General features: G+C 41.7%; 4 protein-coding genes and 1 long non-coding RNA gene across 8 annotated transcripts; 2 read left to right on the top strand and 3 right to left on the bottom strand.

The window, feature by feature from the left end:
• The first annotated feature begins 39,240 nt into the window (after nucleotides 1–39,240).
• ARHGAP20 (Rho GTPase activating protein 20) lies at nucleotides 39,241–103,411 on the top strand. Of its 2 annotated transcripts, none has more exons than XM_051608238.1 (15): nucleotides 39,241–39,357; nucleotides 49,099–49,184; nucleotides 69,418–69,588; nucleotides 75,627–75,776; nucleotides 77,640–77,681; nucleotides 78,648–78,732; nucleotides 82,607–82,684; nucleotides 86,539–86,605; nucleotides 88,460–88,642; nucleotides 92,993–93,168; nucleotides 96,426–96,587; nucleotides 97,983–98,092; nucleotides 99,025–99,214; nucleotides 99,681–99,792; nucleotides 101,379–103,411. In XM_051608238.1, the coding sequence occupies exons 1-15, from the start codon at nucleotides 39,259–39,261 to the stop codon at nucleotides 102,431–102,433; spliced, it is 2,766 nt and encodes a 921-aa protein (XP_051464198.1). In that variant the 5' UTR covers nucleotides 39,241–39,258; the 3' UTR covers nucleotides 102,434–103,411. The 2 variants fall into 2 exon arrangements, with proteins under 2 accessions (XP_051464198.1, XP_051464197.1); XM_051608237.1 differs by having other exon boundaries at nucleotides 75,624–75,776.
• A 21,048-nt stretch (nucleotides 103,412–124,459) lies between these two features.
• On the bottom strand, nucleotides 124,460–140,180 carry FDX1 (ferredoxin 1). The gene is made up of 4 exons (XM_051630601.1): nucleotides 139,977–140,180; nucleotides 134,132–134,256; nucleotides 131,257–131,386; nucleotides 124,460–126,937 (listed from the first exon to the last, which is right to left on the bottom strand). The coding sequence occupies exons 1-4, from the start codon at nucleotides 140,129–140,131 to the stop codon at nucleotides 126,823–126,825; spliced, it is 525 nt and encodes a 174-aa protein (XP_051486561.1). The 5' UTR covers nucleotides 140,132–140,180; the 3' UTR covers nucleotides 124,460–126,822.
• An 18,244-nt stretch (nucleotides 140,181–158,424) lies between these two features.
• On the bottom strand, nucleotides 158,425–161,342 carry LOC127380130 (uncharacterized). Its single transcript, XR_007888429.1, has 2 exons — nucleotides 160,718–161,342; nucleotides 158,425–159,209 (listed from the first exon to the last, which is right to left on the bottom strand). It is a non-coding gene; the product is annotated as an uncharacterized LOC127380130 (long non-coding RNA).
• Nucleotides 161,343–161,573: 231 nt separating this feature from the next.
• On the top strand, nucleotides 161,574–200,841 carry RDX (radixin). 3 transcript variants are annotated; one of them, XM_051608470.1, is made up of 14 exons: nucleotides 161,574–161,702; nucleotides 169,815–169,886; nucleotides 178,651–178,734; nucleotides 183,717–183,812; nucleotides 185,941–186,215; nucleotides 189,482–189,565; nucleotides 190,037–190,183; nucleotides 191,570–191,666; nucleotides 192,261–192,424; nucleotides 193,071–193,201; nucleotides 195,287–195,447; nucleotides 196,361–196,453; nucleotides 197,267–197,509; nucleotides 198,479–200,841. In XM_051608470.1, exons 2-14 carry the CDS (start codon nucleotides 169,875–169,877, stop codon nucleotides 198,641–198,643), a joined length of 1,752 nt encoding a protein of 583 aa, XP_051464430.1. In that variant the 5' UTR covers nucleotides 161,574–161,702; nucleotides 169,815–169,874; the 3' UTR covers nucleotides 198,644–200,841. The 3 variants fall into 3 exon arrangements, with proteins under 3 accessions (XP_051464430.1, XP_051464512.1, XP_051464346.1); XM_051608552.1 differs by lacking the exon at nucleotides 161,574–161,702 and adding an exon at nucleotides 161,815–161,832; XM_051608386.1 differs by lacking the exon at nucleotides 161,574–161,702 and adding an exon at nucleotides 162,152–162,420.
• Nucleotides 200,842–213,509: 12,668 nt separating this feature from the next.
• ZC3H12C (zinc finger CCCH-type containing 12C) lies at nucleotides 213,510–258,785 on the bottom strand. Its single transcript, XM_051635377.1, has 6 exons — nucleotides 258,400–258,785; nucleotides 238,594–239,360; nucleotides 226,333–226,472; nucleotides 222,369–222,603; nucleotides 221,434–221,540; nucleotides 213,510–220,671 (listed from the first exon to the last, which is right to left on the bottom strand). Exons 2-6 carry the CDS (start codon nucleotides 239,286–239,288, stop codon nucleotides 219,275–219,277), a joined length of 2,574 nt encoding a protein of 857 aa, XP_051491337.1. The 5' UTR covers nucleotides 239,289–239,360; nucleotides 258,400–258,785; the 3' UTR covers nucleotides 213,510–219,274.
• Between the last annotated feature and the right edge of the window lie 29,573 nt (nucleotides 258,786–288,358).

Genomic DNA, 288,358 nt, shown 5'->3' with positions numbered 1-288,358 from the left:
GCAAAAGTGTGGTTGGAGCTAAAATTTAATGCCAGAAAAGAAGTTTTATTTCACTTTGAATGACCGTGGTGGGATTTTACAGACACTTCCACTGTCTCTGTTTGTGGCTAGAGGACAAGGAGTACCTGATTCTGTAGTGGTGGGCAGGAGACACGTGTGTGAAGCCAGGCTCTGCTTGGGTAGGAACTTTAAGTGGTTTTAAGGGACATCCTTACCTGTAGAATTAAAAAAACCGTGTACACAGCTGTATTGTCAGGCTGCAGGGGAAGTCAAGGTGGAGATCATCCTCCTAGCATTGCCCCCAAAACAAGGTCCTCGGGGGCTAATCATCAGAAAGCAGTGTAGCACACAGCAGAATATGCCTCAGCTGGATAAACTGGACACATGAAGAGTGGCTGTGGTGGCCTACAGGGAACCACTGCTGGCTCTAAGCTGGGATGTGTCCCACCTTTGCCGTTTCCTGCACAGCCACAGCCAGGAGAAGGACAGTTTTCATTTCATTCCTTATAAACAGCAAATTTCCAACTGTAACAATTATCTGGAAAATGTGACCCGCGAAGGGTCAAACACCAGAAGGCAGGGAACAAGAACACATTATTCATAGCTTTTATGATATTCAGAGCCAGCCCATGGCTGGGCCACAGACCCGTGTTTGGACAGCTGGGGCTGGGAGCAGGGTGGGGGCAGCTCACACCCCCGGGGTGCCCAGCCACCCCCAAAATCAGCCTCTCCCTCGCCCTGTCTAGAAGTGCACACTCATTCAGAATTAACAAAAATAATGAGATTAAGCTGCACAGCAACAAACGGCAAAAACCAAGCAATGTGCTCACTACTAGAAGTCTTGGTGAGGAAAGTAATTAAGCTCTTTTTGGTTACATTTTTACCTTTCAGTTTACATTTACTTGGCTTACAAGCGCAGGAAGTGTTTTGGTCTTCTTCCCACCTCCTGGTATAATCTTATTCAAGAAAATATTCTTCCCTCTACTGCGAGTGTACAACAAACCTCTGAAGAGGGGGAATGGTTGTAAATACAAAAAGGCAATAGTTGCTGCCAAGATACGGCGAGCTGAGTGAACAACAAACTGGGGCAGGGGGATGAAGCGAAGAATAACAGAGACACTTACTTCTGCCTTGTTTTCATTTATACTGAGCTATGGTTTTATTTGTAACAAGGGACAGTAAGTAATTTCCGGGAAGAGACAAGGTAATTTTTTAATTGATGGTGCCCTTGTGAGTACTCAATTGTATTTCTAATAAATACATTCAGTGCAAATCAAGAGAATGGAGTTACTCTCTTATAAATGTGGCTTTTTGCTGTTCCCACAGACCTCTAGCTTTTATCCTTTTCCCCCCAGAGTGAAGGACAGATTTAGTGTCATATTTTCTTCTCTCAGTTGGTAGAACAGGCAGAAACTGAAGATGAAATTTTATTTAAAGAATACTAGATAGAATGGAATAATACATAGTAAACTGCCATCACCTTTAACAAGCACAGAGGGAATTACAGAGGTTAATAAGGACATATTTTAGAATGTCTGCTTATCCTGAGCTCCACTTGCAGTCAGTTAGCCAGTTCAAATGTTGATTAATTTAAGTGGGAAGAGCATGGCCTGATGAGAAGAAGCAACAGGAGAAATGCAAGAAACAACAAAATAAATGCTGTGCCACAAGGGTTCTGCTTACCCTTCTTTTTTATTGCTCCCTCTTGCCAGCACTTGTCAGCATTTATTTCTTGGACACATCTGTAAACTTTTCTAACCATGGTTTAGACCAAGGCTTTATGCTTTCCCCTGCCTGTGGGCACTTGGGGGCTGCTCAGTCAAGGCAGGCTGTGAGCAGGTGATTTCTGGGGGCTTGCCAAGTTGTCATCTACTTGCTTGGGTCCTGATGCAGAGGAGCTGCAGCTAGCCAGCCCTGGCTGCACCAGTGCTGAATGGCTGTAACCAAGCACTGAGCACATCTCAGCCCATCTCTGCCCAGGGGGAAGGAGGACATTTGGTGAGAGGGGCTGTGCCCCAGAAGTGTCATTCCTACAGGGGCAGCTTTGGGTGACCACCTGCGATGACCCTACCATGGCACAAAGCTCATTGGGGAAGGGAGCATGGGCAACTCCCACCAGCATCACAGTGCTGAGGAGGCTGTTGGTAGCTCAAGCCAGGACCTGACTAATCCTGTCCTTGGCCAGAGCAAAGGTGGGGTGAAGGACAGGGACAATGGCCTGGAAAAAATTCCCACTTGCAGTGAGGGCAGTGAAAGTTGCATGGCACTTGGAAAACATCTCTGCATTACTGATGGTGCTATGTGAGCCAAGTACAACTGAAGGCTGGTGCCTGCACACTGTCACTGGGGAGGCTGGTAATTCATTATCCTGAATACAAATGTCATCATAATGTAGAGGAGCACCATCAGTCTGCCCCTCCATACACACATACACAGGCACATGTTCTCTGTTTATTTCCAGTGATTTTCAAAACAAGGAGTGTCTCCATGAAAATTTGGGTGCAGGGTGAGGCTACAGCTGAGCCAGCACAAACTGATGGTGAGAGGGACAGCCTGGTCCCCTGTCCCTATCCCAGCCTGCTCCTTGCTTCAGGAGAGGGGAACAAGGAGGAGTGGAGTAGGAAGGACTATTGAGCTATTAACAGCTGCTAGGTTTTCTATTTAAGCATATCCACAGCTTGGTAACATGGTACGGTGGGTGCTAGAAGAAATAAAGTCCACCTCCATCTGTGGCAAAACTTAGAATCATAGAATCATAGAACATGCTGAGTTGAAAGGGACCCATCAGGATCATCAATTCCAACTCCTGTTCCTATATAGGGCACCCCAAGAATCACACTGTGTGTCTGAGAGCATCATCCAAATGCTTCCTGAACTCAGGCAGACTTGGTGCTGTGACCACTTCCCTGGGGAGCTTGTTCCAGTGCTCAAACACCCCCTGGGTGAAAAACCTGTTCCTGATATCCAACCCAAACCTCCCCTGATTCAGCCTCCTGCCATTTCCCCGAGTCTTGTCATTGATCACAGGAGTTACGAGATCAGTCCCTGCCCCATCTCTTCCCCTTGTGAGGAAGCCATGGACTGCAGTGAGGTCACCCCTCAGCCTCCTCTTCTCCGAGCTGAACAATCCAAGTGACCTCAGCCACTCCTCATAAATCATCCCTTCCAGACCCTTCCATGTCCTTGTGGCTCTCCTTTGGATACTCTCCAATAGCTTGATGTCCTTTTTACTGCAATACTTGCAATATTTCCATTTGGCAGTGGTGACATCACACATATCTGTTACAGGAAATGCCCTTTTTTTTCCCCAAAAATTATTCCATAGCACATTAGTCCATGGACTGCCTGACCAATTAATACTGGTGGAAAAAGACTGCAAGTTTCACTCAGAACCTCCTTCTTTTTTAAGCTGCTACTAGGTTCTTAACTGAAAAAATACACAAGAAACATATCTGATGCTGAGTTGTCACTGCTTCAAGGGACCACCTACATCTATCGAAGACTGGGATTATTCAGATCTCCTGTAAGATTTTTTTTTAACCACAGAATGGCTTGGGTTAGAACGGATCTTTAAAGATCATCTAGTCCAACCCCCCTGCAGTGAGCAGGGCCATCTGCAACTAGATCAGGTTGCTCAGAGCCTTGTCCAACGTTGAAAGCTTCCAGGGCTGGGGTTTCTACCACCTCTTTGATCTGTTTTTAACACAAGGTTTTCTTGCAGAGGTTGACATCAGCACAGCATGGCCCCTTTTCTGGACACCCCTGCCTAAAGAACAGGGGACTTGCCTTTTTGTTGTCAGATAGAGCAATTCAAATGCATGTTAGTTCCAAGTAAGGGATCTTAATTGGATCATATCTTGGGCATGGATTTAGCCAGCTCCAGAAACTTGCCTCTCCTGTTCATGGAGATTAATATACTAAAATTACAGAATGTTTATTAGCTGGTTTTCCTTGTTTTCTTTTAATAAAATGGGATTTGAAAGTATAAGATGTTGGTCTAGTGGTACATTGCTTCTGACTCTAGTGGAGAAAATTGAGTACCAGGGGTTTGGCAGGTTCAACAGGTGGTTTGCAAGTGTAAAGTCTTCTCAGAAGTGATAATGCCAACTACTTGACTTACTAGGTTTTCACTCTTTCTTCATCAAGGGCTGTGGCTGTTTGTCAATTCCATGTCTCATTGCACCAGACACCATCACATTTTTCATGGTAGAATTGGATGTTTCTCATTGAGATGGGTACAAGACAATCCTTAAAATGAACTCCAGCAATATGTGATTCATCCTGAAGTATCTCATCAATAAAATGAATAATGAGGAACTTCTGGTACAAAAGAGCTCTCTTAGTCGTGGCTCATTGCCTCAAAAGAGCAATTGCTGAAACATTTGTGGACCTTAAAACTCCTGAGTGCTCATATTCCTCAGAGATGCTAAACTAATTACAGATATGACGGTCCTTGCTTATTCTCTTGATTTAGCTTCAACATTGTCCTTCACTTAAGAACAGGAGACTAGATTAACTTTTTTTTTTTTTTTTTGTGAATGTTTTAATTCAGAATGGTCTACTCAGAGAAGAGCTGTGATTTTGAAATCCTGTCATCTGGTTAAAGCTGCAGTAAATTATGAGCTAATGTCCTTTGTTAAAGAACAATTCAACACCAAGAAAAATTAATCAAAATTAATTTAAACTTTTATGCTAATTTTCAAATCTCAGTTGGGTTGTGCTATTCCAAAATCAGCAGGTTGCTTAGCACCAGAGCTGGTTGAAGACACTTGCAGAATGCTATGAGCTTTTTGGAGTTGGCTGCTTTGAGTGTTCTACAACTTTTAAATTCAATTCTGTGTAATTTTGGTAGCCAAGAAGCAGTCATACTTCAAATTGTAATCATTTGTCTGAATGCTAAAGCACAAAAGGCATCCTAGCTATAACCCACTGATCCCCCAAAATCTTCACATTTTTTGTCAGAAAAGCCTTATCAATAAGCATAGCTGCTATGAGCCACAAATCTAAGCTTCAGAAATGTGTTCAAAGCATCGTTATTTAGCTCAGTTTTGATAAGAATTATTCAAATTTTCATAGTGGAACATTGTACCTTGTCGGCCCAGTCATCCAGAGATGAATGGTGGCTGAATGAGTGGCAGTTCACAGGTGGTTTTCCCTCCTTGCAGCTTCCAAACTTGTGTCTAATAGTTGTTTCTGCAAATTGCATCCCCATGCATTTCCATTCATCCCTTGTCTCATCCTCATCTACTTGTGGGTATTAGTTTCTGTGGCTCCTGTTTTCTTCAATAGCTTCTCAACACCCACATCAAGGTTCATGATGTAACTCTTCAGGGTTGCAGAATAGACCTCCAAACATGCTCGGTGATTCCTGGAATATTCTTAATTATCTGTGAAAGACAGGGCTTGGGCCTGAGATCCTATGGGAACAAGTTAGACTGTTGGTTTCCAGGATTATTATAACAAATAATATAACACAATAAGAATACGATAATATATAATTATAACATCTTTATTGATGACCTGGATGTGGGGAGTGAGTCCACCCTCAGTAAGTTTGTAGATGACACCAAGCTGGGGAGGAGTGTCGATCTGCTGGAGGGAAGGAAGAAGCTGCAGGAGGACCTGGACAGGCTGGGTCAATGGGCCAAGGCCAGTGGCATGAAATTCAACAAGACCATGTGCAGTGTCCTGCACTTTGGCCTCAATAACCCCAGGCAGCTCTACAGGCTGGGGGAAGAGTGGCTGGAGAGCTGCCCAGCAGAGAGGGACCTGGAATTACTGGCTGGCAACTGGTTGAACATGAGGCAGCAGTGTGCCCAGGTGGCCTGGAAGGCCAATGGCATCCTGGCTTGTATCAGGAATAGTGTGGCCAGCAGGAGCAGGGATGTGATTCTCCCCCTGTACTCAGCACTGGTGAGGCCTCACCTCGAGTACTGTGTATAGTTCTGGGCCCCTCACTTCAGGAAGGATATTGAGGTGCTGGAGCAGGTCCAGAGGAGAGCAATGAGGCTGGTGAAGGGACTAGAGGGAAAGTCTTATAGGGATAGGCTGAGGCTCCTGGGGTTGTTTAGCCTGGAGAAGAGGAGACTCAGGGAGGACCTTATCACTCTCTACAATTACCTGAAGGGAGGTTGTAGTCAGGTGGGGACTGGGCTCTTCTCCCAGGCAGCTAGTGACAGAACGAGAGGGCATAGCCTGAAGCTGCACCAGGGGAGGTTTAGGTTGGATATTAGGAAGCACTTCCTCATGGAGAGGGTGATTAGACATTGCAATGGACTTCCCAGGGAAGTGGTGGAGGCACCGTCCCTGGATGTGCTCAAGGAAAGGCTGGATGTGGCACTTAGTGCCATGGTCTAGCCCATGTGGTGGTGTTGGACATAGGCTGGACTTCATGATCTTTTCCAGCCTTGGTAATTCTGTGATTCTGTGATTCTGTGAAATCAATCTATAATCATTAAATGAGGACTACCAAAGTGTCCAAGTATGTACTTCATACATGTACTGATATGCAAAACCATCATTTCCCTAGTGAACCAGACCACCTCCAAAACCTTCAATGGGCATGAACCTGTCAAATAGACTTTGGACCTAAAATATTTTGTGGGAGACTAGTATATTTAGTCAATGGGCAGGGATATGGAGGAGCAAAAAGATCCTGAGGCCTAGCCAAAATCAGCCAAGTGCTGACTGTGCTCAGCTGCAATCATGCCAGTGTAGATGTGGTTTTGGTGTTTTGCTCTTATTCCACTGGTTTTGACCACTGGATATTTAGGGCTGCTGCAGCATAGAAATGTTATGATCCATTTTTATCCAAAGTGGCTCACAATCTCTTGGCTTGTCTTGCCAGCTGCAGATCAGCTGAATATTCAGAGCTGAGTGGTGTCTGCTCAGGCCAATGTTTGCCTTATCCATTCACGGGCAGAGGTCAATGAGGTAGGATAATTTTTCTTATGTCCTATGATATTTGTGAAATTTGTTTAATGTTTTTATGTCCTGTGGCATTTTTTACATTTTCTTGTGTCCTGTGGCTTGTGTTCCTTTTGCCTCTGCACAAGGCAGCTGAGCTCTCTTGGTCTGTTCTTCCCTCTGAATTACCAGAGTACATGTAAGTAGCCTGACTATCAGAAGAGACAGATCACTGCAAAGATGATGAATACAAGATGTGAGTCAGACCAGCTGATTTGATTTAACCTGCTTGTCACAGTGACTTCTACTTTGGGGCTTACTTTAGATGTTGTACCTGGTCTTGCAAAAAGCCTGCCTTGAAAATATTTTTATAGGATAGCTCAAATAATTGGCTGATTTAAGTTAATGCCATGTCCTGTGAGCCGACCTGTGCAAACACAGTTCAGAGCAAGCAGAGAGGAAAAAGAAAGTTCTGATTATTCTTGCTAGAGGTGAAATACATGATACCAGCTGACACAACACTAATGTTCTGCCTGACCAGGTCCATGTTGTGCTTCTCCTTGTGAGGACACCTTGTGCTATAGGAACACAGTATTTCTCTAGGTGGGCATTTTAGCAGATAGCAAAAGCTTTATTAACATAATCTACTACATGATTAATTATAAGCCTTAAATTAAATGACTGGGGAATTGATTCAGGTTAGAAGATATGAAGCCAAATGAAGGTTACTGTGGTTACAGGAGCTGATCTGCAGGGGAAACTGCTCAGTGCAGGAGGCTGGAAATGAGCTTGGTGTGTGAGATCTGAACACAGCACTTCTCAAATCAAAACTGTTTCCAGGTGAACATAACTGAAATTTCAAAATGTGATGATGAAGGTGATCTGCAAGTGTACTGGTATCCAGTACACTGAGCTGCTGCACAGACATCCCTGGAGCAATGCTGATTGGTGATGCCTTGACCTTCAGTAATCTTCATCATCCTATCTTGCAATCTCAGCTGGCGTTTTGCAGCTCCTTCAACCTAATGAAGGAACTGTAGGCAGTGACTGGCTGGTTGCAGGCAACACACCCAAGGGGCACCGTGTCCCTTGCTGGAGGGCACCGTGTGGGGCATGGCCACTGGCCAGCCCTTGCCCTCCTGCTGGGCAGGTGTCTGAATTTAATAAAGGAAAGTGGGAGAGTAGAATATCTGATCTGATGGTTGGTAATCTGTTGGCCATCCAGAAAATCATGAGTGAAAAGCAGTTCAGTAATCAGATCTTACCACACAGTATGTCTGCATGGCTGGAAGACTATTTTTGTTTTCCATAACCATTTCTCTCAAGTGTCCTCAGCCTTCCAACATCTCAGTTGTTTAGGAATCATAACATGTGAGTTGCTTGGGTAACCAATATCTTCCTGGCCCTTTATATCCAGATGCCTGGGAGAATCCATGTTCCAGGATGTGTTCTGGAAAGAAACCTTGGCCAGATGTGGCATGGTGTCCCTGTCACAGGCTCTGGCAAGGTGCTCACAGCTAGCTGAGAGCTGTGCAGGCAGACCTCTTGTCCTGCTGCTTGAGGAGGAGACTCACATTCTGGTTTCTGGCCAGGGTGAGTCTATGGGACAGCAGAATTTAACATTTTAACACATGCACACCACAAAAAAGGATGTTTTCAAATCATCATGATCCCATCGCATGAGCTTCTTGCTCTCCTGAGTAGCACTGTCACCTTGTTTTTTATCTAGGTTGATGTCTGGGGAGCACCTTTACTACAGAGAAGAATAAGAAGCACCTGCACAGCTTTCTGAAAAGTGTGTTGGGGAGCAGCTGTTATGTCCATCCTGGTCACAGTTTCTTTCTATTCATGTTTTTGAATCCATTTTGGTTTTTGAATCCATTAAATGTGAATGGATTTTGAACCCATAAAGGTGATTTTTCAGTCTGGGCTCTGGATGCTGTGCTAAGGATGTGTGCTCAATGTTGAACTGAACTATGAGTGCTGTCCGGACCCTCTGCTTGCAGTGCTTTCAATGGATGGGGAATTTTGCCCATCCTCTTTGAGAGCTCTTCTGGAGTCCACCTGAACCTCCAGTTTTTGGCCCTGCCTCCATCCTTGGTCCTGACCTCCATACTGTGCTTCACATACTTTTCTGTTCTTGGTTGAGCTTCATTTGAGAGATGGGAACACAGATCCTGTATTATTTGTACAAGACACTGAAAAATCTCTCATGGGGTAGGGAACTCAGTGCAGGGAAATCCTCAAGTATGAATTAAATTATAGGACCCTTCTTCTCTCAGCTTCAGGTCAATGCTTGGAAATGAGACTTCTGCAAACTCAATGGAAGAAGGCATTAACCATTGGCTTCACTGGAGTCTCTGGGAGCTTTATTAACAAATTCATGGAAACCATGGACTTATCCTTTAAGATCAGTAATAACCAGTATTTCTGCATATATTGAACCCTAAAGCATAGCAAGATGTATACTCTGCAATCATTGCATAATTTTCTTGCTTTACATTGGAATTCTAAAGCACAGCTTGATTTATAAAAAGAAGAAAAATCCCCCACAGTCTCTCCCTAGGATGGTACAGTGCCAGGTGGCACTGCTGACCCTGCACCACATCCGTGTAACCTAGGTAACCTTAAAATGTATATCCTCAGATGCAACACACACCATGTCAGGCCCCTGTCCTATTATTCTGCCTCAAAACCATCACTGTTTCGTTACCAGTAGGCTGAACACTCACATAAATTTGGCAGATAGCAGAGAGGCTTTTTCCTGACAGATGCAAAACTGGTTGCACATATCCTCTCCCCTCAAAGTGTGGGCCATCTTACAAATACAAAAGTGAGCAGATGAATTCAATCCCAGGAACATTTTTTTTAAAATAACTCTGTAATCCTTCCTAAGAAGACCTGCTAAACTAAGACATACAATGAATAGAAAGTTTAATTTTGGGAGGAGAAGGCATGAGCAGCTCCCGTGGTGCTCGACTGGACCCCAATGGTTTTCAGGACCCTTTTGCTGGTTGTTCTTTCCAAGATATGATTTCTGATTTGGTGATTGTACTTTGGAAAGTTCCAGCCTGTTCCCTAAAGGTACTGCACCAAAAATATTCTCCCCTCTCTAATATTCAGAACTGATGTCATCTTGGTCCCTCTTAATTAATCTAATCACTTGTGCTGTGCTACTCTTTCACAGTTACGCCTATAATTGCTATTAGAAGTGTGATGAATCACTTGTCTTTTCCACAAAATGTACTTGAATCTTCAGCTGAATTGCCTCCAGTCCACCTTCTCCCTCACTATCCAAAAAACTGTTCATCTCTGTTGTGCTCCATGGCTATAAAGTGCTCAGGACTGAGCTGCTCTGAGCATAAATTCTCAGAGTGGTTATAACAAGATGTTCTTTTGAAAAAAAAAAAAAAATTCCCCCACTTCAAAAAGACATGCAGTGATAACAGGAAAAATGTGATCTCCTTGCTCTGGGTGTTTGTCCTGCAGGAGCCTTTCAGCCAGGCAGGCTGAGGGCCCATGGCAGCAGGCACTGTGTAAGCACATGGTGCAGATGGTCCTAATCCAAAGCTCTTAGAAGCTAATTGCTGTGTCTCTGTACTCATTAGCGTGTGGGCACTTTTCCCAGTCCGTGGTGCAGGGCTGTGTATTTCTGTCCAGCTGATCCAGCTAACCACACTGGGACTTCTCTGCTCTGCTTTCTCATCCCCACCTCTAGTGATGCTGGCCTCAAGCTGCCAGTCTCCAGAGCTGTGCTCACAGCTCCTCATCTCCACAGGTCGCCTCCTGCCCAGGGACCTGCAAAGCTGCCCCACAGGTCCTCCTCATCCCTGAATTCTGCTGTGACATTTGTCAAATGAGTTCTGCTGGGACCGGGGAGGCAGGCAGTCCTGGGGATGGTCCTTGCTGCGCTTCTTCAACCCTGTTATCAACAGCAAGAGACACTTGAGAACTTACCTACTGGTGTGTGGACTAGGCAGGAAAATGCTTTCTCCTGTTACTGCCCTAAAACATACATGTTACTGTAAGCTGTGGCAGGAGTAGAATATAAATGAGCATGAGCTTACCTAAAAGGCCAGCTCTGTGCCCATTTGAGATGGAGACTAGCTTCCCAAAGTTCACTTTCCCTCCTTTTGTGGCTTCCTCTTGCTATGATGGCTGCCCTATTTATCTCTTGGGTTTTTTTCACACTTTTAATTTACTTTCTCAGAAAAATATCTGCAAGTAGTTAAACGGTGCTAATATATATCCACAAAGGAATGTTGTAAAGTTTTTAAATGGTGATTGGGTGTTTGGCAGGCAGAAGGCAAATTGCTCTCTCTTTCCATGATCTCACACATCGCATAAGGGTGAACAAGGGATTTTCTAAACTGCAAAGTCCCAGTGCTGCTGTCATTCAGCAAATGCTGGAGCCATACATTGAACAGCTCCTATTTTTATTGGAAATATTTCACTACAGTAAAAGGGGGTTGAAAACCAAAATATCATCCAGTTTCTCAGCCCCACAGGTGGTATTCTCCAGGTCAGGGTTGAGCAGCTCTGGAGGATGCTACGGTTGGGGAAGTTTGCATGCTGTGCTGGGTGGATGAAATTCACCCCTAAAACAGGAATTAGTTAGGACACAAGTAGAACCAAGGTCTTCTATTTTTCCTTTTTAATGAGCTGTGTTCTACCCTGCAGGGACAGAAGCTATCATTCTTCAGCGTCTTTAACCTGGTACTTTAAGAACAAAAATCACATTAATAATATATAGAAAGAAATGACCATTCGGTGTTGCATGGACCAGAAAGATATTGGCACATATTGTTGTGTCCTTGCTGTGTCACCTGCGCTAGTGAGTATCACACGCACTCAAGCGTCCCCAGGGCCAATAAACAGGAAAATGTGATACATGGTGACCTTTCATATGCTTTCTTGTTCTAGCTGCTTTCATGCAGAGTGATTTCTCTTCCTTTTTAAACTGCCCTGAAACACAGTAGCAAGGAGGTAGGGCAGAATTTCAGTGGTTGTGGCTGGAACAGCTTTATGTGGATGCTGAGCTTATGTTTACATTTATCATAATGACACATAAGACTCCTTCCTATGAAGAATCACGTCCAAATTAGTCTCATGCATACAAAGCCAAGGGAATTACTCCTCATGCACAGGGTTAAACACACCAATATCTGTGCAGAAGCAGGACCTTGGCTGTCAGGCTGCAGGACAAGTTGCAGTTGTAGGGTGTGTGGTGACACTGACCCAGGGCATCCCACCTCACTGTGGGCCCCACCAGAGCTCCTCTGATGTGGTTTTGCTGCACAGAGAGCAACCTGCTCCAAGGGCCTTGACATAGGTTTCACATCCAGCGTTGTGTGAGTGATGGTCCAGCCCAAATATCACAAGAACCACAGAATCGTCATGGTTGGAAAGGACCTTTGAGATCACTGAGTCCTGCCATCAGAAAAACCGCCAAACAAACACAAAAAACCACACACAATCCACTAAACCCAGCCACAGCCCCTCCCCACCCCTCTCTACAATCTTGGCCACCAGATCATGCTCTGAAGTGCCACATTTACATGTTTCTTGAATTCCTTCAAGGATGGTGACTCCACCACCTCCCTGGGCAGGCTGTTCCAGTGCCTGACCACTCTGTCAGTAAAGAAATTATTCCTAATATCCAATCTAACACCTCCCCCTGCCCCGGATAACTTCAGGCCATTTTGCCTATTCCTGTCTTTATTTACATGGGAGAAGAGGCCAACACTCACATCCCTACAACCTCCTTTCAGGTAGTTGCAGAGAGCAATGAGATCTCCCCTCAGACTCCTCTTCTCCAAACTAAACAACCCCAGTTCCCTCAGTTGCTCCTCACATGATTTCTTCTCTAGACCCTTCACCAGCTTGGTTTCTCTCCTCTGGACATGCTCTAGCACCTCAATTTCCTTCTTACAGTGAAGGGCCCAGAACTGAACACAGTATTCGAGAGAGCACTGCACCAGAGAGGGCTGAATCCCAAGGACCATGGCTCCCCCTCACCAAGGCCCAAGGAGAGCTTTCTACTGCTTCCAAAAAGCCCAGTCTTGGGAGCAGTCCCAGTAGTCAATTTGCTCAGCTTTATTATCTGCATGGAGATACACCTGCTTCAGGAATTTCTAAGCTGAAGCCATACAGAGGAGCAGCCTGAGCTGGGGAAGCTTGCTGAGAAATCTTTCCTTGCTGCGGAGGGGAGAGGATGAAAAGGGGGAATTTCAGATCAGATACCAATTCCTAGATTTGCCTAAAAATGATTTATCAGAAGGAGGGGAGAAAATAGTTTTGTCTCTTCTTTCTTCTTTTCTTTCTGTTGTTTTTGTTTGTTTGTTTGTTTGTTTGTTTGAAAAGCAATCTGGCACATAATGATTCATGTTACCAGCATCTCATGACGTGTGTTGCTTCATCCACTCTAAATATTATCTCTTAATGCAGTCTGGCTTGACATATTCCTCGTAGATCATATAATTTTTCAGTGTACAAATGCATCTGTGGCTTTACCCAAAATTACAAAGGTAACAACATGAAAATGCATTATTCAAGAGCCATCACATGTGAAAGTTTTTTCTTTGGTGGCTAACCACAGATTTGCCCCTAAGTGCCTTTTGTACTAGAAAGTCAGTTTATTCAAGTTAAATATTAAATGTGGGTCACAATTCATCAAAAGACATTCTCAACATTCAGTGCACGGCTGTTCCTACAGATGTCTAGTGAAATACATCAGGATGTGCTGAAGCCCTGTTGAAAACATCCAGAATTTGGGGCCAATTTTGTGCCCCTTCTACCTGAGTCTAAAATTAAGGAAACAGATCACAGCTTTTAGCTTTGCAAATCTGTTGCTGTGCAGGTGCCTTCAGCAGGCAAAGCCTTGAAAGGAGGGCTGCAGGGCTGCAGTGGACAGCAGCTGGAGCATTCCCACACTCTACAACCTGTAGTATCACCAGTACATACTGCCAAGCCCCACGCTGCAGTGTTTCCAAGGAGATGATACACCACGTTCGTGTGTCGTAGGAGTTTGAAACCTGCTCCATCTGACATCTTATTTAATATTTCCATTAATAGAGCCACCAGTTTCTGGTCAAACTTCTCTCAGGCCAGAGACCAATAACTACTCTTGCACATGGATGGGAGTTTTGGTGTTTATATGTTAAAGGACAGCAAAAAAGCTGCAAGAAAGTGGAGAAGTCCAAAATACTTTGAGGTTAGAGAGGCAACTTGTAGTGAGAGGCTTTACCCTGCTCCTTGGTTTGCAAGGAGCAGGAAGGAGGGCAGAGATGGTCAGAAAAATCAGGGAAACAAATTTTTTCTCCAAGAACTTGCCTCCATCAAAAATAGAAGTTTTGAGAAGGCAACTCATAATCCATTTGGGAGGGAAAAAGGGTAAAATATTTGACTTTTGCTGTATGAAACTCATAGTTTTTTCTTTCTCAGCAGTGACACCACAGTGAATAGTGATGAGCACAGAATACACAAGGGACATGCCCAGGGCAGGTTAGAGAAGCAAACTCCTCTCCTGAGCCCATGGGAGAGAGATGAGTGGAGCAGCAGTGCTCACTCTGAGATGCTCTGTCATTCTCCCACCTGTCCTCATCCTCCACAAAACATGACTGTGTCAATAACAGTTTCATTAGTAAGACAGTAAGGAAATCCTTACTTTGGCCTGGATTTTGACCCCAAATCCTTATAAAATACCAATGAGCACTCAGAGCTCCTCTTATCCATTGTCACATTACCTCCCTGGGGACCAGTCTGGCACACAAGAGGTGATCAGCTAATTTGCAGCCAGAGACATTTAACTTTAAAACTTTCTAATTATGAGGATAATTAAAAGATTTTTTGAATACAAGGTCAGATAAACATCCTTCAGGGACAGTCTGGGTGCCTTACAGCCTGCTTTCACACCTCCTGGTTCAGTTGGATGGCTGCAACCAGTTCAGATCTGCATTCAGCACCCTGTCCCACCAGCTGTGCTGTGTGAGGCTTTCTCAGATGAGGAAGATGTGAGGTTTTCCAGGTGTGAGAATGTTAAAAGCAAATATAATCTTGCATTGTAAATGACAGAGCTGAGTCTCTTCTCACCTGTGCCAGAACCACTCACGTGTCACCCCATTGACTTTAGTTTTCCTCTCACTTCACTCTGGAGAGCAGAACTCAGTCATGGATGATGACTGCAGATTTTGGCTGCCTTTAGTAAAGCCTGTGGGCTGCATGCTTGTGTCTTCCAGCCTTGTGAGAAGCTCTCGTGTGAATTACCATTGTTCTCCAGCAAGCAATGTAGGTCACACCTGATGAATTTGCCTACTGGATTTGTGGATGAGGGTGAAACAGTAGGCACTGGTTCATCCAGCTGTCAGGGAGCATTTAATCCCACACTGTATGAGAGATTGATTTGCAAGGTCAGAAAGCATGGCATATGATAGGCAGAAAAATGATGAAAGGGATTAAAAAATGGCTTAAGGGCAGGAAAAAAGGCAAAGTCATTAAATGGGAGAATTTTAAGCAAGTTATCTTTACTATTGGACTCCCTCTTTTTGCTGCCAGTCCCCTTGAGGAAGGTACTGGGAAAACAGTGAAGAGGGAAAATGGTCTAGCCTGGGAGGTTGCAAAGGATGCAAACACAGAGCTGAGGTGCCTTCCAGCACTTCCCTCTTTGTCCTGAAGAACTGGGCACCAGGGTATATCAGAGAGTCACTTGATTCAGAAAGAAGAAGTTGATGAGCAGAGAAGTCAGACTGTTTCTGTGGGACCCTAGGATTCGGCTCCTTAGAGGAAGACAGAAGAACTGAATTTCCCCCTTTGCTCTCACATCATCTCCCTGGGCTTCCCTTGGTTTCAACTTACACAATAAAGAATTCTTCCTTCCAACAATACCTAAAGGCTTGTCTGTGCCACTTGTGTGGCCAGGCCAGGCAGCACTGAAGTGCAGAATGGTTTGAAAAGACCCTGCAGAGTGACCCTGCACAGCTCCAATTCCCTTCCTTGTAAGAGTCTTTGAAAAATTGGTTCTTGCTTCTTGGTCACTTCAAATGTACCTGGGCTGGAGCCCTCTTTGAGGAGTTCTGAAACCTTGGCTTGAAAAAAACACAGACAAAAAGGTGAAAATGTAGGTTCCCTGCAGTGCCATCTTGCCTCATTATTACCTTTCCTGACACCACTTTCAGATCAACTTTTGCATGAAATAATTAGGAGACCTAGTGTGGCTGAGACAACATTCCTTTGGGAAATGTAAGGTTTTTTATTTTTCCTGCTTCTTCCTCATTTTTAGATTTAATACACTTTCTTTTTTTCAGCTATATACTAAGTAATATCAAACTGTAATGAGAGAGGATAATTTAAAAAATAACTTAAACCAGCAAAGAGTTATAAAAATAAAAAATCCTGTGGGTAGCATCCTAAAGACTTTCTATCATGCTGACTGATTAGAAGGATAATGTAATTGTCTGTATGCAAATTATGTGTCACCAATTCCTGGCGTTCAGAAATCTTGAGATTTTAAAATTAACAGGTTCACATAAGTTTTTTTACCTTTTGCCTGATTTTGGGAGCTATACACTGCAGGATGCATTGTTTCAATGTAAGGATTTTTTTTCTGAAAAGTTGAGGAAAAGAAGTTTTTCGTAATTCTTAAAAGCAAGCTGAGATTTGATCATGTTCACAGTTTCAAGAACTGTTGTCTTAAAATATTGCAAATGCTGAGCATGCCACAAAGGCTACAAGGAATTACAGGAGTAATTTGTTTTCAAGATAAAGAAAATACAGGGATTTTAGTTTAAAAAATCTTTTTTTCAGTATTAACACATTTCCCCTTGGAACTGGACTGAGTGGGTGCTCCTGGGCTCTCACTTGGCCAGTGGTGCAAAGCAGACAGAGCCTGGTAAGAAAAACCAGCCCCACAACACAATTTTTAAAGGGCTGTGTCCTGGAGAATTTAAAATCTTGATTTCACAGTCTCCTGAATTCACTGCAGAGGGTCTCAATGCCCTTCCCTGATTCAGGTATGCTGGTCAATGCTTGTCATTCACAGTGGGAAGGTGCCCCATTTCTTTACAATAGACTTTTAGGAATTCAGAGGGTGTTGCCACCTCTGTCCCTGTTCACATCTCCCATGAGCACTCCCTGCAAGCCTGGGATGGTTTCTATCAGCTGGTACCCATATAGGTCCAGGGGACAGACCACAGGGAGAGCTGGGCTCTCTGGGGAAGATGACCTGAGATGCATGGTGCAGGCAGAGCTATAGTGTGGGAGCTGGATCCCCATCACAATTCTGGTTCCTGTGGAATGCTTCCAGGGAATGGGATTTCAGGAACACTGGTGCTGCAGCATACACTTCTGGAGACCAGGTCTGCCCAAGGTGCTGCTAATGGCAGCCAATATCTCAGGTATGAAGCAGAACAGGGAGCGAAGCAGTTTACCTCCCAGTTTTTTCCCCATAGCTGAAGACACGTGCATTTCCCTGCAGTGAAGAGGGGTTTACAGAAGCAGTCCCAGTAGCAGTTAAATTGTCCATAGCCAAACTTCCTTTAAAAGTTTATGATCTCCATTTCAGAGGGTTTACTTAAGGTGGGGTCCCACTTGAACAGGCAGGCACAGTGTCTGAAAGCTCGAGAGCCATGTAAAGGTGACACAAGGGACAGAGGTGTCTCCTCAGCCCTGGTATCAAACAGAACTGTGCCCGTAACTGCATTTTGTGTAGAGCAGCATTGTTTAATAACTGTGCTTGGGCCAGGCTCCCCTTGGGTAAGAGCAGCCAGATGGACACCATAAATCAGTTAGAGAACCCTGGGCCAAACTCCACGCTTGGACTAATTCAAACAGCTCCATTTAATGTCACAAATGGGATATGTGCAAAGGGAGCCCAGAGCAGAATTTGGGCTTTCATGTTTGTTTAGTTTAAGAAATTTGGACAGCAAAAGCCTTCTTATATTCTGGCTAGCAGGCTGGGTATTACAGCACTCAAATAGTGGGAAGCCCAGACAGATGGTTGTATGAATCACAGCAAGGCAGGTCTGATTATCTTGATATTTTCCAGGCAATAAAGTGGAAGGACGTGATGCCATATGGTGGAACATGGCTGAGGGACCCTTGGCAGCTGGGTGGGATGTGAGTGCTTTCTGAGGCAAGTGGCAGAGTGTAACACCAGCTCCAGTGATGACGGGGATGGGTGAGAAGGGGGCGATTTTCTGGGACAGCCAGAGATGCTGAGCTATTAACAGCATCCTGATGAAAGGCCGGGAGAGTAAAACAGGACAGGTTGGTCAGGTCCCCCAGTGCAAAAGCACCTCAGGATGCAAAGAAACAGGAATCAGGAAGGTAAATGTGGCAAAGAAAGAGAGAGGAAAGAGGTTTTGCATGGAGGAAGATGGAAGCCTGCAGCTCCTGTGGGTCTGAGCATCTACAGAAAGTACAAAGAGAAAAGGAGAGTGGCACTGCCAATGGGGAACACATCTGCTCTCTATTTCCAAAGGTTGCTGTTGTTTTGCTGGACCTTGCAGTTATGTCTTGTAGGTTACCCTGGAACAGAAGCAGCCTGTAGTTTGCTGCTCCATCTTGTCCTGAGTGCCACAAAAAAAGGAAGTTGCATAAAAGGAGTGCATTTCCACAGACAGCTAAAAACTGCTTGTAGAAGTGAACTTGTGCACAGAGATCATTTAAAGTCACTTCACTTTCAAAAGCTGTTGGCTGGGATTACTGGCCTGAGACTCTCCATTTTGATTGTAGCAAATATATTTGCAAAATAACACATTTTAAAAGTACGCTATCAAAAAACAAGGAAATTTACACTTTGCAGGTAATCAAAGGGTACAGTGGGTTTATTCTTTTGAACAGAAATGACAAGAGCTCTCCAGCAGACAGTGCCCAGGACCAGTGGTGCAGCAGGGCCATGGGTGCTGATTGTGTGGAGAGCATCAGAACAATACCACAATGCTTCAAGACCCACCAGACATAGCTCTTGCCCTCACATTGACAGTGAATTCAGAGCACAGTGCTAAAAAACACACTGAGCAGTTAGAAAATATTTTAGCAGCAACTCCTTGGTTAACCAAAGCTGCAAAGGGCTAATCTGCAGGGCCTGGGCACCCAAGAGAGGTGTTGGGGGCACATGGTGCAGAGGGATGTGCAGCCTGTTGCAGCCTGACCAGGTTTGCCTGAGAGGTTGTTTTGTTGGTTTGTTTTGTTGGCTTTTTTCTTTTGCAGGGGCTGGCAGGAAAATCTCACATGTTTAAATTGGGGAAGTGTTGTAGATGTTGTTTGGGTCTGGTCAGAGAAATGAGGAATGAGTTTTCTTTTGTTTGGGTTCTGTGGTTTGCTTGCTGAAACCTACGGCTGGCTGTATATTTAGCAGACCTCAAAAATAAGGTTAGATACATCAGTGAGCAAGTGGAAAAGTACTGAGGAGAGAGCATGCAAAGGCTGCCTGGGAGATACCACAGAGTGGGACCACCAAAGCCCTGTGGTGTGGATCTGGCCAGGGACATGAACACCACAGGACACAGTGTGCGATCCCTGGTGACACTGTATTGGTGACCCTCCATCATGGGGACCAAAACATCAGGGAGCCAGTCCAGCCTGGCAGGACAAACTGGAAAGACATCATTGGAAACCACTTTAAGGGGCAAAAGTATCAATAACTTGGGCTGTAAGGAAACAGCAGAGTAGATTAGCTGGAAGCAACTGGGATGAACAGTTTCAAATCAGGTGTCTAATGTTACACACTTGTGTCATTTGGCATGTAGGTAGTTGCTCTGGTTTATTATAATTAACTGATGTCCAGCAGCACAATTCCATAGTGAAGCCATAATTTCCATATTTTTTTATAACTGTAGACCTCTCTGTGAAGGCTGCTGGGAGTACATGTACAGACAACATAGTGACAATCTTGAGTATTTTCAGAGTGGAGTTACACGTTACTGTTTCATTCTAAGAATAGACAACAACCGTACCTTATTGCTGTAAAGTATCATCCCATAAAAGAGCGGACGGTCTTCTGTGTGCTGAGGAAATAGTAAATGTCTCTTTTTTTTTTGCTGTTAGAAGATCAGATGGACAGATTGCACAAGAGAGGAACTGGGCCCTTTGCATGGAGAAGTAGCTGCATGCAGTAAGTGATGGCCTTTTGAATCAGCAGACGGCTTTGTCAAGAAATAAGAGGTACATTTGCAGAGATGTAAAAGTGGCAGCACTCCACCAGCTTCTACCAGAGGTTGTTAATAAGAGAGGCCCAAAGGAATGGAAGTGGTGAGGAGCAAACTCATTATGCTCCCGAGGTGTGCCTCATGTCACGATACCCAGCATGAAGGGTAGGAATGATTAACTGTGGCTGTCAAAAAAGCAGGATTTCAAGTGAGAAAAGGGAATTTATTTTGGATATAGTGTCTGTGTCACTTCACAGAATGACTCTGGTAATTTGTTAGTTAGAACAACATATTTCTTTCTTAGAGAGGAAATGTTCATCTCTTCTTGACACGCCAATGCAGGAATGGATGTTAGTGGAGGAAAGAAAAAGGACTGGTTTGCCTTATCTGGCCTCCTTTTGTAAACGTCTTCATTTTCAGTAATTTATATCTTTCACCTTCTCCACATAACTCAGAAACATCTCCAAATAAACCCAGAATTCAGATGCCAAGCCACAAAATCATGTGCCAGCAGTGGCCCAGCACACAACAGAGCCAAGAACCAGTGGCTGGTCCTCTTCTGTTGCCATTGCCAGTAAAGGCACATTGAGAGGTGGAGATGTCCTCCCAGATCTCCTCAGAGCTCAGAGACAGGTATTTGAGGGATTTTGACATGCTCCCAGCCTGGCAGGGTCTTCATGCAAACCAGCTGCCCAGACAGGCTGTACAAAACTGAACTCTGGGCAGCAGGATTGAAAAGATTACTTGGAAAGCGATGTGGACTTGCTGCTTTGCTACAACTGCAGCACAACACCTCTGCACTGCTGGGAGCAAGCAGCTTTTACCCAATGTCAAAGCAGAGGTCACTGCCAGTACTGCCAGGGATACTTTCTGACCGTGTACGAGGCAGTAAATAATAATGTCCATCCAGCCTGTGAGTCCATCTTGCAGAGAACAGCTTTGCAGTTTGATTTTTAGGACACTTGCCCTTACCCAGGGACCGTAGGGGCTGTTTCCCAGCTGGGCTGCTCTCCTGCTTGCGCCGACTTGTGTGCTGGGCTCATATCAAACCTGCTGAGAGAAGGTTGTGTGAGTTTATGAATATCACACCCTTTGGATTCTATGACTGCAGACATCTCCAGTCTCTGTCGGCTGCAGGAAGGCAGGATGCACACTCTCTTCCCGGCTGGAAGTGCAGACTACCTGTTTGGCTCCTGCTCCAGCTGCCCATGGTGTGGCCAAGCAGGGGGAACATGCGAAGGCCTGCTAGGAGAACAAGTCAAAACTTGCACACTGGGGCCCTGCTGCCCTCATGCTGCCCTGTGTCCAATTCTGGAGTCCCCAACATAAGAAGAACACAAGATACAGGATACATCCTCAAGCATATCCAGAGGAGAGCCATTAAGTTCATCAGAGGGCTGGAGCACCTCCCATATGAAGATAGGCTGAGGAAGTTGGGGTTGTTCAGCCTAGAGAAGAGGAGGCTCCATGGTGACCTTATAGCAACTTTCCAATATTTGAAGGGGGTCTACAGGAAATCTGAGGTAGGACTTTTTACACAGGTGTGTAGTGAGAGGACAAGGGGCAATGGTTTGAAGCTTAAAAAGGGGAGATTCAGGTTGGACATTAGGAAGAATTTATTTCCTGTGAGGGTGGTGAGACACTGGAACAGGTTGCCCAGGGAGGTTGTGGAAGCCCCCTCCCTAGAAGTGTTCAAGGACAGGTTGGAAAGGGCTTTGAGCAACCTGATCTAGTGGGACATGTCCCTGCCCATGCAGGGGGGTTTGAACTAGATTATTTTTAAGGTCCCTTCCAACCCAAACTATTCTATGATTCTATGATTCATAGGCGGCCAGAACCCTCCCCTGAAAACTGCAGGAGGAGACTGGCAGAGGTGATGGGCAGGAGAGTAATGAACCCTTCCAGGCAGATGTCTGTGCACATGAATGCATGTACGTGTAAGGGGCTGAGGAAGCTTGCAAAGCCAGTAATGCATACAAGCAAATCCTCCAGGACATGAAGAAGAGATTACAGCACCTTTGATTTACCATAAAGGAGATTTTCCTGTAATGTCATGGGGAAAATAAACATGTTGTTACTGTTTTATGGTGATGAAGGTAAAAATCTGTTGATCTGCCACTTTAAAGATCCAGAAAGCCTTAACAGGTATAGTGTGGTACTTAATTTTGATAGATGAAGTGAGGCAAGATGAGAAACCCATGAACACACACACACACATGGGCAAGAGGTTCCATCTTTTCTCACAGTGGGAAGCTCACTACAGCAACCACAGGCAGAGATGTCATTTGCAACCAGCTTGCTCATCAATGACAACCATAAACAACTGGAAAATACACATTTCTTTAGTCTGCACACAAGCATTGTCTATTTTCTTTTCTGCATTTGCATATTCATCCCATGTCTTTCATTCACAACTTTAACGCATAGGGAAGAATTGCCCCTGCAAATATTATGCCCCACTGCCAAAATCCCTGGCTGTCACATAAGCTAGACAGTCAACAATAATCACTGCCTCCAAAGCCAGGTTAAGCAGCAGAAATCTTATGGAAGGGGGTTGAATTCACTTTTTTGTTTGAGACACAATCTTGTGGAATAACACCAAGTTTCTAGAGTACCAGCTTTATAGAAATAAGCTTTTGTTTGTTACTTTGGGAGATGATTTCCCCCAACAGCTGATGCTGAGATGGGAAGGGGCTCACCCAGAGTATCCCTTGTTCAGGCCATTCCTGCTGGTCTCTAGGGAGGTGACTGCAGCATTGCTGGGAGGGGGGCAAATGGAAATTGAGGCCCCATCTACTGCAAAGCTTGTGTGATACTTGACCAGAACACTCGATGTTTTGGTTCATTTTGAAGATTAGCCAAGACAAGCCATCAGATGGTGCACAGATTTTTGCAACTTCTACCTAAACAGTTGGATTTTACTAATTAAACTGGATTTAAGCAAGTTTCTTAACTAAATATGTCTTCAGAATGCAAAAAAATTTAAACTTTGACCTGCTTGGGCTAGGTTTTCATGGTTTTAACCATGGGTTTAGGGAGTTAGATTTCTTTCGGACTTGAGCCTGATTCTCCCCAATTACATCCCGTTCCCTGGACATCACCCCTTCATTTTCAGCTGGGTAGGACTGTTTCTCATTCTTCTGCTTCTCACTGTAGCCCTGTGAGCTGAACTCACTTATCTGAGTGTTGTGATTTCAGGATAGAAAACAGCTTTGAGATAATTTAGTGGCTGACTCTGCAGCTTTCCCCAGGATAACTTAATTTAGAGATGAGATCCATATTGCCCATCTCCAAGATATTGAGAAACTGCAGTCCCCTCACAGGTGACTCAGATAATGTTGCAGCCGAGCCCAAATTCTGCCTGTCTGGGCATGTGGGACGGTGACTAGTGTGAAATTTAGCCTCTCTGCAGTTGCAGCAAACTCACTTGAAATATTTCTGGGCCAAACCTACAAAAGTGCTGAATTGCAGACAGCTGCTGTCCTTGCCCACACAATGACTGATGTAAAATATTGGTTTAGCAGGGACTTGTCTGTAGTGAAAATCCCACAATAAGGGAAAGAAACAAACTGTTTCTGTCGTAATGTTTCGTGTGATTATTGCTGAGGTGCTGTATGGCAGTGGCTCTTGCCTCTCCTCGTCAAGTGGATGTCACAAACACTAAATCAAGTAACATTATCTCTTGGCTATTATACTACCAAATCAAAAGATTTATATCTTGCTCAATGTAAAGTAGTTACAGCTTTTATCTGCTGAGGAAAAAGTCACAAGTTGAATTTGATGTCATTAAAAAAAATTATTTCTCCTTAAATCAAACCATGTTCATGATGGTTATTTAATTCAACCTATCGCCTGTCCTTACCACCAGCTGCTCAGAGATGCCTACTCAGCTTTCAGCTAGTAAAATAAATCACTTTAGCAAGTCCCACCAGCGTTTTCATGTTATCAAGGCAAAAATAGGGACTCTATTTGAAGAAAATCAACTTCAGACATATCAGAAATACAAGCCAAATATTAGCTGCCCCCTTCCAAGCAACCAGTTAATTTTTATGTTATATACTGAATCTATATCTTCAATCTCCTCCACCAACCACATCTGTAAGATTTCCAAGGACAAAACATATACATACCTACACACGAAAGATATATGAAAACATAATTTATTTACTTGTCCTTGTCAGTTGTCTATTATATATATATGAGTTTGTTTCCAAGCCTGCTGTCCTTGCAGTCAGTAGTAAACCATGCAGAAGTAGCTGAGTATACCCAAAGCAATTAAAAACTCTGCAGAGGGAAAATTTTTAGAGCAGAGACAATATATTGAAACCTCAGAAACCTCCATGCATATGCATGTTGCACTTTCAGAAATGTACGTATTCCTAAAAAAGTATCAGAGGGGTTAAAGGTTAAGGCTGCAAATACAATTGAAACATTTTGACTAGTCTTTTCCAATTTGTTAACATCCAAATGTCCCCTTTTTTTTTTCTCCTGGCTGGGAATCTGGGATAATAATTTAAATAACGGAAGTAAAGAGAAAATCTGAAAGAAATCAGGGCAGCAAATCACTCCCAAAATTCCCCCTGCTCAAGCACTGTGTTTTCAAATTGGCCAAGACTTGGCTTACTGATTAAAAGCTATGGCTCTCTGCTAAATTGTGGTAAGCCGTGGCATGGTGGTAAACCACAGCTCTGCATACAGAAAGCTCTTGAAACCATTACCTCATTGGCATCGCTCGTGCATTTTACAAGTATTAGATCGATCTGTGATGCAAGCAATGAGTGAAATTGTTTTTGGTTTCCAAAAGCAGTGAACATCTGGGGGAAAGGATGACCTTCTCACTGAGAATGAATGATAAAATAAACAAACAGCCTAAACCACATGGAAAAATAAGGCAGCTCCCTTGCATATGTGCTCTGTGTTACAGCAAATGTGTATATGCATAGAAGATGACTGGGCAGGTATGAATCAAATGTGTCCTTCCCTGCCACATTCATGTAACGTTCAGACTGAAAATTTAATCATGAAAAATCCAGAGGGCAACAGAATTATGTGCAATAAGGCACGTGTGTTTCTAAATAAAAGACCTTGCCGGGTAGTCTTGATTACATTTTGTGATGGAGTTTTACCATTACTGGACAAAGGCAATGACGTAAAGGAAATATTCTGGGATTTTAGTAAAGCAAATGATAGAGTATCTTACACCAAAGAATAATAATCAAAACTGGCCTGGAAATTAATGTTGTCACATGGATTGAAAATTGGCTGTAGAGCTACAAACAAAGTGCTATGAAGGATAGCAAAACACCTAGCAGAGAAGCCTTGTGAGGGACCAGACTGACTGGCCTTTGATTAATTCTTACAGAAAAACTGTGTCTAACAGCCAAGACTGTGGGTAGCAAACCTGCAAATCAGGGCAACATACTGCCCAGAACAAAGTATCTGGCCTACAGCCTGCTTTCTTCTGCCAGCTACCCTCAATATCCCCAGGCACAGGCAGGATGTGAGCACCACTGAGAACAAATTACTAACATTAGCAGCTAATTAGAAAGATGAACAAACAACAAATACATTGGGATGAAACAAGGGAAAATGCATCTTTTTTTATGCCTGGGAAAATATTCTTTGTATGTAACTGCAGAAAACAAAGAGGAAGAAGTGATTATGCTGAAAGAAAACTTTGAAACCAAGTAAAACCAAAGTTCTCAGAGGTATTTGAATATTTGTAAAGGGTGAGTGTCAGGAAGATGGAGTTACGCTTTTTTCAGTAATGTCTAGTGATAGGACAAGGGGTAATGGATGCAAACTGGAGCATAGGAGGTTCAATGTGAATATCAGGAATTTTTTTATTTTATTTTTTTTTTAACTGTGAGAGTGACAGAGCACTGGAACAGGCTGCCCAGAGAGGTTGTGGAGTCTTCTTCACTGGAGACATTCAAAACCTGCCTGGACGCATTCCTGTGTGATGTACTCTAGGTGACCCTGCTCTGGCAGGGGGGTTGGACTAGATGATCTTTTGAGGTCCCTTCCAACCCCTAGGATTCTGTGATTCTGTGATCACCATCCCTGTCATCCCTCATGCACGGCAGCTAAGGCACCAGTGACTTTATACCACACATAATTCTTCTACTGAGCTTCACTTCATTTTTTGTTCTATATTTATCACCATTTTATGAAATTTTCTAGGGTATTGTGAAAATATGACCTTTTGCTCCAGTAACTCTTTCCTTCCATTCAGAAATGAACACTGCATCTTTCCTGGTCAATATGAAAATGCACACTGTGGATGATACAATGCCACAGTCTGGGACCTGTATATTTACAATGCTTTCTGCAAGGAACTGAGCGGCTTTTGAGCCAAAAAGCTCCCGGTTGGGATGATTCCTACTTGACAACCACAACAACTAGTCAACAAAATGATACCCACTCCATGTCAATAAATATATAGGCCAGACAGAAAATCAGTTTTGTAATGGAAATACTTCCACGATACCATTTAGGTATTAATTTAGCAGCAGGATACTATTATTACTTAACATAGCAATTATTTTACAGTCACACTTGATAGTACTCAAGGCCCTGAGTAAAAGCAGGAGCTTTCAGTAATCATCCTGCTCTGACTACTAGCCTTTAGGTGCAGCTGTCTGGAAGGGTAAATCATTGTTATCCCTATTGTTATGCACATTATTCATTATCTCCATTGTTATGCACATTATTCATTAGCTAACATTCATATGGCAATTACACATCAATCCATATAAGCCAATTGAGCAATAAAGCAACTAAAGCCAGGGCTGGCAAGTCAAGCTCACTTTTGTTCTTGCAGTTTCTAAGACATGGAGCTTGAAGAAATACCTTATGTGTTTGAGTTGGGCAACAGATGAAGGCACAGCTGAATCACAGAATCATAGAATTATAGAATCATCAAGGTTGGAAAAGACCTTCAGGATCATCAAGTCCAACCATCTGCCCTACAACCCCTAACCACTAAACCATCTCCTGAAACACCACATCTACCCATTTTTTTAATGCTTTCAGGGACGGTACCTGCACCACCTCCCTGGGCAGCCTGTTCTAATGTCTCACCACTCTTTCTAGTGAAGAAGTTTTTCCTAATATCCAATCTGAACCTCCTCTGGTGCAACTTGACCCCGTTTCCCCTTGTCCTGTCACTGGTCACTAGGGAGAAGAGGCCAACACCCACCTCATCACAACCTCCTTTTAGGTAGTTGTAGAGAGCAATGAGGTCTCCCCTCAGCCTCCTGTTCTCCAGGCTGAACAGCCCCAGCTCCTTCAGCATCTCCTCATAAGACCTGTTCTCCAGACTCCTGATCGGCCTAGTTGCCCTTCTCTGCACCCTCTCCAGCACCTCAATGTTCTTCCTATACTGTGGTGCCCAAAACTGCACTCAGTGCTCGAGGTGCAGCCTCTCCAAGGCTGAGTAGAGGGGCAGGATCACCTCCCTGCTCCTGCTGGTCACTCTATTCCTGATGCAGATGCTGTTGGCCTTCTTGGCCACCTGGGCACACTGCTGGCTCATGTTCAGCTGCTGTCAACCAGCACTCCCAGGTCCCTCTCTGCTGGGCAGCTCTCCAGCCACTCCTCCTCAAGCCTGTAGTGCTGCCAGGGGTTGTTGTGGCCAAAGTGCAGGACCTGACATCTGGCCTCATTGAATCTCATGCCATTGGCCTTGTCCCAGTGGTCAAGCCTGTCTAGATCCCTCTGCAGAGCCTCCCTACCCTCAAGAAGATTGACACTCCCACCCAGCTGAGTGTCATCTGCAAACTTAATGAGGGTGCACTCTGTCCCCTCATCCAAGTCATCAATGAAGATGTTAAACAGGAGCAGCCCCAGCACTGAGCCCTGGGGAACACCACTCATGACTGGCCCCAAACCAGATTTAACTCCATTGAACACAACTCTTTAGACCCAGCTGTCCAACCAGCTTTTTATCCAGCAAGGTGTGCACATCCAAGCCACGAGCAGCCACCTCCTCTAGGAGAATGCTGTGGGAAACCTTGTCAATGGCCTTGATAAAGTCAAGGTAGGCAACATCCACAGGCCTTCTCTTGTCCAATAAGCAGGTCATTCTGTCATAAGAGGGAGATGAGGTTAGTCAAACAGGACCTGCCCTTCATGAAGCCATGCTGACTGGGCTTGATCATGTGGTTGTTCTGCATGTACTGCATAATGGTACTCAGGATGGTCTGCTCCATCAGCTTCCCTGGTACTGAAGTCAGACTAAAAGGCCTGTAATTTCCCGGATCATCCTTCCATCCCTCCGTACATACGGGGGTTACACTGGCTGATTTCCAATCTGCTAGTACCTCTCCAGTCAGCCAGGACTTCTGATAAATGACGGAAAGTTGCTGATAAATGATGTAAAGCTGAAGATACTTGTCTGCCTCACCGAGTGTGGTTTGGTCTACAGTGAGCAGTAACTGCTCTCAAACCCAGGGTGGCCACCCAAAATTAGAAGGATTGGACACAAGGGGAAATGGGAATGGGGCATGGTGGTACCACAGGGTGGCCTGGGGAGTCTGGGAAGTGGGACACCACCAGCAGCTCCCTTTTTTCAGAGGGTTTGGATCTGGGGAGACACAACCAGGGGCTGCAATATTCTGGTAAATCTTGGTTATTAAACAGGTTAATGAGTCTGCAGATGACCTTGATCTGCTGGACGGTATGATGAGCTGGGATTTAAGTGATGGGCTTTTATATTACAACTTAAAGAGCTGACATTAATCCCTTAGGTCAAGACTTAAGAGGCACAGGGGCAGCTCCTGTGACCTGCAAACCACCACCTCACCAAGGGAAGCACCCACCATATTTCCCTGCAAGGCCACAGTGCAGCTCTGCATCTACACTTGGGCCTCCTCCCACTCACCCAGACCTGGAAAGGGGTCTTAAATGAAAGGCATCTTTCATGGGATGTAAGCAGCCTTTCACATTCCAGGTGATGTCTGAAGGGCCCAGCAGCTTATGGGAAGCAGCACAGCTGCTGTGTTTTGGGACCCATGTGGTGGAGCAGCCAGGGCTCTGGAATTTGCAGTGTAAACTATTTATGAGATGCAGTGGGGGATTTTTATTATCCTGCCAATAGAAACTTCTGAACTAAAGAGAACAGAAAAGCTCTTGCACTGAGGTAATTCAGAGGTTTCCACTGATAACACTTGGAGGTATGTGAACATACATCAACTATGTTCCTGGTGCTGGTTCCTTCTCAAACATGGTGCTACCCTAGAGTCTTCATTGACATCAGACTATAAACTTCTCTTAAAGAAATATGATTTGTGAGCATCTTGCATGTAAATACAGGAGTGGAAGCTTCCTGGGCCCAGGTTTGCATTCAGATGTAGGAGAAGGAAAGGTAAAGTTAGGAAAGGCCAGGGCTGCTGATGACTTTCAGTGTGAAATAACCTTCCTCTGGCAGCTTTTTACTTTTCCTCATGGATCCAGTGAGGTAACTGTAAAATTACGGTATCCAAATAACATTGCAAAGCATTAAATAAAGTGCAAGGCCAGAATATATTGTAGGATAAGTGGATAAAGTGACATCAGTGTCAGCTCAACCTTTTGAAACCAGCAGAAGTTTTTTCTGAGAACATAAAAATATGTGTCATTATGTCATAATGCAAAGCATTTAAAATCCTGCAAAACCCAGACTGTACATTTATACACATTTTAATTTCAGTTCATTGAAATGGATTCTTTGCTGCCTTGGTTACTGAAATTGGCCTGGTAAGCACATGACTTGGCCTAAACTCATAATTCACTCATTTTTCTTGACAGGCCTCTCAGGATCAACAGTTTCCAGTGACCTGTAAGTCTTCAAACCAACAGCAAACATCTTTAGTGCAGAATTAAGCTGTGAACCTTGAACACCAGCAGAATTAACATGATAGTCCTGTGATTACTATTTCAGTTTCTTTTTAATAAATGCACAATGCTCTTCCCAACACTAATTTTAGCCTGGTGTGGGATGGGTTTTTTTGTTTGCTTTTTTGCAGGCACGTACACATCCCCACAGCCAGCTATGTTTTGAGAGTGCCAAATACATGTTTTGCATGTCTTCCTGAGAAGGTCCCTGAGCATTTAATTGTGATTATCTCTACTATATCTTTCATTTGTCCTCAGGCCTCTTCTCAGCTTATATCCCAATTACATTAAAATAATTGTATGCAAGCTGTATGTGAGGTATTGTAACATGTGGTAATGTAACACACAACATGTATTGTTGATGCTGTACTTTATGGTGAGCAGCCATACAACCCCCTCTCCTCTCCCTCCTCACCAACTAGATTGTCTAAGAGCAATATTTTATATTATCTGGGGAAAACCCCTTATGTTCCTTTAATAAAAAAGCACAGCTTTCAGGGAAGTCACTTGAATATGTCTCACATTAATTAGGTTTTCTTCCACACTCTAGCCTTGTAACAGTTATAATTAATGCATGCACAATATTTATGTCACTATTTTTAGGCTGAGGGAAGATCCAGTTGTTCCTTTGCCAAGCTGATGCTGCTCCCAGCTCACCAGGGATGCAGGCAAAGCAGACAGGTCCCCTCTTCTTGTCTAGGTGACTGACTGGCTGTGTCTCCTCTACCTTCTCCCTTCCTTCCCACCACTTCACATCCTCTCCTGCTGCTTCTCTGCCCAGATCCCTGAGCATTCAGGACAATTAAAATTTTCACTCTTCCAGCATCCAGTAATGGATACAAATTGGAGCATAGGAGGTTTAAGGTGAGTATCAGAAAATTTTTTTTTACTGTGAGAGTGACGAAGCACTGGAACAGGCTGCCCAGAGAGGTTGTGGAGTCTTCTTCACTGGAGACATTCAAAACCCGCCTGGACGCCTTCCTGTGTGATGTGCTCTAGGTGACCCTGCTCTGGCAGGGGGGTTGGACTGGATGGCCTTTCGAGGTCACTTCCAACCCCTAGGATTCTATGATTCTATGATTCTATGATCCTGAAGGATTTTTTTTTTTCCCAGAATAGGTTAACCAATTTCTTCTCAGATTATTTTTCCCTACTTTGTGATCTAAAAAAGTTTAATTTTTAACAAAGTTAACAAAACAGTTTTTGTTTTGAAGGACTGGGGAGTTATTACAGTAAGAAACCCTTTATATTCTCAAGCTTGAAACCTAAAATAATTCAAGTCCATAATTATTCTGAGCCTTAGGTTTCCATCCACATGTGTACACTTCAGTAGCAATCACCCTTCTGTTAATTTAAAAGCAATAACCATTCTACTTTGCTTGATAACCAGGGCCCCTATCCTGCTGATTCAGGAGAAATGCTGGATCACAGCTTTCATATCGAGAAATAAGTATGATAGGAACTTACTAAACTTACACTATCCAAATAGCTTTACATATATTTTCTGTTTTCAACAATTATAATGACATTTAGAAAACTTGAAACTAATACATTTTTCTTTGCTAAATGGCTTTCTACATCATGGGGAATAATAAATATTTTTGTAAGATATTAAAGATGGGCTGTCAACCTCCCTGTACCCCTCCCCATGGCTACACCTCTTTTCAGTTAATAAAAAAGCCAAGAAACATTTGTTTTGGAGGTGAGGTGTGAAAGGAAGAGAAACACGTGCCTGGTGTCCTTACAAACAAAACATATCTTCCTTTGGAAATGATGATTTAGAAAGGAAATGTACCAGATGGAAAGAATTCAGAGAACAAGATTGATCGGAGGACCAGGAATCATCAACTGCAAGGAAAAACTGAAGGATTTGGTATTGTTTAGTCTAGAAGAGAGGATTGTGGGGACACAGTGTCCAAATATGTAGAAGGTAGCTCTAAGGAGGAAAGAATAAATTCTTTTCATATCCCCTGGGCTTAGGACAAGTTGTCATAGGCTTAACTGAGGAGGAGGTGATTTCAGTCAGGCACCAGGGAAAACAGTTCCCAGTAGGGGGACAACGCAGAGACAGGCTCTCAGGGGAAGGCTGCACATCCCCATCACTGCTCATTGCTAAGAACAAGACATCCAGGAGGCCTTTAGTAAGGGCATGAGTAACACTGTTTAATGATGAGGTTAGGCAATCTCCTGAAGTCCTTCTAATATTTGCTTCTTATGATTACTGTGTTGGAGTCAGGAGCAGCTTGGATACACTGCAAAAATACTGCTGTTTATCTTGGAATGTTGGGATGCTGGAAGTAGCACTTGAGAGGTGGAGGGGTGGTGGTGGTAGGTTGGCAGGGACTGTGGGCACTCCTCTGCCTGACTCTCGCTGGCTGCCCCTTTCCAGCAACTAAACTGTTTTGCAAAAAGCAGCCAAACTGCATTTGGAGGTTCATGGTCCTCATCATCCACAGAAGCCAGAAGATCCAGGAACTTCTTCTCTTGTATAACAGATCATTTAATCTGTAAACTGCTAGCCATGTGGTTAGAGGCTGAGACAGCCAAGAGAGCCAAGTCCTCAGTCAATGGAGCGCAGTCAAGCTTGGGCTCACACCTTGGCTTACAGAAGCTAAAGATATGCACATCAGGTTATACTGAGTAATTCAACACCGTGTTCAAGAAAAATAGAGCCATTTCCTCTTGGAGCCCCAGTCAGCGGGAGGATGTCTAGATAATTTTTTATTTATCTGAGTCAGTTTTCAAAGCATCCCACTCTTGCAGTGAAGAATTTTGCAGTGTGTTGTGAAAGGACAATAAAAAATCTTGCCTGTAATTTCTTTAATGCCTGTCATTCACAGTTTGTCAATCCCACAGGTTGTTAGGAAAAGGGAGTTCTCTGTGGTTAATGGAAAACACTAAATCCAGGGAGGGATAAGAAGTACAATATAATCCATCAGTATGTTAAAAACTCAACCTGACAAAAAAAGATGGCCCTCTGGGTTCTTAAACATACTCACAGTAAAAACTGTCAAGGTTGTGAATTAGAGAGAGAGAGAGAGAGAGAGAGAGAGAGAGAGAGAAAGTGATGCTTGAAATGAATTCAGAGCAAGGATGATAATGTGATAACTTTTATGGATGACTGCATGCTACACTCCAAAATGGTCCCCTGTTCATGGGAGCTTCCTTCATGTCTCCTGAAGAGCCAATGTCAACAGTCCACTTTCTGCTTGCAATAAATTTAAGCCCTATCAGCCATAAAACAAAGATGCCCTGTTCTTAATGTAACACCAATAACATCCCCTTCTAGTTACTATAAACATTCTTGTTATGAATGTATAATTCTCACTGGGCACATACATACCCACCTGACTCGTGTTACCTAATTTATCACTCTGTGCCTGAACCCACTGAAATGAGAATTCAGCTGTCTACGTGGTCAACATTTTGTGGAGCTCCAGGGAGTCTGTCAGCAACACCTGGCTATAACACAAAAAATAGTACAGGTTATTTATGATCTGTATGCTGATAACTGTGCTTCTCAACCATAATTTTGGGACAAGCATCTAAAAACAACCCCTCATAACATTTTAGGTGATAGGATGTCTTTTGTCAATAATATGTTGATGAGCAGAAACCAATCCTGATGCTGAACATCAGTGTGAGTGCCATGGACCATGGGTTTTCCAGGAGTCAGGTAGTGTGATGTGTACAGCGAGATTGAAGAAAGCTCAAGCTTGTACTGAAGATATGTGTGTCCTGCACAGATCTGGACATTTAGTAGCTGTCACCTAAAGTTAGATTCCTTTTTCTTAATGGCACTTACATTTTTTTACTCAGGATTACACTGCAGATGCACCACCCACCTAGCTAACAGCAAAGTTAAGTAGCTCCAGTTGCAAGTGCTCAGAAATGTTGCTCACAAAGGGAAGAGATTAGGCCTTATCTTAAATGAAATGCTATATTTTAATGTCTAATACTTAGCTCCTATGTGAGGTCCCTCATGGATGAATATCCCATTACTGACATTTAGCTTTGTTGCTTTTTTTTTTTTTTTTTTAACTAAATTGCCTTGCCATTTGCAATTGAAAGGTTGAACTCTGGACAATGACCTGCAAGAAGAGTTTCAGTGCAGAGAAACCACAAGTAAACAATTTTGTGAGCATATTAGTATGAACAAAAGAAATACTGCATAAAAGTCAGAAGCAGTAGATATAGGAAAAATAGGGAAAATGTGAATGGCAGGAAAATTTGGGTGACCCTTCCTTATGGGCAGTGTTGGTATCAGGCCATATGCATGTTGAGGTGCTTAAGTCAGCCGTATTTGCTCTCAAGGATTGTACTGGTTTAACTACACTGATTATAAAATCAAGCTTAATTAAATCAGAGCAATGTTTGCATGCAGGGAGCATGCAGGCCTTCAAAGGCAAATTTCCCTTTGATGTGCTGGACTGAATTTCCGACAGCATATGTAATAAGGCTGAAAGGGGTATCAAGAATTGGTAGGATCGTTGGTTGGTTTCTCTGTAAGTCTTGATAATGAAAGTATTTCCTCATAGCTGGGCAGCAGTTGTGGCCATGGGAGGATGGCTGTAGCTGGCCATAAGGGTGTTGCCATGTGGAGCACCCAGTGCTCAGACTCTCCTAGCACTTGTGTGTCTCCATTTCCGCAGCAGGGTTGTCAGCTGAGGTCCCTATTCAATGTGCACACTTGTCCCTACTGATGGAAACATGCCACGTGCTGCAGACTCAGACTCCACATTCACATGGGGGCCACCCTGTCTTCTGGGGCAGAGAAAGCAGGTAGATGTTTAATTAGCAAGCTTGGGCAGAACTGCCTAAGTGAGGTGTTTCTCAGCACTTACTGAGTCTCTGAGGCAGAGCATGGAGCACAAAAAGTCCTGCAAACTTTGGAGCATGGGAAGGGACAGAGTGGGGTGTTTCCTGTCAATGTGGACCTATCTGCACAAAGCACTAGTAACTGCTGTGGCCTGAATCCCAGGATGTTTGTGAATTCCACTTAGCAACTACTCACACAGCCTTTAACCATTTTATTAGCAAGCTGCTATCAAAATGAAGGGCAGGGCTTGGTACCTGGGCTTTCCTCTGCCCAAACCCTCTAAGGACACAGAGCATGGAGGATGTGCTCAGCTCACAACATTTTTTGGCAAGGAGCAGCAGCAAACACTGTGAAGATGAGCAATGAAGGATACACACTACCTGGCACTAGAGCTCCCGTGCTGAGTTCCTTTCATCCTGTTCTCCTTCTCTGACCTTTCTTTCAGCTCATCTTTTCTCCACCTGAGTAGCTCCAACTGGTCCACAATATGGACCTATTTTTAGCTTCTGACAAGGCAAGAGCACCATGAGATTCTAGGACTTGGGATATTAAAACAGAAAGTAATTGCATCAGATCTCATTGAAATACAACCTTCTCTGGACTTTCCGATTTGGATCTACTGCATGCCTGTAATTGCCTAAGGACTTGTGAGGTTCATAAAATTAGTGTTCAGGCAAATGTATCCTTTTGGGGCAGATTTGATAGAATCACATTTATTCGGTGCAAGTGAAGTACAGCTCACTTACTTCTAGACTCACATAGTTCCTTGAATATAATGATTTTCTTGGAAGGGAATGTCTGCTAGTGCTAACGTGTTTGGAAAGCTCATAAAAACTGGAGGTAGCTGCAGCCTGTGTATCTAGCATTTGCTAACAGCTCACTGAGGGTTTCCCTAATGTGGCAGATTTACAGGGGTCATATTTCCATCTGGATGGGTTTGCCAGTGAATAATTCTCCTCTGTCTTGTGCACAAATGTGATTTTCCTACAACACCCATATATTTCTCTGTCCCAATCCCCACTCGGTCTCCCCAGTATTTTTCCTCACACAACACTGTGGCCAAGGCAACAGAAATAAAATCTTTCTATGAAACATGTATGTCATTTTCTGAGCCTTGTACATCTTTTTTTAGGCTAGAGCTTGAGCAGGGTTTTAGCTGGTGGTAATGATAGTTTGTGCAGTTTAAGGACAGTTTGGTGCAAATATGTATCTCGGCTTTTCATTGTTCAGACTGACATGGGTTGGAAATACCCAGGCTGATGTAAAAACCCAGACAGCACCAGTGTTATGAGAAGTGCCCAGCAGGAGCCCAGTGGCCTGATGGATGTCAGAGGGCACCTGCTCTCTGTGCAGAGTGGCTCCACACCAGCCTGTGAGGGAGATTCTGCAGCCAAGTTTCTGCAACCACAAGCAGCGAGGGAGAGCTGGTGGTTTTCCCACTGGGAATCACTGCACAGAGGCAGGTAGCAGTCGGGCAGAGGCAGCGTTGGGGTTGCTGCACGGACTGTGATCACATCCTGTCCCCAGCTTCATCACTCCACCGATTTTCAAGGGCCTCTCAAAATCCAAACTAAAGTAAATAAACAAAGTCCTGATCTGCCAGAAAGAATCTGTCGGTAAAGCTCTGAACAGCACTTCTGAAAAGCTTATTTTTCCCGATTCCCATTTTTGACAGTTCTTAGTGGGTTTGTTTATTTATTTTTATCCTTTGAGATTAATCACTATAAGGTGTGGGACCCACTGGCTGCCAGCACCATACCAGAGGTCTTTTTACAGGCAGGGAGGGTGCTCCAGGCTGCCAGTACTTCTCTGCTGTACCCTGTGTGCTCCCTCCTGCCTCTGTCATTTGTCGCAGCGAGGGGAAGCATGGCTTGTACAGCCCTGCTCCCTCAGAGTCCTTCACTCCTGCCACCACACATCTTCCAGGCTAAACTCCCTGTCCACTTTACTGGCAGACCTGGTTAAGGAAAAGTATAGAAAAGTCAACACCAGGGAAGTACTGCAGCTAACAAAAACTCGATGGTTGTTATATTCATGTGTGCACACATAATTGTGCTGGGCAGAGAAGAAAGCTCTGCTGAGCTTGTTCACCAAAAGGCAAGATTTTAATCTATGTATCTCAGCGAGCAGGAGAAAGTCAGTATTCAGTGAAGATTATAGGAAATGTGCTCATGGTAGTAGATAAAAGAACACCTCTAAGCACGTGCGAGCATTTCGGAAAGCTTATTTAAGGTTTCCTTTGCAAAATAAACATACCCTTGCAGACCCATTTCCAAAACGTCACCAAGAATATCATTACTTGCAAATGTTTCTGGGGAGGAGGTTCCCAAACTGCTAAATATATAGTGGGCTTTGAACAGACATTTTGTATTGTTTCCTTTCTGCCCTGACAGATCTTTCCTTAGTCCTCTCACAAGACCTTGGAGAGCTGCCTGGGGATGGGATCCCACTGGGCTGGATGATGGGCCGGGGTCACCGGAGCGTCGCCTCCCGGTTTTATAGAGGCGGGTGCTGTGCCAGGGGAAGCCTGTGACTACTGCATTTTTCTCCACTTGCTGCTAACCCCCTGCAGGACCAGCACTGCGGTGGAAGGAGGGGAAACAGGGACAGGACTAAGGGGACGTGAGTGGAGGGATGGGAGAGAGTGTGAGAGCATCGGGACAAGGCCTGCACGGCGCACGGGGCCGGGCGGTGAGCACCCAGCTGGATGTGCAGCCTGCACCAAGGCCCCCAGGCACAGAACTTAGCTGATATCATGGGTTTTGGAGACTCATGCTTTAAAAATTCAGAAGGCTTTTTATGCTTTAGTTTGCTTTAACGATGTATGGCCATCTGTCTGTAAATTACTGCAGATACCAAGAATGCATCACTTCAAGGTTTTTACACTTCAGCTGGAAGACAAATTCAGTGAAGAGGAAATGGTGCAACTCATGACACATTGACATACATAATGCATACCAACCTCTGCCCTAACCATGCATTTCTCTTTCCCAATTATATTGGGACAGCCTGGTGGGCTTTCTGAGATTGGACACACAGGCATGGTGTTATCCAAGAGCCATCTCTTGGTGGCCTCGTGGTCAGAGATGAAAAGTTAAAGAGAGGAAAAATTAACATTTGGATCCAGAAAACCCCCGAGGAGGCAGAAGCACTCATACTCCCTCCCAGGCTTTAATATTTCATCTTTACTTACACTTACCTGATTCCACTGACTTGCTGAAATAAGAGTGCAGGGAGAGGGCAGGTGCCCACATCAATCTTAACAAAATGATCAATGAAGCACTATCAGGACATGCTTGGCTTAAAAAACCTGTCCGAGTGACTACATGACAAGGAACCAAATTAATAATTTACTGCTATTTCAGTTGTATATGGCAAGAGCAGCCGCTCCCAAGCTAGGGAAGCAGCACATACCTTTCTGCCTCCAGGAGAACCAGCCTGAGTTCTCCATATGAAAAGTAACCTTATAAAAGCGGGAACAGTTCCCAATCCAGTTAATCACAGGGATGCAGAAACTCTTATCCTGGCACAAGAGAAGAGGTAGACATGTAAAGCTGCACGAGATGGCAGGATCTCTTTGCTTTTTTTGTGATCAACACAGAAGAAAATGCAGAAATGTAGAGCCTGTGACAGCTGGAAAGGCTGGAAATAAAAACATTCCTCATAAAGTGTAGGTCAGAAAGAACCTTCTTGGCAATCGGGCATAGCCCCTTGCTGTTGAAAACACTATTTAATGAGGGTACACATTAATGTACAAACACAACAGCTATATCAAACTGCCACCAGACCTATGCTTTTTGCTCTGGGCTGGAGGAGCTCTTCCTCACCTTGTGATCTGCACATCATCTTCCCACTGCCAGCCAAGATTCATTTGCAGCTTATTCGCGCCCACTTGTTCTTGAGCCAACACCACCCATTAGCTCAACGCGTGGCTCCTCTCACCGTTCAGGGCTTTCTGCAGCACGGTGGCATCCCCTGGGCCTCGCAGCCTGTGCTGCCACGGTCACCTCTCACACCAAGAGCCCTCCCACCTGTACCTGTACCTGTACCTGTACCTGCACCTGCACCTGCACCTGTACCCGCCCCCCGCCCGCTGCTCGCTGCCCCAGGGGACCACCCCTCGGGGCCCTGTGCCGACCTGCGCTCCGCAGGGGGTGCTGGGGGAGGGTCCCCGCTGCTGCCCCCCCAGCCCCGCGCCCACACACGCGTCTCCCCAGCCCTGCCCCCCCGCGCACGCGCAGGGCCAGGCCGCGCGACCCCGGCCCCGCAGGAGGCGCATGCGCATCCCCCCCCCCCCGCACCCCGCACCCCGCTCCCCGCACCCCGCTCACACTGCGCGGCGCGAACCTGCGGGGGCGTGGCCCGGGAGGGGGCGTGGCCCGGGGGGGAGTGGCGGGGGGGCGTGGCCCGGGAGGGGCGTGGCCCGGCGCGGCGCGCCCTGTCCATGGTGCGGGGGCGGCGGGGCGGGTGTCCCCGCGGCGGGAGGGAGAGAGGGCGGCGGTGCGGGGCTGCATGGACGTGATGTCTCCTCAACAGGAGCACCTCGGCCCGGGCCGCTCGTCCTCGGTGAGCGACGAGACCAGGGTCTTCTCCCCCGCCGACAGCAAGAAGGTGAGGCCGCCTCGTACCCTGGTCCCGGTGCCGGTCAGCGCGTCCCCACGGGGTGCTCCGCAGGTCCCCTCGCCCCGGGCCCTGCGCTGCCGCCGCCAGAGCAGCGGTCTGGGCGGGACCACGATCGGAGGGGAGCTGTCGGGAGGGGTGGGGATGGGGTTCCCCGCGGCAGGGGCTTGCGGCAGGGGTGCCCGGGGGGCTGGGGGTGCGGCGGTGCCCGGTGTAGCCCAGGGGAAGCTGCCGGGTGGATAGCCCCGGGTACCTACGGGGGGTCCCTGCACCGATGTCCTGTGAGCAAAGGGAGGCTGCTGCTGCCCGGGTGTCTGGGGCAGGTGAGGAGCGCTGCTCCATGGGTGTCCGGGGCAGCTGGGGAAGGGTCTGCTGGATGGTGTTCTGTGGAGCCAAGGGCTTTGCTGCATGGATTTCTTGGTGAGCTGTGGAGGGAGTTTCTGCGTGGATATGCTGGGGACACCTAAGGGGAGGCTTGGCTGGTTGAATGGCTGGAGGTTTTGCTGGGTGGGTATCGGAGAAATTTGGGGACAAGTTTGCAGAATGGTTATTCAGGGGACCCGAGGGACCTGCTGCATGCGTGTTTGGGGTGAGCGAGGGGAGGTTTTGCTAGGGCTGAGGAGGTTTGCTGGCTGCTCTCACATGTGCTTTGTACAGGAGAAATGTAAGAGCAGCTTCCCAAAGAAGTGCCTTGCATTCTCTAAGTGTGTCACAATTGATAGCAGAAGAGCGTGATCTCTTCTTCAGAGCTGGCTGCAAAATCTATTAGATGTCTTGAATTGCTTTTCAGCATCTGACACAGTCAAGTGCAAAATGCTCACTTCTGTGTACAGCCAAATACTTGTCTCTGCCTTATACTTTGCTGTAACGAGTGAGCTGTAATAACCACATTCTTCCCACTGTGTAAAACAGGAACTCTTTCTTTTTTTTCTCCTTGGTTAGCAACTGCTGTAGTGATTTTCTATCTGTGCACTGCCTTGTCTTTAGAGGTGCACAATACTACTGACTGCCAAACACTCTGGCAGGGTTAGCATGACTGGCCAGGTTACAGTGTCCTTTACTAAATCTGACCACCTGGTGTAATGAATTTAGGATGCCTGGCAGTAAAGCTTGTGTCCAGTCCTGCTGCTGTGCAGTGTTTGGAGCTTTGCTGGCCATGGCATAATGGTGTGGAGAAGGGTCCTGGTCCCTGCTGTATCTCTTCAGGCTGGGAAGCAATGCTGTGCATTTCCATGGGATGTGTCTGTGTGTGCTGTGTCATAGAACTGTAGAATCTATCATAGAATGGTTTGGGTTGGAAGGGACCTTAAAGATCATCTAGTTCCAACCCCCCTGCCATGGGGAGGGACACCAAGGCAAGTAGTGCTCCAGTCTGACTGTAGCCCTGGGGACCTCTTCTCATGGCAGTTGCTGTCAGTGGTGAAATGATTGCATGGAGGTTCTTTGGCCAAGACTTCTACTACACTTTGCTGCAGTTCATACCTGATTGGTTTCTGAAGAGGGAGTGCAATACACCATCACAGACTGGTGGAGTACCTTCTGCTGGACACAGTGATGGAGTAGATACTCACCCTCTCCAAGTACTGCGGTCTAATTTGAGATGGCTAAATGTGCAGCTTTGCTTTTTATTCTATTGTTTCTTGCACTTTTGCTGAAGACAGAGTACCAAGTGTCTTCCAACCTGGCACAGCCCTGATGCCAGGTACCCGCCTGAAATAAGGGATTTGAAGATATTTTTTTTTTCATACTTCATGATTCAGCATTCTGAGGACAAATATTAATGGTAGCACTTGTGTTTCCTATTCCCGCTCCAAAGAGCCCACAGTCAAAGGAATGCAGACCTTGTTTTTGCCAGCACTGACAAGGGAGCAGGGATATTACTTTTTACAGATCTTGGCAGCTCTTTTGGAATTCCTCAGTGTGGAGGCACATGCGACAGGGATACAGATGGAAATCCTCCTGTGGAGAAGCAGCTTGAGACCCTGGCCGGGCCATGCAGCATATGGCAGCTTTGCACACCAAGCACAGCCAACACAGGCAGCCACCAACATCCAGCCAACTGCTCAGCTGCTCGTCCATGGTCCTGGTGCTCCCTTGAGACTGCTAGCATGCCATCTCTTTGTGTCTATCTGGGGAAGAAGATTCCTGCTTTATGCATATGCAGCAGTGGCCTCGTCCTAATTTTGCCTGAAGCTGGATTTCAATGGCAATTCAAATTTATTTATTTTTTTACTACTTGGGTCCTATGGACTCTCTACCTCTGTTTTGTCTTCCACTCAGTGCTAAAGCATCATATTTTTTACAATACAGAAGGTTGCTCCTACTACTGGGGAGATTAGACTGCTTGTATTGGTTACATTCAGTTAAATGGAACAATCTGTTGCAAGAAACTAGCTTTGATACTGGTGATGCAGCATTTCAAGTTGAAACATTTTTGTTGCAAGAATGTATTTGACATCAACCCTTTTACTTTCTGGCACAAATACCCCAGAATATGGTATGCTAAGTGACCACTGAACTTTTCTTCTTTTTTATTACTGTGACTATACCTTTCTGAAATTAAATAATTTAGCTGAGATTTGCTACATTGTTCTGTGGTTATCTGAACTCCTACTTCATCTTCCACTTGGCTGAAGGATCACATGTTTGATCACATCACAGGACCAGGAGACAGAAATTGTCTAGGACTTTTTTTTTTTTTTCTTTTTTAATGTATTTTGTGACTGTTTAAACTATTTTCCTGGAAACAGTTCCTTTCGTTTTCCTGACATGCAAAGTGGTTTGAACTGCTAATCTGCCTCACAGACACTGGGTGGTTCTCTCTATTAAATGCTTACAAAGCATTCAAGACACCCTGCTAGAAAGGTGACATTGAAGTGCAGGGTTTCAGTTAATGCTTTTGGAAAATTCTAGACCTGATTCACTCCTTTGCTGGTCTTACTGGAGTCACTAGACTATGTGTGGTTGACCTACAGAGAAATTTTGTACTGTCTGTTTAAATCAGTAACCAGCACCAGTAAATTGATGCAACTCTGAAGTGGATTGAAGTAATATGAGTGAGAGTGGTTTTACTGATAAAGCTTGTTTCTACAGATTTAACAAAACAAACTATGCAACAGAGTCATCTTTTATGCCAGTGTAACCATGTCAGCAGCAGCAGCTGTAGTAATTTAACTGTATTTATAAGTTCCTGGTGTTTCACATTTCTCTCAGTAGAGGGGCTAGATTCCAACCAACCCTCAATACTTTGCACAAAACAATATTTGGAAACAAAAGCAGTCACTCTTGGGATTTTTTGCTGCCTCCTTTAAGATTTCAAGGAACCACTTATAATGTTTTGGAGGCTTAACATTTTTTAATATTTACTCATACAGTGTGTGCAAAAAATTAACTGTTTTGCACACTAGGCAGAATATTATTCATGGTTTGAAACATGAAATATGGTATCCCATCACCATAAATATGTGTTTCTTTGTAATTATGATCACAAATACAGCAACAATTTACTGGCAGGGAAAGGAGATTATGATCACAAACACAGCAACAGTTTACTTGCAGGGAAAGGAGAGTTGTTGGGTTCCCCAGCAGTGTACTAAATTGATAAAATTCAAGCAAATTAATGGCACTGGAAGAGTAAAGGTAGTCATACAGTATCTTGATCACTTCATCAGTCATACTGTCCCCAGCTGAATTAAGTATGTTTTTACCATCATACCTGATAACATCTTGCTCTCATGCCCTTATGTATTTGTTAACATTAATATCCTTAAGATAGAGGTTGCTCCTTCCTGTGAGTCTCTGTCCTATTTACTGCAATCCTAGCTGAGGATCTGGGGAGCTGCTGTCAAAATCATGCCTGTTAGTGTTGGGAGTCTTGGCTGTCCAGGAACAGTTCTGGCACATTTTAGTGAAATGACGGACAATTTCTGTCATCTCCCAAACATATCCTGTAGCAGTTTTATCTCTGATGAAGACCAAAAAAAGCCCCATTTTAATGAAGTAATCTGCATAGTTTGTCCTTAGGTGGAATCCCCTCAGCAGGCTGTCCTGGTTTATGATAACTTAATGTTGTGATGTGCCTCTTGATACTGCTTTAATCAGGAACTAGAGATAGCAATGCCTCCTCTGCCTGTCCATAAGAGAAACTGAAAATTACACATAAAACAATGTGTTCTAGTTCTTGAGTTTCCTAGTCTTGAGTGGATTTTTTGTCCCTCATGGTAGCAGTAGGAAAGAGAGGAACTTAGCACGTCATGTGGGATCTGATGCCCAAGAACTGCATATATCAAATCATTGCCTGTTTACTTAGTGCTGCTTGAAATATCCATGCAGAGCGGGGAGGAATGTCCTCCCTCTGTCATCTGTAAACTGCTCCCAAGAAAGCTCTGCTGTACAGACACTGGGGCACAATTGTGTCCATGTGTTAACCTTCCTGCTTTGTGCCAGGATTGCAGGGAAACTTTGGACTTCATCAAAACCACCACAACCAGAGTGGCTGGTCTGAGCACCATGGATGCAGTGCAATTGACAGTAGGACCTAAATATTTTACCTTCTCCTCCGAATTTTTAGTTGTCTTCCACTTCTCCATCTTTTCATGCAGATAGGTGAGATCTTTTGTACACATCCATATCAGTGCTTCCAAAGATTTATATACTTTAGGAGGTAGTTGCTAGAACACCTTATGCTCCTGGTTTCTTTCATCCATTTTTCTTTCTACTCTGAGATGGCCTTTAGTGTCCGTCTTTTCTGTGCTCTCTAGCAACTGCTGTTCCATAATGATGTGCTTTTTTGTATGTGTGTTGATAGCTCTTCCTCTTGTGCCCCTGCAATTTTCTCCTCAGTTATCCATCCAAAAAAAATGGCTTTCTTTTTAGAAAGTCCTTGTGAGTAGAAGTGTTCTGCCAGCATAAACAAAAGCACATAGTTTTGTCACCTGCTCTGCCTTCATGGTAAATGTGCTCTCTGTGGGACCAAGACATTTCTGCTGCTTGAGCCAGCAGTCCAAATGCAGTCATCTTCTCACCCTGTTTTATAATGGCTTGGAAATGTTACAGGTCAGTATAGGGCCACTTCTGGCTTGACCCAACTATAAGAGGTTCTCATTATTTCTGGTATTTTTAGGCAACCATACACTGCAACTCTAAAAAATACTGAATTATGGCATGTAGGAAATTATTTGCTGCTCTTGTGAAGTAGCCCAGTGATACAGGGGAAAGAGTGGTGCCCAGGTGTCCTGGAAAATTAACTGCTGGGTGCTGAGGATTGTTTTGATTTTTTGATTGTTGGGCAGTTAGTTGAATTTTGCCTTTAATTTTTGGTAAAGGTTTGTGTTCTGTGCTTTGGTTCATGCTACCTACACAATAAATATGTGCCACAGATAGGTATTGTTCCTCAGACAAGAACAGAGTTTGCATGGATTAAATCCTTAACTTAGATACCTTTAAAGAGTAGGCTTTGTTAAAATCAGACTTCCCTGTATTAGAAAAACAAAGCAGTGAGAGGGAGAGCTTAGCCACTTGAGTGCAATCCTCAGCTCAAGGTATTGGCACATCTGAGTGCTGTCACTGTCACCCAGTTAAATGACCCAGGCACACATCCCAACCTTGACCTGCTTCTGGAGCCAGCCTGTAAATCAGGGGCCTGAAATCCTTTTATCTCTGGGGAGGCTTTTACAAGGGTATCTGCACATTGCTGAGGAGGCACTTCTGTTGTGTTCACCTGTCAGTCAGGAACTGGATGCATTTTTCACCTATTTCATATATGAATCTCTTAAACAGATATCAGGTAATACCATTTTCTCATCCTAAGTTCAAACCAGTCTCTGATAAGACAACTATTCCCTGCGTTAGTGAACTCACAAATTTGTCTGTTCCTTGTCCTTTGCTCAGATAGCAGCGAGAGGATTGAGCTGATTAACTCAGTTTTCTTGGTCACCTCAGTTTTCTTTTACAGTCAGTGGAGGAAAACAGCACTTCTAGGACAAGATGAATTGTGTACTAAGGTGTTGTTTTCTCTCTGTTGACTACAAAAAGAGCACAGAGCAAATAGCTCAGGTGTGCAAGTCTCAGGCTGGGTGAGAGGAGTCCTCCTGCATGTGTGTGACCATCATATCAGTCAGGCACCATAACCTGGCAGTGTGGGCAGTGTGCTCCCAGAGAATCACAGCACACAGCCCCTGTGTCAGCCCCCCTGGTCCCACCTCCCACGCCTCAGCAGTAGCTGCAGTGGGAGATCCACTACTTATTGCACAGATTTTCACTTCTCTAGATACTCGTAAAATATTACAAACACTGCATATCTGTCACTGAAGTTATTTGTCAGCACAAAAGATATAGTAAGTACCATGATTTTTTTCACACGTTCTTTATTTAATTCATGCTCTGCCACTCTCTTTCTGAGTTTGATATAGTTGAATGATACACACAAAGTACAAAAAAGTGCTTTATCTTTAGTTCCAGTTTTTTTGAGGACATCATGCAGATGCTTCTGTACATTACCTTTTTCACCAAATGGGGATTAATATAATAACTAACTATATTCATTTACATAAAATCCAAATCAGTATCCACTTCAACTGTAAGGCTAAATTAGTGGAATTTTGGCTGTCAGGAATAGATTTTTGTCTCCAGCTGACGACTTGTGAGATACTTGTGAAAGTGTTACTGTAGTCCTGTAACCCATAGACGTTCTGATTCCGGAGGAGAGACAATATATTTTCAGTGATGGTTTGCAAGGTTACTGTACTCAGCATGGTGGTCTGATCTACTCATACACCACCTACCATCACAGTTTACAAAACAGTGTTTCAGAGTGTAGGTCTGATTGTTATCTGGTGTAAATTTGTTATTTTGAAATCTGTGACCTTTTGTCTGTTTATACCAGGTGAGAAACTGACCAAATACTACAGCGTGCCACCAGTCCAACAACTGAAAAAGCAAAACTTTTTATTTCTGTAAAAAAAACAGTCAAGGCAACCACCACCAGAAATGCAGAAAGTATGAAGTTAAACCTGAACTGGAGAGAAGAGGGGTGGAAAGTCAAGCTTTTGAATGTGAGGAAGGCAAAAATGAGTCTAGTTTGTCCTGACTGATACAAGATTATCATCTTTGCATCTGGCACACTGTAAACATTCAGTATGGATACTGATTTGATGATACATTTCACATGGGTGTGACTCAGCCTGCAAGTATGAGGATTTCTCTCGGTGTTGACCTTTCTAATATTTACATGAAAAAATGGGAGGTTGTGATGTGTGACACATATTGAGAAATGCTTCTCTGTGTCCCATGCTTAGATAATTGGTTGTGGCATCTCCTTTTGCTCCCAAACATCTGCTCTCACTATAGCTGTCCAGGATGTAGCTCCTCTTCTCTGCATTGCCAGGGTGACATCTTTGCACATGTAAATGTAGCGAAATTGAGGAGAGCAGGCATCTGGGTCCACCTCAGCCAAAAATTAATTTGCCCTCTTCCTTCTCAAAGTAAATCAATTCAAGTTATCATCGGTCCCTTGCAACTTGAGATATTCTATGATGATCACTTATTTTATTTTCTCAAACTTTGTACATAGCAAAATAAACACACACACACCCCCCTTTTTTTTTTGTTTGTAGTCATTGTCTCTCTGTTATGTTCTTATTTGCATACAGCTGACCAGAGTCACTTCACTTTTGCTGTCAAAATTTTCCTTTTCCAAATCTCATCTGTGATCTTTATATGTTTTAAGGTTCTTTTTTGTAAAGCTTTGCTTAAATAGCTGTGTTAAAAGGTTGCCCAGAGAGCTGTGGAATCTTATCCTCAGAGATAACACAGATGTGGACTGGAGGCCGTCTGGAGTAGCCTGCTTGAATGGGTCCTGCTCTCAGCAGGTCCAGAGAGGCTGGACCAGAGACCTCCTGGTTTGCCCCCCAACCTGAGTTATTCTGTGATTCCCTGCCAGTTATTTAAGCCTTAAGTAACTCACTGTACTCCTAATCTTTACCTTGGTCCTCAGATATTTAAGTCAAGACTAGAGTCTAGTGGACACAGGCAGTATTCAGCACTGCTAACCCAAGCATGGAAAAAATTACCATAATTGACAGAGATTTTAAAATGCTGCATTTTTTCAGTGGCTTCCTTTTCAGACCTGAGAAGTCAAAGGAATTAAGATCTCTGAAAACATAACCAAACCTCCTCTGCAATTGCAGGAGCTGAGATGCTCTAGTTTTAACCACCCCCTGAAAGCCACCTACCCAGTAATAAGACTTGCAGTACATTTCCAATTGGGAGTTGATGCTTTATATAAACTCTTAAAAAATCTGCTGGTTGTGTGAAATCTGTGGCTTGTCTTCTGTAGGATGTTAGACTGCATTCTTACACAGGTTTATTTTTTGCCTTTATATTTGTAGATATGCTACTTTTTTAAACTGCTAGCAGCTTTTCAGATTGGTTAGCACTAAGAGAAACTGATTTCACTCACTAGAAAAATTCAGCAAAGTATTTCTTTTTTCTTAAAACTAACAAAATGGGCATCTCTTTTTTAGTAATCTATTAGATTATTATCCAGTTATACTCTGATCAGGTAGAAGACAGCTGAATGTTCCCAGGCTGCACTTATCAGTCTTGAGAAGGTTATTTTTTGATAAAAGAAAAAAGGAAGAGGGGATACTTTGTACAGGTGAATTGAAATTACACAGTTGAATTTTTAACAGTTGCTATGCAAGAGCTGTAACTGAGTATCTGACAAAATAAACAAGTGTGCTCTACATAAATAAAGGAGGAAGCAAAAAAATTACATAATATCAAATTCACTGCAGTGATTAAATGAAACGCACTTGTCAAAAGCATGTAAAGCATGTTGTACTGCATAGTTTCATTTCTCCAAGAGGAGCATGCTATGCACCTGCCCAAACAAAATATGTGCCACATCTAGCACATATATTGGCAGAAGAATCAGTTGTTCCCTGACATATCTGTTCCTGGTAGGCAGTGGTTATTTTTAGTACAAAGGAACAAAGTCTTGCTTTGCCATTAGCTGAGAACAGAGACATAATGACAAAAAACTTTGATTTTAGCAACCTGGTCTAGTGAAAGGTGTCCCTGCCCATGGCAGGGAGGTTGGAATTAGCTCATCTTTAAGGTCCCTTCCAACCTAAACCATGTGAAATGTTCACTTGTTTGTGGGCTCTCAGCAGCTCACCAGGCTGGTGTAAGGGACCAAAAAACAATTGACTACTGAGAGACAAGACATAATACTCCATCTAGATAAGGAGGGAAGGAAAATGTCCTCATCTCTAAAGATTGGGAAATAAAAGGTAGCCCAGTTTAGCACAGAAGGTTACATGGGTAGAATCTAAATCTTAATTTACGATACATGTCAGACATGACACAGAAATGTATCAAGCATTTGAAATTTGAACCACCATCTGGATATTTGATAAAATTTAAGTACAATAGATTATTAAGGGACAAAACATGGCTGGGGACATGCTCTAGGTGTTTATGTCATGTGTGCAGTGTACCTCAGGTATCTGTATAGGCAGTAATTGTCAGCTATTATCAGCTTTTTTTTTTCTTTTTTTTTTTTTTCAAAAGTGGTATTTTAGAACCATTTTCTCCCGCCAGGGTTGCTGGTGGCAGTAACTTAGCCTTTTCTCATGGTCTGAAATTGGAGTCTGGCTGCAAGAACTCTTTATGCATTCAGGTATTGTTCCAAGTCACCGATGATTTCATTTTGTCTCTCTTTCCAATCAGAAAATGAAGAGTTTGGCCCAAAGACGCCAGTCTGCACCATCTTTGATCTTTGTCAAAGCACTTCACAGATCTCGATCAGTCTCAAGGTGAGTCAGAGAGTTTTGCTGGCTGTATGGTTTTGCATTTCTTAGCCCCAGACGTGAAATGTTTTTGAGCTATTGTCCATACCAGGTTGTCAACCAAAATCCAGGTTGTCAACCAAAATTCAGGCTGCTCAGGGGCTGCACAGCTACAAAGCCTGCTGAAAGATGTGATAGACCCAACCCAGATGTTGGCTGATGGCCTAGAGGGGTTTCCCCAGTGCTGCCACACTAATCAGTTTATATCCAATTGGGCAAACTGAGCTGCTCCCCAGTTTGCAACTGGACTTGAAACATTAGGGCTGCTCAGTTGTAATTGATTGTGGCTGGCTATGATTGCCTGCTGGGGAGACAGCATGGGCAAAAGATGGTGAATATTTCCTACTTCCAGCCTTGTACACTTACGCAGTGTCAAGTGTACCTCAGGAATGGTTATTGTGGGATGGTACAATTCAATCTGAGGTGTCTGGCATGGCCTGCTATATGATACAGTCTCTCCAGGGCTCTGGAAGCATGTCTGCAAGGACAGTGCTGAGGACCAGGATCTAGTGGTCACAGCCTTCCCCCGTCCAGCATTAGCAGCTTGTGGGGCTGAGTAAGTGGGTGTGTGCAGGTGTGAAGTGTTCAGTGTTTTTTGTCTTCAGCTTCTGTCAGGATCAGCTGTTCCTTCTCCCTCCCTACCTTAACTACAGCTACCAGAGAAACAGAGCTTTCTGCAGAGCTAGTCTGCTGTTCAGCCGTAGCCCTGACCTGCTGTTTGAACCATTCTGCATACATAACTTTTTTCTTCCTGCACTACAGTTCATTAGACTTTAAACTTACAGAACTTAAGTGTTTATCAAGAAGTGAACCATCTGGTGGGCTGTAAATGCTCCCAGCACTGTAGAGCTCTTTACGAAGAAACATGGAGAAAAAGTAAAATATGGATTTGTAAGGAATATTGTTTCCTACTCTGTGGTGCATTAAGTAATTAGTATGTGAGCTTTGGAAAGTTTTTTGTGTTTGATCTAACTAATACCTGGTTTCATATTTGTCATCATGGAGAATTCCACAGTATTTCAGAAACCTGTGAAAGTGTTCTGTAAAAACATCAGAGTTGCAAAATAAGAAAGGAAAATGAGTTTAAACTACTTACAGGTCTTTTTGTTGGCTATGACATGAAAGAAGAAACTTAGAAATTAATTCCTCAAGGTGTCTGCACCTTTTTGTGTAGTCTAGTGGCCTGAGCCTAGGACTGAGAGCCAGCAGCATGTTCTGGTTCTGTCTGCAAAATTTCTTCTAGTGCCTCTCTTGAGGGTCTTTCCAGGTCCTTACCATAAGATGAATGTGTGTTTTGTAACCCCTTCATGAGAATACTGAAATTGTTTAGATTTTCTGTGCTGCAGTATTTATTGTTCATTTGCTATTATTTCTTAATTATATTTGTAGCTATGTTCCTAATTGTGATACCTAATTGTGATACTTTTGGGGATAGATGACACATTCATAACTGAGGATGTGAAATTAGAGACAGACTATTACTATGTGGAGTAGCAATAACTGGAGAGTACAGAGGACAAGAGGTGGGATCTCTCAGCCCTTGGACTTTAGGATTTCCTGCCGTTTATACATCTATGTCTCTGTGTCTTCCCTTCAAGCTGTATTGAGACTTGCTCTTTGATATTAAGAGAATGAACTATAGTTAATGCTTATATTTATATCTTCTGTTGTTTGCCTGCTGGGGTTCAGATATGAAAGATTTTCTTAAATTCTTTTTTGTTTGATTTGTTTGGTTAGTTGTTTTGGTTTTGTTTTGTTTTATGGCCTGCTCTGTAAGTATCAGAAACTGGACAGAGTTGGAGAGCCACTAAGTGGAATAATATTCAGCATGTACATTTTTGCCTAAAATTTTTACACTTTCTTAAGTGTAAATAAGTCTTGCTTGTATAGCGTGGACTAGACCTGGTGTGTGGAAGGGTTTTTTTGTAAGGCCAGTTGGCAGAAACTTGGTGGTGAAGACCAAAGACAGGAAAAGATTGCCTTGCTCCAAAGTAAGGGCAGTGCTTTACCTACCTGGCAGACCTGCCGCTTTCACAGCTGATGGATCCTGTTCAGTCAGATCTTCCTCTGCCTGTGGCATGCAACACTTTAGCTGCTCCTGTTGTTTTGAACTGAACTCTGTGGCCTTAGTGACAGGTATAGGGTGAAGTCTAAGGACTCCAGAGCCAGAGCAGGTGATTTTGTAGCTTCAGAGTCTATCAGTTAGAGAGTAACACTTTGGATGGTGTTTATTATTGTTCACAAGGAGCAGTAATTCTCACCTATACCTGACTTCCTTTTTTGGCTGTGCAAAACACATTCCTCTTCATCACCACACTGATGGATAAGTTTGAACTTTCCACTGAGTTTCTTGTGTAAATGCTTAACTCTTGTCAAGTGCTTTCTCTTATGGCGAGCTGAGCAGCAACAAAATGACTTCTCATGTTTTCTAATCTCCTCCAAATGTTTTATCTCAGACCTGTCTCAGCTCTTAGTTCCCCTTCTTGTAGACACAGCCAGCCTGCAAAATCTATTATTCTCCTCTGGCAGTGAACCTTCATGCTGGGACTCCATAACACTTGCTTGTTAATGGTTGATTAATGACTTGTAGATAATAGAGCTCCTATCTGAAGTTAGCAAACATCTGTGAAGGATTTATATGAATCCACTCACCTCAGCAGCTGGCTCACCTCAGAGGTTGTTAAAATTAATGAACAAGTGCAAAGTTTAAAAGGGCAGGAAATACTGAGAAGCACAAGTCAGTTTGTATTTTTATATCACTTTATATGTCAGGTGTCCTTGGTTTATATACAGGGCACTTTTGTAAAATGTGGTGGCTTCTATTTTGGACAAGCTTTGGGGCATTTTAAAGTTCATTAATGGTACTTATTTAAATAAACCATTGTGTCATCTGGAGATGGCTATTTAGCATTCTGAGGATTAAGGTTTTTTAATGGTAGTGGTACTGTAGCTGTGATGGCACAGGGATGTAAAGGAGGCGAGATGATTTGGTTGGAAAAAGCAGACACTTGTCTCTAACCATTGTCCCTTTCTTCAGTCCTGAAAGAGAAGCAAATTGGAAGGTCTTGTGTGCTTATGGAAGTTACGCCTTCCCTACAAATCTTGCCATGTCAGTCATATAAAAGGAGTTACAGGGTATTTGGCCTACAGAAGAATTCTGGGATGGCTGTATGGCACTGTGGTACACAGACATGCAAGCACGCTGAGGAACATAGTAAACAGTACAGAAATTATAGTGGAATAGTACAGAAATTAGAATGGAATAGTACAGATATATATAGCACAGATACATGTAGAGGAATTGTAAGTGGACCCTTACTTCCCAGAGGTGAAACTATGCAGACTGTTCATTGCCTCCTTTTTTTTTCCTCTTCTTTCTTTTCTGTACAATTTCTCTTTCACAGAATCACAGAATTGTTCTGTTTGGAAAAGATCTTTAAGATCGAGTCCAACCATAACCTAGCTCTACCAACCATTAACGTAACTCTAACAAGTCCACTGCTTAAGCCATGCAGTGGAGCCAGCAGTGTGCCCAGGTGGCCAAGAAAGCCCATGGTATTAGAAATAGTATGGTGGCCGGTATTAGAAATAGTGTGACCAGCAGAAGTAGAGAGGTGATTGTCTCCCTGTACTCAGCACTGGTGAGGCCACACCTGGAGTATTGCATTCAGTTTTGGGCACCTCAATTCAAGAGAGATATTGAGGTGCTGGAGCGAGTACAGAGGAGGGCAACGAAGCTGGTGAAGGGCCTAGAGAATCCATCTTATGAAGAACGCTTGAAGGAGCTGGGAGTGTTTAGTTTGAGGAAGAGGAGGCTGAGGGGAGACCTCATCAGTCTCTACAACTACCTGAAAGGCCATTGTAGAGAGGTTGGTGCTGGTCTCTTTTCACAAGTAATCAGTGACAGAACAAGAGGGAATGGCTTCAAGCTGCAACAGGGGAGGTTTAGATTGGACATTAGGAAAAATTTTTTCACAGAAAGAGTGGTCAGACACTGGAATAGGCTGCCCAGGGAGGTGGTTGAGTCATCATCCCTGGATGTGTCTAACGGTCATTTGGATGTGGTGTTGGTAGATATGGTTCAGGGTTTAGGGGAGAACTTTGTAGAGTAGGGATGATGGTTGGACTCGGTGATCCCAAGGGTCTTTTCCAACCTGAATAGTTCTATGATTCTGCGATTCTATGATTCTAAGCACCACACCTATATGTATCTTAAAAACCACCTGGGGTGGTGATTCAACCACCTCCCTGGACAGCCTGTTCCAGTGTTTCATTACATTTTCAGGGAGGAAATGTCTTTTAATATCCAATCTAAATGTCCTCTGGTGCAACTTGAGGACATTTACTCTCATCCTATCACTTGTTACTTGGGAGAAGAGGCCAACCCCCACCTCGCTACAACCTCCTTTCAGGGAGTTGTAAAGAGTGAGAAGGTCTCTCAGTCTCCTCACAAAACAGTGATGAATAGGCATGTAAGAACTATTTGATGTCATCAGATATCCTCTTTGTAAGCACTTTGAGCAAAATTACTCTGGAAATACATTGAAAAAGTAAGCTTTTTATGTTTTTCTTGGCTGATACTCAGATGCAGGAAAAATAAGTTTGATTTTTAAATCCATTAGTGTGTATGGAATCAACAAAGGTTTAGAGTTAGCTATATTTGGCCCTGAACCTGTTCCGCTGCTGTAGATATTGGTAAGGAAACTACTCTTTATTACAGCATGAAGCACACTTATGATTTTATTTCGGTGTAAGCCAGAAGCAGGGGCTGTTGGATTTTTTTTTTAAAAAAAGCATAATTTAAAAAAGATTTTATGAACAAATCTTTAAGGAGTCTGAAAAGGAACTACCTAAAAAATCACCCCCACCCAATTTTAATATGTGTTTTTTATGATTGAATAAGTCAAAGGTAAAAATTTAGGATTTCACAAATTTCCAAAGTGTTTTTTCCCCTTCTGTATGTTGGAAGCAGTATTGTGCCACTCACAGAGAGGCTGCACTTCCTTCTCCCAATGCACAGTAAGTGATTCTGGCATGTTGTCTTCCAGGGGTCCTGTGCCAAATGCTAAATACCCCAGATAACGAAGATCATATGTGTAATCTAGTAATACATTCCACTTGGCACTAGTCAAATACAGAGTGTTCCCAAAGTCTTGGACATTGTGTGTTCAGGGTTTTAGTCAGAAGATATGTGGATGATCCAAGCTATGTGACTAGATGAAGACAAAAATAGAGACTTTTAATAAATGTAAATTGCCAGAAGGCCTTAACTGTCTCTTTTTCAAAGGGAGGATGAGTTTCAGGCAAATCCGATTCCAGTGAGGAAGGGAATAAAAGTTCATTGCAAGTAACTAACTTGTTAAGTAGGTATTTCTGTTGTAATGATTTTGCTCATTCTTCACGCATTTCCATGGTAGCGAATAATTCTGCCTAGCAAAATAATCTGTGTGAGGCACGTTTGGTTGGCGAGGCTCAGCACCTTGGTGCAGTACAGGGGCATTGAGAGGGGATCATTTACCACCCCATCACGTCCCACAGCCATTTTATTTACTGGCTACTGCAGAATGAAGCCTTGATGGGCAGAGGTACCCCAAGCAGCTGCCATCATGACCGAGGTGGGTGTTGCTCTCATGCAGCCCCCCAGGCACCATGACAGCATTTGTTGGGGTGAAGAGCAGGGACTGTAGCCACGTGGCTGAGGTTGCCTCACCACTGAGGGGCCTCTCGGCATTGGTCACCACAGCAAAACCTGTCAGGCAGAGGAGCGGGACCCTCAGCCGTGGCCACTGAGTGGTGCATGTGGAGCATGGACTAGGGCCACCCTGCTGCTGGCACAGCCCTGGGATGGTGTGAGATAGATGGCACCTGGTGGATAAACTGGAGGCCACCATATTGCGTGTGTGCCCACTTTCTGTGTGTGCCTGTGCATGTTACACGTACGATCAGTGTGGGGTTTTGTCTCCAAAGCCAAGACACACGACCAGTGATGGTGATGTGGGGAGAGATGGGCTCAACACCAGGACAGGAGGTGGCATGGCCAGACACTATTCCAGCTTCTTTCAAGTAGAGCTGTCAGATTTTGGCAGGGGTTGTTGTCCCTTGAAGGCTGTAAAATGGAGATGAAGGGAGAGGATAACAGGGTGGCACCCTGATTGGCAGCCCTGTATTCTGTACTCCTCATTTCACAGTCCTTTCTCTGAGAGTCTCCAGTACACTTAAAAATAGAGAAGAGTCATTTTATGAAAGAAAGGAAGAAAAACGGTGAAACCCCCACAGAATAGTTTTCCAGTGTGAGGGGAATGTGTTCTTTGGTTGGGGTTTAATTTTTAGATTTAGTTCAACCTCAACAGCTATGATCAGAATTTTTTCTGAAATTTTCCAATTCATTACTATTTTTTATATTTTAACATTTTATGCTTAATGTGAATAGGCATAAATCTCTGTGTCAGAATTTCCCCAGACTTCTCCCCTCAGTATGTCATGTTTCCATATGTAAAATAAGGAAACATGAATTTGCATTAAACCAGTGACTTTTTAAAAAATACACTGTTTCGTGTCAAATTGCTCTTTCTTTTTAATGGAATTGCACGTAATTAAAATAACTTGTGACGATATTGTACAAACTGTCATTTTTATGGCATTTCTAATTCATGCTTGATTTAAGCCAAGTGTGACACTGGAGTAGTTTCCTTAAATCATGCGCTTGAGGGCAAAAGTTATTTTTGCCTAGTAATAGCTTGGGATAAAACTTTATTAACTATTGACAAGGAACAAAGTGAACTTTCTGAGGCCTCAAATGGCCTTTTAACTCAGAGATTGGCATTCCTGTCCCCCCACTGTGTTTTTTCTGTTTTGTTTTGTGTGTGAGCATGTGTGTATGTGTGCATATGTTTGTTTTTGATAAACCCCATCAGCTCTTCATTTATGACATACAAACTGGCTCATAGCAATGTTTGTACAACTGGAGACTGAAATGAGCTTTGGCTCTCAGAGATGTGCTGCCTTTTTTGTTAGAAGAAAGGACTAGACGTAAAGAGAAGGAAGGCTTGGAAGCAGGGTTTTGGAGGGACTGGTGTTTAAATGAGGGATTAATTTTACAATAAATGACTAACGGTTTAACACTAGCGCTTTAAGCTGATTCCCCTCTGGATAGAGTTGTGACAGTTTTAAGATGAAGACAACAAGGAGTTCTACTCATGGGGATGAGCACAGGGCTCTGCTTGTCCAGATGTCTCACTGCTGACATGTGCTTTTGGCTGCAGCCCATTTTGGGGGCTCTTTGGATTAGGCCTTGGAGTCTGGCAAAATGCAGCTGTTGTTCAGCCATTGTGTATTTTAAACAATAAAATCTCTGCCAAATGACAGTCTGGCAAGGCAGTTTGGGCAGCAACATACCTGAGGAAATCACAGACCAACTCGCTTAGACTGCTCTGCGATCGTTTGTCTTGTGTGAACAAGCAGAAAGCTTCTAATGATGTGCAGGCTGAGGTGTGGCCTCTGGTGTTCTCACGTCTGACAAGGGCCAACATTAAATACTCATTGAACTCTCTTCCTGGCTGATATGGCATCACTTCTCCTGGTCCATTTCCTTCCCCACGGTGCACAAAACTGCTGGTGAGGAGTTTTTAGTGACACCACAAAAATAACAAGCTGTCTTTAGATTTCTTTTGTGCCCATGTCTTCAGATTTTGAGCACTGGGGGTGAAATCCAATCTCAAGGGCAAGACATGGGAATAATTTTGTGGCTGCCTGACCTCCCAAGTGCCTCTGCTCTTTAGGCACTGTACTGACCAGATTGCTCCTATACACCTAGAGTTGTGCTTTTGCATGTCCCAGTACAGCATGACTGTTGGTAACATGAACAGGCCTGTGTCGAAGAACAAAACACTGCTCCATGTGAGGCTCCTGAGAAGTTCCAACCAGTAGTCCATAGCCCCTATTTAACTTGCCTGGGCAAGAGCAAGGCCCTCACAAAAGCAGTTGCAAATGTTGCTGTCTTTTAAACCTCTGAGTCCACTTTTCTGGAGTATTTTTTAATAATTGCTTAGGGCAGTGGCTTTTGAACATGCAGTGTCAGGGCCGAGGAGGGAAGGAGTCTGGCTGATTGGGTATTTTGTCAGGGAAAGACTATGTTGTAACTAAGGCTTGTGCCATCTAGCAAGCTTAGTGTAAGCTAAGCTAAGTGTTTCTCACCTGCACACCCCCACAGACCACCGTTGCTCTTTCTGAAACTGCTGGTCTCGAAGTCAGTGTGCTTTTGATGGATCATGCAGGTTCAGCTCTCTGCCTCTGTAGGCAATTAATGTCCTGCTTCCCAGCAGAGTCATCTGACTACTAGAGCAGAGGGTATTTGGAGTGAGTGGAGACTTTGCCTCCCACAGTTGAAGGTGGGCCACATGCAGTGCTCCAGGGAGCAAAAACCTTGTGTACACAGGAGCAAGCCTGGCTCTGTAGATGGATGGCTCTTTCCTCCTGAGAGTGGGAAGGCCTGTTTCTGTTCCCAGGATTATTCTGTGTATCCCCCAGTGGTACGTGCATGTGCAGCCTGTTCTGTCCCCTAACTGAAGGTGGTTGTAAGTACTGACATGAATGTGCTAGTTTGGATTCTTGTATGCTCTGTAAGGAGCCTGTGCACTGAACTGTAAGTATCTGAGTACATCTAGGAGCATTCTAGGTCTTAGTGGCAGCATTATTCAGAAAATGCAGAAAAGAATGACAATGTCCTTCACCTAAATGAATAAGCAGAGCTAAGGCATTTTCATATGCCTTCCTCTTCTTGCTTCTGCATTTTGTTCTGGTAGTAAATATGTATCCAATATTTTGCAAAACATCTCAACTGTTAGCACTCCTCTGGAAACACATTCAGCTGCTGAGCCCCTCCAACTAAGCAATATTCATACTCATTCCCCTCAGTTTTGTTTTCCAAGAACAGGACAGGTTTCCTTGTGGTTGGTGTGTCAAGTGGGACACGCTTGTCTACAAGGAGGTTGCTAATCAGACATAAGCAAGCTCTTCTGGTATATCAAAGGCTCAAATAAACATGGGGGAAAATGTCATGATGGGAAAGGCTCTTGTGTTTCCCCCGTCTCCAGGCTGCTGCTCTTTGCAGGTAACTGGCCTGTACTTAACTTCTCCCTTATGTAAAGTAATTACCATCAGGTGCGGGGAAGCGGGGAATCCTCTAACAGCTTTTTCCCCCACTCAGATCCCTGGTGGAATAGAAATCTCTGACTAACCTGTTGGATTAGCTATGTGAAAAACTTGTTGAATACTTAGGCAGTTAGTTATAGGAGAGCAAATAGGTGCATGTGGCTGCAGCTAATTTGTCTGCTGGCTGTTCATGAGGAATCTGGGTCATTACATTTGCTATAGCTGGCAGTGGCAGGCATATCAAGTAATCCCTTCACTGTAATAGGATAATTCCTGTGGTGTATTCCTAGTATCAAAATATGGTTAAAGCCCTTGAGGTAAACCAGAGCCAGATTTGTTCCTGTTACAACTGGGACAGGTGCACAGGTGCAGGGAAGGGAAAATCCCATCTTCCATGCAGCACCCATATTGGTCATCCCTCATAGGGAAGTGGTCCTTAAAAATTTAAGCCAATATGAGGATTGGGCAGATCCTCCTTTCACATTTGCTGTGGAGCTTTGTGGAGTTCACCCCACAGTGTCCCACAGTTGTGGGGATACATAAGACAAGGCTGGGCAGCAGTGCCTTCAATGCTTGCTGGAGCATAGAGAGTGATGAAGGGGCTTATCTTTCAAAGGCAGTACTTGCAGGTATTTCTAGGTTACTTCATCTGTGATTACTTTGTTTATAATCTGCAAGTTTTCTCCTGAAAAAGGGCGATCAGAGAACAGCAACTGGTGGATTACAGGTTTGCTTTACCTGGCCACATATGTGAAATCTTGCATGGTTTTGAATGCATTTGTTTTTTCTTAAAACCCGTTGTTGCCTAACTGCAGACTCTACCCAGGTGGCAAAAGCCAAGGGGGAAATGAGCTTAGCTGAACTGCTTCTTGAAGAATGGGAAAATCAGAGGCTAAAGGGGGAATGACTGTTGAGCAGTAAGACTTTCAGAGGCTGTGAGCAGCCCCCTGATATTATCTAATGATTGTGTGAGGTGACTGACAGGCAATAAACCTAGGCAGTCATCTAGAAAATGCTGCGTTTCCCTGTAAAAAGGACATGGTCACACCAAGTGCCTTAGTCTTGCCTGTCTACAGGCTGTGTAACATGTAGCTGCAGACAATGGGGTAGGCAGACACATGGGCTCAATGACAGGCATAGGTGATGGTCCAGAAGGGATTTATAAAGATGGCCACACCAGTCTTTAGTCACGTGCCACTTGAAATGACCTGTTTCTGCAGAGGTCTGCAGCATGTCCTGCCTCTTAGGTAGCTCAGAATTCCTGGCTATTACCTGACCTGCACTGAACTCTTGTAATAATAGTTTGAAAGAAAATATTTTAAACACCCTTTTGAAAGAAAGGTTAGCTTCATCCATGAAGTAACTCAAAATCAACAGAGTTGAGCAAGAGTTTTAAAATGTCTCAATTGTGGTTAAATGGAATTAAATATCCCAGTTGTGCCTGCTGCTTCCTCAAAAAATTAAGGTAGGACAGAAACCTTATCCCTTCAGGCTACTAAAAATACTGGATTCTCCTTTTTTCATCTGGACAACAAAATCTTTGCCTGGGTAAGTAGTGCCTGGACTGGCATTTCCCTGGTACAACTGGAATGGGGGAGTAACTCAAGGTGGTGGTGCTGTGTCCATCAGTAGAAATGAGAAGGAACTGCAGTGGGCAACAGAGGATTTATTCTTGCAAAGGCCAAAAAAGGTTTTATTTACTTCTACATGTGAACATGCCCTCTCCCAAACTTCTCCCCTGCTCAGGGGGACTTGAATCAAAACCCCTTGGACTTGTTTGTTAGCATAGCTGCATAGCAGGGCTGAAGGACACCCTCACTGCAAGAGCTTTTCAATAGGATTTAAATAACTTACACTAAATTCTTTTCTGGTGGAAGTAGGTGAAATATGACCAAATCCTGCGGTGCTAATTTATACCAATAGAGAATTTTGCCCTTGTGCTAAATTTTCAGAGTAAACACCTTGCAGCTGTTTGTGGAAATAAAACAAAAAACCTTGGAAGTAAACCAAACCACAAGCGTGTTTCCTGTCTCCAGCCACCACAGTGTAGTACATATTTGCTCTGCAGAGAATATTGTCCTTTTGGCTATGTAGGAATTACTTAAGTGCAGTTTGTTTTCAGTTAAGCTGCCAAGCTTCCATCCTGAAATGTGTGAAGTTGTTGGGGTTTTTTTAATTATGCATTTTACCCTGCAGCAATGTGATATTTTACTGCAAGTCTTAATTGTTTAGTGATTTTTTGAAGACTACAGAAAAATAATAGTTACTTGCCTCAACCCCCTGAACATTTTGTGTAAATCATGTTGATTCATCATTGTAATTTTTATTACTTTAATAAGATTCTGACATCATGCAAAGATTATTTCAGATACTTACAAAACAACTTTTAGAATTCTTGAACAGTTTATGTTGGAACATTTTTTTCAATATATTTTGAATTAAAATGTATACACTGAGTTTTAGAGCCAGAGAAGTGGTACCCAATTTTGTAAACTTGATGTAGCCCTGATTTCTGCCCTAAAATGTAAATTTATCTATTTATCTGAAGAAAACTTGCTCCCAGCCTCTATTAATATTCATCTTTATTCTGTTGTCCGGGCTTGTGCTTGTGCTGCCTGTGCTGGAAGGGGGGGTTGAAGTGCATTGTGATCCAAAGGCTCAGTGACCCTGCTGGGAGACACTCCTTTATCTTGGGTGCAGTGTTTTCTGCTGCAAGTCCCTGAGATCCATCCACTTGCACAGGGAGAGTGAGGTTCACCCTGTGCTAGAGCCTGTGAGCTGGGGCTGATGTGTGCCTGAGGCAGAGGGCTTTCTGTGAGATCCATGGGCACAGTCCATTAGGAAGGAGGCAGGGATGAACCTTTTGAATTGAGGTGATTGTCTTGGATTTGTCTAAATACATCATTCCTAAAAAAGAAGTTGCAGCCAGTAAAGAACACTTATCAAGTAGGTGCAGGGATTTTAATACTTAGAAAGTAACTAATATTCTGAAAAACTGAGCACATCTCCCTTGTTTCATTGTACAAAAGCTACTGTACGTGATGGTGATGGCCTAGGAGACTTTAAATGAGTGCTGCAGAAAATAGACTTGCTATTTCTGGAATGCTGCACTGTTTTCACAAGGTGCTGCTTCAACTGTAGAAGATTTGCCATAGATAACAGCAAGCAAACATGCCCAGCATCCTCAGAAAGAAGCGCCCTTAGCATAGCGCGGATCAAGTTGACAGCAGATTTTCAGAAATGGGTTGGCAGCCCATGTGATTAAGAGAGTTTTATGCTTGTCTATCCAAGTCCCTTCTATAAATAGTCAGTGTAAGATTACAACAGCATGCTAACTTTGTGTTGGCCCATATCTTACCTACCACCTTCCTGGAAAACACTCCTACCCTCCAGGCTGATACTTTTTGTGCTTACTTTCACCCTCCTGGTATAATTATTATTTATTAGTATAAAGTGCTGCATACATTTAGATGAAAAGCATATTCCAAACCATGAGGAGCTGAAGTGGGAAGAAGCACCCAAGATCCTGAGCATGTGGGTGAGTCCCTGAAGGCACCAGTCATGGCTGGAAGGCAGTGGCAGTGGTGAGCAGTTGCCATCCTTAAATATGCAGAAGATTTTTTTTTTATATATATATAACCTGCCTGTCTAAAAAGAGCTCTGAGCCTGCACATTGCTCTGTGAGCCTTGTCTATGTGGAGCCTCATTTATGGCAGGAGGATCTACAAGTGCTCAACCCTGAATCCACCAAGTCTTTGCGTGGCCATGCCAAACAGGTGGGGGGGCTAGAGCAGGCTGGGCAGAGCAGCTCTTTTCAAACCATGCACTTTAATGAGCTGTCAGTATGAAAGAGGCTAAATTAATCAGGAGCATAAGCAGGATCAACTCTTTTGTCTTCTGTTCTGTCCCAAGAAGCATGGGCATTTGGTTTCAGTGTACAAAAAAAGTTCTTCTTTCGCTTCATTTTTCACTCTTCTCTTTTCTCACACGGAACACGATGATCCGTTATCACGATATTGTCAGATTGGCCAGGATACAAGTCACATCCAAACTATCTTGTATGATGAAACTAGATATGTGCTGAAGTCCTGAAATGTTAATACTGGACGTTAGTGCACTATGAACAGATCAGCACTCACTGCTGTATTACAGGTTTGGGGTTTTTTTCCACCTGATCTCAGGAAAGGTGGGGCTTGCACACCAAATTTGAACTCTTTTCTTTTGGTTGGTTAAAAAATTGTTCTCAATACCTCATTAAGTCAATTATATTGAATGTAAAATACATCCTAGCCACATGATATGGGTAATACATCTTGTGTGCTAAAGGTTTTATAGCGGTAAACCATCCTGGCTTCCAAGCTCCAGTTAGCAGGACATGCCTTGTTAGGAAAAATACAAAGCAAGCATCCCTTTTAGCTGCCATTGAAGTTCTGTCTCACAGGAGTTACAGGAGCTTAAGGGTCTGAGTAGGAGGCACAGAAAAAAAAGTGCAAGAATTGTTACCTGTTTTTCAATGTAAGTTCTATTAAGAAAATAAAGAAACTTGACTTCTAAATCTGGCTTGCTTTTGTGGCTACCTCTGCTGATCACAAATCATATGTTGTCTCTGACTGATGTATCCGTTCTGGCAAAAATCCGTCATGTGGGCTGTAGCCATTTCTTACTGTGCAAATAGTTGCTGTTTTCAATAGCCTTGAAATGGTGTGAATATCTCCTGCTTCTCTCACTGGGTTGCTCTAGCCCAGTGCTGTGACTCTGTGATGGGAAAGCAGATTATTTACTGAGAGATACCAGTTTAAAACTGTTTTCCTTTATTTTTCCTAGAAGATCAATCACTTCAGAGTCATCCAAAACTGGCCTTTGAGATACACAAATAAAGTCTGTTGTCTCTGAGCACCATGAGGAGGGTTGACAGGTACTCTGCTGGGTGGCCTCTCTAGCCTGTAGCCAAAACAAGGTTAGGGTTATGCCACAAACTGCAAAATCTATGTGTGTGGGAAAAAAACTGGAAAAAGGTTCTGGTCCTCACCTGGGCTTCAGCACTGGCACAAACATGCAGTATTTTTTGCTTATGGTACCTGTGTGTGAAATGAGTGTAGGATAAGTTGTTAGCTGTGAGTGGAATTTGGGAAGATATTATGTATGTGTGTTTGAAAGACCACGTGCAGCCTCTCACATGGCTGGGCTGACTCAGGTTTCAGCCTTTTGAACAGCTGCCATTTCACTGCTCTGCTAAGGAAGAAGCACGTTTCTCACCTAGCTCTTGTGAAGGATTTCAGAGGTTAAAGGGCAAGGTGATATCTTATTTCCATTGGTATCAGTTGTGCGGGGAGCAGTGATGGTGCATCTTAAGAGGAAATCAGCTTCTGCGGCTGCAGAGATATCATCAGTGGAGAGAAGTTCTGGTAGAGAACAATAACCAAATCAGCAGAGTGAAATTTAGAGTGGAGCATGAGCAGTCTGTGAGAGGGATGTCACGTAGCTGAGATATCTGTAATAGCTCATTCCAGCTTAGGTACCTTGGAACAGATTGTTCCTCTGAAGCATCTTATAGCTTAATCTAAATCATAGATAGGTTGAAGTCATCACTGACTGAAATAAAGGAAAAGTTTCCCATGTCATAAGTGGCATTTGGATCATGAACTTAGTAACCACTTAACATGGGTTGTTAAACTCATTTGGAAACTTTCTTTCATTGTTTTCACTACAAATAGAGAATAAAGTTGACATTTCAGTTACACCAAGAATAAACATTTTGGGGGTCATGCCATTCAGGTATCATTTTTATGGAGAAACCTCAAGGAAGCTCCACAGGGGGAAGAAGTATTGTTTGTGCTTTTGTGGTTTCTGGTAAATATAGGATTGACAAAGTGAGCCCTGATGTGTTTGTTTTCATGCTGAATGCAAGGGGCGTGTATTTTTCAGTGTTTGGCGGACTACTTCAGATTTCAGCTTCATATATTACACTTAAAAAACTGAAGAGTTCTTTTAAATCACTGTATCTTTTAAAAAGGCACGAAATAGATGTTTTGATTAATTTGAAAAATAATAGTTGCAATATCTAGGCTCTGGAAATGCCAGGAGAAAAATCTTCAATTATCTTTCTACTAATTGAAGCTAGTATAGTGATTTTAGTCTTTTCCTGGATAACTCAATAATATCTCTGTAGATATCCTCAAATTACAGAATTTACTCCTTGGTTAAAACTGCACATGGAAATTTCAGATGCTCAAAAGAGTACTTTTAGGAAACTATGTAAACTTGAGACTAGAGAGTTAAAATGGCAGTGCCATCTAAGTAAATGTCAGTATCAGCCTTGCTTCTACACAAGTGGAGCTGGGCTGATGGCTGACCAGGATATTCCCATCTCTCGGAACTCAGTTCACAGTTACTTCTTTGCAAACACAGATGATGGCTTTTTTTCCTGCCAAACTGGAAAGATGTTACTTTGTGGAGTTTTTACAAGTGTTAGTCATAGAATGACTTTTAGGGGAACACAGAGAAGGATGAGACTTCTAAATCATATTAGAAATGACATTGACTTAAGTTCTGAGTTTTGCATAATTCTATTAGAAGGAATTTTCAAAGAATCAGTATTTGAATGCTTAGCACTTTTTTGAAAGTACATCCATTTAATAGCTAGAAAAATCAGTGAACTATTAAAAACTGAAGTCCAAAAATACCTCTTTTACATAAATCCCTACACCTGAGGGTATAGCTGATCTGCATTTGTTTCAATGTAACAAAACATGCACTTCATTCCTGTCTTGTAACAATGGAGCATTAATTGAGAGGATCAAAAGCATACTTTCCACAATAATTTTTTGCCACTGCTGGTCTTTATCCTGAGGCTTTAGAAGGTTCTGACTGAATCAATGGCTTTGATTTTTTCCACTTTGTTTCAAAGGAAGAAAATATTTTCACTTTTTTTTTAATAGAGCTTATCAGGTAAATTCTATTAAAGTTTGAGAGACTGCTTATTAGAGTTCAGATGATAGATATGCTTAAAAAGCACTGTGTCAAAAGTCAGATTTCTTTAAAATAACTGATCTATGTTACTGCATTTTTTGGTTCTAAAACCACGTTCAATTTGCTTGACCCTCCTGGCATTAATAAACCCACTACACCTTCATTTCATAGAATCATAGAATGGTTTGAATTGGAAGGGACCTTAAAGGTCATCTAGTTCCAACCCTGCATGGGCAGGGACACCTCCCACTAGATCAGGTTTCTTAGAGCCCTATCCAGCCTGGCCTTGAAAGCTTCCACATATGGAGCTTCCAAACTTCCCTGGGCAACCTGTGCCAGTGTCTCAGCACCCTCACACGAAAGAATTTCCTCTTAATATCTAACCTAAATCTCCCCTTGTCCAGTTTTGATCCATTACCTCTTGTCCTTTCACTACAGGCCCATGTAAAAAGTCCCTCCCCAGCTTTCCTGTAGGCCCCCTTCAGGTACTGGAAGGCCACTATGAGGTCTCTCTGGAGCCTTCTCTTCTCCAGGCTGCACAGCCTCAACTCTCTCAGCCTGTCCTTGTAGGAGAGGAGCTCCAGCCCTTGGATCATCTTCATGGCCCTCCTCTGGACTTTCTCCAGGAGCTCCATGTTCTTCTTATGTTGGGGGCTCCAGAGCTGGGCACAGTGCTCCAGGAGGGGTCTCACGAGAGCTGAGTGAAGGGGGAGAATCACCTCCCCTGACCTGCTGATCATGCTTCTTTTGATGCAGCTGAGGACACAGTTGTCTTTCTGAGCTGCAAGAGCACGTTGCCAGCTCATGTTAAGCTTCTCGTCCACCATCACCCCTAAGTCCTCTTCCAGACTATTTTTGATCCATTCTCCCCCCAGCCTGTATTTGTGCCTGGGGTTGCCCCAACCCAGGTGCAGGACCTTGCACTTGGCCTTGTTAAACTTCATGCAGTTTGCTCAAGCCCACTTCTCAAGCCTGTCACGGTCCCTCTGGATGGCATCCCTTCCCTCCAGCATGTCAACCTCTCCACACACTTTGGTGTTATCAGTGAGCACTGGTCCAAGCAGTGACCGTTGGGGAGCACCACTTGTCACAGGTCTCCATCGAGGCGTTGATCACCACTCTTTGAGTGTGACCATCCAGCCAGTTCCTTACCCAACGAGTGGTCCATCCATCAAATCTGTACTGTTCCAGTTTTGATACCAGGATGTTGTGCAGGACAGTGCTGAAGGCTTTGCACAGGGCCAGGTAGATGACATCAGTTGCTCTTCCTTTTCCCACCTTGAAGGCCACTGGATTGGTCAGGTATGACCTGCCCTTGGTGAAGCTGTGTTGGCTGTCACCAGTCACCCCTTTGATTTCCATGTGCCTTAGCAGAGCCTTCAGGAGGATTGGCTCCATGATCTTGCCAGACCCAGAGGTGATACTGACTGGTCTATAGTTCCCTGGGTCTTCCTTTTTTCCCTTCTTGAAAATGGGAGTTATGTTTCTCCTTTTCCAGTCAGTGGGAATTTCTCCAGACTGCCAAGACTTTACAAATATGATGGACAGAGGCTTTGCAATTTCATCAGCCAGTTCCTTCAGGAGCTGTGGATGAATCCTGTCAGGTCCCATGGACTTGTGCACCTTCAGGTCCTTCAGATGTTCATGAACCTGCTCTTCTCCTTTTCACAGTCCAGCCATGTTTGCTTACCTACATGACAAAATTTTTGCTCAGTTTAATTTGGGAGGTTCCTGTGCTTACAATTCAGGATGTAGAAAATGTACAAATAGGAATAATCAGCTAGAGTTGCCTATATGGAAACACTAGATGCTGGACCTACAGGGAAGTCAGTAGAGGCAGGCATTTCAATATGCTTTTAGGAATGTTACAGCAGTGTCACATGAAAGGGCTTTTTGTCACTGTTATTGTTACTGGATTCAAATATAAGTGAGTACTTCCCTGATTTAATCTTTGTGGTAAAGGCCATGGATGAGCTTCACACAGGTGCACTGGTCATCATTCCTGGTACTTGTTTAAGTTTCTGTGCCAAGTGCTGCTAGGGAATCCATGAAATTGTGTCCCCAGTAACCTATCAGGCACTGATGAATTGGTGAACTACCTGTTTAATTAAAGTGGCAAGATGCTTGCTGTTCACCTGACTCCTGTTACTGTCCACATGGCATGTGTCATTGTTAAATTGGACCAAAACTCTCTACTTTAACCTCCACACTCCTGGACACCCCTTCTGCTTAGGAATGATCAAATAACTTCAGGTTTGAGTTACTTGTTCTGAAACTCATTCCTCTTCTTTCTCTCTTCCCTGAAGAGGTAGGTGATGAAAGGCAAGAGGCAGACACAGTTTAAGACAAATGAAGCTGAGAAATTATTTTTAAAACTCAGGCTCCCAGCCAGAAAGGGGAAAGCAAGGCCAACCAGGGCTCTCCCTAGCAGGTAGAGATCCTCACCAGCTCCTTACAGATCAGTGAAAGTGTGTCCCATTAATGTAGGCCAATCTCGGAGCTTATCCTTTCCCCCCAAGCTGTCAGGATTTCCTAAGTAATTTCCCGAGTAATCCAGCCTCAGGCATCAAGGAGAAGGGGGTTGGGAATCAGCCAGGCTCTAAGAGAGTGGCAAGAAGGTTTATGACCTTCTTTGAAGGTTTTCTCTGCTCACTCTTGTTTTCTTTCATATCTCTCCCATTTGTTTTGTGACTTTCACTGTGCAAGATCCATTTCTTCTCCCAGCAAAGTTGTGAGGTGTTTGTCATCCATTCCAGTGGGACCACAAATATAATAAAAAATATAATCAAAAAGCTGCTCTCTTCAGCCATTCTTTGCCAAGTTGGTCCTGCCAAGTTTTAGTTTAACTTTTTTTTTTTTTTTTTCTCTTAGAGAAAATAATAAGCAAATGCGTTTGACTAAAAGTCAAACTGATTCATTCAACCAAAGGGAAATGATTCATTTGGAGGCACCTCTAGGGAAAACAAATAGAAAATCTGCATTTAAAAATGAGGAGTAAAGGTGCTGATGGGTCCTGGTTTTAATCCAGAAATTCATTTTTTAGGGTATACTAGGGTGCAGAAGACCCAGGCTCAGTTCTCTCACCTGTCTGGGAGAATTTGAAGCCATGTCTTTGCAAGGGAGACCCTGACCTGCAACCAGCTTCTAGCGAGCTCTAAAGGAGACCCTCACATTCATTCAGTTTGGCTCCATATAAATACACATTTGTTAGGGCAAGGCTCAGAAACTAGGGATATCCTGTCTGGGTGAGTGACCTGACCATCATGCTAGAGAAACCCTCATTTCTGCCTCAATAATGTTTTAGGTAATGTCATGCAGAACAGTTAGATCAGGAGGGGTTGAAGGAATCTTGTCTCCACCATCAGTTCCCTGGACTGCAAACTACTTGAAACCTCCTTAGAAAAGATCTGTGTCTTCCAGGAGGGAGCCTGATCTGCCCCCCATGGATTGCTTTGGATTATCCAGTACCCCTACACAACCACAGCCACAGTCCAGCATAGCTGTGCTCCTGTCACACAACAGGATCTTACTTCAATGCTTGTGGCTGGTGTGCTGGGAAAGAGGCCAAGCAGCCTCTGCTTGTGTTACATTTAGTACATGGTTTCTCTCTAGCAAGATCCAGTTGCATCTTATATTTATCCTTGGTCTGAATAACTTCTATAAATTGTTCTTAATCCTGAATAAAAGTCCCTTCTGACCAAGGTGGGTATGCAGTTATCCCTTTGTCAGGCATGTCCCTCCTCTCACTTTATGGAGAGCCTACAGAAGGTGCAGTGTTTTCTCTTAAGACTTCAGTATGAAAGACAAATACAAATAGACAAAATGGAGACTGCTGTATTTCCAATATTGGTGAATGTTGTCCATGTGCTTGGGCTGTAAAAGACTCAGCGAGGACAGCCCTTAACAGATTTTGTGTCAGAACCAGACTGCTGAATTACCTTCATTGTCCCTCTCATCTCTCACTGAAATGTGGTCAAACAAATTGCCTTTTGGCAGTGGGTGTAGGAAATTGCTGCCTAGTTCTTACTCACAAGCAATTGTCTTATTTGCTTTCCTTTATTCCCTTTATTTCCTTTTGCAGGGAAGGCTGCTTCTCCCCCATCAGCCCAGAGGCATGTCCCCTTGTGCAGTCTTTCATGTGCCACGACAGAACATTCATCCTGGACGGCCACGTGCAGCTGAAGACGGGTCTGCAAACCCAGGAGCGACACCTGTTCCTCTTCACAGACCTTCTGGTTGTTGCCAAGTCCAAGTGAGTATGGCACCTTGGGCACTGCTCCTACAGAGCAGCCCTTTTTCTCATCAGAGCATTAAATGCATTTCCATAATGCTTTTTTGGTAGCAAATCTTTCTTAAATCATAAATAAGCTTCTAATTTGGTCCATGACACTTAGACACTTGACCTCTTCAGGCACCTTTGAAAACCCCATTAGCCATAGAGGAATTCCAGGAAGTATCAGATGGTCTTGAATACATTGCTTGTGTTGTATCATCTTCCCTGCTTAGGGAGTGCAGTGCCATAGAAGGGACTCATCAGTGTTTGACTGTGTCCACAGCACTGCCTTCAGCTGGCGGTTGTGTTTTAGAGAGGCCACAGAATCAGAACTGTTTTGGTTTGAAAAGACCTTTAAGTCCAACTGTTAACTGAGATTGCCAAATGCACCACTAAACCATGTCCCTGAGCACCACATCTGTGTGTCTTTTTAATACCCTCATGAATGGTGACTCCATCACCTCCCTGGGCAGCCTGTTCCAGTGCCCAACAACCCTTTCAATGAAGACATTTTTCCTAATATCCGATCTAAACCTCCCTTGGCACAACTTGAGGCTTTTTCCTCTTGTCATATCACTTGTAACTAGGGAGAAGAAACCAACCCCTACCTCATTACAACTTCTTTTCAGGTAGTCATAGAGAGCAATAAGGTCTCACCTCAGCCTCCTTTTCTCCAGACTAAGCAACCACAGTTCCTGCAGCTGCTCCTCAAAAGACTTGTTATCCAGATCCTTCACAAGCTTTGTTGCCCTTCTCTGGACATGCTCAAGCATCTTCTTGAAGTGAGGTCCCCAAAACTGAACACAGGATTCAAGATGCGGCCTCACCAGTGCCAAGTACAGGGTGACAATCACCTCTCTACTCCTTCTGGCCACATTATTTCTAATGCAGGCCAGGATGCCATTGGCTTTTTTGGCCACCTGGGCACACTGCTGGCTCATATTCAGTACCCCCAGATCCTTTTCTGCTGGGCAGCTTTCCTGCCACTCCTCCCCAATCCTGTAGCGTTGCCTGGGGTTGTTGTGACCCAAGTGCAGGACCCAGCACTTGGCCTTGTTGAACCTCATACAATTAACCTCTATCCAGCCTGTTCAGGTCCGTCTGTAGAGTTTGCTACTCTCAAGCAGATCAGCACTCCCACCCAACTTGGTGTTGTCTGCAAGCTCATCAAGGGTGCACTCGATCCCCTCATCCAGATCACTGTTAAAGATAGGAAAGAGAACCAACCTCAACAGTACAGAGAACCAGCCCTGGGGAACACCAGTGCAACCCTTCAGAAGGGAGTCTCCTAAGGAGGCGGTTTTGATGAACCTCCGGGCTGAGTGAACCCTCATCCTCCTTATTGCTCAGTGCCACTTGCAGAGCTGCATACCTGTTATGTGAGGGCACCTGGAAGGTTGGGTAAGTCACAAAGGAGATGCCTTGTTGTCATTGCCCCCTGTCCCTTAAGTCCCTGTGGTCAGCCAGGCAGAGAGAGGGAAAGGAGTCTCCCGTATCGTGTGTCCTTTCTGCCTGTTAGGCCTGTTCCATCTCCAGTCCTATGGGACAGGTGTAACACAGGTGGCTGTGTCACAGAGGTGCTACAGGTCTTGATGCTTACCTGGAAGCTGTTTTGAAACACATCAATGGTGAGTAGCTGTATGAAAACAGAGATTGCAGGTGGTGTCGCAGTGTCCATCTCTGTGTGTTGTGCTGTGCCAGGAGGAGTGTGGGGAAGGGGAAGGAGAAAGGAAGTGATGCTAAGCAGTCTGAATAGTGTTCATGTGTAATCAGGCTTGCTGCTGAGCTCTGATTATTCACTCTACCATTCACAATTAAATCAGATTTACAAGATGTGTCTAGCATGCCAGCTTTGTGCAGCATTTGTGGTTTAAGGCAATTTTAGAGGGTGCTTTCACTTGTTGTTATGGGGAAATAATAATAAAAAGCTGTGATGCGGCTTCATTCTCTGTTAGGCACCGTGTTTGTGGTTTGCACAGGGTGGGTAATCTACATGTGAATCCTGGGCTTTTGCAATGTGTCTCTTTGCTTAAGCAATTGTTTCAGAGGCTGCTGGGAAAAGCCAGAATAAATCTGTGGTTTTTGTAGAAATCTGAGCTGTGCCTATTTGAATCAAACATAGTCAATGTAACCCCCCAGCTGAACTCCTTCACTTGATGTACTGTGACAGTACAGAGGATATCTTACCCAAAACATGTTCCACTACAGGTGGGTGGTGAACATAAGGATACTTAGGGGAAATCTTCCTATTGCACCAGCAGTAGCAGTAACAGAATTGTTACTGTATTTATGTGTGTTTGTATAATCTAATTAAAGTTTTCAAGTCACAGTCTCACTAACTGAGGCCTGAGCTCCTAAACTGTAGAAGACTAAAGTCAGGTGAGAGGAATCCCTCCCTCCCTGCTCAGCACGCTGAGCAGAAGTGACCGTTACAACCCCAGGCTGAGCTGCACATTACTGCAGGTTTGGCTGGATCCCAGTGGGACTATTTGCATAGCAAAGCACTACACTGTGTAACCACGCCAAGATCTGGTCCCCAGGGAGTAGTAACTGCTCTTACAGCATTTGATTTAGTGTGGTGAAGAGTCTGCAATGTTTGAAGAAGGTGGAACAGAACAAATTGTGCTTCTGTCTTTGCTAGAAATGGTAAAAATAGCATTTTGAGTGATATTACTTCATGTATTTTGAAGAACTAATTAGGATGTTCTCTCTACAGTTGCTCTGTCAGCAATTAAAGCATCAGAGCTGTCAGTAATGAATACTACTTAAAAATCAGCATTTTTAAAGATATCTCTCACTAAAATACCGTTTCTGATTCCTACAGGGAAAACCTAAGCAGTGTGTATCGCTGTGCAGCTGTGACTATTGATTGTTACTGACTTTTTAATAGCTGATGCATAGTGAAGACAGCAGGTCACCAGGACAGAAATACTGATACAGTTGTTTCTGACTTAACTTTAGAATTGTTCCTTGTGAAGATGCTAAGAATTTGTTGTATTTTCTGTGTTAAATAGTTTTTCAGCTTGGGGCATATGAGCACCTGAGATATCTTATGGACAGCTTGGTACTGAACTGGTGTTAGCTCACCTGCAGGCAGCCAGTCACTGTACAAAAGGAGCTTGTGTATAATTAGCCTTCGTACGATCATTAATGGATACAATTTTTTCTTAAAGAGAGCAACAAGTATTGTGTCCTTTGAGCTTGCAGAGTAAACTCCTGTACAGCACTGATATCCTGCTTAAAGGCAGCAAATCTGTATTGCTCGCGTGGAGATTGGGGTGGGGTCAGTCCTCTCCACAACCTGTCTGTGACTTTGGACAAGGTGCCTGTGGGTTTGTTTTTTGCTACTTTCTAATCAATTTTGAAATGTAGACTGCTTTCTTTCCAGATCATTCATTAGCCCAGCTTATAAAAAATTATACTCATGCTGTGCTTCTTTCTCTGCTGCCCTGTGCTTTACTGCCTTCCTGTGAGGATTAAGTAATAAATTAGTTGATTCAAAGCTTTTCTCACTAATGTTAAGTATGTAACGTGTTGTACCAATTTTTGCATATTGATTATATTTCTTGCAGGTCATATGTGTTTTTATTTGGCAGAGTAAATATTTCAAGAATCTATCAGTTCAAGGATCAAGGTTTCTCACATAAGTTTTTTGTGTGGGTGGCACAGAGAAATGGCTTCCTCTTGCTCCTTTCTATTACATAAATGCATATATACACATGCATTTTAAGGTTATTTTCCCAGTGTAGCTAGACACAGAAATTAATGGTTGGTTACATACATACATTACGGTAGCAATCCTACAGTAGATCCATTAATTCTTTTGTCAGGGGGTTCTATTAAGGAGATTAGCAAATCTAGTGAGTAGTTAATCTTCCATCTGTTAATGGCCACGAGGTATCCAATTGCCACTTACAGAAAGCAAAAGGAACTGCATTTACTCAGCAGAAGTGGGACAATTTGGGGTTTGTCAGTACCTACACCATTGATGTTAATGGTGACATATTCGTTTCTAAAGGTAATGCTTTGGCACTTAAATAGAAGACCCACATTTCATAAATGCTGAGAACCCATGGACTGCATAGAGGACATGAAAGATACGGATAAAATTATACTTCAGGCTCTTTAGATGTTAATGCAGGCTACTGTTTCATCACCTCTGGAAACCAGGGAATTCAAGGAAACTTGAATACTGATAGTAGCTTAGAGCTGTGACTAGGCATGGCAAACAGGGTAAGAATATACATCAAGCATGTTTGGAGAACATCTTTGTGCTTCTGCCAGCACCCTGCTGACACCCGCTGCTGGCACTGTGGGGATCTGGCTTTATGAACTGTAAATGTTAAAAAAGTGAAATAGCATGTAGAGAGTTCACTGTACTAGGCAATGAGAAAAAGAAATTGAAAAGAAAGGGAAGGTCAACGGATGGATTTGGTCGAGTCAGACCAGGCATCCATTTATTAACATCTACATTAGAATTAATAAGTGTATTTTTTTTTAGATCTACAGTTTTGCAGTTCATTCAGTGGTCAGTCAGTTACAGTTATTTCTGTATTCTTGTCAGATCTTACCTGTTGAGTCACAAATTGATATATTGAAGAGCATTTTGCAATGTTCTTCCATATTTTAAATTTCTCTTTGACAGGGTAACAAAATGTAGTAGAGAGAAGTAAAATGTACAATTGACCAGGAAACACTGTGGTATAGTTTAAAAAATATATGAACTTGAGATGGTATTATACAGTATTTTATGGTGATCTAATTGAAGTGCACCTTTTTCCAGGTGTGATATGCACTGCTGGTCTTTTCTTGCACACCACTGTAAAGGCTGCTGGGTTATTAAGTGGTGCACTATGCCACTACACCTGTTACCACGATGTCAGCTGGAAACCTCAGAGCTGCCAGGGTTCATCTCAGAGCTGTCAGCTGCAAGTTCATCTGTGTCCTCTTTAAAGCTGCAAGGTTCAAGTTCTTGCATGTTTCACACTGCATTAGTTCAGCCTGCCCTAAATCAAACACCTTGTAAATGAGTAGGTAGTCCGTGTGTACCAGAGCTCTGAGAAACTGCTTACCTGGCGTATTTATTTATAGAGCACTAATCACCAAGATGCCTGGCATTGTTCCCACCCAGGTTTGCAGTACAGTGTTGAGCTGACTTGCTCATGCTTGCAGTCCTTGGCATAGAAGGGCAAAACGTTTTTAGGGAGGGGACACTTTTCCTCCAGCCTTTCCCTACTGGTCCAGGAGAACCGTAGCTCAGTTAATTGAGTCTGCAAAGGGAGGAGACTTACCATGAGGAATCGAAGGGAAGAGAAGAGCTGAAATAAAAAAATGGGTGTCTGCAAATTTGACCTTTACTGTACTCTAATGTTTGGCAGGTTAAAATACAGGAAGGGCCAAATTTTTTAAAACTGGGGAAGTTATTTATCTTCCTGGTTGATTAATAGATATTTTGAGAATGCAGGAAGTCCTGGCTCATTTTCTAAGTGTTGTGGGTCTACAGCATTCAGCTTGTTTGTGGTGTCTTTCTGTGACCTGTGCTGTAGTTAACACAAATGGCAGTTTTCTGCTTGTTCTTTCTTCAGGTTTGCCTTCTTGTTACTACTTAAGCTCACCATAGTTGTTGTCCCTGGGGCTAAACAATCCAACTTTACAGTAAACTCCTCAATGGCAGCAAAGTCACTGAAAGGAGAAATCAATACAAGAGGCAATCTTTGCCACTTTTGAGCGAAGCTCTAAACACAGGAAGACGTTTTCCTCCAAGAAAATCCAGGAAGGCTATAAGCAACCTGTTTATCCCACATACAAGCCATCTGTTGATGCCATTTAGATGAGAAATTGATATACTTTTTTAAATGCAACCCAAAGAAAACATTTTTTTAACTAAAGCAGAAGTGTTTCTTCCATCAGCTCCAATGTAAGCTTCACATGTACCTGAAGGAAGAAGAAACTGAGCTGTTTAACCTGCCTTGCTGTGTTTTCACGTGTATGTAATACCTTTGAATTTCTGCCAGCAGGTCACACTCTCATTTCAAACTGAAGTGCCAAGCACGTCTCTGTGAGGTGTGGACAGCATTTTGTACAGAAGAAGTCTATGAAGGCAGCACAGACCCAGAAAGGTCCTTTGTCTTGGGCTGGCCCACCACAAACTGCGTGGCAAATTTCAGGTAAGAATTGAGGTATGTTTGGTTTTTTTTACCAAAGTACCTACATCTTTTTTGGCTGACAGGTAATGAGACTATCATGAATTCATTTCAGCACCAGTGAAGCTGGGAAGCAGGAACTTACTGATTTTTAAACTTCTCCTACTGTAAGCAACTCACCCTCCATGCTCCATCTTCTATCTCTCTGCAAATGTGGCAGTGATACTCACTTATCACTTAAAAATTTGAGAAAATATGTGAATTGGCAAAGCACTGTCTGTGCTGCAGACTTGCTTAGTAGAAATTATGTTTTTTGGGGGTATAATTTGACAAACACCTTGGCTAATTAGTAACATGAACTACAAATAGTAAACAGTCAAACTAATGAAAGGATCAAAGAGACCCTTGAAGGACACTTTTAAACAGAGCAGCTTGCATTGGAAGTAGCAGGAAATATACAGTCCAGTACTGACCTTGTCCTGTTTCTCTTTTCAAATTTAATTGTGCGAGAGAAAATGTCAAATTTCCTTTTACAGCAGTATCTCTGAATTTTAATAGAGAGAGACTTTCGGTCTGTCTTTGCAGCATTGACTGTAGGACACATAAGGGCTGTAGTCTCAGCAAGGAGGGTTCTGTCATCACTTTGGAAAAGGGAGGGCACCATCTCCCTGAAATCCCAGCTGCTTAGCCACATTAATTTGGCTGGGTCTTGGAAAATGCACTTTCCTCTTTACCAATAGAGAGCAAAAGCTGACACATGCAGCTTAATTTGTATGTCACATTATCTGTATCCAAAGAGAATGCCATGCACAAACTACTCTCTGCTAAGCTGGTTGTGCTGTTTATGGGTTTTTTTCACTTAATAGTCCTTAAACAAAGCTGAAATTTTCTATTGATTTTCAATTGAACTCTTGACAATAAATGTGAGCTTTGATCATGAGGCAGCACACAATCCTTTATAGCTATCAAGAAGTTAGCTGGATAGAAAAGCAATAGCTTCAATTAGAACAGAGATTTTATAGAAGTGAAATTATTTTATGTCTGGAGGTACACAGAAAAATCTAAAACTCCTTGCCTGAGTGTGTAGATGCATATCTGAGAGGACTGAAGCAGACAAAGCAGAATCATATTTTTAATCTTTATAAAGTGCATTCCCCTAACAGCATCACTCAGTAGGTTTGTAGTTTTCTAAACGCCTTCTCTGACAATTTGAAGAAGTTGATTTGCAGAAGCAGCAGTGGGAATAGCAGTTACTCAATTTGGGGCAGGATTTAAATCAAGAAAGTTGAAGGAAAATTAGGTTAGATACTTTGCATTACCCTATTATTAGCTACATTTAACCAAACAGTTTGTATCCTTTAAAGTGTATACATGATATAAAGATAAATGAGATAAGCCTTAAAATGACCAAAGTTAAACCCTACTAAGTACAATGGGACCTTTTTTCATTGTGACTCGTGTAATTTGTGTTGTGGTGATAAACCAAGTAATAAACAAGAGGAATTAAAATAGTGAAAGTGGAAAGAAGTCTATATTCCTCAGGAAATACCTTTAAACTTTTGAATCAAAGCTCTTATTTTAAAGTGCCCTCCCCTTTTATTTGGACATTAGCTTAAGAACTCAACCTATTTCCTACTAAAATTCACTGGTAAAGCTTTAACTTCTGTGATAAAAACTGGTAACTGGAGCTTTTGATGTGACAGGCTTTTCAGTAGATTTTGCAGGGAAACAGCTTCATTCAAATCTGAAAAATAAACCTTTTAGTTTTTGTAGGTATTTATGGAAATTTCAACCAAGAAGCAGTCTATTCCACCATGCTTTGTACAAAGGCTATTTTGGAATTAGAATGATGTCTGATTTGTCCCTGTTTTTCTATAATTCTTGCAGGTCTGCAGAACAAAAGGAAACGTGGCTGTCTTTTTTGCAAAGGTAATTTACTATTCAGTCTTTGAAGACACTGAAAAGAGTCCCAGCCATATAGACCAGTGATTCCCAAACAGTGGTACCTATGCCAACACGATAGATAAGCTCTATCAAGCAATATTAAGGAAAAAACAACATCTGGTGTCTTCTCCCTGCAGAAGATGGTCGTGCTGTTCATGCAGTGATCAGTACACAAGGAGGAAAATGCTCCCCTGTGCCTGAACGTGGCACAGCACAAAACTGGAGCAATTCCAATCACACATGGCCCCTTCCCTCTGCAGTTGTAGGAGCCTCTGCCACCATCGCTCTAGTTGAGCCTGGGGCCCTTTCTCTGGTCATGACATCAAAGCAAGCCCAACTCAGAAACCTCTGCTCTAACCTACCTCCTGTTCTTGGCTGGCTCTATTTTGGTCTCACAAAATGGGCCCCAAGCTGGAGGATATGATGGGAGGGTTTGCATAAATAAAGCTGTCTTTTTCAGTCAATGTTTGGACAGAAAGCTACTAGTGGTGGTGTTGTTTTCTGGTCACTTAGTTCTGCTGGGTGAGGTTTGTGCCTTTATCAGGGTTCCTAGGGTTTAAATCACCCTTGCTAGGGATGATTTCTGATTCCCTCTTCTCCTGTTCAGTGCTTTGAACTGGTCTATACGGTGGGATGTAACTGATTCCTCAGTACAGACTGAGGCATCACAATGATGGGTAATTTTAGCTTGATTTTTAAAATCCAGTTTCTTTGGTGCTTACATTGATTTCTACAATGAACTTTAATACAGCAGGGCATTCCTGGGGCGATGGTTAGCATCCCTTCCAGATACTGCTGGATGCTTCTGGTCCTCAGAGATCTTTCTACTGCAGTACATCTGCAAACAGTCTGCTTCTTACCCAGTTACTGCTTGACTACTATTTAAATCTCAATCTCGATGTTTGTGTTTACAATATTAAAAATGTACTTGTTTTGTACTTGTTTTGTCAGTCGAATAAGAGAAGAGAAGGAAAAAGACTATCCTAAGAGCATTCCTCTGAAGATAATTGCAAAGGACGTGGGAACTTGTGCATATGTAAGTGTTCTTGAGCTAAATGGGAGCCTAAATCCACATTACCTATCAGTGCTAGTCACCTGTAGATCCTGTGAATATTGGGAGGGTTCCTTTGCATTGCAAACTCCTTTAAGGATCCAGCCCTTTTGAAAGACTTAGTGTTTGCAGCCCTGAAATATTTGTTTCCTGTGTTCAATACATACTTTTCTTTTTAAAGACAGTGTGCTTGGTAAGAAATACTGGTTCTGGCACTCAAACTAAAGACCGTACAATGTGGAGTCCCAAGAAACACTTCTAGCGGAAGTTATGCTTAAGCATCTTCAGAAATGCCAGTACAATGTACCCATTTTTTGCTTGTAAGACTGGTCTAAACCCACAGCTGCCTTCATTCAGTTCTTCAGAGTTGCAATGTGTTTTGTTTGTAATGCTCCTAAGTCAGTAAAGCTCTGTATATGAGCAACCTGAAATTGCTTTAATCAGGTTTTTCATCAACTGATGTTGGTAAATTCATAGGCACAAGACAAATAGGTAAAGAAAGGTCATCCACAGGGTGATTTGCACCTTCTTTACTGAGTAATTTTAACAAATTTAAACTAAATTATTGTATTTAACCAGTTCCTTAGGGGTGCCCTAGCATTCAGTGATGATCCATACATTCTTCCTCTGCTTCTTATGCGTTTGTCCTTTTTTTCTAACTGTGCTTTCAAGATCTTAATTTCATGCTTAGAAACCTAAAGAACATTTGCAAGGACATGAGAAATGTCTACAGAAGTTAGACTTCATTGGAAGTCTTGACCTAGCAGTGAGTCTCGACTTAGAATTCTGTGTTTGCATAGATGTAAGCATAGAGGACTCTGCCTTTTTTTCAGAATATCATAATTAAGGTAAATGTTAATAGTTAAAATTGCCAGGTTGCTACAGCAAATGTTAAAAACAATAACAGGAATTGTTATAGTTCAAATGCAGGACTGCAGGTCAAGGTGTGCTCAGGTGTATCTATAAATCATCCATGCACTCAGGTGTTGTGCTCTTGTACCAGGGTTTGTTTAGGTTTTTTTAAAATGTTTTTTCTCCTTAGCTATAATTAGCTCATGTGCCAGATATGGTTTCCTGATCCTGACAGAACAACGCACTGTAGTCTGGCTAGTATCAGTAATAACACAGTGGAGGAGCAGATGGAAACTTTGTGATGCAAATAGTTCTTATGGCACCGTGGTCCCTGTGCTACAGCAGCTGGAGAAGCCCCAGAATTATCTCATTTTGGAGGGTAGGGAAGGCTGAACACAAGACACAAACCATTTTATTATATTCTAGCCAAGAGCAAAACTTATGCAAATGGTCTGACCTACTCCTGAGAGCCAGATGTCATTGCTACGGGCAAATGTTAAATTTTTTATGGTATGAACATTCAGATATATCTTGAAGCAAAATATACAGTATTCATACTACTTTCCTTTGATTGCCATGGCAGTTTGTTACCATCAGAGCCTTACACAGATGGATAGCTCAGATCTTTTCTAAATGCAAAAAGTCAGGGGTTTCTTCACCTGAAGATCCTATGGCCAGTATAAAATTGATACACTACACAGGTTAGCAGAGTACAGCAAACTGTCCTGGTACTGGCAGTGGACATTTACATCCCAGCTCTGCTGTCTTCCCTTCCTGGGGACACTGGGCATGCCTGGGCAGTTTGTTGCAGCGGGCATGTGATTGTTCTGCCAGGGCTTCAGGCTGGCCATGAACTAGCTGCAATCCAAAAGCTGTGCAGTCTTGTTAGTGAGGCCAAACCAGCTGCCTCTAAAGAGGGTTTAGTAACTTGTACTTGATGTGTGGGAGCTGCCTGTCAGGTTGGAATCGAGGCCCGTGAGGGTGTGATGGTGCAAGCAAAAACCACTCTGGAAACACTCTGCCCAGTTGTTTTTGCCTCTGCAAGATGATGGCAGTGGTGCTGCCACATCCTGGCGGGTCTGAGGATGGAGTCATTAGTCCTGGTGTGTTTGAAATGTGCTGCCCTGCCTGCCAAGGTACAGAGCAGTGCCCAGCTGTGCCCGGGCAGTGCTGGAGCCAGGCAGCGGGTGCTCTGGGAAGACTGCCTTGTGGAAAGCAACACTTCCCCCGACACAAAGCTTGGCACTTCTTGCTGGTGGCTGTAGCTTTTCAGAAAGCAGTGTTTCTGCTGACCCATGCTGTTCCATACTGCCAATCAGCAGACTCTAGAGGATGCTGGAGTGGCAGCCTTCTAAGTGGATGAAAGATTACCAAGGGGAAGCATTTCTGGTACTGAGCCAAATCTAGCTTTGAGAAATCTATCTAGAATGTGGCAAAGGACATAGAGGTGGACAGTCTGTGTGTAGTATTTTCTTACCATAGAGATCTTCAGTAGAAAATTACAGAAATTATTAACAATTGATATGACATCCTCTTATCTCACTGAAAAAAATTCACTAAAAGGACAGTGAGATGGACTGAGGACTGGCTAAACAATAGAGCCCATAGTGTAGTGATCAGTGGTGCACAGTCCAGCTGAAGACCTTTAACTAGTGGAGTCCCCCAGGGATCAGTGCTGGGTCCAGTCCTGTTCAACATCTTCATCAACAACCTGGATGGGGGGACAGAGTGTATCCTCAGCAGGTGTGCTGATGATACCAAACTGGGAGGATTGGCTTATTCACCAGAAGGTCCTGAGGCCATTCAGCAAGATCAGGACAGACTGGAATGCTGGGCAAAGAGGAACCTAATGAGGTTCAACAAGAATTAAGTGTAGAGTCCTGCACCTGGGGAGGAATAACAACACACACCCATACAGATGAAGACCTGACGTGCTAGAAAGCAGCTCTATGGAGAAGGACCTTGGAGTCCTGGTGGACAAGTTATCCATGAGGCAGCAATGTGCCCTTGTGGCCAAGAAGGCCAATGGCATCCTGGGGTGCATTGAGAAGAGTGTGTGCAGCAGGTCAAGAGAAGTTCTCCTCCCCTTCTACTCTGCCCTAGTGAGACCACATCTGGAGTATTGTGTCCAATTCTAGTCACCCCAGTTCAAAAGGGACAGGGATCTACTTGGGAGAGTCCAACAGAGGCTATGAGGATGATTAAGGAACTGGAACACCTGTCTTATGAGGAAAGGCTATTTAGTCAAGAGAAGAGAAGACTGACAGGGGATCTTATTAATGTTTACAAATACCTGGAGGGTGAGTGTCAAGAAGAAGGGGCCAATCTCTTTTCAGTCATGCCCTGTGATGGGACAAGGGGCAATGGATGCAAACTGGAACAGCGGAAGTTCCGTCTCAATATGAGGAAAAACTTCTTTACTGTATAGGTTACAGAGCACTGGAACAGGCTGATCAGAGAAGCTGTGGAGTCTTCTCTGGAGACTTTCAAGACCCATTTGGACCCATTCCTGAGTGATCTGCCCTAGATTCTATGGTGGTCCTGCTCTGTCAGGGGAGTTGGACTCAATGGTTTCTAGAGGTTTCTTCCAACCCCTAACATTCTGTGATTCTGTGATACTGTGATTTTTTCAAAGGAAACTTTCATGCTTTTAAATTAATCAAACCATTACATTTCCCTCATGCAGGATCTAAAATGCAGGTGGTGGCTGTGTCGTTTTGCATATTTTAATGTGGAATCTTGTTCTAGTACTCCTGGCACTCTCCTGTCTGATGGAGCTGTTAGGGAAGTGGGGAGCAAATGCAGAAAGTACATGAAAAAGCAGAGGAATCAAGCCTCCATCTCAGACTCCTGGATCTTTATCTATGTAGTACAATTTTTGTATCAAGTAAACTTTTAACAGGATACTCTCAGTTTTTCCAACAAGGAAGACTATTCCACTTCAGATACTCTTTTTAAATCCAAAATTTTAATGCCACTTTCTTCTTCTCCTTTTTTGTGTTCACAGTCAAAAACCCTAAGTGTAACCAATGTTGATACAGCAAATGATGTCATTCTCATGGCCCTGCAACAGCTGGGAATTAACGTGAGTCCTTACACCGGTTTTAATGAATCTTTTTGTAGTGACCTTTAAAATTAAGTCTTCTTTTGCACTTTTTTCACTTTTTAGGATATGAACATTAAATCCTTTGTCATTGCAATTCAGGGTTGTTGAAATGAAGCAAAAGTGCTTTGTTAATATATAGACCTCCAGAAATTATCAAGTGTCTTAAAAGTTTTGAATAAGTCTCTCATCCCCGTAAGGGATCCATAATGTTTGAAGTTGCTGTTTTGCTGCTGCCTAAGAGGAGATACCTTGACACAAGAAGTGAGAGTTTGATATAGCTCCTTCTGCATACTTCAGTGTGAACAGGAAACCTACTGACCTGCTTGTTAGTTGTTTTAAAAATATGCAAACATGCATGATCAGCTGTGTCCCCAGATTACAAGTACAAGCACTGCTCTCAAGTGTCCAAATCAAGCACTCTAGATATCCATGGGCTTTTAGTGTTATGTGAGATATCAATGTAACTGAGTTATTGCCCAGAATCCAAATGCATCCAATTTAAGCATGTCCTGAAACTGTTTTGGAGAAGGGCTTTTACAGGACTTAAAAGAATTCAGGGTAGCACACAAAGTAGATGCAGCAATTCCTAGTAAATCAAGTACTGCCTCAACTGTCTCCCTTTGCTTTAAACCAGACAAGGTAGTGCCTCAGGCATAGCAATGAATCAGTGCCAGGAACTAGAATTCTGGTTCCTTTATTCTGTTTCTCTCATTGTTTCACTGTGTGACTCCAAATTACGCCTATGGTCATAGAAGCTCCTAGATGGCAGCTTTTTAAATGGCCTGTCAGTCTGCTGTTCAGGTAGCAAAATTTTTTTTAATGTCTTACTCTTTATGTGTATGTTGATCTCATTGCATGGAATCTGACAAGCCTTTCCTTACCACAGCCCTGAATATGAAGGGTCAAATAAGACCAAAATGCATCGAGGGGCCCATTCTGCTAGCTTGGTCTTTCCCAGGCACAGCAATTTCTTGTTGTGGCTCAGACATCCCATTGACAGCAGAGCTGGAGCTCTGGCCTGAGCTCAGGATGAAGCAGTCTGTCTAATTAAGGTAGCTCTGGAGTTGAGCTGATGGAGGGACTGAAAGGTGAAAAGGATAAGATGTGACTGAAAATCAGGATTTTAACTGCAGATTGTCTTCCCCAGTTTGCACCAAAACCCAAAAAGCTATGCTATATTATAACTGCAAATCTTTATCATTAAGCATATCATTATATGCTTAATTTTTACCTATTTTATGGGTGACAATTGCGCTTCCTCCTTTCATGTATAGAAAAAACAGGAAAATGGTAGTATTGGAAGAGAATATTTTGTTTGAGATAAGCAGGAGGAAGAACTCGTTAGGTTTTGGATTCTGTTCTTTTGTATGTATCACAATCAAACCTTTCCTCCTCTTTACATTTTTAATTCAAGTGGAAAAAGAATGAAAGCCATCCACAAGACATAAAGTCTTGCCTGCAGAATTGTATGTCCAAGTAATATACTAAATTTTTTCACTACATCTTCATAGCATAAGCCATTTTTATTACAGGCATATAATAAGATTTGCAATAAAATCAAAGAAGCTAAATAAATTAAGCCATAGCTTGTGTATCATTCAATCACCCAACCCCCTCTTAGGATTGATCTGACTGTGAGGAAGCTTTTCCTTATGTGCTGTCTCAAGATTTTTTATTTATATCCAGAGAGAACCACTTGAAAGGAGCTCTACGACTTTTCAATAGCAATTATAAAAACTACATTTCACATGTTGTGTGATTAATGGGGCTATTACTTTGGCTGAGTTCACTCTGGTTTAACACATCAGGGTTTTTCCCTCTGTGGTTTCTCTGGTAAAATGACAACTAGTTTGTGCAAAATGACATTGATCATCTGTTGCAAATTACCAAGTGGGGCAGAAAGAAAGGCCATAAGTACAGTTGCTGAATTTTCTGGGACAGTCACATCTATACTGACAAATGGCCTCATAAAGCCCATAAAGACCAACATTAGCAATTGAGAGATGAGCAGTCTGCCTCCTGAAACCATGCTTATTAGCTCTTCCCCTTCCCCTGCTTCCCCCTCACAGCAATGAACCCTTTCATATATATATTTAAAAGGAAAAGTAAATACCCTTTCTTGTGCTCCTGAGCTGTATTTATTTGCTCCTGGCTGCTTGCCCTGAGGCATCAGAGATGTCTCCAAAGCCTATTTATTTTCCTTCTGCCCCCTGCTAGCTAACTTCACAGCAGTGCTAATATGGGCCAGAAAGCTCTGTCAGTCAGAGAGCAAACTGCCAAGGCTTTATTGGGTGTATCAGCATTACCTGGGGTGCATGCAGCAAGTAGAAAGAGTCTTAAGAGCTAAGAGCTTTGGGGACACTGTCCAGACAATGCAGGACAGTAGGCAAATCTGTTTAAAAGGAGGCAGGATTTAATTTTAGAGCTAAATAAGTACTGTCATGAAGTGTTTATCAGTTTTTGTAGCCAGAAAATGTTTAGATTTTGATTTTCCTAATTTGGCCGTGTCACTGAAAAGAGATTTAAGGTCTAATATATCACTTCTTATGCAGTATATCTATCCACTTGCTTTACCTTTTGTCCTGAAAGTGGTTTAGATGAAATGTCATTCTTTTTATTTCTATTGTCTCACTGTCATATCCAAAATAATGTACTGTTCTTCAGTTACACTGCCACACTGGCTTGTATATTTATGCTAAAGGCGATATTTGTTATTTGCTTTCAAATCAGCAGTTTTACCCAGCTTTTACCAAGGATGTTCACATTCTCCAGCCCTCTAGAAATTGCCTCCTTTGTAAATTTATCCTCTCCAGTGGAAATTTTAGAAGAGGACTCACTCAGCAGTCTTAAAGCACCGTGCAGCCCTCCCAAGCCCTTCCACACAAAAGGGCTGCACAAAAGAGCCAACAACAGCCCTAAGAATAGATGTTGGGGCAGTGTTGAGTGCCTGGAGCACTTTGGCTGCTATCCTTGCCCTGGCATCATCAGCATGGGCTCAGGTCATAGGCCAAAGACCTCCTGCCCTGCTCTCCAGTGCAGAGCACAGGATGCTGCTTTCTGGCAAGCCTGAGCGCCTCCCACTTGCAGGGGATGTAGAGGAGCTGGGGTAGTGGTGGAGCAGAGGTCTCTGGGGTGAGGCTGGGGGTGCCTACATGCCAGAGCATGTCCTGGAGGATGTGATTAGCTTGGTTCTCAGCTGAAGGGTAACCTTAGCTCGCACAAACTGCCCACTGCCTGCCACATGCTCTGTTGCAGGCTGTCTCTTCCCACTGCTTATCTGTAATGCCTCCAGGGGCTCAGACCTCTCTCCTAGGGGCTGGGTGCTGCTCAGGCCCAGCAGGGAGAAGTAGGGCACAGAGAAACTGGCCAGCAGCAGCACCTTGGGCCAGAGGTCTTTTCCACATTGGGGCTGCCTCATTTCCAGCCTTCTGGGAGCAGGGATGCATGTGGGCCAGGAACTGACTCAACCACATGGCCTGGCACAGCTCACATCTTGGTCTGGCCTCAGAAGCAATCCTGAGTCCTGGCAGGCTGTGACCTCCATCCCTCTGCTTCCAGCAGCAGTGAAAGAACTGGGGCAAATACCTCACTTGAGAAATGAGGGACTCCAGCCCCTCTCACTGCTCAGAGCTGGACCCTGGTCACATAAACCACATTGCACATGGCAGACACAATTCCAAAACTTTGCTGATGTCAAATTTGGGCATTGCAAAAGTAAACCGGGGGTCCTTTGATCCCTCCATCAAGGTGCAGAATATCCTTATACTGTGAGAAACCTAATACAAACCTGTTTGTAATGATTGGCAAACTTACTCTGAATTTTGGTTTTAAAGGGCTCTGAAAAAGACTACAAGCTGTGGGTGATTTCAGGAAGAGAAGATGCTCCTTACCCTCTTATTGGTAAGTTCTTGATCTGGTTTTGTTTTTCAACAGTCACTCAGTTTTTAGTGTTGAAGGAAGCAAGAAATACAAAGACTGAAATGCAGTTTCCTCTTTTGTTCTGTTTTTCCCGTTTTTAATCTTACTTCCCTGTCACACAAGTTTGTCTTTCTGGGGAGTTTAGTCAGATGCTGATCTTTTGTTTTGAAGAGCACTTGTCTGCTTGTGTCACTGAGAAGCTGAAAAAGTTCATTTTTTTCCGCCCCAGTTTTGGTGCATGAGCCTCATTTTTTCAACAGAGTCAGCCTCTCCACTCACGTCCTCATCTGGAGCTGGTCCAGCTTTGCCATATTTCTTCCTACACTTCCATAGCATTGTTTACTCCCTTCCTCAGCAAAACTCAGCAGAGTTTTAAGAAATGTTATGTTCTTCCACAACTGAAGTTAACTGACTCAAGAGGTCCTTTCCAAACCTTTATTTCTCTTACTGGCTGACGGCTCCCCTCTGATTAGGAGCAAATTATTGCTTATTCACTTTCTAAAATGGTTTTTGAAACATTTCCTGCCCAGGAATCAACCCAAATCTCAGAAGTGATTGGAAGGAGTGATTTGATTTTGGCCCATGATTCACTGGGAACAAATCCCTTCCTGTTATAAAGAACCCTCCCCAGTAGAAGCCTGGCATGACTTGTGCTATATGAGTTCACAGATTATTAGAACAAGAAATATTGGTGGATTTTCTGTTTTGCTCCTGCAAATCTAACCTCAGTAAATCTTAGCATTCCTTCTTAAAGCAGCCTTAGCTACAAGTGCTTTGCTGGAGTCAGACAACATTAATATTTATAAAAACTCTAACTTGTGCACCTTATAGACAGTGGAAACTGTTTTGTCTTTGAAATATACCGGGCTTTCAGAGTATTATGTGTAGCTTCTCCAGATAAAAGCCATGGTTTTAAACATAGAACATGAGAATTCAGAAACAGGAAAGGCCTTTCTAATTGACTGGCTCTCACTGCACATTCAGGTCACAATCTTTGTAAAATAATAATGTGATATTAAACTGATGCTGTTCTTGTTATTTATGCAAAGGTTTATTAGGTGAGGCTAGCTTTTATCATAGGTAGACATCAGAAGCAGAGTTTGAGCGTGCTTCAGCTTCACATGACCTGTAATATCAAATTTAACTAAAACGTCTTAGCATTACACCCTTATTGAATATATTTCAACTCCCAGATCTTTAGACAAGTCCAAGTCTCTGGTGCCATTTTTGAAAGCTTCTACAGCAATGAATTGCCTCTGCGCATTCCCCAAAGATGCTGGTTAATGCCAAGCACAGCTCATTTGCATTAGCCTTGTGATTAACGTTTCCTTCCTGTTTCAGCCTCAGACAGGAACCATAATTGTCTCGTTTGACTGAGCTGATGGCTGCTGCACTCACCATGCAGGGGGAGGCAAGATCACTTTCACACTGGATTTTTTGGTTTTGCATGGTCAACAAAAATTTGACAGATGACTGCTTGCAAAATCTCATTTCTGGCCAGAACAATATGAGCAACCAGGACCAACACTTTAGTGTCACAAGTAAAGCAGTAGAAAGAATAAACATTGAATCCAGAAATAGGCACTTGTATTTTATGTGATGTGGGCTGTGTCTGACTTTACCTTTGCATCTGTTTGACTACGCTGGACACAGTAACTCTCTGCCAGTGTATGATTTATGCTCATGCAAATACACAGAAAAGCATCAATTCTGACATTACTGAGGGGGAAAGGTCTGCAGGCCAGCATGCAAAATCTGCTTTTCCTCCAAGGCAGATGGAGTTCAGCAAGTCTCCAGTCAATCCAACACATATTATTATCATTTCTCTTTGAACAGGACACGAATATCCCTTTGGAATTAAAATGAGCCACATTCGCGACGCGATGCCCCATGGATCCAAGCCCTGTGCCTGCCCCAGGCAGCTTCAGGGGTCCTTCTTGACGGAGCAGCTGCCCCAGGAGCTGCAGTGCCAGTTTGTGCTGAAGCCCAGCCGCCTGGAGCTGTGCCAGCCGCTGAGCGGTACGTGTCCCGCCCCAGGCCCTCGCCCGCAGCCCCTCCGCCTGCTCGGCTCTGCTGCAGGGGGAGAACGTGCCAGGACGGGGCTGGAAAGGGAAGGGGAGGACGCAGCTGCACCTTCCAGCTGCACGGGGGGTTGTGCAGCGGAGCTCTCCCCGATTTGAGTGTGCTGCTGTAGACGTGTGATCTCTGCAAGTTAGGTTTTGACAAGCTGCCTGTCAAATGGTTGCTCTGTGAGCAGCAAAAGAGAGACAAGATCTCTCCTGCCTTTTTTTTTTTTTTTTTTTTTTTTTCCTGGAAGTCTATTAGCTGTGATTGGCTCTGCAGCCTTTGCTGTGCTCTGTAGCAGGCAGAGTGGTTCAACGGTTCAGGAGTCACAGCTTGACTCCAACACAGAATTCCCATGTAGCATTTGGCAGCATCCTTTATCTCAACAAGGTGCTTAGGACTACACGCTCGCCTCACTGGAACCCTCATGTGGCAAACCCTAGCCATCTACTTGAGTACCTAGATGAAGTGAACAAATACAACTTCTTTATTTCTGTTCTCTTTGAGTAAAATGAAGGCAGTAATCTTCTCTTCTGTGTCTGGCCTTGATGCTGCAAAAACATCAGTGCCTGCACTCTGTTTTGCACTCAGTTGTCAGTGACACAATGGCTGCTCACTGCTTATGAGTAAAACAAACAATGAGATCTTTACAGGGTTGAGGCATTAGAATAAAAACTCAGTAGGGCAAAGGTGCATCCCATGGTGTGTTTTTATTGTGCTTGACACACTGGCGTACTCAGCTCAATTAGGAACTCTGCCCTACTTTGGCATTAATGACTATAATGATAAAAAATAAAATGCACACTGTTATCCTGTGCACTCCCAAATAGCTAAGATCTCCCACGATGTATGACACGAATCCATTCGTAATGTTTTTCAAAATTAAATACTGTGAGGCTATACCATGTCTATTACAAATTATTCCAGAAATTGATTGCATTTTATATAAATTAATTTCCTTTCCACATGCCTTCATTCCCCCCCTTCCCAGTAATTTGTATCATATATTACTTCATGGCATATTTTAAGAATGAGGCAATCTAGCAAAGGGGTGTAATTAGGTTTATAGGCCCTGCTTGGCAGCTGACATTGACTGGCAAGAGAAAATAGAAATGCAAATCGGGCCTGTAAAGTTCTAATGCAGATGTGTTGTCAGCAGAGCTGTGCAAGCCACAGGAGGGGAGGCTGACTTGGGGGCAGCAGAAGCCTGGGGCAGCCTGCAAGTCATACACAGCGACTGTGCGGAGTGGGAGAAAGTCTCCTAGTCCATTCGCCTTTCTAACTTCCATCAGACAAAAGCTTTTACAGTGATGTATGTGTCTGGCTGCTTGCAAACCAGATGATCTTGCATAGAGGGCTGCTCACTGTGCTCTCCCTAACTCCTTCTCACCTGTTGTGGTTTTGGAAAATGACAAAGGGTACCTGTGTGCGAACCAAGGCTATGATCTGGCTTCTGGCTTCAGATCAGCAAGCCAAAATCTGTGGTGGTGTTAGGTAACCGCTAGACACACCACCACAGGACAAATTCACAGGGAGAGGAGTCTGTGACACTACATTTCACTGCCACACATGCTGTGCTGTCCTCCCTCCCATCACCTCCCTGTACTGATACCACTGTGCTGGACACGCTGTCCCTTCTGGAGGCAGCAAGAGGTAGCTGCCCAGTCATACAAGCATGCACCATGGTTAGGCAGCCTTGTAGGTGTTGACAGGCAGACATGACTGACAGCTGGCTGTCATGTCAAATAAGGAACTGTGTGGATACCAGCTGTGATGGTGTAGTTGTATCAGCTGTCCTGGCAGGGTGGTTCAAAAAAGTACAGGAGAATATACTTTGTGGAAGAACTGGTATGTTTCTGTTGTCTCTCCTGCAGCTTTTCAGCACATAACAGGAGTGACCATCCACCAGTTAAACATAGCCATTAGGTAATGTTGTCAGTGGCTAATCTGTAATCCAAATTATTATTTAGTCATCTGTTAAAAGAGAAAGCAAAATTTCAGCAAGCTGGTCTCAATACAGAAAGGAGGTCTTTGAAAATTGACAGGGATTTGGTCAGAAAGGATGCTACATTGTTAGAGATCAGAGGTTTTATTTAGAAGTTTCTGATCAAGAAGAGGAATTGCCACTTGCATGGTTGGCACAATACCTATGAATAGAAATTCCCTGCATGTAAAGTGTGAGGCTGCTGTGAGCTCTGAATAAGATCTGCAACCAAAGCAGTATTCCTTTTTTCTGATTCTGACCTGGAATAATGCACCAGAGAAAGCCCCTGAGTGCAACACTGATGTTCCTGTATGAAGGTACAATCTTCTACGTGTGTCCTGGCTGAGAGGGGTTTGGGCCTGTAGTGTTGCAGCTTTGCAGAAGTTCAAGAAAAAAAGTGTACATCCTCCCTTTCTCATCTACTCTTTACTGCAAGACTTCTCAACCCCCTTAGAAAAGGGGATATGAAGAGGACTTTTCTTGTTCTCTTGTTCAATGCATGTTAATGTTCTAAGTGACATGGCATTTCATTGCTGTGCATCAGTTGTTGGTCTCTGCTCTGGTGCACTGAAGAACACCAGTGGAGATTTCCTTCTTGTCCCAGGCAGGAGTTGCAGTTATCCCCTGCTCACACTGTCAGTGATGGCCGTGGCTTCTAAGTGTGAAGTAAACAATGAGACACAAAGAAAAGTTCCTAATTTTAAGACCTTTTTTTTTTTTTCACTTCTGCTATTCCTCGTTCTCCAAAAGCATTTCTTCTTAAATTTTGCTTCCACTGAGATCTACCAGATTACCATAAAAAAAACTACCAATATGTATTTGCTGTTGTGTGAATCAAAGTCTAAGTGAAGCAAACCATATTTATGTGCTAATATCCAGCTCGTCTGAAAGAAAAATTGCTGGTTTGAAAGTTATAGGTTAGTTATGTTCTCCCAAAACATGATGTGTCAAGGAAAGCCTTTGACACTGCCAAGCTTATATTTCATGAAGCTTTGGGCAGCTTAAAACATACATCGTTCTTATTTTTTTTTGTTAAAAGAATTTTTCAGCAGGCTTTCACAGTCATATGTTCACATTTCAAGTTAAACTGTAACATTTCATCCTGTAAGCCTCTAATGAAAAGACTTCCACCCATTCCCAAAGGGAGCATGATCTCCTAGAATGGAATGACACATAATAAAAATTGCTGTTTGGGCTAAAAAACAAGTGCAGTAAAGTATTAGAGAGAAAAACCTGGTATTATACCACAATCCTTACTTCTGCAAGCCTTGCTTCTACCCTCTGCTCTGCACAACAGCAGAAAGCAAAATGTTTGACCAGATGGAAGAAACAGCTAATAGAAGGGTGCACAGTGTAGGTAAGCAGCTACATGAAATTTGACGGTTTTGAAAACCTCTAGAAAAGGAAAAATATAGAAGAATATATATGTTTTCCGTGTAGCGCTTTCATCGTTAACAGTCTCAAGCCTTAATGGTATCTCATTCTGTTAAGAAGTTTTTACACTGGCTGATGTTGACAAAGGTCAGATGAAAAGAAGATTTCTTGTATCCTAATAGCAGTCATTCCTTTTCTATGCACTGCAAAGAAGGGCTTCAGCTAGTGAAGCTCTTTAGACATCTTGTGAAATGTGTTAAATGAAGACAAATGGAGCCCATCAGCAGGTTGGCAGCATGCTGAAATGCCATCTGGAAGGTGTTGATTAAAGGGCAGGGACCACCTCCAGGTCATGGCCAGCAAATGCTTGGAGTGAGGGCACTAGTGATACACTTGCTTTGTGGAGAAGAGCAAAGGCAGCAACTTTTCTTAATCCAATAATGTCTCACCCCATCAGCTGATTCTCTGGAGTTGCTTCTGAGGAGATTAGGTGCTCTCCATTGCCAGGGGAACTAGGGTGCCTCCAGCCAGAAAGCCAGGGTGAGGACAGTGGTGTTTACATGTTTATATCTTATTTTTTTCCAAAGCAGGTCTGTGGTTTTGCACCTGTGGATGGGAAATGAGTCATTTAGTACCGTCCAGCTCCATGTGAAGTCAGTGGGCTGAGGTTTGCCAACCAGCACTTAGCAGTAAGTGCTGATGCTGTGGTCCAGCAGTGCAGTGCAGGCCTTGGTGCTCCCCTTAAGAGCAGGGGTAGGGCAGCACATTCCACGCACACTCACACAAACACAGGTATGCGCATGGTGGATTAGGCTGAGCCAAATGCCAAGGAGTTGGTTGAGTTCATTACATTTTTTCCTTTGAAACCATAGCAACCACTGCAAAACAAATACTGGGATTAGAATTGAAATGCATTTCTTCTAATAAACACCTTTCTCTTTTTCCAGACTTAAGCCAAAAGTCATTTAAAAGGAAAAGATCTATCATCAATTGGGCCTTTTGGCGTGGCCCAGGCACTCACTTGGACAACACACCCTTCTCAGCATCTGCAGCTCCTGGGAAGCTCTTTGGCCTCTTGCTAACAGCCATCTGTGAGGATGACAACCTACCCAAACCCCTCTTGGTGAGTCCCAGGCTCAGGGCTGGCTCTTCCAGTGGTGGAATTTCTCTGTATTGTGAATGAGAACAGGAAGACACTGAAATTACCCAAGCAGAGAAACCAGAAGGAAACCTCATTTGTGGTTCTCAGCAAGAACTTTGGTTTTTAAAATACACTGTGGTCAGGCCTGGTTAATATCGAACAGCTTGAGAAATGTATGTGATCATTCTGCTCCTCTGGGCTATTTCTTCTTTATAGCCCACGCTATAAGGCTGGTTCCCTAAACCTCACTTAGACAGTGCAGATAAATGCCACATCCACACAAACTTTTTAAACCACTCCTGTCTGTGTAAAATCCCCAGCTCCACAAATGTGGCATGGACTGTCTCCTGTAGTCAGCCCATGCTTGAATACAAGTGCTACCTGCCTTTAAGAAGGCAGTTTCAGAGCCTTTCTCAGAGGCACCCCAGGGCAGGCAAGCACTCTCGGTCCTCGTTTTTGATCTGACTGCATCCTTGCAGAAATAGATGGGGAGGCAGAGGCTGCAGAAGCATCTTTTCATCCTGTCTGCAGGGAGCACTAGTGCTGTTGGTGCTCTCAAAACAAGAACATGAAAAAAGCTCTCCTAGATCCCATTCCTAGGCATAATTGAGGCAGTTTCTGGCATTTTTGGTCAGGACTGAGAACTGCCCTGTAGTCGATGCAGCAACTGATGTGTTTACAGAGTGGGAGTGAGCCCTGCAGAATTGGACCCTCATCCTAGCAGCTTGACTTTTGGCTGGAACAACTTGCCAGAACCCCCCTGGGATCAGTGGCATTACCCCAGATTGCAGGAAGAAATGGTCTGTCTCCTAAGCTTGTGCTTGATGTGCTATTTTATCACTGCCTGAATAGTAAATCATACAAGGACTTTCCAGGTCTTTTACTATTGTGGGTTTGTTATTTTCTTTTGAGGGGGGAAGTGTGCATTTTTATCATTTAGGTTATTAAAATAAGCCCTCCAGAGATGGACTCTGTAGGAACCTGGTCCCTCATTCTCTCTGTCTGAGAGATGAGCCAATGCTGCATTTCAGAAATTTCTCCAAAACCTAAATATTAGTTAATTTTTATCTGTAAAATACCCCAGAATTTACTAAGCGTAAGATCACAGCTTGGTAGAATTTGTGCTTTGAATCTTAAACTGCATTTATGCCACAAAATATGACTTACCTCTGATTTCATGTAGCATCTCTGGAGAACAGAATGTTGCATCTGAGGGACTGTGTGGGATTTACCTGCAAGAGATGGAAAAATATAAGGGAAGAGTGCTGCAGGCATGCTTGATATATCTGCTTCAAACTTGCTTTCACATAGGCATTGCCACACTGAATTGTTTTATAACTTTAGCTTCATTCATGTAATTTTGTCTGGGTTGACTGCTTTTAAAAGGGGCTTCCCAGTTTTGTCTTGTGAGTATTTTATTCAAAATACATTTTCAAAGTATTTGTTCGTGTGCTAAGATCCTGTGCTGTGTGCCTGTTTTGACAGCAGAGCTCTAAATTCCTGCAAAGAAAATGGAAATCATAGAATCATTAAGGTTGGAAGGGGTCTTAAAGATTATCAAGTTCCAACCCCCCTGCCATGAGCAGGGAACCCCACCACTAGACCAGGTTGCACAAACCTCATCCAGCCTGGCCTTAAAAACCTCCAGGGATGGGGCATCAACAACCTCCCCGGGCAACCCATTCCAGTTCCTCACCACCTTTCTAGTGAAGAACTTCTTCCTAATATCTAACCTAAATCTCCCCTCTCTCTGTTTAAAACCATTACCCCTTGTCCTATCACTATCTTCTCTGATGAAAAGCCCCTCCCCAGCTTTCCTGTAGCCCCTTTCAAGTACTGGAAGGTGCTATAAGGTCTCCCTGGAGCCTTCTCTTCTCCAGGCTGAACAGCCCCAACTCTCTCAGCCTGTCTTCATAGCAGAGCTGCTCCAGCCCTTTGATCATCTTGGTGGCCCTTCTCTGGACCCTCTCCAACAGGTCTATATCTTTCTCGTGCTAAGAGCACCAGAACTGTACACAGTACTCCAGGTGGGGTCCCATTAGAGCAGAGGGTCAGAATCACCTCCCTGGCCTTTTGATGCAGCCCAAGATGCAGTTGCTCTCTGGGCTCCAGCACACACTGGTGGCTCATGTTGAGCTTCTCATCTGCTACCACCCCCAGGTCCTTCTCCTCAGGACTGCTCTCCAGCCATTCTTCCCGGAGCCTGTATTTGTGCCTGGGGTTGTGCTGACCCAGGTGCAGAACCTTGCACTTGGCCTTGTTGAACTTCATGAATGCTTGGCTTTCAACTTCTGCAAGAACAGGAAAGAAACATTAAAGAAGAAAAGTAAAAAAAAAATAAATAAATAGGTTCCATTAGACTTCTTTGCATTGGTGTGTGTCAGGAAGACCTGCCTTACAGCCCATACTAGGAAAGTAAGCATTAATGTCAGTAGTTTAAGGATGACAGAGGCTCTCCCAGTATCCATTTTCTTGCTGTTTCATATGATACCTTGGTCCTCAGATCACTGTGTGAATGCATGTAATCCCAGAGACTCTCTGCACACACTTCCCCTTGAAAGAGACAAATACAACAATTCCACATGGCATGGAGCAGGCCTGGGGAGAGGTGACCAGCACATCTGAGAGACAACCTGCAGGAGGCTGCTGAGAATTAAGCAGCTGGAAAATATAATGTACACATTACCTCAGGAGAGGTCTCTCATTACAGCATTTCCTTTTCTGCTCTTTTTGCTCTCTTATTTAGCAGAAGAAATCAGGCCCTCCTGTTATTTTAAAAGCTAGTCACGAATCTGCTTGTTTTCTGTTCATTTTAAATACTGATAGCACTGATGAGTAGTGAGGGTTTCATGTCTCCCTGCGTCATGATGTCTGGCTGAAGCCACTGTCAGATGTGTGCCATACATTAGGTGAACCACCAGCCTTTTCTCATGCACAGGTGTTTATATATTTAAATGACTTGGCTGAAACTTGCACAGATTCTGGAGGAGATTAGTGCTCAGAAGTGGTAGAACAGTATTTCTGAGGGCTTGTTTTCTAAAATCAGTGCCTGAGACCACAGCCTTGCTGTGCAGGTTGCCATGTCCTGGAGGGTGAACCTTGACTTGTGTTTGATTAATGAGCTTTTTTAGGATTCAGAGTTTTTCGCTTGTGGCAAAAGCAGCAAAACCACATTTTAATCATAGTAGACAATAACATGTATTTCTGAGAAAGTTTCTCTGCCTTTTAATTTTCTTTAGGACATGCTTTACCTTCTTTACCAAGAGGGCCCTTCCACTGAGGGTATTTTCAGACGTTCTGGAAGTGCAAAAACCTGTAAAGAGCTCAAGGAGAAGCTTGATTCAGGTGTTGAAGTGGACCTAACCTGCGAATCCATATTTGTGACTGCATCTTTGTTTAAGGTATGTGAAGAACATCCTTTTCCCCCTTTTTGGGTGAGAGCAGTGCAGATCCTGGGCACAAATGAGTAGGACTTTTCTCCAGGGACAGGCCGAGACAGGCTTGGTGGGCTGAGTTAAGAAGAATGGGCTGGAACATTAAAATTATGAGGATCTCCAGAAGAGGCTACCACTGAATCAGAGTGGGGAAGAGGACTAGGCAGCTAGTTTTGTTGCCAGCTTTGCTGAGGTCTCTGTTACAACCTGGTCCTGGAACTTTCTTTATCTCTGCTTAAAGTTAATGAAATACTAGAAAGCCAAGTTTGCAGACTTGTTTTGTTACTCATCAGTAGTAACTTACGCTACAGACCCTTGCAAGGTTATAGTATTGCCCAAAGTATTTGGATTAATTTTTCCATAGATTATCTTTTCTTACAGACTTATACATTAAAACCAATGTTGCTTGTGCAAAAAGCATCCCAGGCCTTCAGTAAAATTTCAGCTACAAGGAGAGTTGGCAGATTTCTTTTCACATTATATACAGTGCATCTGTTTATGTGTATTTTTGCTGAAAAGTAGTTGTAAACTCCATTCCCAAGCAAGCACAGCCTCAGTGGAATATATTTATTGCAGAAAGACATTCCTCTTGCTACCATGTGTTTTCATGGGTGACACTTGCTACTTTCCTATTCCTGAGCTCAGGGCATGCATTTAGGGCAGGACAGTTTCACCATAGAAAGGGCTGGTACACAGTATTCATCCCATGAGAACAATTTCACTGAGAGGCAGTTGCATAACATTTGTCACAGTGAAGAGTTACCACATAAGAGCAAATGTGTTATTCACGGGCATCATAACTTCACTTGCCACAGCTTGTTTGAGAAGCTAGGACTTGGGTTTCTTCCCAAGTTGCAACAGTTTGCCCATCAGTGGTTGAGATAGGAAACAGGAGCAGCAAGACTATCGACCACTAGTACAAATCCTCCATTGCCAAAAGGGATTCATTAGGGGAAGGAAGGTGGGAGTGCCTTGGAGTGCTTATGGGCTGGTGGTATTGGAGTATCAGCTGAGGAGATGAAACAGGGGATACAGATTAAGTCAAGTGATAAATAAAGGCAAACATTATGCAGCATCAAAATAACTGGTCCCGCTACAGATTTTTTAGTTCAGCAATAGCAGATGAAGCATCCAAATAACTGTTTTGACAAAAAAGGGTGAGGACAGGGCAATAAAATATTAACACATAATCCAAAGTACTTATTTTTCTCATACTTTTCTGCTGGTTTTGGTTGCTGTGTGGATCAAGCTGCTTGTCAGCTAGTGCTGTCCCACAGTACATGCTCTGTATCTGCACAGTTTATTCCCTCCTGTGCTTTAGAGCAGCTGTTCACATGTTTTCTTCTGCTTTCTCTTGATAAGGATTTTCTTCGCAACATCCCAGGCAGCATTTTGTCATCCCAGCTCTGTGATAAGTGGGTCTCTGTCATGGATCAAGGAAATAATGAAGAGAAGATAAAAAGCATCCAAAGGTAGAGTTGCTTGTATTAACTGTATTCTTTTCCTGTAAATTAATATCCCAGAATGCAGAATCCCAAACATTCTACTTACAACCTGCAATTCTTTGTTTTTTCAGATATATGCTAAAAATATTTTTATATATGACAGAGTATTTAAACATATATATTTAAGTGATGGCCTGTATGGGACAATTTTCTGACTCTCTTTTTCATGCTTTTCTGCCTTTTGTGGATGTCAGTAAATTTTCATTAAAAAAAATAATAAAATAGAATTATAAATATGCTGTCCAAGACTTGGATTTCTGTCTGATACCAAACCCAAAATTATCTGCAGGGAACTCTGGGATCCTGAGTGAAAGGGTAGCTGAAATACATTCCTCTCATTTTCCTCCTCATTCACCTCAGATTTTAGTGACCACTTTGAAGCCAAGATGGATTTGTGAATGAGAAACTAGAGCATAGTGACATGGGAAGCCTCCACCCGTGCAGGTGATTGATAAAAAAACAGAAAGCAGACAAAGTTTATGTAATGGGAAACAGAGCTTTGTACACTAGCTGACCTCACATATACTTAAATGCATATATATGTATGGCAACAAGATAGCATGGGGAGACAACTGAACTGTTTGGTTAAGTGAATAGTGAATTATCAGACAAGTTAGGTGAAATACAGTTTCACGTCATACATTGTACTTGGTTCATTAGTTTGACAGAGTGTAATTTTAATTATCTGTTAGGGTGTTTCCTGTCCTCCCAGAAAACTGTTTGGAGATGTCTCACAGTGAGGGAAAGCAGCTGAGCAAGAACACCTCTTTGAGACACTCCCTGGTTTAATAAGCAGACCATCTTACCCTGTTTCTGTGTTTTCATTAGCTTGACTTGTTTTAATGGTTTTAACTTGCCCAGTCACTACTTTGAAGAATTACATTTGTGTATGTTTTCAGGTTGATAGAGCAGCTCCCCAGAGCTAATGTTGTTCTCTTACGTTACCTCTTTGGAGTGCTGCACGGTATTGAAATGCGCTCTGAAGAGAACCAGATGAATGCATTTAACCTGGCTATCTGCATTGCACCCAGCCTGCTCTGGCCTCCTGCTTCCTCCACCCCTGATATAGAAAGTGAATTCACAAAAAAGGTAAGAGATACTACACTATAGTAAAAAACCAAACCAACCTTCACCCTATTCAACCTGAGAACAGTCAGTACTTCTTCAGATCAGGGCTTGTCTTTGTCAGGGCTCAAGAAATGTTCATCAATCTATTCTGATAATCTGCCTGGAAGAAGGCGAGGGAGATCATAATGCAATACTCAGCATATTAGCAAGGTGCTTCTGTCATCAAAAAGATCTCCAGTTGTGGTGAACGTGGAATAGGACAGAGTTGAAACAGAGAAGGTGTATACTAGGATGTATACTGGGACATTTTAGCTGGGCCTGGCTTTTTTCCTCAGGCCCAGGAGACTGGGAAGGGCTTTATAGGCTGTCAGGGGGGCACATCATGGCTGCAGAGTTTTCTCCTGTTCCTCATCTGCACGGTGTGCTTGCCCAGACTGGTGTAATGGAAGATCTGACCAGACATCTCTCTCCCATTGCTTTTTTGCAGATTTCTAGTCTGGTACAGTTCCTTACTGAGAATTGCTGCAGGATTTTTGGAGAAGAAATTACTTCCCTCTTCGGAGAAATACTGATGACGTGCAAGAGAGAGAATGGCTCAGGTAATACAGATGATGTTTTGATGCTGCTACATGGCTAAAATCAGCCAGGAAAAAGATCAGTTTGTTCCACGGAAGAATGCTGTTGCCTCTTCATGTGGTGCTCCCAAATGCTGTTGTTCTCTTCCCTTTGCCCAAAGTACTGGTGATGATAATAATAGATTAAATTTATCATAGACTTGGATGATACCACAAAATGGTCTGACGAATTCTTTGCTCCTGTTCCTGTCATCTGAGCCATTATGTTTAAAAAAAAGGGGGAGAGGAAACAAAGAAAATAAAGAAAAATAAAGAAAAAATAAAGAAAATAAAGAAAAAAATCTTGTTAAGGTTTAATCTCAAGTCTAGAATTTTTGCCCCAGCCTGTTTTCTCAGAGTATCAGTGATCCCAGAATATAAGTCAGTGATCAAATACTGTTTTAACAGCTGTCACAGCATTATATAAGGGTTGAAAGCATCTATTCTTCATTAACAAAAGAGAAAGGTCTCCAGAGTTTCAATGGGACATGCAGATTTTGCTCCTAGCACAGAAAAATAATGGAACCTGGAACTAAAAATGTCTGGCAGATTAGTTGGCAGAGCATTCCAGAATGCTCTTTTTCTATCCAACCCTCTGATAGTGTTGATTTTGACTGGAGTTTTGGGTCTCTCCTTAAAACACTTCTAAAGCAGCATTTCTGTAAAATAAATTTTGGCACAGGTGCCCTATACTGGAAGTGGTAATGGCACTTGCTTGGGAATGCCAGACTGACTCCATGTGGCCATCCCAAACTCCTCATGCTCTGCCTCTGGTGAAATTTGGTGACATCCAGTGAAATTTGGCCTGCCTCCTCCCCACGAGTGGAAACACACGGGATCTGCTGTGCTGGGACTGAGAACTCAGGCCCATGATAGGTTACAGCACCTGAGCAAGTTTTCAGGCACCACTGGGGCATGGTGACTGCCCATGCGTGAGCTCTGGGTGCTGTAAGTGTGAGATAAGTCAGCTTAGAGTAGCCTAGAGCAAAAGAGCTTTCATGTAATTGCAATTATCACATCTACGGGACAGGGCGCAGGTGTGCACTGCTCAGTGGAAATGAGGTGACTGCTCAAAATGAGCCGCAACTTTCTTCATAGTGTTGATCTTAAAAAATCTTATTTTCTGGAAGACCATAAAAGCACAAAGTATGCCCTATTTTCTTCTTTTGTCTTAAAGAGGGAAAGAAATGTGAAATGTTGCTTTCAATACTCAATAACAGAAATTCAATAAATTACTGATTCAATACACTGTAGGTAAATTATTGTTTACAGCTGGATCACCTACTGCTAAGGTTCCCCACTTAAAACAAAAGACAACTCAAGAAAACCTAACTCTTATTTGTGCCTTTTCCCTGTATTTCCTGACTGAACTGCAACTTAGCTCTGATTTCAGTTTGTCCATTTCAAAACTATACAGTTGTTGTTTTTTCTGAAATTATTGGTGTTTCTGCTTGAAAGGTCTTTAATGGGTGAATGGTCCTGGAAGTAAAGGATACTTACAAGAAAATGCAGCAGCTTGTGAGCAGGGTGGTTCAGTCACTGATGTGTTATCACTTTGTTTGTCCTTGCAGATGCTGCTTCTCTCCATCTGAATGACTCTTCCTATGACAGCCTGGAGAATGAGGTGAACGATGAAGCTGACTCCTCTTCCAGTGACTGGATTAAGAACCGAGACCAGGACAACCGGAGCAGGGAGTCTGTCTTCACTCTAAGTGACGGGGATTCGGAGCAGACAGAGGTGGATGAAATTCAAAGTAAAACCCAATCGAAACAGCTGGCGGTTTCTGTCGATGTGCACTGTAAGTTTTCATCACAAGAGAACTCGGAGAATGAGTCTCTCTGCTCCAATGCACTGGGCTTCTCTTCAGCAGCTACCTCAGGTGCTCTCAAAACCTTGAGAAGACACAGGCGCTCCTCAGAGCCTGCAATTGGCCTCCTGGTCCCCAGCTTTGCCCGCGCTGGTGACAGTCACGAGAAGGCGACACGCAAAGCCAGCTGTGATGTTGTCCTGTCTCACGAAGATGAAGACTATCTCCGTCAGCTTCGGTCATTGCAGATGGAGGGGCAAAAGCTTATCAATCAGAGCTTGATTATAGGGATTAATGTTGGTAAAAGTGACAACACTAACCAAAACATTGAAAAGAAAGACTTTTCCCATTGTCTCCTGCCTCCAACGCCAGAGGGATTAAATATTTGCTCAGGATTTAGCTCTTCTAGCCTGTCTTCTCCTGGGACGTCTCCGTCTGTGTCATCGATGAGCTCTCTGGACAGTGCTTTCTCTCAGTTTTCAGACCAATCTGTGTTTACCCCAACTGAAACCTCCTCCCCTTTCGATAGCACTTTTCAGTCTCTAAAGAAACACGAAGACGCTGCCCCTGAAGATGACTATTTGGTTACACCCACCAAGGTGCCACCATCTCCACAACCTCCAAACGCTTTGGCTGAGGGGGGCTTGCTGGAGCCCAGCAAGAGGCTCACACCCCTGAAGCCTACTGATGGAGTCGATGGCTATTTGATTAAGCCTGATATTCAGCCATTACCTCTGAAAGTCACAGGAAGAGACAGACTTTATGACCCGAGATCAAAGAGGAGATCTCGAATAGCATTACAGCAATCCAGAGTTTGAAGAGACTGACCAAAGCTTTTTTGCGGAGGAATCTTAAGACTTAAAATAAACACCATAAAGAAAATGCCTTTGGTGTTAATGTGTGTTCATTTTAAGTTTAATATCCAGGTTGTTCAAATTTAGTTGAGCAGTCCCCAGATTCACAGGTTTTCTTTTTTTAGGAAACTGTCTGTGTAGTGTTCTCACATAAAGCTTTGCGAGAACATTGTAAGAATAATAAAAATTGCTAAAAAGCAAGCAAACAGAAATTGCCTGGAAGTCTGGAAGAGTCCCAGGAGGTAACCAAGAGCAGCACCCTGTTCTCTGAGCCTGCCAGGGCAGTGAGGTGCCTGCCAGGCCTCCCCCCTTGACCATTTTTGTGTTGAGCCTTGCAGATGTGAGTCCCAGTCCTTTGTGGTTTTGACGTAGCGTGCAAAGTCAGCATAGATTCCATAACTGTGGTATTATACTACTGTTTGAAACTGATAGGCATTACCTTCATTGTCCTCCAAGGAATAAGTGTATTGTTTTCTGTATGCTCATAAGGGATGTTTGATAGGTGTAGTTATTTCTTCCACACTGCAAAAGGAAGAAAAAAACACAAAAGCTCAAAACTATGTAAAGAGAATTGCTGAAGCTTGTAACTAACACTTCGCAACTCTGTGTGTTCCATTTATTGTGCTTCGTTGGCTGTTCTGTTCATGTTTAAGTTGTGAATAGTTTCTTAACATTGCTGTAAATGGCATTATGTATTATTGCAAGCAGAACACATGTAATTTTATTATGCAGCATCTAAAACATCATATAATATATTTAAAGTAATGCATTATCTAAATGCTTTGAGTTTGTATAATATTATAAATTTTGCTATTATATATGTTCCAAAAAAAATGTGTATTTTTGTACTTGCAAAAACTGCTGCTAATTTTACGAGTTCTGTTTTGTTGTTACAGCACTGGTATTGATGTGTATGCATTCAATGCTATATATTAAATATTATTTGTTATGTCATAAATTCAGTTTATATTCTGTGTAATTTTTGAGGGTGTCAGTTCTACAAGCGATTTCTGAATTAGAAGTCTTAGTGATGCCACTGCAAATCTTGTATGAGGAAGGACTGCAGCATTTTTCCTCCTCTTTGAGTGACATCATTCATACTGTATGTCATAATCCTGTTAACTTCTGTATATTTTAGTAACATTCAAACAAGAATTCTTCACTTCTTGCTCTTCATCTAGAGAGGTGAGGGTGTTTTCAGCTAACGGGGTGCAGTTAACAATATGGAAGTGCAGACAGATCATTTTGGCTAAGAGATATTAGGATCAAGAGTGAGGAAAGGAGAGGAGCAAGACACTGGATGAGAGCAAGATTTATTATTTCATATTATCAGGGACAGAGAAAGCAACAAGGAATGGCAGACCTGAACTAAACATCTGGTCGTGTGTGCATGCGTACAGCACTTCTCCATTGATTCATTCATTAGCTGCCCATTTTCAAAAGCCCTCCCCCACTGCAGTTAGTACTGGCCAGTAATGAAGTTTCAGATCCTCTTCTGCTTAACTGCTCCCTGAGAAAGGTGCTCATGCTCACTGCACATTTCTGGAAAAACAGAACACTGAACAGTGTCTGATGCTCAAAGACATTTCCAAGTGTAATCAGCATATTAGGGTTTCAGCTGTATATCTCACAGAATGGATACTCTCCAGCAGATTTGGAGAGGGGGTCGGGATATGCATTAACAAAGTTAGAAATATCATTACTTGAAAACAGAGAGTCAGAGGGTTATTATTTTGGGCTCTAATCCTGCAAATGCTGTGTCTGTAAGCGGAGCTGCATTTGTGGAGACCCACGCAATGCACTAAACCATCATGCACTTGGAACTATACCAGCTTGTATAATTGTGTGCAGGCTCAGAGACTTCACTGCAATTTGTTCTTTTTCATCTTTTTCATATCCAGCTATTTTAATAAAAATGCAATAATATGCATAATCTGGTCTGTAATAGTCACCTTCTGAAGGTAAAATCCTCTGCATGTATTTTGAAACCTGTCATCTAACAGCCCTAAATATGCACCTCCTTTAAAACAAACAAAGGAAAGATGCTATTTTGAAATAAAACAGCTATTCTGCATTTCTTTTTGAAATGGTAAAAAGCATATTGCTGTGCTGCCAAGATTACATCAAGCAGCAAATGCTGATTCATTGCAACAATAATAAAGCTTTAGAAAAACCTCCAGTCTTTGCAATATAAATGTTCTGTCCTACAAATGGTATCTTCCAGCAAGTCATTTATCTCTGCTAGCCTGAAGTAAAAGTATATCCAAGAGTGCTTCGATGTGAAACAAATGATGTGTCTGCATTTGAGCTGTAGCTAATGCTAGAGTGCTTTCAAATGTAAACATATGGTGAACAAGCTGGATGTAGACCCAGTACAATTTCAAATGCACTCCTGTCTTACAAGACATACACCCTGCCACTGCATGAGGCATGGTCTGTGACAGTCACAGAGCGCTGATGCCAAACACTGTCTGCAGGTCCTCACTGAAGAAATTAAATGCTGTTAAGATCCAAAATGAATTGCACTGAACCTTTTCAGAGTGTCAGATGTATCACTGAAGACTGCAGGAGGCAGCAGTGTTAGGTATGCTGTTGTTGGGAAGCCAACATCTAATGTACCAGGGGTTCCTGCTGCTCCCCTCCCCTGGGTACCCTGGTGGGTTGGGATGTGATGTCTGGACAAGGGAATATTAACAATAAAGTTTTAGAACTTTATTTATGGCTCTTCTGGTGGCTTGTGAGAAAGTGTTGGGCTAAAGTATCCCCAGGGGCGGAGACCCTGCTTCTGTCCAAACACTGGGGTCCTTGGTGAGGTCCTGCCCAGGTCCTGGGCACTGTGAGATACCATATCCTCCCCAGCCGCCTGCCTCCCTCAACTGGTCATGGAGAGTGGGTTCTTTGGAGGATGTGCCTGAATTTTAGGGACAAAAAACACTGGGACATGGGATAATAAATGCTGGAGGAGACCTCAGAAGGTCTTTGGTCCAGTCTCCTGACACAGGCTTGCACGTCCATGTAACTTGTGTCTGGCAAAAGGGTGGCAATACTTCAGCAATTCACTGCTATTCATCGTGGCAGAAGAACTTTAGCTAAAGGAAGCTGGTTCAGACAGCTAAACAAAATCTTTTGGAACAGATGATGATGTTTTTTAAAGAACCCTGAAAATGTCTAAGCAACCAGCAAAAGGTATCATTTTATACCAGATCTTCAGGTTATCCCAATAACCTTTTATATCAGGAGCAGAGCCTATGACAGGTTTTCCCTCTAGTATTTAAAGTCTCCCCATATCCTGGATCCAGAAGTACCTGTATTCCCACAACATGTAAGGAAACAGCTTCAGTGACACCACTGGACAACCTCATTCACTCCCAGCATTTTGAAGGACCATCTAGTGGAGGAACCAAGGCACTGGCCACACTAGGGGCTGATGTGAGGAGAGGCTGAGCAAGCAGCCATGGTAAGCCTCATCTTTGGCATTTCTGCAAGGCCATATCCCCTTGGAAGAGTCCTTTGCTCCTGCCAAGTGTAAGAGGCAGTGGAGCATGATGTCTGCCAGCTAAGTGGAGCCCTACATAAACATCAAGGGAAGCCAGCCAGCTCTCTCATTCACAGAAACACTTGCATGATTTCATTTACTCTCAAGATTAGTTACCAAGGTACCTGTATTGAGGCCACCATCAATCTAAATTAATTGACCTGCTACTGTCCAAAGAGGAAGACTCTTTGCTTAAAGTGTGGAATATTTCTGCTAGGACATGGCTGCCACACAGGTTCTAAAGATTTTGGGCACCATTGTTTTTTTATAAATATGTACAATGCACTCTGTAATGTTTTTTTTTCGTTGATACTAAGTTTGCTCCAGGCTTTGTCTGCCTTTTGTAGTGGCTTCACTGCAAATGTCAGCAGTTCCTTGAGGACAAGTACTCCAGTAGCTGCTGCCAGTTACATTAAGTTAGATGTTTCAGAATTTAGCCGTTCAGTGACCCCATGTAGGAGAGGTGTTCTCAATACAGACATTATTTGTCTGCCCTTGATTCTCTTGTCACAAACTATTTCCATTAACCTGCTACAAAACTGCTCTCACATGCAGCTGTAATTCTGATGTGACCACTGAAGGCAAGGCTGTCCTCATCTTTTCCCACCTCCTCCTCCTAGCTAGGGAGGGTTTCCACAGGGTTTCCTGCTGCCCTGGGGGCTGTAACAGGCAGGGGGTGATGGGTGTCTGCCAGCTGAGGAGGGAAGGGACAGGACCATGCTGCTGACATGCACAGATAGGACTATGCCACCCCAGTGGAGGGTTTAGAAAAAGAGCCCCCATGATAAGGGCTCATGAAGCACAAATTACTTGTGGAGGGCACCTGCTGGTGGTTAAAGCCCATCTGTGGGGACATAAGGACACACAGGGCTCAGAGGGCAATGCTGGGTGCAGGATCCAAGCACCCTGCCTGTACCAGGGGAGTTCCAACCAGCTCCCTGGGACCCTCAGAGGAAAGGGGTCTGCCCATGGTCCCTGGGCAAAACCCCACTGAGGAGCCAGCAGGGCCACTCCTTCCCCAGGCTCAGGGGGGGTGAGCACCTGCAGGGGTGTGAGACTCATGTGGGATGCAGGGGAAAAGCATTTGGGGATGTTGTACAAGTTTTATGAGGTGTATTAAGGGCATTGTGGGAATATGCAACACTTGTATGGGATGTTTAGGGGTGGGATGAAGGTGGACTGGGGAGGAACCAGTGTAAGAAAATACAAGGAAAATGAAATGAAAGGAGCTGGCTGGTCAGTGCCAGTCGTCTGAGCAAGCCCAGCACTCCATTGCCACAGCCAGCCTTTGCAGTCTTATTAAATATTCTTGCATACTAACAAGAATAATTATTTATTACTCCTAATCATAATTACTCTTACATTCTCTCTACCCACCTTCTGTGCAGGCACACCCTCTAGTCTGAGCCCATGTGAGAGACCACCAGCAACCTTCAAGCCAGACCAGCGGGTAGCAGCATGAAAGCCCAGTGCCGGCAACTGGAGTGGGACCACCAGCCTCAGGGGCTGGAGGGCACTGGGGCTGGCACTGGGGAAACTGGGGCCTGAGGCTGGCTCTGGGGCAGACCAGACAGCTAATGCCAGCTGCCCAAGGGACACGTTCTCCTTCTGTGGGTATGTATTTGACCAGTAGATGTTAATCAGGATCAGTCAGAGAGGAACAGCACCTCTGCCTGTGCTGTTCACGTGTGTGCGAGCAGTGAGTGTGTGTGTGTGTGCAGCTTCTTTACAGCATAGTCAGCAAATGGTTTTGAACTAGAAGGGTTTTTTCAAATTTCAAGAGCCCTGTGGACACTGTGCACAAAAGATGTGTAAAATGTATTGAAAAGACTTGTGGCAGGAGAGAGATGATTACCCCACACCCAGCTGGAGTCACACAGCAGCCGTTTGCTGCAGGGAGCAGCCCATGAGGACCCCCAGCCTCACAGGAGGCAATAGCAGCTTTGTTAATATGAAATGTTTTCCTGAACAAACCATTTTTATCTGAAACACCATGGAAAGCCCCAAGGTGATCCATTCCCCTAGCAGAGCTGGGGGATGGCTTGGGGGTGATGGCAGGGAAGAGGCAGGCCTTTATTGGCACATCTGCTTGGCAAAAGGATGTTTGACACCACCAGCCCTCATCCACAAGTGCCTTTGACTCTAGGAACCAAAAGTGACCAGGCAGCCAAGGAAATTCATGTCTCAAAATCACCTTTACAAGCAGGACTTGGTCTCCACAGTTCAGAGCAGTGAAGACGGGTTGGCTCTGATAGAGCTCTTTTGTGCTCAGGCCCATCTGAACATTTTCATGTCCTGACTATCCCTCTACTAAATACCCAAATACTTGCAGAAAAGTGCAGCATCTGAATGATGTCATACTTCTCATGCAGACACAACATGGAGAGTTTGGAAGGTCAGCTTCAGCAGAGTGCCTGGGCTTGGGCTTAGCTTTAATGAGTAAATAGTCCCAGAGAAGTCCAATAAGATTGTTTTTGTGCTTAAATTCCTTACTGGGCTGGAGCCCATGTGCCTATTTTCTAAATAAATTAGAAACCATACCAGATGTTTCCACATTGCTGGAAAAATTGTTCCCTATCAAATTTCCATTTACAATTTTAATTTTTAGAACAGAAATCTATTTTATAAATTAGACAGTGAAAATATGTTTTCATTGTGTAAGAACTAAGATAAAGTGTTCAATACTTATGCATCCCGTCTAGATTTAGGAAAAAGAAAAAAAAAGAACAAAACAAAAAGAATTTGTCCAATAAAATGTTTGGCAAAAGCCAAGGTCTGAATTTTTTGCATTTTTTTTACTTTGGGACATGAGTTTACAGTATACTTGTCTGAGTTGAGTAAATTCAACAGCATAGCAATTGGTGTATTACACAGAAACTGGAGGATCCAACTTTGCCAAGAATTTTTACTGTGTAAATTCTCCACTTTTCTCACCTTTAAAAAGGCCATAAAAGCCACAACTCTACAAACTGGTCCCTGTGAACAAAATCCCAGCCCTGCCTAGTAGTCAGGAGACCCACACCATGTGGGTGCATAGCAGGTCCCTTTGTAAAACAGGCTGTCAGTCAAGACCCACCACTCCAAGGTATTTACAGCCTTACTTTGGTCCCCACATGAATTCACTCAGCTTTCTGTTAGGAACACATAGATTCTCATGTCATAAAAAGATGGATGCTCTCAAACCTGATTTTATTCCATGGTTGGCACAGAATCAGACACTGAAATCTATTTATTTTAAAATTAATTTATTTTATTGGAGTTTATTGCAATGAACTGAGCAGTTAAGAACGGCAGTGCTGGGAGATGAGCAGGGTGTGTGAAGGGCTGAAAGACGCCCGTGGTTAAAACATGGATTGGGGTATGAAAATCCTCTGTGTGTCCATGAGGTGAGAAGATGCCAAGGCCATGCAATGGGCAGGCTCTGGGGAACGTGGTGCTGCAGACTTCCCACAGGCACCCCAGAGAACGGGGAAGTGGTGGCATCAGCTGCTGATCTCCCAGATGTAGGTAACAGCACCTCTTTCCTCTTCAGGTCTGGGTCCCCAGCTGGGATATGAAATACTTCCTAAGGAGGGAAAGCCTAAGGAGAGGACAGCCCTCCAGAGCATGACAGGACATCTGAAGCCTGGATTCACATTCAGAATAAACACTGATCTGCTTATCCATCTTCAAGGCATCCCAGGAGACCTTTCATTCCTTGTTTGCAATAGAGAAACAGTTCAAAAGCACCTTCATCTGAAATATTTTCTTAAAAAGAAGGAAATAATCTCACTGCAAACTGCATATCCTCCAGGACAGAGCATCAGACCAGAAGAAGGCATACCAGTGGGCTGTGTCCACATGCCTGACCCTGCTGTAAGACCTCAGGTGCTCAATGCCCTTCCCCAGGGCTGTTTCCTGGCTGTGTGTTACATGTACAGTCCACATAGGATGTAAGGGTCACTGGTCTACCCTGCACTGGTTTATCCTCTACTTGTATATTTAGACACCTAAATTCAACAGATACAGGCTCACCCCAAGGAGCTTTAGGGCTACTTTTGTGAGAAGCGTTTGTCTCGCCAATGAGCAGGCCCACACAGATCCTTCAGCGAAGCACAGTTTATTTACAACAGCTAAAAACAGCAAGCAAAAAAATTTGTGTTGAGAGCTTGGAAAATTCATTCTTCTCAATCATGCATTAATTTACCATCAGACTTAGACTAGAGATTTAGTGGAAGATTGCCAGGTGCCTAGTGTTTCAGCTTTTGGCCAGGGAGTGTCCATGTCCAGCTCAGCTCTAACATCCCCCTTGGGGAGCAGCCTGTGAGAGGCTCCCCCGGGGAGGGGGAGGCACCATCCAGGTGCTTCACTGGTTATGAACACAGAGAAATACATAAAATACTGACTAAAATTATGCTTGTGATAAAACTGCCCATAACAATAACTCTTTCTGCAAGTGGGAATATAAGGACAGGACTGTTCCATGAATGCACCCAGAGGTAGGACTATCCATGGAGAAAGCCTCAGGGCTGGAGGTAGCACCAGCAATGCTCCTTTCTCACTCCTCAGGAGCAGCCAGCATGGTTATAGGAGAGGTGGACCAGCTGTGATGGCTTTTGCCTCCTTACCCAGGTGATGCCTGCAGGTTTCCATAAAGGTGACTTAGGCAAAAAGCTTTTTGGGTCCATGTAAGCTTTTGGCATCTTGAACCTGCTGTTGGCAGTGAGCTCACCACTGATCTCTGCCTGTGTGAAAAAGGCATCCTGGGGCTTTATTCCAAACCTGCCACCTGTGCCAAAGTGCTGACAAAGGGCTGGCTGCCATCACAACCAATGTGTCCCCAGGCTCAGGGCTTCCAAAAAACCCTGGGATCCAGCCATGGAGATGTCTGAGCCTACTTACTGCAGGACCTTGTCCTCCTCAAGAGGCCATGTCACACACCACCTGCTGCTTCTCCTGAAGCAAAGGGGTTCACGCCCGCTTTGAGTAATTAGTTCTCCCTGCTTTTCAATATAGAGTTTCTTACTAGTTGAGAGTGTGTGGGAGAGATTTTTATTTGCCTGCATATCAGGACATGGATCTGCTTTGTAGGTTACATGGAGCTTTGTCTCAAAATCAGTCCAAAAGACTGTCATTTGAATCTCTTTTTTGTAGATTTACAATATGCAATTGGTCCATATTGCATATGCTGCAATATGGTGCTCCATGAGCACCAGTGTATGCATGAGAAGATACATACATGTATTAAACGTGTATATTCATCTCTTTGCACAGATGAGGGATGTGCCCAGCATTGTTGATTGCTTTCTCTCCCATTCAAAGGTTTGCTCATCCCATGAGTGAGACCTGGAGGCTGAGGCCCTCCCCTGCCGTCTCGACATGTGCACACAATTAGCCAACAGCACAACGAACTGTGTGCTGGGGGTTGGTTGCCTAAATCATTGCAGAGACATTGCTGGCTATGGAAAAGGGCTTTAAAGAAAGCAGGCTGGGCTTACAAACAGGGAAAAAAAAAAAAAAAAAAAAAAAAAAAAAAAGGACTGCATTCTTTAGATAATTTATTTGCAATGAATAATTCAGCTAGCTTTTGTTAGGAAGCTGAATTAAATACAGAGCATTAAGCACAGTGAGATCCCAAAATAAAGGGCACTATTCACTCTTAGCACAAAGGAATATTATTTACTATCATTAATTAACTTCCATGCAGAGCCACAGCCATTTCTTTAGGTTCTGAGAATGAATAAGAGGAGAACGTGAGCACAGAGCTGCTATAATTTCCCTTCCCTTTTCTCTCTCCCTGCAGACACGCTCTGGCTGCAGGCTGAGCTTGGCTCACAATGGCATTTTTGGCAACAAAGTCCCTGTGCTGAAGCAGGTTGCTCATTATGGGGAGGTAGGATGCATCACAGAGCCACCCCCCCTTGCCCCACACCAGCAGGCTGTGTCAGGGTCCTGCCCCACACTGGGCTCGGAGGTCAGTGGCCGTGGGGCAGCGCCCAGGCTGCCCAGTACTGATGCAGAAACTGGTAGATGGTACAAACTGGCATCCCCTGAGCATGCACAGCTTAAAGGGCTCAGATTGCTCTGAATAAAAGCCTAAGGAGGCAGAGATTTGTTTGCCTTTGGGAAATGGGTTAAGGGCCTGGATGCTCCATCTACCTAGGCAGCAAGAATATTTTTTAGCATTTAATGAGCCCATGTGCTAATTAGTTCTCTGAAGTCTCTCATTTGAAATACCAAGCTTTAAGATAACTAGAAATGCAAATTCTGGGTAATATTGGCAATTTTCATTACTGCTGCAGTAGTGACTAGAGAGCAGCTCTTTGCAAGCAAAAAAGGAGCTACAAATCTCCTCTCAGACAGATCGTGCTCTTTGCAGGTGGTGGTGCAGGATCACAAGAAAAAATAATAAAAAGATAAAAAGCTGGGTGTAAAATTGTTGTGAAAATATTCTTCTGCTGGAAGACAAGGTTTTAAGTTATATTGAAACAATTTATAAATTCACATCAATTTTGTTCAATTGTTTCCACTTACAAAGTACCACAGCCCTGTTTCCTTTATTCATGAAAGTCCTCATTTTCTTTTGACATTTTAGATGAAAAAAGCAAAATTAAATTCTATATCAGATCTTGCTTCAATTTTATAAAAGTCATGAAAAGGTCTGAAATTCAATATCTCAGGTTACATTAAATATTCCATTTGATTCCATCTGATTTCCTTCAATTTCTCTGCCAAGAAACCTCCCATGCTTTACAGCCTGAGTGATCTGCTGGGAGGAGGACTCAGTGGCTGCACAGGGAACAGAGCTATCAGCAATCACACAGCCATCCTGTCCTGAATGTGGAGACACACCCTGAGAAAGGGCACAACAGGGAGATGTAAAGTGCCTTTACTAATTGAAGAAATATCTGGTAGGATAGAGTTGGAGAAAAGAGCCTAACTCTCTGTCCCAAGTCCAAGATGGTCAGCTAGTCCTCCTGCACTGTGAGCCAGCCCTGGATGACCTACAGCCTCTTGTGGATGAACATCATCTTCCTGGTGTCTTGTTATCACTCCAGTGTCATCAGGTCATTTTAAATTTAGATGTTCTTGTTAGCATTCACTTCAAGATTTAAACCCCCAATTTCAGGTACCTGTACATGCACTAGGTCTCCCAGCTCCCATTGCAATTGGTGCTGTCCATAGAGTGTAGACAGAAACTTGGTGAACTTGGAGAGCTGTTTGGTGAATGGGATACATGGTCCAAACACTGGCACTTGCAGCTATTGGAAATGTCCCAGGACAGTGGATGCTGCTGTGCAGGGCCATCAGATGCCACACAGGAGATGCAGGGTCCCTCACCCTCTGGGACAGCACCTGGAGACCAAGCAGTGTCTGCTGTCTCCAACTTGCCACTAGGCACCTGTGCAGTCAGATCCTTCCCTTGTGCTTGCTTTAGGGTACCTGAGTTATTTTGTGGACTCCACTGACCATGTTGACTGGATCTCCAGCAGCTACCGTGGGAGTTCAGAACTTAACTCACATGTGGACACCTATGTATATACCCCTAAACCTTAGTGGACATCCAAAGAGCCTGCACTCAGTCTGAATCCCAGCCTGCCATCCCTTCTAGCTTATCATTGTCTGCAAAAGCATCTTCTCAGCTCCAGCCTCCAAATGGACTGGAGGTGCAGGGGCAAGCAAGGAAGGACAGACCCCTGCAGAGCTCCTTCTAGTACAGACAGTCATGGGGCCTCTCATCTGCTGGTGACTGCTCTCCAAATGCAGCTCTTTGTCCATGCCATATTTCCCCTGTTCCCTGTAAGCACACCATGCTTCTTGGCATCAGAAGTCAAGATCATAGAATAGTTCAGATTGGAAGAGACCTGTAAAGGTCATTCAGTCCAACCCCTCTGCAATTAGCAGGGACATCTAGTTGATCAGGTTGCTCAGAGCCCCGTTCAACCTGAACCTGAATGTTTTCAGGAATGGGGCATCTATCACCTCTCTGGGCAACCTGTTCCAGTGTTTTACCACCATAATTCTAAAAAGTGTCTTCCTTATATCTAGTCTGAATCTGCCCTCTTTTAGTTTAAAGCTATTACCCCTTGTCCGATCACAACAGGCCCTATTTAAAAGTCTGTCCCCATCTTATAAGTCCCCTTTAAGTACTGAAAGGCCTCAGTAAGTTCTCCCTGGAGACACATGACACCAATACTCCCATGTAGTCACTGAGAAGTTTCCAGCATCTGATCCAGGACACATGACATTAAGCCCCTGCTGCTCTCTGTTCATCATACACCAAGCTCAGGTGCCTCCAGAGAGCAATTTGGACCAGCTATGTTAGGTCCTATCTCTTCTCACTCACTGTGCAGGCAAGAAATAGCAAAACACTCCTTAGGAGGGTCTAGGACAACTCTCCACTGTCAAGTCTCTGCCATCTCTCTGCTGGGACATCTCTGCGCCAGGACATTTCTATGCCAGGACTACTCTCCAGGGATCAGCAGGTGACTGTGCTGGTTTGGTTCTGGCATGGTTTCTACAGCAGGGGAGGGGCCCAAGGGGTGGGTCCCGTAAGAACCTACTAAAAGCTCTCCCAGCTCAGGTGGCCAAGGCTATAATCATTAGAGAGACAATAGATGCGCACCTGTGATTAACACATGAAAGAACGGATATAAGACCTGAAAGCAGAGACAAAAATGAAGAGCTGAGCTGGAGAGGTGAGAGCAGTGCCTGAGTGGAGATCCTGAGGTTGGTGAGGAAGAAGGGTTTGGAAGGAGGTGCCCAAGCAGAAGTTCCCCTGCAGTCCATGGTAAGATGGCAGCTGTCTGCCTGCATTCATGGAGGAGTGTGGTGGAACACTCCCTGAAGACACAAGGAAGGGTGAATGTGGACCTGCAGCACCTGGACTTGGATCTGCAGATGTGGAGGACCCCGGTGCCAGGGGAGTTTGTTCCCGAAGCAGCCTGTGACTCTGTGGGAAGCCTGGGTTGGAGCAGCTCCAGACCTCGTGGGAAGGACTCATGAAGGAGAGGTTTGTGGAGGACTCTCTCCCATGGGAAGGACCCCATGGGAAAGCAGGGGAGGACTGTAAGGAATCCTCCTTTCTGAGGAGGAAGGAATGGCAGGAACCACCAGCCTGTGAACTAACTCTAAACCCCATTCCCTGTTCCCCTTCTCCTACAGGTCCAGGGAAATAGTTGATTTCTGTTAAAAAGATGAGGGGTTTTTTCAGAGTTACAGGCAACCTTCTGGACTGCAGTAAGCCTAGATGAGAGAGGACACAGTGGAGCAGGACATGCTAGAATTCACCCACTCCTCACTTTAGGCACAAGGAAATTGAAGTCCAGGCAGGGAGGCATCTCCTGAACTACTTGCCATGCTGCATAGGACTAGACAGGAGGCTAATTGGTTCTCTAGGATTACGGGAAAATTAGGTGCCTTTAGGTAGAACTTAGGCTAAACCTTGGGTGGGATTTGGAAGGAACAGCTCTAACCATAGTTAACACTGGTTTACTGTCCAAAGTGCATTGAAGGGCAGTCACAAGCCCTCTATATGTGACCTAAATGTAGTGAAGTAGAAGGCCTATTGTGTATTGCACATCCCAGAGGTTGCCTAAAGCCAGAAGCCCCTCTGGCACTGTAGCCAAGCTCTTGGCAGCAGCAGCCACCACTGGCCACATAAACCCTGCTTTGAACTACTGAGGTGGCTACTGTGTGCATAGGTGTCCTTTGAACCCCTCAAGCTGCCCAAAGGAGACCTTCTCTTGGTCTTGTAGAGGTGAGAGAAAGGTGTGGGTGGGTGAGGGGAATTTACCAAGAAGAAACCCAGCATGGAGCAAGGGTCAGGTTATCTCATATTCATCCTGTCTGGCCCTATGCAAGAGCTCCGTCATCTCACTGAGCTTCTGAGACAGGAAACAAGCCGTGATTTTTAGGAGTAATTGCCTGCAGGAGCTATTAGATCTATTTTTATCTGTCCCTGTAACAAAAGCTTTCCCATAGTATCCTCATTGCTCATCAGCATTACCCACTAAATGCATTTATATAACACAGTTACTGAATTACCTTTTTTACTCCTTGCCTGATGTTTGGCCCAACAAATAAATATCACATTTCTGTTTCAAATTGCATCATCTCTATATGCTCTTATGATACCTTCCAAGGATCATTTCCCAAGATGGAAAGAGCCTCTCTTGTGAAGGGGACTGTCCTAACCTGGAAAACAAGAAAGCAGCACACACACACTGACCTCACAAATCAATTGAAAATGCACGATGTACAAGAAAAGAGCTTATGGGTCAGCTTGGGGGGAGCTTCAAATTCTATTTGGACAACAAAGATTAAGCAGAGAAGATATATTAAGGCACCTGATTATGTAGTCCCTGATAAGGCTGGGATTAGTAAATATTTTGAGCACAGAGATCCATCAAATGTAAGATGTAAAACCACCCTAAACCACGCCCAGGCACAGCAGACCCCCAGGTTGCTGAAAAGTCTGTTGTGCAATACTAGGTTGGACCTGAGCTGACTGTAACCTTTCATCAGTGCCCTCTGTAAAAAATAAAGACAAAAATAGGCTGCCAGCATTGTTTACAGAGAAAGAAATGAACCATCGAGGCTCCGGAGATCACCCTTCATCTTGCATTGCCATTATGGACTTTCCCAGACAGAAGGTGCTGGAAGGACATATGTACCATACCTTACATAGGTGCCTTTGTGGTCACAAGGCTGGCACAACCCCTTGCTCTGTCCTTGAGCTGTATCCTTCTATGATGGGCAGGGCAGGAAGCAGAGGTGCACACAATGTCAAATATGCAGACAACAAAACAGCCCAAGATCCCAAAATCCCTTAATGAAGAGGTTAAGGGTTGACCCATCAGTGGCAGTGATGCAGCCACAGACATGGGGATCACACCCTCTGAGGCCCAGCAGAGAAGTTCCTTGCCCAGAGGAAGACAAATCATGAAAAAAATCCTTGGATGCAGAGCCAGAGATTATTAAAAATGTCTCTAATCCTCCCACTATAATTTCCTTAATTTCCCAAGACAAATGATAGCATCTGAGTATTTACATACTGCATGCAGACTGACAGGAAAACAAAAAACCCATCTTCCCACCCAAGATCATGTTTTCCCCTCCTTCTGGGACTATCTTGAAAAAGTTGGATGATTGCAATGCAGCTGAAAGATCAAACCTTGAAAAAAATTCTCAGAAATACCTTTTTACCCACAACCTCCCTAGCCCTCCAGGCACTTCCCACCCATTCCAATCTCACCACCAGAAGCAAGATACCTCTTGTCCAACAAACACCAAACAGAGATAGATCTTGCCAAAGCACATACAAAACAGGCTGATGCAGCTCTACAATGTGTCCTTACGACAGAAACACCAAAAGCCATGGGTGATAGTCACGCTCAACCAAAATGCTTTCATGGAAATTGTTTGGGTGAAAACTAAATAACCATTAGTAAATAAAACTGACTAACTGGGAGAGCTGATAAAGACCTAGAAGTATCATTCAAGTACCCATGAGAGATGTGCTCTCACAGCACTCCATTTCTGACTCTTGGCTCCTGGTATTGGGGGCTCCATGAAGATGGCCATTTTTCCAACTGGGTGGTCTGCTAACAAATATAATTTCCGCTTCTCAGCCTCGATCTATGAAAAGCTTTTTCAGAATTTTTTCTTTTGCTACAACAAAAGGTCTTCCTCCTAAAGCAACATGTTCATCTGGTGGCCACCTAGCTCAGTTCAGGGTAGGACACACTGGCCTCAGAGATGTCATAGCAGAAGCTCTACACTAACTCTTGAACTAACTCTTCAATTAAATCTTTGACCTGGGAACTGTTTTAAAAAAGCAGCAACAAAACCACTTTCATAGCCTAAAATGCTTCAAGTTTACCAGTTAGTGACTAAATTACTCACTACAGTTTAGGGTAAATTCTGGATTACTTGGCATGTTGTCTCCTTATGAGCAAATGCCATTAAGCTCCATCCAGACTGAGTTCCAAGAAGTCCTCATGGTGTCTCATGCCTTCAAGGGTGCTGGAGATGACATCCAATATGTTGCTAAATCTCTCTGTTACCCTGCAGACAAATGGAAGGTTGGCTATCAGTCACCATGGTCACCTGCCATGGACTCACAACCACTTGGCCCTGCCTGTCTAGCCCAAATGAACCCCCTGGCCAACGAGACTGAATCCATACCTCTACTTCTTTTTGGTTTACTTGTTTACTTGTCAATATTTTTTAATGGAAAGAACTGTTGGTTTTTTTCCCCTATAGATCAAATTTGTCACATGTGATCAATACACCTGGTATCATCCACAATTAAAAAAAAAAATAAAATAGTTACTGGCAACTGTTTTATTATGTACCAAGAATTATTTAACAGACTAAACCAATGAAGTCTGTGTAAACACACCAAATTTCAATACAATCAATTTCCTCAAAAGATCTGGACTAGTTCTGCAACAAACTTATTGGATACACTTGAAATTTCACACAATAGACTTATCAGGTGCACAAAGTTCATGCAGTTGCCTCATCAACTACACAGAAGCTGAAGTAGGTGATCTCTGCTGTTCCCTTCCAACCCAAACTGATCTGTGGCTGTGACCCCTCAACCAAATATCCTGCGTTTCTAGCACTGTGTCTGTATTTTGGAAAACAACGTAATGTTAGAAAAGATCTTTCAGACCCTGTGCTGTAGAGAGGCTGAAAGGTAATTTCAGTCATTTTCAGATTTAGTAAACATTATGAACAAGCTTACTAGGATTAAATGGCATAATGTGCAAAACAACAGGATTGATTTTTTGCACATGCCTTTTAAACAAACAGTTTTCACCCTATGAAGAACAATAACAAAGGAAAAATGCTCAATTTTCACACTTTTTTCAAGACAAAAAGAAATGTTATATTCTGCAGTTTATTTCACATTTTCCATGAGAAAACAGAAGTGATCATCTTGAAGACACTGTAGCCTGAAATTCAGTTTGGAAGTCAAATGTTCCCAGCTGGAACCTCAAGAAGTTATCAGCAATGGGGATTTTTTTTCAAAAGCAGTAACATCAGGGGTATGAAATGAGTAAAAAAGCACATTAACATTACAGATGGCAGAGCCACAGATAACCTGGGATAAACCAGAGAAAGCAGGCTCGAGATTTCTGCTGCTTTATCTCACCAAAAGTAATTATAGTATTTTAATTTTTTTTTTAAGGAGGTTATCAAAGTTCATAGCAATAGAAGAGAGACCTGTGCCTGGCAGAGACAGTGTATGAAGGACGCCATGCGGGATTCACTGCTCTGACAAGAGGTTTCCAAGTGGTCACTAATTAAACTGCTCCTTGCTGTGTGCTCAGTCATCCAACGAAACCTCAGCCCTTTGCAGGAGCTTTGCCAAAATCCAGGCAGCAGAAACCTGAGGCTTTCTGGCATTGCAGGGCTCTGAGAACACCTGTGCTCTACAAATCCACTTTGGCTGCTCCTGTATGGTCCTGTGCACCAAGTCTTATCGCAACGATACACCAGGATCAAGCCCTGAGTTCCCCTGCAGCTCCTACTGGTTGCAGAGGGCCAAAAACACCCAGATGCAGCTCTGGAGCTGGGAGCTGCTCCTGCCCTTTTTCCCTGGGCTCCTGGAGGGGCTGTTATTTCTCCCAAAAGTTTACCCTGTCGGGATGCCAGGCATCACCATTACTCAGAAAGTAAGAGAGAGATGAAGAGTTTAATGATCTTTGAAATGAGAAGAGTTTGCATTTTATACAAACATAGACTTGTGCTGTAAGAAGGACATTTTTGCAGGATATACCATGTCTCTCTGACAAATAAACACAAGACACAGGACAGAAACTGAGCACAGAAAAAAACTTACCCAGATGTACACACTGAGGGGGTGGAAGTCATGGGCTCTGGGTGAAGAGCAGCAGGTGATGGAGGGGGAGGGAAACAGTCAATAAATCAGGGACTTTCTGGCAGGACCAGCGTAGGAAGTAAAAGAGGAGAGGGCTAGGAGCTCAGTGCACGTACCAGCAGGGCCTGGCTAGGTGGTTTATTTTTATGTCTAAATATTCTGCGTGCTCTGGAAGGAATATTGCTGTTTTCACTTCTGAAATAGTACTGTGACTTCTATCAACTGTAATTTGTTTCAACATTTTTCCTAAACCGAAACATACTGGTCTACTTATGCTGGAGAGGTGGGAGCAAGTGGCAAAGATCAGCTAAAAGCTTTTTTTCTTCCCTCACCGGGTTTGGGTCAAGCATTTACAGATTCAGACCTGCTGTCAGAGCAGCATCCACCTGAATTTGCTGCCCCAAATGAACTCTTAAGTAACATGGGTCTCTTTCCAGGCCTAGAGGCAACCTGCGTTTTCAGCAAGAGGACTTTCCTGTGTATGTTTGAATGTACTCCAGATTCAAAGGAGCACAAAAAGGCCCTATTGCTCTGGTAAATAACGTCTCATTGCAGAAACCACAAGCTGCTGACCACGTCTGCATCGTGTCATGTGGCAAGTGCCAGGGCAATTGTACTCACACTGATTATACTGCATCTTAAGCTCACTTTGGGCTCAGAGCTAGGATTTATTTTTCACTCTATAAAAATCTGGGAAAATTATTTTGCCAGAGAGTAAGAATTTCTGGCACCTCACTCTCAGAGGAAAGTTAATGTCACAAAATTCCCAGGATCTAGAGCCATTATAGAGGCACTTGAGCTGGAAGGAAGCAGAAATGGATTACATGTATTATTTTTGGGGAAGGCAGGGCTTCATGGTAAACCAGAAGCAGCCCAATGCTGGGCAGTTGGCAGTGCAGATTAACCAGTTATATAAGCAGTGAAATACCATAGCAAACATCCTGCGGTTACTCTGTGCCTTTATTCTAAGAATTAACTCCTGTTCCCTGGTAATTGGTTTCCCCCCCTTCATTTCTCTGTACTGCTGTAAAGGTCACTGATGTCTTCGGCCTCCTTTAGGCATTTTTACCTCTCAAAATAAGTACTATAACAGGCAAATCAGAAGGAAAATATTTCCCATCCTTCTTATCCAGAGACAAACAATTAATAAAATGCAAAACTAATAGAGAATAAAGACCATCAATGAGGTCTTTTATTAAGGTCACTTTTAACGTGAAGCTCACATACAGTGCTCAAACATGGGCTGTTGGAAATATAACATTTGCTGCGTCCATCACTCAGCAGAAGGAGATTCCTGTGTCCTGAGCTTCCCTGCCAGGACAAGAGTCACCCTTGGGGCAGCTCTCCTCTGCTTCCCCAGTCCTTTCCCCCAGAGGCTCCTGTGCTGCCCTTCTCCTTCAAGGATAGCCCTGGAAGGGCAAGAAACTTCAAGGCAAGTGACATGGATTGCTTTTTTCTTCTCCATGCCAGGACAGAATGTTTTTTTCCTAATTTTTGATGATAATCCAATGGCTGTGATGATCGTAACAACTCAATTAGTCTGGAAGAAAAACAAAAAAAGGTGCTGAAATCTGAAGCAGAAACTCTCCTGCTCCAGCCATCCCCTGCTGTGCTGCCTCCTGAGAGTCATCAGTCCCCTGGAACTGAACCACAGCCTGAATGAGCCTCCCCGTCACTCCAGGCTACCATATGCCTTGTCTCTATGACACCATTTGTTTTATTTTATAGATATTTTCGTCTGTTGTTAAACATTCCTCCGAGATGAGACCTTCTACCTTTATCCCCAGCCAAAACCCATTGTGGGCTCCCTGGGTGGTATCTGCCTGCCTCTGCTGGATCCAAGAGGCTGCAGCTGCATCACTGTGATCTTGCATCAGCTCCCACTCTCCCTTTCTCCCCTCCAGGCAATTTCCTAGGAAAGCAATGCCCTTCCTCCAAACCGTTACCAGGAAAGCCTGTGAGCATTCATCAGATCAAAAGCTGGGGCTGGCTCACCCTGTTAACACTGGGCTATTACTTGAGGAAGGGTTCATGAGCCACTAACCTGCGTCTGAACCTGCTCAGATGCTCTTGGATGGAGGAACAACCTCCAAGTGGTCCATATATTTGTTTGATCCAAAAATAGATCCTTAAGCAGGGCCATTTTTGATCAAAGACAGCCTGAAGGACAAAGACCATTTACAGCTTCACATTTTCTTCTGTGAGATGGGACAGACCTCTCAAAATCCAGAGATTTCAGCCCATCAGCTGCCAGAAGGAAGAAAAGTGTCACAGCCCTAGCTGCAACACAGGTACAGCTGCCACAGGTGCCCACAGACTTCTCAGGAGTATCTGGAAGTGGTTACTTACATGGGACCAGTGTCCCATACCGTTATCACTTCTCATGTGCAACACATCCTCTGTTGCCAGCTGCAGTGCAGGAGAAACCAGGAGCACAAATGTCCCATTTCCTCCTTGAAGAGTGTTGGGTTATGTGACTGAAGGTTCATCTCCACGAATGTGAAGGAGCAGAGGCACCATGACAGGCAGGGAACTTCCATAACCTCACCAGAGCTAGCTGAGCCACTGATGGGGCTGCTCCCAAGGCTGTCACAAGGAGCCACCAGCCCCATGGTCAATGGGGGAGGGTCCCCATCAGCTCTCAGATGGAGAGGGCTGCTGCCTTCAGGCACTTGGGGCTCCCGAGGAAGGTGGCTGGTGCCCTGTTTTCTGTCTGCATTGATCAGCATGGCTGATGCACCTGTGTCTGTACATCTGTCTGTCTATGGGACTTCACACTCAGCCTCACTGCTGGCTGGGCACTGGTACCTGCCGTGGTGGCAGCCTGGCCCGGTGCAGCAACAGCTCTTTCCCACTAGAACACTGAACCTACGCTTCTTTCGCAGCTATGGCTGCCCGAGCCGGCTCCATAGTAACCAGCTCCATCCAAAAGCTGTATCCGAGCTGGGCTCACAGGCACGGCTGCTCTAACGTGTAGTTCCACCTCCCAAATTTTAATCTTACCAGCGCTGTGCTACAGGGATTTGCCACCTGGGGTCAGCATCAGCTGAGAGAATTTCAGAGACGCTCTAAAAGAGTTAGAAAGGGGATGGCAAAAGCTCCACTGTACCCAAACAAATAGAAAGAAGGTTGTACCGTATTTATCACAGACTCCTATCCTTTCTCATTTTTAGCTGATACAAGAGAAGCACCTCACTGCCTGTTTGGGGAAGGCAGCTTTGTGATGCAGGTGTTAGGAATAACGGGGACTACACTGACCAGATTGAGGTAACACAGCTTGTGGAAGCGCAGGGCACTTAAATGATGCTCAAAATAATGTTTCTGCTGCTGGGCTGAGGTCAAGGGAGCTTCCAGAATCATGGAGGACAGACATAGTTCTCAGTGCACAACAGGGCCATGGCTTTAGAGGAAGAGTTTGCCCTTGCAGCAAATGCTAAATCAAGCCTGGCCAGAAGTCACTTTTAACAAGACCTTTTAGAATTTGGACTGGTTCACATAAAAACCCAACCATCTAACTTGCTAAAAAAGGGAAGATGTGGCCAGGAGATGAGAAAGCAAATCTCAGGATAGCTTTTAACACCTGTTGTTTTACACATGGACCACACTTCTTCTTGCTCTCCTGGCAGCACAATGGGCAGAGAAGCACCACAAAGGCACTAATACCTGCAGCAGCACATGGATCTACACAGCCACCCACAGAGGCTACAGCTTCACCCAAGCTGGAAGAAAACACTTTTCCCCTTCCACATCATCTGAGGAGAAACCATCAAGTCATCTACAGCAGCCGCAGCCTCTTTCCAACATTTCCTACTGATAGTTCCATGACCCAGCTTGACTGTCTCCTCCAAGATGTACTTCTTTTCCCCCCCCCTCAACGAATGAGGATTTTTAAATCTATCCTACCTTTCTGTGAGGGTAAAACAGTCAGGTTGCAGGGAACTTTCTCTGTGCTCAGACCAGTGAGCAAAGAATTGCCACTTTCATGAAAGCTTTTTTGGACATGCACTTTTCAACTTACCTCCAACCAGGATGTGAACTAATCTTGGATGTGTCTGTCTTATCTTTTGGAGCCCTGCAGTCAAAAGTTGTGAACTTCAGATTTAGACCTTCTTCTGACCAAAAAGTAAAGTGTCTGGAGAGCATACCTCCTCCTCCCCCCACTGACAGCCTGCAGTCCAGATGATGGAAACCACCCCAGCAGAAAGATGTAGTGACATTGGACTGCAAGGCATCTCCTTCCTTCCCTCCCCTTCAGATACCCCACTGAACACTAGCAAGTACAGCACAAAGTCAATGCTCAGTATCTCCCCATTTTTGATGAGAGGCAGAAGAGACCCTCTGACTTCATGATTTGACAAAGAAATGAAATTCCTTTAGAAAATAAGATACCTGCAATGTTTCTTTGGACAAGGAAGTAAACCAATATATATTTAACTATATTTGATGGTTTGTGTCATTGTACAGTAATTTATACTTGCACTTCAATTTGCTTCATTAACTGTTAAGTTCCATTTTACACCCAGAAAGAGACGACTTGAGAAAAAGGGAAGAAAAATCAGTACAAACAAGTTGTGTCAGAAAGTGGTATAAAATAAGATTTATTTGCAAATCATTTTGACAATAACGAAACAAGTATCTCTGAACTGTGCATTTTGGGGATTACAAGTTAGTTCCTTTGCCTTCTGAGATTTCCACTTGCATGCAGTATGGGATACCTCCAGAATTCAAAATGAACTTTGAAGTGTCCTTTTTTTGCCTTGCTGTGCACTAAATTCTTTCCACAGGCACACACTACAGGAGAGTCAGTCTTTGTAACAAGAAGCTGTCACAGGAAATCCACAATGGAACAACCTTGGCTTAGAAAGAAAACTGTTGCATGAGAGCTGTTTCATGTTTGTTTAACACAGTGTTAAGAGCTTCAAGATTCCCACAAGGAGAAATGTCTCGTGCTTTCAGTAAAAAAAAAACCCAACCAAACCAAAAACAAAAAACCAACAAACACCAACACTTCCCCCTAAACCCCACAGCTATACCAAAACCTCAGACTTCTTTCCACTGTAAGAATGCACAATACCTCTAGTTATGAAGAGTTCTGTCTCTTGGAAGCTAAAGAGCTGTGTCTCATGTAAAAAAAATAAAAGTTGAAGATATAATAAAAATAATTACAGTATATAAATGAACTCAGGACAAAGGCAATACAAAGTGAGAACTGATTTACCTTAGTGCCTCACTGTGGGAGGGTAACATCTAAATTACAGTTAGTCACAGCAGTTGAGAGGAAGACAACAGTTATCTTCAGAAATTTTCCTTCATTTATTTCCACCCTTCTCCCCAACCTTGCTCTCTGCATATTTCAAAAAGCCAGGAAATTTCAACTCTGAAGTAATATTTTTAATTAGGTGAGACAGAAACTTCATTTTGAAAACCCTATTTGATTAAATCATCTGAGCAGACCATATTAAGCATACCTTGTTCTAGCAGAAAGTCCAAAGAGAACACCATTGAAACAAATAAATAGTTACTCAGAGAGGCAATCAAGCCATCTCAACTAGATCTACTTTCAGTACAGTTCTAGAAATTTTATTTTTTTTTCTAACAAAGAGGGATTACTTTTTTCTTTTATGAAACTCAAAATAAACCAAGTATTTGACACTGGAAAAATAATTTCTTTTCCTCTCCCATAAATACAATAATGCAAAATGTCTAGATGTCATTGTCACCAGTTCAAATAAGGCATTAATGAATGCATCATTCAAGTGTAAATAAACAGGTTATAGACATAAAAACAAGCCCAAAATATTAAAATAATCTTACAACAGTAACAACTATTCTCTTAGTGACAGCCATTTTATTTTGGTCTACTTTAGAAAGACTAGAACACGATCCAACTGGAAGCTCTTCCATCATCAGTCCATATGCTATTGCCACCAGGGTAGGGTGTTCCTACCCTTTCTGGAAAACCTAGTGCATCTTTATGGAATAAATACACTGTCATTTCACTTCAACCACTACTGAAGTGATCCTGGGAGCAAGGCACAGAACCCAGGCTTCTCTTCACAATAAATGCCCTACCTGACATCAGATTACCTCCTGAATAAGCTCAAAACTGAAAGAGAGAAAGATTTTGGAACAAATTTTAAGTTGATGAACATTGCCATCTTCATTCCCAACTCAGACATCTTCAGAGAACAGCAAGAGTTTACAATTACCTCCATGCTCTGCCATTAGAGAGCTTCAAGGCTTTACTCCAAGCCATGTTTATCCCCGAATTTGTGGTGCAGTCAAAAGTAAATACAGTTAAACTGAGGTTCATTGACATCTATTTGGGCAACAGAGATGCACTGAAGCAATTAAGCTGCAGGTGCCAACATTCTGTAGCAGCCCCTAGATTTCATGGTATTAACAGTATTTTTGCAAGACAAATTTTGCCACTTCTCATGAAGATTCCAAAGTTTGGAAAAATCCCTACCCTGAAAAGCCAGTATTTGCAAAGGAAGTACCATATTTACGAAGAAAGCAAATGAGCTCTGAGCACACTATCTTTCATGGCAACACTTTAAGAAGACCCCTATGTGGTCTTAAAAGTTTTGTTCTCTAACATATCCAGGTCTGAAACCTAGAAACACCCAGGGGTTCTCAGGAGGACTCCTGTAGAAGTCATCCAGTTTTCAAATTTCATTAAAGGTTTTGGAAGAATAATTTTATATGAAATCTGTAATATACTTGCTCATGTTTATAATCCAACCATCAGTTATATGAAGTATTATTGCATTTTAAGCGTAAAAATATAGGAGGTTCTATAAAGAAAATTAAAATAGCATTAATCTAATATTGATAGTCATATAAAATAACTCACAATTATGTAAGTTTCCATATTTAATTACACATTTAAAAATAAGTTATAAAAATAATTACGTTTCTTTAAAACCCCCAAGATATTTTCTTTTAGGAGTTTTTACTCATATCTACTGATTGTCTAGCATCAGCAACAGCTTCTGGTACTCGAACAGTCATATTGTCCATCGATTTCTTCAAGCAGATTTGGCAGCCTAAACGTGATCTGTGGAGAAATATGGTAGTTAGTTCTAGTCAATCACATACCTAACAAAATTCACCCCCTTATGCCTCCAAATCCAGCTGTCCCGAACACATGTTGAGTTAGAAACAGCCATCCTTGTGCATGGTCTTACCCAAGACCAGTAAGGAACTGCAGGCACCAATGCAAAGATATACATGGCAATAATAGTGATTTCCACTGAGCTCGGTGCACTGGGAAGTAGTACACCCAGTTCTTCCTACTTGCTAAGCCAATAGATAACAAAAGTGATTCAGTGGTTCACTAACAGTTCAGTCAAGTGCAGGAAAGGACAATTTGTCTCCCAAGGGACATTTGGCATCTCTGAAGAGATGAAGGCAGTGAATGAAAATCTCAAAACAGCCTCATCCATCCAGGATCTGAAGGCAGCCCAGTGTTTTCAAACTGAACAACTCAAGGTCAGTTAATTAAGCCAGAAAGGCAAGAGTGAAGAGACAAGAAACATAGGAGGGAGAAAGATAAATGCTCATGGCACCTGAGGAGATGTAATCCTTTGCTTTAGCACCTCTCATACAGTATGAAAAAAACATGTACATGAGTAATTAAAATAAAATATTTAATACCATCAAAAAATTCTGCAGACATCACAAGTCGCTCTTATTGCTGGAATATCTTTAATTCAATGTCCATGTCTTGGTACTTCAGCATAGAATATTTAAAAATCAGCAAGGGTGGGCAATGTTCTGTAGCACCATTTGAGTAATTTAATCAGTACAGGAAGGCAGGCAGTGACATGATAAAAAACTGCACTACATTAATATCTCTACAGAACTCTTACAAGCACGTAGCGATCAACTGTCATTAAAGCTTCCAATTCAGGAATACACCCAAAAGTAACACTTCTATGGAAATGACTGTATACATCAACTTCAAATTATTGGAATGTAGATATAAATACATATGTTACCAGAAGATTTAATATTAGGAATATGCATCTGTAAGAACAGCTTTAAGAATTAAATCTACTAGAGAGATGTGATTTCTTATATTTGTATGTAGCATTACCTGTAAGGCTTAATTAGACTGAAAAGTCCATTTTTCACTAACGACCAATGTTAATTTCATATGTACTCTGTAGTGTGGCATCGGATTCACTTTATGTGAAATAATACTGCCCTTGGTTTTGAGCCTACTACACAGCAGAACAAAAAACAAGGCAACACTAAATAACATTGTGAGAGACAAACTACCTTCTATTCAAATTCCTATGTAAATTCAGCGTTTACGATTTTATAGATATTGATCTAGATTCCCCTGCCTCTCAAAACTACAGAAACCTAGATCCAAGAAAAAAACCAAACCAAACAAAAACAAACCACCAAGCCAATCCCTGCATGAAAGCCATTCCATCTTTAACCACTTCTACAGGCCCTTCCTTTATTTCCTCTCATTATTTAATAAAACAAACAAACCAAACCAGGAAGTCAGAATTGTACAATTATGAAGATATGGTGAATTCCCATTTTGTCACATAATGGTATTTTTCGGTTTTCTACCTCTTGCTACCTAATATTGTGCCACTGTTCCATTTACCTTTCTGAGGTATTTGACACCAACCCTTAAGCTGACATTCCTAGAAAAACACTAGCTGGCTGACAGCCTATTTCAAGTATGCAAAGTTACCACTCTTCTACCCACCTCTCCATACGTGTTAATCTGTGCCTTTTAATAACAAATTTCATTTCACTCAGTGGCACAAGATCCTTCTGCATGGCTTCCTTGACAGTTTATTTTACCACACTGAGTAACACAGGACCATATACAAACCATACTCTTCAGCTCTTTTCCCAAGTCCTTCACGAATACATTTACTACATAAAAAGTAGCACAGATCACTGTCAGATCACACTATTGATCACATACTCTTACAAGACAAACAAATACTTCTATCCTGTTAAAAGACAATTATTTTTTATCCAATTACTCATCCAAAGGGCCTTCACTCTTATCCCATTACAACTCAAAGGATTTCTGAACTATATGAACTCTGAGATCCTTCTTCATGCTCAGTGACTCACTTGAAGAACTCCCTTATCTGTTACTTTGCTCTACAAAACCTCTTTTGAATTCTTTCCTTACCATTATTTAGTAGAAGGTATAAAAAAAAACCACAGCCCATAGAAACATGATTAATGTGTCCAGTATGCAATCAGACTCACCATGCTCTAATTCCAGTGATCTCATATTAAAATTGGGTTACTACCTTCCATTCCTTTGATGTGGAAGCAGTTTTAAACCAACTAATAAAACCTCCTGTACTACAGACAGTAGTACACAAGCTCATATTGAATTCCTGTAAAACTCCTGGGTGAATGCTACCTACTCATAACCATTTGTTAGTAATGATTTTACTTATTTGCTGTAATACTCCTATGAACACATCAGTTTGAGTCAGATACTCCAGGAAGCCCTCTGCAAAGAAATCTTCCAGTGCAAGCACATCCCCTAACATCTTCAAAGACACCAAGGCAAAAGAAACTTGGCTTTTATGTTATTTTTTAAAATTTGAAGTACATGTTCTACACCACCTATTGGTTCTTCATGCAGGCAAGTTTCCTGCTTCTCACAGGTTAGAAATAAAAATATTTTTCTACTTTTTAGCAAGCTGTTTCTCAGCTTAATTTTTTCATTAGTATTTTTTTAAACATTTGCCAGGGTTTGTGTCCCTCTTCCCATATTTTACTTTTCATAGTCTCTGCTATTCTGCAGCTATTCAACACAATTTTGTTTTAACCTTTCTAATGAGTCCCTCATTTAAAAAAAACATGAACTTTCTTGGCAGCTGCTAGCTGAGACTTTCCCAAATCCAGAGTCATGGGCAACAAAAAAGCTTTTATCCTTATAATTATGACAGAGCATAATAGTGCACCTTTGCATCTTTCTTACACAAGTTTATATCAGCATAGAAGACTATGTAACCGTTTGACCCAGAACTTAAGAACTCCCAGGAGAATTACAGTAGATGGAAAGAGTCAAGTAAATTCATGCTTAGTAGGCTTATGATTTTTTTTAAGATTGCAAATGTTTTTTGAGAGATGGGAAAAATAATAAAACAAAAGAAGCTGAAACTATTTTCTCACAGCTTGACTTCTTCCCTTTCACATTCTCCCAGAAAAGTTAAGATTTGGCTGCAGTGAGAAAATGGGCACCCTTATGTAGAAATTACAAGATTCCCATTATTGGTATAAGGAGATCAATGAGTTATGTCACAGGAGTACTCTGAATTTAAAAACCCTATGTGATACAGTCCAACTATAGAGCCCTTTGACATCATTGGAAAGATTCCCAAAAGCTTTGACAAGCAGTTCCAATGAAGCATGAAGGAAAGGGCTTATGAAACCTTGTTACGGCAAAGCTGCCTGCTGCTCATGTGAGTTTGTTCAATGACACAGGCTATCTGTACACCAGCAAGTAGTGCAGCCCAACCGCAATGGGTCTGTGATAAGGATGTGACACCCTAATGTGATGGTGGGGAACATGTAGACCAGAGGGTTTCACTTTAGACTGCCAGTAGTCTAAAGCTCTGCACTGAAATGTCCATTAACACTTTAGGGCACACTTTGGGATTAGTTTCACCTAAAGGAACTCTGGCTTGTGTGCTCTAAGAGCAGTCCGACATGAGTCAAAGCATGTCAAGTGGGGACACTGCCATGTGGGACATTATTTATCCTAGAGAAGGCCCAGTGGCAGGATCTTATCAATGCACATAAATACCAGAGAAGTTGTGGAGTCTCCATCCCTGGAGATACTCAAAAGCCATCTGGACATGGTCCTGGACATCAGCTCTAGGTGGCCCTGCTTGAGCAGGAGGTTGGACCAGATAACCTTCAAGAGGTCCCATCCAATCTCAACCCTTCTGTAATTCTGTGAAAAGAAGATCTGACTAAAACTAAAATACTAATGTAGCACATTTAAAAAAATACATTAACTAGCTACAGACTAACGGAGACAGACAACAGAAAGGAAAAAAAGAAAATTCACACAGAACAGCAACAGTGAAGTTTTTTGTTGAAGGACCTGGAGTTTTGGTCATACTTCACTATAGGACAATTCTGCATCAGACACCTCTAAAAAGCAAGTACTGACAACTGCCACTCTTTAGTTTACAAAACCAGTACTGACATCTGTTCAACATAAACAATATTTAAACTTGGCAGTCCCATTTGTATAACAGAATCCAGATATTTATTAAAGCTGATTAAGGCATTCTAGGAACACTGTACTGCCCCATCTGCAAACCCTTCTTTCCATTCTTCGGTGTAGTGAAGTGCTATGTTGCTTACGTTTCTGTGAGGCCATATGCCAGGTCCAGCATGTCCATCTCTTCATCAGTAATTGCATCTAGTTTCTCAAATATGTGGTCTTCAAAGATTAAATGGCAAGTTGAACAGGCTAACGTTCCTTCACATGCACCTAAAGAAAAAAATATCAAGGTAACAGAAAATAAAAGTTCCAAATTACAGCAGAATTTCAGAAGAAATCTTTCACATAAGCATTTGATTCATACAAGTATGTCTGTTGATTAATAAAATTAGTCTCATATATTCTCACATTCATGTATCTGCCTCCAACCATCAATAATATTTCTACAGTTCCTAAAACATCAAGATTTACTTGAATGCTGTACTTAGTCAAAATATTTAACTAATTCCCTTTCTACCATTTGAAGAGATCAAAGTTTTCTACTCTAAGAATGCAAAGAAGACAACACTGTCAATCAGCAGTACCTAATTTATTTCCATAGTTGATTATTCTAGCCCTCATTTTCCCCATAGTTTTGAGAAAGTTTCCTTAAGAAGTTCAACAGAAGACACCTGCTATACCAAACAATTCCTCAGGGGTACAAGAGGGAAAGATTTTATACTTGGTATTTCTTCTCACTCAATGGAATACTAATTCACAGCAACAAATGTAGTCAGGCTAGACAGATGTGTGTTAAAGAGGCCTACATGTACTACCAGGCAATCCAGCCTGAGACAAGGATCTAATAATTTGCTAGGGTTGAACAGAACAAGCATCAATTACATCTACTTGCTAGAGCAATTAGGTCACCACAGCAACAAATGTATATCTGTCACTGCATAGGGCTGGCACCAAGTTCTCCACTTTGTTGAAAAAGAAACATGCAACTTCAAGAGGAAAAAAAAGCTGATTTATTCATACTTGTATGGAGATTGGGATTTGGGCACACAAACCCCCACCTCTGATTGAAATTGTTAAGAGCAAAGCAGGTAAGATAGCCAAGTATAATTTTTTTTCACTCATTTCCAGGGAAAGCAGGACCAAGAGCACTGTGACCACATGACCTCTACACTTGTATGGAAACAAAGGGAAGCGAGGCTGTGGGTGTAACCATTGCTATGAAAAGAAACAATGGGTTTCATCATCAGACCACAAGAACCATTCAGAAAGCACTGTGCTGTCACACGTGTAACAGAATCAACAGCACACATTCAAAGTGAGGGCACTGCACTGTAAGACTTAATTTTTAAAATACATGATGTCTTCAAGTACATACAAATGCATACAAAACAGCAGAGTTGAAATAAAGTGCCAAATGATGTAAAATTTGTCCTATCAGCAGTTTTAAGTATTTTAACATTGGGAGAGGTGAGGGAAGAACACTGACCAGTCTGTTTGAACAGTGGAAGGTCTTTCTGCAACTGTAAAGCCAGCAGCAGCACACAAATTGAGTGCAGCTGAATCATTCAACAGTTCTGTAAATCTTTATACAAAGATATTTATTATTATTACTGCACGTGGGATGCCCCCTAGTGATAGAAGTAAATAGGTAAGATTTACATTTTACATTTGCTCCCCTCATTACTTTTTTCTCTACACAGAACATACATTTTTATGCCATTTATACTACATGGTTTATTTGCTCTAGTATGATTTTTCAGTAGCAAATGACTAATTATAATATGTGCTAGTCCCATTTCAATAAAGACTGTTACAGTATCTCCAACTTTTAGTTTGCCTTGTTTATCGACAGCATTATCTTTTGCTTTAACATGTCTGATATATTTACACAAGGTGTGAGAATATTTACTGTAGAATACACACAGACTAGCTGTAAGTGTGTGACACATTTACTAAATGATACATAGCTAGTTATCCCACCATTACACCTTTACACAATTGTTCTTCCCCAGAAAGATGCAACTCTAGACATAAGAGCGGTCTCAGACACAAGTCTGAGATGGAAAACCTTAAAGATTTTCTTACAAGCAGTGAAATTTATTTCAACTTATACAAAACACACCTCAGATTTCAAACTGTGCTACACTAGCCTACTAACTACTTTTTCTCTAACTGCTCCATGCTATGCATTCACTCATGCAAACTGTACTTCTGCTTGCTGCTTTAGTTTGTTCTATTAATTCTTAAGCTCATGGTCATGTAAACACCTGTCCTGAGGTATCCAGTTGCCATTAGCAAATACCCATGTTCTGCATGGGCAGAATTACACAACTTTAGTGAAACCAACTATGGAAAGTACAAAAGCATGAAGGACTAGGGAGGTGTTGCAACTTCCTCCTATTTTGATTTTTAACAAAACTTGTACCAAGTTAGAATTTCACCAGGGACTTTATTTCCTTTACCCTAGTCCTTTAATAAGAATTGAACTTTTTGCTCTTCCCTGCTAATTGTAATGATTTGGTTGTTTCTTAGACTTAGCACTCAAGTAGTACAGCAATTTGTGAAACAAAAAGCCTGGTAATAAATTGAGACAGTATGGAAATACTGAAGTAACCAGACACTGTTAGAAATACACCAGTTTTGTGTTGCCTCCAGAACCTTTCAGCTCAGAAGAGTCTGCAGGTGGCATCTTTCAGATTCCACCTTGACAGCCTTCTGTCCACGCTCCCTTCCTTTAACATTCAAGCAAAGCTCACCCCAAATATTTTTTTTGGAACATGACCCAAAATATTTCATGCACCTGCAGGAAAAAAAAAAATATGGGGAGAAAATCCAAATAAAGTATAGCTAGGTTTTAGAAATAAATTCATAAATAAATATTAATTTATGGTTGGACTCAATAAGGCAATTACTCTACCATAAAAATATTCTATGACTCGATATATACTTATTAATAAACTGGTAATAGAATATAATTTTCAGATACTGAATACAGTATTCAGTGAATCTACTTACCAAAACCATCTATGTCTAGATTATTATCAACAACAACATCCAGCAGTGAATCGCCAGCTTTTCCTTTGGCCGTTAGTTTGTCACCATCACGATTTATGAAATGAACAGTTATTTTATCTTCTGAGCTGAAAAAGAAAAGTATATAATGGAATTAAAGAACGAATTACGGAATCTTTTAAAATTGACTGATTCAACCAGCAACTCTAAGAGCACAAAAACCTAAGTTATTGGCTTTTAAAAGATGTAATGGATACAGTCATTTACTGCTGTATGCTGAACAAAGGCCATAAAAAAAACCTTAAAAAAACCAAAACAACTTAGTTTGAGCTTTGTCACTAGAAGCTATATAGCATCCTGATGTTTTGCCTTTCACCTAAGAGAGTCAGAGCTACTTTATATTAGGCCAAATATTTGTGGGTTTGCCAAATGAAAGAGTTTGTTTAAAATAAGAGCTCTCCACTTCTTTCTGTGGAGTCTTCTTTTAGATTTATTGATTATTCTCATAATTTCCCATTTCTGCTTACAGTTTAAGGCTTCTTATTTTTAGTTCCAAAAATATAGTTATCCTCTGCTCTGAAGAATGAAAATACTCCAGAAGCATTCTGCTTTTTTTGAGCACAGATTCCCAGGATTCCACGTCGTAAATATTAATTTCAGTGAAGGTAAAAGTTTTAACACTGGCTTCAAACAGAGAAGGTTTTATATTTTCCTGTTTTTCTTTTCAGACAATTATGTTTATTTAAGAAAAATTTCTCCCACAGTCTGCATAAAAATTTCTTAAGTCTAGTGCTTTTAATATGAAAAAATGTTGGTGTTCAATATTACATCATTTCACATGCAAATTAAATGAAAGCTTTTAAAATACTAACAACTAAAATACAGCTTTTTTTTTTTTTAACTATTTTCTTTCCTGTAGAAAGTGAGTAAAACAAGAAAAACTTGTTGGATGTACAGCAAAGAAACCTGCCAAGAGACAAGAGATACAATAAAGCAATTGAAGCTAACGCAAAAATTTGTTGCAATGTAAAATCCATGTTTAAGAACAGTATGCTTAATATTGCCTCTAATCTTTTCAGTAATTTCATCTTTGAGTAACCTGTCACATGGAAAGAACACCAGCTTGAAAAATCAAGTCCTCCCTGGAAAACTCTAACCTGCAGAGCTGAATATTAAAGCAAAAATTTGAAAGTGGCCATACTGAAACATCAATAAACAGCTTATTTTTGGAACTGACTGTAAAAGAAAATGTGTTTATATCAGTCTGAGTCCTAGCTTGTTTTGAAAAACAACAAATGCCTGTTACTGTAGACTTAGCACACTCGCCCCAACTGTAAACTCAGTTGGCAGCAGCACACATCGTGATTCATTATGAAACTGTGCTCAATTCCTGTCATGTGCACCCTCAGCCCATTCTCCAGAAGGCAGCCACAAGATGCTATTAGCTATAAATTCATTCCAAAAGTATAATAAATAATGAATGACCTTGCTGACCTGCAGAATGCAGCTGAAGTATGCACTGTAATTTGGCTCAGAAAATCTTAAAAGATCGGCCTTTACAAAATGCAATTAATGTTGTACAGTCGTCTATGATACCCAAGGACAACTTGCAGCAAATAATTCTGCAGGGGTTTAAGTTACCAGCTCTGCTCTTCTTTTTCCTCTTCTGTTGTGTTAACACCTCCCACAGCAAAACCAATGAAATAAGCACCCACTTCTTAGATATACTAGTAAAAAATTGACCACCTTCACTGGAAGTTTAAGACTGCTGGGTTCAGATTGCATCTGCAAAGGTATAGATAAATATTCTGACAGCCAAAGTAAATCACTGCCAGTGTAATTTTGAACTGCTTCAAAAAGCCTTTCCAGACCTCACCAAAACTGAAATATTGGTTGGACCAGATGATCCCTGAGGTCCCTTCCAACGTGGCATTCTATGATTAATTTCCACTAACATGACAAACACAACCCTGACAGGAGACATAACACAAGATGTACTTGCATTTATGGGCATCCTCTGCCCAAGGTATACACATGGCCAGCACCAAGTATCGGTGCAATATCCAAAACCTATCCTTTTGTCTATGGCAAGATGAGGCAATCACAGGTAACATGTACCATCCATTACACCACTGGAACCTTTGTAAAAGACCAGTCATCTCCCTTCCTGTTTTTAAAACACACCTGAAACTGTCTTAACCCATGATTACACTTTAATCTGGCACAACAACAACAGTCCTGACCTCCCTCCTTTGTTCCTGTTCTCTCCAGCACCCACACAGTGAAGCAGGTCTAGAAATAAAACTGACTGAAACCCAACATTTGCAGGTCAATGGCCACATGAATGTCAGAACCTGTACACAGTCAGATCTGCCCCTTATATGAAATCTACATCACTTTAAAACAATTCTGTTACTGCAACTGTATGATGCAGTAACACATTCTAAGCTTCACCATCAGCTTAAACTGATCCGCACTCCCAATTGTCCTGCCATCATCCTTACACCAGTATTACCATGAACCAACTGGCTTTGCTAATCTGGCTGAAAATCAACCATAAAAACAAAGCAGTCCCTGTGGAATCAGCAAGTGAAACTGACAGAACTGCCACTGCCCACAATAAAAATGAGGAAACAGGAGTGGGACTCTCTTTTTGGTAGTAACTATCTTATACCAGCTTCAGACAGTTGTGGAACTGTGCCATGGCTGTGCATGCCTAACTGGTGCAGCAAGGGAACAAACCAAAGTGCCACTAAGGCACCGACTTGGATCGCTAGAGTAATTAATGGGATCTAATCCACCCTGATTGATAACTGAAACTAAAATGTCTTCATTTGTAATAAAGTTAGAGATAGCCTTCTTAAGTCTTTCAGCAGGATCTGTTTTTCTGCTGCTGTCATCTTTATCACTCTTCATATAGTCAAAATGTTTAATTTTTAAAAAACCACTGAGGCTTTATTGTGCAAGAGCCTGAGTCCTGAAAATGCTTTCAGAAGTGTATGTATAAGCAGACTAGTCAGACACTGAAAACACAAACTGTGCAGATCTTTTCCATGACTGAGAGATACCATTTAAAAATAATAATAATAATCACACATAAGACTGACATGAGACAATATTTAGGCTTTATAAATTTCAAGTAACATGGCTTTTGTCTACCTAGACATTGTATGCATAAAGAAAAAAACAAACACCACCACAATACTCTGAACTACTCACAGGCAATTAACATGAAGCTTTCCAGGTCTATGCAAGTCAAAATAGACTCAGGGTCATCAGGAAGAACAAAACTTATTTTGTGTAATCTGCATAAAGCATAAATATCCCTATTCATGCTCAGATTGACCCTTTTCACTGTTTGTAAAATATAATTAATCTATATGGTTGCCACAGTACTAACAGCTTTATTATCAAGCTGCCCTAGCATATTCTAAATTAAGCAGACTGCTTATGCACAGAAAAGCACCAGAGAACTGCAAATGCTGTTCATTATCACTCTTATGCAAAAAGGAGTAAGTACCACAAGAATCCTGACTACTAACTCTTCCTCCTTAAAAAAAAAAAAAAAAGCATCCTTTCCTTTTGAATCTTCAGCTGTTTACAAATGAAGAATAATCTCTCCATACCTCCAAACAAAACAAAGATAACAACTGCAGCCTGATGTTGCATGTGGCCAGACCAACTCTATTTTTCAGATCTTTTATTAAATGGTAAATCTAACAGCTCTATCTAATTACCTGAAAAGTTTCATGAACAAAACTATTAAGCAGGTCTCAATTAAAATATGGAAGTTATAAACCTGAACCAATCTTTAAAACACGTAATAAATACACTGTGTACCAGTTGTATTGTACAGCTACCTAAACTGGTATAAAAGAACTCCCAGCTAACTACTGTTCACCATTAAACAAAATGGCAGGAAAATGGATAAAAATGGAGCAAGAGAAAGGAGGAAAACTGAAATGAAAACAACACCAGATGCTTCACTTATGTAACTGGGAACTGTTACTCATAAAAATCACCTCAGCTGATGGTTTATATAGATCGGTGTCTTCATACTCTTAGAGAAAAATACAGTTGACTTGTCATATACAAACAATGATGTATCTTTTACTGGAATAATACCAACTGCTTGTACAAAGTTCAGGAACTGGGTCTCAAATAATACAACGGCCAGAAATGGTAGGACTAGAGAAAATAACATGCATGGAAGAGGAGAGAATGCTCATATATGAATGAAAGTAGGATTTTCTTTTTCTTCCAACTCAGCCAGGTTATGCCATGCAGATATAAACAAGTTGTTTTAAATACTTGCTTGTGTGACCTGTTTCACTGGTACACTTGTGCAATGAATGTGAAAAAATTCCAATATGTGTTCAATCTGATTGTGAAAGACCTGGGGGATTACAGGTTTTACATTACTAGTAGGTAAGGAAATGTTTTTCCTTTTTTCCTATTCCTTTTCCTCCCACTTTATGCTGTTATATAATTTTAATAACTTTTGAAAAATTGACAATACTTTGCAAAAATATTTTTATTTTTTGAATGAAATATTGCTAATCAGGGACCTCAAAATAACTGGCATTCACGGCACTCACTCAGCAGAGACTTATTTTGAAGACACTCAGCAGGACCACTCAAAGGAGAGATCTGAACTAGCAGCTTACCTATCACATGGGAGTCCTAGACTAAAATTTTAGTTTGTCTCTCCATACTAAAAGCATCTGCTGGAACAAAGTACAAGAGCACCTACAGGAGAGTTTAAAAGGAAACTGCTGAACAGCTTTGATGGCAACCCAACCCTCTGGAAACAGGCTAGGCTTCATCAATGATACTGGACAGCTGATTGTGAATCCTGTTCCAAGTCAAAGAAACTTCTCTGGCAACCAAGTATATCAGACTTTTAAAACTTCTGTACTTTAAATACTTAAAGTTAATTGTAGGCTCTGCCCTATCTTTGAATATACAAGCTACAAGGCCATGCATAAACCAGTCTTTGACTCCATGTACTGATTTGCAGTCTACAGTTGTGGGCTGTAGAATATTAAATTGTTTACAGATGCTATGAATTTGAAGCACCTACTCATACATGATGAGGAGGGGTTCTGCACACTTAGATGCACAAACGCTCTTCAGTAAAGGAAACAATACTAAAGGGAGATCTTTAGTATTGGGGTCTCTCTGACATGCTGTTGTTCAACCACAAGCCCAGCAAGCACTGCGATGCATGAAAAAGCAACATTGCTAATGTTGCGACCTTTCAGAAAACTAGTTTGAACATGAGGAACACTGGCTGAGCTTTCCATAACGGGGTTTCAGATCACGCAGGCCCTGTGGCTCGCCCAGGCAGCAGGGTCTGCGTGGTGCCCACCCCGGGCAGGACCACAAGGTCCTGCAGCCCCGCACGGCCCTGCGGGGCACGGCTCGCCCTGCCCTGCCCTGCCCTGCCCGGCCGACAGCCCGGGAGCAGCGGGTGCAGCAGTCCCCCCAGCGAGCGCTCCAGGGCCACCGCCGCGGCAGCCGGGATGGCGTGAGTCGCAGAGAAGCGCGGCCCTGGGAAGGACGAGGAGGCGGCCGGGACCTGTCCGGAGCGGGCCGGGCAGGGCGGCGGGGCCGGGCACAGCCCAGCACCGCGGGCCGCCGAGTGACCGGGGGAAGGTCACACGGCGCCAGCCCGGCCCCGCTGCCCCCGCCCGGGCGGCCGGAGCCCCAGGCGGCCGTTGGCCCCGGGTGCCCTCAGCACCGAGGCCCGGGCAGCGGCCCGGCCCGGTGCGGCGCTGCCGCGGCGGGAAGGCGGCCGCTGCTGTCAGGAGCCGACCCCGGCGCCTCACGGCTCCGACCGTCTTACCTGAGCGCCGCCCGGGCAGAAAGACTGAACAGCCGGGCTGTCCTCACGGCAGCGGCGCCGCCGCCCGGCCTCGTCCCGGCTGCCGGCGAGGCGGAGAAGAGCCAGCGGCGGGAGGAAGCGGCGGCGGCGCGGAGGAGCGGCCCCGGGGCAGCCATGGCGGCGGCAGGACGCGGGCGCCGGCAGCGGGGAGGGGCGGGGGCGAAGTCCCGGCGCTTACGCCGCTGGCGCGAGCTGCGGGGATTCGCGCAGCAGGCGACGTCGCGCACGGCCGCCCCGGCGGAGGCGGAGCCGCGGGAGCCGCGGGGTTGCGCAAAGTGCGCAGCGCTGCGCGGGGCCGGGAAGGCGCTCTGGCCGCCAGGTCCAAGCCCCAGCCCTAGTTTCCCGCGAGTGTGTTCCTGCGGAGCCCGACGTGTCTTGCCCCCCTCCCCGGGGGGGCCTGTGGGGGATCTCTTGGCGTGGCGTGGGCCAGGGCCAGGGCTCGGCGCTGCCCGGCGGGGACCCCGGGACGCGCTGTGGCGGGGCTGCCCAAGGAGCTGTCCCTACATCCCAAAGGCCCCTTTGGGAGGCCTGGCCGGTGAGGGACTGGGCTCCCTGGCACCGAGCAGGGCAAGAAGCACGGTTCCAGGAGGTGGAGCTGGCAGCTCGGGTGTTGCAGCTGCTGGCTGGCCTGTCCGGGCAGGCCCACCGCGAAATTCCCAGTTCCTCCTTGCTGTGGTGGAAGATCAGCTACTAAGACTCAGCAGCAAAGGGACAGCAATGCTATCAGAGGTTTTAACAGGAGGTGGGCATTCATGGTGAGTGGCTCAAATATCAGCATGTGCAATGGGAAGCGTTCAGATTTCCTGAGCAGTTGCAGGCCACGTGCATAGATTTCATTTGGCTCCCCTCAACGCACACATTGCTCCACAAATGTTGGTTAGATGGTTGTGTAGATCCTCTTCGCTCTACCACACCCAGGCTGGAGAGTGCTGAGTGAATGAGGAAGAAATGGGGTATTTATTTCAAAATAATTTGTTCAAACAGGAGTGGAAATAAATCACAGCATCACACAAAATCACAGAATTATTGAGGCTGGAAAAGACCTCTGAGATCATCAAGTCCAGCCTATGACCAACACCACCACATGGGCTAGACCGTGGCACTAAGTGCCACATCCAGCTTTTCCTTGAACACATCCAGGGACGGTGCCTCCACCACTTCCCTGGGAAGTCCATTCCAATGTCTAATCACCCTCTCCGTGAGGAAGTGCTTCCTAATATCCAACCTAAACCTCCCCTGGAGCAGCTTCAGGCCAGACCCTCTCGTCCTGTCACTACTTGCCTGGGAGAAGAGCCCAGCCCCCACCTGACTACAACCTCCCTTCAGGTAGTTGTAGAGAGTGTTTAGGTCCCCCCTGAGTCTCCTCTTCTCCAGGCTAAACAACCCCAGCACCCTCAGCCTATCCCTGTAAGACTTTCCCTCCAGTCCCTTCACCTGCTCTCTTCTCTGGGGAAAAGGAGGAAACGTTTCTTACATCTGATGCACTTAAGGTACCTAACATTATTCCTGATGCCTTAGAATTTTAGGAGTGTGATTTTGTTGTGTCAAATTAAGATCGAAGAGGGAGATAACATTATCCTATATGACTTAAACTGATGTATTTTCTTTTAAGCAGAGGAGAAGATTGTGGTGCAAATGTCAAGAGCCTTCAAAATGGCCATAAACCAAGTGACTTCGATGTGCCAGTTTTCTCTGCTTCAGGTATATAGCTCCTACCTTTAAATTAGTCTCCATGTTGTTAGAGGTATTCCCTTTACCCGTTACAAATACAGCCAATGTCACTTTTTACATAGTCTGAATCTCGTCTTTTCAGCTCTATTTCAATCCTTGCCATGTCAAAATAGCTTTTATAGCATCTACTCTGTATGAATCCTTTTATACCAAATTTATTTTTCATTATTATTCTTTAAAGGGGATATCCTTTACTTCCCTCAGGGGAGGTTTAGATTGTATATTAGGAAAAATTTCCTTGCTGAAAGGGCTGTCAAGTATTGTAACTGGCTGTCCAGGGAAGAAGTTGAGTCACCATCCCTGGAAGTATTTAAGAAATGTGTAGATGTGGAGCGTAGGGACATAATTTAGTGGTGGCCTTAGGGCTAGATTAGTGTAGACTTGATGATCTTAAAGGTCTTTTCCAACCAAAACAATTTTATTATTCCATACAATACAGTATTCTTTCCATAAAAAACATTTTTCTCCTGTCTCCAGCTAGATTTTGCATAGGATTTTAGGAGTGTTACCATTACCAAGATGCACAATGTATCTCTTAATTTCATCTGAAGTGAGACTGACCATTTTTTCTAGTAAATTTCCTTAAAAAAAAATAACTGTCACAGAGACTGCGGTAATTTTACACAGGTTACCATTGTATAATACCCGCAGAGTAACTTTCAGTTGTTGTTCAGTTACTAGCAAAATAATTGTGTTTGTTCAAAGATGCCATTTGTAGAGTAATATTTTAAAATATAACTGAAATCAATGTACTCGATATGTTTGGTAAATCATATATTAATATAAATGCAATTAACGAATGTGAATATATCACAGAATCATCATGGTTGGAAAGGACCTCTGAGATCACCAAGTCCAACCATCAACACAAAAGTAAAACCCAAACACAACCAACCACACACACTCCACCAAAAAACACCCGCAAAAAAACCCAAAACCTCAGCCACTAGAGCATGCCCTGAAGTGCCAAATCTGGTTGTTTCTTGAATACCTCCAAGGATGGTGACTCAACCACCTCCCTGGGCAGCCTGTTCCAGTGCCTGGCCACTCTTTCAGTAAAGAAATTCTTCCTAATATCTAATCTGAACGTCCCCTGGTGCAACTTCAGGCCATTTCCTCTGGTCCTATCATTAGTCACTAGGGAGAAGAGGCAACACCCACCTCACTACAATCTCCTTTCAGGTAGTTGTAGAAAGCAATGAGGTCTCCCCTCAGCCTCCTGTTCTCCAAACTGAACATTCCCAGTTCCCACAGCCACTTCTCATATGACTTGTTCTCTAGACCTTTCACCAACTTGGTAGCTCTTCTCTGGACATGCTCCAGCACCTCAGTGTCCTTGTTTTAGTGAGGGGCTTAGACCTGAACACAGTGCTTGAGGTGCAGGCTCACCAATGCTGAGGACAAGGGCATGATCACTTCCTTACTCCTACTGGCCACACTGTTTCTGATGCAGGCCAGAATGCTGTTGGCCTTCTTGGCCACCTGGGCGCACTGCTGGCTCATGTTCATCTGGCTCTCAGCCAGCACCCCCAGGTCCTTTTCTGCTGGGCAGCTCTCCAGCCATTCTTCCCCAAGCCTGTAGTGTTGCCTGGGGTTGTTGTGACTGAAATACAGGACCCAGCACTTGGCCTTGTTGAACCTCATACAATTGGCCTTGGCCCATTGATCCAGCCTGTCCATGTCCTGCTGTAGAGCCTTCCTACCCTTAAGCAGATCAACACTACCACCCAATTTGGTGTCATATATTGGTTACTGTAAGAAATACTCTGAATGCCAGACCCTCAGCTTTTATACTAGTTTGCCCTCACCCACACTGAGTTCTTTTTCATTTGGTTTGCAACACAAGAGCATGTGGCCACCAATAATACAGTTTATTCCAATATTGCTACCACAGCATAGTCATATATGCATACTCATAGGTCAATATATAGCTAAATACATACAGTTTTATGTGGACTTCTAATATTGTAAAGCTGAAAGTGCCCATCTGATAATCTAGTCTGACCTAGACCAGGAGGCTGCTTTTCATAAATTATTGGTTAATGCAGGAAATAAGTCTGAAAGGGACCCTCTGGAGCTTCTAATGTGAACCTTTGCTGTCACATGCATCTCAAGTAACTAAATGTAGAAGTATTTATCCGTTTCTTAAAGTTGTCTTGCTGGTGTCAATTGCACTGAAAAAACTCCCAAAATTTCTCTCCTCGGAATGGTTTAAGGCCTAATTATTTATTAATTTTCACATTTATTTTAGTAGTTTAATTCTTAGTATGGGAGTATACCAGTTTGTCCTTGGCCAACACTGCCCATGAGTTTAATAGTTTTATTCTTTGTGATGTTCACACTTTATTTGTTGTGCCCCCTCTAGCCCTTTTCTTTTAGCCTCTGTTGTTACTAGTCTCCTTTTGTAAGACAGGAAACTCTTACCCTGATAATCCCACTGAGTCATCTGTGTGTATGTTAGTTTGAATTCACCCTTGTTAAACATGGCCTCTTTGAACTTTATTTCGATCTGCTTTCAGATCATCATGCTGCGATCATGTTTTCGTTTTAATTCATACACCATTTTAACAAATAAGGCTATTTCCATTAACCAGCTTTACCCCCGTGTTGGACACGTGCCACAGCTCTGTTCCAGCCCTCAGACTGCTGTGGTCCTGAGCACCTTACCCTCTCACAGTTTATTTGGCAGAGTCCAAGGTCTGCTCCTTTACTGATAAGAGCAGTTGTAAAAAAAGCTAGTGGTGAGGGCTTGCCTCTTTTTCCCCTCCAGAGCTGCTTTCAAGCTGAGGCTTTGTTCTGGCCCTCACCTGGGCCACAGTGCAGCTGTGCAACAGCTGTATTTGCACCATCTCACATTTCCTTGAGTCTGGTCCTGACCTAGACTTGCTGACTTGGCATCCTGGCTTGGTCTTGGACCTGCCTCATCACTGTGTCCCTGCTGGGTGACTGCTGGACTGTGTCTGGCCCTGTCCACTGTCTCTCAGCCCAGTCTTGATGCTTGCCACTTGGCATCCTGACTCCTTGTTGGTGAGGTGACTGCTTTTACCTGCCTTGATATTGCACTTAGCTTCCCACCCCCCAACACAGAACCTTCCTCATTCCGTCCTAATTTCTATATAATGTATGCTTTTGGGGGGGCAAGCTTGAAGAAAATAGGGGAGCAAATTAGGTCAGGACACCTTGGTGAAATAAGAGTAGCAGAGTAGAATAAAAGAGAGAAAATTTACAAACAGTGTGTACCTAACATCTCTCTGAATCTTACCTTGATTTTGTGCAAGTTTTTGTTGCTTGTCTCCATGGCGTGTTCATTCTTACGGTAAGCACTTTGTAAAGGTGCTTCATATTTCCTATGTATTTATGTAGGTTCTTGCATGTTGGGGAACAGATGTAATACAAACTTTTTTTTTTTTTTTAATTATGTCCTCCAATGCTTTAGTATTAAGTTTATATTTGTAGGAGGTCAACAAACCACTAGATGGCGAACAATTTCAGCAGGGTAATACGCAGGTATTAACACAGTCTACTGTCCTCAGCTTCATCATTGAGGCCACGGAATGTAGTCTCATGGCAGTTTATAGAAATGTGAGGTGAAGCTGATGTGATCCTGCTCCTCCCTGCCTCTCCCTCCCATTTGCTGTTCTAGTGTTCATGAGCCAGGTGTGGAGTGGATTTGTAGAGGTGTTCTATGCAAAAACTCACCTAGAAAAAACAAAACAAACAAAACCAAAGGAAAGGAAAAATAAGAAAGTAAGAGGTTTCTAGCCACTTCAGTTCCATCAATGACCCCACAGCCCTGCTGAGGGCAAAACAAGAAGATGTATTCTGGGAGAACACCAGTCCCAGCTTGGATTGTTTTATGCTGCTGAGCAAAGGTACTACATATTATTCTATTTGGCATAAAATTCCAGAGTTCAAGAGGATAAAAACATGACATGTACACCCATGATCAGGAGATATCTTCTGTAAATTACTACAGATTATCTGTCTGAGTCTTGGTTTTCTATCTGCAAGACACATGACGTGACTGCATATTTACAAAATGTGAATCCAGATGTTCTAAAGAGATTTTCAAAATAACAAATCCACCCATACATCAGACTTCTGTATACAATTAGGTTTGCTGGTCGTTATTAAATTTCTATGTGAACCTGGGTTTTGTGTCAAATTACCCTTTTCAGTTGAAATAGTCAAGGACATCCAGAGAAAGGAGAGGATCCATGATGTCCATGCAAAGCTCTGATTTTGAGGTCATCTCGTGTTAAGTGGCGTGGGAGCAGTACCATCTCATCCAAAGTTTCTTCTCTAAGGTAGTGTGATTTGTGATATCCTGGGATTTCCCTTTATGGCTTTTAGCATGACTCTGCCATAGTCTTCCAGATCTACAGAGAACTCTGTAGTTTTCTGGCTACAGTTTCCCTTTTGTTATGTCAGAACATTTTCTTCACATTTGTTCCTCCAAACTCTGGTACCTCTTCAACCCAATTTTTCTAATTCTGAGACCATCTAAGTGACCAAAGTCTTTCTCTCCACCTGCCCCAACAGTTCAGTAACGCAGACCTTGATCTAATTTTAATCAAACAGACTTGAATAAAATGTAGTCACTGATCATAGGGAGCTCCAACCAGTCAGAAACCAGCAGAGATTCAGTCTGTTGCTCAATGAGTGGGAGACACAGTATAGGCACTTGGTTGTTATCTTCAGCCCTGGAGCGTAGGACTCAGAGCAGCGATCTCTGAAGAAACTCATGCTTGAAAGAAGGTGGGAATGTGGAGGAGAAGTCATCAATCAGTGAAGGATTAATAGAGAGGTAAAATGCTCATAGGGTGGTTGGTTTTAGTGTGGGAATTAAAGGGGTTTGTAAACCTTCCTGTAAGAGGCAGGTAATCTGAGTATAATCAAATGCGTGTGCAGTTCCCAACTGATTCTGCAGCTAAAGGGAGATTCGGGAACTTTGGCACCTTGTTGGTGAGGATCCAGTCGCTGCAGTGCAGCAGGGCAGGAGGGTGTTTTGTTTGCAATTGCTTTGTTTTTACTGGTTTCACTATAGCACCTGAAATACAGTGGGAAACAGATAGAAATGTTCAGAGTTTTATCAGTCAAAGAGGTGGAGCTCTGGGAATACGCCAGAGCCTGGAGTTATCCACTCAGAGAGGAAAGCTGAGGAGGTGGGTCTGTCTTATGACAGAAGGTGAATTACTGCCATGAAATTATATTAACCTGTAAATAATAGATTGGTTCAAAGCCATGCTTCTGTCATTCATAAGAGACTGCAAAGTCTGTGTGAGAATTTGCATCTCTGAGCAGGAGATTTTAAAGTTAGTTGTCTGAAAGTCTTGGTACTCTTTAATATAAAGATGTGAGAGTTTTTCCACAGGAAAACTTTTCTGACTCTTCTGAGTTTCTGAAATCCTTCTACTTCATGTTATGCATAACATTTCACAGCAACAGCTCTTTCCTATGATAAATTGAAAAAGTACATGAACAGTTTGTGGAATTCCACAGTGTGGAATTTTCAAAAGAAAACAGAATTTGTCATTGCTGAACTAGAGCCAGGTTTCCATTATGAATATTTGTCTCCATCAATAAGGGATCTTAAAGTGTGTTCAAAATACAACTATACAAGGTCAAGAAAGGAAGATCCACTGCAGGCTATTAAATACAAAAACACTGTCCAGTTCATATCTGAAGTCCTCGATCTGCAAGTTGCTGGAAGATGGGAAGGTATTCCAGGGAAGTCAGTGCTTGCTCCATTCTCACATTTTTTCCACAGGACCTTTGGTCTAACATACAAGGAACTCTTCTTTGGTCTCACTCCTTCCTAATTTCATGCATATAATAACACCCTAAAGTTGAAGTTGCGGAGTTCTTAGTGGAGGACAAGAGTTGAGGTCCAAAATCCAGCACACCTTCCCCAGTGACTTTCGTTTGGGCAATCTTTTTCACTATTACTAGTGTCCCAACTGCCAATCAAGACAATAGAGTCTCCAATTAAACAAAAAAGACATTTTTCAACTACACAAGATTTATGTTCACAATGTCACAATGTCACAACCTGACACCTACTCCTGTTGCCTGCTGGTGCCCTCTTCTCTTCTCTGGATAATGCTGTCATGAATTTTTACTCTCTTCCCAGGAGCCTTTACAGTTGTTCGGTAAGAACACATGCAACAAAGTGGATGCCAAGTCTCTCCATTAAGTGAGGATGTTGATCGCTGTAGGTTCTGTAAGTCCTGATATCCTGTCAGTAGCCAGTGGAGTGAGTGATGTACGAGGTCCTGCATGTTGGTCTTTACTACCTTTGAAAAATACCTTTTCTTATAGCCCACTAGGAAGGAACGCATTTACTGTTAGTGGTGGCCTCCTGGTTTGTAATGAGAAGCAGCTCAACTCCACGGGAGAAAGGTTTTAGTGTAAGATTCTTAGAGAAACTGCACAAAGTGTACTAAGGCAGGAGGGTGGTGTGTCCACCAGGAGGCAGAGCAAGCTAGGGCTCCATCTTGCTCGCCGCACTGAACACGCGGAGCATACCAGCAGCGAAGGGAGTCAAAATTTTTAATCAGATTTTTACATCCGGAAGTAGGTGTCCTGGTTGGAGAGATTTCTAGTGAATATACAGAATAAAAATGAGCATGTGTAGAGCTGGCAAGAAGCTGAAGTAATAAAATGCATATATGTCAAAATGTTCCCTGGTCAAATGTTATAAATTGAAATAAATTTTGTTGCTATTCTCACAGTCATCAGTCATAAGTGGTATGACTGAAAATAAAAATGCTAATCAGTGTATAAAGCAAAACTGGGGCTCAGCTTCTTAAGGTTGTGTAGGAGGCCAAATTAGATATGTGGAAAACAAGAAAGTTCTGATGCTGCAAACATTTTTGCACGTGAGTGATCGTATCTGTTATATCTGAAAAACATAGAAGAGATTACAAAACCAGCCAGAGGCTTACCATTAAGTACTTGCCCATTTGGAACTCTGTGGGAATCCAGATTGTAATGACTTTACCAATTATACTTCTGGAACAGTGTAACCGGCATTAGAAACAGTGACCCTTCCCTCAACACCCTAGAAGCATGTATTATCACATCAGGAATATGAACAGGGGGGTTAAAGCTGCTAAATTTTGTAAATTTTAAAGTATTGTAATCAAAGTCTTCTTTCTGTCATTTCAAAATCAGATAATCAGCTAGGAATTGAAAATTGAAAACCAAGCAAGCAAAAAGATTTCTTCTCAGGCTTGAAAACAAACCTGAATTTAAGAGCACAGGAAGGAAATACAGAGAACCCCAAACTATTAGTAAGGACTCATAAGGGTTTTTTTTTTAATGCCAGTCTCATGACTTTTTGGGAACTGATTTGTTGAAAGCCTTGGTTTGGCAATTCTGTGCTTGGCTTGCTTGGACTTGACCCAAGTCCCCTTTTTTCTTGGCAACACTTGAAACAGTTGAGATGTAGCCTGTGCTCCCTCGTAATCCAAGATTGCTGTGTGCAGTCAAGAACTCTTAAGCATGGGAAATGAACAAAGTGACCCAAAGACATGGGGCCAAGCTGGCAGTGTGGGCTGTGGGGCTGGTGTGAGGAGCCCAGGGCCCACTCTGCTCCACAGGAACAGCTTCTACTTGGGTTTAGTGCAGCTGACACTCTGCAACTGGTGTAGAAATTCTGTTTTACTTTTAAATTGCACTAGTTTAGCTGGCAAATATTCAAGTGCTGGAAACTCAGTTGCGTAAAGCGAACGTGTGTGATATTTCCAGTTCTTCAGCGTTTACACGAGCTGCCATCTTCTGCGGCAGACCATGTCCTGCTGGAACAGTGCAGCAGCAGTGCCAGGCATTTTCATGAGCACTCAGCAATCTCAGCAGTAAGGCAGCAATAAAACAATGCTTCCAATGTATTGCCCTGGCTTTGCCTGTTGGCTCTTATTTCAAGGCAGAGCCCTCTTATGTTGAACATATATCATGTAGTAGGTTTCTCTTGCACTGCTCCTAGGGCTCTTAGCCAAACTGCTGGCACAAGGTTGGAGTTAGTAACCCATAGCAGTACCACGGTCATTCCAAACTGCTGAGGTAGCACTCTATGCTATTACTTTTTTATACACTTCTGTTTCCTCTATAGAAACAAGGGTAACAGAATCATGCAGCTTTCAAGTCTTAAACAGGCCAAATTCTTTGTGTTAAACTGGCACAGCTGTGAAGTTAGCTGCATTACACCAGCACAGAGCTGGGCTGACTATCACGATGCAGAAGCCTGTGCAAAGACAAGTGAATGTCTAGTTCCAGTGTTTACTCCCTTTGTGATTGAGCATGATAACTTCTTTTAGTATCCTCCTTTGAAGCAAATTTATTTTGAAGTTTCCTTGTAACATCCTGGTCTCACTGGCTTCCCTGTAGGCTGGTGTCTTACAAAGGTGGAAGAAACTTCAACTATTCAGTTATATAATGGAGAAGCAAATAGTTTTCCAGAAATTACTATTTGTTTGCTGAGAGTGGGTGGGGGTGTGTGGGGCTGTTTCTTGAGCCAGCATTGTTGCAATCATTGCAGACCTGCTTGTGTCTTTGTCACTTGTTAGCTGGAACATCCAATTAATTAGACTGAACTTGTTTCCTTTTTTATCTACCCTGGGTTAATAGTTTAGAGGGTATGTATGAAAGACTGAAGTTCATGGCACTGCAAACATATGAATAGTTTTATTTGAAACACTAGTCTTACTGTATGAAAGACCAAGATGCAATCACACAACAGCTAAAGCAAAAATACTTGGATTTTTACATGTCTATTATTACAAACCACTCAAACTTTAGTGAAGCAAAAATACTTTGATTCAAACACAAGGTCACATAGTTTCATGTTTTTCTTTGAGCACATTATCTTTTAAGAGAAGCTCAGAAGAAGTTGGCAGTTGTAACAGCACCCCTCTATACACTGGCGCACAAGCTGAGTCGTGGTTTGGGCCCAGCCCAACAAAGGAACAGCCCCATGGCTGCTCACTCAACTCCACACACACACACACACACACACACACTGGGATGGGGAGGATAAAGCTAGTGGGTCAAGACAAAGGACAAGGAGGGTTCTTCATCGATTAAGGTCCTGGGCAAAACAGACTCAACTTGGGGAAAAAAAATAATTTAATTTCACACTAATCACACACACAGAGGACACAGACAACACAAAGAGCAGGGATATGTTTGCATATGTTACCCCACCCCTCCCTTCTTCCCAGGCCCAAATCACTTTCTTCCCGGTTTCTCTCCCTCCTTCCCCCCAGCGGCACAAGGGGACAGGGAATGGGGTTTAGAGTCAGTTCACAGGCTGGTGGTTCCTGCTGCTCCTTCCTCCTCAGGAAGAAGGATTCCTCACAGTCCTTCCCTGCTTCCCCACGGGGTCCCTCCCTTGGGAGAGAGTCCTCCACGGACCTCTCCTTCATGAGTCCTTCCCACAAGGTCCGGAGCTGCTCCAGCCTGGGCTTCCCACAGAGTCGTGGCTGCTTCAGGAACAAACTCCCCTGGCACCAGGGTCTTCCAAAGCTGCGCAATCAGAGTCCACAGGCAGCAAATCCACTGGCGACAAAATCCAAGTCCAGTGGCCAAGTTCACCCCTCCTGGCGCCTTCAGGGAATGTTCCACCACGTTCCTCCACGAGTGCAGGGGAACAGCTGCCATCTCGCCATGGGTTGCAGGGAAACTTCTGCTTGGGCACTTTCTTCCCCTTCTTCCTCACCAACCACCAGCACCGCTCTCCTTCCCCAGCACAGCTCTTCTTCCCCCCAGCGCTTCTCTGCTCGAGTGTTATCTCAGTTCTTTCATATGTTAATCGCTGAGGCGCATCTATTGTCTAATGGATCTTTGGCTGGGTTTGGAGCAAGGGGAGCTTCTCAGCTTCTTATGGGGGCCACTCCTGTGGCCCTTCCCCCGCCACCAAAAATCCCACCAAACCAAACCAGAACAGGGTGCCTGTCCCTCCTGCAGAAATGGCAGCCCATGGGAAAAAAAAAATAATCATGGGGAAATCCTGTGTTCTCTTCCCAGGGTTTTGCTAGAGCTCTGGCATCTTGTGTAAAGAAGTATAAAGGTCTCAGCTTAATTTAGGATAAACAGTATCTTGTAATCCATTTTTGCCTGATTTTCTGAATTGCTCATCTTTCTTGTCCCACAGATTAGTTTGTGGCTTTGCTGACTGTATAAGAAAAACACGTCCAGTGGTTTAGATTTCTCCGAATCTGGAAGAATTTAGATTGCCAGTTCTGCAAACCAAAATGCATATGAGACATTCTTTATCTAAAATGATCAGGACTACTAATGAGACTCATAGGTCTTGGCAGATTGTGTTTTAATTTACTGAAACATGAACCTTCGAATAGTAGATTGTTAAGCACTACACAAATAGTTTTGTAACATTTATATATATATTCAGATACAGGTTAGCAGGTTGAGTATCTTAAACTGATGACAAAAAAATGCTAGCAACTAAAAATCTCTTCCAGGGATTTTGAAAATATGATGAGACACAAATGACATTGAGTTATACTAACACCTTGAAGAAGGCCTGAATCTTCTACATATTGTTGCTCTGAAGGGTCTAGTCTCGATTAAGACATTTCAGCAGCAGCTCTTATGGGGCCAGATGAGGAACACAGAACATGCCAGCATCTCAGTGCAGGTGACAATGCAGCTCCTGGTTTTACTCACAATATCTACATTAAAAGTTCCTAGGCAGACCTTGGGCATATCTTCATTTTGCTTGTAAAACCACCTTAACAATACAGCCTCCTTTGCTGTGTTTTCCAAAATATGGAGTTTCAGTGTTATCATAAATCTACCAATGAAAAAGGCACATAAGCAAAAAATGTTGTATTCTGCTCTGCCACTGAAAAATAAGGTTGCAGTAAGAGCTGGATTCTCTTCTTCCATACAGAGTTGTATAATAGGACTACAGCCATCAGATATTGCATGTTTGGGAGAATTAATATCAAATGCAATTGTGTATTTTGCAAATACAATACACTTTGAAGAATCTTGGGTGGAACTGTGAAAGATCCTTCCATGGGAAATAGTAGTGCTTTCAAGGATCTCAACAGCTGGTGATTGCATTTTAAGTTAGAAATTTTAATTGCTAAGCAGAGCTATAAACAGAAATCTAATTCACCATTTTAATGGTCTGTTGCACTTGTGAACAAGGTTTTCTGAGCCCAAATAATTGTACAGTAACACCTGAAATGGGTCTCTGCATAAATGAACCTCCCAAAAGCCTAAGGTACCTAGAACTTCCGACAGAATCAAAGGATTTTCTGAGTTGTGTAACATGTATTTCTTACATTCTCCTAAAGGGAGCTAAAAATTGACCTTTCAGAAAGAGGGAGTTTGGAGCAATTACTTGCTCTTCAGTAGCCTCTTTGAAACTTTGCTTTACAGAATTAAACCTTAGAGACTCCTTCCCCTCTTTTTCCTCGAGGCATGTATAGTTTGATCACTGACATGCTCTCTCTGTGGGCTAAACCTAGTTTTATTTCTAAGAAAAAGTTGAGCTCACTGGAGCATATAACTTGCCATCCTGCATTAGGTTCATTTAGCCCAGTTTTGCGTGTCTAACTTTGATAATTCCCAATGCTTCTGAGGAGAAACAAAATTAAAAAAAACCCAAACATATTCTCAACAGAATTGGGGTGATGGAGACTTCATCCTAATTACTATCTTGCTTAAACTTTGTGTTTCTAGCCTGTTCGTTTTCTTTCTTTCTTTCTTTCTTTCTTTCTTTCTTTCTTTCTTTCTTTCTTTCTTTCTTTCTTTCTTTCTTTCTTTCTTTCTTTCTTTCTTTCTTTCTTTCTTTCTTTCTTTCTTTCTTTCTTTCTTTCTTTCTTTCTTTCTTTCTTTCTTTCTTTCTTTCTTTCTTTCTTTCTTTCTTTCTTTTTCTCTCTCTCTCTCTCTCTCATATAAATAACAAGAATATCCAAAAATAAAGTAATTCAAGAGAAGAGAATATTGTCCTCCCTCTCAGGCTCTTGCTGTGTGTTTTGACTTCAGTAATATCCTGGAGCAGTGAGTTTCCCAGTCCATTTTGTTCTATGATGAAAAGACAACACTTGGATTCAAATATAGAGTTGTCAGCTACGAAGTCTGCCTCCTCTTGTACTACAAGACTAAGAAAATGAAAGCTCACAGACCACATTCTTTATTTTATTTTTACATTTGCAAGCCTTTTGCTAGATCTTGACTGAGAATTTCTAGGGATTATTTACTAAAATGTGACCTATATAATACTGTACTTCCCATTTAAAAACAGCTTAACAAAACAGAACTTAAAAAGGAGGAAAATAAAGAAAGAGAAATGGGACAGCAACTATATTTTCCTTAAGGGACAATAGTTAAATTTAGAGTTGTCTGCTGATTTCTTAGTGCATGTGACAGCTACTTAACTTCTTAAGTAGTACATATTGGCACTTAGTGTCAAGTCCAGTGGATTGACCACCTGCCTCAGTTTAGGCTGCTACTTGCCAAAGTGCCACTACAGAATTTGTAATGAGGGAAAAAAATTCTCAACTGTACTTATATGGTGGAAAATTATGTAAAGAAGCAAGAAAGGGTGGATCTTCATGCTATCAAACCTCCATTTTAATACAAAGCCTCAGTAGTTTTGACTGGCTCCATGCAGAAGAAACTCCATATAGAGGATGACGAACAACCAGTAGGGCATCCAGCTCTCCTCTTGATCTGTTAAGTGGGAGAAAGGAACATATTTTGTTTAAAAGAGACAAAAAATGACCAAACCAGAGGTCTTAGCAGGAGGAATGGTTCTTTTTGTCTAATTAAACTCCAGAGATGAACATCTGAAATACAGAGATGCATGCAGCAAGCACATGTTTAAACTACTCCCAGAATTCATCAACTCCGGGATGTAACAAATTTTGAACTTTCAGATGGAAAAAGTAGTAACCAAACCTGCTGGTTTCAATGTAGGCTGCAAGCAGCATTTAATGCCAACTTAAAAATGTATTATCTACAGGCTAGTCTGAACATTAATTCAGCATATAGGAAAAAATGTTCATTGCTTAACATGATAAATGGCTTGGGCTGGTACTTCTGCCTTCATAGCAGACCTCAGCTTTATAACTATTTTTAGCCTGGCTTTTGTCATCAAACTAGGTTCCTCTGCAAGTTTCCTTGATAACTTTAAAACCTTTTAGCCAACTTCAACCAAATGCAACAAAGGTAGAGCCCTTAGAAGAAACTAATATTCTACAAATTCCATGCAAATAGCTATAAGGAAAGAAGAAAAATACAACTGAAGTGTCCCCCAGCTGAGAAGGATTGACTGAGCAATCTCCTTGTTCAGCAGGCAGTGCAGAGCAGGCAGAGCTCCCGGGTTTCCCTTGGCCACAGGAACGAGTTACAGCTGCACCAAGTCAGCCAGTTCTAGGGCTCTATTTCCAGGCTTACACAGCCTCACTCAATCTCGTTGCACTTACCTAGTTTGTAATTTCAACTTCTAGCAGCATCTGAAGCATCAAATTTGTCCTTACGTGCCATTCTTCAGTCTCTATCACTGCTGAACTTCATGAATGATGTGTTACAGAAAACCATTAGCAGAATTTAGACCCTTAAGGGGACTAAGTCAAAATAATTTCCTGTTTCAATGTAATCAGATTTCATTGCATTGGTTCTCTTGTAGTGTTCTTCCCACCTGGATCTTCAGCTGGCTTTGAGGTATCCTTAAGGATAGCCAAAGACTGTGTCTTAGCATTTTTTTCTAAAACCAAGTAAACACTCTTTAAGCTTTCAGACCTTCTTCATATACAGTGAAATGAAAAAGGAGCCTTTAAAAATCTACTTGGTGAAATAACACTCTGAAGTTCTTAGCGTCCTAGAATTATCTTGCCTTTCTCCCTTTTCTGCCTTATGTTTCTCTTTGCTGAATCTCAATGGTGGGTGATTGGTTCTGACAAGGTTAGATTGCAACACAGTAACTGCTGCAAGAGCAGGTGCCCTCTTCAGGGTAAATTACCTTACAAACTCAAAATTGCACCTTTGTAGGTGTGCTGATGAAAAAGTCTTGAGATTAATCTAGTTCTGCAAGTGGAGTGTCTTGGTACATTCCTTACTTGCTATGCTTGTGAGGTGGAAAAAAGAAAAAAAAAGAATCAGTGGAGATATCCAGTTCAGCAATACAGCTGTAGCTGGTGTTAACAACACATGCTTCAGCTAATACCAGCTCGGCCTTCTGGTTCCTACATTCCTTCAGAAGCCCAGATTGTCTGCAGTTTTACAACTTCTGCTCAGTACTAGCAAATTAACTCTGAAATAAGCCAGTGACTTCGGTGGAGGCATAACATTTAAAATAAGAGAGGAATTGTATTCAGTCTCTGCTTCTTTACATAATGTTCATGCTGGGAGTTTTTTGGGGTTTTTTTCTTGGTATTTTGGGGTTTTTTTCAGCAGATTTTCCTGATGAAGGACTGCACAGGGTTTAGCTGAAAACAACTGTCGCAAAAAAATGCCATATTTTCTTCTAACTAAAACATTTTCTTAATAAAAGTGTGCTGGGGAGACTGTCGTGGAATAACCCCTTTAAAGAGGTGATGTGGTGTTTCCTTTGGTTCTACAGGCATTTTTTCGTCTTTTGTGATGCTACTGGCATGCTATATCTGGAAAACACAAAACTGAACAGTCTTCTTCAATTTTCACTCTTTTTTTCTAAATATATATAAATATTCCAGGAAATTCCCATCTTAAAAAAATGGGATTTTAGCCACTCTTTGGCTCTAGTTGAGGCGAAAAGTGGACTTCTATTTTGAGGTTTTGATGTGTCCATTTTGGTAGAACAGGGAGATGACAAAAAGTCTTGAGAATATATTTTGCCTGACAAGTTGTAACTCTCATAGTATTGCTTATTTCTGCTTGTTAATAAAGAAGCAAGTAAGTGCAGTAAAACTTGAATGTGTCAGGACCCAAAAACACTTCAGTGACTGATTCCAAGAAAAAGAGCTCTACTTTTTGTTATGATTTTGTTATTCACAAAGTTGTATGGCTGTATCTCAGAACAGTGTACATGTGCCTTACGGGGGAAAAAAAAAAACAAAAAACCAACCAAACAAAAAAACCAACAACACACACACAAAACCAAAACCAAACCAGAAACATTTGCTTTGGCTGTAACAGCTGCATGTGTTTTTCAAGCTTTCAAACACTTGCACCAATTCCTTGGTAACCATACCAAGCTGTTGTCTGGACTGGTGCCTTTACGCCTGCCTGGTACCTTACCTCCTATTTTATTTCATTATAAATGCTTAACATTATTTTGCTGAAGTGAATACCTCCATGATTATCAGTGGCTTTGATTTCCAGTGCCATGGACATAACCCATTATGCAGCCCTGTTATAACTAAAATAAACGCTGTCATTAAAACAACAATGCTGTCACTGTGAAACAACTTGCACTTGTCATAGTAATTATAACTCTGAATGAGATAAAAACAGTAAGTGGTTAGAAGCAGGATCTGCAGCTAAGCATCAGCTGTTTGATAACAACCTTATGTCTCAGTGAAGGCACATTTGGGTGACATGACACAGGAGCAGTGACATGAGCAGATCTGTCCCATCTGGAATACAGGAAATCAGGCAGCTTGTCCCAACCTTAACTACAAACCAGCTTAATTTGTTAACTTGTCCCTTGTGCAATTACCAACAATTACAAAACCAAACAATAAAATTATAATGGCAGTTGAAATAATGGATGGAACATAAGGACTGCATAATACATATTTTGTGTGCAAAAATTAAATTAGCAAATTATTAACACAAATATGCAAATACTGATTCACATAGAATGGAATGTTAACATTCATGTTTGACACTGTTAAATACACACACTCCTCTACAAGTGATTTTACTGTTTCCAGTCTTGAGCAGAAAGGGTATTATGATTTGGCCCTGAGATAGGCTGACACCACTGTGGTATGTTTTTTTTCCTGTAGAATCAGAGACTAAATACCTAAGAGAAGAACAAAATCAAGTAATTAGGGGATGTGACACCATCAGTGGTGAAGGCTTCAGGCTTGTCACTCACCCAGGACCTAGCCAGTGTAATGTGTCTGCTTCTGATGGGTACAGTCACCAAGAGAAGCAGTGTTCTCCTTAACTTTTTCAAACAACTCTACAGATTTTCAACATGAAGGGTGTCTGCTGGCCAGCCACGTTTCAATGTCAACATTAGAGACTAAGCATCTTCAGCTAGGTTATGAAAACAAAAGGTAGAATGGCCTGACACCAAGCCAGGTGTTCATTAGTAGTTTATCCTGACTGCTGTTTTTCAGATGTTTTCATCAGGCTTTCAGGTGCTGGTTTATCCTTTCTGCTTCCTGCATGTCCCTGAAAAGGAGGGAGAATCCTACTTCCATGTAGCTTTTTGCATGCATGGGCTGCACAACACTTATGCAGAAAAAAATATCCAGCTGAAGAGTCCTGGACCTGGACTCCCTGACATCTTCCTCGGAGCTGAGGCTTGTAGAGGTTCTGTAAACTGCAGGGTCAGGGCCCTGAAAGACACCTAAGTTAGCTTAACACAGCTACAGTGCTTCAGAAAGGAAAAGGACAAATCTGTCCAAAGTCATACCATATTTTGCCTTTTTAGCTTATTTGAAGCTAAGACTTAGATGCATGCAATAAAGACAACCTGGAATGCTCAGTGTTGCTGCTGGAACCCTTATATTTTTTGTTGAAATCTGGTATTTTAATAATGCATGAAATATCCTTTTTGAGATGAGATACATTTAATTTTAAATGACAGACAGATTTTAAAAGACATAAAAACTACTTTGGACTTTTATTCTAATTTTCTCAAATATTTAAAATATCTGTGATTTGAGTTCATCTCATGACCACAAATTTATTTTATTTCCATTTGTTTCTAGCAAAGACTTTAAAAGGCAATCTAATGTACTTGTTGGAAAAAGAAATATGACTGATGTCCGTTAAGGTAATATATCACAGAATCATAGAACGGTTTGGGTTGGAAGGGACTGTAAAGATCATCTAGTTCCAACCTCTCTGCATGGGCAGGGACATCTCCCACTACATCAGGTTGCTCAGAGCCCCCTCCAACCTGGCCTTGAACACTTCCAGGGAGGGGACATCCACAACCCCCCATGGCAACCTATGCCAGTGCCTCACCACACTCACACTAAAGAAGTTCTTCCTAATGTCTAACCTAAAGGTTCCCTCTTCCAGCTTAAAACCATCACCCCTCATCCCATCACTACACATCCTGGTGAAAAGCCCCTCCCCAGCTTTCCTGTAGGCTCCCTCAGATACTGGAAGGCTGCTGTAATGTCTCCCTGGAGCCTTCTCTTCTTCAGGCTGAACAGCCCCAACTCTCCCATTCTGTCTTCATAGCAGAGGTGCTCCAGCCCATGGATCATCTTTGTGGCCCTCCTCTGGACTTTCTTCAGCAGCTCCATGTCCTTCCTATTATTGCTATTCAAATACCAACAAAAGAATAAACAATTTGATTTTAAACCATACAAATAGTAATAATAAAATTACCCTGAAATAATTTCAGGTGATGTAAGGTCTGCTTCTGTAAACATATTAATAGATGGGTATGTGTGTTGAGTCATATGCATAGATATTCCCAGAGTGGCTAGCTTCCAGGCCTGCAGACCAGGCCATGTCAGGGGCACGAGAAGGGCAGAAGTACCCTTCTAACTTAGCTGATGGCATGGATCTTTTAGAGAATAAAGTCAAGGTGTGTTACACAGTATTTAAGATGCCAACATATTCATAAATTCCTCAAGGTGATTTTTTTCCTTGGTTCTTCTTTCCAAAAGGCCTTGTCCAGTAAATGCCCCTTGGATAGTACATTCAGCTTTAATAAAATAGGTTCTAACACGCAACTGGGTCTTCAATGACTAAGGCTTTACGCCTCTGCAGGTGCACTGAGAAATTAGAGAAGCATTGGCTCAGAAAACTACTTTCAAAAGCAATTCTAGGATTGATTCTTCAGACAGGGCAGGAAAGTTAAAAATCTGTTTTTTAATGAAGAGCTGTATTTTGGCATTACTGCTGGAAGCAAACTTTTACATCTTGCAGTTACAGCGTTCTTATCATTAGCTTTATAACCTGCCTTTTAAAAGAACTGTGTAATTTAAGCTGATATGGGTATCTGAAAAGCTGTCTTTATTGCCTGTAGTTCTTTCTGTAGTTTCAGTTTCATGGCTAAATAGAATACGATCTCTTAACTACACTTCTGTTTTTACTGCCCTGTTTTATCAGACAAACTGCAATTTTACACCTTGTTAAGGAAGCAAGGTGAGAAGAAAACTACATTATACTGTTGACAAGGAAGATAAGCCTATTATTTACTTTGATATTTTGGGCAATAATATTCTTCATGTAACAGGATAAGCGATAAAGCCTATCCTATGGTGATAATGTACAAACTGAAAAGAAGTTTCTTCCACATGCTATCAATGCTTGTAAAGAAGCCATGCCCTAGTGCAATAATTCTGTATTTGAACTAGTTCACAATGGACTATTTTAGAAAAAAATGCACCTCTAATTCGGGTAACAAATGTAAACACATTTTATCTGTGCACTGCACTGAATCATAAACAATTTTTTAGGTAATTGAATGGAATAGGGTCTGGTTTTCCATGTTTGTTGGTTTTTGTTGTGGATTTTTGTGTGTGTGTTTTTTTGGTGTTTTGGCACTTTTTTCCCATTCCCCTTGGATCTTTTTCTGACCTGCAGGAAAAGGTCATCTGAAGAGGGAAGGGTACATTGCATAATAATGGCAGCTGATCGGTGGAACTGTGTAACTGCAGAGGCTGCAAGATAGTTTAATGTACTGCAAAATATTCTGTTTCAAGCCAGGAAGAACAACAAACACAAGGATTTAGCCACTGTCATTTCTTTCTTTGAGCAAAATGGCATAAACAAAGCTGGAATTGATATTTTAGAGCATGGGAGGAAATTGAACATACCTTCAATACACTGAAACGTTCAGATTGTGGCAATGACTGCAAGAGAAATGCCTGTTTATGGGCACGTTCTTCAAATTCTGTCCACACAAATCTAAAACAATTTAGTTAGTGAAGCTCCCACAGATACTCCTTCTATCTTGCCAGGCTGCTCTCCTCTTCCTCCCCTTCTCCCCACCTCCAATTCATCATAAAATGTTCTTGTTATTCTTTTGGAAGCAGCTTTAATTGAAAATTCCTCTTCGTTCTTCCCCCAACCTTTCTTTATCAGCCAGCCAGAGGGCGAGGGGTATTAATAGCAGCTGCATGACTCAGAGGTGGTAGCTCAAGTGGATCCCTTTGCACTGAGCTTTGCTGTTTGGCCTCCCGGGCTCTGTTGGGAGCACCTTCACTTTCCCGCAACCAAAAATAAACTGCAAAACCACAGAGGGGGCTAGGGCTGCCTCCACCTTTCCGTCCTTCGGAAGGATTCCCCTTACTGCTGTGTGTACGAAAAAAATGAAAATACGTATAGGGAAGAAAAACAGGTGTGATCCCATTCCCCAGCGTGGCTCTTTCCCACCGGAGTGATGAGAAGGGAAGAGGGGCACAGGGTCCGCGCTCTGCCCGAAGCCTTCCCGCTCCTCGAGAGCCGTCACAGCTGGAGCCCCCCCGGCCCCGCACCCCCGGCCCCCCGGCTCGGTGCCACCCGCCATCTCCCGGCCCACCCTCGCTCCCGCCGCGCCTATCGCACCCGCACACGCCCGCCTTTTCCTGCCCAGCCGAAAAGGAGGGCTGGTTCCTTCCCGCGGGGTTTTGAACGCAACACCCCCGCGCTGCCAACGCCCCCTCCCCGGCTGCGGCTCGGCTGACGTTCCGTTTCCCGCCTGCCCAGCTGAGCTAACGGAAGGGCTCCTTCTCATCTTAGGCGACCAAAGAGTTTGTCAGGGTTTGTGCCCGGACAGTTTGACCGCCCAGCAGCCTTTACGAGCAGACGCGCGGGCAAAAGGTGGGTGCGGGGCAGCTGCGCGGGGCACTCGCGTCTCCCGGCGCCGGCTCGGGACGCTGCCAAGCTGCGAGCTGAGGGGCCGCGCGGGGCGGGCTTCGCGGCCATCGCGCCGAGGACGCCGCCTCGCACGGTGAGCGCTGGTCGCCGTCCCCTCCCGGGAGCTCCGTCCCTCGTCCTCGCTGTCCCGCCACAGCATCCCCGGCCCCTCACCCTCGGCGTCCCCCGCGGGAGCTCCGCCCGCGCTCCCCTCAGGGCCCCAGCACCGCGGCCGCGCTCGGCTCCTGCCGCGCCCGCGGGCCGCGCCCCGCACCGGCTCCGCGCCCCGCACCGGCTCCGCGCCCCGCACCGGCTCCGCGCCCCGCACCGGCTCCGCGCCGCCCGCCGCGCATGCCCGGCCGCGCCGCGCATGCCCCGCGCGGGAGCAGGAGCAACATCTGATAGGGGGGAAAATCTGAACGGCGGCGCCGCCGCCATATTGCGGACCTGTCAGCGGCGGCCGCGCTCGGCGCCTCGTCCCTGGCGGCGCCGCGAGCAGCAGGGGCGGCCCCGCAGCGCCTCCTGCCCCGCGGCCAGGGGGGAGCTGCGCGGCGGGGGCACTCACCGCCCGGCCCCGCACGGAGCGGAGAGCGCCGCGCCCCGCGCCCTGCCCGGGGGTTCTCCCCGCCTCCGCCCGGCGCCGCGGAGCGTCCACCCCGCTGGCGGAGGCGCGGAGCCCCAGGTGAGAGGGGGGCGCGGGCAGCGGCCGCGCCACAGGCCAGGGGCGCGGGGCGCGGAGGCGGGAGGTGCGCGGGTGGCTGCCGGTGGGCGCGGGGTCTCCCCCGCCGCGGCGCCCCGGGGGGCAGTGCGGGGGCGGCAGGCCGCAGCGGCCCGCTGCCCCGCCGCGCTGGCGGAGCCTGAGGCGGGAGCCCGCCCGCAGCCGCGGGGGTGGGGCCCAACGCGCGGCGGGGCGACTTGTTGCGGCGCTTGTGTGCGGAGCTCGCCCGGGCCCGGGCCCGGGGCCCGGCTCGCCCGCCCCCCCGGCGGGCGGGAGGGCGCTTTGTTGGGGCAGCCCCGGCGGCCTCGGCGGGTCCGCGCCGCGCAGCCCCCGCTGCATTATTCATGTCTCCGAGCGTCGTGGCTCCGGAGGTTACCGTAGACATGTGGCAGTCGGGTCGGCCAGCTGACTGTGGCGGTGTGGAAGAATAATAAGGAATTACTTCATAAACAAGTGCTGTGGAGCATCTGTTGCTGTCTATTGTTTTCAACAAATGCACATTTTTACAGTCCTTAAATACTGACCGACGTAATGGGCACAGCGGCCCTGAACGAGCCTTTGTGCATTGTTGGTTTTTTTGAATGGATGAATGTTTTGTACAAGTCGTGGGCATTTGTAATTAACCTTGCCGCTTAAAGTCTAGTGCAGATAAGGAGCTTTAGTTTCAACTTTGTGGAATTCATTTATCTTTTGTTAGTGTTCCTAATTCAAACGTAAAAAACCCCAAACAACTCTTTGGAGTCGATGCCAACACAACTAATTGCATCGTTTGTAAGGTGCTATTAAGATGTCTTTTCCAGTCTATGCAACACTGTCTGTGCAACTAGACAAGTATTTCGTGTTCTTCTTTCTGGTGCAGAATTTTAAAAATATGCAATTTTTTTTTTTTTTTTTTTAACTGAATTGTGGGAGTTGCAGTTTTGAGTTTTAAGTAATTCTGTCTTTTTGACTGGTTTGTGTCAGGCCTCAGACATGCTCCTGCACCTTGTTTTCATCAGAGATGCTTGTCATCGTGTTTATGTCACGGAGATGTTTTGAGGCTGTATCTGCCTGTGCAGCACTTGATGTATTCAGAAAAACCATAGAAATACCATTGTTGCTGTCAGTTTTTATATAGAACATTGGCACAGTGCTGCTGGGCAACCTGTGTTGTGAGGGAAGACAAGGAGTTGGTATACAGCAGCATTGTGGCTCTGGTGATGAGGTAGTTTTGTGATCGTTAAAAGATAAGAGACAAGTAGTATTGAATTATAAGACTTGCCTCTATTGATCTATTGATTTAGCTTAGGAGAGGCTGTGAGAAAAATAAACTGCAAGTCAGTGCAGTGTTCCCAGATAAGCAACCTCCCAGCAAAAGGCACTTGCAAGGCAGTGGCATATTTCCAAGCTTTGTGCCAAAGTGACACAGCTCTTCCATCAGCTTGGGAGACTAGAGAGCAAAAGTACAACAAACAGCTTTAGAAAACACACAGAAAATGGCATGGTGTGACATGTCAGGAGCTGTCCAGAGAATTTTCTTTCCATGCTGACTGAAAGAAGCAGTGTAAAAGTGCTTGTAGAGATGACAAAGAGAGTTCTGGTCTGACTGTTTCTGCCGTTGCAGTGGAGAGCCTTGCAGGGCTTGGTATTAATAGAACTGCCAGAAAAAAAAAATAAAGCCATAAAGAGAGTGAGAAAATGGAAGCATCTTTGAGATGTAAAATTAGCCAAGTAAGAAGTGTAGAGGTTATGATGTCAGAAGGCAGTTTCTGGTAAAGGAGGCTACTTAAGCCACTGCCAGAGTAGGTGTATGGCCTTGCTTCTTCAACAGTCTTGCTCATCTTTTTGAGAAGGGGTACTACTGTTGGCAGAGGTGAAGAGGGAAGTTGTTTAAGGTATTACTTCTGGATGTGTTAAATACATCAAACCTGTCCTGTCACTTTATGCTGCATTAGGAGTCTGTGGGAGTAGAAGAAAGGGAGGATTTTCAAGTCTGTAAATATAAACAAAGCTTTCTACAAAAAGAAAGACCTGATTGTTGAAAGATAGGGATCCATTGAAGCAGGACTCAGTGCATCTTGCTTGCTCAGCAAGTTTACTCCAGGGCTGAAAGGGCATAGGTAAACTCTTTCCTTTCAACATTGAAGGGCTGCATCTGTGAACATTCTTAGCTGTACTTTGATATTTTATTTTTTTTTTCCCCTTTCCACTTTGGACATTTATTAATCACTCTGTGTAATTAAGCCTTCCAGTCATGTAGTACAAGGAAAAACAAATATTAAATTGGCCCCAAAAGAAACTTAGTAATCTTTGTACTAGAATATTTCAATTGAAGAACTCTAGCTAGTGTATATGGAGACTGATGTGAGTGGCCAGTTCACATTTATAAGTTTCCTTTGTTTTATGGAACTAGTTCTAAAAGATTTAAGAACGCTATTCAGAATATAAAATACCTGATTTTGAAATGGCATATACCATTTTGGTTATGTCGTCATTCTTTGTTAACTGTATTTTCAGATAAAGGGTTTTTTTCACCTTGAAACAATAGAGTACCTGCATCAGTCAGACTTCATAATTTCCATTTCTGCTTGTATATTAGATGTACGTGGGAAGATTGGCCATCATGTCATTGCAGGACGCTTCAAAATCTTAGTTATTTCAAACAGTGCAGTTGTGGGTACTTTGAAGCTAAAGTTTGAAGTAAAGTCACTAAACTTAATAAATATTAATTGTATATGAATTGTGTAGCATCTATATCATACCAGTTTAGTAACTGGTAAAACTGCAAGTATTGCATGAATGTTCTTTGGCTGGTCTGTGTTGCTTTTTGTTTAACTACTGGGTTGGCAACTGCCAAGTTTTCATTGTACTGTTGAAGTTCTCGGGAACTGCAATTTGGAAGAAACGCTTAACTCTTCAATAGATAAAGTCATATAATACATAGCAATTGTACTTGTTATATTGCCATTATTTTTCAGAGACATGGCAAGGCTATCTCAAGTATTTCAGGAAAGGGAGGACTGGGGGAAAAGGGGGTTTGAAGAAGGTATGGGTACAATAGTCAGAAAAACCTATGTTGGTATGTAATACTCTGCGTGTGATATCTAGCACTGTCAAATCTTGGTTACTATTTGCTAGTTACAGAATTCAGCTCTTTATTTTTCTGTTTTCCTTTTTTGTGAGATACCTGGCTTGTTTTGGTTCCCCTCCTTGGTTTGCTTAAGTCGGAGATGCTTGTGTAGATGACCTCTCTATGCAGAAGTCAAGTCTCTGGCAAATGAACTTCTTCATTGGACTGCAGCAGGTGTGTCATTAGGGAGCTGCTAGTGTAAAAGATGATTACCCTGCAGGTATTCACAGACTGCTTTGGAGTAGAGACCCGTTACTGTAGGAAGCTGAGACCAGTTAGGTACAGTGGCCTGTAAGTTACCTGTTGCTGCCTCCCAAAAGATCCAAAATTTTTGGGTATCACAAAAAATGGAATGGCATAAGACTTTGAATAGAAAAAGTATATTGATTTTAAATAAGTTCCTGTCAATAAATGAGTTATTTTTATTGCTATGGCAAAAGCACTGTGATCCTTGCTGTCTGTCTGTAGGAAAATACATGGTGAACCTCATGCTAGAGATTGGGAGGTACAGTGCTGAGGAGTCTGCTTCTGAGAGGAGGTCCTGAGCTGTCAGACAGGGATCCTGCTTTTGAGGGCTGGTTCTCTGCCGGCCAAGCATCCTGCTCGAGCCTTCTGTCTCCTATCCCATCCTCACCTGACCTCAGGCCCATGGCTGTGTGTATGAATGTTTCTTTTGAAAACAGCTGCTGCATAAATTATTTGACAGAATTTTGGCATCAAGCATTTTATGCACCATCATTTTCTGAAGAAAGCTTTCTTTGTCGTCTTTCAACAATTGCTTTATTTATTGGCTTCTATGACATAACTGGAAACATGGATGATACTGATTTTAAAATCCTAACTGCCTTGCAGTTAAATTAATTGAAATCACAGTTCAAGAGGATTCTTGAACTTCTGGATGATTTTTTGCTTGTTTGTGATGTGGAGCCTGCTGATATTTTGGTGGTTTGGTCCAGAGTCCAGACTCCTGTGTATTTTGTAAAGGTCTTGAGGGCTGGAGTATGGTAGCAGTAGGAATGCTGCAAAGTCAGAACCTTGCTAATCCTGAACTTGGAAGAGACACTTCTGGGAACTGAAATACCAAAGTGATGAGCCTTTATGTCTAGTAGATCACAAGCTGGTTTCGGAACACAGGAAGCGACAGGGATATCATTCCCAAACCCGGCTGGCTGATATTTTTGTGTTTTGTTGTTTTTTTTTTTTCTTCCCTCTGAAATGCTGTTTCACATGAGTGTCAAGATAAAAGTAAATATAAAGAATCAATTGTTTCAAAGATAAAAAATTAAGTAAAACTGATATGGTTGCATTCACTAAATATAAATTTATTGGAAATGCATAAGTAGCAGAAGTGAACTCCCACTCCAGTAATAATAGTGGAGATGCACAGTATTTTGCCTGGCAGTGTTTTTTGGTTTCTTTTGGCCAAATAGTTCTAGTAATTTTGTTTTGTTTTTAATGTTAGTTCCAATAATTGGGAAAGATATGGTGTTATTTTTCTTTTCAGTGATTTCAATTTTTGCACAGTTTTGACGTTGTGAACTTCTTGACATTTTTAAACACCCGTAATACTTAGTTGCAATGCTTTTGTGTGAATGTACTGTTTTGAAATTGCACAACATTTTGAGTGTGAAAGCGTATAGACACAGGCTGATTTTTTCATTTTATATAAATGAAAGCAGCATACGTGAATTTGAATTATAGACCCGGTCAGTTGAATTTGATTTTTTTTTTCTTATAATATGAAACGAGGTCTTTATGATCTGAAATAGAAACACGTTCAGCATAGTTGGCCCTAAATTTATTAAATTTCTTTTTCCTTTTGAAGAAATGATAGATTTATTTTTTTTTAGCAAAAAAAATTATTACAGCAAATACTTTAACAAAAAAATACCTGGGATATTATTTGTTTTGCATAGATTATTTTTTCCTGTTGCTTGAGTGCTCTGATAATTTATCAGGCCTATGAGATCTGTAGGACTGGCAGTGATACTTTTTATTGAGTTTTGCACAAAAGGATTCTTACTTTTAGCAGATAGCTTTTGTTTTATTGGATGTGAACAGTAAATATTATTTCTGTAAACTCATTTAAGTTACATGTCTACCAATTAAGAACTGATGACAAAGAATTATCCTATAAAACTTTGTTTTCATGTTTCTGATTTTAAAAATTACCTTAAGGTTTTAAAATATGTTTTTAAATAAGTAATATAGGGTTGGGTGATGATAGTTGAACAAAATGTTTGGGTAAGACCCAAAGCAAAAAATTAGAACATATTATGGAAGAATTTGCAGTGATGAAATGTATGAGGGTGTGATAGTCCCTCTAAAAAGTGACAGATGATGTCACTCTTAGAAGGACCTCAGAAAGTAGTCAGTTGGTCACACAGATCTCAGCCCTGTACCATGTGCTCTTGTTTGTCTCCTGGAGACTAGACTTAAGTACAGTCATCTTACCATACCACTTCTTTTCAATGCTAATATAACTATATGCACATAAATAGTTGTGCTGTTTTCTATTCCTTTTAGTATCGTTGAGTTGACACACTTATAAAATGGTGGGTGAAAATCTAATCTAGCTTTTGCATTGTTAATTAACTTACTTAAACTCTAGGGCTTCAATTTGCCTTCAGTTTTGCAAGCAGTGAGCTTCTGCTGTGAAAAGTGAGCACAGGGATTACTACAGCTCGACTTGCTGCTAGCTGATATTAGAGCCAAGCTTGTTTTTTTTTTTTTACTACTTTTGGATTTTATCTTGTGTAATAAAAATCTACTGGAATGTAATTGTCTTTATGCTAGGCAGACATAGTATTATGTCTTCATAGTTGTGGTGCATTAATTATGTTATGATGAATATAAAGATACTGTTTTAATTTTTTCAGGTTGATTTTTTTCATTAAATAAAATTTGCTCCATATCTGTATTATATCTCTTTCTGTAATCTTCAGCCTTAACATTTATTTTTCTTTACCAGCCTACAACACTGATGCTTCTTAAATCCTGTTTTCATCCTTTATCTCTTTTTTTTTCCTAGTCCCTCTTTTCACATGTATCTCTACAGATTAGAAAAAGAAATTGAAAAGCTAGTTCACCTTGGGTTGCTGTGCAAATGTTTGTCATATTTACTCTAGTTTTTTATTGGTAAGAAGCAAGGAAAAGTAACTTCTTTTGTAAATGTATATATAATAGCACTTTATATTTGCATTTTTCTTTATGAATGAGAAATCATTCAAACAAAAGTTTGCAAATTAACGGCCCCCAAAATTTTGTTTTTCTCCTTGTATTTTTTTAAGCAATTTTGAAAATTTTATTCATCTGATACAGTCATGGATGTAATGTAATACTGGATTCTGAGATTATTCTGAATTGTATGTCACTTCGATTTTTCATAGTATAATACCAGTTAATATTATTTTTGAGGGCAGTGCTACCTTTGGTACTTTTTGCAGACTGGCAGCTGGACCGATTCATGGAAGTCATTCCTTTAAAAGTGTGTGAGAAGGTGCCTAGCTGCTTATTCTTTCTGAGTTAGAATGAACTGAAAAGGAAGCAGGATGCTATCTACCCATAACATTGCAAGTGTAATTTTTTCAATAAATAAAAATTTTTTTGAAACAGATCACAATATTGAATCCTTTTATTACCACGTTCACATAACTTACAGTCTTCTGTTTTTAAAAAGTTTTGTTTTAATCAGAGCAGATTTTCTTCCTTTTTTATTGTGTTGGCATACTTGCATTTCCCTTCATTTGGGAAAACATTCCATATCATTCCTTCACTGGGAAAAATTGATGCTTTTATAGTAATTACATATCGTTTTGATGCTTTAAAATTGTTATTTCATGAAGTTTCAAGTTTGACTAGAGTTGCCAGATTAAATTGCAGCTTTGGAGTTCCTTCTACAAATTTTACTTTCTCCTAAATAATGCTTAGGGGTTTTAATACCAAAAGCTATCTGATATTAAAAGTTTTAAAAACAATTTTAAGCACTTGGGGAACTGTTCTCTCTTTTTCTAGCATTAGTGGATTTATATTCTACAAAAACTAGAAAGGAGGCTACTATTCAGAGACCTCTAGATTCTGGTACCAGCTAACTTCGTTGGTTTTTATTTATGTTGCCTACTGAAAAGTGCTTTTTGTACAAGTAGAGCACTTGTTTACCTACTTTGGAATTTGTACCGTTTGCTGTCATGTACATGGAATCTGTTATGACTAATTTAAAAACAAATATTTTAATTTTGTTCTTTGGCAGAAGGGGACAAAGAGTTTGTAGAAGACTTGAGTGGACAGGAGATTAAAGAAAACAAGAAAAATGCCGAAACCAGTAAGTAGCTGTTTTCTCACTCATCTAAAAATCTAACAGGGTTTTCACATATTAAGAGTGATGATCTTATAACAGCTATAGTTGTTTTGATTCTGCCCTTTCTAGATTTCATAAGATCTGATAATTTGCAATTGAAGTTGACATAGTTTAATACCAACATGTGAAAATAGATGAGAGAGCTTGGTACCTGTTGTATGGAGCACACTTGGAAATGGGGACAGCATTTAAAAAATACAATGAACTTGGAGTCCATGTGGCTGGCAGGAGGAATGACTTTTCAGGAATTGTTGACTTTTGAGATGACATAACATGTAGTGGTTGATGGAGGCATAGCTTGAGCCTGACACAGTGTCTGTGAGAATCAGAATAAGAATTTGCTGCAGGATTTGGCAGGGGTGGACAAAACATGTCAAATGTGGTTGTTTTACCATGGTAGAGTGTATAACCTAGAAGACGAGTGTAGAAGGGAGGAAATAAGCAATGTTTGTGGTCTACTATTCATCTCTCTTCAGCTGAGATGCGGATTTATTTGTTTTCTCTCCAGAAGCAAAAAAACCCCAAATCCAGCCTTTGTATCAATATTAGCTCTAGAACTCTTTCAGGGAATAATTATTCAGCAGCTTGTTTTTTCTGCTGTTGATGTAACATTGGTTGCCTAGGATTTCATGTGCCACGTGCTAAATGACTTTTGGTTGTCTCTTCCCTTTGTATCCAGTGAGCTAAGCATTCAGAAAGAGAACCAAATTGTCAGGGGAGATTATTTCTATTCAACTCAATTGGCTTATGTACTAGCCTTCAGGGTTGCTTTCTTTACTGTTGTTTCACTGAGGTAGTAGACTGGGAGCAGTGCAGATCTATTACTGAGAATAAATGTCTGTGTGCATGTGTGTACACGAATATACATACCTATACATAGAGGTATCAAAGGTTTGTGCTATTAATCAGAAATTACCAGTGTAAGTAGTCTGTGTTGCACACTAGTATTTGTGCCGGATACAGCTTAAGGAATAATGTGAGCGTGGGACTGTCCAAGGGCTAGAAGTTCTGTTTTGAGCTTTGCTGTTGGTCTGCTGACCAACTGACTCTACCCCAGTGTTTCTGTAATTTCTTCTTTCCACCCGTTGAATTTGAGGCACAGTATCTTGGTGTTTTTTGAAGTTGGAAGTAGTTGTCCTGCTCCTATCTTACAGAAAAGCTGCACTGTTAAGGGTAGGAAAATTAATTAGCAGCATACTATTTTCTGACATTTTTGAGTCCTGGCTATAATAATTGGGTAGTGCCTTCTTTGATAGAGCTTTTCAACTGAAAAACTGTATTTTAAGAATAAGGCAAAAATTCACTATGAGCCCATGTGGTTCCTGAGGCCCTCAAATTTGTGCAGCTATAGAGCAATGGAAACCACAGAAGTGATAAGTAGAAAATAAAGCATGATTGAGGTTATTTCTTTTTAAATTCTGGGTTTGGAACCATGAAATTTAGGCAGACACAGTTCCCTGTATGTTAGGACCTGAGAAAATTGTAGGAAATAGTTTTAGGGTTGTTCATGACTAAAGACGTATCCTTAGAATTGAGATTGCAGAGGTGTTGGAAGAGCTCACAATCCATCCTAGGAATGGAAATTAGCTACCAGATCTTAGGAAAGAAGGTGGATTCATGCCAAAGTTGAGATTTTTTTTTTTTTCCCTTTTATGGGGCCTTATATAAAGAGTTCTCATGTTGAGATGTTTTTGTATGTCTCCTGGCGATGTAAGGGCATGTGAGATCTTAGAAGGAAGCTAAATGAAAGGAGACATTAAAAAAATGAAACCAAATTGATTATGATTCTTGAAAAATGTCACATAGATTTCTTCCTCCAAACTGCATTTTACTGTAATTACAATTGGTAATTAGTGAAAGAAGTAGCAGCACATATGCCGAAGTAATTTTTCTGATAAAAATAAAACCCTGGGTTTTGCTCTAGTTGCTTTTTAAACTGTAGATCTCTTTGGAGCTTTTCCCCTTTCTTCCTTTTTTTTTTTTTTTCCTTCTTTTTTTTCTTTGGAGACTATAGGAGTCTAGTCATTGGTTATGTGTAATGAATCCAACATTGTTCTTTGAAGAGTCTTGCTCTTCTGCTGAAGTTGGAGAGTACCGGACTGTAAATGGTTTCTTGCTCTGTGCGTTCACTGTAGCTCTTAACAGTTGTTTTTAAAGACAATCTACAATAACCAAATGTACTTCTAATCTGGAAACTCTGCATTCAACTCCTTGTTCTTCATTTTCAACAGCTGTTGCACTAAGAATGTGCACTGTGCTGTAGCTTTATTGAGATTTTTTAACCTGAAAGCTAATGACAGTGATGGATAAGATTGTATAGGAGTAAGAAAACCCAGTTAACACCACTGGTGAGAATTTTGACTGTGTTATTTTGTAGCTCCCTGTCTGTATGCCTGTGATCTATTTAGGTATATATATATTTTTTTCTTCCCAGATTCTGCTGTAATGATTCAATTGGTAGTTTTCAGAAAATCTGGTGGTCTTGTAAATGTGTGAATCTGTGCAGTGCAACTATAAATAAATTCTCTCCACATTTTTTGAATGAATTTTTCTTTTTTGTTACGCATAACAAACTACTGGGAGTTGGACTTGATCTTTATGGGTTCTTTCCAATTTGAGATATTCATGATGCTGTGGTAATAAATAAGCTATAGATTGATGTAAATGAAATCAGTAAGCACTAAATCACAGAACAACCAATGGAATAGGTTTTGTTTTCACTTCTTTGCTTTCACGTTGAAAAGATATATTATATTCCAGACAAAAGTAAATGAAGACCAATAAAAGGTCTTGGCAATAGTTGAATTTTAAAGCCAATTTCTTTCATTTTTTCCTGGAAGTCTCAATCAGAAATAAGGTTCATGCCACTGTGAATGGTCTTCTTGCACACAGTAGTAGGTGGTCATTGTTCTTAAGTGTTTGGGATTTTCTCTCTTAGAGGCTACTAGGTTAAATACCTTGAGTGAAAAAGCTGTTTTGAAAGGGTAAAAGTGACTAGTCTATTTTCTTTAGATATTAAGGTAATAAGGTTGAAAATATACATTATTGAAACATTTTCTTGTTTGCTTCAGTAGAAAAATCTGTTCACTTTGGCTGCATATGCAACAAAGTGGCTTTCCATTCTTTCAAGCAGTTCACTCAATATATCCTCTATTTTTAAAACAAAATAGTTCTCAGACTTAATACTCTCAGTTCTGCTAGCAGTGCAAAATTAAGTTTCATTTTGCTTCTGCTGTGATCCATCTAAAATAAATGGTGACTTCTTTGTTTAATTAGATCTTTGCTGCTGTCACCAAAATAGGAGCTGATAATAGGTGCTTAGTAATAGTGCTTAGTTCTCTGCTTACTGAGGACTCGAGTATTTAATCTTATTTTCAGTACTTTCTTCCTAAAAGAAAAGATGCAAAATGTTTTTCAGCTATATGCCATTTTCCCAGATCTCCACCAAAAATAGAAACATAGAAACTAAAATTAGAGGTCAGTTACATAACTGTTAATCATTTCATAGCCTAAGAAGATTAGGTTTAATTGACTGAAATATTAGTTGCAATTACAGGGTGAAAGAGGAGTTAAAATTGTCAGCCGTTTCTGCTGGTAATTTGCAGCATTTTTGTACAAGATTGCAAGGCGTGAAGGAGAAGGCATTTTGGTGGATAGTAACAAGGGTACATGTCAAAGTCACTAAGATTTAAAAAGTATTCTATTTTAGACTTTGACATTTTGCAATACTGTGTATTCAGAAGGAGTAGGTATCAGATTGTGGAATTATACGGATGTTTAAAGCTTGAACTAATATTTAAAAGATCAAGTTAATTTCTATAAAGTGAGTTTAAATAGTGTATGAATTTTTCACTAGCATATTGTTTCACAGGAAAATCTTTGAGATGTGTAGTGCAGTATTCAAATTAAGGTTTTAAGATAGGGTTTATTTCTGCAGCATAGACAACTAATGTCAGTTTTGAGGACTGCTTTCTTTTGATTTATCTATTAGTAACATCTGTCTGCTCCTGTTCTGTAGCCTTCTGTTCCTAATGCTGTTCAATTCTTACTTTTTAATTTTATCTTCTTCATTAATTTTTCTCAAGCATCTCTTTGTGTGTTGTCTTTGAGTTTGATGTGGACATATGCTGTGTATATTTGTACAGCATGCAAAGCAGTGGGACCAATATACTGCTACTCCTTAACACAGATTACACTAATATGTAAACTTGATACAGTAATTGGCTGAACTATTGTGAAGAAATTAATGGAATAAACTTATTTTGCTATGTGCAATTTTCTGATAACTAAGAAATATGTTTCTATGGCTTTCACATGCGACTAAGGAATATTGGATTTCTTAAAACAAAGCAAAACCTCTGAAACACTTTGCATGTAAATTTAAATTACTTTCCTATTAAATATTGGTACCTTCTTGGTTTCGGGCTTCCTGATGAAAGCTGAAGTGCATCAGCTAATGTCTGTGAACAATGGCTTGTTGGGCTTCATGATTTTAGAGGTCTTTTCCAACCTTAGTGGTTCTGTGATTCTGTGGCTGAAGGAGGTAATAGAATATTAAACTAATATTGATTTTTTGGTGCATTATTCTATGGATCAGATCTATAATTGAGGAGTGGTCCAGAGGTTAATGTAGTAACTGTATAATATCCTATTAAATTGTGGAGTGTTGAAGTTAGATACTACAAGGATGTGTAGAAATAATTTTTCAGGTCCTTAAATCAGTGAAAGAATACAACAAAAATAAATTCCTGTATTGTTCAGTATAGGCAAATATTCTAAACAGTGTTTTGGTGCTCTAAAGTAGAGCTTTGCAGTGTTTTCCTAAATGTCCAACAGACTTTTTTCTATGCTATGCTAAACTTCACTGTCTTCTTTAAACCTCTTACAGCAACTTTGTGATTTCTGGTGCTGGGACTACAGGGGCTGGTCTAGGGTTGCTGTATTGGCAGGTGTCACTTCTGTCTGTCCTCACAGCACTGCAGTTCAGGCATGACATGACCTGACCTGACCTGACCCGTGGAGGAGGGAGGACATCACCACATGAACCTTGCCAGAGGATTCACTAAGTTTAAGTTACCCAGTTATCAGGCCTACAGTAGCATTTTTCAGTATTTCCCAGACATGACCAACATGATATTTTAGTATTTAATATTTGGATAGAGATCTCAATGTCAGTAAAAAGTGACATAAATTGTTAAATTGCAACACCAAAAAATGTTACTTGTGTACAGCTACTTTTTAAACCTTAAAAAAAAAAAAAAAAAGGTGTGGTCAGGTATTCTCCTGTGCTCAGGCATTCTCCTGTGCTTTGCAGAACCACCCAGAGAGTTTCTTGATTAGTTTACCAGAGGAGGATCCTTAGAGGGCATCTACTCACAGTGCAGTCAAGATTACATATGAGTATACCAATTTAGACTTGTTGCAGCTCTCACCCAGAGCCTGTGCACAGCAGAATGGCATTCAGCGAAGAACAGAGCAGCTGAATCCATGAGCAAGTCTTATCTAGGGCTTTGTCTGAAGTCTCTGAAGTCTGAAGGAAGATGTGTAATCCTGGTGAGAGCAAGATTGAAAAAAGTAGGTGCAACATGAGTTCCTACAGGAAACCTTCATACATTTTTCTTGTCACCATTGCAAGAGCTCTTTCCTGTTTCTGTATTCATGTGGTTAAGTTAGTTCAGAGTAATTATGTTCAGATTAGTGTCTGTCTTCATAATTTGTGGTTCAGATAATTTCCCCCTGTCACCAATGTCACATTAGGAGTGTTGCTTCAATGTAAGTGGATACCAACATCAGACTACTATGAGTGACAGTCCATGGCTGAAGTTACTGGGCTTTCTCTGCCTGCATTTTCTCAACTCCCTGCCCTATTTGTAGTGTGGAAACTCCCCCCATGGCTCCTCTTAGTAGTAGTTGCTTAGCTTTATTTTACAGACAACACAACTGACACGAGAGGGTTGATTATATGGAGAGTGTGCTGTGTGATTAAAGTTTGGATTAGACAAGTAAACCTTCTGGGCTCAGTCTTAGGTTTTGCCAAAAGTAACCTCCTTATTTTCCATGCCCCAGAATAACTGAAGCTCTGAAACAATTGTGAAAGCTTAGTATTTGTATGCCAAAAATCTAAGCAAGTCCAAATGTCTACAGAAGAAAAATGATCAAGTGTAGTGTTACCTTTGTAGGTATCTTCTTAAATAACTTGTTATCTTTTATGATACATTTTAATATTTCTATAATTTAATTTGTGACTCTTGTAGTAGAACTGTAAATATTATTTAGCAGTTGGGTGATCTGTTAACAGAACTTCAAAGAAAAAGAAACTTGCTGAAGATTTATTGTTATTGTAGCACATGTAAGTGGTCAGGTACTCCTAATGTGTATTTAGTTATGTCACAGATGTAGCAGGTGTGTATTCTTGTAGCACTCTGTTTTATTTGAGCCAGTAACACCCAGAAATGAACAGTATCTACAGACTGTGTTAAGTTTGCCTCTGTATTACATCTATTATTTTGCTATTATATTCCTGTGAGGAATACAAACTTACAGATAGTAATTCTTGCATTTGTAGAAGATGACATTTGTTATAAGGATATTTATGTAAGACATTTCTGCTGAAGCTCTAAAAAAACCTGCTGCAATTAGTTGCTGTGCTCTGTAGATTTTCTGTGAGGCTTGTTTTAGCAATGCTGCTGTTACATAACAGAGTGCATTGAATAAAGTTACATTTTAGCCTCATCCCTTGTAACTTACTTGTAGTGGCCCTAAATCAGGTGTCTTTTCTAAAGTCGAAAAACATCTTAAAAAATTAACTTACTGTAATTAAGGGGAAGCCCCCTGAACCAGTGCAGCTGGCAGTGAGCTTGACCTAACTTTTAAAATGGGTTGTTCTGATAGAGAATAAGCATACTTTTCCCCTTGAAATGGGCAGAGTGAAAGAACCTACAGAAAACACCTCTTTTCCTGCCTTCTGACAATCACCCTCTAGGTTTTTTTGCAAGAAAAGTTTACTATCTCTTACTCCAAAGCCTTCAACTCGTGTTCTTTATCAGTGTTTGCACACAAAAAGAGTTTGTTAACCCCCTGCTATCTTCCTTGTTTGTAGCTCTATAACCTGGAGTTCATCAGACTCCTGCTACTCTTGTCCTGTGTATCCAGCTCATGCCCAAAGTTGTTTACCTTGACACTACAGAAAGGAGTGAGCAACCTCAATCTGTTGTAGGGGGACAAATGTTTGTCCAGTTTTCTATTTTGCACTCCAGATCTGTTTTCCTGAAACTTTTTCAGACTTGCTTCTCACAAGTATTCCACCTGGTGGCAAAATTAGGGAAATCGTTAGTGCAAAGGTTTTACACAGGCATAGATTAAGTGGTGTAAGAACCTGTAATACAAGTCCTAATATATTCCTGTTCCATATTTTATAGTAGAGAGAGAGAATTTAGAATATATCTGTGCTTAAAAAAAGTTTCATGCTTCTGTTTTTTGCGTTTATAGCAAAGTAGATTTGACCTTTAGAACTTTATATTCCAGTTCACTAAAGATAAATAAAATGTGATATCCTAGCAGTAGGGATGGAGGACCATTATAGCTGTGAGAAGACAATACTGTGCATTTAGTACTTTGTCTGTTTTATGAAAATTCTCACTTCTGTGAGAATTCTCTTCACCACTTGAAGAGAAATTGGAAAGACTGTTGTAATTCCAGGTAAGGTAGGCTCCCAGATATCTCCTGAAATATTTGACTGCTTGTCTTGGAACAAATGAAAACAGAGACTGTCATGGTGTTGGCCTTTTCTCCCATGTAAATAATGATAGGATCAGAGGAAATGGCCTGAAGGTACAGCAGAGAGGGCTTAGATTGGATATTAGGAAGAATTTCTATACTGGGAGAGTGGTCAGGCACTGGAACAGCCTGCCCAGGGAGGTGGTAGAGTCACTATCCCTGGAGGCATTCAAGAACAGTGTAGATGTTGCACTTCAGGACATGCTCTACTGGCCGAGGTTGGGGTTTTTTGTGTTTTTTTGCTGATGGTTGGACTCGGTGATCTCAGAGGTCCCTTCCAGCCCTTGCAGTTCTGTGATTCTGTGAAAATAGTCCTTTATTTTGGCAGAAGGAAGTTGTTCATTGAATAGTGGTGGTTTTTCAGTCTTTTAGTAAGGGAATTGAATGGGATCAGTATTAAGAGACACTAACTTATATAGTTCCTCTTTCCATGGATAAAAAAAATAATAGTCTGCTATTAGTCTGTCCTGAGGTGCACAAGCTTGCATCCTATATACTTTCAGACCACTGAGTCTCTTAATTTTAGAAATGGTAGTACAGGGGGCTCCTTGTTTTTTTATATTGCCAAGTATAAATATCTTAAAATGGTCTATATACTACTAGGAGCTTCCTTTTGCACAAATTCGGAAAGCCCACTGAAAGACTGTGTTCAGTAGCTGAATGTCCTGGTGTTCTTTGAGTGTTCAGTAGTCACTTCAGCAATCCCATTAAGTTGATTTTGAACTTTGGTCCATGGTTTGACCTTCAAACCCAGTGTTAAATATTATTCTGAATATGCTTTTATACTAAATAAAATGAGATTTTTTTCAGATTCAGATTTTAGTATCTATTGTGTTGTAACCACTAAAATTGTTTCATTTACTCACCACAAACTGTTTCTTACAAGCTAATCACAGTATATAGAAGCATTACACTGTTACAGTATGATTTAAATATTTTTTATTTTCTGTAGATCAATGTCAGAGTAACCACAATGGATGCAGAGTTGGAGTTTGCCATCCAGCCCAATACAACAGGCAAGCAGCTCTTTGATCAGGTAACTTACGTGTGTGTCTGTGTGTAAACACATGGAACTATTGTGGGTATTAAGGCACAGTTTAAAAAAGCAGAAGTGTTCCTGTGTGTGGATTATTTTTCCTTACTTTATCTAAGCTGTGTTCTCAGTTTGAACTTCATAATTACTTCTCATGGAATGTATGGAATTCAAAGACAATTGAGTATAAACAGGTTAACAGTGAGGCTCCAGTTATATTACCTGTATAGAGTTACTTTGAAATTAATGGTGTTTATAGTATCTAATAACATTATAGCTGCAACTGCAATATAATTATTAGGATTAAGTGTATGAGAAATTTAAGTTCCATTTAAATGAGGAAAAACTTCTTTACAGTGAGGGTGACAGAGCACTGGAACAGGCTGCCTAGGGGGGTTGTGGAGTCTCCTTCTCTGGAGGTATTCAGGACCTGCCTAGATGCAGTCCTGAGTGAAGTGCTCTAGGTTATCCTGCTTCAGTGGGAGAGTTGGACTAGATGATCCCTTCCAACTTGGACAGTTAGGAAAAAAAAGTATTAAGGGGAAAAGTTAAAATGATGGCTTTAATTTGCTTAGGGATGGCAGACCTATCAGAACTAAGTGTTCTTGTTTGATAGTGTCTGTCACACACCAGTCAAATGGGCTGAGTGAATGATTCTTAAGAAGGGTTGGTCTCGCATTCATTTAATGTCATATTAGCCGTCAGAATCTTGGAACAATTTTTTTATCTGGGTCGTAGAGTATTCTAGAAAATGTTAAGAATAGAAGCTTGTAAATGTATTATTTCATTTTGCCTTTAGAAATCCATACATATGTTATATTATCTAGATCCAAGATGTATGCATTTAGTTAAATATGCAGAAATAAAAACTGCTCTTCAGAAACAGTTTAACTATATCAGCAGTTATATCTAGCAGAACTGTCATTTCTGTTCTATCTGCTGTAGATGCTAAAAGTATGTAATGATGGCTATTAAGAGAAAGTAACACCTTGAAAGAGTTCTTTAAGAGCTCTGAACTTCTAATTGAACTTTAAGAGTCTATTACATGTCTTAGCATATAAGTTGAAAGGAGACAAATACTTATTGTTTTGTAACACTGAACTTTTAGAAATTTCATTTGCAGTTTTTACTTGAAATTACTATGACTCTTAACACTTGAGCCCCGTCCACTCGAACATCAGTAGCAGTGTATCTTCAGCCTCTAGGAATAAACTTCATGACTCTTACAAAGACTTCTTGAAGAAAAGGGTTGTCCTGCTTTTTGTCTAACCAACACCACCATCAAACAAAAAGTAGGGTGTTCTGTGACACAGAAGCCTCAAGCTGTTATTTGTCTTTTGCCAGCCATTGCTATCTTCTGCCACGCAGTATTGGGTGGGGTGGCATTCTGCCCTGTAACGTCTTGTGTCCAGGTAATCAGGTTCACCCAAACTGGGGCATTTTACAAACAAGAAACAAAGATACTGCTCGGTATTCTTTTTCATGCTCTCTCCAACTTTGCTCCTCAATTCACTGTGTGGCTTTTGACACATCTCACCAACTGTTACACAATTAACTTTTGAAGGTTTAAATTGAAACATGGTTAGGCCAAGCAAAGTCAAGCGGCATAGTTGCACGTGAGGAGAAAAGCATTTTCAGCCTTCAAGTCCTATGTGAGTTCCACAGAGTAACATCATGAGTGAAACTGTGTTGCAAAGCCAGCATGACATTTCAGACAAAAGTTATGCTGTTTGTCTATAGAAAGAAAACTGAATAGCACTGTTATTGAGGGGATTGGTCTTCAGGGTTTATGCAGAAATTATGGTCATTACTTGTTGGCTGTTGCATACAGAAAACAGTATCTCTGTGAATTTAGCTTTTGTCTAGTGCTCCCCTACATTTTGGGTGAATAACTTGTCTTTTTTTTTTTTTGTCAATGTTTCTTTAACCTTTTAATTGGTGTTTTCTGGAGCTGTTGATTTGTTTCCCATTCCATATGTGTGTTTTCATAATCTTCATCTGCTAGCAGACAAGAATTTAGCATCTGTAGTCTATGGCTTTGTCTTCTGCATTGTGAAACTCAGTAAAGTTTTTTGCACAAACTTACTTTTAAAAAATTGCTCATATTTCAGAAGATGTTTTAACTTATTTGTTGTTACTCTTTTTGTCTTTCATGTCAGTGGTCAGAATGGGCAAGAGGGGATCTATCCTCCTTTAGTCAACCAATTTAGCATCTATACCTTTCCTAGGAAGGGAAGAACCCTTGGTGGGTGTTTTTCCACACATTAGTGGTAATTGTGGAGGTTGTTTTGTTCTGTTGTGTTCAATAAGATCTTAGCACTGAGCAGCAGTACCTCTGGTTTACTGTAGTTGCCATTCAGAAAGAATGGGATGGTTGTCTCCTTTATTTCAAATTATACTCTGTTGTCCTTTCCATATATCTCAGAAGCCTCACTTACAATCTTTCCAAAGTGAACTCAATGAAATTCTTGCTAGGTTGTCTTTATATGTTTTGATTTGCCAAAACATGTCTATTGATCTGGTTGCTTTTCTTCTGCCGTAAGTTATTATTGCCTATTAATAGTCAAGTTGTAGGATGTGGTGGTGGATAAATCTGTTTTACAGATGTAATGAAGACTTGCCTGAAGCCACTTAATTAATCTATTGAGCCAGCGTCAAACTCTTTTTAAGTTTCTCATTCAGTATTTTTCATGTCATGCTATGGCAGTGCCTAAGTGCATATATTGTCTTGGTACAAAGTTTCAGAATTTTTTTTTCTTTCATTTGAGCTGAGAGGCAGTGATAGACAATGCTCTTTCCTTATTTTAGGAGTCTGAAGTTCAACAGTCTAATGCCTAAGCTGGTTTAGTGCTGATTTGCAAGCATGTGTCACTCTGCAGTAGACAAGTTGTCTGTAAAGAGTGTGCAATGTGCATCTTGGTTGAAGGGCTGTGGTTAGCAGGTGAGAGCAAAGTGTTCTGACATAAGCATTAGCACTTGACTCCTTAAGCCTTATGGGCAGAGCTGTTGAGCATCTGCAGTTCTTACTGACTTCTTTTGCAGCTCACAGAGCTGATCAGGTACAAAGGCTCAACTTGGACAGCTGCAAAGCAAAGAACATTCTCTGAGTCATCTGATAAAGCCACACATAGTTTGATCAGCATATCAGCATCATATGGGAGATCTGTGTCAAAAGATGTGCAGGTCTGAAATTGCTGTGTCAGGACACCAGATTTAATATTATTCAGGACTACACAAGTAACAGACTTGTTCTTAGCATTTCGTATGTTCTAGAGTGAATGATATAGGAATTCTAAATAAAATAACTATGTTCACTAAAGGAATCAGATTGGATCAGTGAATGTTGTCCATTCTGTGCTTTGGGGCTTGAAGGTGAAATGGTAGAGGAGGTAAAAAGTTGCACCTGAATTATTGTTAAGTAATAGTACAAATATGCACAGCACATATTTGCACAGCACATATTTGCACAGCTATCTTGTGACATTTTCTAATTTTCAAAATCTTAATTTTGCAACCCGATAGTACTACTTTAAAATGGAGGAGGATCTATGTGTAAAATTCTCTTTACTTCACATGCATCTGAATGCTTCCATAAAACACCTTCAGTAAGCCAGCTTGCCAGCATGGTCCAACCTGAGAACATACGTAAGTACTGCCATACTGGGTCTTTTGGAGCCAGAGATTACAGTTTATTGATAATCTTTGATGGACGTTTCTGATTAACTGCCTGTTGAATCCATGTGTACTTTTGCTATGCAAAAGACTGATAAGATAGTTCCACAGTTACAATAAATCTTTGAATCTGCTATCTAATGATTTCTGTTGATTATCTTAATCCTTATGTTATGAGAAATAATGAATAACAATTTTCTGTTTTCCTTCTATATGCCATGCAAGTTTTATAGACCTGTATCCTATTTTTACTTTCCTCATTTCTCTCTCCATAGCTGTAGTTCTCAGCTGTGCAGATAATGTTCAGTATCACTGATCATTCTATTCAACTTTTCCAAAACATTTTTAGTGCGTCAGCATCCTTTTTTGAGTTGATATGACCAGCCCCTATGCAGAAATTTGGGAATACCATTGGTGTGTGTAGTCATCTAACAGCTTTGTTGCTTTTTTCTTTTTCAATGAGAACTTTGTTTGCATGATTAAAATTGTTGTATTTTACATAAAATCTTTTGTCTTTATTAAATATCATCTTTTATTGATGCTCATATTCCTTTTTACTGTTCATTCACAGCTCTCTGTGGAAAGTTTTCTACAGCAGATTTTGTCACAACAGTGTCATCCTTTTTTGTAGACTACATATGAAGTCCTGGGGGACTTCCATAGTTGTTACACTACAAGTCTGTTGTATAAACAGTTTGCTTACTTTTTCTTTATTTCTAACTTGGATTTCCATAAAAAGGCCTTCTCTGTATTCACAGATGATTTTGTTTCTTTAGAAGCCTTTGATGATAGACTGGATCAGAAATCTTACAGAAAATCCATGTATGGTTTGTCGGCTAGGTCATCCTTATCCCTTATATTGTTACATCTTAGATGATCTCAAATATATTTGAAGGAGGTGTCCATCCTCATTACATTGTACTTGTCCACAAGTATTTTTCTTTATCGTAGCTTCATCAGTTGTGTTCTGTTGAAGTGGACTTGCTTGTCTGTAGGTCTGCAGATCACTTCCCTTTCACAAAGATCACTTTGCTTTCAAAGATCAGAGTCCTATTTGCTAACTTGTATTCCTCAGGTGCTGAGCTTGATGTACACAGTGAGCTGCAGGCTCCAATTGGTAGTTTGGCAACAGTGTGTTGGAGTTAATTTAGAACTTCAGGATGAATGCTTCCCTGGGCCTCATGTTTTGCTTTTTTTTTTTTGTTCATATAAAACTTGGTTACATTTCAGTTGGAGGTGGTTTCTCTAGCTTAATTACCATTTAAAAATCCTGCTGTAGTCATTACTGATGATTATGGATCATTTATCTTTAGGTGGTGAAAACTGTTGGTCTTCGTGAAGTCTGGTTTTTTGGGCTACAATATGTGGACAGCAAAGGCTACTCAACTTGGCTGAAGCTAAATAAAAAGGTAACAATTCCCTAACATTTAGGCAAGTGTACAGCTTGAAATATATTTTTACAAGGCTTGTTGCTTTAATGTTGTAGGTTAGATATAGCTGGCTTGAAATTTAGTTGAAAAGTTGCTTTTCATTAGCTTTAAATAACAAAATAAAGTGTTAAGTATGGTTAACAAGAATATGCAAAGCTGCATTAATATTTAATTTGAGAAGGTGATACAGTTTCCTGTATTTCCAGTACCATGGTGAGGCATGCATTAGGAAGATGTAAATTCGTATGACTGTGCTGTTTCCGTGTAGCAAAATATAACATAATGCTTTTTTTACAGTTGGAAGTTCGTGTGAAGTATTTGAGCTTCATGTGTACAGCTGTAGGTCCTTAAGCAAGGCAGAAATAGTAGACTTCTAAACTTCTGGGTAGGGAATCAAGTACATAGATTGTAGGATAATTTTTGTTTTGCTTTTCTCTAACAGCACTGAGCACCTTGTATCTCTCAGCTGCTGGGAACCAGGTTATTTTACTTTAAATTCTTTTATTAATTTTAATGGTCAATCTCTGTTTGAATAGCAGCTGTCAGATTAATGGTATGGTTTTGAATAAAGAGATTTATTATTATTATTTTTAGTTCAACTTTATAATGCCTTTTTAATCTTCAGTATCAGGAGGCAAAATGGGAGGTTTTTAGGGGCATTTTATATAGTCTTCCCTTCTTCCCTGTGGTAAATCCAGTGAGTTAAACCTGCCAACCACCAAAGCTGTCTCCTAGAATTTCATATCTGTGTCTTGTTTCATAGGCAATAAACACTGTAATAGTACAGATATTTTGTTAGCCATAATGGCTTGCCTCCAGATATTGGAGACTACAGGATTTGGCACATGATTTGTAAAAAGTTGCTCTATCCAAGTCTTCAATGAGTTAAGTTGCTGGTGCAGGTTAGGACAGCAAGGATGTGCTAATTTCTTTGACTAAGCCTGTTACCTTTTTTTTTAAAGCTTGTGATGTTTGATTTTCAAATGCATCATCAAAATCTGGCTCTAACTTGTAAGTTACTATTTAAATACTTAAATGAAATACAAATAAAATTTGATAAATCACAGAATAGATGTGCAAATAAGGGCTTATTATTGCAAGAGCACTAGTTCACTGCTGAAATTAAGGTGAAATAATGTGCAGGTAAATCAGAAGCAGACGGATAATAATGAAATGTGAGCAAAACATCTAAAACTGACATTTGAAATGTGGAATATAATACTTATGTGGTGATTAAATGGTTGCATTATATTTACAGGTTTTGATACTACAAGTGAAGGAAACAGACGCATCATTTTGTGGGTGGTGAAGTAGTTCTAGAGGGACTGCTAGTTCACAAAAAACTAAATGTGTAATAAAATGGTTGAGGAATTTGGATGGATGAGATTTACTATGAATGTACCTTTTAACAATCCCTGTATTATATGATGTTGAAATTAGTTTATTTTGAAGGTTTTTGCTTTAGTCATAATCAGTGCTGAAAGCTGAGCACAAATGAAACGGCAGATTCTACATAAATAAGTGTTTGATGAAATTTGGATTAGACACTGACATAAAACTTAAGATGTCCCCATATGATCTCTTCACAGAAATCACGATTATAAGGCTTACCCATTCTCAAAAAATAATGTAATTAAGGGAATTATTTTTTTTGCACAGGAACAAAGTACATACGTTTAATTCAATGGTTCTAAGACTTTTAAAATAATCCAACTTTACACTTACATTGAAGAAAAGTGCTGTAGTTCTTGCTAAAAAATGCTTGTTAAACCCTATTCTGTTACTTTCCGCAGTTCATCCTTAGATAGAGTTGGGGTTTTTTTGGTAATATATTACAGCTTCTTTTTCTTCAGGTTTTTATTGTGATAAATACAAATTCACGCAAGTCTACAAAAAACCTCTTAAACAGCCTCTGAATGGTGTTTCAAAATGGTCTGATTTAACCAAATTGGTGTAGTTGATTCACTGTCATGTGAATCTTCAGTGGCTTCCACAGTGGGCTTGTCAGGAAGCACTGGATTTCTGTGTAGAGGAGCTAAAGAGTTAATTATATTTAACATATCATTTAGTGGTCTTTCTATTTTTTTCCTTTATTCCTCTACCTCAGGTAACGCAGCAAGATGTAAGGAAAGAAAATCCTTTGCAGTTTAAGTTCAGGGCTAAGTTTTTTCCAGAGGATGTATCTGAAGAATTAATTCAGGAAATAACTCAGAGACTTTTCTTCCTGCAAGTCAAAGAAGCGATCTTAAATGATGAAATATATTGCCCACCAGAAACTGCAGTTCTTCTGGCTTCTTATGCTGTCCAGTCCAAGTATGGAGATTACAGTAAGGACATACATAAACTGGGCTACCTGGCCAACGACAGACTTCTCCCTCAGCGGTGAGTGAAACTACATATGTTTTTTCATAATCTGCTGCATATAAACTTGATTACAGCACATTTTTTAATACTTAAAATAGATAACGTGCATTTAGTGGTAGCTTTTTTTGGAGTGCATATTTTGCTAATAAAATGTAGAGATCCTAATGTGGACTCTAAATAACAAGAAGCGTCACAGTTGTGAGTTTCTTGAGACCTATTTCCTGTCCCATCCACAACTATCTGCACAGATTTAGTTGAGCAAATTTCCAAAGTACTCCAAAATGACCTAGTGTTCCTGGAGGCCTACATCTGCTGAATTAAAAGCAGAATAACAGAGAAGTCACTAAGATTCATTTGATACTCTCTCCTTTTCTTCAGTTGGTGTTTTTGTAATCTTAAATTATAATAATTTCCTGAAAACAATTACAAAGTACATGTATGTTGCTGGAAAATGCAAGTCTGGACAGAAAAATTTAGAAATGAAACTGTGGCCGTTGCTGTTAAGTATAAACTTTCTTGTATCTATCAGGATCTTCTAAGAGGTTAGGAAAAGGAAACACCAAGATTATAGTTCTGTTTCTTTATGCAACTGAAACCATCCTCCTGGCATGTTTGGCAGCCAGAGAAGCATTGCAACACAAATATGCAAAGTTAGTGCAGATGAATCTCTAGTGATGTATCGTGGACAAATTGTGCTTACTAAATATGTAACAATGCATCATCAAAGAAACAAGAGCAATGGAATAATTTGAGGTTTCTTTGAAAGTCATGTTTTTTCTCTTTGTTTTGAAAACTGAAAGCAGAAACTCACTCATTAGTGTAACTAGGAGAATTTTCTAGCAAATAAAAAGCATTTCAAAGGATTGCAGTGAAGTATTGAAAAAAAAAATTCCTGAAAATGTTTGAGAGTTTTAGAAGAAGTCCTGGCTAAGACTCTGGTTTTGGCTGTTTAGTTCCTTCTTGTGATAGTGAAGTCTATACCTCTTTCTAGAAAATTACCCTTTGTTAGGAAGGCAGGGAGATGCAGAACCAGTAACACTGTCATTACTGAATATGTTAGTTCAAAAATCTTGGTTTTTGCTCAGTTGTGATGACAGCCTGTGAACATTGGAATGATTGTGTACGACACAAACTGAAAAACTGAAGATGCTCCTTTTCAGCAGACAAGTGTTCAGATGGTTTCCCAGCATATGCTTTCAACCAGTTGCATGCCAGTCTGTGCTGAGTGACCATATATCTTTTGTATTTATTCTAATACAATTATTCCTTTTTTACCTTGTGTCTCCAGGAGGTTTGCCAGAAAACTAACAAGTACGTAATAAAAATACTTCAGAAAAGCTTACTATATAAAATAAAAAAAAAAATACTTGGTTATTTCCCAAAGTAGACTAGCTTAGCAAAATTCTACTGAAAAAGGTGAGAAAAGATTTGTGGTTCCTGTTAATTATAGAGTCTTAATGTTCACGTGTCAAAACCACTGTATATTTTTTGGTTCAAAATTATGAGCTGGGTAGCAACATGGCATCAAGTCCTTGCTGCGTTACTCTGTTGCAATAGTCTTTGCATATCTGCTAGTGATGTTTCATCAGTAGCATGTGAAGAGAGAATGGACACAGCCAAATGATAATATGGTTATTGCCAAAGACATTGCCAGCTTTAAGGATATCAGAAACACAGAATCGTTTGAGGTTGGAAGGGTAGACCTGAAGATTAGGTAATTAGTCCCCCTACTCAAAGTAGAGTCACCTAGAGAAGAGTGATTGTTGCCCCATAGTGGTTGGTGTTTAAGACCCATTTGGACAATGCCCTTAATAACATGTTTTACCATCTGGTTAACCCTGAAGTTGTCAGGCAGTTGGACTAGATGATTGTTCTATGTCCCTTCCAACTGAATTTATTTCATTCCCAACAGTTTGCTCAAGGCCTTTTCCAGTTGGGTCTTGAATAGATAGGATAGCTGCTTCACAGCTGCTCTGGGCAACCTGTTCTAGTGTTTGACCACCTTTGCAGTAAAGAAATAAAACTAAAAATTGTGTTCAAGTGTATTTCACTTTTGCTCATTGCTTCATGTCTTTCAATTAACATTTTCCTAGCAGATGTGGAATTTATTTTATGTAGTAGAATCTTGTAAATGATTGCCAGGATGCTTTTTGATTATTACAGCCATAGTAGGCTGTTCCACTTTGTGACTTCTGTAAGTGCTGTATTTAGTGGCTTATATTCAAGGCTAAAAATGAGAAAACAAAAAGTATTTCTTGGCATTACCTGTTTTTGTATTGTTTTGCTGTGAACACCACAGCTTTGTTCAGGTGCAAAAACGAAAACCTCTGCCTCAGTTTTCAGGAGGAAGCCTGTTGATAGGGGTGCATGCTAAGCAAACAAAAATGTGGTACAACTCCTGCTGGAAAGTGCAGTTCAGTAGGTACAGGGTAGAGTAGCAAATTGAGTGACAGAGAAGGTTCTAACACAGAAGAAACACTGTACTGGTATTTTCTGCATCACTCAGTCTGTTCCTTACTGTACTTCGCTAAAAATTTAGGGAAAAGTAGTAAATCCTTTCTCTCCTGAATAGAGAGAAAGAAAAACAACTGGTCTGACTTCTTTAGTAAGATTTTTTAATTATTATTAAATTGCCTTTTAAAATAATCTATCTAGAGATGCTTGAAATGTTTGATGCATGGAATAAAAGCATAATAAAGTTATATGCATTTGATTTCCTTCTTCAGAAATTGATTGAAATTACTAGTAGGTCAAAACATAATTACATCATTGCAACCTGCTGTAGATAAATCTCAAATAGTTTTCTGAAACTGCTTCACTACTGATTTTATTCATAAATAACAAAACAAAACCAAAAAACCTAGACTGCTATCTTGTCTTCATGTGTTATTTTTTTTTCCCAAATGACAACAGAATGAAAACCCGAGTGTATCTGTGCATACCTAGAGATTAATTTGCATTATTGTTGTATGACAGTGTTATACGTCTGCATTTTCAAGTGCTTTAAAGTTACATATTATTACTTTACTGAAAGTTAAGATATGCTCTTGTGTGGCTTTTATATTACAAAGAATCAGTGATTTCGCACTATTTTCAAAGTGTATTTCTTGAAATACAATATTTCTGGGTCTGTGTGAGTTAAAAAAATGATCAGTGTAAAAGAAATAATGTTTATGTCTGTTCAGTTAAAGCCTATGTATGCTGTGTAACAAACTTGTTTTTATAATTCTAATTTCTATAATTGGTTATTAGTTTCATTTAATAGCAACAACTTCTATTCACAGTGTGTTAGAACAGCACAAACTGACAAAAGAACAATGGGAAGAAAGAATACAGAATTGGCATGAAGAGCACAGGGGAATGTTAAGGTAATTACTTAGAAAATATTTCAAGACCTTTGAGTTTTTCTTAAATTATTATTTTTAGGATGTATTTTGGGAAACATTGTATTTGTTTAGAAACTGTTTTCTTTGATTCTGACAAGACTTAGGCAGTTAATTGAAAACTTCCATGAAAGCTTTGGTGAGGGTTGAGTTTCCAGTTAGTTTATTGGCTTACCTGCATGATTTCTGTTGAGATTCTCAACTCTCCACGGTTGCTGCCTCTGGAATACACTTATTATTTCCTTATCTCATGGGGTAAAAAGACAAAGTGCAGTGATTGAACTATACTTGGTTAATAGGATGTAGACCTTTACAAGTATCTAAATCAACACACACATGAATTTCAAAGATATTTAATTCCTAACTAAATTTTACAGTAATTAGTTATTTTGCAGTACTGTTATACTTAGAATGTACTTATGATTTATCTACATTATGCTATTTTTCTTTCATCAGGGAAGATTCTATGATGGAATACCTTAAGATAGCACAAGACTTGGAAATGTATGGAGTCAACTATTTTGAAATAAAGAATAAAAAAGGAACTGAATTGTGGCTAGGAGTTGATGCTCTGGGTTTGAATATTTATGAGCATGATGATAAGTAAGTGGCTAATACTCATTTTGCAATTCTATCCTAGAAGATCCTATCTGAGATGATACGAAAACCACCTTACTGTGTGTTTAATAAGATCTAGGAAAACAGGTTCTCAAAGATCTTCTACTCTATGTAAAATACAGAGAGAGACATTAGCTGCTAGAATATTTGAATTTTAAGGAATAAATATGGATGCAGAAGAAGGGAAAGGAAGAGCAGTTTTGTGTAGATTTTCATTTACCTTGTTTAATATGTGTATGATAGCTAGACTGTTTTCTTACGGTTTCTTTCTGTACTTTTCACTCCCTCAAGACTTCTCTTCAGTCAGGATGATAGGGAGATTGAGAAGCTGAGCAACATACTTGATGAGAAACATTTTATAAGAGCAGTGACTGTGATTAGAAAAATGAAAAATTTTGTTATCTAAAACTGAAACCTTTTAAGCATCAAAGAAAATAGATGAATCTTGTGTCCTGATAGAGATGAAAGATTCTGTCCTACTTGTAGAGGAATAAAGCTAAAACATACTGTTTGAAGAATCTGAAAACAGAACAGACTTACTCTTTTGTTTCTTTTAAAACACATTAGTAGTATCTGATGTCAACAGTCTTTTCACAGTGATTTGAAATTAAACATAATGTGTCAAAACACCATGTAACAGCTCTTAACTGAGCTGAAACTTAATGCTCTTCATTGTACGTTCTCTGTGACAAAGTTCTGTAAGCGTTAGTTGCCATTAGATGGCAATATAACTCCTGAAAGAAGGAAATACTCGCAAAATCCTGAGGTGAAATTGAAAGATCAGCATTTTTAATGCTTCTAATTAAGATAATATAAATTTTTAAAAAAAAACAACTTTCATGTTAATGGAGAGAAATATTTATAGTTGTGGAGCACTATATTGTAACAGTTTCTGAACGGAATTTATTTTCTTAAAATGCAAGGGAAATTAATAGAACTTGAACTTAGGAAATGTAAGAACACGTGTCTTACACAGCAGAGTTAAACTGAGTACAGCATTGAAAAGCTTTTCAGTCTTTGAAATGTTACACTTTTCTGAAGTTTAAAGATACTCTTTTCACTGAAAAATTACCAGTAACTGATAAAGAATCCATAAATGATTGCGATGTTTAGTGTTTATTTAATGTAGCATAAGTCATATTTTGAAATGTCTAAATTCCTTCTGTTACAGTGCCATGTAATTGATACATTATTAAATGTATTCATTTGATGGAATAATGTGTAAAAAATCAACTACCAAAATATGCCTCAACTGTTACATTTTGTAAATATAACTTTAAATTTAGTGGAAGAGTACAGAGTTAAGACCTAGTGGGCATAAATAAAATGCTCATCTCTGCTGCTTCTAATGAGAACTTTTTCTCTTTGAAGGCTGACACCCAAGATTGGTTTTCCTTGGAGTGAAATAAGAAACATCTCTTTTAACGACAAAAAATTTGTCATAAAGCCAATTGACAAAAAGGCCCCTGTAAGTACTATGTGGAATAGTGTGCCTTTGCATATGAAGAGACTTAAGCCTGCAGAGACTTGCTCTGGCATTACAGCATAAGTAAATATTCTGTGACGTTTATTATTCTTATTGGTAGTATATAAAGTAATAAAAATAAAATTTTTATTTGAATGTTTTTATTTTCTTTTAATATAAATCAACTAATATTTTGTGATGTGTTGAAGAGCTACAGTGTAAGATGCTACAGTCTTTGGCCCCTCCTCTGTTTTTCTTTTTTCTGTTAAGCAGTATATTTCATGATACTTTCTAGGTCAAAAGTCTTCAGGAGTAGAGTAGGGAATAGTCTCCCTTTTTTAGAAGTGTAAATAAGTAAGTTTGTGTAAACTAGTTAACCTCTACATGGAGGAATCCACATGTAATTTTGAATTTCTCATGTAAGTTCCTGCCAGTAACTAAATGTATAGATTATGGTGTTGGATTGCTCAGGGGATGAGAATCAGAATAGTTGTAAGTTTTTAAATTTAACAAATTTAACAAAGTATATGGTAATGCTTGGAGTCTTTCACGACTGTATTTTTAGATTAATGGGCATGCCACAATTATTTTTGCTAGGATTTTGTTTTTTATGCACCCCGTTTGAGAATTAACAAGCGGATTTTGGCACTGTGTATGGGAAATCATGAATTGTACATGAGAAGGAGGAAACCTGATACAATTGAAGTGCAACAGATGAAGGCCCAAGCTAGAGAAGAGAAACATCAGAAACAATTGGAAAGGTAATTAACAAACTTCCATGAAACAAAAAAAAATAATCTTCTACCCTTTTAAGAAAACTTAAGTCAGAGAATATCAGACATCTTAGCATTCTGGAAAAGGGAGCTGCTTTTCTTTCTGTAATATGTAAGCAGGTTTGTGGATTGGCATGGCTCACCTGTCTCAATAGAAAGCTGTTTCTTTTTTGAGCTGTCAGCGTAGTAATCGTAGCTGTACTGTTGTTTCTCATGGTTTTGTGAAACAGTCTTAACTCTCCCTTGCTTGATTCTTAGGGACTTCTGTACTATACAGATGAATCTTTTAAAGCAAGTTCAGTGAAGAATCTCACGACTTACCTTTTCTATATGTAAAAAATACTGTTGCCATTTCTAGCCCAGATGAAACATCAGCTGTGTCTAAAATGCAGGTGTAATTGTGGATTTACATGGTTGAACCATAACTAAGATTGCTAATAAGTTCTGTTCATAACGTTTTTCTGTACAGTATTTTGGCACAGAAACTTCTTTCTTCTTGTGTTGTAACTGAATTTGAAACATTTAAAATTGCATACTTCTCTGCTAGCTGAGTAAACTGAAAAAGAGGTTACTGGAATCCTTAGAATATAATCTGCTTGAGGTTTAAAAAACCCTACCCTATTACTATTTTCAGGGCACAATTAGAAAATGAGAAGAAGAAAAGGGAGATAGCAGAAAAGGAAAAGGAAAGAATAGAGCGTGAAAAGGAAGAATTAATGGAACGCTTAAGACAAATCGAGGAACAAACAATGAAAGCTCAGAAAGGTGAGTTGTTACTGGTCCTGGGTTTCTTGCATCTGATAATGTTTAGTTCAGTTGGGAAGTTTGGTTCCACAGTTATCTTGCTACATGTTTGGGTTTTTTTAATTTATTCATCATAACAAGAATTTAGTGATGTATTATTTAATTTAAGAGATATGCTTTTTCAATTTTAAGAGTTAAAAGATGGGGGGGGTGTGTATGTGTGTATATTTGCAATATAAACCCAATTCCTAATATTGCAGCATTTTCAGTAATCAGCACGGACACAGTTCAGCTTAGAATTGTGCAGTGGTTAAAGTGCTGAAAATGTGGAGGTGGAGTGAGCAGGGAATTTAAAGAGGAAGATTCAATGTACTTTTCTAGGTTTTTGTTGAATTTTAACTTTTCCTTTGGAAATTCATTGTCCTTCATTTTCCTATTCCCATGTCAGATTTGAGAATTTTAAAATTAAAACTGTGCCAGTTTTTATGAATATTCATAGTTTCACTAAACACAGATCTTTGTGTTTAACCACCAGATATAGTCCCTGATTCCACTACTTCTCAGTCCCTCCACGTTCTTTTTTTGCTTCAGGTTTGGTTCACACTGGTAAAAGATCTTTTCCTCTCTTTTGTTCATAACTATTGGCTTCAGGCATGATAGAGGGAGTCACTGACTAAATCTATGCAATAAATTATATATTCTTGGAACTGTTCTTTAGCTCTGCCTCCATATTTTTCAGTCTTTCAGTGCATGACTGGTTGGACACATCTTGACAGGAAATGCATGAGCTGTAATTGAAATTTTTCAAGGGAGAGCTATTTAGCTCAGGACAAAACAGTGTGAGGGTAATTCTAGATCAAGAATGAACAATGTTCATTTTCTCATAACTTTTGTAAGCAATATAGTCTAGTTTCTGATAAAATACATAATATTAATGTGTTGCTGGTAAATGGTGTCTGAGTTCTGTAGTTGGCTTGGTAGTTAAGTGTTCCACATCTTCACAGGAAAATTTTGTTTGAGTAGTGTCTTTAAATATTTATGCATTTTATTTAGTTTTCTAAGTACTGATATACTTAATACTGTTAATTTCATTGTATAACTGAAGTTGATGATCTAGGAAAGAAACTGAAAAATATTGATTACACAAGACCTACTTAAAACTTACAAGCGCAAAGATTAAACACATGCCATCATACCTGGGGAGATGCAATTTTAGTATTGAAACATACGGTGAAAGGCAAATGGTTTGTTCCAGTAACTGAACAGTTGTTTAGTTTTTTTCAGGTGAAGGAATCTATGGTAGTTATGCATAGACAAAAACATAGTGGAAAATTCATCCTTAGAACCAGCAAGGAGCTTTGGAAAGACTGTTTCCAAAGTCTTTTTTTCCTAGTTGCTTCATTTTGCCCATCAGAAGTTTGCTTTTTTTTTGCCTGTGCAAATCTTGACCTTGCAGTACTGGTAGGTCATTATTTATTCCTACTTATTTCGTTGAAACCAGAGTTCTGCCCTTTAGATTGCAATGTTTTGCTAACCAGGTAGTTAGACAATTATTATCTCTACCTTGAATTAGAGTTTTCCTCTTTGTATCTTTTTGACTGCTATACGGAGAATTTTTCTGACACTTCCAGTGGATCATTTTGCTGTAGGCACACACCTAAATTGGCTGTTGCAATTAACAATCTTTGTCGGGCACTTCAATAGAGTAGAAGAGGTTTTGGCTTTTTTTACTGTAAGACAGTTTAGTTTAATTTGTATAAAATCCCCTCAGTAATGAGAGGGGATGCGTTGTGCAAGTATATGTACGTATATTTGGGTGTTTAGTTTTACCAGGAAGGTGATAATTTTCTGAAACTCTGGGCTGTCAGAACTGCCAGGTGACATGAGTATTTCCAAAGCATGTCGTAAAGAGACTGGGGAGGTGTGTCACACACAGGGCAGAGCTTCAGGTGACATGCTCAACAGCTCTTCTTGGCTTGAGGCGGCCTTCTCAACCTTTGTCGGCTTTCTAGGTTACTTCATTGTGAGCATGTGGCTGCTGTTATCTGTGTTATCTATGAGGGAGAGTTAGGTAGTGATATCTTGTCTGCAAACTCCTTTTGGCAGAGCTAGAGGAACAGACTAGAAGAGCTCTAGAGCTGGATCAGGAGCGGAAGCGTGCAAAAGAGGAAGCAGAGCGTCTGGAAAAAGAGCGTCGAGCAGCCGAAGAAGCTAAAGCTACTCTAGCCAAGCAGGCAGCTGATCAAATGAAGAACCAGGAGCAGCTAGTAAGAAGCCTTAGCCCTATTTTGAAGCCATTTCAAATTATATTCTGTAAAATGGATAAGTACATTGAAACACAGGCAAAAGTATGTGAAATACTGTTACAGGCTGTTGTGGGAACTTTGCTTAGAAACCTGTATTAGATTGGCCACTATTTGCAAGAAAAATTCTGGGGCTGTTAAGAAATCAAATTATGAAGTAGACATTTCCAACTGACAATACCCACTATGCTATTTTTCTAATAGTGTCAGGCTTACCCAACTGAGAACAAGAGTAGGTTCCTTGTGCTGTTCACTGGGAAGCCTGTTCTCGGAAGCAGGTTTGTTCTGAGGCCTGCTGGTGATGATGGGGAACTGGTGACTGGGGTTTTTTGTTTGTTTGGTTTTCTTGTTGTGGGTATCTTTTCCCTCTGTTTCCAGCATTAACAGTATCTTCTGACATTGTGTGCTAGACTACTTCTAATTCAAGATTTCTGCATAATAACTGAGAAAATAGAAGAAATTTTCAACTATAAAAGCAGCTTTTGATCTTCTGTAAACTTAACACACAATTGTGAAGGCAAGATTTATCTTAACAGTGCTGAGATTATGATCCAAAATTATAATTTTATTGGTGGAACCATAAAATTGCATTAAACTGAGACAGCCCCAAATAGTAATTTGTAACTACTGCTGGCTTTTTCCCAGTTAGCTTTGGAAGTGCAGAAGAAAACCACTGTTTTTCTCGACTTGTTTCCATCAGGCAAGAGTACTGATTCATTCCCTCTGTCATGTATGCTTAAAATTTCTTTATTTAGCAGATGGGTGGTAACTAACTCTTTTCAAGTCAGATCACAGCAAAAGCTCTGCTTTCTTCCACTGCAGAGCGAAAAGGATATCAAATTAAAACTTCTACTTAGTTTTTTTTTGTCTCTTTCAGGCAGCAGAACTTGCTGAATTCACTGCCAAGATTGCACTTCTAGAGGAGGCCAAGAAAAAGAAAGAAGAGGAAGCCTCAGAATGGCAGCACAAAGTAATGAACTCGGGCAATGTGAAGTCAGAACTCCAAAGAAACTAAGGGACATGAGTGTGGAAGTCCCACTGGAATTCTGTCCATGGGATTGAAACTTTTCCTTAGGCTTCAGAGAAGCCTTTCTTAAAGGTCTTTGCTCTCCAGTCTAGTGAAGCCAACCTATACTTCTATTTAATTTTTTAATGTTAAATAGTCATAAAGTGGGATAGGAGTTCTCATCACAAAGGTATGGTCAAAGATTTTTAAATGGCTTCATTGCATATGGTGATGAAATAGATTGGAGCTTTGTATTGGAAAAGAAAACACATGTATAAAAGCATGAGTGGTGGTGAAAAGATGAACCAGAACAATAACAAATGCACATCAAATGAACTGGACAGTAGTTTAAAGCAAAACAGTATTTTGAACAAATTTGTAATTAGCTATGGCATGTGAATAATAATTGTGTGCAGAGGTTCAGAAGGTGATTGAACAAGTTATTTTAAGTTGAATATGAAATGCAAAGACATCACCTTTGATTTAGGAAGTCCCTGAGCCTCAAATTTTAGGAGTGTAGGAAAGTTGGAAAGGAATCATTGTAACTGCCCTGTTCTCTCACTCTTCTGTTGTCTATTTCTGGAAATGGCTAGACTTGAGTACAGCTGGTTTTGAGTAATACATTTTTTTTTACCCTGTATTCCTATTTGACCATTTTAAACTAGTTGTGTCATTTATAAAGGACAGTTTTCATATGTCTGAGAACTTACCAAATCTTGAATTTTCTGACTATTCAGAAATCATTAGAAGATGCTAAGTACTGTTTACTGTATTTAGGCTTTTGCAGCCCAAGAGGACTTGGAGAAGACCAAAGAAGAACTGAAATCTGTGATGTCTGCTCCTCCTCCACCTCCTCCCCCACCAGTTATTCCTCCAACAGAGAATGAACATGATGAACATGATGAGAACAATGCTGAAGCCAGTGCAGAACTCTCTTCTGATGGTGTCATGAATCACAGGAGTGAGGAAGAACGGGTAACAGAAACACAGAAAAATGAACGTGTTAAGAAACAGCTCCAGGTAATGAAGATTCATAGTTGTAGCAACAGAATTCAGGCTTTGGGTTTTCATTCTTTGTTCAAAATCTCATTGGAATTAAGGTGTGCCAAGGAAACAGCCTTTTTCTCATTAATAGGTTTATTATTAATTTACCAACCGGTATTATTTATAGTGTTCTAGAACTGGAATAGTTAGAAAGACTGGATGTAAGATTGTGCTTTATAGCTTAAGAGTGTTAGTTTGTTGTCATATTGCCCAGTAAACATTTCTAGTAATTACATTGAATGTTAAAATGTAATGCTTTCCTTTCTCAATACTGAAATTCATTAAGTGGTATGAACAGATACTAGTCTAATAGTATTTGTGTTTATTTGCAGTCATTCACAAATGTTATACGTGCAAAAAACTGATTTATGTCCATTTTGCATTATCCTTATTTCTCTGAAACAGAGAATTTCCTCTTAGACTAGTCTTACCCCTCCAAATATTATAATCTGTGTTAGTGGTAGCCCTTTACCTTGTCATGAAATGTCTATTTGGAAAGGAAATCAAAGAAATGAAAAACTGCTTCTTTTTCTGGCAGCAGTATCTTAGTTGTGTGTGTGCAATATCCTTTCTGCTTGGCCGATCACTGAACAGGACCAGGGAGTTAAACAAGAGTTCTCTGTAGTCAAGCGGAAATTGGAGACTAAGGTCATTCTCCTGCTTTCCTGCTGGTCCCTTTCTTCTTGGGTGTTATAGTAGGAGGCCTCTTTTTTTTAATCTGGTGCCTACTCTTATGTAAGGAAAGAATCCTATGCTTTCCTTCTCCTTCCCTCTTCAGACTTTCTGATAGACCTGACAACTTGGGTTACTGAACAGCAAAACAAGCATTTCATAGGATGGCATTCGAGAAATCCTTATCCAGGCTGCAGAGTAGTTGTTATCAGAAATTCCAGAATCATTAAAAGATTAGTCAAAACACTTAAACACAAATATTTTATTCAACAGGCTTTAAGTTCTGAGTTGGCTCAAGCCAGAGATGAAACCAAGAAAACACAAAATGATGTCCTTCACGCTGAGAATGTTAAAGCAGGCCGTGATAAGTACAAGACTCTCCGACAAATCCGACAAGGCAATACAAAGCAGCGTATTGATGAGTTTGAAGCAATGTGAGAGCTGTTCTTTTGCATATATGTTCCTCGTAAAGCTGAACCACCAACAGAGAAAAAAGCAGGCCTTTGCAGATTTGATGGATTGCACCCCACTTTGCCAAAGCACTTAATACCAGTTTGACTACAGTGGCTAGAAGACAAATTTAGGGGAAGCTATTCAACAGCAAGGCAGTCTGTCATCCCTAGGATTTTCTGGGGGAGGGTGTGGAGAACAATAACAGGATTTTTCCCCATCGTGTTTTCAGTTTCACTGTTTCATATTTTTTTCCTTGGAAACTGATGTGAAGTATATTATGAGTGACAAGTGTACCTTAAACATTAAGAAGTAGAAGGAAAAATGGATCCAAACCTAAACTGGATAAGTACTATTTCAGTATGAAGTTTGAAATTACTTTTTCCAATGTAGCTACATCATTAAGAGTTTGATATTGTTGACTTTCAGTTTGTTGGGTTTTTTTTCCTCCCAAGTGAAATTCTTTGGTGTTTCATGTCCTGTCATCATTGATGGTTTTCTTTGCCTACCTGTTCACAAAGGTCTGGATGGCAGGTGGTAGTTCCAGGGAACATTTTTAAATGGAACACTACCTGTGGGCAGCATGTGGCTGCTGATAGGCTTGAATAATTATTGCTTTTCCTAGGTGATTCTTTTAGATGTGCAAAATGTTCTAATGCAGCAAAAGGAAAAAAAATGCAAAGCTTGATTGTGCTATTTGCTTGTAATTATTTTATTTGCAGTAGGGAGACCTGGACCTTTCTGGCAAGGGAGCATATGAAAACATCAGTCCCAGGGAGGGGACAGTATCCTACCTCACTACTATATACATGATGACTGGTCCTTCAAACACCATGAAAAAACCCCTGTCTAAATTGCCTGTGATGACACAGTGATACCATAGAATGCTAGGAGCCCTTACTCCTAGGATTTTATTTTACTTTAAGGTGGATTTATAGTGCTAAATACTGTCTAGCTGCCTTCTGTTGAGCTGAAATTGTAAAAGCATCTTGTGAGTTTTAAAGCTGTAACCTGTCACTGGTAAACTATCTTCTGGGAGGGGTGCAGAATGCGCGTGTGAGTTAGTCTGCTTTGGGGTTCCAAGATACAAAATGAAAGTTCGTGGAGTTGCAGTAAAAGTTTTTGTAGCTTCGGTTTTCAGGGAAGCTAGAATTGTAATTGTCTCATCTGATGTCAGATCATTGTTGTTACTAGTCCTTTCCCTCTTGAAAGGAGACCTGCTTTTTTTGGAAGTTTGCTCAGAAATTGAACTTCAGAAATAACCTCACAGGTAATGTGGACTGCAGTTATTCCTTCTGTTATAGCACCATAGCAAATATCTACAGTGGAAAAACCCTGCTTTCTCTGAGGATGGTTCAGCTCTTTTCTGTTTGATATTATGCACTCATAAATTTACACTTCTCTATTAAAATTTGCCATTTTATTAAACATTTTTTTTCATGCACAATAGGTTTAAATTTCTTTTGAACAGTCCAACTAAATTTATTTTTTTGCGGAGTTAAAGGTTGGCTACGTGGGGTGACATCATGAAAATAAAGATACATTAATATATTTTTGGTTTGTGGGGCTAAACATATCTGGTTGACCTTGAAGACTGATGTGCAGATGGTGTGCACGTGCTTCAAAATGCTGCTTGGTGGAAGTTGGTGTTTCTACTTGCAGTGCATTGTAAGAACAGTTGTTGTTTCACAGGCTTCATACACTGAAGGTTAAGCAAATTTCTGCAATCTTTGAATAGTTTGCCATAGCAGGTGAAATACTGTGCTTCCAGTGAGTTTCCATTTTTCCCTGGAAAGTGTGCACCAACACTGATGCATCAGTTTCAGTGTTTGGAAAAAATACCAGTAAAGTTTGCTGTTCATAAATCTACAATATATAGAGTAGGGCTAAATGGATTAGATCCATTTATAAAGCTGTGTGATTTTTTTTTTTTTCTAAACAACCAGGAAAAACCATTTGTAATACAGATTTTCACAATGAACAAAGTGGTAATAGCTGCTGTCACCAGCAGTTGGGAACACTTACTGGTGCAGAAATACTAAGAATACATTTAATTATTACTTGGTGAAGTAATTTTCCACATGCTTTTTCCTTTAGCATCATGTTTTGTGTTGTATAATTAAGCTACAGTTACATCTACTATTTTGGATAACATTCATTGGTTAACAATAAAGAGATACAGTTAATTTCTCTGAGGTCCTTTGTTGTTATTTAATGCACTTTTTTCTGACAGCTTTTCTAAATGCCCCATAATACCTTTTTTCAAGAGCAATGTACAATTTTTTTGTCATCTTTTGTTTCTCACTCTGGTCAAAATGAAATTTAAAGAAAAAAATTTCAAATTGTATCCCTAGAGAATGGTTCTCTGTTTAAGGAATTGCCACAAACAGTTGGGAGGAAGCACTGGTGATTGTCAATTCAAAACAGGATGTGAATCATCAGAGCAAATTGGCTTTCTTGAGGACAGAGGGTAGTTTGGCCACATAAGAGTCCTATGGGTAATGTAAGAACTTTCAATCACTGCCTACATATAGCCCCAGGTTAAGTGAAATTTAGTTAACAGGTCAGTATCTTGAGCATTGAGAAACCTCAATGTGTTTTTCATACTGTGCTTTATAGTTGTCAGTGCTGCCAAATACATGCATGGCTATATGCTTCAGCTAATGGCAAGGTTATGGGCTTTGTCACTTGCCTGATGCACTTGGAGATGGCAGGAACAGTCCCACATAAATAGGTAAACAAATGAGTCTGCTAAGCAGCTCTCACTAAATCAGCCCTCCTCTCAGGTGACATTCTATTCTATCTTGTATTTGTTTGGCCTCACACTCAACACAAGCACATGACCCGTTCTGTTACTCTGTGTGGCAGAATTGCTGTGATGAATTAAAATGTGTACTTGGTACTTCCCACTGTGCATATCTAGTTTTGTGCTTCTCTTTTATTGGAGCCCCTCCTGCTGAAGCAGTAGATTTGAGGCTTCTCATTTGTTAGCTTCTGCATAGGTATGTAACTTCAGAACACTGTGCTTGAAAAGGGAGGTAAGTGCTTCAAAAGAATTTTTTTTTTTAATATGCTCTTGAGGTGAAGAGAAAAGGATACAAAATAGTGCCACTATTTGCAGCCAAACTAGTACAATCCCCCAGAATGCCTTGATGTGACAGAAGATATTCTGTCTTCTTGAAGGAGTCCCTTCTGCGTGTCAAACCCTGCATTTTCTGTTGGTGGTGCTCTTTGAGTATGTTTCTTGTACACTCTTTTGTCCAAAACAGAACAAAATACACACCTGCCTTTTAAAATCCAGTTTGGAAAGTGTTACTGGGCTTTTGCATCTTTCTTAAAAACATGTTCTTTGGGCCTGTTCAAGTTACCTGCTTAAGCACCTCTGAGGAAAAAGAGGTTTGTTCTAAATATTTTAAATTTCTGAGGGGAATGTACCTCAAGTATGTTTTATTAATTTTTTTAAGATACACAGTCTAAAATAATTAATTAAAGGTTTTGCTTTTGAAAAGGATCTCTCCTGTGTAAGCATTTTCACACATGGATAGTCTAGAAAGTCATGTCCCCAAGACATCAGATTAATTTCAAGAATTGAGGGTTTTAACAGAGATGATGAGGTTGTTGATGCTATTGTTCAAAAATATACTTTCTGTGTAAAAATATCAGCATCAGAAAATTGAATGCTGCCTTACGAAAGAGCAAAGTTCACTTAGCAATAGAAGTTGCCTCATAAACATAATGCAGTGTATCTTGGCTGGGTGATCAGATTTTCCTGGAAAATGCAGTAAGTGTCAGTGGATCAGCATACCAACTGTGGTCATTTCTTTGTCCTCCTCAGAGCATGCTTGTGCTTAGGAATGGAGAGGACCTGCCTCCCAGCTGAGATGCAGAGCTGGCTGCTCAGCTGACTGGGAGGCTAGGAGATGGTTCTGGCTGGTGGCCATGGGTGCCTGCCAGGCAGCATGTCCCCCTGCTCCTAGGCAGGCCATGCAGCACCTTTCCTCCACAACCAGGTGGTCTGCAAGCATGGGAGTTTTTCCCAGTTACGGGACCCAGTCAGCAGCAAGGAGCAGCTCATGGCTGGAAAGGATGGTCTAACAGTAAAGAGGTAGAGGACAATAGGGAGAGAAAAAAAACAACCCTACAAAACCTTGTGCTGAGCTAGAATCCTTAAGTAGGCTTCACTTGTGTAGAGGCCTGCTTTTCAGTCTACTGCTACTACAGCATCCAAAATTCAACAGGTGTGACCAATAATTTGTTTAGAAAATTCAACAGCTGGTTTATTTGAGGGAACTGCACTTTTTATTTCAGAGCTGGGCCCAAATCTATGGATACAGGCCAATTACCTGATTTTTGTTGATTTGTGGAGTCTATCACTTGTGTTCATAGTTTCACAGAATGGCTTAGGCTGGAAGGGACCTTAAACATCATCTAACTCCAACTCCCCTGTATGGAGGGACACCTCTCACTAGGGCAGGTTGCTCAGAGCCCCATCCAGCCTGGCCTTGAACACTTCCAAGAAGGCAGCATCCACAGCCTCCTTGGGCAACCTGTGCCAGCATCTCACCACCCTCACACTAAAGAATTTCTTCCTAATAGCTGATCTAAATCTCCCTTCTTCCAGTTCAAAGCCATTACCCCTCACCCTATCACTACACCCTTATGAGTGTAGGCCCCCTTCAAGTACTGGAAGGCTGCTATAAGAACTACCCAGATGGAGCCTTCTCTTCTCCACTTTGCTGTTTGCATGATTCTGAGTTGATATATTGCTCTTTTGGGACACAGTTCGATTAACTTTGACTTGTTTCAATTTTTCTCCCTTCACTGTGCAGAGATTGCTGACATCAAATGTATGTGTTTCATTGAACATGAACAAAGCGGACTTGCCAAAGCCCAAAACCCCTGCCCACCCTGCAAAGCCCCAATCCCAAACCCTCACATTTCTTCACGAGAAGAGACCACAACATTTCGAGCAGCGCACACAGTACTCTAGATATGCAGGAAGAGAGAGATTATGCCCACATAGCTCATAGTTTTGGGAAAGTCAAAGTTAGCAAAGGGAAATGGAGCATTTGGAATTGCTAGGATTCCATTGGGTGTTTATACTGGCTTCAGTAAATAATGTGTCAGTGTTTCTATTCACAGCAGTGGGCTTTAGGCAGCAGAAGTGAGAGGAGATGGAAATGCACATCAAAGGAGGCAGCCTGGTCAGTGCAAATATTCCTAATGCGCATGTGTTTAAGAGTTACTGTTCTCTGTGCTCTGGATAAGTGGATCAGGTGAAAAGAGATTGAGCTCAGAGGCAGGACAATTGCATTGCTCTTTTTTGCTTCTTTGAGGGTTGGTGGCTTGTTTTGTTTTCTTTTAAATAGGTGAGGATTTGCCATTCTCTGTATAATTAGAGGAAGGATTTTAGAAAGCCTGCTGCCCAGCATTGAAAAGCCTTGGAGTTCTTAAGGCTACGTGTACCCAGACTGGCTTCTGTGTTATAGTGCTGAATTTCTGTATAAGACATCCTCTTAAGTCTGATACTTTCTCCTTAGAGTCCTTCTGCCTTACCAAGATCAGAGCTGGGAACCTGCACAGTTCTAGCTGCCCCGGTGCTTGTTCAGCAACGCGAAACCTGTGTGTGCCCAAGTGAAACAGTAATCGTGTGACAGGCTCCCTGAGCACACATGCTGGGCTCTGCAGGATCTCGTATCAAGTCTAGGGCTCCCTGTGGCCTCAGCTTTCACACTTCTTAATCACCCTTGATTTCTTCATTACACTTGATACAGTACTTAACTTCTTAATCTAGAATTTCAACGATGTGCTACCAAACTGAGCTTCCAGTAAATGACTGACTACTCTGTCAAATGTTTTCTTAAAATACATTATACTGATGAGTTGAAATAGTCCAGCTTTATTTTTATTTAAGCAGCACTTCTGATTAATTAATAATATCTATGAATATGTTAATTGCAGTCATGTTGCCAGAGGGTGATTCATTTGCATCGGGGTTGAAGCTGAAAACTTTTCTTCCAGGTGCACTTTGATCTTCAAAAAAGTAAGTTGAGAATGTGTAGGTAACATCCAGAATGCACAGACCAGGCTGTTCTGCCACCACCTTTATTGTTGGGAGTAAGTTCATTTACCTTTCTTCAGTGGGCAAATTCAGAGTTCAGGGGCTTGGGACAGGACAGCAAACTTGTTCACACACCAAAAAAATTTCTAAAAATGATAAATCTTTGTATCACTAATCTGCACTTCTGCTGTATATTATTCTCTTTCATAGTTATTCTTGAGTTTAATTCACAATTCTTGGATCTTTTCTCTTGGCTCAGTGTTTCAGGCATCTGCCTTGCTGCTCAGTGCCAGTTGTACTTCTCTGTACTATTTGAAAACACAGCTCTTCCTCTTTCTTCTTTTGCATTTGGGGTCTTACAGTGTTGTTTTCAACAAAGCCTGCTAACTCATCATATTTAAACTTAGAACTATTACTGCTGCTCTTGGAACAATCTCTGGATTGATTTTTTATTTTCTCTTATCAGGCATGCCTGGTATATGCTACCTCATAGAAGAAATATCTGTAATGACTATTTAATAATTGCTAGGAGCATTCTGGAGAACAGAAAATGTCAGAAAATAAGTATATTAATGCATGTAGAAAACCAGGGAAGATCTGAATCACAGTGTTTATACCCACAAAGGTAAACGTTGGGCCTAGCCCTAGTCACATGTACAAGGGAGCATGTGGGAGAGAAGTTCTTTGCTTTCGTTGTGTGGCTTCTTTGGCTGGCTGGACTATGCAAGAGAAAACACTGAAACAGGATGGTTTCACCTGCTTGAGCAGTGGAGCAGTTGGGCACAACTGCATGGTGCTGTCACTTTTCTGCACAACAGTTGTCCTGGATATGAAATTATTGACTTCTTCCTGTGGATCCTTATTTAAAAGTTATGGTTATATTCCTGCCTGGCTCCAGACCTCAGCTGCAGACTCACCCTGGTGAAAACTGAAATCTCTTGAGCATAAGCATGGGTATCTTTGAGGAGTTATCCATCCATCTGCACTGACTTTGAGAAGCAGGGGCAGGTGTGAGGGAAAAGATCTCTTACCTGTCTCCATTCATTTATCTGTGGAGCTATGATAATAAATTCTGGAGAACCTTCTTTCTAGCAGTGGCTTCTATATGATTTGGGTAACCCTTTTCATACTTATTTCATCCTGTCTTTGAACTGGTTCTTACTTCTCACTCCCCTTGCTTTACTGCTGTTATATATATATATATATATAAATAAACAAAAAATATTATATATATATATATATATATTTGTCCTCGCTAGTGTCATGCCATTTATTTAATCTGAAAAACAGGTTTTGGTTTAGATCACTGAGAGCTTTAATACAATGCAATGACTTTGTTTCAGTATGAGGATCCAAATTAAGGGAAGGAAGATATTGGTTGCATAATTATTAAAGACATAGTGGGGAAAAAAAGTTTAAGCTCTAAGATTTACCAAAATAAATACATTGCATTAGCTGACTAGTTAGACTACAGGATGAAAAGAGGCAGGCAGGTATGTATGACAAGGCAGAGTTTTTCTCAAACTAAATTGATAGTAGCAAAGTACTTCAGTAAAATTCAGCAGGCTTTTTATTTATTTACTGACATTTCCTAGTTTCTTCAGAGACCTCTGGAGGAGAAAATAGCATGTATTTCTTTCTTCACTCATATTTCCTTTAGTTACTTGTGTTGTGGCTTATTCTGTCATTTTAAGAATTGAAAAAGCCCTTTTCCTCCTCAGTGATTTTGTAAAATCGTGTTTTGCCTCTGACACTGCAACTGGCTTTGCAGTCTGGAGCTTAAAGGATGAAACTGTTTTCTGAGGGAAAGGCAGTATAATTTCTGTTTAACTGAGCTGGACCATTTACATGCATATATATACATACACACATACATGTAAAAATAATGTATCTATAGGATGGTTGAACTGTGGATTTCTAATACAGATGCCTTTCCAATACAAGGTATCAGGCCTTGTAATGGCTGTATTGAAGTGAAATATATGTTGCTATTTATTTTTGTATAGACTTTGATCTTGAATGGCTTTAGAAATCAAGCTTTTTAAAACAGGTTTTAAAAAATTGTTTTTACAATACTACAGCATGCAGAGTGAGTATGGCTCAGTTTTGCCTTTGATATCAAAATTGGACCTATATGTCTGTGTGTTTGTTTTTATTCTCCTGCAAAAGCCACTTGTTTCTGGGGATCTCTCAGTATCAGGTCTCATTTCACTGCTTTTGGTGGCACCATCCTAGTCTACAGTTCCACTCACTGCCAGAAGCCTGTTTCTCCTCCTCACTCCTGGCCACGAATCACCATCAGACTTTTAAAACATCTTATCCACACATCTTATTTGCTTATGCTCAAGCCCTGAAAGTGCCCACTGACTTTCTGTGCCAGAAAATTATTTGTGTGGGAGACAGGCTGTGGTATAAAATTTGCTGTGATTTTCCCATGTGATGTGCTGTAGCTGCACCTGTAAACATAAAAAAATGCTATTGAGGGCTTCTTACTTTTGAGTAGCAACTCATTCTCTATGCTTGTTGAATGACAAAGAGAATCTGGTCATTAAGTCTTTTTCCTGGTTCCTCCTTAATAAAATTCTGATTTTATTAAGTGTTTCTCTAAAACAGTCAGAATGAGAGGTTCACAATATCGGAAGGCTGAATTTAAAATACTGAGTATTACTTGAGTATTCATGATGAAATGTATTTACAGAAGTCACTCTCTAAAAGAAAAACATCTTTCAAGCCACCTAAACAATGAATTTTCATAAAAATCCACATGGAAAATACAATTTTTTGAAAGGTATCTTCACCCAAGTAAATTTGACTTATTGTAAAGATTTCCACCAGAGAACTTCAGTAGAGAAATATATTTGAGAGAGATTCTTCATGCTGTCCTCACCTTTTCTCCAAAAGGCTTGTGCAAGGCAACCAACTGAATAAACTAAACCCCAGAGCTTATAGAGCAAATTACATGTGTGCTGTGCTCAAAAGAAGAGGTGTCTGAAATGATAATTGGCTGTGATTGAATGTTCTACTAATACGTCCTCTATCAGGTGTATCATCTGGTGTATCTAATCACAAGGCATCTTAATTCAGCCACCACTGGGAGCAGTTTTAACACAGACTTCCCTGCATCACACTCTGCTGTGGTTTGTGTCACCTGCATTAGCTAGTTAGTCCTTTAAAACTACTCCCTGGGTGGATTTTAAATTGGGTTCTTTATCATGCCAACATTTTCCGTCAAAACTGTGCTGGTGTATGGAAGAATTTGACTCTGGCACAGAAGAGTTGTGAAAGAGAGCTGGACCTGCTCTTCAAGCTGAGAGTCAGTGAAGACAGGGTCTGGGTATCCTTGGGGGCCTTGGCCACAAGAACCACCTGTTTCTTAAGTCATTCCTTACTGGTGCTCCCTCATACTGCTGATACCTTGAACAGAGTTTAGTTGGGAATCAAATTCAGGAATGTGATACTTTTCCCGATAGTTACAGTGAGTGAAGGGTGGGTCTTATGATGTTGCTGCATAATTCTATTTATTGTTTTTGTTTAGTATCCTTTTGCTAAATCAATTTGATCTCTCTGTGTCTTTCTGTGCAGGTTACAAAAGTACGATCTCTTGCAGCCCTTAGGATAGGAACAAGGTAAAGCTCAGCAGAAGACCTGGGGTCTGCCAAGGCCTGCTCATGTAAACCTGGACAGTTTACAGCGCTTTAAATTAGGTGCTGCCTGGTCTGTGAAGAGTTTTCTGGAAGGACCAGGAAGTGCTGTTACAACATTTCATTAACGTTTGGTTCTCTCATGGTCTCTAAATCTTTCCTTTGTTGTCTTTTCCCAGGAGAAAATGAGCTTTTTGAAGTATTTAAGCTGTTAATCTTCCTAGAAAAAAAAAACACAACAAACAAACCAGGAAATAATATTAATATGTTAATCTTTAACATGTAATGGGACATGTTAGAGTGAACAGTGATGTGACCCTGCAAAGTGCTTGGAGATCTTGTTGGCTTTGCCCACAAAATGTTGCAATGTGGGAAGTCTTTCTGTCCAGCCTGGGTCAAGTGAAATCAGAGTAGCTACTTTCCAAGTTTTATTGGTTTTCTACGTGATTTCTAAGAGCCTTGATGATACATTAACAGTGTCAGGTAATTTTCTAATGTAAAACTCTGGATCTCATATGTCTGTACATACGTTTCCAGTGTAAGCACCTGTTGCTATTTGCCTTTTTGTACCCTGTGAGGATGTGCACACTGTGTATACCTACCTGCCTCGAGTCGCGCACCCTGCACAAAAGCCTGAATAAATGGGGTTTAATCCAAAGCATCACCATTCATTTGATGATCAGTGTTGCTTATTGCTGGACTGTACAATTTTATTTTTTTTTAAATTTCTTTGAGGGGTTTAATTCATTTTGTGGCAGCAATCCAAAGTGGAGTTTCCAGGTTTTGTTCTGTGGTCAGACAAGTCATGGGAGGCTGGGTTTGCAAATAATGGATCACTCCTGCGGGAAAAGATGGGAGCTGGCAATTAAGGTCATTGAGTAGATGGACAACTGAATGATTCCCAGATTCAGCTAGCATCCCCTGGGAATACACCGAACCTTGGAAACACCTGTGCTTCTTGCAGTGCCTTCCTGCACTATGGCCTCCTGCCTTGGGAACTGTGCAGGTAGGTCCCCTAGAGGACTTAGATCTGAAACGCTGGCTCTCAAAACATGTGTAGTAGATCATGAGCTGATAACTGCCTGGCAGGGGAAGTGCCTCGGTGCCCTGCAAGCTGCTGTTGACCCAGGATGCTGCTTCAGTGCTCACATCTGTGCCTCCTGCAGGCAACTGCTGCCAGCCATGGGGAACAGCCCTGCCAACTGAGGCATGCAGGGGCTTCATGCAGTGAGCCCTCTCTCCTGGCAGGGCTTGGGGCCATGTCCCCCAGCCCTCGGGACTGCAGATGGGCAGGGTGGGCTGTGGGTCATGGCCAGCCTCCTGCTGAAACCCCTGCAGAGCCTGGGGGCTGCACAGTATTTGGCAGTGGGTTGCACCAGGACACAACCAGTTCAAGCAAGCCCCTGGCTCAGCTCTCGGAGGTGAAAGTTTGGTTCAGGCTCCCTAGAAGAACACAAAATCCAGATCTGTGAAATTTCAGGGGTTCTTGGTACATCTGGGCCAGCACCTTGGGACTGGCTTGCTCAGCACTAAGATGATTATTTTAAAATCATTTCTGCAGCCTCTTTCTCTGTGTTACCTGTATGGGAGGTTAGAGATGTTCCTGGTGCTCATGAGAACCAAGGTGTGGTGGCCTCCATTAAGTTTCTCTCTAGCCAGATTTTAAAGTGTTTCTGCAGTAACTGCCACTTGAAGAAGTGTTTACTTCAGGTTTCTAACAGAAAAAGGTAGTAAGAGCCTGTCGTGCAGATACATCTTCTGTACAATTGCAAAATGTTCCTGAGGATTTGATTTACTGCTGTGCTACCTTTAGAATGCTTTGTGACTTCTCTTGTTGGTGATGAAGTTCTCTGGTGGATGTCCTGCAGAGGGGGAATTGTGCAAGATGAAGGGTGGTGTGTCTTAGCAGATAGATTTAAAAATAGAAACAGGAACCAGAGGGATTTGGATGTAATGAAAACTTTCTCACTGCTGATGGTAGCTTTGTTTAAAAGGTAGCTGCTCTGATGCAGTTGTGACAGACCAGATCGGCTGCTCATTGGCTGGAAGGTGCGTGTTGGTGGCTGGCAGAGGCTGGTCTGGGAAGAGGTGGCAGATCCCTGCCAGTGGCTGCTGCAGCTCCCAGGCCAGGGACAGGGCCTCCTCTGCTGCAGCAGCTGCTTTGTGTAAGCCTTGATGGCTGAAAATTGTCACAGTGTTCCATGCATGCTGACAGCTGTGCCTGTGGGAAGACCACAGGAGGTTTCTCAGTCATCCTGAGAGTGAGTCAGGATTTTACCCCGGTGAGGATGATGATAGTGATGTTGAAATAGCAGATTGGTATTTACCCATAGGTAGAGGTCTGTCTGAAGTGTTGTAGCAGAGTTGTATGATGAAAAATGCTCTCCATGCCTGTCAACACCTGGCATGAAAGAGCAGTGTATGGTCTGGAAGGTAGAAGGCAACTTGATCACCACTTCAAGTGATGTTTTCTTTCCTGGTTCCCTTCAGCTCTGTGCTGTTTCCACACTTGGTGGCTGGCCAGGAGCTTTGCTGGTCCTTGAAGTTCATCATGGGTCTTTCCTCTCATTTCAGAAGTGGTCTGTGCATTTGTGGCCACAGCAGTGTTTGGGTTTGGAAGCAGCTGGGCTGCCTGGGGCCCTGCAGCAGAGGGGAGGCTGGGTGCTGGGGGCTCAAACAGCTCCACTGCTGAGGGCAGTATCATAACCCTACATACCCTTTGCTGGGTATTTTTTTCCCCGTTTCTGTGGTGGCATGACTGAAGTTCTGGTGCTGCTTTGCTTTCCATAGCTGATATGCACTGAGAAGATAGGGATGACAGCCTGGGTGCCTCCCCTGCTGCAGCACTGGCTGCCCCTCAGCAGGGCCGCTATTCCACTCTGTGAGTTTTAAATGTCAAAAGAAAAGGCTGCGGTGAACAAGTTGGATTTCATTAAACATCTGATCCAGATTTAGGGTATCAGCCCCATTTCCTGGCAGCACATGGCACACTAGCACTTTCCATTTTTATCACGCTGACATTTTCCTTTCTCTGAAGTAATTCTATAGATGCAGTCTGTGCCAACCACCAGCAGCTCTGCTGTGTCCTGCAGCACAGAGTTTCAGCATTAATTAACTCACTTCATTGCAGAAGGAGCCCAGGGAAACTCATTTCTTCTTGTATTAAAAAAATCAATAAGCAAATACAGTATCATCATTCTCTGAAGTTCCTGGAACATCTGCCTCTCCCCAGCCACGGTGGCTGTGACAAAAGCAGGGCAGAGCCTCGGCTCCCGAATGCTGGGGGCAGGTTAGGGCTGAGGGTCGCCATGGTCTGCACCCCCAGGCCCATTTCTCTGGGTTGAGCCCCAGCAGGTGGGTGGTTACAGCCACCACCCAGGTATGTGGCTCATCCCAGTCACCAGCAACTTCTGGAGCAGCACGAGGTGCTCCCATGATCTGCAAGATGGCTGCAGTTGGGGAGCAGGAAGGAACACACCATGCCTGTCAAGGGGAGCTTTGCTAATGAATTTGGTTCATATTTTTCCCCCCCGAGGGGGAAAAAAAAAAAAAAAAAAAAAGATCATTTTTATTTCTGAAAGGAGCAAAATAGAAATTAAAATCCAGGTTTATGCATGCATGAAAGCTTTGTATAGGTGGATGAAAACCAAACTCCTCCTCCTTGCCTCCTAAGCAGCCCAGGCAAGCTCCCAGTGCAGCTTTCCCCTTTCCAGGTGGCTTCCTGAGGCAGGGGGTGTTGGGTCACCTGAACCATCACTGCTGCTCCCACTCCAGGCTGCAACTGGGGATCTTGGTAAGATGAGCCCAGCTGATGTAAGGGAGCTGCTTGGCAGCTGCTACTGTCAGCTCCTCCTTCCCTACTGGCCTCTTGCTTACACTTTACTCCCCTCCTGTGAATGAATAGCAGTGTTTAATTTCTGCTGTACCTACCTGCTGTTCTTGGCAAGTTCAGTTGGGCAGAACAGAAAAATGCAATGGAAGCATGAAAGGGTGTATTAGAGACCAAGCAGCTTCATGCTAGTGCCTGCAAAGGAACCACCACCTGAAGCCAAACAATGCACCAGCAGTGGGGCTGGCAGCACAGGCAGTTGCTGGGATGGGACCACCTGGCCCTGTGACCCGGGGAAGGGGCTTCCCACCCCTCACATGACGTGCTGGCAACTTCCCATGGCAGCTTCCTACAGCTCCTCCGCTCCGCTGCTGATGTGAGCAGGCACAGCTCGTGCACCTGATGACCTCGAGGGTCGATCTCAGCACCCCTGGAGGTGCAGCACTGCAGTATTTCCACCCAGCTGCTGGGGAGGGACCTTCACGTTTCCCTCCAGTGCTTCAGTTTGCCCTGAAAGGGGGCACAGGCTGATCATACACTGGGGCTGGATCCAGGGGGACAGCAGATGCTCACAGCTGGGCAAGACTTTTGCCTCGAGCCAATTACCAGTGGTCACAACTGATAAAGGGCAACACTATGGCTTGTGTTTGGGGTTTTTAGGTCACCTGCTCATTCCATTTGTATCATCCTGCCTTGGCCTCTGTGGCAGGGCTGGCAGGCTGCTCCTGCACCTGCACATAGGGATGGAGAGGGGAGGAAAAGGGGTCCCAGAGTTTGGAGTGCTGGCCCTAGCCAGGCAAAGCAATTTGGCAAAATAACAATTCAACATCTTCACATATTTGGAATAGTCATTAGCTCACAGCTTACAGAACCTTCTGCTTTATCTTCGCATTCATCAGATAACTATTCTATTCTAAAGTCTATTCTATTCTAAATTCTATTCAATTTACTCCACAATATTCTGAGCTCATAATTACACAAGGAAAGGTGAGGAACTGTGTAGCAGTTCTTGACAGGAGACCAGGTCCACTGGCACAAAGTCTCCATCCAAATTCTGCTACTAAATTACTGACATTGCTATTTCACTCCAGAGGTTTAGTCTTTTCAGTCAGCAAAATGATAGGCAAGGACCTATTAAAGACAAATTACTGCATTAAAAACAAACTTAAAAACTATTTTTTAAAAGTTTTAAACTGCTTAAATGTACTCAGAGGGAGCAGTTTTGTTGTGGAAGTAGGAACACAAAGCTGTCTATAACTCACTGCTAACTTCTAGGCTGCTCTGATTATTTTCTTTCCTTATGAAACAAAACCAGCCCATCAATGAGGAAAATGAATCTTTATTTTTTTTTTTCTCTAAAAGCAGAATCCAACGTACATGTTTTTTTGTATGGTTTAGAAGGTGGTTTTAAGATGTGAATAGTCACATCACAGAAAGAATACAGAACAACCTGTGAAGGAATGAAGACCCAGTTTGACAACTGCTTTATCAGGTAGTCCAAACATTTTTAACTAATTTTTTTTTTTTTTTTTTTTTTTTGCCAGAGCAGACTTCAGGACATCAAAATCTCACTTACTCAACATAAGTACAGAGAAAATGAGGGCAAAAAGAACTACAAAATGCAATTATTGCTGCTGTATTTGCATTTCTGTTTCCTTGCAGGATTGTAAAATGCTGCTAAAACAGTTTTTAAATATAATCTTAATTCAGAACGTCATTCAGACAAATAAAAAGTAACCAACCAGCCAACCTGAGTTGGTAAATTAGACTTCATCTGAGACCAAAAGAAAAAGCTGGCTTACAAAAAGAGGAGAGGTTTTGTTTTAGGAGATGAAGAACAGATTGTTACACCTTTGAAACACTGAAAATGGATGTGCTTAAATGTCTAAATAGATTTAGTTTTAGGTGTTCCCAACAACCACCAAGTGCAGTCCTGGCCAAACGACCTGCACCAGTGAGATCCCACCTCTTGCTGGGAGCAGGCAGTTTGCCAGCTGTGCTCCAGGTGTGCTTCTCAAGGCCCCCAGCCCTCCTGCACTTGCTCCCACACCAGTTTTACTCAGGTCTTCTCTAACGCCACTAAAATCATCCCCGGTATGTTCGTGTGTTCATGCTGGGCTCATGTGTAAGTGTGCAAGAGAGTGAAGAGAGGCGACGAGAACTCTTGCAGTCATTAACGTCAAAAAGTCGACAGTAATAAACATTTCAAGCACAAGTTATGACGACCCTTTGAGACATGAAAATGGAAGCTGGAAAATTACTTAAAGCATCCTTGTAACTATGAACACCACGCTGCATTTGACAGTGCCTGTATAAACACCTCCTGCATATTTACAGGTACACAAGGGTGACTTCCCTTGTGATGCTCTGCAAGGAAAACCCAGCGCCAAGTCATGTGACTCAGGTGCCAATAAGACATCTCACCTGTGAGAAGGTGACTAGATCATCAGTTTCTGATGAAACCTTAAGATAGATGAAAAGCATTCTAGTACAGCTAAAGACGAAGTCTGAACATGTCTCACGTTCCCTAGCAAAAGGTTAGCTGGAACAAACGCTTCACACAGATGATTTTAGGATTAGTTATAGGTTAATCTAAACAATGTGCACATACATATTTAATTTCAACAAAATTAAACTATGCTTCTCTAAAATTCACAAAGTATATAACCACATGATTTGACATTTATAAAACCTCAGCCCTTTTATAAAAATGAAAACAAGGTGATAAGAATTTTGTTTAAAGTTTAAATCTATTGTTTTTGCATCTCGGCAGTTTTAGTTCCTATGATAAATAAAAAATATAAACAGTACTCCACCACAGCTTTATAATGCAAGGAATAAATTAGCAAGAGTCACACTGTAAATCAAAATAAATAATTTCTACATAATTTTAAAAAATGGTCTCTTCGATTGCACAGTATTTTAAAATTTCAGTAGCAATGCAAAGTCAGTTGGGTATTTCTCTAAATGCTCCGGACAGTATGAAAGCATTATGTGTCTCATTTTTCAAGCTTTACACATTGAAAATACCTTGGTCAAACCATCAGCTGATAAAACTGACCAGTGTTTCAGTGGCCTCTTCCTGCGGCGCGGGGCTGCGGTGTCTCACCCAGGGCGTTCAGTCCTCTGGTGCCCACCTCGCTGGGGCCAGCACCCCCTCTGAGCCAAGTGAGGTACCCACAGCTCTGATGTTCTTTGAAAAGTGTTCACCATTAGCTACAACTTTCACAGCAGAAGATGCTCAACAGCTCAACAACAGTCCATGTACTCCAAGGCTGCAAAAGTCCCCTCCAAGGGTTTCACCAGACTGGCACGACTCCTTTTTGGGGTGCCAGAGGAACACATCAGGCTTTTGGCTCTCCCCAGAGCTACTCTGCAGACAAGGACTGAGCTACAATTCAAACATACAAATAAAAAACAGGACACCTGGAAACATACAAGCTTACCTCTGGCTGCTAGCAGAAGTCTTAAACCCACTTGCCAAGTGCGTGTGTGTGTGTGTGTGTGTGTGTGTAGATATACACACAAACATAAAAGAAGACAACAAAGCAATTAATACTGTCATAGTCTGGGCATGTTTAGCGCCAAGTTAAGTATCCATGGGACATATTTAAAAACTCTAAATACTGGCAACACATTGTTCTATACAAAACAGTTGTGGGCAGATGTCTAATGTAAATGTGCATTCAAAATACTGCCTATCTATATACCATTACAGGTGTAGCTGTAATAGCTTGGGACTGTATCTAAAAATACAGAGTTCCTGCTAAGTATCAAAACAACTCTCAAGTACTGAAGACAAGGAAAGTGTTGTCCTCTTCTCAGTGGTGGGACAGATTAACTTGAAGGTATTTATCCTTCACTGCTATTCTAGTACTCAACTGGGGCAAAGACAGCATCACTGAACTACCTTTTGCAGTTTAAGGAACATGGGATGTTACGGTTCAGTTATTTGCATCACTTGACAAACCCAGTATTTGACCAGTACCACTGCTTTCATGTTTATTACTGGTATCCTCTCCACAGGCTGTTAAAGATACACACTGACCTCTCTGTTTTGGAGGAGGTCACATGCAACTCTGCATTCTATTATCACAGCAAAAATAAAAGAAAATATCAAGGCCAGTATTTTGTCCACAGTACCTCACTTTACCCAACATAAGGGCGTCTAAGGGAACTAGCACATCATTGCACAACATTATAGCCACCAAATTACTCCTGTTCTCATACTTTTAAAGCATTTTCAGTGCTTGAGTACAAAGCTCAGAACCTCTTACAATAGTTCTCCAGTGGTCAACATGCTTCCAGGGATTCAATACTGCATGAAGCGTATGTGGAGACAATCAACAGCAACAGCCCAGGCCTGGGTGCTGCAGCAACACAGACCCATCTGTCTCCCTGCACCATTTTAACAACACGGCTATGCCTGCTGGTCCAACACTCCAGGCCAGACTGCTACATGTAGGTAGTGGGAAGCATTCTGATGCTCGTGTGACAGGGAACAAGACGAAACATCTCTGTAACAAACACAGCTTTCTGTTCATGCTTAAAGGAATTCAACTTTTGGCAGAAGTAAATTCCTACATAAAAAATAAATGTAGAAACCCATTAAAAACACAAATATAATAACTGCATTATTAAAACAGCTGCATCTACACTATGGTGTAGTACTTAAGTGTAATTCAATTTAAAAAAATCTTAGTGTACAACTAAGATGAGACCCATTTGCCAGTCCAAACCTCAGCATCAGCGCTGCATTGATTTCTACATTAAAACATGCTCTACGGATGGCGACCAACCAAATCCAGGGAAAAACTGTTGCCACAAGGGAAGTGGTCCTCTCCCTGAACAGCCAAGGCAGGACAGATGGCGTGGAGCCCCTTTGGCACCGCGGCGGGGACGGCGCCGGCAGAGCCCGCGGCACGTCCGCAGCGGGAGCCGCACGAGCACAACGTCCTGACTGGGTTTGCTGAACATGGTTCAGATTATTGGATATGTCTATAAGCACAATGCTCTTTAGAAGCATTTACTGTTATACCCAAACCCTACTCGCTGCAACACACGGTGTCGCACAAGTAGTGCAAACGTCTTCGTATTCAAAGGTGCTTGGACATCATTTTCAGGCAGCATTTTACCTTTATTTTAGTGAGCTCCCACTACAAAGATTTTAGAAGGAAGAAGATGCCAATAGTTTACTTTTTTTTCTTTTTAATCTGTGAAATTGAGACAGACACCTAAATAAATACCTACTTTTACTTGCCTAAGTCTACTCTACGTCTGAAATCTCTACTTTTTAAATAAGGGATAAAATGTTGCCCAAAAGACTAGTTATAATTATACATTTGTGTTTCTACTAAATCTACAAATCAAAATAGTTCTCAGTTAAAAAGATACAATTTGTATCAACAGTAAAAGGTACTTTCTGGTTCTTTAGGGCCTTACTTTAAATTCCAGCAAGTGTATGAAAATTATCAGCAGTAACAGTGTAAACTAGTGACTTTTTAACACTGAACATCGTTACAATGGATGGAAACCTAAAACTGTTGGCAACTGACTATGTCACCTAAGTACATCTGACATCAATTGCAAAATCTATTTCTATTTTTTAATATATATATATATATGTATATAGAAAAGCTTATGAGGTGCTAGTAAAACCCATGACTTAAAACCAGAAATATCCCTTACTAATACTAAAACAGACGTGCTGTGTCTGTTTCTAAAACTAGGCTATTTGTAGCAAGAATCAGGCCTACACAATACAACAGGCCAAAAACTAACTTCAGGAACACGTACAGTATTTTCTCTCCCCACAATACTCCCCTCCCCAAATGAAACAGAAAAAAAAAAAAAAGTTTAAGTTATTATTTTGAGCTACAATATCATTACCATAGTGCAGTTAATAAATGTTGCATATCCTCAACACACACAACCTTTTCAGGCCAGCCTTGATAAATAGCAAGAAAAATCAAACACTACCTTAAATACAAAACTTGCATTGAGATAATTAAATTCATTTAAAAATGGGTAAATATTTTATGAAAAGCTTATTTTATCCAGTACACTTGTGCAGCAATACAAAGACAAACAGATAAAACAACTAAACAAGACCCTACGATTTTGGGCCCCCTTCTACTGACCAGAAATACACAGAGCTAGTAACTGCATGGGAACTGAAACAGCGTGGCCTGGTTTGGGGAGGTTCTGAACATTTGCAGCTTCTCTTAGGTTCAAAGGGGACTGCAAACTCTCAGCACCTTTGAAAATCAGGCAATAAGGCTTCTACCTTATCCATAAATTAATTTAAAAATAAGAGATATTTTTTCTTCCTCTGATTGCATCTGATCTTACTAATCAACTGCATCAACAAAACATGTAACTATTTAAACACAACAAAGAAAGTAATGAAAAGTGCCATACTATAAATTACTAATATATTGTTACCCATTTCACCGTTAACTGGTAACTTTATTTGTTTAAAAAATGAAGTCAGTGCTGTATTAAATCTTTGTTTCCTATAAATAGATGGTTATAGCACAAAAAAGCTCACAAAACCAACAAACCAAACATACATGCTTATGGTGTTGTAAAAAGTTCAAAAACTTGGCTTGAGAATTGCCTGCCAGAAGAAGTAAAATCCTCTTTTTGCAGGTTGTTTTAATACCACACAGCCTGAGGACAAACATCCAGCAAGTTAAAAAAATGAAAACAAAAATCCCAACAACATGTAACAAGGATAGAAAGTGCTGCATATAAACCCCTGATGCACCAAATGTTATAACCAGAGACCACAGATTATTTTTTAAAGATACATATATATATATATATATATATATTAATTTAAACTGGAACATTCTCCAGCTGTGAAAATAGCCATTAAAAAAATTTCAAACTAGAACACAAAACCTATCTGGTACTTCTGATGCATGGGGCTATACATACAGACTCCATGATACAGTATTTCACATAAACGGATTACTATATAACCTCCTTGCTGAGAAGGAGATCCCAAATGCTATTGTAGCAAACCTCCCTCAGCATCAGAGCTGAGCTGAAAACTACTGGACACCACAAAGATGCATCATCTCTCAATAACCTAGCTGAGATTTCTCCACTAAGATGGCCGCAGCGAGCTGCTGAGCGTCCGTCACGTGAGGGTTCTTCTTCATAACCATCCTGACCAGATCAGGGGGGAAGATGTTGCAGAGATTTATGTAAACCTTCTCCCGGGTGTCTTGGTGCCGTGGAGGGTCTTGAGGGATTCCGCAGTAAGGAACACGCCAGGTCTGGTCCTGCTGTTCAGGCAAGCTTTGGAAGGCAAACTGCTCGTAGCACGGCTGTGTGGGGTTACTCGGCAGGGAGTAGGTCTGGCGGTAGCTATAGGCATCCATCCCGTAACTCTGCCTATCCCAGCTTCCAAGCCCATCTTGGCCAGAATAAGGCTTTCTGTGTCTTAATGGAGAATTTTCATATAAACGTGAGTCTGAAACGCTGTCTATTCTCGTGGACACGAGGGCTCTCCCCAGGTGCATGGTCTTTGCATGCGACGAACTCTGAGATGCAGAGTAGTCGTTTGGACAGCTGGAACGAGCACCGACTGCTGGATGTTGCAGATGCACAGCCATGTATGGAACTGGAGGTTTGTGGTGATGCTTTGGTTCTTCATGACTATAGCTTTGCACTCGTGTGAGAGGCTCGTGGTAGCTCTGTAGGAAGGGCTGGGTGTTAAGGCGGCCGTGGGGGTGCATATGTTGGCACTTCAAGTTCTCCTCTAGCTGTGGGTCAGGTGAACTCATGTAGGAGCGATCACTGTAACCCACATAGGAATCACTACTGCCACAGCTGACACTCCCTTCACTGCTGCAGTCAGAAGCTACCGAGCTAATCCTATAATCTGTGTCCAAGGAGAAGCGCCTTTCAGGACTACGTGGACCAGATACACTTAGATTTGAATATGCACTCAGCATAGAGTAATACCCTACATCCACAGGAGACTCACATTTTGGGTACTGGTCATAAGGCATTGGTGTTCCGTGATTTTTGGTTGTCATCATCACTGCAGGATACTGTCCCTGTGGTCTTTGATCCTGAGGTGGGAAGTGAACTCCGGATGGAAGGCCATTAGTTAAAGGTGCAGTACTTTGGGGTTTGGCAGCAGAGGAACTTGGTATACTAACTAAAGAAGGTACAGACCTGGTTTCCAACTTGTTTTTGGTGGGAAGCTTTTCCTCCAAGTCTTGATAGACTTGAGTCCTTATACTAGGATCCGATTGCCTCTTTGGAGCAGCGCGCTTCAGCTCAGAAGTGCCATCGTTTTTAGTGCTGCAGGGAACACTATTGCTTTTTACCAGTCCTCCTTCACTAGTAGTTTTGGCAGCTGTGCTTCTAGACATGGCACGAAGTTCATCAGCTACAGATCGCTGAGGCTGATTTCCTCTTTCTGGATGATAGTATTTGCATTTGTGTCCATAGGTACATTTCTTCCCTATTAATACAAACATAATCAGATGAAAAAAAAACTTCACCAAAATATGGTAAACGTCAAACAATGGAAATGCCCCTTGTTTAAAGTTTTAGTGATGATTTGAAAGATCCTGCATATGGTTTTATGTGATATGGTGTGAGATCTAAGATCTCCTCTCTTGTATTACGGAGAAAAAGAGGCGGTGGCAGTGTGCTGCAGCTAGTGCTCCAGGAATGCAGACCAATGTGACCAGCCACATTTTGAGCTGAACAGTCAGTGTATCTGTATGCACCTGCTGTACTGGGACAAGGAGATAGACAGGTAGAAAACCTAACAGGAAAGTCCCACAGACCTGTAAGACCAGCAGGTTTTCAGCTCAGTCAAGATGGTGGTGTGCCTGTAGGAATGCTCAGTAGCTAAACTTCAGACAGGTCAATCAATTTGCTGGAAAAAAACTTAGATGTCTTATGACCAAATCACATTAGAAAAGGTCCTTCTGGAGCCTGCAGAATTTGCATGCTGTTTTGGATCTATTTCTACAAATCACTAATGAAGTTGCTCCATTAGTTCAATTAGAAGACAGAAATGTTCTCTAACCAGCACATGAAAAAAAAACTTACTTCAGTTTCTGCCCTCAGCTCAGCATTTTAAACATTCTCAGGTTAAAATAGTAATGTAAAAACCTCTGTTTAAAAGTTTTTACTTTTGGAAGTGTTAAAATAAAGCTGGAGCTTGGTACCCAGTCCCATCAGTACAGAAAACTGACAAGTTAAATCAAATTACCATAGGGACATGGTTGCTTCTTATGTTCTGGCACAATAGGCTTCTTCCTAAGAAAATTGTCCAGACTTGGACCATGGCGGCCAAGAGGATCATCAGGAGGCATAAATCTATGAAGAAAAAAAAAAAAAAGAAAAAAAAATTATTATGGAAGCAAACAAGTCTTTTCATATTCCTCATGCAATGACCAAAATGACCAAGCACCTCACGAGTGCATCCTACACTATAATGTCCCATGCTGTCATTTTTAAGCTGGATACTTCGAGCACTGTTTTGAAAGGTCACCTTTCTGCTGCAGGTACTGCCTGAGAGACAAGTCATAGAAATACACCATGTGGACACTTCTAGTCTGCTTCAGACACCTTCAGCCTAGCTCAGCTGACTGCTCTGTGGCAAAGCAGGGCTGCACACAACCCATTCCTAAAGGCAGCCATTTCTGAAAATGCCACAACTAACTCTGCAAAACTGCGCTCATTGTCTAGGACTCTTGCACCACTACTTAGGCCCTCAAATACAACTGTCTGCTTGGCAGAGTACTGAGTCCATCCCACTAGAAGAAGCCATCAGTAGTAACTGCAGTTGACCTCTGTGCTGGGCTACAAAGATAACACAGATGCATCTAAGCAGGCAGTTGAACTAGAGGCCTCCTGAGGTTCACTCCAACATGAGTTTTTCTATGACTCTAGGATTTAGGAGTCTAACCACAGGCTGGCTCATATATACTACACACATATAACTATATATATATATATGTAGTTATAAAAAGCTCTACAAAAAACAGTTTGAGTATCTTGGATGAGAAAATTTATGATCAAATATTTCTTCTGTTTTCCTACATGTACCTAATGATTTGGGTGTAAGATAGAAATTAATCCAAGTCTTCAAACTTTCCTTCTCTCAGTTATTTTAGTGGCACAAATAAAGACAGACTGACTTACTTGTCATTAACAAATGAATACATCAGCAAGCGCTCATCTATGAACTTCTTCCATTCAGGCTTTTCATTAGCTAGATCCCTGTAGTTATCATTAGAAACAATTATGCCATCTGACTCAAAAGCCAACTTCACTATAAATCGGTCATCGTAGCACACCACCCTTCTCCCTTGCACTCGGCGGGATGGCGTGAACACAAGAATCTTCTCCTTTTCTAATTTACGTAAGATTTCTTGATCTATAAGGAATAAGAATAAAAAGTTTAAATTTTTTTTTAAAAAAGAAAAGAAAGTCATGTTTGTTTAATCTCCAAAGACATTAGAACCAAGGGAGAAAATCTAAAAATCTACGCATTTAGGACTAAACATGACTTAAATGGTTACAGTCCAGCAGAAGGTGTCTGATAGATGACATTTGAAGTTACAGTCAGCAGTCAACTGGCAATATTAAAAAAACCCAACCCAAACAAATTAAAATGTCCTGCTCCACACCATTTCTCCAAGACTATCACAGGGGACCTTGTTCATGTTGCTATGGTTGAAAATAAACACTACTTATCAAGAAGAGAAGGCTCAGAGACCTGAAGGGAGCCTGCAGGAAAGCTGTGGAGGGACTTTTTACAAGGACATGCAGTGATATGACGAGACAGAATAGTTTTAAACTGGAATAGGGGAGTGTGGGGAATGGTCCATCTTCTCTCCCCTCACAAAAGACTAAACAACCATTAACAGAAATTGCATGGGCAGGGATAACAAGAGGACATTCTCTCTGTGCTTTGATGACCATGACCCAGCAGTGATCCATGAAAATGCATCCTGACAGCTGGTAGCCTCTGTGACAGCATCAGCTCACCACAGGGAGATTTAGATTAGACATCAGGAAGAAATTCTTCACTATGAGGGTAGTGAGACACTGGAACAGTTTGCCCAGGGAGGCTGTGGATGCCCCATCCCTGGAAGGTTCAAGGCCAGGTTGGATAGGGCTCTGAGCAACCTGGTCTAAGGTGTCCCTGCCCATGCAGGGAGGTTGGAACTAGATGATCTTTAAGGTCCCTTCCAACCCAAACCATTCTATGATTCTATAAAAACCCTTTCACGTTGAAGGGGTGGTTTTAAAATACTGCATGTTTCAGTGAAAGGAGGGCTACACCCAAGTGTAGCCAAGGGTTTTCCATAACTGAGCTCCTGGGTAAAGACAGACCTCTTCCATCTCTTCACAGTACCCAACAAGAAACATCTTTTGAAATAATTCCAGAAAATAATGCTCACACAGTGAATATGAGTCATAGCTCTTAATAATGGTTTAGATCTCAAATAACTCAACTGTTCTGTAGCACAAGACACTTGACAGGGAATGCGTTCCATCTAGGAAGGAAAATAGACTCTAATACGAAGAAATACAGCATTAATATTATATATAAACAATGTAGTTGATACAAGCATTTATCTGTTTAGTAGAAAAAGCTCAGGATTTAAAATTGAATCCAAACTCTTTGTACTCACTACCCCACCCAGTCATGTGGTAAATGGTAAGAGTGTGATGGAAGGTGATTTGCTCACTAAGAAAGAATAACAACATCTCCCATGTGATGATTAGCAGTAAATAATAGGAAAGATGCAGCTGTTGTTTAAACCAAGAAGCTTCTCAGAAATACTGACAGTCTAGAACCGTCCTCAAGTTAGTAATTTTAAGGCTTTTTCAAAATTCCAGGTGGCTGCATATTTCACAGAATCATGGAATCACAGTTTGAGTTGAAAGAGACCTTTAAGATCATCTAGTTCCAACCCCCCTGCATGGGCAGGGACACCTCCCACTAGATCAGGTTGCTCAGAGCCCCATCCAACCTGTCCCTGAACACTTCCAGGGATGGGGCTTCGACAACTTCCCTGGGCAACATGTTCCAATGTCTCACCACCCTCACACTGAAGTTCTTCCCATTAACATGGTATGTTCCAGCAGCAACCAAATAAATGAAGGATTGTGAAGATCTTTCCAGACATTTGAAAATGCATGTGGTTATCAAAAATCTGTATTCTTCCTGATCTCCTTCTATGACAAGACGACCCACCCGGTGGATGAGGGAAAGGCTGTGGATGTTGTCTACCTGGACTCCCCTAAAGCCTTGACACTGTCTCCCACAGCATTCTGATGAAAAAACTGGCTGCTCATGGCTTGGATGGATATGCTCTCTATTGGATAAAACACTGGCTGGACAGCTGGGCCCAGAGAGTGGCGCTGAATGCAGCTAAACCAGCTGCTGGCCGGTCACTGGCTGGGTCCCTCAGGGCTCAGTGTTGGGACCACTTGTATTTAACATTTTTATCAATGACCTCGATAACGGTAGAGAGTGCACCCTCAGTAAGTTTGCAGATGACACCAAGTTGGGAGGCAGTGTTGATCTGCTTGAGGTTAGGGAGGCTCTACAGAGGGACTCCGACAGAGTAGATTGATGGGCTGAGGCAAAATGTATGAGCTTCCACCAGGCCAAGTGTTGGGTCCTGCACTTGGGCCACAAGAACCCCATGCAACACCACAGGCTGCAGGAAGGGTGGCTGGAAAGCTGCCCAGCAGAAAGGGACCTCAGTGTGCTGATCAACAAGGGGCTGAACAGGAGGCAGCAGTGTGCCCAGGTGGCCAAGAAAGCTGATGGCATCCTGGCTTGTATCAGAAATAGTGTGGCCAGGAGGTCTAGGGAAGTGATCCTCCTCCTGTATCCTGCACTGGTGGGGCCTCACCTCGAGTGCTGTGTTCAGTTTTGGGCCTCTCAGTGCAAGGAAGACATCGAGGTGCTGGAATGGGTGCAGAGAAGAGCAACGAGGCTGGTGAAGGGCCTAGAGAACAAGTCTTCTGAAAAGCAGCTGAGGGAACTGGGGCTGTTTAGTCTAAAGAAAAGGAGGCTGAGGCGAGACCTTAGTGCTCTCTCAACTACCACAAAAGGCATTGTAGAGAGGTAGGTGCTGGTCTGTTCTCACAGGTGAACAGTGATAGGGCAAGAGGGAACGGCCTAAAGCTACACCAGGGGTGGTTAGGCTGGACATTAAGATTGTTTTTTCTCTGAAAAGGTTGTCAGGCATTGGAACATGCTGCCCAGAGAGGTGGCTGAGTCACCATCCCTGGATGTCTTTAAAAGTCATATAGATGTAGTGTTTGGCGATATGGTTTAGGGCTAAACATGGCAGAGTAGGGTTAAAGGTTGGACTTGATGATCTTAAAGTACTTTTCCAATCTAGATGATTCTGTGAGAGTAGTAGCCAGAGCTACTACTCTCAGAAGCTCACCTCCCCCACTCCCGCCTTAAAGGTAGCCATGTTTAGCATAACAAAACCAAACCAAACCCACAACTCCCCCCTAAATCCTAGGGATTTTTTAACCCTGAATTCTCCTCTGCTTCAACTTTAGAACAAAAGGAGGACAACTCTCCAGCCTTCACACAGAGTTAGTTTGATCGAGAAATGAATGCCTCCACATTTATTTATTTTTTTCTAGATAAACACAGCCAAAATTAAAATTTTCAAAATATGTCCCACTTTTTAACAGTTATGATGAAAAGGGGAAGGGTTCCCTTTCTGTCAGGATATTCCCGTAACCCCAGTATGGGCAATCACTCACTGAGGTGACTGGCAGACAGGGCACCCTGGCAGAATCTGCTCACAAGAAAGATCACCCAGTGAATCACTAAGTTCAAACCTCTTTGCCGCCAATGCTACAAGGGTAAAACAGTTTTACAAAATGGCAATTACACTCTTTAATTAAAAAGTAGCAACATTAATGGAAAATCTATCAGGTGAGCAGAAAGGGGGACTTGGAGGAGGGCATTGCTTTGTCTTATTCCTTCCTGAAGACTGCAATGAAGTACTGCATCAAAGATACTTTCTATTATAGTCTTTCATTTCTAAAGGTTTGTTCATTTGAGCACTCATGCCATGCAAAGCATCAAACAAACCAGTAAAGGCAGAACAGTGCTTACCTGTGATGAGAGCATCAGGTCTCGACTGTTCTTTCCTCCATGCTGGCACAAACACGGTCACATCCTTGTGGCCTCTTTCCAAAAACCAGTCCACCGCCAATTTGATTCCTCGACAAGAAAATACTTCTTTGTTCCCGTGGCTGAAACACACATTGTAATTTCTTATGACTTTGCTTTTCTATGACCTTAAGTGGAGCACAGCAAAACATGAATCTCAAAGTCATGCTCTTTACTTGCTCCGTGGTTTCTAAAGTCAACTGAGAGTCAGCCTGAGCCTTGCCCAAATATTGCCATCACTTGCAAAATGGTGTCAGAGAGGGATACTGAATCTGCCAACCATTTTTAGCCTCTGTACATGGATTCAACAAGTAAGGAAAAATGTAAGTAAGGAGTGTTAAAAATCCTCATAGCCCAACCAAAAGTATGGGGTATAACAAGCACCACAGAGACTTGATGAGGGAACACAGGAGGTCTGAAACAGAAGGCCACATGGAAGGCTGCAACAAGTTTAAGAAATGCTGTCAGATGAGTACTGAGCATTGGTGTGCATGGCAGCACAGGGAAGAGGCAGCAGATCCTGGCTGCAGAAGCTCTGTGAGATCCCATCTGAAATGAGAGAGAAGGACTCCAGGCCCCAGGGGGAGGCAGACACTCCAGCAGGACCAAATTAGGCAAACTGAAAAGACTGTCCAAAATCTACATGACAAAACTAAGAATTTGCTCTGCACTGCACTTCAGAAGGAGAAATTAACTGTGTAATAAAATAAGCTGTGGAGAGACAGTTCAGCAGAAATGGATCAGACATAAGCAAAACAAAAGGTGTGCATTTGTTGTGCAATAACTGTCTGAGGTAAGGCAAGAGACGCAATTATGTCATTTTCTAAAGGCAGATGAGTCCTCAGCCAACTTCTACATCCAGTTTTGGGCATGATGTATTACAAAGACACAGAGGAACTTGAAAGAATCCAAAAGCAAGTGAAACAAGGTCTATGGGGAAAGGCTGAAAAGTGCATGTAGTTAATCCAGAGTAAAAAAAGTAGCCTGTGGAAGAACAAAACAATCTTCAATATAAATAAGGTAATTAAAATAGAGAACAGCAATCAACCACTGGGTATCTGTGGAAAAGTTCTGGCAGCAGGGGGCTGCAGGGTACCCACTGTGAGAAGAGTTCAGGGGATGCCCTGTGCCAGGCATGCCTGGCTCCAGCCAGCTGCACCATAGAGGAGGGAATGAAGGAACACCAAGGCCCTGGCAGGTGGTGGAGGAAGAGGTGCTCCATGGGGAACAGCTATAACCCCAGAGGGACTGCAGCCTGTGGAGCACAGGAAGAAAAGCATGAATGAAAGGAGCAGTAGAAACAGCCATGTCCTGATCCCAACCCCTGATGCCACTCACAGCCTCTCTGCAGAGACCCAGTGTCACCTGCCACCATGACAAGAGGGAAGAGAGGTGTCTGGAGTGAAGTGAGCCTGGGAAAATAAGAGGATAGATGTTCTTCCTCTAAATATTTTAATGTTTGTCTTTTTTGTTTCCCATTGTCTCAATCAGTAATTAACAATTAAGTTCACTAGCTATAAATTGAATTTGTTTGACATGCAACAGTATTTGGTGACTGATTTCCCTGTCTTTATTTTGACCCATGAGTTTTCTTGCTCCTGTTACATTTTGTCCCCAAGTTCTGCTGTTGGAGAGAGCAAGCACCCAACTGGGTATGTGTCCCTGTGCCAGTTGTGGTTGATCACCGACTGGGTGAACAGGAAAGTCCTCAACTAGCATAAGGAACAGGTAAACAATATGATAGAAGCAGCCTTCTAACTGATCAATGGGACAGTCTGCCCATGGATTCTGGGGTTTCCTCACTGAACACTTTCCAGAACAAGTCAGATGACTCCTCTCCAGTCATTCTGTGTTCTGCATGTACAACTTCTGTGAGGTCTCTCCCAACCTCACAGCAATACATAGCAGAAGAAACACAGGGGCATGGCAGCAAGCCATTGCTTCTTGCTTGGCTAGCTTGTCATGTACAACAGGTACACCACAAGCTGCTTTCCAGAAAGTTAGTCTGTGAAGTGATTTGTGAAGAGGACAGTATGATGATGGGTAGCCACAGGGATCCCAAATGTTCCTTCAACTTGCATGTTTTGAAGTAAAGAAAAACACCAGAAAGTTATTTTAAAATTTTTGTTTGTTTGTTTGTTTGTTTGTTTGTTTTAGTAGGACCATTTTAAAGTTCCTACCATCTCCAGCCCTCTGCAACATAGCACTGCTGTACAACCCTTGATACATTGCGGGAGCTTGAGTAATTGTGCAATGGATGAAGTGCCACAGTAAGCATGAGAAAAATTCTGAAACAAAGTTCATGTTCCAGAAGCCTGTGAAGGAGGTGGTGTACATGTTCACCTGTGTCTAGGTTTTGAGAGAAGATGAGTCATGGCTAACAGCTCTCACAAAGTATCATCCTCAGCAGAGGCTGCGTTGAAGGTCACAGGCCCCAAACTAAAGGGGGAAAAAGAGAAGGGGAGAAGAGGAGACCACTATCATTATACAGATTAAGTGAGGAACTATATGACTTTCTCTTCTAATGATGCCGAAACAGGACCTGGAAACATAATCTTATACTAAGATACTGCAATTGTCACTGGTCATAATAATCAAAGTAGGTAGATTTTAGATAATACAGTGTAGTCCAAGGTGAGTTTAAATCCATCTCCTGTGCCTATATAGAGCTATACTAGGAACACTGTCCGGAACAAGACATCTGTGTGTCTCAGTACCTTGTTTAGCTATGGTTCTAGGCCTCTGCAAAAACACATTCCTTGTTTTGTACAACAACATCATGAAATACACTATTATACTGAAATAACACTAATAATAAAACACAGCAATAATATTTCTAGGCACTGGTTTATACTATACAGTTATTGGTCTGCTTGTTTGCCTGAAAAAGTATCTTTGTGCATTTCGTAACTTCCCAGGAACAGGAAACCAAACCAAACACAGATATGTCACATTTAAAATGCACACGCATATTAAAAATGGCCAACAGTATTTACAGCCATGGCAAGTTTAATCACATCTCCCTGCGACAACACACCATGAGGACACTTAGTGTGTGTTCAGTGCCCAGTGGTCAGCCTTTAGGCCTCCTCTGCAAAGCCTGGTACCAGAAATGATTGTTCGTGCTATCAGCAGGTCATGTGCAACCACAAATATACTGCAATCCATTTTAAAACCACTGGGAAAGGCTTTGTCCAGCTACTAAATTCTAGTGAAATCACTGCACTGTTGTTAGTCTAAACAATCTCCATTCTTTCAAAAGGATAAAATCACTTTTCATTCCTGACAGCAAATTGTTAAGACTGTATTTTAGTAAGTGTGTGTTTGTTCCCTTAAGTCTGAAATATCATTTCTGGATTTAAATCCTGCCCTCTCTGAAAGAAATGGTCATTCTGGCCTATCGCTTTCAGTCAGGCTGGAACTGAAGCCACATTTTTAAAGGCAGAGGGAGGACCAGGCAGTTCAGCTCCTTATATTTCTCTTGCCTAATAAAGATTATTAAAACTCTTTCATCTAGAGCATAAATTTTAAATATATTTAAACTCTACAAAGCAGGAATATGGAATGCATAACAGTGCATACGAGCTTTTCCGCATTGCTGAGCAAGTGGATTTATGGCTCACAGAAATGTTCACATTTTCTGCTCCTTTTCAGACACATGCCTAAGCTAGTATCTGAGTGGATACAAATTCCAAGAAATGTAAATGATTAGTGTGAAAGTTTTTGAAAAAGATGTATAATTAAAATGTGTTCTTTTCTTCTGTTTTGTTGTCATGTAGATTTGATGCTTGGCTTTGGATGATCTTTGTGCTTCATCAGCTTTATGATACATCATATGGTGAAAAGACTGAAATCATGCTGCTGTTTCTGACTTTTTTTTTTTTCTGGTTAGTTGCAAGTAATAGTGGAAATGTTTGTATTTCTTTGTCAAAAAACTTCCTTTTAAAAATACCGTCCCGATTATTATATTATTACAACATCCTTCTATATGTTTGGAAACTCCTTCCATTTTATTGCCTTCTCAGGGATCAAACTGATGCAGACTGGCCTGTAGTTTCCCATAGGACAAGAGGAAATGGCCTCAAGTTGCACCAGGGGAGGTTTAGATTGGCTGTTAGGAAAAATTTATTCACCAAAAGTGTTATGAAGTATTGGAACAGGCTGCCCAGGGAAGTGGTTGAGTCACTGTCCCTGGAGTCACTGGAAAGACATGCAGATGTGGCACTTAGGGACATGGTTTCGTGGTGGACTTGCCAGCTTTATGTTTATGGCTGGACTCGATGATCTTAAAGGTCTTTACCAACCTAAGTAATTCTATGATTATATGTAAAAGCTCAGAGCAGTCAGGATGACAGCTGTAGCCCTGGGTGAGACACTGGTGTATACTGCTTTGGTTCTGCTTGCTGACTATGTTTAACCTACCACTCATAGTTGAAGGAATATACAGCATATTCCTTTAGAAGTATCTCTTTCTCTTTCATACTATGCATGAGTGACTCTTTATCACCACTTTAATATTTGGCCTGTTCACAGTTGTGGTTTTATTTTAAATGAAAAAAAAAAAAGTAGTATAACACTTGCCAAGCAAAAACCAATCAAGTATTTTCCAGGCTAGGAGAGCAAGCAGAAAGCGGTAAAAACATCTGATGAGAACAGTATTTTCTCTGTTACCTTTGTAACAGAGAAACCCCCAAATAGACTTTCAAGTGACTGTCATGAAAAGAGTTGTGGTATACACTCCTACATCATTGACAGCTTCCAAGTTACAAAACTTCTGGTGTGCTCTTATGCAATATTAAAACCAACATGGAGCTCTCAGATTTTGACAGCCACAGAAAACATACACATTGATGACAAGAGGCGTTAGAGCTGAGGTCTACAATAATATCTGTTGCAATACACATACAGTTTTTTTATACAACTGGAATCTAGGCACATCAGGGTACTTTCCACGTAAAAGCATGTTAATTAAAAGCAAGAACAAAACTAACACACAGATCTGCCTGATAAATTTGGAGAGTTACAAAACTATTTTATTCTATTATGTCACAGGAGGAAAACAGTACTTAGTCCATAGCATAGACAGATAAGAATTTCCATCCTGTATTATATTAGTGACTCATTGGCTGGCAGCCTAGTTTGCCACTAGCCTCACCCCATTTATTTATTTATTTATTTATGTAAGGTCAACTAATTTCCTAATCACAGAAATAAGCTGGCCCAAAACACCTCTCAGTTCTCCAGACCTTCTATCAGTCCTGCATTTATTCCTTATATTTTGCTTTCTGACACAAAATGGATTAAACAGTTCCTGAATGTTTTGTTTTTTTTTTTTTTTCATTAGCTCATAACAGATTACTTCAATGCTTTGAAGTCTTTGAAGGCAGAAAGCCTTGGAAGCTGTAACATCCTTCAAAACACCTTTTGTCTGTAGGGCTTCCAATGTCAGGGCACTCTATGGAGTACAGCAAGCGCAGCTGCCAGGCAGACACACGCGTGGGTGTCTGACCAAGCAAGAGTCATGCACTCAGCAGTCAGAGGTCAAACCAGGCAAAGAGAAGTTAAAACTCAAAGCTGCCAGTGACAAGCTCCTACCCACATAATTGTTACTTGTTGGAAAAATATTTGTATCTATTCCTTAAAGTGACACCTCAAAATAACCAAAGAAACTAGACCATCAGTGTCAATGAAGGATGAATGTCTGAATCAAGGTACCAGGACACAATGGTGTCTACCAAGCTCAGCAACATATGATCTAAGAAGAGGCCAAAGCCAGTGCTAATTGTCAAGGCTAATGCCAGAGACCACTGCTAAACTGTTAGTTTATTAAAATACATATGCAATTAAACTGGCATATGAAAACTACATATGGCATAGATAAGACCATCGAACCATCCTTTGGTTGACAGAATTTGCAGTTCTGAAAAAACTTCTATGTAGACAGGGTACTGGTGAACCTTTTACTATGGCCAAATGACCTGCCTCACTGTTCATGCACACGGGGAAGACTCAGTTGCCTAAACAGAGATGTTTACTGCTGGTTAGGCACCTTTGGGTATCTCACACTTCCTCCAGGTGGATGAAAGTCCTTAATGGCCCTGGGGTATCTGCTACATGTCAGGCCTGGGTTTACGTTTCTGATGCCACCAAGCACCTAGAACATCCACAGCTGGAGGAATGGCTGACCATGAAAGTTCTAAGAAAAGCGCAAAATATTGTTTCAAGTGGGAGTGAATTTATAACTTAAAAAATATAAAAATCCCAAATCAGCACCTTTCTTTCACAAATAAAAATTAACTCTACAATTGCGTTGCATTTTCCCTTGTACAATGAAGTACCATCAAGCGCCATCTAAATACACAGGCCAAGGTTTTCCAAGGGGGAAAATGAAGAGCAACACCTCCATGGCATGGGAATCTTAGGGGTGAAGTTTTCAGAAGAATGTAACTGCTCAAAACAAGACTAATTTATTTCAACCAGCAAACCCCGGTGGCACGTGATCAAAATACTCCAGTTCTTTTGCCTATGTAATTGTGAAAGTGGTTGTCTAAAAACTGTAATACAGCAAGTAAAATATCCAATTATTTGCTTCTCAGGGCTATCTTAATGTTGTGCTCTCTCTGAGCACAGCAGACTTCTTTTTTGCCTATATGATTTCAACGTAAAGCTTTATATACATTTACATAAAATTTAAATCCATTCTTTTCACTATTAAAGGAAGTCTGAAGGCACCCAGGGTAGCCAGGAAAAAGTAACAAATAGGGAACGGAAGAAAATTAATAAAGTAGTTAATATTTTCCCACTGTCTTTGTAACTAACAACTCTGTTTTTTATTCCTCACTTCTTGGTGGCAAAAGCCTGAGCAAAGCTCAGATAAAACAAAGAGAAGTAACCTCCGCAGTAAAGGAAGGTCTTAAAATGAAGGGGCCAAAGACAATCTCAAAACCTTCCCTCTGTTGTCTCACAGAGAAACAGGACCTTCTCCCCTCCATTCCAGACTGCAGAGGCTCAGCTGAGAAAACCAGAGATGCATGAAGAGCAGGTCCAAGAACAGAGTGGAGAGCAGACAGATGTAAGGATGAAGAGGTGATGATCTGCTGCTGCTAGATGGGCAGAGATCACCTTCTTTTGACTATCTCAGTTATCTAAAGGGAAAATTTAGGGTACTTCAAATCTCATCAGGCAGGGATACAGAACTACTGTTGACTGAAATGTGTTACTTGTCTTGTATCTATCCTCTGCAGCATACACTAAGTAACGTCCTGAGTGCATTTTTATGTCAATGGACTAATGCCTCTCATGCTCATGTGGACTAAGGCTCTAAAAGAAGATTTTGCATTACATCACCATCATCATCTACATGCAAAAAAACCCCCAGTTTATGAAGCAGAGTTAAACCTACACAGTTCTCTGGAAATCCGAGACAGGTCACTGCTTATAACTGAATCCTGGGTCTTGTCCCTTAGTCCAGCTTCACTCTCAGCTGTGGGAAGTGTCTACCAGGAGCTCCACTGCTGCTCTAGGGGATTATCTAATTTGTGGTTCAGCTCTCATTTTAAGTTCACACACACAAAAAAATCAGACCATCCATAAAACATTCTAACAAAAGACTGTGTGTATTAGGCTTTAACGTGTAGTCATCTTTCCTCTTCTGGAAAAGGATTAAGTCAACAACATGAAAGCTAGAAAATGAAAGACCGTGACAAGATTTGAAGCATCCCATGGAAACTAACAGGCAATTCTTCAAGCCATAGCCTGCAAAAGCCACCTTTCTGCTATTCAGGTGAAAGGGGGAGTTAGCTTTGTTTTGAAAACTCTAACTAGTTCATATTCTTTAGCCAATACTGGAGCCTTAAACCTGAAATACACAAGGTGCTTCTGACCAATCATTTTCAGTTTAAGGCATGAATGACAAGCAATACCATCTTAAAGGATAAGAAAAGCTTTCCAAGCACTATCAAAAGACAAAAAATAAATGAGAGGTGTTGGGTTTTTTGTTTATTTTTTCTTTTTTTTAAACTACAGCTTGCTAAAGGAGCTTATCTGGAACAGGAGTAGTCACCAGACTAGACCAGCATATATGCTGACCCTGGCTGGCCATAGTAAATTATTCTGGCCCAAGCCTTGATCTACACTGCCCTCAAGGAACACAATGCACCCACCACCACTTGACTGGATGCAACCAGTTGCACAAATATGAACATCCAGTCACATAATCAGATAGAACCTTCCTCCCTTGTGTCAGACCTAGCTGCTTTCTCAACCATAAAACCATGTAATTTACAGGTCTAATGTGCAAATAATCCTTTTTGTATGAGGAAGCTTAATCAACTAGTTTTGCAGCCACACAGTCACTAGATGAGATGCAGGTAGGAAAGTGAGATTGAGGCAAGGATGAAAGTAAGTCGCTCTGTGTCACTCATTAGCTGTTTTGTGAAACTGCATCCTTAATTAGTCATGCAATGGAAACACAGGGCAGCATACAGTGTTTGATCCTTCTGGGATCACAGAATGGCTCATCCTACTTCTATTATTTGACATCGCCCACCTCAGCCTTCTCCACAAAACTTCTCCACTGCCCACCTCATTAAATATATCCCTTAAATGAAAATTAGCAGTATTTATCTAGAATAGTTCTAATAGTAAACAGTATAATCAAGTACATGTATGACAACAGGGGGGTAAGAATACAAATCAGTCTACCCTCTTCTGTGAGAACGTATAAGAGAGCTCTCAAGAATATCTGTCAAAACATTACCTACAGTCTTGCCTAGGGCACAGGTCCATGTCCTGTTAGTAACTCCAAAGAGAGCTCATTAGCCACAGTTTGGAAAGGTAAGAGGAATGAAAAGAACAGACTGTGCCAGTTCATGGGTTAATTACTTGTAGCAGGATCCTGGACATGTATATACATAAATTTGAACAAGACAGTCTGAACTGGTGAATTCCTGTATCTCCTCCACTGGTTTGAACATTGCTCTTTCACTTGTTGAAATGGAAATCTTTCCTTTTAAACTGCTTATTTACTACTGCCTATTTTCTTGAAGGGGAAATGAGAGATCCTGATAGAAAGCAACTGTTTGCATGACTGGTGTCAGCAACAGGGATTCATTTTTTACAAACATGGGAACATCTTTCATAATCAAGATCTCATTTCTAGAAAAAGGTAGGATCTACCTGATCAAGCAGAACAAAAGCATCTTGACTACTGGCTGAGCAGAAGCATCTTTGTCAGTAGACTGGCCAACACAGCAAGGCATGAACAATCCACGAACTTTCTGGAGTGCATTGATGATAATTTCTTAACATGGGTGACTAAGGACTCAATGAGGGAACCTGCTGGACCTCCTAAATAAGGAAGAATTAGTCAGAGATGTGAAGGTCAGGGGCAGCCTTGGCTGAAGTGACTGTGAGTAGTGGAATTCAGGATCCCGTGAAGAAAGAGCAAAAAGCAGAGTTACAAACCCAGACTTCAGGAGAGCAGAATTGGCCTGTTCAGGAGAATTCCATGCAGTATGACCCTGGAGAGGAGAGAGGCCCAGAAAACCTGGTTGATTTTCAGGCATCCCCTCTGCAAAGCTCAAAATTGGTCCACCTGATTTGCAGGAAGTTGGGCAAAGGCAACAGAACAAGACTTTCCCTCAGCAGAGGTCAGGGAACACTGAATCAGGATATTCCCATGCTGCTGGGCCCTCAAGGGTGTTGAAGGAGCTGGCTAAGGACATTGTGAGACCACTCTTGGTAATCTTTGAAAGGCTACTGGGGGTATTCCTTAGGACTAGAACCCTGGGGACTGATACAGACACAAGCATTGCTTAGTATCTTCTGTAATGATCTAGACCTAGACAGATCTAATGACCTGGATAATGGGCAGAGTGCACCCTCACCAGGTTTGATGAGGATGTGTAAATGGGAGGAGTACATCAGATGGGTGTAGTCCTATCCAGAGGGACCCTGGGAGGGTTGAGAAATGCACCAACAGGCACCTAGCAGAGGGAAATAGAAGTCCAGCAGCTGGGGACTCACACCAGGCATCAATATAGGCTGGGGAAAAACAACTGAAGAGAAAAAACTCTGAAGAAAAAACCTTGGGGTTCTGGTGAACACCAAACTGACAGCATATGCATTTGCAGCACAGAAGGCCAACAACCTCCAGGGCTGCATTAGGAAAAGTGTTGGCAGCAGGTCAAGGGAGGTGCTGTTCATGAGGGAGCCTGTTCAGCCTTGGTGAGACACATCTGGAGTGCTAAGTTTAGTTCTAGGCTCCTCAGTGTAAAACAGACATGGACAATACTGGACAGAGCCCAGTGAAGGACAATAAAGTTAATCAAGGGACTCGAGCACCTGTGATATGAGGAGAGGCTGAGAGAACTGGTACTAGAGAATCATAGAATGGTTTGGGCTGGAGAAGGCTCAGGGGGATCTTACCCTTGTCTATAAATAACTGATGGGAGGGAATAAAGCAGATAGAAACTGCCTTCTCACTGGTGTCCAGTGACACGACAAGAGACAATAGGCACGACCTGGCTAGAATACAAGAAATGTTATTTAAACATAAAAAAAGGAAACTTTCTTACAGTCAGGGCATTCAAACACTGGCCCAGAGAATATGTCAAGTCTCCATCCTTGGAGGCATTCAAAACCCAACCTGATACAGCCTTGAATTGACACTGCTCTCTGGAGAGGACTGGGCTAGAAGATATCCAGAAGTCCCTTCCAAAGTGAGTGATTCTGTGATTGAATTTGGTAGAAAAAAAATAAAGCTCTGTTGCTCCAATTCTTGGATACAGAGAGACTGCTCTATTAATAGATTTCATGTGTTTTAAGGCCCTGTAGCATGCATAGCATGCACTCATATTTGGGCTCATTTATGTAGGTGGCCAAGAAAGTAAATTGAGCACAGGAAGGCAGGTCCTATATATTTATGCTAACAGATGATAAACATTAAGGGAAAGCAACTGACCTGGAGCTACTTCTGGAATGTGTTCAGTGCAGTTTGTGGGAGAAGTTGAATCTACATCCACCCACTAAGTCTGAGCTGTGCTAACTAGCTAACACACAACTGTTTTGGATTTATGTGAAACACAATCCAAAGCCATTTTAGAAGTCTCTGGATAACTTCACGGTTGAGTACCAGAACAGTGTTTGTTCAACTGGACATACTTCCTTTAAATCTGAAGTTGAACAGAAAGATTAGGAATGACACATCAGGTAGAAAGAACTCACAGGAATACCCCATTTACAAAGAATTAATATCCTTGCTTAATGGGCTAACACATCTACTTAAATAAAGAAAACCTACTGGCATAAATTAGAGCTGTATTTAAGCTTCATTTTTAAAAGGCTCATTTAAAGGTAATTAACTTGATTAGGAGCTAAAAAACGCTGGGCCTTTAGCCCAGAGACTTCTTGCATGAACTTTTACTACTAAGCTAATGAAAACCACACCAATTCATCAGAAGACTAAAATTGACCTACTAAACCATGGTGCTAGCAATCAGATAACCCTTATGAGCTACTCTGTTAGTTACTAATCAATTTGCCATTTAATCATTTATATAGCCATAAAACCCCCATCTCTCCGCATGTCTCTCTCTGTCCTTTCCTTCTTCCTCTAATCACCAATGAGGGATGAACCTCACACCTCTCCACAGACTTAAGAGGGCTGGGATCATGACTGGTGAATGCTGTAGGTAAGGATATTATTTGTGGGAACATAAGTGGAAATCTAAAGCACAGTAATCTCAGGTATTATTTGCAATAAATCCTCACTGCAAATGTGACAACCCAAACCAATTGTACAGACAGACCAATTATCACAGACTAGCCTACCAAGGAGAACTTATTGTAAGGAATCTTACATTTGCTTTAACCTCCTGTACGGAACTGGATACAGCAACTCCCCATGGCAATGGTGCCTACTGAAAATCAAGCGCTAGACTGGCAGTCAGAAGGAGAGATTTGATAGCTGCCTACACAGGGAAGCTGGCATTAACCTATGGTTGTTCTATGAGTACAAACCATGGAACTTTTGCAGACCTCCAGCCTAGATTGATTGGCATACATACTGTGTGGTCAACAAAGATACTTGAGCAAGAACCTGCACACAGTTTCAGGAAATTACACCAAACATCAGTGCTTCAACAGGACAAGGTCATTCAGTTTCCATTTAAATATAAAAGGAAAAGCTTAATTGTCACATACCTCATTGCAACATTGCTGCCATCAATAACTATTGGCCTCAGGTTGTCACCATCCTCTGTCACTTCCTCCTGCAGTGGAGACTCTGACCTCTGAGACTCTATGGACGATGCTTCGCGCATTACACTAGTGTTAGCATTAGTTACAGTCTGTTCAGTCTCAGTTTTATTCCCAAGTTTGACAAGTTCTCCCAAAATATCATTTATTAAAGCATCAGTACCAAGTTTATTTAGTACAAGTTGAACCTGCTCTTCAGAGTAACCCAACTTAAGTGCAAACTCCAGTTTGGTTTGATATTCTTTCACCACATCAGGGGGCTTTTTTACTTCCTTAGGTACTATCTGAGCCTCTTCTATGCTAAAGTCTTGCAAGATTTCATTTCTTTTTAGTATATGAGGCTCTAAGCAAGGAGATCGGCACAGCTGTCGGTGAGTCTTAGGCAATAAATGTGATTCTGATGCAGAATTATTCAGTCTCTCTGAATCATTATCAGAATTTGTGCTTTCTTCAGAGTCACAGCTGGAGCTTCCAGAAGTCTCTTCTGATGCCTCTTTGTCTGCATCTTCTTTCCTAGAATTAACCTTATCCATCGTTGGCTTCTCCGCCATTGACCAAGGTACAACCGCATTTATTTGTGTGCCAGTGCTCCCCACATAAAGGTGGCCTAAATCATGCCCCAGATGATCCTTCAAGCCCATGAAGCTGCTGCATGTACTTGACTCCACTTTGCTGTTTTCCTTGTATTCCTGAATATAAAGTGTTCCGTATTCCTAAAGAGAGAACAAAAACGGTGCAACTGGTTACATGTATTACTTGTTTTGTATTTTCTTGCTTATTTCTCAGAACTGCATTTATGCTCTCCCAGAAGAGAAACACAACCTTTTTTTATAAGCATTGAAAATTTTGAGGGAAAAAACTTTTCCTAAGGAACATCTATAGCTAAGCAGATAAACAACTGATCAACTGTCTTCTGAGTGCATCAAATGCTTATACTCAAACATTTCTAGAAATGGGTTTATGAAAGAATAGGAAATAAAACACTGCAAGTTTACCTACTGTAATGCAGACACAGAAGCCTTGTCATGATTTAAAGGAACCAAGGTATTTCTTCTAGCTTAAGACAGCATTGTAACAATAACAAAAAACACAGCTATAAAATACAAATAGTAGAAAAGCTTTGTATATTAAATACCTTCAACTCTGCTGAATAGAAAGAAACTAGCATACTACTAGATGATCTGGCTTATTAGGCAAAAATAAGACATAAAATGAAATAGTAACAGAAAACATAATTAAATAAACTTATTGGCCCTAAAAGACATTATCAGTTCAAGTGCATGCAAACTATTCCTGAATTCCCTTACAAAGTGATAATTAAGTCAAGAAAGACTAATTGCTCTCAACAGTGTGTTGTATTAGTAACACATAAAGCATTTAGAGACACAGATTGATCTTACGGCAAATAAAGCCAGTGGAAGTCTTTGCACTGGTTGCAACAGACCTTTCATCAAGCCAACAGGGCAACAAAATTAAAAGCTGATTTCAACTCTTGGACTAGTCTTGTGCAAGCCTTTTGCTGAATCAAAACTAAATACAAATATAGAAGACATGTAGGAAGAACTGAAGAAGAAAAGCAGCAGTTTTATGGACTTCATACACTTACCACATCTTTTATTTCTGGAGGAATTTTGCATCACAGTAGTTACACAGAAGTTAGCTACCCATTTAATTGTAAAGATTACTTCCACTATCTGCGTTTAAAGGCAGATTCCTATCTCTTTCCATTATTTTGTTCTTTTAAACAGGAATCTTTGCTAACTGCTTCAATAAAGAAGGTAAAAGATAAATTATTTCTCATAGATAAAGATGAACCATATGGACCAACTGTATTGCCAAGAATAAGAAGAATTTACATTAAAGGAAGACTATAAAACAAAGAGCTCTTTCACACTTTCAACTTGCAAGGCAGAATGTAAAAGCAAGACAGAGGCAAATGACCTCACTTGAACTTGACAGATATGTTACAGACACAAATTTCATCAAGGAGGATAAATCCCAATAAAACTTTCTGTCAAACAGAATCTCTTGATCTATACTAACAGAAATTACAGGTATGTCTCATGAACACCCAAAATCTGTGTCAGCAAAGACATTAACTTTCCCATCCACTTACAGGTTGGTGCTTAAGAATGACCCAGTATTTTAAGAATACGGTGTACTTTCCTCTTCTTGGAACAAGTATCTGAAAGTGGACAAAGGTGAAATTCATCCAGGTTCTTTAGAGAGAAAATCAAGCAAAAATTACAATCTGTGGTTCAATAAAAGCAGACTCTGTAGGTGCAGAGTGCTAAGATATCACCACTCTGGTGGACCTTCTGACCTATGGGGCACAAAAACTTACTTTACCTGAGAATTTCTAGTTGAAACAAACAAATAAATATATCAGCAGTGTTTTCATCTCCAACACCTTAATCCAAGCAAGACTGACAGGAAAGAAAATGCTCAAGTTTTATTCAGATCTAATATTGTTAGAAGACAGTAGGGTTGTAATACTCTCAAGCAGCATATCAAGGAATATTACTTTCTCTTCACTTCAAGCTTGAGGATTTCAAGCAAGAGCAAAGATGAAACACAATGAGAATTTAGGAAACAAACCTTTTCACACAGTGATTTATTAACTAACATAATGCACTAGATGGCACAGTGCTAGTAACAAATCACAACAATATCCCAATAAAAAGATACAGTTTAAAAAATCAACATGGTGGCCTTCACGGGACTGACACCCCCCAAAAAAACAGAAAGAAAGAAAGAAAGAAAAAAATCTCAAACAAGAAGTCCCTATTGGAAGCGAGGCTGCTTAGCAACCAGCCCTTAGTTGCTAGGATGCACCCCTTTAACATACCATCATGAATACTAGCACAGCAAAAGAATAATTTGGTATGAACAAAAGCCTATGAAAGAGAGCGGGACTTAAGTGCGTCTGGTTTCCCCTCAGAGAACAATGCAGCTGCCAAACCGATCTGGAAGCCCCGACATCATTGTTCCACCAACCCCACAATCTGGTCTGACTCGAGGAAGTCTAGTTAATGGGCAACACTTTTAAGCTGGACTGAAAAGTTGAGCTGGCTCATGTACTGCTGCCACAGAATACAGGGAGATAATGGGTCACTGCCTAAATCCGTGTACTGTGAAATGTCATTTTAGTATTGAACTAAAAGTAAAGGGAGGGGGTATTTTTTTGGAGGGGGGAAGAAGGCTGCATATTAACAGCCTGGAATCAACAAAGCTTGAAGTGCACAGATTAGAAAGAGGATTTATTTTTTTTTTAATGTTAGTTAAAATAATACTTAAGTCATTCTCCAGTAGTCTCTTCCTTGAAGTTTAAGTGCTTTACAGCAACTACAATTATAAACACCCTCCAGTGGCATTCAAAGGAGTCACTAGCATATGAATGCGTCTGAAGATCAGGCATTGTATGAAACATCCTTGAGATGATTTGCAAATCAACTGTGTATGAAAAATGACCATAAACTGAGCTCTGTCCCTTGTCAGGAATGTATACATAATAAGTCTGGCATCTATTTGCTTTAAGTCCCCTGTCAATCTCCACCTCGCTCCAATATGTAACTGCTTCTTTTGCACAGAACTCTGCTGGTTTTCAGAAACTATTTAAAGAAGGTAAAAAGAGCAGCAGCTTGAAAATCTGCCATACAAAGTATATAGTCATCATATTATTGCTTTTAAAGGGTAGTTAAACTTATGTATATACTGTAAATCCAAAGCTAAAGATTTCTGAAATAGTTTTGCATAAACAGTGCCCTATTCCTGGCATTTGGCCTAAACCCTCCATGAAAACTATTTTCAGACAATTTTTTTTTGTTTGTGAACTTTGCACACTCTATTTGTGGTCAACAGCACCTCTGCTAGACTTTGGAGTTGCCAGTATGTCCTTTATGAGATTCACTGATTAAAACCATGAAAATCAGATGTCACTGCTGAACACTGCTGGCATTGATTATTTTATCTTGATTTGGTTAGTGAACAGCAACGTGCCAGCCACTCTACTGAAGGAGTCCGTATTCCAAATCAACACCAGTGTACCTATACATAGGACAATGAAGCTCATGAAAACCAGAGAAGGTCACATTTACCCAAGGAGTAAAATCAGGTAAGGAAGAACTTCTTGCACTCTTTATTTACAAGGAACTCTCATGACGCACATACGGTTTTAAAGTATGCTTAATGATACAACGCAATATAGCTAGGAAAAATACGATACAAATTCTGACTCAACTGAGAGGCAACCAACCAACCATCAGTCAAAAAATTTTTATTTAGAAAGTATTCAACTTTTGGTTATGCTCACCACACCTGAATAGCAGAATCTGTATTTTTAATGAAAAAGTTGATAAAACTCCCAATTTAGACATACTTATGACAGTGTATGTTTTAAACTATAGCCTGTCTAAACCCACAGTACCTCACACTAGGTTCACTGTTATAGGTCTAAAATACTGTATCACTGAATCAAAGACTTTTATCAAGTATAACTGTAATACTCCAGATGAACACTGTGCTACTACATTGCAAAAGTATAATCTTTTCCCATTTCTTAGAAATCACCACAGTTTTCCACTAGGGATTTAACAACAGTCAGCTCTTTAGTTCACCCTCACACAAAACACAACTATTTCTCAAAGAGATGTGAGATAATCTAATCTTTTAATGTGTATTCAGAGTATTTTCCACTTACAACTGAGCATAAGAAAATCAATTTAATGCAAATTTAGTTGACAGAGGAAAATAACAAGGAGTAAAATAGTGCATCATGCGGCACAGTGTAACAGAAATTGCGTATTCTCAAAAGACTGTCAAAAGTTGCTGAAGATACAATCTACAGTGAAATAGTTTAGCATGTTTTCACACAGGCAGACTTTTTCTCAGTCTTTTAAACACAAAATGGAAAATACTGAAACCGTAGATAGTTGAAAAACTGTCATTACTTGTCACAAGTGCAGAGCTGATTGGAAAAGGAAAAAATGAATGTATCAGTTATCCAAATTATAAAGATACTGCAACAATGCAAATAAAATAATGAATATGTAATAAATACCTACTGCTGTAGATTCTATGTATTTAATTACCATTGTATTTCAGCGAGTGCTGTTGTCTGCATCATTCTATCCAACAAAGGAAGGATGTCCCATTGAACAGATTGGTTAATGCTCTGGGGCAACAGATGTCTACTGGAACTGCAGGAGACCAGCAACTGGTGGCCTGCCCATCTTCTGAAAACTTTCAATAGACTCATGCATATGTTCACACAATAGGGCATGTGGTAGAAATGCAAACCTCTTTTTAACCCTTTCATATGCTCTCTTTCCCTCCCAACTGATATATGAAGGTCTTTGTTTTGTTGTTTTTTTCTTTACAGGATCCTTGGAACACAGGCTCATGGAGTATACAGTGCTTGTTCTTCAGCCTACCATCTGAACTCAAAAATATAAAACAAATTATAAATATTATAAAATAGTCAAGCTTGATCTGACACACTTATATTTTTCAAAGCACAAAACATGTTCCCACCTGAGAGCAACCTAATGGTGTATCTCACACCACAGCATCTTCACAAAGTCCACCATGGAGCTCTTCCTATTCTCACAAACATAGGAAATTTCATCCAGTACAGTATAATTGAGACTATGGACATTTTTTTCCTTTCTTAAAAAGCTTTTTCTGCCAGTCACAAAATAAATAATAGTTTATTTGGAAAAAAAAAAAAAAAAAAAAAAAAAAAAAAGGAAATCCTAAAACCTAAACCTTCCCTTTCTCCCAGGGAAGTAGAGGAGAATTTGTTCTGCTCATGGCTACAGCCTACCATTTTCAAATTCTTGGAAACTCACTGACGCTTTTGAAAGTTCCTTAATAGAACTCACTGGGTGAGATCACCACTCTTAAACATACTTAGTCTTCAGACATAACTGTATTTCTTTCCCTCTTTCCCTCTCTTTCCATGAGACACCCAACCTGCACAAATCTCAGCTGACACACACACTTGCTACGTTGCCCAAATACAAACCCATCAGCGGCAACACCAGAAAGGTGAAACGTCCCATTTCTGCAGAGAGAAGCCTATATACTTACGTTCCCTGGAAAACACACAGACATTGGCCTCTTGTAGCTGTTCCAGAAGCAAGTCCTTAACACGATTTCAGCTGCAGACTTCAGGCAAGCAAGCAGAACAATGAATGGACGAACAGATGGACCCGCGATGTCTTTGCTTAACCTATTACTGTGCGGACGCGGAGCCAATCACGACCCGCAGAGCTCACAATTAGTTGGCCAGGCAGATGCAAGGCAACCTCCTCACCCTGCATCAGGTTCGGAGGTTTCTAAGATAAGCAAGTTGATGTCATTCTCAGGGTCTGCCCGGGGCAGCATGTGTATTAACGAGGGGTGTGCAGCAACAATAGGCCATACAAAAGAGACTAGCAGGCAGCTGCTGTATGAGAGGCAGAGTCATTAGGGAGCAGGCTGCCAACAAGAAACACCTGGCTTGGGCAGACTTCAGCTTCTCCTCATTGTTTCTAATTCATGAAACAAAGAAAGGAATTATTTCTAAGTAGTAAAAGTTGTGAGTTCCTATTAAAATATATCAGTTCTAAGGAATATAATCCCTTCTATTACAGAGACAAGAAGCTCTTTGTCAGGAAAAATATTAAATAAATCTATCAGTAGCTATCTGTATTCCCTTTATCTTGCTGGCAAAATTAATCATATTGGTACAAATCACAAGGAGGTATGAAAGGAGCTCACACTAAACACTGAAATGTATTCAGAAGCCGCTTTCTGAATTTCCTGACACTTTTGTACACCAGTCAATAAATGTAATAAACTTACACAGAACTCTAACAGAGTACTTGTGGGCAATTTCAATGCAAGGAAACTGATTATACTAAGCCCCCATAATATTAATATGTGAAATAATGGATATTTTAAAGCAGTGGCATTGAAACATTAGGGCACTTGACAGAAAGGAATTACGAACTACGAACCACTCTTTTGTTCTGCAGTCACTCATATTTGCAACAGAAGTTCTTTCTTTGTGGTTCCACAGATCTGCTTGAGGTGCCAAGATCTTCCTGTCTCTTTGCAATGATGAAATATTTGAACAAAAGTCACGAGCTAGGTCATAGCCAGCTTTTCATGTTTTTTAATTTTATTGAAGTAAGCCACATGGAAACACAAATTCCAGTCCACACCTCCCCTCCCCTCATTGCCCAAAAGTTCCAGTACCACCAAGCCCTGCAAAACACATATTTAGCAATGTAACAGCCGCAAGGGTTTGAAGCTTGACAAAAAAGGTGGAACAATGTGTGGACTTACAAATAAAAAGTTGCCATTGCTGCTAACTTTGGTGAAGACAGCCCATCACAGAGAAGAAGACGATTCTACATTTGCAAATGTTCATCTGAATGACTGCTAGAGAAGTCTATTTACTGATTCAACATCATTACACGCCTAAAAGCAACACCAAGAACCACAAAGGCAGCTGACCTCTGCTTGGGACGACAGGAGATCTGCTGGTAAATATCTACTGTGACTTAAAAAGCAAAAAATAATGTGAATAGGTCTGTTAGAACCATTTTTAGTGATTTGCCTAATTTTATGTGGATATTGAAGTGATTTAACATAGTAAATGAAATCACATACCATCATGCATTTACACTGATGCATGTATCATGTGCCTATATATTAAGCTGCAAAGCAGAAACCCCAGCTATACTTTCTCTGCACTGTCCATTAAACACTCCTAAGAAAAATTACTAACTTGACTATTTTGGAGCTTTTAAAGTTAGAGGCAGGAGGAGACTTTTCACTAATTTCTGCCTCTGTGGACACAAAGAGTGAGAGAAAGCTACCCACAAGCACAGTGGGACGCCTGATCTCCAGCACTGGATTAAGCCTCTTTGCAAACAGTGAATAAAAGCAGTGATCTGAAAAAGCTAATCAGTCCCTGCTGTGGTATTTAGACTACCTCAGTTGCCGGTATTGGATCATGTTAAGCATATTAAAACTTCTGTAGGCAAAATAAGAAGCCAGTCCAGTTCACCTATGTCCAAGAACTGCCTTTAAATGCAAGCAGGATCACTTGGCGAGTCATTAATTTAATATCTTCGTGATTAGAGCCAGGCAGTTCTCTGGCAATACCAGAAATGCTTGTTTTGGCAGAGGACATCTATGGTACCTTGATGTACACCTGTAACAAATTGAGAACTCCATAGTTCTGAAGTTGTGTACCTAGGGCTCTAGAAGAACAACTAGTGCAAATGTATCCATCTGGCTTAAAGGTCTGCTTTAAAAATAAGGTTATAAGAAGTTTATTTGTGAAGATATGCCGCCTTGATGCCCTTTACAGTACCAATAAGAATACACCCCCACCTCCTCCAAACAACTCTCCAGATTCCAAGGGCACGTCTTCCGGGAACGAGGTCTAAACTTCAGTTGCATATGACTGTTCATGCTAACACCACGCTGCAGCACTGACTATGAACCAAGTCAGAACAATCTGAAGACTTACATTATATTATTTAATTTACAAAAAAGTATTCTATCAAGCTGGAATTGCATGAATTAAGCAGGCATTTCTTGTGCACAATGTCAGTTACTAAAACCAGCTGCCTATTCTGGAAGCAACTTCTCAGCTTTTCCCTAAAAGAAGTTGGGCTGTCCAAGGTTCACAAGGTGTCACATCACAGCGTTAAATCAGGCTTGTGATGACAACCTCATATAGTTCAAGATGTCCCCTCTCATTGTAGGGAGGGTTGGAATACACAACCTCTAAGGGTCCCATCCAACAAAAACTAGTCTACAATTCTCTGGTTCTATGACAGAAAAACATTTTTATTAAGGTTTAACCAGTACTTGAAGCTTCCTACTGAGTACGATGAAGTCAACAAAGAAACCTCAGTAAGAAACACTGTGGCTCTCTTGTCACATCTGTGATAAACTAACAGATCACTAGAAGGTATACAGTGCAAACCAAGAGGTTTCTGTTTCTTGTGCTAAAACCTCCAAATCCAATAATCTGACTAGTTCAACTATCTCATTACCATATTTAAAATACAAGGAGACAGTAAATTAAATCAAGTCACCAAAATACAGCAAAAGTAACAGCTCTTCCAATTTCTAGCCTTGCAAGATCAGTAAGCAATAAAACCTATTTTTGTGGCTCCTAGAGACTGGACTTTACCTGCAGTGCTCATCAGGTCCCTAACGCCACTGCATCAAACAGCAGGCCAGCACAGAATCACGAAGTGGCTGGAGGTGACGGGCTAACTCAGGGACCATGTAGTGGGAGATTTCTGAACTGCACACAGCAAGGTGATGCGATGTTGCAGAGTGCAAACCTCTCAGCTGGGTGAGGAGTGGGAAGAAGAGCATCTCCTTCCCTCTGTTGCCCAGTTTGGTACGAAAAGCATGCATGGGAGGACAAGAAAGACCGAAGGAGGGAGAGATGGAGCAGCTGGGAAATTCAGACAGTGTAGGCTGAAGATAGTAGGAAAGTACTACTACAAGGGGAAAAACAACACTAAAAAAAAAGCTGCTAGCTCCAGCCAACTGTTGTTGTTCCAAACACACCGAAAAAAAACCCTTGTTTAAAGATACATTATTTTATGCAACCATATAAAATGGTCATTCTGTAACTCAAGTGGTCTTACTGCCATTAGAAAGACAACTTGTCCCATTAAAGTATTTAACTATCTTTTATTGTAGAACTTTATTATAAACCTCCAGTAATGATACACTTACAAGAATACACAAGTTACATCAAACACATACCATTACATTTCTGAAATAGAGATGAAGGTTGTAGGCTACAGAGAAAACTCACTGCTGTGCCATTGCAAAATACCCTACATATACTGTTGGATTTTAGAGCTGCAAGGGAGATGGTTATCTTAAAAATTATGAGGAGGCAATTCAAGAGAAATTCTTCTTTTCCAGTTAGTATGTTAAGAGATGCAAACTATCTTAACACCTTGAATAAAGTTCACTTAGCTTTGAGGAATGGCAAATGGTGCTCTAGACTGCATCTACACACAGTCATAAAAAAACCCCAAACAAACCACCTGCACTCCACAGCCACACAGAGAAGTTAATTAAATGACCAGTAAAAAGTGCCTAGAATTCAGAAAAACAACTGGTATCATGAAAAAGATGAGTAATGCTTTGCCTATAGAATAAACAGGCTTTAAAACAGAATATTTAAAAAGGATCAACTGCATATTCAAATGCAGTGTAATTTCTGTGTAGAAAAGTACATACTTTCAAATGCATAAAACTAAAGTGGCAATGAGTTCTTTCACTCTTTGAAAGAAGACTCAGCCACCTACAGTTATCCTTAAAACTTAAAGGAGCAGAGATGCATTTTCCAGTAGGCTCTCATCTTAAAATAAGGTTAGGAGGCCTACAGCTTCTAGTATAATCTCATTAGATTATCAGCAAACTAGAGCAAACCATTGCAACATTCATAATTTCAAAACATGCAAGAGGATGCAGAGAAGAGGAAACCCCTAAGTTTTATCATAACCAGTGATTACTTTTTTGCTGACTGCTAGTATAAACAGACACAGTCTTTCCTTGCCTGTGGGTAGACAAAGGCTGTGACCATGAGCTCTTTGTCACGAGATGACATGGTGCTCCTCTGCAGCTTGCCTACATAAGGAGCCCAACAGGCTTGAGCCATACCAGCCAACTGTGCAGAAAGCATAAAGCACCATTCTGCAACAGGAAAAACACCAGCACTACCTGTCAGTATCACACTGAGAAGTAGGTCCTGACATAAGACACATTTTCTGATGCAGAGTTTCAATTTGGAAGTGAATAGTTTTGATCACATGACAAAATAAAAACCCACTATGTTTATCTAAGATGATAAAGAAAAAGTAGTTGCCTCAGCACCATAATTTTGGATATCCATTGCAGGCATGGATTCCTAAGCAATGCTCCTTCCACAGGATCGTAGAATCATTGAGGTTAGAAGACATGTCTGGAGGTCATGTGGTCCAGTCTTCTGCTTGAGCAGGGTCACCTAGAACCAGTTGCCCAGGACCTTGTCCAGACAGCTTTTGAGTATCTCCCAAGGATGGAAACTCCACAACCTCCCTGGGCAGCCTGTGCCAGTACTCGCTTATGCTTACCATGAGAAAAGTTTCTTGATGTTCAGAGAGAACCTCCTGTGTTTCAGTCTGTGCCCACAGCGTCTGGCCCTGTTCCTGGGCAACACTGAAAAGAGCTTGGCTCCATCCTCTTTGCACCCTCGATTCAGGTATTTATTGATATCACAGAATAATAGAATGTATGGGGTTGGAAGAGACCTTTAAAGGTCATCCAGTCCAGTCCCCCCTGCCATGCACAGGGACATTTTTAATTAGACCAGGTTGCTTGGAGCCTCATCAAACCTGCACTTGAATGGTTCCAGGGATGGGGGACTCCACCGCCTTTCTGGTCAACCTCTTTCAGTCCTGTACATTGTTAAGATCCCTCAGTCTTCCTTTCTCCAGGCTGAACAGTCCCACCTCTCTCAGCCTTTCCCTACAGGCCCTTTGTGGCCCTTTGTTGGACTCTATCCAGCATGCCCACATCTCTTGTAGTGAGGAGCCTGGAACTGGACGCACCACTCCAGATGTGTCTCACCAGTGCTGAGCAGAGGGGAAGGATCACTTCCCTTGACCTGCTGCACCACTCCTTCTAACACAGCCCAGGCCACCAGTGGCCTTCTCTGCCACAAGGCTACATTGCAGGCTCAAGGATTTTCACATATTTAAATGGATGCACTAGGAGCACACCAGCACAAACACACCACAGCATGTGTACAGACAGCATGATCACAGAAGTCTTGTTTCCAAGGGATGCAAAGTCATGTGCTCAGGAAAGCTTGGGATTTTCTGGGACAGTTTGCCCAGTCAAGGTCCAATTTTACAACTATACCTCTGTTGTCAGGAGCAGATCCTTTCACTCCCTGCTCTGATACAGCCATATGTAAGACGCACACCATTCTGTGAGTTGTGCTTTAGGACTGTGACCTCAGTTACCATTTCCTGTCTGAAAAAAAAAAAAATCTATTGATTTTTCTTAAAAATGCAAATATCAGGAAAAAATACACCTGTCACTAGCATCAAGGTAGGTCTGACAGTCTTCAGCATTCTTTAAAACGGTGTTTTAATCCAGTATCTTCCATACGTTTCTGCCCTTCTGGGTGACACACGAGCTTAAAACATCTACATTATCATGAAAATTTAACAATTAAAAATACTTTAAAAAATATTAAAAAATCTTCTGCCACTGGTTTTCAAATTCCAGTCTACAGACACCAAAGAGTCTATTCTCTTTTTACACAGTGTACAAAGTGTACGCCATCATGCTTAGCAAAGTACTTTTATTCAAATTTGTTCTGTTAGAAGAAAATCCTCTAACAAAACTAACATGATTATGTGAAAAAAAAAAGTATTATCTTCATTTAAATACAAATTTAAGGGACTTAGCTAGTCAACCTAACATCTTTTATTTGTGCCACAGACTATTATTAAGAGTTTGAAAGGCTCATCAGAGGAAAATAGGCCTCTCAAACTGTCTACAGACATGGCCAGGTTGTGTTTCAGGTCATGCTGCTGGCAAGAGAGCTCTGTAATCTCCAGGGTTCCTGGATGGAGTTGAAGGTGTTGGTTGGACTCTATGTTGCCCTAAATGGCTTCACAGGGTTATGCTTATTTGAGAGACAATTCCTGTGCCTGTACGACATGGCTGCAGTTGTCATTTTGGACTGGAGCCTTCTGTGAGAGCTGCCAGCAGCAGATTTTCTGCAAGACTTTCGATCTTGACATGTACTCTCTACTGGGATGAAAGAGCCAGAGAATACGTTAAGCTCAATTTTTATCTTTTTTTTTAACTGAATTTAGTAAATTAAGAATTGGGGAAAACGAAGATGGTCATCCAGTTTCTCAATACACATGTAGTACATAATTATTTCTTACTTTCTGGGGAAGCTTTTTACAGACTTGACAAGAAGCAAGATCTTACAAAAGTAGGTAACTATAGCTGCAAATCCAAGTTAAAAAATAAACAGGAAGAATATAGCTACACAGAAGTCTATCTTACTACTGTCATTTATGTATGGCTTTTCTTCAGATTTACTGTATCCCTGAACTCGAGAGTCCCCAGGAAGTCCCCACACTGAAAAACATACACCAGGCTTTTAAATTCTAGTATGTTACACGTTCATAAAACAGCTTTCTCACTTTCATTTAATAACCTAATACATCAAAAAGAGACAAGCCATCTGTTAGTAATTTCACATGGTTTTTGTAGGTCTTCAGTGTCTCAAAGTAATTTCAAACTGAGCTCAGAAGTTTGCAATTTTTAAAGTAGGAATTAATACTGCAGACAAAATTTCCTGATGTTTAGTCTCCACTTTACATATCTTTTTTCTTCCTTTTTAAAAAAAAATTAAATTGTAAAGCTGACTAAATTTAATCCTGTGAACACCTTCACAAATTCCTTCATTAAGATTAATATTTCGAGTCCTTTTTGGACCCCAGAGCTCACATTTTGCTTTTCAGAGTTCCACCTCATAATGAAGTTAGATCTGATGAAGAAAGATGCAATTGAGAAGACTTCATTCAGAACTGGTGATGCTATTGTATTAATATTTAGAATTTAGTAATTTTGTTTGAAAGGGATCTCCAGAGGTCAGCTAGTCCAACAAACCCCCACTCAACACAGGGTCAACTACAGTAGGTTGCTCAGTGCCTCTTCCAACTCAACTTCTGAGTATCTCCAAAGCTAGAGATTCTACAATCTCCCCAGGCACCCATCCCAGTGTTTATCTTCACATTACACAGCTGAAGACAGCAAAAAGTTCCCCTTCAGTCTTCTATTAGCAGGGCCGAACAAATTCAGCTCTCCCAGTCTCTCCTTGTACGTGATGTACTTCAGCCCCCAAATCACCCTGGTAGCCATTCACTGGACTTGCTCCAGGAAATCAGTGTCTCCTCCTGTCCTTTGGACACCAAAACTGGACAGAGTGCTCCAAATGCAATCTCATCAGTGCCAAAAAGAGGCAAATAATCACTCTGCTTCATCTGCTGGCTACACTCTTGCTAATAGAGCCTATTTGGCCTTATTACTGATTTTTGCAGCATCATCTTGCACTTACCAGGAGATGAGGCTTTACTTTCCACAAAAGCATTCCATGTCAGCAGATGAACTAAACTCTATTTACAATGCCCACTGGAGGCATCTGTTTTCAGTCTGCCTCTTACAAACGTTTTCCCTCCAGAGCTCCCACGGGCATACTGATGAGCGTATCCAAGCTGTAGATGAACAATTCAAACTGTTCATGGAAGTACACAGAGCACAGCAAGAAAGATCAGCCTTAAGATGATGATCCTCGTTTTCACACTAATGAATTTGCTTATCCGAGGTCTCTCTTACAACAGCTGTAGAGATCAAAAGGTAACTGATCTGTAACATGCTAATGTCTGAAATTTAGCAAGGTGTCTCAAGTAAACTATAGACTGCTACCACAGCCTCAGGAAACTTTGGAGCTGACAGTTTTATGAAACAAATCAGATGGAAGACCACCAACAAATACTGAACAAAACCTTATGGAGAGACCAGGCATGGCAGCAACACAGTTAAACTTATCAAAGCCAAAGCACAACTATTTTGAGTCTTTAAAATTACTGACTGTGCAATTCCACAATACAAATACTTGCTAAATCTCAGTAAAGATCCGTAGTTTAATTTTTCCTAATTCATCAAGCAAGGGTGGTTTACCAAGTTTCACTTATGACATAAGCGATGGCCAATTCAGAGAAGGCAGAGAGCTCACAAGAAAGGAAGTAAAAACATTGAATGAGTCTTGGTAATAAGGTCAAATTCCAGCTAGTAGGCACCACCTAAACACGTTTATGAGCCACACAGTCTTTTGCTGGAACCAGATGAAAGTCACATCAATGTATGCATGACACCAAATGTTATTTTCTTCTGCACAACAGCTACAACAAAAAGCTATTAACTGACAAGCAAACAAGTGGCTGAGGAAACAACAACTGAAACAGAAAACTCCGATTTTAATCTTTCAGTAAGGGATTGTAGTTCAGCAAGAACTTCAAGAAATCCAGACAGTAATCCCAACAGTGACAGTTCTAAAAACACCAGTAAGTCCAACTTGCAGCTTGGCAAGATCTCAGTTGGCAGGCCAGCAAGAATGGCAGCAGCAATCCAAGAAGCAGCTGCTGCAGAGACTGGAGAGCCCAGGTGCACAGCCCTGGGCACTTGCACATCACAGCCCTTCCCTAGCCAGAACAAACTATTTCCAGAGGTGTATCTGGCATTACAAATAGTAAGTATTGGAGTAACTGCTGAAGCAGAAATAACCTGAGGTTTTCAAGTAAGTTGAATGTTTAAGGTGGAAAGGCTTTAGGGAATGTTGCTCCAAACTATGAGGCTCTCCAGACCCTCCAGTTAAGATAAGTGGAGCTCTCCATGAAAGCATTGATGTCACTTTTTACAAGAGAAATGTCTCTCACCAAGGGTGTGGCAATGCACCCATGCTGAAGAGACTAGATAACTCAGTGATTCAAACAGTAGCTTTACAAATGACAAAGGACTGAAGAGACCAGTGAGAATCAGGGCACCAACAGTAATGGTGACTTGGAAAGCACAGAGATGAGGATTCATAGGTATCAGCTGCTCACCTTAAGACTTTGCAGAACAAAAGGAGACTAGGAAAGTAGCTTCTGTTACAGGAAATGTAATCTGTCCCTTTTCCAGCCAATCTCTGCCAAACCATCAGATTTCATTAGTCCTAAGATAAAAGGATAAAACTCACAACATAATAGAATTTTTCAGCTCATTGCAAAACTTCAAAGTTTGATGGAACTGATTCATTGATTTTGCAACTTCACGCATTACTTTTTACAGCTCCCAGGGAAGGATGACAGGTTTTGTCAAACAGTGAAGGACTCAAGGATTTAAGACACTTTCCAGCCTCTGAGCTTTACCTACCCACAGCAAGCAGACCACATTCCAGGTATTTCCAGTGACCTGTGTCACATTTACTGCTGAACACCTTCAGCTTCACTGACCTCCCCAATCTCTGGCACTCCTCTGCAACTTTCAATCACCTCCCAAGACATTCCTTTCATACCAAAATAAATTAATAATCCTCCCAATGGAAGAGACACAGTAACATCCATTAGACTCTCCTGCACTCCCAATCACTGAATGTCTTGCTTTGTCTCTCCCTTCTCTCTCCCCTCTCTTTTCTCAAAATACCAACTTCCTATTAAGTAAAATCCCTCCTCCTGGCTGCAGCTTTAGTTCCCTCACTATCCACCCTAAAGAAAACCATAATTTTAACTCAGAATACATTTTAAATACTTTGCACAATCTTGAAGAAGCATTATGAAAAAGGCATATTTATCCTGAACAAACTCAGAACCAAACCACCTTCATCTAAAACAGAGATATTGGGAGCTACATTTGTGCGCACATAGGAGCTATGATTCAAGAATGAACGGAGCTTATCAAAAAGCTAAAACAACTCCTTAATGTGGGAATACAGTATCCTTGCAGAATAGGAAAGTCAGTGTGAGGTGTCAAGCCCAGCACTTCATACTAAGCAAAATAAAATTTGAATTTTTGGTAGCGCAAGCTCAGCCTTTCACGTGAGAAATGTGATCTACCCCGAAGTAATCAATCCTGATAGGTAAAAGAGACATGCCAAGTTCATCTAAGCACAAGAAAGCCTCAAGGTTATGAAAACCTTCCTCAATTTCTGCTCATCACTAAATAACATGGTAAGGAACATACTTTTTGACAGAGCCTGAAGCTGTTATACAAAAACATTTAAAGATACAGAGCTTTACAGTGAAAAATATCCACACAATATTGTTTTCCTACAACTCAGGAGATCTGCCTATTACACAAGACATGAAGAGGAAAAATACAGAGAAAGAGAAACAAAAGAATTAAAAAAAAAATAATAATAAAAAAAAAAGGATAGGAGAGAGAATTGCCTCATACCTCTACCAGGAAGGCAATTACGAGCAGATGACAATTAATCTTCTATCTGTGGGCTAACTGGAAATGACTACAGTTTGAGACAAGGAGGTATAAAAAATGACTCTGCTCTTTCTTAAACTATCTTACCTCTGCTTTTGTTATGTTCTACCCTTAACATACAATTTAGTAACTAAAATGAAGTGTCAATTCTTTCAAGCACAAAAATCCAGTTCCATTTAATGGGCTTCTTGCTTGAAACAAATGGTAGAAGTTGTATATTTGTTGTAAATACTTAGCAAGCTTGAAGACAGGAGGCATTTTAAACATAACTACACATATTAAAGAGATATAAAGCATCACTATACAATAACTTCAGTCCGAGGACAGAAACATTTCAGTCTCTTCATAGAAACAACTCACTGTCAGTCTTTGTACAACATCTGTTTCTTAGGGTACCTCAGATATAGTTTCCAGTACCACAAGACAGAAACACGAAGTGTAACCACCTTAATCACTACTGAGGCCACTGGCCAGCTGCCATGGCAACAAAAGCTACAGAAATGAGTGAACATTAAATCTCTCTTGAGTAACTTCCACAATACTATCCACAACTTCCTAAGCCACATGTGGGACAGTGCTTCACAGAACACTGAAAGCAGCAGAATAATATTTACAAAACAGGAATAAAGAGCCAGTCTGACGTCAAAACCTTATGCATCACATGTTTTCTGACCTTCCTCCTAGTTACTATAACTCTCTCTTCCCTATACTGCTTCAAGCCAGAAGTGATGGATCTGATGCAGAAAACACCAAAGAAGATGCTATGCCTTTTGTAACGAAAGAATTCAAACTAGATCGCACATCTCCTTTCTACTGAACAGAGCTGCTTAGCAGTAGTCATTTCTGAGTACAATAAAAATTGACTTAAGCCAAGCAAGTTCCTCGTTTCACTTCATGCTGACTTTGAATTGTGTTTTTCCAGCTCACTTGAAGAGTATTTTCAACTGCATATACAAGGTATAAGATCTCACAGAATAAAATATCATAAGGTTTCCAACTTACTCATGTAAAATTGAACAGTAAATAGGTTTCATCAAATATCAAACTGAAACTCCAATCTTTTCAAGTCTCATCAACTGCAAGCCTAGTTTTCTTAAAAAACAAAACAAAACAGCTCTGGAACCCTAATGATGTTTTTAAAGGCTGGTACAACCCAGAGTAGCAGGCAGTGAAATCACTCCAGCAGACTGTTGCTCAGCTCAGCAGTCAGCCTGAAATGCACAATCTACACAGATGAGTCAAGTCTGGATAATCCCTTCATGCTCTGTCAGGTTGAGAGTATGGGGGTTGTTTTAAATTGCATACCTTCAATAAACTCTGCTTCTCTTTGCATTTACATTATAAGATGATATTTTTTAAAGCATATTTTGATTTGCAGCTGCCTAAAAATGTTGTTGGTAGAGCTCTATCAGGACCTCATAAATAATAATTGCCTTTTTAAAAGGATCACAAACAGTAATGTTGATTGTAAGACCACTGAGTGACTGCTGCCCTATCAAAGCCTAGTAATAAAGTTGTAATAACCGTGTAGGGCTAAAACCATATATATAGCAAGTTTTATGGAAAGATGGAATACCTTAAATTGGTTCAAATACATCTATTAAGAAAAAGAAAAAAAAAAAGCTTTTGAACTCTCAAGACTAATTGGTCTAATAAAAACAATGAGAGGAAGGAGAGAAAACAAAAAACCTTCCCCTATTTCCCTAGAATAGTTGCAAATGTGTTTTATACTGACATAACGAATTCTCTTTAAAATGACAACATGCTCAGATTATGATGCATTCACTACAGTACTCTGCTGAAGTGTAATCTCACCCTGGAGCATCACCAGATAGCAAATTTAGTTCATTAAGACTTACCTAATGCAGTACTGGAAGAAATGTTACTGTGAACTCACTGGCTCCCTATATGGGCAAATGTCAAGTGGTAAGGAGATGGTGAAAGAGGAAGTACCCTGACGCTTTGAAAACCCAGACATACTTGAATCGTTTATTTTCTTTCCAGATCAAAAGCCTGTGCTACTGCTCTGCTGTTAATTGCATAACCCTAAGAGCCACAATTATGAATTAAGTCTCTGCTTTGTGAACACAGGCCAAGAGGACAAGACACACCGAACAGGGCATTTCAATACATCTGCTGTTAAAGCAGCGCGGGCTACGGCTCCGCAGGATGGGTTTACTTCACCCAACTTTCAGCAACACCACCGCGCAAGGGCTACCTGGCTCTGCCAGAGCGACCAGAGGCAGGCGCAGGGGGGCCAGACAGGACCAGAGCGGCTGCAGAAGGTGCTGTACAAACACAGAGCAGCAGTTTCCTCCCCCGGGGACATTGTAAGATAACGTCACCGCTCCGCAAATACAACTGTACATGCCCGGCGTTACTCAGACGTGCCTGCAGAATTAGGTCCAAAACACACAGGTGAATGAGAATTATTTTTTAAGAGAAACTGGAACTTCAAAGCCATAGCAGGAACTGAGAACGGTGCAGGCGATGCTTTTAGAGGTTTCTGCTTATTCCGATTTGGTTAAACGGAGCAAGCCAACTTACGCAGGTTCCCTCACTCAAAGCGGAGACAATAAATTTCCACTGCTCTCACAGAATCATTTCAGAAAAAAAAACAAACCCAAACCCCAAAAGTTAGAAGCAGGGAAACGGCAGGGCAGACAAGAGTACCTGAAAGAACTTTTAAATTCCTTCTCGGCCGGCCGGCACTCCCGGGTACGTGTGTCACCGGGGACAGCTGCAGCTCCCAAAGCCGCCGCGGGACCAGCCCCCGGGGGCAGCCCGGCCCGGCCCGGCCCGGCCCGGCGGTGAGGGGAGGCACGGGCGCTCCCGCTGGTTCGGCCCGCGGCTCCTGACGGGGTCGGCAGCGACGAGACGGAGGAAAACTTTACGCAGCAGCGGGGCCGGCCGCGGGGCCTGCCGAGGCGCGGGGCGGCCGGCGCCGGCCTGCCGGCCCCCCGGGGCGGAGGGACGCGGCTGTCTCCTACCTCCCAGGGAAGCACCGAGCGGCGGCGACGGCTCCTTCCTGCCGCGCCGCGGCCTCCGCCGCCCGGGCGACCTCCACCGGGCGACCTCGGGGAGGCGCCGGGGGCAGGGCGGGCGCCGCGGCCCCGTGTTGACACACGCGCCGGTTCGGCCCCGGCGATGGGCGGCGCCGGGGCGGGAGCGCGGAGCAGGGCAGCCGCCGCCGGCCGCCGCGGGGCTCGGCGCTGCCCTCCCCGCCATGGCCGCGGGCAGCCGCGCCCCCCGCCCCTCCCGGGGCCGGGTTCCCCGCGCCCCCGCCGCCACCACCCACCTGCAGCCCGCCGGCAGTCCCGCGCCGCCCGGAGAGCGGCCCGCCCCGCCGCTGCGGGCGGAAAGAGCGGCGACAAGGTCGCCTTCACCTCGCCCGCTGCCGCGCCGCTGCTCGCCTCCCGCCCGCGGCGCCGGGAGAGGCTCCGCAGGGCCCTGCGACCCGCCTGCCGGGCCCCTCTGGCCGCCGCCGCCCTCTCCGGCCTCTCGCCGCGGCGCTGGGAGGCCGGGCCGGGGCGGGCAGAGCTGGGCCGGGCGGGCACCTGCCGCCGGGGCGCGACCAGACCTGGCAGGGAATTGGCTTCCCCGGCGCTCGGCGCCGCGTGGTCAGGGCCCGGTCCCGCCCGGCCTTCGCAGCGGCTCGGTCGGTGGGCAGCCGAGGGTCCTGCGTGCCCGGCCCGGGGCAGAGGCCGCCGTGGATCCTCCTGGCCTGACCAAAGTCCTGCTGCCATCTGAGAAGATCTCTCGGTGTTTATGGAAGTTCACTGTTCAAGTGTCCCCCTGTCTAAACTGCCCCGTCTTTGTAGATGGAGAAAGGGAGGTGGTGGAAGAGGGTTTTTTTTTGCCAAGGGTCACAAGCTCAGTCGTTGGCTGAGTTGGTAGAAGAAACCTTAACTTCTGCCCTGTGTTCTAAAGATACTTCCTCCTACGCCGCAGTTACTTTTCTGCAGATGAAATAATCTACCTCCCACCATCCCACCCAGCTTTCCGCGCTCCTGCCGAGGCGGCTGAGCGCCAGGAGGCTGCTGAGAAGTGAATGAAACTGGTGGTGTGAATAAAGCTTTTGAACTGACTGAGCACGGAGTATGCGAGATACCACGTACGGCTACTGCTACTCACAGACTTGAAGTGTGCATCTGTAGTTGTTACTTGATCCTGTTCTGTTAGTGAAGTTCATGAAGAACCCTGCTTGTACCCAGCAGAAAATCGGCCAAACACACGGTTTATTTTTCCAATAGAGTGTGATAGATTCGCTCAAGAGAAATGATCATAGAGGAATGGGGCTATGATGCTTTCCTATAGACGTTTCAATCAACCCATCCTCTTAGAGCTGAGTTAGTCTGTAAGTGCAATGGCATGACTTTGTTCAACTCATTCAGCACAGGGTCTTTTGGATTCCTCAGTGTATCTCATCTCCATCTTAGGCATGAGTTTGGAGGTCTTGGCTGTGGGTACAAGAGGCTGGCTCTCTCATGTTTGTTACTTAGCTGTGCAGAAGGAGTTTGAGACCTACAAAAAATTAAAATGCTTGTTCCCTCACTCCCAGACATGCTGATGCTGTTTCAGAAATATCAGAGTGGTGTTCAAATGTGACTAGGAATTTATTTTAATGGAGGAAATCAGGGAAAGCAAGACTAAAGAATTAGGCACTTGCAGTGCTGCTTCACTGCTTGTTATGGAAGCCTTTGCTGGTGATTGAGGAGCATATGAGTCAGTTAAAAGCACTGCAATGCTGGAGAAAATTATTCTCAATTATCAGCATAAGAGAACAGAATAATATGGAGTGGAATTGATTTTGAAACTACTTAAAGTCACATGAGGGCTTCACATTTTAATTTTTTTTTCTTTAGTGTACTATAGTTCCTGGTGAATTTCTCTAAAGGAGAGTTTTGACCTCATCTCCTGTTTAGAAAAGATAGCAATTCTGTAAACCTACAGTACCTTTGCACTTAAAATGTGCAAGTTATGAGCACAAGTTAAGTCTGCTCAAATGTGAGCTTTACTCAAAATGAAGTTAGCTGCTTCATGTCACTGCACTGATCGTTGGCAAAACCTCATTTCCTCTCTGTTACCTTAGGAAGCAAGTTGCTTCCCAATTAAAACATATGTGTTAAAGTCAGAATGGAAGATTTTTCTGTCCCATGAACACAGATCCCAAATATAGCAGTACTATCTTGGAAGGGAGTGTTGTATTAAGACTTTTCTGGCTAGGACAGTCAGGGGTTGGGGATTCGTACACCTCCAGCACTTCCCATATCTCTCTGTTCCTCTTGAGTTTGGTTCCACATTGTATGTCCACAGTCTTTCCCACTCCACTGTTATTCAGGTTTTACTGAAACTCAGGATTTCCGTAGCTTCTCTGGGACTTTCACACATTGCACAACACTTCCCCGGTCAGCAAACGAAGGAAAAAGTTGTCATTAATAAATGGGAACACACTTGTGGGATTAATCACTACTTAAAATTAAGAAGAGTGAAAACAGGACCAGCTGCCCCTTTCTGAAACCAGAATGTCTTTCATATCCAGAATCTGTATTTGTGTAACTACAACGTAACAAAAGGAAATAGCAAAAGTTCATAAACAATACTTTTCTATAAAATTGCCCTTCTATATATTAACTCTGATCTCTCTTCTGTCTCTGAATCTCTCAAGTCAGACTTGTTTTAGCAGCTTTGCATCACAGTTATCTCTTTTTTTAATGAAAAAAACGTACATTCATATTATAAAAATTTCTTTACCATCTCAATTATGTTGTGCATTTAATCTGCCATTTCTGCTCTCCCCTTATGAGCGACAGCTGTTTTCCACTACTTGAATATTTTCTGCCTGTGACACAGAGAATGCCTCTTTTATTCCTGCAGTTGTCCAACGAGCTGGCCAGCCCATGTAATTGAACCTGCATCTCACTCTCTTGGCCTGGGAAACCTGTGTTTCATGCCTCCATCCACAACACCCCACTTCTGGGGTAACCCCTGTGCAAAACTCTTTTGATCCAGCTTGTTCTTGAGATTATCAGGTGTGCCAGAAGAGCTAACTGATTTCAGGAGAATGTCATCACTATTAAATGTGTCTGTTGCTTTTGTCTTTTTAAATAACTGCTGCTTTACTTGAAAATCCTAAGCATTAAGTCTACTTCTTGCTGGCTTGCTGCTGCAGCCTTTTCAGTACCTTTTGCAGGTAGACCCTTATCCTTTCTGAACCATGATTATGGTCCCTGATTCCAAACTGGCACCCTTGAAATGTCTAGATGATGTATCAGCTTTCTTTAGCCTCCACCTAACATCATTTTTTTCCCTTTTCAGCCACCACATTTTGTCCATTTTAATCTCAGAATCTTGTGCTGCTTCTGCCATTGTTTGCATAGAAAAGCCTACATACTTTATATGACAGAGCTGCTATGACAAACAATGTAGATTTTGTTAATTTATGTTACCACAGCAACTGAGTCATGTGAAAATGTAATGTTACATTGTTTAATACTGTACCTCGGTATTCTGATAAAAAACTAGGGAAACATCATATATGTAGAGCTGCTGTGCAGCTGGGGCTACACTGGGTTGACACCTGTGCCTGCAGAGTAGGTATAAGTAGGTGGTGTCAAAATGGTTCTAAAAAATAGGATCCTCTGGAGTCTAAATACAATTCTGTTTCTTCTGCTCTGGGAAGAATTGCAGGCAGTTTTGAGGAGGGGATTAGGATGTTGATAAATATAAAACTGATGTGGAAAACATAAGGCACAGTTTGGTGGGGACAAAAGCAAGCTGCTAAACCTAGACAGGTATAAAAAAATGCACAAATTTAGAAGGAGCAACTTAAGGAGTAACCTTAAGTATGGAATCTGGAGTCTACTGTAAGTTACAAGCTGAATATGAGTCAGCAATGTGTTTTCATGGCAAAACAGTCAATATCCAGGGAAGATGTATGCATGGGAAGCAGTCCACGGGCTCCATGCAGTATTGGTAGGACACCAGTGGAAGGACTAATTTTGTGCAGCATAGCAGGGAGGGAGGCAGGGAGGTAGCGAAAAGAATGAGCAGAAGATGAGAAGACTATAGGAGCTGGAGTTGTTCAGGCTGAAAAAATAAGGCAGAAGATAGGCATGCTAAGAGTCTTCATATAGTTGAAAGGGTATTGCAAAGAGAAAGGGAATAATCTTCTTGGTAGATAGGGTAAGATGTAATGGACTTAAATTGCATCAAGGACGAAAAGCTTTTTTAATGGTAACATTAGGGAGGCACAGCTTTATGTCACAGAGGGTGTAATAATGTCTCTGTTACTGGATGTCTATAAGTACATACTGGACAAATAAGTACTATTGATCTGGCATTGGAATTGGAGGGTGGACTAGGTGACTAATCAAGGTCCATTCCAGACCTATTTTTCTGTGATTACATGTAATCTGAGACTTCTCATTAATCATCATTCCTTTATCCAGTCCCATTGTACACTTTGTTTTCTTTTCAAGCAGAATCCCCTGTCATTCCTGTGTTCTTTGGAGGACAAAAATTGTTTTGTCCTATTATTTCTCTGAGTGTAGTTAAAGACCAAAGCCTTTCTCATTTTCCTGGCAGCCTTCAATGGACATAGACTGCTGTGTTGTACTGAAGTTCTGAGGTAACTATGATAATTTCATGTGAGTCAAACATCCAATAAAACCTATTCAGATGACTGTTGTCGGTCTATTCAAACACATTAACATAAACCTGAGATCTTTTAGGCATATACTAGGTAAAATTGCTCAAGTCATACAATGTTCTTGGATGCTAGACCTACCTCATGCACAGTATTGTAAATTCTGCAGTCTTTGCTGCTAGGAACCCGTGGGAGTTTTCAGTGTGAACTGTACTATGTTACTTTTTTTCTAGGCATGATTTGCTTTTGAGAAGTCCTGTATATTAAAAAAAAAAAAAAAAAGTATTTTAGCATTCCCTGATACATAAATAGTTCATACCAAGAACTGGCATTTGTTTACTTGGCAGATCTAACCAACAGACAGCATGCCTGATGGGTTTTCTATTATTCTGACAATGCTATCTAGTCTACTTAGATATTACTTCTTCCAGCCAACTTTTGCTGCTATAGCCTTGAATCAGAATGTCTGTAAGAGCAGACCCATGTACATTTTGGGCAGCCTAGCATAAAAAAGCTATTGCAGTAATTGTCAATGCTGAATATATTACCTGTTGAGCTTTTGGAGTTTAAATGTCTGTCAGTTTACACCCACCTTTTTTCCCTTTAAGGACAACTTTGGCAAATTGTATAGTTATCCTTTCAGAGAATGAGTACTGATTTCTTGTTAAAGATTAATAGTGTGCTTTTCTCCACAAAACATGTATTTCCCATGCACCTGTGCTAATCAACATATTCATAGGTGATATGGAAGAAGAAGCAGGGAATAAAGTGTTAAAATTTCATGATAGTATTGGATTTCTTGAGCCATAAAAACTAAAATCCAACAATGAAGAACTATTGACCTCATGTGAGGCAAGGGATGTTGTAGTTGTTATGAAAATGTCAGTGTTCAGCCATGGGTGAAAGAAAAAGGTATCCAGGAAAGAAGAGAAAGCAGAAAACATCATTATGCCACTGTACAAGTTCATGTTGCTCAATTTTTTTGAATGCTGCATGCAGCCCTTGCCTTCAACTCTCAGAAAAGGTGCAGTAGAACAAGTAAAGAGTGATACAGATGGCCACAGATACAGGACAGCTTATCCAGGAGGTGTGGCTGAATGGACTCTTCAGCCTGAAGGGGATGCAGCCAAGAAAGGGTATGAGAAGGATCCATGGAACCATGGATGGCAGAAACCCCTGAACAGACTGTCTTGCTTAATATAGGAGTTAGAGAGTATCAGATAAAACTGTCCAATGTCAGGTTTCAGAGAGGAGAAATTCCCTGAAACTACTAATGTTTTCAGAAAGCAAGCGGATATATTAGTGGAATAAAAATCCATCTACATTAAAAACTAAGGTGCACACATTTTCAGCAAGTCCCTAAGATAGCCTGAGACTTCAGCCCTACTGGAGCCTTTGTACCTCTGTTTAGTTCTTGTGTTGGACAAAGGATGTCTTCAGCTGGCCAAAGAGGTCACAGAGAGGTTCTGGGCTGGACTGGGACCCTTGTCCCAGTGTGAGCATTCTTACTTTGTTGGTTTTTAACCAGCTTTCTGAGAAAACTCTGAAACCTTTTGGCTTGTTTTGGGGCTGTGCTTCTGCAACCTTGTAGAGCTGTGGGAGACACTTAGCCTGGGAAGTGATAACAAGAATAAGCAAGAGGCAGAAATTTGCTTCTGATCAAAGTCAGAGATGCTTATTTTTTATTTAAGTAAAAAAAAATAAAAAAGATTGCCTTCTACATCTGTGTACACAAGCGTGTGGACAGATGCCTGACTCCATTATCACCTTCCCCTTCAACATGGAAAAGTCAAACAAGATCCTAAGGTACTCTGAGACCACAAAAATGGGTCAATAATGCTGGGAGTGGAGGAAGCACTGAAGAAATTCTCTTGCTGTGCTTGCCAGAGAGTGAATCAAGCAGATGCAAACCTATTTTCTGCAGCTAGGAGACATCACTTGGGGGATCCCTGAAGTGGGTCAGGGCGGGGGTCATACTTGCTGTTCTCAAAATTTCCAGAGCATCAGCAAGAATGATAATTATCTGCTGTCAACATACCCAGAGTTATGATTGAAAACTAGCATGGGAATCTTCTCCCCAGCAGAGCACAGGAAAGCAATAGTCCGATGTTTGAAAAAGTCTGTCTGACAAGAATATTAAACAGGCTTTCACTTAGCAGGACGTGTACATGCTGGCTCCTGGAGACCAGGAAGGACAGAAGTCACCTCGAGCAGCAACTTATCAGAGAACCGTGAGACACTGTATAGCCTGAGAAGTAAGATTAGTGCTGAGGGATTCTTTGTAGCTATGATCCCCTTAAAGCTGGAGGGGTGCTGGGAGAAGGAGGTGGAGAAATCCCATGTTAGCACAGGAAAAATAATTTTTAGGAAGGTCTTTTATTGCTATCATGCAGCTGTTTAATGAATAAAGGTCAGAAGCAATGAAAATTCAAACAAAAGTAGTTGCAACAGCATTTTACATTTTGGATCAAAAACCTTAAAACATTGAGCACTTTTGGATGCATAAAGATTACAGAATTTTCATTAATTTGTGCTTCCGTCCTTAGTTGAGTTTTTTGATTCTTTTATTAAGAAGAAATTCTCACTGAAATTTCCTTAATTTATCTTAAAATGTTTTAAATGCCAAAAATTAAAATGAAAGAGCACTTGGATGATAATTTTCAGATAATAGATCTTTTATTGTCTTCACAGCTGGCAAAAATTGGCAGAGCACTACAGAGGAACATGTTCTTTTCTTTCCTTCTGGAGCCAATATGACTCTTACTTATATTCTGCTGTTTCACCTCTCAGTATTTATTACAAGTTTTATGGCTCACTGCCTTGGGTAGTTGGGGCTTTTGTAAGGTGAAGTGATACTGTCTGGTTTCCTTTGCTTTAATAAAGTCTGATCTTACTGATACAAAAAAAGAATCAATATCTGTGCTTGTTCTGCTTCATGATGGCTCAGAAGTCAACACGTTTACCACAAATGAAGAAAATGGCTTTCGGTTGCAGTGAAAATTCTTTTTTTTTTCAGGAACTGTGCAAATTGCCCAAAAGCTGCTAACTACACACTGCCGTTTTCTTAGTGGTTTGGCATATTGTTAATGAGACAGCAGTAATACCTTCTCTTCTCATGCTTGCTGTTCTTTAAACCTCATCTTCTGGGAGATGAAAACCTCTATTTTCTTTATTTCTTCATTTATATAATTTTTCTGCCCCCTTTTTTTGAACAAAGCCCTGAAAGCAAACAAGCATTAAATTATCTCAGTATTTGTTTATTCATTGTAATTGGGATAGCAATACTATGATAGTTGGGAGAGAGCATCTGTTGTCTTAGTCTTTGGTTCACTTTGGTTTCTTTTCCAGTTTTTGAACCAACAGAACCGTTTCCATTGTCTGTATTTTAGTCACAAGGCAATCATAACTTCATACAGTCACTTTTTTATCTGCTTCAATCTTTGAGCCTCTTGGGGCCTATTACCCCCATTCCTGGCCACATTTGTACATCCTTAGAAGCGGTATCCTAGAAATCATAGAAAATGGTACGAGAAGAGACATCATTTGGCCCATCTTTATATTCCACAGCAATATCATCTCCACCTGAATTAGTCCTGAAGGTTTTTGTCCTACTTCTTGAGAATGCCTGGTGATTGAGACACCATATACTGTGTAGGCAAAATGCTCCAGCGCTGACTGGTCTGAACTGTTTGAATAATTTCCTTTCAAATAGTCATCATGGGATTCATTCTCTAAGTGTATCTATCTCTACATGTATATATCTACAAATGCTGTAGGTTTCTAAGTTTCTGGTAGAAGAAATGGAGATCTGGATCTTGATGCAGTTGTCTACAAATAGGTAATGGGAGCCATCTTAGATGGAAAGAGCACCCCTAATGTCCAACCTGTCTCAAAAGCCATTTTGCTCTGTCTCATCCATAGGACAGATATTGAGTGTATTATATTCCCTTTCTCTTTGTTGTACCCTTAACCTTTATTTATCATGTTGCTTTTCATCCTCTGTAGGTTAAACAAGTCTGCTATTACTTTCAGCACTATTTATTCTCAAATCATCCTTTTTGTTCCTCTTTGAACTTCTTCCAGCTGGTTCATGTTGTTCTCATAATAGGGAACTTGAAACTAAACACGTGGTGGAAGAGAGACTTCATGGCATTAAATGTACACTGCGTGAAACCCAGCTTATCTTTTAGGACAGTGGGTGGGGAACTTAATCAGAGGAAAAGCTCTCTTCCATTACCTCACCACTGAAGCAAAAGCAGTACATGCAGCTGTGCAGTGCTTGCTTCAGGCTATACTTACTGTAAAGCTGAGCATTGGATACTAGTGAGCCACAAGGCCTGGTAGAGGAGTATTAAAATCAGCAAGCATCATGTCAGCAAAAGTGTGCTGGCTGTTTCTTCATGATATATGTCTACAATGCTTTAAAAACAATGCTCACGAAAGTAAGATGCCAGAAATGCTCTTAAGAAACTTCATTATCTCAATTGCTACTTTAAGAAGGTATTGCATTCATTCTTGAAGTTGTGGAGTAAATTTTCAAGTTCACATGTGGGGGAGGAATACCAAGAGGATTTTTTTCCATATATTAAAAAGCAAGTCGATCTAAAAATACACTCCATTGTTGCTCAGTGCTCAGAAATATTACTTGTTTCAGTTCTATTTTTATAAACAGTTTAAATTATTTATAATGGTACCTTAAAAAAATCCTCATTACTGTAGTACATCTTATGATGGAGGATAATTGTTTCTGAATCTTCTAGTTGTTCATGTGTCAATCTATAAAAAACTCAGAACAGTTTTGTGAGAATAATGGAGCAAATTTCAAGTGGAGAGAGTTGTCTCAGGTCAAAGGTAATACAAAGAAAATGCAAACAACTGATATTAGGGCTGTGGAAGAATGCACAAGTATCTGCAAGTAGCATTTGTGGTAAAACCATACCATTGTAATAATATCTTGATTTTAATAGCATTATGACACTAATAATGACTATAATGCACATGTAGCCTGGGATTCTGAATTTCGCATTGTCCTGGTTTGAGCCAAGATGAAGCCACTTTTCCTGGCTTAAACCAGGACACACATTAATAATATCATTGATTTAGGGAAATTGTCTCAATTTGAGACACAGTAACCAAGATAAAATACAGGAAGTTTACTTGCTACGGTTGCTGCTGTTTATCTATAAACATCATAATTAGCTTCCGCTGCTTTGATGTTCTGGGTTAAAAAATAATCTGAGAGGAAAGATAGGACATTCTCCTCTCTGTGGAGACAGAGCTGAATTAGATTTTCAAGTCTAAACTGTTCTTGCACCTCCAGATGCTTGGGGCAGGGCCCACTGGAGGCTTGGAGTGGGCTCTCTGGTCAGGTGTTTTGATGCAGAACCAAGATCCTGGGGGAATCCCAGCTGTGACATGTGACCTATAACACGGGCTGAAGACTTTTATGTTAGAAACCTTGCAAGAACTTGGTGGGGTTTGTGATTCTGAAACTGAAGACTGATCAACATCTTGATTGGATACTTTCTGCTTTATTATATTGCATAATAATATGCAAGTTTTTCCCCTTGTACCATATATTGCAAAGTGCTTTGTATTCATATTGTTATTCATTAATAAGTCACTCCTGCAGTACTCTCTTACTTTTACTGCTACTTGACATAGTTTTAAAGTTAAATTATTGGCAAATCAGAATCGGTTTATTGTGATATACTAACTGCTTCTGAATTTCTCCGTGGCCTTTTGGATATCAGTTTTGTCTTTATAATGCTTCACATTGTTCAAGACGGGCTGACAAAAAGGATAACCTTCTTCTTCCAGTTATTTGAGTATTATTTACTGTTTGTATAATTGTTACACTTAAAGGCTTATTAGTAATAGATCAAGGACTTGTTCTAGGTATTGTACAAACACAGAATGAGAAGAGTATCTCTGTCCCTCTATTGCACCTAGCTTAGACCAAGCCAAGATAAATGGATACCATAGTCAGAGGCATGTGGTCTGAACAGCCATTCATTTTGGATATATGAAATGAGATATTTCAAGATTTATATGCAGACAATTCAGTTTTTCTTATTTTAAATTGACTTGTCTACTGAAACTGTTTGGTGAAAAAAACCATAGTAATCAAAACTGAATTGAAATATCTTTTTAAATACAAGGAATTTCTTTCCTTTTCTTTTTTTTTTTAAATTGACATATTTCCTACAGTGCTTTGGCATGGACAATTTTTTTCAGCTCTTGAATATTTTCCTCAGGTGTCAAATTTTTTTGCCCACTGCTTCTTCCCCAGAGGACAGTGGGGTGAAAGAAGGCTCTTTGGGTCTTCTGGCACAGCTTGCACTGACACAAGGATACAGTACAGCTCACTTTTCATGAACATCAAGCAGTTTTACAGTTGATCATCCTGATTTTGACTTCTTCCAAGTAATACTAATTACATTTACTAAGCATGCCACTAATGGTCTTCAAAATGTAGAGTTAACCATGTTATAGCGGACCTGTGTTAAAGGACAGCTTCTCTCTAGAAGCACTGTGAGAAGCAGTCTTATGAACAAACTGAAACCAGGGCTCACTGCATAGCATTTGAGAGGTTCAACGTGGAAAAGGTCCTGATATTGGTTCTCCTTTTCTCTTGTCAAATGTCAGGTTAACTTTAGTTACCACTGTTGCTTTTTCTTGGTTTTTGTTCTGTGTACTTGGTTTGAATTTGCTTGAGCATTTTAGGCTGTTGAACCTAAGAATCACAGTAGGTAGGGTTGATTCTATATTAGCAGAAGATTCATTATTGTTTAGACATAGTGTTATGGGGTGAAATCTCACCATCTATTTACAAATGACAGTGTGAAGAGCTTAACACATTAAAGAGGCATAATGATTACTGATTTATTTTTTATTTTATTTTTGTAAAATTCACTGGCTTGATTGCTCTGCATGCAATTTGCCAAAATTATGTCTGCAAAATGCATTATGAAAGGGTGGTATCTTAGGCAGAGGTGAAAAGACAGCTCAGAAATTGTTTTCTAACCAGGACATACTTGCCCCATGCTAGACCTGCCCTGAAAAGGGGTGATTCATCTTTTAGATGTGTTGAAGTCCCCAAAAGTGTTCCTGTGTTTTATTGTCTGTACAACACATTAACTACAATATGTTGTGATCGCCACCCTGGTTCAAGTAAAAATAATACCACTATTTTTAATTAGAATCCAAACTTAATTTAGTGCAGGTCGGGAGGAATGTACATAATGCTGGATGGAAAGCTGCTTCTCTGTCACCAGCAGCATGTGGGTTTTCAGTAAACGAGGACATTTGGTGATGTTTCAGCTTTCACAGCTGAAAGGTAAGAAAGATTTACATTTACACATAAACATGCGCAGCACGGGGGAGGCTCGTCTGCCTTGCTGCTTGCGGCAACTGTTCAAATGAAAATGAACACTTGTTAAGGGTACTATTCTGGGAAGTGCCAAGAGCCCACACTGCTCACTGCGCCAACAGCCCCAAGAGCAATACACCTTAGATGTGTGCCACAACATGGTCTGGCTAACAAGCATTGCCTCAGCTTCAAAGGGTTATGGAGTTCAATGAATTGCTGATTGAGCATACATGAAAGAGCTCAGCAGCTACTGGTGGAGGTTCCAGCATATACCAGAAAGCATGCACCAGACCATACTGTGTCCTAAGAGAGACACAGGTTGGTAATGAAACATTAAGCATTGGAATAGTTTGCCCAAGGCAGTGGTGGAGTCACCATCTCTGGAGGCGTTTAAACAGCATATGGACCTGGTGCTTAGGGACATGGTTTAGTGGTGAGCTTGTGGTGTTAGGTCTAAGGCTGGACTGGATGATCTTGGAGGTCTCTTCCAGCCAAAGACATTCTGTGATTCTGTGATTAGTACAATTACTAACCCAGCAGGAGGTAGGGGGGTGGGAAGGATCTAGGCTATGTATCTGCCTTGGTATCAGAGCACTTGTGTTTCTGCTTTTAGTGAAATCCCAGCTGTCCCAATTTGGGACAGTCCTCTGTTGCAAAATACTCAATGGATTTGTCTTACTGGAGGCAAATCTGCCTTACTGTTTGCTGAGTGGATGAGTGCAGAGCCACTTTCTTCCTGGGATAGATGGGAGAAACTGTGAGCTCCTTGGTGTCCCAGATCCGTGTGGGCTGTAGGATCCCTCTTGTTGGGGATGGCAGGAACTACTTGATAGCAACATTAAACAGCTTTGATTTTAGCTCATGTTGATTTGTGGGTTTTGCCCCTGATAATAGTCCTGTGTAGTGGGTGTGTTCAGGATTCTGGTACCCAGGTGTTCTGCATGAGATTTATGTTTGCGTCATTGGGTAGTTTCTCTCCACAGTAATTTTGGTCAGCAAAGAACTGAACTGTGCTGGTTAGTTGAGCAGAGGAATGGTTCCATACCATGGAAAAATCAAATCCTCAGGCTGCTCCTTAGAGGTATAACCTGCTAGAGCTGAGTGTTCCTGGGACAATCTACTGTCATGTTAGAGACAAACAAGAGAGTACCAAAAAGAAATCACAAAACTCCTTTCTTTGCCTTCTCTAGATTTTACTCAAATGAGAATCACTTGATCTTGTATTTGGTGCTTTTTAGTAGGTAGCAGTGACACTTTAACATAAGAGACAGTTGCTTCATTATCAGTAAGGCTGATGGTTTTGCATAAGATTAAGTTTGTACCCTGTTACCTGAGCAGAGCTTGCAGCAAGCCTGAATGAAACTTGTGGTTCTTGCCTCATTTTCTGTTAATACGTTTTCAGAATCATCTGCTAGTGTTACTGCATGTACATTTGCCTCACACTTAATCAGTGTGAGTAATCTGCTATTTTTACACAACCAACAATCTCCTGTATTAGGAAAATGCCAGGCCCTTGCCTTACATGTCACGACTCCCCCTATATCACTCCTTATTTTGAGGATTAATTAAATTTCTTTGAAATTATGTTATACCCCAGCATTAACTCTCTTTTTATTTGAGAGTATGTGAATATTTCCTTCTTTAATGTGATTTTTTTTTGGCTAGGTGAGAGTTAATGTGACTGGAAGAAGACTGAAGTTGAAAGCAGCAAGTGAAAATGCAGACTTCAGGTCAATTAATTCTCATCAATATAGGGAAGAAAATTTGTAAGATAACCAGTTTTAGCTCTCTTTGACCAGAATACAACAACAATTTAACTCTACCTAGTAGTGGTGTGTCCAAGCTGGTTTAAAACTAGATTGCTTAAGTACGACTGGCAGTTTCAGTGTGTCAGTGTGGTACCCTGCATGGGCTGTGAAACCTGACAGCGTGACTTTGAGGAAGCTCTACTGATTCAGGGTGTTTCCCTGCTGCTCTGTTGGGTGTTACCAACACTCAGCATCAGTCTGACTGCTCATGTGTGTTTCTCAGCCCACTCTTGGATACCTAAACTTTCTACTAGGGCTCCAGGAGTCTGTGAGGGAGTTGGTCTTCAGGGTCATTACTAATTCTAGTCTCTACCTATTTTTGTCTCTACTTTTCCAGCTACCCTAAAATCACTCACAGCACTATTAGTGTTAGTACTAAAACAAATACATTTAAAAAAAAAAAAAACACCACTAAATTACACTTTAACAGATGTGAGAAAGTCATTGTTTCAAGGTCAAATACATAAAAATATATTTTTTTAATACATTAACTGTGCAGGCTGGTCTAGTGGGAGATGCCCCTGCTCATAGCAGGGAGGTTGGAACCTGGTGATCTTTAAGGTCCCTTCCAACCTTAACCATTCTATGATTCTATGAGGTTTTTTCTTTTTCATTCAGCTACAAAGCTCTTGGGTTGCTCGCTGAGTCCGGTTCTTCTATAAGTCTCACCTTCAAACTTGTTTGTCTTTGTCTTGCATAGATTCTGATTTGGGTTCAAACTTATTTTTATGTCACCATTTTTCTCCAGAAGCCTTCAAGGAAGATTTCAAGGAAGGCCTCAAGTGAACCCCCATAAAGGTCTCTGTGGTGTTTCAGAGTACACTTCCCAACTGTAAAAAGTAGCCACTGAAAATTAAACTTTACATGAACATATTAATTGAGTATCCCTTCTGAAACAGAATGTATCTAAAAAGGATGAAAACTGTAAGTCATTACTGATGTTTTATAGATAATAGTTATGCAGATACCAAAATGAATCTGGGAGCAATAGTGTATTGGTGGTAAATTACTTGGGTCTTTCTCTGTGATCCCCCAGGTCTGGCTTTCTGACACTGGGACACTGTGACATGTGCTAGAAAGCTGATAAAACCTCAGAGAGTTTGTTTATGTGCTGCTGCCAGCTCCATTGATTGCATGTGGAACAGCAATTTAGACTGAGCAGATGCAGTCACAAAATCTTTACTTCAGAGGTGCCTGGTTCAGCTGAGAAAGGGGCTTCAAGGTGCAGCTTCTCGCTGATCGTTTCTAGCCTGCTGGCACTTGTGCTTCACTGCTCTGCTGTGGGGGATGTGTGGGAAACAGCCTTTTGGGAGGTGTTTTTTAATTCTGTTATTGTGATCTACAATAACTCCAGCTGGTGATGGAGTAAAGATAATTTATGCATGCTCATGTATTTTTAAGAGTTCCAGCTAATGCTTGGGGAGGTTTTTTATATATATACTTATTTATATATACAAAAATATATAAAATTAAATACTTTCTGCATGTTCATCTGTGAACTTGTTTTAGTCAGTGAGTAGCAATCAAATGAGGAATGTTTGTTTTAAATGTGGGGGTTTTTTGTTTTGTTTTGTTTGGGTTTTTTGTGTTGTTGTTGTTGTTGTTGTTGTTTTGTGTTTTGTTTTTTTCCACAGGACCCTGATATCCATGTAGTAGCAAAGAGCATGGCGTTAATTCCCCGTACTGTGTGATGTTCTGCACCTGTTGCTTTTTCTATTTATTGCTTTTGATTCTCAGGAAGTGCAGCACTTAGCAGTTATCTTGAAAGTAATTTTATCTTGCCAGGTTTTTCCCCATATTTGATGAACGTGGTTTCACCAGGGAGGATTTTGATAGAGGGTTATTTTTCCCCTCTGCTCGGTGATTTTGTGCTAGGCTTTATGAAATGCTGATCTGTTCTTCTGTTCAGAGAAAGCATTCAGTGATGGTATCAGCATTGAAGGGAAGGATAATCACCGAGGTTATGCACTGGTGGCTGTCATTGCTTCAGTGCAACTGCTGATGGCTTTTGCATTAAACTAAGACCAAGTTATTGCAGGCTGATTTGCAGTAACTTGCAGACCAGCCAGGGTCAGGTTTCTGTTGATTCTGCACCCACACTCATTGCAGAAAACTCTTGCTGCAACCTGTCAGATGGTGTTGATCACAGGAGCTACCATGTGTGTTGCTTTTGGTGAAGTATCCTCTACTGCTGGCAGTTGGTGACACCGCTGCCTGCGAGTGAGGGCTGTGAGCAGAAGCTGCGGGTGCAGCCCTGGCCGGCAGGTGGATGCTCCCAAACTGCAGCTCAGAGTGACTGTCCCACCATCACCTCTGTTTGTGCCAAATTCCTAGCACACTTGGCCTGGGCCAGTTGATGCTGTGTCAGACAAAGCCCAGTCTAGCACAGGCCCAGGACTATTCCCTACGCGCAGGTTGGAGGAGGCTGCTCTGTTTTAGTGGATGGAGGATACCTACAGGGATGTAGGCTGTGCTGTGCCTGTTGGTTAGATAAGAGTCCCTGAGCTGTTTCATTTAGTTGTACAGATGTGGTGTAATGGATAGTCAAATGAGCCTTGTTATCTGTATTTTAATTATTTCTCTGTCAAAGGGATTTAGAAAGTATTACAGAAGTGCTACGACAATGAGTAGAGTGAGAAAACGCAGAGAGAGGCTCAGAAAATGTGGCTACAAGGACTACTAAAGCAGTATTGATTAACTGGAGCATTGTATTTCATGAATCTTCACAGTTTCTTTTCCTACTTTAGCATTCTTGCAGGCTCAACATAGATGACACTCAAAAAGCATGGAGAATTAAGTGCACATAAACCATCCTCCCCAAAGTAAGTGATAGCAGAGGAATACCTGTGCTGGCAAGGACACGTAGTATTACTATATTGCAAAGCATGTGAATGTTTTGATTGCTGTTGGGACTGAGTGAGCCTTTTGTTGTTCCTTCTTGTTGTTTCTCTTTATTTCCCTGCTTGACACAAGGAAAAGCATTTATAAGGCCATCTTAAAAAAACGGTGTGCTGCCACCCAAAAAGCAGCTCTTTCTGCACCCAAGGAGTAATACTGGTCTCTCCTGCAGTATTTTTAATATATTGTAGCTGACTGGAAGAATACAACATGCTGCCACATCCCTGCTGGCCCCAAGGCTGCCCCTGGTCATGTAGACACAGACCAAACTGTGATGTGCCATATGCTGGAGCTGTTACAGCTTCATTAGTATAATTCATTAGGTCTCAATCAGCTTAAAAACAACAGTGCTTGATTGTGCCAAGTGACAATGTGCTTGCTTCCTGACTACTCAGCTCTGTATTGTCTCCCCTCCCACTACAGTGCCTAGTTCACAGACAATGTCCCCTGAAGCCCTTTGTAACCCTGGCATGAGCTTCCTGAGCCCCCACTGCTCCTGGGATGGTGTGCAATGGAGGATGTCCTCTAATGGAGGACGTGCTGGACTCATGCAGTAGCCAGGCTTACTCCAGCTCCCTCAAGGTCAAAGGCAGTAATGTGGTCTGAGAGAGGAATATTTAAAGCCCTGAATGTGCTGGAACTTGTTTAGTGTCAGAGCAACTCTCACACAGTAAGAGCTAAATAAATACCAAACTAACTGCAGACTCACCAACATGGAAAGCCCTTCCAAGCTGAGCTTTTTGTTGAGAATCACTCTTCCCAAAATATCCATCTAGCTTGTCCCAAGTGTCACCCCAGCTATCTACTGTATTAAAGAGACCAGGAATTACTTTCTCTTCCAAGTGAAAGCATGTGGCAGGTGTCAGCATCCTTTCCAAGGTAGAAGGCCAGGCTGAATCTTTCCTTTCCAAATTAAAAAGTCAAACGTACCCGCAGAGGTTTGCAGGAGCTGGAGCAAGATGCTGCTAACCAAGTATCTGAAACATCTTGGCTCAAGGTGAAGCGTGGGCCAGAGGGGCAAGGATCTGAATGAAGCCTGTTCCTCTCCTGTCCTGGAAGATGTCACAGCCCTGAGCTCCAGCTCTCTGTGCATGACACAGACTAGTCTTCCTGCAGCAGATTGCCTATCCCTCATACTTAGCAGGGCCAAGCTGCTAGTGCCCCTTTTTAAGCAATTATTTTGAAGGACAGCAGCTCAGGGTAGGTGGGGTGAGGGTAGGATGATGTTGACAAAATTACCAGATTCAGTTGTTGGAATGTTGCAAGTCAGATTTCCTCCTCCTGCCCCCCCAGGTTGTGCTGTTTACTTTAAAACACCTATTTATTTTCTCTTCCAGCCCTCCCTCCCTGTTCCCTGACCACATCTCTGTACTTTATTCCCTCATGGCAAGAGTATTTTTTCTTAGATCTTTGCTTATCACTGTTGTCAGGCAGTTGCAGATGTTTTGGCTTGTCTATGCCAGGAGTAGACCTGCTGTTAAGTTGATGTCCTGCACGGGCTTGCTCTGAGTCCACTTTATACTAAATCCTTCTCGCTAGACTTCAAAGACCATTCAGATAAACTCCAAAGGAATTTAGGAGAGTGCAGTGTCTTGAAGGGGACACTGGTGACTGGGGTCAATGCTGACAGGATATTTCTTTTCCACTAACTCTATAAGTGAACAAAGCAAATGCTCATCACTCATCTTCTGCAAAACATAGAATCATAGAATATATTTGCCTGGGAGGGACCTATAAAGGTAATCTAGTCCAACCCCCCTACAACAAGCAGGGACATCTCACACTGGAACAGATGAGCCCCATCAAACCTGACCTTGAATGTCCCCAGGGATGGGGTCCCCACTAGCCCTCTAGGCAGCCTGTTCTAGTGATCCACCACCCTCATGTTAAATAACTTTTTCCTAATGTCCAACCTAAATCTAACATTCTCTAGCTTAAATCCATTACCCAACATGGCCCTTAAAGATGTTGAAAACTGGTATATTAAACAATTTTTTTTAGATTTGGACTATTTTTGCACAATATATTATGGCTTTAGGGTTTTTTTGGGCTAAGAGGATTGTGAAAAATAAATGGAAAATGGGTGAGCCCTAAAAACTGAATAAAACCCCTTTTTTTCCCCTCAGTATGAAATGTCGCTTTTCCATTAGCAGAATTCCTTTCCTGATGGGTCAATTCCAGCAGCAGGTTTGAACTTGATTTGTGTTTAGCACCTCTGAATGCTCCTGTGGTTGTTACTTATGGTGATAGCCAGATCTAATTTGTGGAAACAGTAGGCAAGAGAGAGGAAATTCAATCTGAACATTTTGTCCTTGAAATTATGGGCATGAAGTTAATGACATAGCTAAAACCTTAATAATGATATTTTCAGTCCCCTTTCTGAACCAGAACTACTGACATCTTTGGTGTAATCTCCTGAATGCAACTCCACAGAAGCCTTTGCCTGCATAGCCCATTGTAGGGACGGGAGCACCTGAAAACATCTGTGTTTGTTGTCCTGTTCAATCAACCTTAAATACCAGCAGCTTTGCCTCAGTAGAAATGCCTTGGGCAGGATTCTTCATGCTCAGTGCACTGACTCAGTACTCTGAACTTCACTGTAGATCTAACTGTCCCTTTTCTTTCTTCAAAGCCCTGGAGGATGAAAAGAAATTTTCTTTTAGTAATTCTGCTTTTTTTATGGACAGAGAAAATATTCTGTTTATTTCTAGAGAGGTACATTTACCTATTATGTCCTTTTCTTTTTCTTGCTAGCTTAGAAGCTATTCCAATAGTTTTTTTTTCCCTTGGTAGATTTTCCCACATAATTAGTGAGAAATGGCAATTGCAGTGTTCACCATGTACTTCTGCTGTGGAGAAATCACATTCAAGCTCTGAGAAAAATGCAGTGTCATTTCTCACCAAACATAATGAACAATATTGTATCACCTACTGAGTGGCAATCTGTAATGCACTGACTGCTCAAGGATTGATAAAGAATGATGATGTAGTGGTTGATGTTCTCTGTTTACTCGCAAAGCCTAGATAATAAAAAATTGTAATCCACAAGATGATCTACAGTGCTGAATTTTTATTTCAGAATCCTTCTGGAGGAGCTAGTGTGAACTGTGATGGTTCTCAGCCTGCCTGAAAATGTGTTTATTAAACAACCTCAGGAGTGATGGCTGTACAGAGCACACAGAGGTGGGCTACCTTTAGCCAGCTGCCTTGTATACTGGCAGCAGTGCAGCTGTGGTGCTTGTCTTGCATCCATCATCCCAGCCCACTGATTGAAGCTGGCAACTCTTGGATTGCAGATACAATCCCATTAATAGTGGAACTGAAATCAGAAACCTAGTAATTTCAAAAATTACTGCATCTTGAGAGGACTGAGATAAACGGGCATCTTGAAGGACAGTCCTCCGCCCCTTCAGTTAAGTCTCCCAGCAAACACACCTATGTTTTTGTTGAGATAAAGCAGAGGAACACTCACTGCTTACTGACTAGCTCACCAAGCCAACCAGGTAAAGCTGAAGACTCAAAGGAAAGTCAATAATTACTGTACAAAATCCTGGTTGCCCCACTGAACAGTGTCCCTTAAACAATGCAATGATTCTTTGATGCTACACCAGGCAACATTTCCTCTTTCATTTGGTATTGCCAGGGCATGTGTCGCATGGAAGCAATGAAATAGGATGCAAAGGTAAAAGAAAAAAAATTCTCAGTCATTTACTGCTGTGATTCTGACAGCTCTAATAACAGTAATTTAACAAATGATTCAGTATTTTTTACAGGAGGCAGTAAAAGGTCATTTCTGCACTGTTAAGAGAATGAGACTTGTATCCTAAGATGTCCAGCATGCAGTACATTCATTATGTGCAACATCCTGAATGTAAAATCTGAGTTCAATTCTCCTGGCCAGATTCTGACTCAGGAAGAGTATCAAGGCCTCATTCCATGTCCTTCAAAACCAAGGAAACTATTCCAGTGGACTCCCATATAATACAGACAAGGCTCTAACATTGGTTAGGTTACTTCAACCTCCACTGAAGCCTGTGAAATTGCTCAACCTGGGTACAGCAGAATAGGAAATGCTGCAGGTTATTTCTGCAGCATGCTGTGCCTTCATTCTCAAGTCTGCAAACTCTCAGCCTGGTCATAGGAGATGCTTCTGATTATGTACTTAGAAATCAGTGCAACAGAGCTTGCTTTCTGCTCACAGCTTTCACTGTAAATCAACTGTAATATTTAACAGCTTTCAGCCAAATTAATCTTTCACACTTTTATTGAAGAAGCCACTTAAACAATTACTTGTTAGGCTATATTAAAGAGCATATGAAACTAGCTGCAATTTGTTTTAAATGGAAACAACGTCAGTACCCTTTTAAACAGCTCTTTTTCCTAGCAATGTCAAAGCTGTGGATGTCACGGGACATGCCATACTCCTAATTCCTAAATGGGAATCCAGAGGTGATATTGGACACACTGGCCCCTTTTCTTATGCCAGTTTCCTACACAGCTGAGAATTATAGCTGAAAAAAAAACAAGCAGGGTTATATGACTCCTTACAGGTCACCTAGTTGTCCTTTCTCCCCAAGGAAAAATTAACGAGAACTTGGCTGTCCCTGGAACATGTTTCTCCAGTAGGTTCTTAAGGATGATGAGGATGGACAGGGCTCAGCGGGGACCTCACCTGCTCTGAGTCACCTGTATCTGCCACAGCTTTCCTGCTGGCTCACCTCTGGTTTATTCACTCAGTATGATTTCTGTCTTTTTGCAAGAGTTTGGCTTATCTTCATCCAGTGCTTCTCTCTAAATGTATCCTTTCCTGAGTAGTGCTTCATCTTAATTCCTGTATAGTTGTGTCTGTAAATGGAAATTATAGAAGTGTATCCATTATTATAAGAAAAAACATATTTTTCTGTAATTTTTTTTTCCCCTGTTTATGTGTTCCTTGTGTTTGTTGAAATGTGTTAAACACAGGAGGTTGGGAAAGAAGGGCAGCACTTTTCATCTCGGTTTGGCTAATTCATAGCAAAGTCTCCAGCTGTACTAATTCAAGGCTGTTCCCATGACTCTTGGTTGCTTGGATAATACAAATTAGCTGGATGTATTTTGGATGGATGTGTCACTGTCATGTCTCCCATGGTAGGAGGGACATGGGAAGTGACTTACCCTTTTACTCAGCTATAAACCTGGTTCAGCCACCTTACATTTGAAAGAAGAAGAGGAAGTGGCACTTAGGGCTGGCTCAATAGGTGAATTAAAAAAAATAGCATTTATAGCTAAAATTTTACACTGTCCACCTGCAGTAGATTTATGAAGACCTGCAAAACCAGAGAAAAGAGTATTATTTATAGGACAGTGTCACAGGTGGAACAGATTAACTGAGATCATGGCCACATCTTTTTAAAACTCAGTGGCAGGTCTAAATTTCAAATGGTAGTTTTTTTTCTGTTTTCTCTCAGCTTAATTTCAGCAGGGCTAAATTCCTGTTTGCAGGCTGATTTGCACAGATGGATTATCTGGCAGAACATAGTACAGACTCCTGAAAGAATCAGATTTCTGTAGCTGGTTGCTGTAATTCACAGCATATTCAAGGCAGTAAAAAATGTGCAGCAGAGGGAAAATAGTGAAGAAAAGATGGAAGCAGAAGAAATTATGCCAAGGTCACGCCAAGCACAGGAAGGTGATGCATTAATTTCCCTAGCCTGTCGGTTGGGCCCTTAGGAGACAATTACTAGAGCCCTTGGGCATTGGGGTGAGTTTGCCTCTGCAGTTTATTACTTGTGGTGGGATTACAGCAAGAATGAATTTAACAGAGTTATCAACCTCTCATGCAACCTCTTATGCAACTCGTTTCATTTATACTTCATATGCTGTCCCTTCCCTCCTTATACTTCACTGTTCCATCTCTGCATCCTGATTTTGCAGCATGTGGAGTAAGAAGTAGGTGCCTTTCAGGTGAGACTGGAACAGGGTAGTGAGGACTGATCTGATTTATGAGCTGTGGAAAAGCAGGACAGGTCAGGGGAGGAGAGGTGACACTAGGAAAGTTTACCTCAATGTCCTCTGCATGAGAACTGCGGGCACAACTTCTCCTGCACCTGTGAAAAGAGTGGAAAAGAGAATTTCTCCAGATTGTCTAGGCTCATGAGTGTTGCTAAACACTCGATAAACTGGCCTATTTTCTCTTCTCCTTCTGTGGCCCTGGAAAATGGACTCTCTTATTAGCAGTGAAATGAGGTGACTGGACCAACCCTTTTGCTAATTGGTGTACTAATACAGGAAAGCAGGAAAAGACATCCTGATCTCCTTGCAAACCAGTAAGACTTACACACATCCCTGCTGGGTACATCCTTACATTAGAACAAAGGAGGCAAAAATAATAGAATTATGGCACAACATTTTTATTCTTTACTTAGGCAAAACAAAGTTCAGGGTTGTTGGCAGTGCTGGTGACGAGCATTACTTCACATTGTATAATTTTTTAGTACCATGTAATCCTGCTAAGATATTGCAGTCCTTTCCCAGAAATTAATCTCTAAACCCAGAGAACGAGAAATTGACTGACATCCATTGATTTGTTTGTGACAGTGCTTGAAAAAGTAGAAGTTATTAAAGCACTGTTTTGATGAACGCGACTTCTCTGATTATGTATCTCATATACCTTGCTGGGTTGATTTCCCTCTATATTATTAACTCTAAGACTTGGCTTCTTCTAACAAAGAATTATTTCTAAATCCAGTATTTTCATTATGCAGTGAATTCCATCTGTTTTTTGCACATGTGCTTGTTACAGCTGAAAAGTCACTGTTGGCAACATGGTATTATGTGAAGTGCCAAATATTGGAGCTGAGGTACCAAAAATCACTGATTGATTTATGGCAGACTCTCCTCATATACTGCAAGCATGCTGGAGAAATCAATGTCACCAGGGCACAGTGTCACCCAGGACATTTTCTGAGCATTGAAGTCACAGCAGGCAGACTTCACCTAACTTGAGTCATCCAGAAGGAAGGTCCAGGCTAAGCTCATGAAATCGTCTCCACCAATGGCCAGAGAGGCAGAGAAAGCCTTTTCAAAGGGTGATTCACTTCCCCTGTTGCCTAGAGAGGGAACTTAATCATTAACTGGGGCTGGATACTAACTTTTAGACAGCTGAAGTTATGTGACATGAAAGCCTCCAAAGTCCTAAATCTATAGGAACATTTGCAACAGCTCTGGAACCTTTTGCTCTGTACTTAGATAATTGGTACATTTGCTGTGATTTTAAGTAGAGGTCTATTGTCAGTAAAATTTAGACTTCAGTAATAAGTCTGATATTTAAAATTGTGTTAATGAATTGAAAGAGCTGGAAAGACCATTTAAAATTACATGCCTTTCTATCTGTTCACTGAGTAACTAATGTTGGTCTGGTTACTAATTTCTGTGTAGTTTAACAGGGTACTCAGCCTATTGTCTTACTAATTTTATCTGGAGCAGAGCTCAAGACAACAAGTACCACTGTGCATATGATTCACTGACACTCTTTCTGTAGTTGCCTTAATTTTACTTCATTGCTTGTATCAATATCTTGTATCCCAGGACTTTAAATAAAATTATCTTAGTTTTAAAGGTGCTAGTGGAGAGGCTAGTTACGGTTTCAGGATCTCTGAACACTGTTAGCTACTGAAAACATATTACCAAATGCAGAAATCTTACAATCTTTTTCTTCTAAGTGTGATTTTAACATTTATTTTCCAGTCCAATGAATCATTGTATTTTCATAATCACCTCTGATTTTAGAGTGAGGTTTGTATCTCCTAAAAGGACCTTGTTTTTCAGTCATATGAGCCTATTGCTTATTTTTGATGGCACCAAGAACATTAATTTTCCACTTTGGATTCCCTTAACAGTCTAGGGCCACTGGTTTCACTAAGAAAACCTAATGGGAGTACTAAGAAGCAGGCAATTGTTACCAACTGTGCCCTACATTTCGTTGTTTTTACAAAGCATCTTAGGAGTCTTTGGAATAATCAAACACTAAAATACAAATCTTAGCCAGTACCTTTCAAAGTTGACAGATCATTTGCGACATCTTATTTCTTAAGTATGGACCCTGACACCTTGACTAAAATTGCTGTATTTGACAAATGTGTCAACTCCCAACATCTAAAAATCAATTCCTTTCATTCAGTTGAATTAAAACTCCGGAAACATTGACCGCTAAATGTTCTGATCTTACATTTAGGAGCAAAAGGCAAGCTTCTGCCTCCCCATGCTATTTTTTCTATCAGTCAGATTAATGAGCAATCTTGGCTTGGATAGAGATTTTCTTTTGACCTTGAATATTAATTTGGCTCTGGCAAGCAACACTAGTAAGAATTTAAATATGCATACTTGTGATTTCAAGGTCTGCTTTTGTGTTTGTCCTTCTATCTGGTACCAAAAGTTCTTTTATTGAAGAATTATTTGTCAATTCCTTTCTAATTAACATGTAAAATTTTACCTATGGCAGAAAATTATTTTCTTATTAATAAGTATGTTTGCAGTATCTGCTACCCATTTTCCCCTCATATCCCGGTTGTAGTGACAAAATTTAGCACTTTTGATTAACAACAAAAGTAATCCCAGTATTCCAAATGCCATGTTAAGAAGTCTGATTATCTCAAAACAGAAGCAACAGGGAGTTTGTATTCACAAATTGTGTGTTACCAAGTTCAGAGAATAGAGTTGTAATAGTAAGTTGATTAAGGCTGCTTATGATATAATCTAATATCCAGGACTTAAGATTTTCATCAATAATATGAAAAAGAAACCCACCACCTATGACTCCAAAAAGTATTTCTTAAACAGAAGTACCAGTATTTGGAAAGACATATGGTCTATTATTTAGCTTTCTTCTTACTTCAATGTGTAACTCTGAGAGCTCTGTCAGGCACTGCTTCTTTTCAACCCATCTTTTTCTTTCCCTGATGCTGGACGTAGCTGATGGGAACCTCACCTTCTGAAGCCAGGCTCAGTTGGGAGTGGTTTTTTCTCCTTTAATTGTAGGTCAGCCTCAGGCAGCTCAGGACTTGGCCAGCTTGCAGCCTGTCTCAAAGCCTGTAGGTAGGCACTACTTCTATAACACTGAAAGCTGTGGCGTTCTCAATATATGGCATTCCCTTGCATTCCTGAGCAGACAGATGATGGGACTTTTTGGTGCAGAAAAGCTTGGTGGGAGGGCAGATGTGACAGTGTTCTTGCCCTCATGTATGAAGGAATTCCGCTTTCTCCTGAGTGAACAGAGACTGAAAGACCTGATGAGATTTGGAATACTGTGAGGGACTTCATGGACTGGTAGGTAAAAGCAGGACACTCTCTTCTCTTGAGCCTTCCTGCTTCTTCCCACTGCCCTGTAACCAACCCTGGAGTAAAAGAGATAATGCAGAAACAGTCAGATCAAAACAGCTACTCTTGGCTTAGTTTTCCATCAGAAAAACAGAGAATCATTTGTCCAGTTTTGAAGCAGGAGTCTATGCCAGGAAATCAGTTCCTGTATTCAGTTTCAGGTCTGGTTTATCAAGTTGGCCCTCAGGTACTGAGGTGACTAGAAACAGTGACTGCTCTTTAAATGTGGACGTTAATCCCAAATGCTTAGCATCGAGATCAAAGTATTCACAACTGAGATTCTGTGGAAGAGACATGAATATTAAGAGATTAATAGATGACTTAGTGGATTTGTCTGCTGTTAATCAGAGTGCATCACTTAAGTGGACCTAAAGTTTCAGCTTAGTTGTAAGATTTGCACCATGATGTGGATGAAGAGGTCACAGAAATGGTTTGCCAGACATACTGAAATGAGCACATCCCTTGGAAGCACATGTGCAGGAATTGATTCATTGACTCACTGAATTAAATTGTGTTTTAAGCATTAAACTGACAGCTACTAAGCAAGTAAAAGAAATGCCTATTCTCAAGTGCTGATAGAAAGAATACAGTCAACATCTTTAAAAAATGTCTCATTACAGCATACTTTGTGGCAGGTTTCAGTCCCTTATCCTTCGTGAATTATTTGCAAGTTTGACAGAGTAGAAAGGCTTTGATCAAACCAATCCAGTGCTTCAACATTGCCCCAAAATGGCATACAGGAATTCTTGGAGAAAAATGAAACAACTTTCCTCCCTGCTTTGAGCCACAGTGAGTGGGAGTGTAGTTGCCATTCCCACATAATTTTCAGCAATTTTCTATTGTAATAATGTATTTTTATTATTTTTTTAATAATCACAAAGGAGCCAATGCTGCAGAGGAGACAGGTTTTTATAGGCATACCTTTTGTATAGGTTGACTAGGATCCAGGCTCTAGCTGCTAAAGCCAAAGCTGCCACTGAGCCTGATGTCCCACAGTGGTGCATGAGCACGAGTCCCAGCATCACCCAGGGGTGGTGGCAGGCACCCACCAGAGGCACTCCTGCAGCCTTTTTGTTATCGGAGGCTTTGATTACGGAGACGAACTTCCCAAACTCAACACATCCTGGCAGCAACTTGACAAGATAATGGGTCTTACTGCCCATGAGGTCCAAGCTATATTTCTTCTTATTTTCACTATGCCTTACAAGAATTGTGTCCCTTTCTTTCCCTCCGCTCTCCTTTCTTTGGTGAAATAACAGAGTCTGTAGCTGCTGGTTTGAAGAAAGCCACTTCCCTGCTTCTGAAGAAAACCAGATGGTACTTTTGGGATAACTTTCCAGTGTTAATCCCTAGTTTGAAGAAGCTTATGATTCACAGGACATGTATAAATGCTACCCACTGTTCACCACCTCTCGCTATTATACAACCTTTTAAATCTGATAAACACTTTTAGGACTTTGTCATATTTTCATTTTTCAGCTACATGAACAGTCCTGTAGGATAACACCTAATTTATATTGTTTGACTTTCACTGCACTGCAGATTTAAATCCCCATGGAGGATCCTAGTTTATCAGAGTCAAGAAGTCTTCCATTTGGGAAAAAAAAGGTCTCAGTTCAGTACAAACTGTTCTCTAGTGAGGCTAAGAGGAAAAAAAATAAAAATGAAAAACCAAATCTGGGAATAAAGAAAAAATTTTGTCATCAAGACTTTGAGACAAGTAACAGAAAAATCTCACTTCTGGGCCAGCAGACCCAGGCTGCTACAAGAGAAAACATTTTAATGGCAGAAAGGCAGCAAGCTGTCAGAGGAGGGAAGTTATCCTGTTGATAGACCCCTTCTGCCTAGTGAGGGCTTTGTGCTCACTTGCACTGGGGATACTCCCTTTGGGAGTGCCATTGGGAACATCTTCCCATGGATGGGAGAGGCAAGTTAAAATGGAAGATACTTTGATTGTCAAGCATGTAGATAACTTGGTTTGTGATGCCAGCTGGACACAACAGTGGCAGATCTTGCAGGGTTCTACAGAAGCTTGAAGGGAGTAGCTGCCTGGTGGTCTCCCTTTTCCCATGGCCATCTTTGCTGAAGTGCTCCCAGTGCCTTGTGGCAGTACAGAAAGACTGAAAAACAGTATCAGGTTGTGATTTACAAAATGAGTGAAAGAAATTATGTGGAGATCACACTCACTGGAATCTTTTGAAAATGTGGGTTCTATGCTTAGAAATGTTAGAAATGGAAAGTGGCATTCAAAATGGAAAAAAAGTGGTATGGGAGATTAATAAAGAACTGTGAGAAAACGAGAGGTATAGCATCTGGAAAGACTTGTCCTCTGGGGTGAAGGCATGAAAGCTTCTACATCTTCAGATGAGTGATAGTGTAGAGACTGATAACCCAGGAGATAAGCAGTGAAGATCAATCTGAAGGAAAAATGTCCTGTTTAGACACGTATGCACGTGCACATACAGACAAAGGTAACTGTGTCAAGGGGTGTGTGCTTCCACTGAAATGCTAGAAGTCTAAAAGCTGAAATCAGGAAACAGGTATGTTTGCTTTTAAATTTGGAAGCTGACATAGCAGACACCACAGAACCGGAAAAGAAAAAAAGATAATCATTGGGATATTGTAACACCTGGGAAAATATTATTACAAAAAAGGGGGCTGCCCAGCTCTAACAGTCATGCTTTATGTTAAAGAAGACATGCAATCAAATCACATAAATAGGTTAAGTGTGTGACTCAAAACACAAGGTCTCCATGCTTAAAAACTCCAGACCTAAATAAAAAAATGCAGTGTTAAGACTACACTACAGACCAGGATGGATGGAGACAAAGACTGTAACATACTAATAGCAATTAGAGAGATGAGAAATGCAGAAAACCCAGTAAGAATGAGGTACATGAGTTGCTTTATATAAATTAAGTACCTCCAGTGTGATTGCAATATGCTGCTGGGAATACCTTTGTAGTCTGCATGACAAAGCAGCTAGTCAGGGAAAAGACAGAGGGAGCATCAGTTCTCCACTGAATCTGGAGCTGTTCACAACCCTGGTTTTAAAACATTACTGTCAAAGCCACAATTTTCAATTAAAAAAAACAGAAACAGCAACAAAACCCAAACAAAGACCAATATATATATGATTATATTTGTAAAGAAACATACAACAGGGTGAAGTGTTCACAGGTGACATAAGAATTGTCTGAAAATATGAGACTCAATAGCATCTGTAGGAAGACCAACAAAAAAACCCACCATCAGACTATTGGGGTTCAAGTGCAGGGTAAGTAAGGCCATTCTTAAAAAATTGAACTTAGTGAAAAAGAAAAGTAGAAATAGACATTAATTCTGGGAAACAAAATATAAAATCATGGTAAGGCAAGCCCAAAAGAAACACAGAGCAAGAAACCTACCAAAGAGTGTATAAACACTCAAACTGCTAAAGTTCTAGAAGTGCATGGGTCTGTTACAGAAGAACACAATTAATTATTTGCATTGTTTTTTTTCTTTAGTGAAGGAGGTTGGTGTTTCTTTAAGGGCATGGATATTGAAGGATCA

Source organism: Apus apus, chromosome 1 (assembly GCF_020740795.1).
Source record: "Apus apus isolate bApuApu2 chromosome 1, bApuApu2.pri.cur, whole genome shotgun sequence".
NCBI classification, from domain to species: Eukaryota; Metazoa; Chordata; class Aves; order Apodiformes; family Apodidae; genus Apus; species Apus apus.
This window is presented reverse-complemented; position numbering and strand designations above follow the sequence as displayed.

Bases quoted from the DNA above. Each gene is read 5' to 3' on its own strand.
- ZC3H12C (XM_051635377.1), bottom strand. From the start codon at position 239,288: ATGGGCTTGAAGGATCATCTGGGGCATGATTTAGGCCACCTTTATGTG. The intron at 226,473-238,593 runs GTATGTGACAAT...TGTGTGTTTCAG, and splicing joins GGCAGCAATGTTGCAATGAG to CCACGGGAACAAAGAAGTAT. The intron at 222,604-226,332 runs GTAAGCACTGTT...TATTCCTTATAG, and splicing joins ACCTGATGCTCTCATCACAG to ATCAAGAAATCTTACGTAAA.
- FDX1 (XM_051630601.1), bottom strand. From the start codon at position 140,131: ATGGCTGCCCCGGGGCCGCTCCTCCGCGCCGCCGCCGCTTCCTCCCGC. The intron at 134,257-139,976 runs GTAAGACGGTCG...TTTCTTTTTCAG, and splicing joins TCTGCCCGGGCGGCGCTCAG to CTCAGAAGATAAAATAACTG. The intron at 131,387-134,131 runs GTAAGTAGATTC...TTTTTTCTTTAG, and splicing joins TCTAGACATAGATGGTTTTG to GTGCATGTGAAGGAACGTTA.
- RDX (XM_051608470.1), top strand. The intron at 178,735-183,716 runs GTAACTTACGTG...ATTTATCTTTAG, and splicing joins GCAAGCAGCTCTTTGATCAG to GTGGTGAAAACTGTTGGTCT. The intron at 186,216-189,481 runs GTGAGTGAAACT...TTCTATTCACAG, and splicing joins GACAGACTTCTCCCTCAGCG to TGTGTTAGAACAGCACAAAC.
- ARHGAP20 (XM_051608237.1), top strand. From the start codon at position 39,259: ATGGACGTGATGTCTCCTCAACAGGAGCACCTCGGCCCGGGCCGCTCG. The intron at 39,358-49,098 runs GTGAGGCCGCCT...CTTTCCAATCAG, and splicing joins CCCCCGCCGACAGCAAGAAG to AAAATGAAGAGTTTGGCCCA. The intron at 86,606-88,459 runs GTAAGTTCTTGA...CTCTTTGAACAG, and splicing joins TGCTCCTTACCCTCTTATTG to GACACGAATATCCCTTTGGA.